Below are 260,026 nucleotides of genomic sequence, written 5' to 3'. Positions count from 1 at the left end.
CATCAACTCATCACACATGGGCATCAGACATAGATCTGAGAAGGTGACCCAATCCACCCCACTTGCAGCGGGACCAGGTAGAAAGCATGCACACTCTGCAGGTATTAGCAACACACGGTCTGGTGGAGCTCACCTCATTCTATCATGAAAAGATAGTGTGAAATATGGGTCTTGGGTGCGGTGAGGCGGGGGGGGGGGGCGGGCAAGTATTGCCAAGTAAAAGGAAGAAAGCATCACTTAGGACTCAGAGGAAGGACAGACCTCTGAAAAATGGTTTGTCATAAGAACCAGGTGTGCTGCTAGGATGCAGGAAGACATGGTTCCATAAAATGGGTATAAAAAAGTGGCAAAAAAAAAAAACTAGACACAAAGAAACAATGGCATGAAATGAAGAGAAGTACAAGAGAGGGGGGAAGAGAACAAACAGAAAAACTAAAACCCCACAGTAGCCATTCATTTGTTGTTTATTCAGGAAACATTTAATGTTCACATATGAAACAGGAACAGAAGTAGAATTAGTAAGGAGCAGAGTTAACATGGTAAACGTTGAGTCAGAGATGTGGAAGACGGACTTGAAAAGATTCTCAAAAATGCAGGAGGACAAAGATGAAAATGAGAGAGAAGATGATTGACGTGGAGGACAGAAATTGGAGGTTTAATCCAGCAATGATAGATGCTTCTGTGATTTAAAAAAAAAAAAAAAGAAAAGACAACTGGACTACAAACCATGATCAAAGAAAATTTTTCCAAGTTTAAAAAGTAAAAACAAATAAATGTGATAGGTAAATAGAACTAGTTTACCACATTCCAAACAAAAATCAATGACAATGGGGGAAAAAAGGAGACCTATGTACTACTATTTGTAATACTTTAAACAAGAAAATAAAATTTTAAAAAAAACAATGAAAAGAGAATAATATTCAGGCATAATCTGAAATTTTAGAAAATGAAAAATGATTTTTAAAACATTCATGCGGGGTAAAAACTAGCTACAAAGAAACAGCATCCAGTGAAGGAAGTCAATGGGGGAGAAGGGGGGGTGTCTGTAATACTTTCAACAATAAAGATAAATTTAAAAACACAAACAAACAACAACAAGAAACAACATCCAGGCTGGCCTCAGACCTTTCACTTTGCAAAACAAAATGCCCCATGAAAATGTAGCAAAATTGCTAAAGTTGTGAGGCTAAATGTTTCGAAATAAGTTTATACATAGCACAACTTTCTATAAAAATGCAAAGGTAATTTGAAATATGTTAGATTTTAGGAAATATCGTGAAAATGACTATAGCTATTCCAACTTATTGAGGGTTTGGGGTACAGTAAATAGCACCCATCTTCTCAGCCCAAGTTCTGAATTGACTTAGAAATAGTCAGAAGTCAAGCAGATGGGCCACAACATTCCCCTTATGTCGCCAATAAAGCTCATATTGGGGGCTGTGCTGTACTGCGGACTACTGGATTTCCCAGCTGAGCCCTAGGACTAGAAGCTGTTCTCATAAATGTCTCCCCCACGTCAATGTCTGCCCTGGAAACATCCTGCATGGAGGGGCTGAGCAGAGCAGAAGCTTCCTGAGGGCAGGCTTGGTTCAGAAAGGATGGGGCAAGTCCAACCAGGTCTGGGTTTTAGCCCATACTTGCTGATCCAATAAGTCACTGCTGCACTCCCACTCCCACTCAGGGAAGAGTGAGTGAGGGGACGGGAAAAGGTCCAGAGTGTTCCACTGGTGACATCGGGAGTCAGGAAGAAGCACCCCCTTCTCCACATTGCATCAATCTATTTCTCCCCTTCTTGCCCCCCTCCCCCTCCCAACAGGCACCTGCCTGAGAAATAAAGGAAAATGAAAAATGGAATATTGGGAAGGTTGTGATGTAAAAGGTCTGACATTTATGCTCCCTATTGGATGGAACCTATACTAAGGGAAAAAATTAGAAATAAAGACAAAACTTATGTTCTTCATTACAGCATTATATCATTTAAAAATAGCTTTGTACTATTTATAATAGTAAAATATTGTGAACTACTTAAATTATTGTCGTTAGGAAATGGAAAAGTCATTCTGCCTTAAAAGTGATGTTTTTAAAGGTTTTCGACAACCTGGAGAAATGCGCGAATCACAATGATCTAGAACACAGAAATCACAAATGGCTTTATCTTGTATGTCAACTAGAATTGATTATGAGTGACTGCTTTCCTCCCCCATCTGGTCCTTCCCCCCAATAGATTTTGACTTCAGAGAGGAAGGGAGAGAGAGAGAGAGAGAGAGAGAGAGAGAGAGATAAAAACATCAGTAATGAGAATCATTGATCGGCTGCCTTCTGCATGCCTTCCACTGGTGATTGAGCTCAAAACCCAAGCCTGTGCCCTGACCAGGAATTGAACCAGTGACTTCTTGGTTCATGGGTCGACACTCAACCACTGAGCCACACCAGAGGGGCTTAAAGGGAGACTTTTAATCATTACACCAGGAGCAGAGGTTCACACCAGGAGAGTGAGTCAAAGAACTATTGTTGTCCAGGCAACAAGCAATGGTGACTTGAATTAGGGTGGTGAGATTGGTAAGCATTCTAGCCATCATTGACTTCCTTGATTGGTTATATTTGACATTCTCTTTTGATGTTCCTCACTTTGCCATGCTGGGTTTGAGAGGTCGATTTTCCTGTTCATCGTAATGCCTCTGGCTAAATGGTTCTCACACTTCAGTGTGTATCAGAATCACCTGGTGGGCACAGAATCCTGGGCCTCCCTGTTGGAGATTCAGTAGGTCTGAGGTGGAGCCTGGGAATTCGCAGTTCCAGCAAGCCCCCAGGGCCTGCTGGTGCTGCTGGGCTGGGAACCACACTTTGAGAACCATAGCTTCAGATGTGTGCTGATTGTGCAGCAGATTCGGGCTCTCTCTGTACTGGCTTCCGTCCAGTTTCCATTATGTACGTTTTTATGCCTTTTCTGATGCAAGTTTCTTGTTTTTGTTTTTTAAATCTCTTAACTTACCTCTTACATTGCATGCGTGCCTTTATGCATTGTTTTACCCGATTGGACTGGGAACATCTGTGATCTAGTCTGGAAAGCTATGCGTGTTCTTTTTATCGTTGCGTTTAGTTCTAAGCTTGCACTGGCCTTAGCATTCTGGTGATAATGGTGGTGGCCTTAAAGTTTGTCACCTCTAAGTCATTTCTTACCCATTTTTTTTTACAATGCTGCAGTTTTCCTGCCCTGGCCAACTGCTGACTAAACTCGCCTTCTGCTCTTTGTAACTGTTTCTTGAAGCGGCACTTTTCTTCAGCCACAGCCCTTGAAGTCTTTGGACCTCTTGCACATCAGGAACCCCAGCTTAACCTGCATGGCTGCAGACCCAGTGGCCTCTGTCTCCCCGTCTTCTTGCATATCTCTGTGGCCGGTGTGGCTGTACTGACGTCTACACCTCACTGGCTGCCTGCCGTCTGCCTGTCACACCTCTGTGGCCCGTTTGACTTTCTGCTTTGTCTCCAATGTCTTCTGGTCTCTGCTGACTTTGGGTGCCATGAATTCTCTGGAATCATCACTCATAAGCCCTGAGAAGTCCACCCAGGAAGACAAAGCTTCTGAGAAGACTGTTGCCAGGGAGACTTTAGCCCAGAAATAACAGCCACTTTTCTCAAGCCTTTTCCTGTTCCCGCTTTCAAAATCTTTTCCCTTTTTCACAGCTTCAGAGTAAGAGACAAAACAGCTGTGCTTTGTGTTTGAAAACTGCAACTCACGTTCAAAATGCTACGATCCCAACGGAAAGCCTGTTTTCAGCACTTTTATTTGGAGAAGTAGGCAAAGCTTATTCTTTTATTTTAATGTAACTGTGTGCATGTTGATTACAAAACTAATACTTTTTCACTTGCGAAAACTTAGAAGATGCAGAAAGCAAAAATAGCAAAACAACCACGGATGATCCAACAAATAAAACCACCCAGAGGTAATCTTTTCAGCACTTTTACGTCCTCTAGGTCATATTTTGTAGCATCCAAAACTTTCCTTCAAAATTGTACTCAGAAGCCCTGTACGCAAACAGATGAAGCTGCTTGGATTGAAGGCAGGAGACTTGAGGTCCAGCTGCTCAATTGAACCCTCACTGCCCACAACAGCCGAGCAGGCTCAGCCCTCCGCAGGCCTGTGTGAGGACCGCCGCTCTAGGTCATTCCTGTGCAAAGCTTAGACCCTGCAGATTCCCTGCCAAGGCATTCTTGGCTTGACACTCCGATTGCCTGGGGTGGGGGGTGGGGGAGCCAGGGGGTGCGGGGGGGTGGGGGGGGGAGAGAACAGATGCTATTTTGGGGTTGATGGGCCTTTCAGCTTCCCTATATTTTATCTTTTCCTAGAGTCTACGTTATTCCCAGTCTAAAGCAGAGATTATTAATATGGGGCTCAAACATTGCCTGAAAAAATATGTATCTATAGCTTTAATTAGTGTAGGGTTCATGCAAATTTTTTTCCCTTCATAAATAAAATTTTGAAGAAAGATCTCAGCAATTTCCAGTTCAGCAATATAATGGAAATCTTTGCATTTCAATAGTTTAAAAAGTTAAAGTATTAAACATTTAGGAACAAAGGGGAAAACAATTTGAGCAGAAATTTTGTTCCCATTGCTTTTAAGCTTGACTTCAACTTATCTATCAAATATTTTTTTTTAAAAAAATACATTTTTATTGATTTTAGAGATAGAGGAAGAGAGAAAGAAACATTGATATGAAAGAGAAACATTGGTCAGTTGCCTCCCATATTCGTATACCCTGACTGGGGATCAAACCTGAAACCTGGGATTTGAACCAGCGACCTTTTGGTGCAGGGGATGACACTCAACCAGAGGAGCCACACCTGCCATGGCCATCATGTTTTTTAAGCAACTGATTGACATTTTCCCTTTTCAAATTTAAATTTAATGTCTTCTTACATCTAGCATTTTAATATCAGCATTATGAGATAATTACATAGCACATAAAACTAACCTTAGACTGAAAAATAATGGTAATGGCACTGATTTTTTATAAAGATGACCCCGCCCCCATCTATTGTCAGTATAACGCAGTATTCCATAAATACAGTGATGAATAAGTATGTTTTAAATTTTGTTATTTTCATCTATTTTAAATTTCAAGAATTTACTTATTTTAAATACTAGTATACTAGGAAAGTTCCTTGCAAATGAAATCCCACAACAGATACACTCTTCTAGAAAGTAGTGATGCTTTTGAAATGTTAGCTCTTTTGTGGCGTGAACAGGGGTTTGTATTTTGTTGTTTTTATAGGTTCTGATCTCGCATTTATTTTGAATTTTCTGAAAGTTGGGCCTATTGTGTATTGGGTGCCATTGACTAAGCATTTGCCTAGAGGGGAAGGCAGGCCTCATTCTTGGGCTGATAAAGATGCAACGAACGCAAATGCCTCTAAAACATCCCCTTCACCCGTCCGTAGCGAAGTCAGCTGCATTGAAGGCGTTTGCCCTGGTGAAGCAGTGCTGGGCTGTGGCTCTACCTCCACCCTGATCCCATTAGCCGCCGCCCCGCCCCCCAGCATCTCCACCCCCTAACAACGAGCAGAATAGTTTATACCTCATTTGTGTCTTATTTTACGTTCATGATAAAAATTATAGCAGAATTAAAAGGATAGATTGAGATGAGACCCTAAACGTCATGCCCCTTCATGGACCATTTCATTTAATATCCTTTTATTTTTAATGATTTCTCATAATGTATAAATACAGCACTGCGTGCTCTACTGTTTGTGGACGTAGAAGAGGCAGAAATCCGTGGGTCAAGAATTGTAAAGGACAAAAGTAATGCAACAGGCAGCCTCCTGTGGCGTCCTCCTGCATGACGTGAGCTGGTGTATCCCGCTGCTCATGGTGCTGCGGTCGCCCCCTAGTGGCTCCGCGGGGATGTCTCCTCCAGAGTCCTGCCTTGTTCCTTATTCAGTTGGATTGCACTGTCTGCCAGCTGGCAGCTCCGGCGTGTTTGAATTAGAGAATCAGAGCAAGTTCTGCATCCCTTTGAAATCAGTTGTATTCAGGGCTCTTTGTTCCATATTGCATGGCTTTAAATGAAAAAAAAAAAAATCCCTGAAGCATGGAAACAGTAGGTAATTGAAATTCTTTATTTCCTCGTGTCGTTAGTTCTTGCTCCCTTCAGATACATTTTTCCCATGTTCTCCCCAAGAGAACATAAGTGAGGTCAGGTGTACAGAGACACTGAAGGTTCAGGTTCAGGACACAGCACCTCCAATAGCCGACTTCTGGAAAACCCAGCTATCTGGGAGCACACCTCTGTTGACCTCTGCTCCCAAGCCCCTAAGCTGCAAGAGAATTAAGCAGTTCTTGTGACCTCTGAGAGTGATGGGGTATATCTTAGGAGACCTGGAGTCCTAGAAATTTCTTCTGCTGAATTGTAGACTAGCCCGTTGAGTGCTGAACCCTTTTGTCTCTGAGCAGTGAAGTCTTGCCCATAGTATGAGCTTAATATGAGTTGATGGAATAGAATAAGGACTCAGTGCATGTGTGTATATGACACCCCATCTCAATTCTGGTTTCATAGGGAAAATGCATTATTTCCCTTGGCATAGTCCCCCTTCAGAATCATCTGAATACTTGAAAATAGTCCCTGAGGAGATACACACTGTGCAATAACAAAGTACTGCTGTTTTTTCATCTCTTCTTGGGGTCACACCTAAAACTATTAGTGTAGACTGTACCCACTCATAGACTGTGACATGATTTGCTTTAATCTGAGAGGCAGACGTCTGAATAGTGGTGATGCGGGGACATTGAGTCCATCCATTTTGGACTCTTCTAGAGAGTCTACCAATCTGACAATTTGATCTAAATCCAAATGTGCTGCTATTTGAGGGAATGATGTCCAAGGAGGGGCTATGGCAGCCTCTATCAGGGATGGTGCAGAGAAATGTTCAACACAGGGAGTTAGTGGAGAATTAGAGAAAGTCTAAGGTGCCTGCTAATGTTGTTATAGGAGTCTGCGGTTCTTACTCTACATTTTGAAATATTCTGGTCTTACGAGTCAATCAACGTAGGTTTTGTTTTAAAAATAAAAAATTTAGATGGACAATTGTGAATAAGTGCTACTAAACCCTAACCTTCGTCCCAGTCAACTAGTACATTGAGGAAATTGTTCCCTTTTTGTGCTAGAATATCTCATGCATGCTTTTCCAACCCCTTTGATATCCCTTTCCTCTTCTATTCTATCACCTGGATCTCAGCTCATTGCCAGGCATTGCTTTTCCTAAACAAGATCCCCTACCCCTGGTTCGGCATGACTTCCCATGACCCCCCATCTGTTGCTCTGGCATCGTTTTGATCTTCTACTTTTACTGCTACCTTGCTAAAGTGGACAAGACTGGTGAGAACAGAAAGAATACCTGCTACTGTAGAGCAAACTCTGTCACCGGGTCACAGCACTCTGCATCTCCTGATAGTTTTCATTTGGCCAGATATCGCAGTTGGTTGTTCTTCAAAAACTGGGAAGCAATCTGAACCAGAAAGTAAAGCCTTTGGGGAGGAGGTTGACCAATTGGTTTAAGGAAACCAGGGTCTCCCAGGATAGAAAGAACTAATACCTCAAACCCTACACCCTGAAAGAGTCAGCATTCGGGAGTCCTGCTGAGAAGGACCACTGAGATGGCTAAGGGCCCTCTGAAACAAAATGGGTCTAAAGCAGCAAAGAGATGAGATTAAGGGGACAAGTCTTGCACTGACTTGGGGATGATGTGGTCTGGGTCTTTGGAAGTTCTGATCCCTCCTGGGGATGGTCAAGGTGTCATCTGAAAGATGTCTGAACCTTTCTTTGTGGAGCAGAATGTTGGGAGGATTGTCTTCTTTCAAAGAGCTCTTATAAAATAATCAGTGCTGTGGCCTGTACCACTAGAACCTAAACCTGCTGCAGGTGTTTCTATAGCGTAGCATGTGATTGAGGAAGGACTAAAGCAGAGGTTCTTCCCATGGGGCCAAGTTCCTAAACCATTATTAATCCCAGAACTGAGTGGCATTTGTTTTTTAACAACGGACACAATTTCAAGCCAAAGAGCTGACACAGGATGTCTGGTGGAATTCCAGAAATCAGTAAGTAAATGGGTGAGGATGATTTGGGGAGCTGGAATAATGGGGTCTGACAATGCTTCTGAAATCCACATGGATAATCAGCAATTTCACATCCTCTGCTTGTGAATAATTGAACTTGATAGAGTTTGTATATAACAAGACTAACATCTTCTCCAAAATTCTTCTGTGATCTCATACTCAGGTTGTCCTTTCAGTGTTTCTTCATTTTATGTCTCACTCCTGGTTTGCAGCAAACAGTTCCAGATGACCTCATCACGCTGAGCAAAGGGACCAACATCTATCTCAGCACTTCAGGAGACCATAATCATTGAATATTTATACACAAAGAATGGGCTACGGAAATACCTGTGACATACTTACACTTTTGCTCATTTCAGATACAAAGATACTAATTCTATTTTAAAAGATTATGTCATTTCCAACTGTGCTAAATCTTGCTTGATATAATTCTATTTTAGCATGCACTTTAGAGTGACAGGAAAATTACTCAGTCCTTTAAAAAATAACTTTACATAATGATTTATTAGAGCAAGAAATAATTTGATATTATTTCTTTTGGGAAAGAAAAAAGTGTATTTTAAATACATCACATACAGGCTCCTGGTAAAATTAACCTACTTTCAGAAACCTTATCATGTTCTTTTCTAGTTTAATGATCATTACATTTGCCTTGCAATCAATTTGAAATAAACCACAAAACATGCCGGAACCGGTTTGGCTCAGTGGATAGAGCATCGGCTTGCGGACTGAAAGGTCCCAGGTTCGATTCCGGTTAAGGGCATGTGCCTGGGTTGCGGTCACATCCCCAGTAGGAGATGTGCAGGAGGCAGAGGATCGATGTTTCTCTCTCATCGATGTTTCTAACTCTCTATCTCTCTCCCTTCCTCTCTGTAAAAAATCAATAAAATATATTAAAAAAAAAAAAAGAAATAAACCACAAAACAATAGTGAGTAAAACTGGCTATAATTTAGGAAAAATATGGAATCCCAAGTTAATAATAGAATTTACAAGAAGGGGATAAAAAAATTAGTCCTGCTGTCAATAGTATGACTTACATACATAGGACTGGACTATAGGGTATTTTAAAGTAATAGGTAGCAGCTAAAGGTCTCTTGATACCAGCATTCTTTCCTTTTAAATGCAGCTAAATATTATCCTATAACATATCCTTCTAAATTTAATGTTGATTTTATTATAAATTTTAGCTTCAGTTAAATATCTATTGAGTGATTCCCCCCCCCCCCCCATTTGCTTTGGTTGGTTACAAGTAACAGAAACTAACTTAAGCTAAAAATAAATTATTGAAAAATTGGGGATAGATCGTGGAATTAAGGAAAAGCTGAAATTCTAAGCTGGAGGGTTTTTTTTCATGAGCTGATATTCATCCACTGAGCCACACTGGCCAGGCTGTGCTGGCATTTTAAAGGTCAGTATGTAACAGCCCTTTCTCTCCAGAATTTGGGAGCAGGTGAGGATTTATTATGATGAGGATTAAAAATCACATTAATCAAGCCAGAATGGATTGCCATCAAATATTCAAAGTGATAAAAAGCAAGGACCTATATCCAAGATTATCCAGCAAAGCTACAACTTAGAATTGAAGGAGAGATAAAGAGCTTCCCAGACAAGAAAAACATAAGGAGTTCATCACCACCAAACCAATATTACAAGAAATGTTAAAGGGACTTTTAAAATATGTTTTTATTGATGTTTAGAGAGAGGGGAAGGGGAAGGATAGAGATATAGAAACATCAATGAGAGGAACATCATCAATCAGCTGCCTCCTACATGCCCCAACCTGCAACCTGTCATGTGCTCTGGCTGGGAATTAACTCCACTAGTTCCTGGGTCGATGCTCAACCACTGAGCCACCCACACTGGTGGGGCTAAAGGGACTCCTTTAAGAAGATAGGGGAAAAAAGATTAAAACCATGACTAATAAAATGGCATTGACTACATACCTATCAATAATTACAGTGGGGCCTTGACTTACGAGTGTCCCGACAAACCAGTTTTTTGAGGTACCAGCTGTCTCTCGGCCGATTTTTTGCATTGAGTTGATAGAGTAATTTGAGTTAACAAGCTCCTTAATGAGCTCGGTCTTGGAATGAATTAAACTCGTAAGTCAAGGCCCCACTGTACTTTAAATGTAAAGAATTGTAGTGCTCCAATCTAGAGACATAGGGTTGCTTAATGGGTAAAAAAACAAGGCCCATATGCTGCCTACAAGAGATCCACTTCAGATTGAAAGACACAACCAGGCTGAGAGTAAAGAGATGAAGAAAAAATTATATTTTATGCAAATGGAAATGAAAAAAGCTGAAGTAGACAAACCAGACTTTATTTATTTACTTTTAATATATTTTTATTGATTTCAGAGAGTAAGGCAGAGGGAGAGAGAGAAACATTAATGATGAGAGAGAATCATTGATTGGCTGCCTCCTGCACACATCCCACTGGGGATTGAGCCTGGAACCTGGGCATGTGCCCTGACTGGAAATCCAACCATAACCTCCTGGTTTATAGGTTTATGCTCAAACACTGAACCATGTTGGCTGGGATGGACAAAACAGACTTTAAAATAAAGTCTATAACAAGAGGAAGCAGGACCCTGTAAATTCGTTCTCAGGTCCTTTAAGAGGAATATCTGGACTCCAGCAGCCTCGTGTCACTCAGCCACAATCCCCGCTGGTTTTTACAGCTCAAAGTTATGGAAACTTCTCTTTCCAGCTCTGGAGCCCTGGGCTGCAGATCTGGTGTGCAGCTGGGACCCTCTGCTTCTCACGGGAGGCCTTGGAGATATTCCTCCTGATTTAAAAAAAAACACCATACGTGATTGTTGGACCAGCCTGTTCCATGCCTCTGCCCCCCTATCAGCCTCAGTGTGGCTCCTTCTTTACTTCTCTAGTTGTAGGACTTCCATTCAGCCAGATTTCAGGTGTTTCTGAATGATGGTTGTTCTGTATTTTAGTTGTAATTTTGATGTGGTTGTGGGAGCAGGCGAGTGCAGGCGTTTACCTACACCACCATCTTGGTTTTCCGTCATTGTCTTATGAAGGACAAAAGTTTTTAATTTTGATGAAGTCCAACTTACCTATTTTGGTCAACATGTCTATTTTTAAGGACTATTTATTTATGAACAAATTATCCTATCTTTCGGTTTCTATTATGTACACTATTTGGATATCTTGCTATTTGAAACCCTTGCAATCTACATATACATCTGCACCTTAATAAAAACCATCTTTATTGATTACCAGGCCTTCACCCACAGGAGGCTGAGCAAAGAGGACAGGCTTGGGTTTCATGGCAGCTCCTCGGCTCTAGCAGTGACCACAGGTGTGACGTGGGACAAGTCACTCGGCCTCTGGAATTCAGCTCACCAGTAAAATGGGTCTCGGTTATGCATTCTCCAAGGGTTCTTTCGTTTAAAAAAAAATTTATGGCCTCTTCTATGATTCTTTTTTCTTCCATTCCCTTGCATTTTATCAGTGGTGAGATGTCTATTTCCCTCTTTGAGTAAGTACACTGGCTGCCCCTGCCCTTTCATTTCTTCTGCCCCAAGGTTCATTCATACCTTTATTGCCTTATGACAGTAGCATCCAGAAGGTCTCCATTCTCTTTCTCAGTAAAAAGCATTGGATTACGAAGTACATTTTCTAAAAGCATCTTTTGTCTTGATTTTGCTCTAATCAGAGATCTACAATGGTTTTCCAGTTCCTACCAAATATGACATTAATCCTCAGGGTCTCAGCAGACTGATCTGAACTTACATTTCCAAACTGATATTGTTTTCCTCTCTTTAGGAGTTCTTCTCCTGACCCAAACTTTTCTAGTCACCTTTTCCTTAATTGTTTCCTACCCCCTCATCTAAATCCCTTAAAAATGTCTTCTTTCACACTTATGTTTAAATCTTACTCTTCAGTCAAAGCCCAGCTCCCATCCTGTGCTTGATAGGAATTCTGTCCACCTCTGCCAGACTGCAATTGTCTCCCCTCCATCTGAAGTGCTATGAGGGCTCACTGCCCACATTACATTTTGCCTTGACTATGATTTGCTGTGTAACCATATCTTTGAAAACGTGGATGATATTGGATCACTATTTTATTCTCAGGATATAGTTCAGCACCTTGTGCAATATGTGTGCTTATGTATTAGTTACTTGAGCTTATCATCTCTTATAAATATCCAGAGTATGTAGTTTTGAATGATAATTCTTCAACACCAATTGCATGTACTATGAAATGCACCCTCCCCCATCCACATAAGCATGCATGCATGTTGAGAGAGAGAGAGAGAGAGAAAGAGAGAGAGAGAGAGAGAGAGAGAGAGAGAGAGAGGGAGAGACTGCAAGCTTTTCTTTGGAGTTCAGGTGAAAAAGTGTCTGGAGACCAGTCTGGCTTGCAGAACCTAAGGAAATGTTAATAGGATTGCATTAGTCAAGAGTAGCTTTTAAGCACCCAATCCCTAGTTGATTCCCATTTTTAGTCCTACCTCAGAAGCAGCAACCAATCCAGAATTGATGGCCACTTTCTAGAATCCTTCAGTGGAATCCAAACCTTACGCAAGATGTTTCTTTCTCTTTCTTCAGAGTATTTTTTTTATTGTTTAAAGTATTACACATAGTAGTACATATATCTCCTTTTTTCCCCATTGACCTCCCCCCGGCCTCCCCCACCCCCTGTCACATGCCCTCATCCCACCCCCCAGTGTCTTGTGTCCATTGGTTGTGCTTATATGAATGCATACAAGTCCTTTGGTTATCTCTTTCCCCCACTCCCCAACCCTCCCCAGCCTTCCTGCTGTAATTTGACAGTGTGTTCGATGCTTTACTGACTCTGTATCTATCTTTTTGTTCATCAGGTTATAATGTTCTTTATTTTCCATAAATGAGTGAGATCATGTGGCATTTTTCTTTCATTGCCTGGCTTATTTCACTTAGCATAATGCTCTCCAGTTCCATCCATGCTGCTGCAAAAGGTAAGAATTCCTTCTTTTTTTTTTTGTCATATAGAATTTCTTTTCTCCTTCTTCTTTTTTTATTGCTTAAAGAATTACAAAGGGTATTACATATGTCTCCTTTTTTCCCCCACCCTTGAAAATCCCCTGGCCACCCCTACCCCCCAGTGTCTTATGTAATTGGTTATGCTTATATGCATGCATATAAGTCCTTCAGTTGATCTCTTACCCCCCCGCTTCTGCCCCCCTAACCTCCCTGGCCTTCCCGCTGCAGTTTGACAGTCTGTTTGAGGCAGCTCTGCCTCTGTATCTATTTTTGTTCATAAGTTTATAATGGTCTTTATTATCCATGAATGAGTGAGATCATGTGGTATTTTTCCTTCATTGACTGGCTTATTTCACTTAGCATAATGCTCTCCAGTTCCATCCATGCCGTTGCAAATGGTAAGAGTTCCTTCTTTTTTACAGCAGCATAGTATTCCATCGTGTAGATGTACCACAGTTTTCTAATCCACTCATCTGCTGATGGGCATTTAGGTTGTTTCCAAATCTTAGCTATGGTGAATTGTGCTGCTATGAACATAGGGGTGCATATATCCTTTCTGATTGGTGTTTCTAGATTCTTGGAATATATTCCTAGAAGTGGTATTACTGGGTCAAATGGGAGTTCCATTTTTAGTTTTTTGAGGAAACTCCATACTGTTCTCCACAGTGGGTGCACCAGTCTGCATTCCCACCAGCAGTGCATGAGGGTTCCTTTTTCTCTGCATCCTCACCAGCACTTGTTGTTTGTTGATTTGTTGATGATAGCCATTCTTACAATCATGTGAGATGGTACCGCTTTGTTGTTTTGATCTGCATCTCTTGGATAATTAGTGACTTTGAGCATGTTTTCATATGTCTCTTGGCCTTCCTTATGTCTTCTTTTGAAAAGTATCTATTTAGGTCCGTTGCCCATTTTTTTATTGGATCATTTATCTTCCTTTTATTAAGTTGTATGAGTTCCCTGTAAATGTTGGAGATTAAACTTTATCAGTGATAACATTTGCAAATATGTTCTCCCATGCAGGGGGCTTTCTTGTTGTTTTGTTGATGGTTTCTTTGCTGTGCAGAAGCTTTTTATTTTAATGTAGTCCCACTTGTTTTCTTTCTCTTTCTTGTTGAGTGGCATGCCACAGCTCCTGTGATGTTTAAATTATGTATCATCTTGACTGTGCTAATGAATGCTCAGATAGATGTAAAACATTATTTCTCAGTGTGTTTATGAGGTTATTTCCAGAAATATTGCCATTTGAGTCAGTAGAACGAGTACAGATAGATATCAACAATGTTTGGGGGCATCATTTAGTCTGTTGAGGGCCCAAACAGACCAAAAAGGTGAAAGAAGGGCAAATTCCCTCTCTTTTGCTCATTTTATTTTTATTCTCACCCGAGAACATGTTCACTGATTTTTTTTAGAGAGGGGGGAAGAGAAAGAGAGAGAAACATCTCTAGGTATGGAATGACTCTCCAACAAACTGAGTCAAACCAGCTAGGGTGCAAATTCTCTCCTGAGCTGGGACATCCATCTTCTGCCCTCAGACATTGGAGCTCCTGGTTCTTGCATTTCAGACTCTGACTAAATTATACCACCAACTTTCCTGATTCTTCAGTTTACAGACAGCAGATTGTGGCACTTGCCCTCCATAACTGCATGAGATAATTCCATATAGTAAATCTCATATATATCCTATTGTTTCTATTTCTCTGAAGAATCTTGACTAATACAGTTCCTCGGCAGTGTGCTCCCTCACTGAAAATCAACACATCTGATTTTGTCAGACTATAAGTTTGTTCTTGGTGGTCTGTGGCTAATTAAATTTTAAGAGTCATGGGAGGAATAAGCCTGTATGTTTACTATTTACCCTAAATTGGTCCTTAGAGGATGTTTTCTGATCATAGGTTTTTGTTTTTTAAAATTGCTTTACAATTAATTTACTTTAAAATTTTTTTAATTTTCCAATTCCAGTTGGCATATAATATGTTAGTTTCAGATGTACAACATAGTGATTAGATGTTTATGTAACTTAAGAGATCACCCCAATAAGTCCAGTATCCATCTGACACCGTACATAGTTATTACAGTACATATTATTGAGAGTTCACAGAATGTCTCACCTATGATAACAGTATTTTGAAATAAGGAACTCATTTTATAGCAAAGATGATGAGACAATAGGCGAAACAGCAAAATGTTTACAGGTGCTACTTACCATGAGAAGCAGCTGTCCTGACTGAATGGTGTAATGGTTTATTGAAGACTCAGGTAAGATGCGCTTAGGCTTAACATTCTGCAGGTTTAGATGCTGATCTCCCTTATAGGTATACTAGAGGCCCAGTGCACAAAATTCGTGAAGCGGGGAGTGTCCCTCAGCCTGGCCTGCACTCTCTCCAATCTGGGATCCCTCAGGGGATGTCCAACTGCCTCTCACATTCTGGGACCTCTGGCTTCTAACCACTCGCCTGCCTGCCTGCCTGATTGCCCCTAACTGCCTCTGCTTTGCCCCATACCCAGGACTCAGGATTCCCTCCTCTGGCTTGTCGCAGGCACCTGGGACCTGGGCTTCCCTCCCTCTGGCTGGCTGCAGTAAACCAGGACCCGGGCCAGCTTCGCCCGGGCCCGGCCACAGCCTCAGGGGACTGTGAGCAGCCTCAGGCACCTGGGACTGCGGGGCATGTGGCTTGTCCCTCTCCCGGGCCAGGCTGTAGGTGCAGGTGCAGCTGCTGGCAGCCGGGACCACAGGGCAGGTGGCTAGTCTCTCTCCCAGGCCACAGCCCCATCCGCTGGCACCCAGGATTATGGGGTGGGCGGCTTATCCCTCTCCCAGGCTGCAGGTTCAGGCACAGGCGCTGGTGCCCGGGACTGCAGGGCAGGCAGCTTGTCCCTCTCCCGGGCCGCAGTCTGGCTGGTCCCCATTCCTCTCTTGCGAGCTCATTTGTGCCTGGCTGGTCCCCATTCCTCTCTCCCCAGTGTTGAGCGTCTGAGCAGTTAAAGCATGGTGGCGTGACAACGTGAGGGCGCGAGGACCATTTGCATATTAGCTCTTTATTATATAGGATGAGTGGAACCAGAAGATGATTTATAATGGTGGGCTCCTTTGCTAGAAAATGTGGGCCCAGGAACTAAAGGGAACAAGTAGAATTGGCTCCCTCACCATCTTGCCTAAGGACACTCTTATAGAATTTGTGCTCACTGTTTCTAAAACTTTGGGCTCTTATGGGTTAGAGACTCTGGCTTCCAGGGTGGGAGGATGTTGACTGTGGCAACTATCCTTTTACAAGCTTGGCTCTTCATACTAGTGACCTTGCAGGCAAAGAATAGTTACTTTACTGACATAGCTATTTATCATGAACATCTCAGGTTGCTGCTACACAGTGGAGGCAGGAATTTGTTTGAAATCCAAGATCTTACTGGGGTATCTCTGGTTACCCTTGTCCTTTTTCTGACCAAAAATGGTTCATTTCAGCAAACATCACTGTCAACCCAGAATAATGAAATTCTGGTCGAGAGTGTGGGTAATAGGTAATAGGTGTGGAGGAGGAAGAGGATGGGCCTCCATTATAGCTTGGACTAGCTGTATCATCAAGGACTCTAGCTTGGTTTGCTGACCATTTTAAAGGCTTTTGAGTAGGTTGAAGTGTCCACTCTCTTGACAGATTGGTCATGTATCTCTCCTATCAGGGAAGAAGGGAGGGTATTTAGTCCCAGATATAATAAGGGGTGCAAGTGGCTCTGAATGCAGCAGGGCTGAACTGACTGGATTTAGTTTATGCACCATCTAGAGCAGCGGTTCTCAACCTGTGGGTCGCGACCCCTTTGGCGGTCGAACGACCAACCCTTTCACAGGGGTCGCCTAAGACCATCCTTCATAGCAGATATTTACATTACAATTCATAACAGTAGCAACATTACAGTTACGAAGTAGCAACAAAAATAATTTTATGGTTGGGTCACAACATGAGGAACTGTATTTAAAGGGCCAGAAGGTTGAGAACCACTGATCTAGAGCTACACATGTGCACTGTGTTCTGGCCAGCGTGGCCCTACCAATAGCTTGTGTTATTAAGTGGTTTATGGAGTCAGTTGCTGCTGCCTTCCTGTGCCTACAGACTGAAGGCCTCATTGTCATGGCTTCAGTTCCTAGTTTAATTCTACTGTAGTCAGAAAAAAGTGCCTTTTACTAGTACGCTTTCAGTCTTTAAATGTGATGAGACTTACTTTCAGGTACAGTCTGAAGTCTAGTTTTATAAATGACACATGTGCACTTGAAAAATGCATATTCTGAAGTTTGGGGAGGAGTGATCTACATATATCAATTAGGTCAAATATGTAAATGATGTTTTCCAAGTCTCATGTATGTCCACTGATTTTTAAAAACTATTTGTTACATTAAGCAATTAGAGATGTGTTTAAAATCTTCCCCTTTGGGTTTGCATATTTCTCGTTTAAGTTCATTTGGTTATATTTTGAGCCTGGCTATTTAAGCAAATGAACATTTAAGATTGTTATAGCCTCCTGTGGTTTCGATACTTTTATTGTTATTATGAAATGTCCCTCTTTATGTCTCTCTGATGCTTCCTGCATTAGCAGCTATTTTTTTATGATGTTAATATTTCTACCCACTATCTTATGTTTTAAACTTATTTTCTTTTTTTCCCGTTTTTAGATTTAGTCTTATGTCCCCCCCCCCCGCCCCCATAATTCTGTTTCCCCCTTCTCTTAGTTGTTAGTTATAAGTTTTACATTTGATTATTCTTTTGGTGAGTACTCTAAGATGGCGACATGCAACTTTTATTAATGTCTCTTATACAATTCACCTATACTTCATCAGCAATAGGATACCTATTTGTGTATAAGATTCTGCAGATACAAACATCTGGTAGCTTCATCGATCTTGCACATTTTGTAATAAAACAATATAAGTATAAATTAGCTGCCCCTTATTTCTTAAACTTGGAGAACTGCCGTGTACATTGATGTAAAAATTATATGTGTAGATACATGATATTACGTACTTATTTTAGCTCAAGATAATTATTATTCTATTTCGGGATTTTTTGTTATAAAAAGAGAGGGCTGGGAGTCTGATGGATTGAGAAAAACTCAGGTGGAATCCCGATGCTTGCTAAGATTGACTTCCACACAGATAAGAACTAACGCTTTTTATTACTATTTCTATTATTATTTTAAATAAAGCCGTCTGAGTACAGACTGCCTCCAGGCCGGGAACCTTTGGGCTCCCAGTCAGAGGCGCTGCAGGCAATCCTAGTCAAGATCCCGACCGGAACCTTGGCGCGGCAACGCCGGTTTCCGGCGGGCTCCTTAGAGCGGTGAACAGCTTTAGCCCGGAGGACCATGAGAGGGCCGGAGCCGGGTCCCGAACCCACGATGGAAGGAGACGTTCTGGACACACTAGAGGCGTTGGGGTGAGTATTCCTATGAACGTCTTTCCCCCGAAAACGTAAGCTCTCCCTCGGCCTGGCTGCAGCAGTCCCCACCTGCGGGCCTCTCCCGGGCTCCGGCAGCTCGGCGCAGGCCTTCTTTCCTGCCTCGCCCCCTCCGGCGCCGACGGAGTTAAGCGGGAGGCGGGAAAGAGATCCGTTTGGGGCCTGGGGGTGGAGAATGGCCGCGGAGCTGGGGCGCGCGGCCCCTCTCCCAAACTCTTTGCCTGGAACTCCTCTGCCGGCATTCGCGGCAGTGACGCGGAGTGGCCCGGCCGGCACCCGTCCTCCCGGCACGCGCGTCCCTAGCCCGCGGGGCGTATTTTCGTCCAGGTTGTTGCGGCGCCCGCGGGGAGGTGTGGTGTCTCCTGCGCTGGGCGACCCGGGGCTGAATTAGGCCTCACCTGTGGCTTACTTAGGCCTCGGGAGCGCATCTCTCCAGCTGCCTTGACTGTAGAAAATGTTTTCGTTCAGTCCGTTCATTCATTCAGCCGCCGTTCGTGCACAGCGCATTTACTTCTTGCTAATGTGTTCTGAATGCATCTCTATGTGCCGGGCGGAGGAAAAGCCAGTCTCAGGCGACTGCTCGTTTACGTAGTCGTGGGGCTCCGTGGAGTGTGGTATTTACTGTTCAGAGTGATCCTGGTCAGTGCTGTGGGGACTCCCGGGGTGGTACCGATGCTCCCGGCGCGGGGAGCAGTATCTATACAACATAGTCTCTCCCTCAGACTTAGCCTGTTTTTCTTCGTAGCCGCTATTCTTTTCACAATGTATCTTGACCTGCACGTTGTGTGTGGAACGTCCCCGCCCTCATCCCAGGCAGCTCCAGGAAAACAGGCGCCTTTCTGGTCCTGATGCCAATACCATCCCACAGTGGTGTCTGGCACAATAAATCGTGGGTGAATGAATGGGCGAGTGAATGAAGAAAAGTTCAAAGGAGAGCGTGCACAGAGGTCAGCATAGGACCCGGTAGTTGCGAGTCCAAAAAACAAACACACACACGTTAAAGAGCATGGAGCCATCTGCACAGTTGCTTGCCTTCCCACACGCTGGAGTTTCTTGAATGATTAGACTGTGCCTTTGCCTGCTGTTGTGAAGCTTGAAACCACCACCCCCTTTATCTTTTCCTGAAGCTGCACTTGATCCTCTATCAGTTGTTGCTTTTGGACCCTGACTAGCACCTGCTTTGCAAGTGACCCAATGTTACAGAGCCCTGCACTTAGTAGATCCTGAATAGATGTTTGCCAAATGAAAGAATAGAGCCACTGATTATTTAGGGGGCTTTTTTTTTTTTTTTTTCTACTGTGAAATCCCTTTTGGAAATTTTCACTTAGCTTGGTTAAGGAAGTAACCAAAACAAGAAGTTAAAATACTTAATTGAAGTGCTTAGGCCTCAAACGTTTGAGCTCCTAAGTATTCTGGGTAAGAATAGTGGGATTCTGTAGTTTTTGAAAAAGGTAAAGTCTGTCCCTTTTTTGTGTTCTTTATTCCTTGTTTTTGTTTATATTTTAGGTGCTTGAAAGATGAAGTTTGCTATAACTTTGACTTTTATTAAGGAAAATTAGTTTCAGAGTATTCAGTATGGAAAGTAAAAATTACACACTTTAGAGTTGATTTTTCCTGAAATAACTGAGGACAAGAGTTTGAAGTTTCTTATAATAAAGTGTAGAAAAAAAGTACTATCCTCCTATGTAATAAAAGGCTAATATGCAAATCGACCGAACGTTGGAATGATTGGTCACTATGACGTGCACTGACCACCAGGGGGCAGATGCTCAACACAGGAGCTGCCCCCTGGTGGTCATTGCGCTCCTACGGGGGAGTGCTGCTCAGCCAGAAGCCGGGCTCAAGGCTGGCGAGTGCAGCTGGACATCCCCTCCACGGCAGTTGGACATCCCCTGAGGGCTCCCGGACTGTCAGAGGGCGCAGGCTGGGCTGAGGGACCACCCCCCCCCCTCCCGTGCACGAATTTCATGCACTGGGGCCTCTAGTAGTTGTATACTTACAATAGGTGTTATAATTGAACAGTGTTTTAAAATACTGTCTATATAGATTGTAAGTAATTTTCTATTATGATTGAAACGTGAGATATCATGAAGATACTTTAGTACTAAAGGGAGGAATTAAAAAGTGGACATCTATGTGAAAGAACAATTTAGTGATATGGTCTGTTATAAATGGTAGGGTAAAAATAACTTAGTTTTCTCATCTGTGAAAGGAGCTGAGATTTCAGAAGTCTCTTTCAGTTCTGAGAGTCTCTGATTTTGTAGAACAGTGGATCTCAGCCCTGATTGTGCATCAAAATCATGTATGGAGCTTGTGAAAAAATGTCCTGGTTTCGTATATGCTATAAGCTGAGTGAATCATGATCTTTTTTGGGGATGCAGTACAAGCATGCATTTTTAAAAACAAGCTTCACAGCCTAGGTTGCAAACCACCATTATGGAGAGAAGTTTATTTCAAATAGTTATTGAGCACAACTCTGTACTGTTCTGAGAGGTCCATGGTAAGCAAAATAGGTCCCTGTCCTGTGGAGCTACAGCCTAGTGGAGAAACAGACATGACCACACAGATATTTATTAACTCTGATAACAGGTGTTTTAAAGGAAAAGAGCAGGATGACATAACATGACAGGAGGACCTATGTAATCTTAGGGAGGTTAGTTACAGATTTCTGAGGAATTGGTATTTGAGTTGAAAAAGAAAGGGTGAATAGGAGTTAACTGGAGACATTGGATTGGAAGGGAGGACAAAGGTGTCCTTACAGTGAGAACAAGAGGAAAGAAGCATGCTGTATTAGAAGAGCTGGAAGGAGGCTAAGAGGCCGGAGGGCAGAGAGCAAAGGCCAGAGTGGTGATGACTAGGGCATGCGGCACCTTTTAGGCTATGTTGTGGTTTTCTTATCTGTCATAACGGCAATGGGACATGATTGAGGGCTTTATTTATTTACTTTTTAATCTTTGTTGTTGAAGGTACTGTATTACAGATGTGCCCCCCCCCCAACTGCCCCCCTTTTCCCGGATTCCACTCCACCCTAGGCCTTCATCACCCTATTGTCTGTGTCCATGGGTAATGCATGTATGCATGTAAGTTCTTTGGTTAAACTCTTCTCACGCCCCCTCCCTCATTTACTCTGAGATTCCTCAGTCTATTCCATATTTCTATGCCTCTGGTTCTATTTTATTCACCAGTTTATTTTGTTCACTAGATTCCTTGTTCATTTATTTTTTTATATTTATTGCCATTTTACTGTTCATATTTTTTATCCTCTCCCTCCTCCTCCCCTTTTCTCCTCCCTTCTCCTCCCTCTTACTCCCTTCTTTTCCTTTCTCCTCCTTCCTTCTTCCTCTTCTTAAAGAATACCCTTCACCATTTCATGTAATACTGGTTTGGTGATGCGAACTCCTTTAGCTTTTTCTTGTCTGTGAAGCTCTTTATCTGACCTTCAATATTAAATGATAATGTTGCTGGGTAGAGTAATAATCTTGGTTGTAGGTCCTTGCTATTCATCACTTTGAATATTTCCTGCTAATCCCTTCTGGCCTGCAGAGTTTCTGTTGAGAAATCAGCTCAGTCACATGGGCACTCCCTTGTAGGTAATAACTGCTTTTCTCTTTGCTTTTAAGATTCTCTCTTTACCTTTAACCTTTGGCATTTTAATTATGATGTATCTTGGGGGTGTAGGCCTCTTTGGGTTCATCTTAATTGGGACTCTGCGCTTTTGAACTTGTATGTCTATTTCTTTCACCAGGTAAGGGAAATTTTCTGTCATTATTTTTTCAAATAGGTTTTCAATTTCTTGCTGCCTCTCTTCTCCTTCCAGGAGGGCTCCTGTGCAGGAGACCTTCCCCCTTCTGTCTGTTCCCCCTCTCCCTGCCCGCTCCCCCCCCAATCCCCCCCCCCTCCCCCCGCCCACACACACACACACAGAGTCTCAGTGTGTCTTCTTCTTTAATTCTCTAGTTGTAGAACTTCCGTTCAGCCAGATTGCAGGCGGTTCTGAATGATGGTTGTTATGTAGCTTAGTTGTAATTTTGCTGTGGTTGTGGAAGGAGGCGAGTACTGTGCTTACCTATGCCACCATCTTTATGATTGGAGGATTTTCAATAAAAAAGGGAGTGATTCGATGTCTAGTTTGAAAAGTTACCTCTGTCAGCAAGGTGGAGAGTGGATTGGAGAATTTAGTTAGCAAGAAGTGATGGTTGCTTAGTGGCAGTGGATATGGAAAGAAGTGCATTTATAGGGCTTAATGATTGATTGGATATTAGAGCTGAAGGAGATGATGGTATCAAGGATTCATTTCTGCAATAGGCATTTAGCACCAAAATGAAATATATATTGGAATCTAAATTGAATAGGGAAGAAAGTGAAGACAGCAGAGAGCTAGTCAATGCAGAGAATGTGGAGGAACCAATGGAATGGAGGTAGAGATGATATTAAAGAGTAGTTGTAGGTGACTGGTCAAAAGAGCAAGCTGAAAGGATAGATAGTAGGTTGTGGTCAGGAAGTGACATATTTGAATTAATGATTTCCAAGATGGAGTAGTTCCAGGTGATAGCAAGTTCTAGGACAGTGATGGCGAACCTATGACACGCGTGTCAGAGGTGACACGCGAACTCAGTTTTTTGGTTGATTTTTCTTTGTTAAATGGCTTTTAAATATATAAAATAAATATCAAAAATATAAATCTTTGTTTTACTTTGGTTGCAAATATCAAAATATTTCTATATGTGACACGGCACCAGGGTTAAGTTAGGGTTTTTCAAAATGCTGACACGCCGAGCTCAAAAGGTTCGCCACAATTGGTCTAGGACAGCCGTGGGCAAACTACGGCCCGCGGGCCGTATCCGGCCCGTTTGAAATGAATAAAACTAAAAAAAAAAAGACCGTACCCTTTTATGTAATGATGTTTACTTTGAATTTATATTAGTTCACACAAACACTCCATCCATGCTTTTGTTCCGGCCCTCCGGTCCAGTTTAAGAGCCTATTGTGGCCCTCGAGTCAAAAAGTTTGCCCACCCCTGGGCTAGGATGTAGTGGCAAAGGATGGAAAAGAGAAAGTTAGAGAATTGAGAGCTCAAGGTACTGGGTAGAGTATATGTGTGGACTCTGAAGAAACTTAATATAATGACAAAAAAAGAAAAAAGGAATGGAAAGGAAAAGAGAGCACAGGGAATGTTGGGGAGTACCCAAGAGATTGGTAGATGAAAATCACAAGAGAAAGAGGGTGAGAGAGCAGCAGATATTTTTAAGAAAATGAGGGAGCAATGATACGGGTGCTATATTGGGAAGTAAGGAGGACAAACCCTGCCCTCTGATTGAGAGAGGAAACTAGCCAAAGCTAGAGGTGCTAGGGGTAATCTTTCTGAGAAGAGATTGACAGTTTAGGAGAGTTGCTGTTTATGGAGGGAACATAGTGGAAGAATTTGGGAAGCAGGGAGAAGTGGAGAACTGGATCAGAGGCAAGCCAATTGGTTGGGCAGATGACAGGGGAAAGGATCTCATATTTTATACTGGTATACTGGCTAATAAAAATAGAAAACAAAGTAAATTAGGATCTGGCTGTGTCTTTGTGGAGGTTTGCCGATGGCCCTAACAGGCTGAAGATTGGATCACACAGTTTGAAGTCAGGCCAGCAGCTATGGTTCCACTGTGTGGAGGACTCCTGGGGGAGGCTGGGCCTAGGGGAGGTATCTCCAATGGTTGGAATAAGAGTAGCACTTGCATAATTAAATATGAATATATAGAACAAACTAAGAGCATAATAATAATACCTTTTAGGACATTATGGCAATTAAATGAGGCAATATACATAATGCACATAACACTGGCCTACCATAAGAGCAGTTTATAAATTTTAGTTGTATTGTGATTGTTATTAGATGTTAGGTTTGTTAAATGCATTTTTTTTCCTTTATATCGATCTGATGAAACCAGAGGCATTAAGGATTATGGGGTTTTCTCCCTCTAAATCAGCGATTCTCAACCTGTGGGTCGTGACCCCTTTGGCGGTGGAACGACCCTTCCACAGGGGTCGCCTAAGACCATCCTGCATATCAGATATTTACATAACAATTCATAACAGTAGCAACATTACAGTTATGAAGTAGCAACGAAAATAATTTTATGGTTGGGTCACAACATGAGGAACTGTATTTAAAGGGCCGGAAGGTTGAGAACCACTGCTCTAAATTCTTTATTTCTGGTGATTTAATGAATTTTGTTGAATTGTGGTTGGCATATGAGTGAAAATATCACCAACTATATGAATTAGATACATTTATTCAAGAGTTTATGATTATTGCAGAAATGCAAGCAAGTAGGGGGGGGGAAGATGTTTACGATTAAATCTCAGTGAGAGGCACCGTAAGTCATGGAAGAAAGGTCACTGCATAGAGGAGCCAGTTTTGGCTAGAGGAGCAAAGACAGTAGTCTAGTCCCAGCTCTGCTTTACCTGACTGCATAACAGCCAGGTTATTGGCTTAGTTTCCTTAATAGTGTAGGCAGAAGTTTATAGTTCACATGGAACATTTGGGGTCACATTTGGGTTTAAATTATTTTGTCATCATCTAGTTATTTTCTGACCCAGAATTAGGATAATACTAACTTCAAATTATTGCTGTAAACATTAAATGAATTATAAATAAACATATTTATAAATATGCGTATATATATTTATAAATATGAATATATATATATATGTGACTAGCTCTGTGCCTGGCCTAGTACTTATAAAGTAGGTATCCTAACTTCATTAACCCTTAATTTCTTACCTGTAAAATGGGGATTTGAAAATATCATGAGATATGACCAGAGAATTCAGAGAAAAGGAAATGCAAATGGCCTATAAACATGTGAAAAGATGTACAGCCTTGCTCATAAGAGAAATGTAAATTAAAACTATACTGAGATACCAGATAGTCAAAAATCCAAATGTTTGACAATTGTGGTGAATTATGAGGAATGGGTACGTACACAACCCCTGTAGAGGAAAATATAATAGTATCCAGCAGAATTACATATCCATTTACTCTTTAACCTAACAGTCCCAACTCTAGGAATCTATCCCAGATATATACTGACAAAAATCTGCCAGTTTTTATAATAGGAAAACGATGTACTAACCCAAATATCCGTCAGTAAGGGCATAGTGAATAAACTAGGGTGCATCCAGACAGAGAGGTACTATATGACAACAAAAATGATTGAGTAGTATTTCTGTTGATCTCTAGTATATGTAAATATGTATATGTGAATATATATGTGCTTAAAGCACGGAATAGGACAGTATGTAGTAGGCTACCTTTTATCTAAAAAAGGGAAAAGTATATTTATGTTTGTTTTTAAAAACATTGTGGAATGACATCCCAAAACTAATAAATGTGGTTACCTGTGGGGGAGGGAGGGAACCAAAGTAGAGGGAACACAATTGAGATTGTTAAGTAGATTTGTCTGAATGTACCTTGTTTTGTAAATTAGACTTTGAAACCATATAAATGTCTTACATAATTATAAAGCAAAATTAAAAATGAAATCAGAACAAAACAAGAGACAAATTTCTAAATTTTAAAGCAAAATGAAACAAAGGTGTGTTGATATGTTGAGTAGGTGGTTTAATCACAGAAAGGAATTTTTAAAAATATATTCTTACTGGAATATATTCTAAAACGTAAAAACATAAATTGTTTTCTTTGATTTTGTTGTTAGTAAAAATGCTGATTTTCCTACTCTGAAACTATATGTAGCTTATATTTTTTACTAGGATATTGTAAATGTTATTAGAAACCATATTTTTTTATTGAAAATAGATAAAAATAGCAAAAACCACAATTTTAGAGAAAATAGATAAAAATACAAAACAAATTAAGTAAAAAACCCACAATTCTAAGTTTGAATTGGAAATAGCAACGTGAAATTCTGATGTAAGTTCTTTGAAAAAGCTTCAGATACAGTGACTAACCTTTAGTACCAGGTTGTATACTCTAAATACCATTAAAAATAATCAGGGCTTCTTGGAGAAATGGCCAATTACAAGTACAGGACAAGAACATCTTGTCAAAGAAATCAAGGAAAGTATTTGAAGAATACTGGGGATAAATCAAAAAAGAATGGCCTCTCACTAACCAAAGGTAGGACTGTTTGAAGAGAAAAATAACTACAGTGGATTAAAACTCATGAAATATGTTAAAATCTATAAGTTTATAATGTGAAATAAAAGCTCAGTTGCAGAAAGAGGAATAAAGTAGAAAACTGATATCTAATTCAATTAAGATAATTTATAAGATGGTTAAAAAATTTAAGGTACTATTCAAGTAAACTTTGTAGCAGTGTTTGAAAGTATCCTATATAATAAAGGTAATATGCAAATTAACCCTCATGCCATCACAAGATGGCTGCCTACAACCAGGCTGGCAGGGGGGTTAGTGAGGGACCACCAAACGACTGAATAAGCAGGCTGCTTGGGGCGACCAGGCCGGCAGGGGGATTAGTAAGGGGCGACCAAATGACTGAACAGCAGCCTGTGTGGGGTGACCAGGCCAGCGGGGGAGGGGGGACCATGAGGGGTGACCAGGCCAGCAGGGGGGTGAAGTTGGGGGTGACCAGGTTGGCAGAGGGGGCAGTAAGGGGTGACCAGGCTGGCGAGGGGGCAGTTAGGAGCAACCAGGCCAGCAGGGAGGAGGCAGTTGGGGGCAACCTGTCTGGCAGCAGAGGACTGTTAGGGGCGACCAGGCCGGCAGGAGGGGCAGTTAGGGGCGATCAGGCTGGGAGGGACGGGCAGTTAGGGACGACCAGGCAGGTAGGCAGGTGAGCGATTAGGAGCCAGTGGTCCAGGATTGTGAAAGGGATGTCCCTCAAGGGGTCCCGAATTGGAGAGGGTGCAGGCTGGGCTGAGGGAAACACCCCCCATGCACGAATTTTGTGCACTGGGCCTCTAGTCTACAAAAGCTCAGTGACCGAATAGCAGAACGACCAGAACAACCTGTTGACCAGTTGCTATGATGTGCACTGACCACCAGGGGTCATATGCTCACCACTCAGCTGATCCCCACAGGCCACGCCCCCCACCAGTGCATGAATCTGTGCACTGGACGTCTAGTAAAATTATAAAATAAATGGTTTGGGTTAAAATGATCTCAGGTCTTTTTCAACTTTAACTTTTTAAATTTAAAATTTGCATCTGTTTTGTCACTACTTCCTTTTTTCTTATTCTTTTAACCAGTATAATTATTAGACTTAGCTCTATTTGACTTTATTATATGTAATGTTTCTCTTAAAATTGGTTGATAATTTTACTAAAAGATGTTAAAATATAGGGAGAAAGCCAAATGTTAATTATATAGAGCACAAATCAGTAAACCATTTCTATAACAGAGCGGATAGTAGAAATTTAGGCTTTGCTGGCCATGCTATCTCTGTCACAATGACTTGACTCTGCCATTGCAGTGTGAAAGCAGCCAGAGACAGTCTGTAAATGGATACGTTTATCAGATATACTCTGATAAAACTTTATTTACAAAAATAGGCAATAGGCTTTGATAAAAAATATTGAGGTTTTTGTTAATTTTTAACCTTTTATGTCTTTCTTTCTAGGTATAAGGGACCACTGTTAGAAGAGCAAGCCCTTACCAAGGCAGCTGAGGGTGGACTATCTTCACCTGAATTTTCAGAGCTCTGTGTTTGGTTAGGCTCTCAAATAAAATCATTATGCAACTTGGAAGAAAGTATCACTTCAGCTGGTATTGCCATTGTGTTTTATTTACTTTTTTGTTTAATAGTAAAATGAAATGATAGCCTATGATTTACAGTTTTATCTAAAATGTACTAGAAAAAGAAGAATCTATACAAAGAAAAATCATTGATATTAAGAACTTCAATATATTGTATTAAATATCTTTGGATTAAATGTTATACTAATCCAAAATTCATTCTTAAAATTTGTATAAGATTATAAACAATTTCTGTTTATCTGCTGTCGTAACCTTAGTATTTTTAAGAAAAAGTAGACTCTGAATTTGGTTATTTAACAAGTTTCATATTTGAATGCTGCTTATTTTGAATTAAGGTGGGGTTTTGTTTTTGTTTTTTAAGTACATGTAATCCCAAATTTAAGTTGTATTACAAAGCCTATAATTCAGGACATGGATTCACATAGGAATGATCTTATAAAATATTTCTGTACTTGTTCATAAAGTTTAATGCATTGCTCTCTTGGTAACTGGAGTCATTGTGGGTCTTTGGTAGAATTTCAGATGGTGTAATAAAATGAAAAAATAAATTATTGGGCATTTTGCTAGGGGACAAAGTAGACTTCGCTTTTGAAGCTGTCTTTTTAAATTGCTTTTTTTTTTCTTGCCAAATATAATAGAATTCCCTCGAAACTAAGTAAGATAAGCTAAATTCAAAATACATGACACAGGCTCCCATATAATTACGTTATGAAAGAAAGATAAGCAGTGAGGCTTAATTAGATGACTGCATTTATGATCTGAATCCATAGAAATATCATTTGCTCTGAAGCCAATTAATAATTATAGCCATAATAATGTTTTTAATGTTTTTATTACTCATACAAAAATATTTCCATTCTATCTGCTTGTTGGAACATACATTGGAAAATGCTAATCAAATTTAAATATAAAAATATTTATAATCTCACAATTACATATTTGTATTCTTAAATTGATACTTATGTTTCTGAATTTAAGTGTGACTTTCTAAATGTAGAAATTATTTGGTTACCTTTACCTAAGCTTTGGGGTTACGCATGTAAGGATTTAATGTCAAAAGGAAAACTTATAATTGAATGTGAAATTGAAATCAACTTGTAGATTTTATAGTATCAGATTATATGGTAAATATTCAGTAAATGTTTTGTTATTTTTCTTTTTTAAAGGGAGAGATGATCTAGAAAGCTTCCAGCTTGAGATAAGTGGTTTTTTAAAAGAAATGGCATGTCCATATTCTGTTCTCATATCAGGAGATATTAAAGAGCGTTTAAAAAAGAAGGATGACTGCTTGAAACTTCTATGTAAGTTCTTTCTTTGAACATTTAAATGCATGTATTTGATCCTTGTTTTAAATTTTTAAGTCACAATTTATGAAATTTTATTAATGAAGCATTAGATATCTTATATATCTAATCTTATATATCTAATATTAAAAGGTTTTAATATTTGACCTAAAATATGAAGATGACTCGGATATTTATATAAAGGTAGTATAAATTCTAATGAATTCTACTAGTGTAAGATTTCTAACACTTATGATTTATTTGACCTGTTTGTGATTCATGTAGTATTTTAATAATTTTTTCCTTCACTTAATGAATCTCCTAGCATTTGTGACTAGGTGGCTAAAGTTGGTCATCTCTAAAGTTCTATGTAATCATAAAATTCTTTGAAACTAGGCTACTAAGCAGATTATTAGATCTTGCTTTAGTGATAGTGGTAGATTCAGAAATATGTATTGATCATTTACTATTGTACTAGAAACTACTCTAGGCATTAGGGATATATCAATTAAAAAAAAAATTGCACCCTTGAACCACAAGAGTTCTAGTGAGTGTGGCCTATTTTTCATTCTTTAAAATTTGTATTTATTGATTTAGAGAAAGAGAATAAGAGGGAGAAGAGAGAGAGAGAGAGAGAGAGAGAGAGAGAGAGAGTTGTTGTTCTACTTATTTACACATTCTTTGGTTAATTCTTGTATGTGCCTTGACTGGGGATTGAACCCACAGCCTTGGAATATCAGCAAGATGCTCTAATCCAGCGGTTCTCAACCTATGGGTCGCGACCCCTTTGGCGGTCGAACGACCCTTTCACAGGGGTCGCCTAAGACCATCCTGCATAGCAGATATTTACATTACGATTCATAACAGTAGCAACATTACAGTTATGAAGTAGCAACGAAAATAATTTTATGGTTGGGTCACAACATGAGGAACTGTATTTAAAGGGCCAGAAGGTTGAGAACCACTGCTCTAATCAATTGTGCTACCTGGCCTGGGCAGGTGTGGCCTATTTTCATCAGGGGTTAATTTGGAGTAAAATTACCTTATATCCAAACAACTACCATTAATAAAAATCCATTTATTTGCACTGGGTCCCTTCAAAACTTTTTTTAATTTTATGCTCTTTTGGAAGTTCTGCAAACAATGACCATTTGAAAGAATTTTTCTAACATCTGTTATTGAAGCTTTCTATTGTTTTAGGTTGTACCATTTATAAAAAGTTCCATGTGATGATATATTCCTTGTAGGCTCTAGTGTTAGTAATGTTTGTTGCACTAGAGCAGGAATTGTGTGTGTTTAACTGGTGATGATGCTAAAAGTGCTGACATTTGAATTACCTTGTGTGTTGGGTGGAATAAATATTATGTCTTCCCCCTCATTTCTTATACTATTTTCCCATCTTCCATTCAGTGTGAGTCACTGACTTAATGTACTATTGTTATTAATGGGGGTTCATAGTATCCCTTATGTATATTGGAATAGAAAGGAAGCTAAGAAGCATGGCCTAGAGCAGTGGTCGGCAAACCGTGGCTCTTTGGCCCCTTGAGTGTGGCTCTTCCACAAAATACCACGTGCATGCGTGCACGTACAGTGCGATTGAAACTTTGTGGCCCATGCGCAGAAGTCGGTTTTCAGCCTGGGCGAGTCTATTTTAAAGAAGTGGCGTTAGAAGAAGTGGGGGTACATTCGCTGAGGTTGATCCCTCAGATTGAGGACGTTTTTAGCAAAGGCCAGCATAACAGTGTACCTACCTATATAGTTTAAGTTTAAAAAATTTGGCTCTCAAAAGAAATTTCAATCGTACTGTTGATATTTGGCTCTGTTGACTAATGAGTTTGCTGACCACTGGCCTAGAGGAACTTGCATGTTCTTTATGTCAGTCAGTGAGAGCTATGGAATTCATCATGTTTCCCTTTTTGCCTTAATGTGAGGAAGCTCAGCAATAGGCTTCTTCATTAGGTAAGATAGGCTTCTGGTGCAAGTAAAAGTAAGGAGGAGATAGAGAAGTTGGTATAGCTTTTCTGATTATGAAAATACATGCTTGGGGGTGGGGTAAGTTGGAGAGTTAGTGTTAAAGGGGTACAGAGTTTTAGCTGGGGAAGATGAAAAAGTTCTGGAGATGGATGTGGTGATGGTTGCACAACAGTGTGAATGTACTTAATGCCATTGTACACTTAAACAATAGAATGGAAAATTTTATGTTATGATTAAGAAATTGCATGCTTATCATAAAAATCTTACAGAGTAGATAAAATTGTAAAGAACAAAATCATTTATAATCTCACTTCTCAGAGAGAATTGTGAATTACCTTTTGGCATATTTTCTTTTCCTTTTCTCTTTCCTTTTTCCATCACACTTAAATAAGATTGAGATCTTGTTACAGATATAGTTCCTTCTCCTCTTCCTCTTCAATTAATATATTGTGAGCATTTCCCCATCACTTAATATTTAAAAAATATTTAAATTGGCTACATAACATTCTATGCTATGGACATAACATTTATTTAATAGGTTTCAAATTTGGATGTTTTATTTTTTTTCTGTTTTACATTAATTTCTTTATAATTTTGGATTTCTTTTGCTTAGATTATGAACTTTTTTTGTTAATCCTCCCCTGAGGATATTTTTCCACTGATTTTTAGAGAGAGTGGAAAGAAGGGGGAGAGACAGACAATGAGAAAGAATTATTGATGTAAGAGAGACACATTTATTGGTTGCCTCCCGCATGTGCCCCGACCCAGGCTGGGGATCGAGCCTGCAATTACTGTATGTTCCCTTGACTTTAATCGAATCATCAACCCTTCAGTCTGAGGGCCGACGCTCTATCCACTGAACCAAACGGGCTAGGGCTAGATTATGAACATTTAAAAGAAAGATCTCTGGTCTAGGTATATATTGCCATATTTTGCTCCAGAAAGGTTATACCAGTTCACAATTTTACCAGCATCTAGTCCATTTTTATCTTTGGTTTGACTGTGTTTAAACATATATAAGAACCTTCTTCATCTTTTTGGAAGTGTGTGCAACATGTATAAAATAAAAAGGGCCAAATTCCTTATTATATGGAGAACTTTTGTAAATCAAGAAGAAAAAAATCTGGAAAAATATATAATGCACATAAGACAAAGGCATTATACAGAAAAAAATTTTTTTAATCACTTTTAAACATGAAAAGATGCACAATATCCCTCAAAGTTAAAGATTTATAAAAAAATAAAATGATAGGATATCATTTTTTCCCCCACTTATCGAGTTAGCAAATACCTCCCCCCAAAAAAATATTTTTTAAGTCATGATAAAGTTTGTGGGACTAAGCATTCTCATATACTGTAGGCATTAGAGTGTGCTGGGAGAATAACTGGTACTACCTCTGGAAGGGTCTGTTAATACCATTGAAATTCACCTGCCGTTTGGCTTGGCAATTTTATGATTAGGCATACATATTTATTTCCCCAAGTGTACAAAGATATATGAAAAGGATGTTCACTATGGCATTGTTTGTAGTGGTTAAGTAGCAATGGTACATCTTTGCAGTGATACCATTTTATAGCTGTAAGAATGAGAACAGATCAAATGTGCTGATGTGGAATGGTCTCTTAAGTTATATTGGTAAATAAAAATTGAATATACAGAATATTTGTAGTATGTCTTGTAGAAAAAAAGAAAAGTGCATAGGTGGCAGATACATATACTAAATATACATACACATATATGCCTAAAAAGATAGCCAAGAAACTAATGGTAATTGCCTCAGAGAAAGGGGAATCTGAGGATCTGTGGTAGGAAGAAGACTTTTACTGTATTGTTTACCATCTGCATGGATTAACATTTTAAATACTAGACTGAACTCTTGTTTGTACTGTTATATAGAGCATGCATCCATAGAACAAGGTGGACTTCAGCCAAGGTTCTATACAGAATATAAATTTTGGAAGAACTGGTAATTTGTTTTACGAAATTTTGAAATCAGAGAGACCTTGGCATATGCTCATAAGCAAAGATACTAATTGGTCTTAACTTTTTGTGGGCTCTTTAGACTGTCTGACATGTAGATTGCATGGAGAAGTCTTTAAATCAGTGTTTCTCAATTTTGTCTGCCCATGAAGTATTTAAAAATTACAGTACAGTGCTGTTAACTATAGCCACAATGCGGTGAAGTAGTGGATCTCTAGGACTTATGTTATATAATTTGATCACTGTGTATCCAACTTGGCTTATGGGGACTTATGTCAAGGTCCCTCTGATTTTAAAAGTTCATTAAAACAGATCACTAGTTCTTAAAAAATTTATATTTGACTAATAACTCTCTGTTTCACCCTCCCCCTGGCAACCATCATTCTACTTTCTGTATTATGAGTTTGACTGTTTGAGGTTTCTCGTCACAGTGACAAGTAGTATTTGTGCTCCTGTGTCTGGCTTTTTTCACTTTGCACAATGGCCTCCAGGTTCATCTATGTTGTTACAAATGTCTGGATTTCCTTTTTTTAATGGCCGAATAATATTCTTTTGTATGTATATACCACATTTTCTTTATCCATTCATCTGTCAAAGAACACAGGTTGTTTATATCTATATCTTGGTATTGTGAACAGTATGGCAGTGAACATGGTAACGCATATTTCGTTTAGATCCTGATTTCAGTTCCTTTGGATATATGCTCAGAAATGGGATTTTTAAGGAGTTTGTGTACATTTTAACATTATTTGTTTTTCCTTTTTCTTATAGTATTTTTAAGTACAGAGCTTCAAGCTTTACAGATATTACAGAACAAGAAACGTAAAAATTCTCAATTAGATAAAAACAGTGAAATTTATCAGGAAGTTCAAGCTATCTGTGATACCCTTGGTGTTCCCAACTCAGCAACTTCTGACATTCCACTTATGTTAAACCAAGTGGAGTCAAAGGTATTGTATTTGTTTTATTTTTCTTTCCCCAAAATTCAACTAAATGCCAACATGTAAATGTTGTATTAAAAATGAAAATATTTCCTTTTAAGTATAAGATATACATTTCATTTCAAGAGAGTTTATCTTCACATCTAAACTTTGGATTTAGAGTTAATATATTTGTGACCTAATCTGCCTCAGGCTTTTGAGAGTTGCATGATAGAAATCACTTTGCAAATTTAAGGATCCCTTTCCTAAACAAGGTTGAAATACACCATAGTGAAACAAGTAGAGTTATCCTATAAGGTCAAAGGCAAATTAAATTTTTTTAGTGGATATTGTTAGTAGAATTGCAATGTAGTTCTCTTTGGCAGCACAATTTCTGGTGGATAAGTATTTAGTGTTTGTTGTAGAGTGAATGAATGAGTATTCTAATGGAGTGAAAACAACCACAAAGTACCTACTTCAAGCTTTTTGAATTATTTTCAATTATTAAACTACCCTTTTTCTTAGTCGAGCCATGTTAGCGAGAATTCTACTCTCACAGACCAAATTCTGACCTAATTTCTAGGTTTTATAGGAGCCCCGTAAGGGACTAATATAGGGTTCATTTTAACACTAGATTGCCCAAGGAAGTCATTTTGACTGCTTTTTAATTTCAATTAGAAAAACAATTATGTATATAAGGACACAATGTCTTAGAATTTTGTGACTTTTTGTACAACATATAAATGCGTTTATTAATAATTGTAGTTACCTCCCCCTCCTTCATTTCCGGTATATATATATATGTGTTATACCTATATTGCCCAAAAGCAGTCATTTTGACTGCTTGGGAAATTTTAAATAATCAAATGACTCTTATTATTGAATTGAGTAAATTTCTTATATGACCAGTTCAGCTCTGTATTGAAATAACAGTTTTCATTTTTTTTTCGATTACCGTCACATGATAACATACAAGTACATGATAAATTGTCGATACTTGATAAGTTGCAGTTGCTCAATAAGCTAAACTAGTACTTGTTATTCGAATCTTTATGCAGTGATACTTGTTCTAATAAGTTGTTTATTTTATTTCTTTTGCACCCTAAATTCATGAAAGAAATGTCGAATAGAAGTGAGTTATTGGAAAAGCTAAGGAACATAAGTGAAGAGTGCTCCGATATTATTCTTTCACAATGCAGTCATTTTGACTGCTTTTGGGCAATAGAGGTATATACTAAATTTTAGTCTTTCTAGTGTTAAAGGATAAGAAAATTCTTACCTTAAGAATAGGTATTAACACTCCATGTTTAGACATACTGCTTTAAACTAAAACCTTGAGTAAAGTATTTTTTTGCATTGACTTTTTTTATGAACTGAAAAATAAAAAATATTTGCCTTAATGAATGTGAGAAAATTTTAGTATTATTAAGATGAAAGCAATATTAGAAACTCTTGGGGGGCAGAGGTAGAATTTGCAAACCATGTGCCCCTACCGGGAATCTAACTAGTGACCTCTTGGTTCCTGGGTCAACGCTCAGCCACTGTGCCACACCAGCTGGGCACAGCTAAAAGAATTAGTAAGTAAATCCCAGCTCAAAAACACTGTTTTAGAGTTAACAAGTTACTCTTTAGAGTTTCTTTTCCCCTCATTTCCTCTGGATTAGGAATGATCTGGTATTGGCTAAAATGTTTGGGGACTGTTTCACAATGAAACAGATTTCTGGGCTCTTTCTAAAGGCTTTTTCCTTTCCTTTTATGGGTTCCAGTTGGTATTAATAATTTCCCCAAACCTCTTTTCCCTACTTAAGGCAGGCTATAATGCCTGTGTTCAGATGCTGACAGGTTAATTATAAGGTAGTTGTTACTGGAGTCATTGTGGCTAAATATTTACTTAAAAGGACTTCCTTTTTCCATTCAGTACCTATCAAAAGGAAATATTTCCATATTTTTTTTCTTTTATATGTTTGCAAAAATAATGACGTTTGTATGTGGTGACTATGAGTGAGTGGGCTTGGTCTCCTATGGTGTCCTGCTGAACAGTGAAACCAGAATACTTATAATTGGAATGTGTACATAGTACTTAACTGAGAAAAATCAATGTGCTCGTCAATGGTATTCTTTTAGAGCATTTACCAGGATGTAATACCATCTTACGAAGAAACTCCAAAATTGTTTTACATAAAATATACAATTCTTATTGCAAAACCTGTAACTACTGTAGTTGTCTATGTACATAATTTCTTATTCTGGAAAAGAAGATGTGTTATAGCTTGAATTAATATAGCTAATGCTCTTTGAAAAAGATATTCTGGCCTTAGCTGGTTTGGCTGAGTGGATAGAACATCAGCCTGCCGACTGAAGGGGCCCAGGTTCGATTCTGGTCAAAGGCACATGCCCAGGTTGGCTCAATCCCCAATAGGGGGTGTGCAGGAGGCAGCCAATCAATGATTCTCTCTCATCATTGATGTTTCTATCTCTCTCTCCTCCTTTCCTCTCTGAAATCAATAAAAATATGTTAAGAAAGAGAAAAAGATATTCTGCTTTGTAGTGATATTCTTTCCTAGTATGTAAAGGTATATTTTATTTTGTTTATTTGTTTTTGTTTTTGTTAATTCTCACCCGAGGATATTTTCCTTGATTTTTAGGGAGAGTTGACGAGAGAGGGAAAGTCAGAAAGAAATATTGATGTGAGAGAAACACATCGATTGGTTGCCTCCTGCAAGAGCCTCCACCAGGGCCCAGGCTGGGGAGGAGCCTGCAACCAAGGTATATGCCCTTAACTGAAATCGAACCCAGGACCCTTGGTCTGCAGGCTGACACTCTATCCACTGAGCCAAACTGGCTAGGGCTTAAGGTATATTTTAGTTATTTCACTTCAACATTTTATTTATTCTATAGCATTAAAGAATAAGATTGTTTTAAATTAAAGAATATACATTTTGACAATCTATTATATTTATTTACTTTTAGGTGAAAGATATTCTTGCAAAAGTCCAGAAAAATCATGTGGGAAAACCACTGTTGAAAATGGACTTAAATCTGGAACAGACAGTAAGTCCCCATCACCTACCTTTTATTAGTTGTATGTAATTCACCTAGTGAATATGACTTAATTTTATAAATAAGCATTTAGATTTTACAGTGTGTAGTGTGCATATATTATTTTGGAGAATTAAAATGAATTGATATCTAGAATAACTAGGGGCCCAGTGCATGAATTCGTGCACCTCGAAAGGAACTGTGGGCCATGAGGCTGCGGTGGGCACAGAGGTGGGTCTCAGCCCATCCTCCGCGCCCCTTCCTGGCCCCTCCCACCACAGCCCCCGGTCCCGTCTGCCGACAGCCCCGCTCCCTCCGGCCCTGCTCGCACCCGCTGATAGCATGGAGTGATTGGGGCCAGCGCCAGTAGTGGGTGCAACCAGGGCCAGCGCCGTCAGCAGGTGTGAGTGGTGGCTGCTGCCCTGATTGCCCCTCAGGAGCAGGGGGAGGTGGAGAAGCCCTGAGGGCTCCGAGCAATCGGGGCTGGTGCAGGGTGCCAGCAGTAGGTGTGAGAGGTGGCTCTGGTGCCGACAGCGGATGCAAGCAGGGCTGGTGCCGGCAGCAGGTGCGAGTGCCCGGCGGCATCGTGGCACGCAGGAGCAAAGAATTTTCAGTAACCATCAGAGGCTCGCCCTAATGACAGCGACCAGTGCCCCACCTTGGTTTGGTGCCCCCACTCACCTGCTCCACTATCCCGCCGAAGCAGATGCCCGCCATGTTCTGCGCTCTGCCACTTGCTGCCGATGCCCACCATGTTCCGTGCGCGCCCTTTGGTGGTCAGCGCATGTCATAGTGACCGGTATTTCGGTTGTTCCGCCATTCGGTCTATTTGCATATTAGGGTTTTATATATATAGATAAGTCCAAATACTTCTTCAATCAGATTATTACTTTTAAAAATATCTGGCCAAGAGTTTTTATAGTGCCCAGGATGTTAGTATAATTGTGATATGAAAAGGATAATAGTTCAAAACCAGCAAGATGGGATGTTAATTGGTATTTTCTTTCCTTATTGGTCCCCACTACTTAACAAGATGTTTTACTTAAATTAACACATTTGATTGAAGATGAGGTAAATTCGCCAATTGTAAAATTTAATTATATGTTTACTATCTTCTGAATATTATAAATGTTCTATCAAATACTCTTTATTATTTGTATAGTTTAATGAAAAGTCTCAAGGGATCAGAAAATGGCCCTCAAGTACAGTATCTTTTGAATCAGTAGGAAGTATTGACCACAATTTTAAAACTTCTTTTCTTTGCAAAATGAAAGTCTAAAATTTATGATATTTGTTTTCAAATTCTTTAGGAACAACTGGAAAGAATCAATGATGCTCTTTCCTGTGAATATGAGTGCCGTCGGCGGATGTTGATGAAGCGATTGGATGTAACAGTGCAGTCCTTTGGATGGTCTGACAGAGCAAAGGTAAGGCTGTTTTCCCATTTGTGTCCTGTAGGTGGTACTCTGTGACAGCTCTTCAGACTCCTTTGTCTGTTAATATGTAACTGCGCCACATTTGCACTTTTTCACTGTATCTGAAACACATACCCAAGCCAACTACTGGTCTTATATAATGATCCTGGCCTTGTGTAGATCCCTGTTTGCAGTTATCTAAATTTCTATCCAAATGTTTCATATTTATTTTAAACTCATAGCTGTTTTGACTTATGCAAGGATTGCATTAAGGAAGGCATCAAATGAAACAGTGAGATTGGTATAGTGAGCTACTGATCAAGAAAGCAGGATATAAGAATAGATACAGGTAGTATGGATGCCGAACAAGTCTTCTTAAAAGTATCTTAAGGCTGTGGAATATGGTCCAGTTAAAGAGAGGGTTGGAGAATGGAGGCATCCACAAGTAGAATCTGCAGGTAGATTTCTAGAGAGCTGTTTGTCATCACTGCCATTTTATGCCTTCAACCTGTACCCAGGCTTTATGTAGGATTCCCTGCCCTACTTTGCAACATACTCTGGAAACTCTCCAAACAGGAAGCTGGGAATCATTTGCTTCCCTTGTTTCAGGGTTCAGGGTCTTGTGCTCCTTGATGCCCAGTGTCTGAAAAATCACTGGTTCACGTGGGTTGTCAGTTTTAAAGTTGCTTCAGGTTGCAAGGTTAATCTTTGCATGTTACTCTTCATATTAACTGGGCATTTCTTTTGCCCATGTTGTGTTAGCTGGGGTCGTTTATGCAGCTTCAGCTGATGCCTGGACTGAGCTGGAACATCCAAGATGCTTGTCTCGCATGTCTAGGTTCTGCTGTCTACTGGGGTGCTTCGGTTGTCTTCCTGGCTTTGATGTGGTTTCTCCATGTGGTGTCTTGTATCAGTTTCCTATGGCTGTAGAAACATATTACCAAACTTAGTTGCTTATATAATACTAGAGGCCCGGTGCCTGCAATTCTTGCACTCGTGATGGGGAGGGGTCCCTCAGCCCAGCCTATGCCCTCTCACAATCTGGGAGCCCTCAGGGGATGTCCAATTGATGGCTTACGCCCACAGAGAGCGGGCCTAAGCCAACAGTTAGACATCCTTAGTGATGCCGCGGAGGCGGGAGAGGCTCCCGCCATTGCTGCTGCGCTAGCCAGCTATGAGCCCGGCTTCTGGCTGAGTGGCGTTCCTCCTGTGGGAGCACACTACCACCAGTGGGAAGCTCCTGCATTGAGCGCCTGCCCCTTGGTGATCCGTGCGCTTCATAGTGACTGGTCGATTTGCCTATTAGCCCTTTATTATATAGGGTAGGGGCTCAGTGCATGAATTCGTGCACCTTGAAAGGATCTATGGGCCATGAGGCTACAGTGGGCACAGTGGGCAGTTCTCAGCCCATCCTCTACGCCCCCACCCAGACCCTCCCGCCACAGCCCCTGGTCCTGTCTGCTGGCAACCCTGCTCCCGCCACCACTGCTCCCATGCACTGACAGCGCTGGCCCCACTCGCACCCACTAATGGAGCGGAGCGATTGGGGATGGCACCAGCAGTGGGTGTGAGTGGGGCCGGCGCTGTCAGCAGGTGCGAGCGGTAGCTGGTGCCCCAATTGCCCCTCAGGAGCAGGGGAAGGTGGAGAAGCCCTCAGGGGCGATCGTGGCTGGCAGCTGCCACTTGCAGCTGCCACTTGCACCCACCAATGGCACCTAGTGATAGGGACTGACATCGGGAGCCGGCAGCGGGTGTGAGTGGTGGTTCCAGCTGCAGATGTAAGCTGGGCTGTCGCCAGCAGCAGGTGCGAGAGATTGTGAGAAATTGTGTGTGGTAGCCTGCTGCTGCTTGCAGCCCCGCTCACCTGCCTCTGTACTCGCAGCACTGCCCACCCGCCTGCTGCTGCTCTCGGTGCTCGCTATCCCGCCCACCCACTGCCCGCCTTGCTGCGATTGGAGCCTGTGAGCTGCAGGGGAGGGACTGAGCACCTCTTGGTCGTTCGGTCGTCACGACACTGGCTTTTTATATATATACAGATTACCCCCTTATACAGTATGTCTGATATTATTGAATGACTGATTATAGATTGTTCTACAGCATTTTAAAACGTTACTGAAAATTTTATCACATAGACATTGACATTGAGGTTGTCTTTATTTTGTCTCTTGTTTGACTCTAATGAAATCCTCGGCAGCTAAATTTTTGTTCTTGTTCATGATACATTCCTAAAATTTCTTTTTTAAAAAAATTGTTATATAATTGACATATATTAGTTTTAGGTGTAGAACATAATTATCTGAAGTTTGTATATATTACAAAATGATCAGCGCAGTAAGTTACAGAATTTTTTTTGTGATGAGAACTTTTAAGATTTATTCTCAGCAACTTTCAAATATGCAATACAGTATTAACCATAGATGCCATGTTGTACATTACATCCCCAAACATTTATCTTTTAACTGAAAGTTTATACCTTTGAGTCTTTAGCCATTTTGCATTTCCTTACCTCCATACCCCTCACCTCCCCACAGTCTGTTCTATCTATGAGCCGGGTGGGGTTTTTTTGACACAGGATGGAGTTGTTTTATTTTCCTTATATTTCACATAATAGTGCGATCATATAGTATTTGTCTTTCTCTGACTTATATTACTTAGTACAATGCCCGCAAGGTCTATCCATATTGTTGCAGATAGCAAGATTTATTCTTGTTTATAGCTAAATAATATGTGTGTGTATCACATTTTGTTTATCCATTCATCCATCGATGGACACTTAGGTTGTTACTATATCTTGGCTGTTTTAAATCATGCTGCACTGAACATGGGTGTACATATCTCTTTTTTAGTCAGTGATTTTGTTTTCTTCAGATATAAATACCCAGAAGTAGAATTGCTGGATCATGTAGTACTTCTTTTTTAAATTTTTTGAGGAACCTGTTTTCTATAGTGGCTGTCCCAATTTACATTAACATTCAACAGGGTACAGGTTTCCCTTTTCTCCATAGCCTTGCCAACATTTACTATTTCTTGACTTAAACATTGGTTTATAGGTTTCAGGTGTACTATATTTCTTGACTTTTTAATGATAGCCTTTCTAACAGATGTGAGTGAGGTGATACCTCATTGTGCTTTTGATTTGTGTTTCCCTTGTAGTTAGTGATGTTGGGCATTTTTCATGTACATGTTGGCCATCTTTATGTCTTTGGAAAAATGTCTGTTTGGACTCTCCATTTTAAAAAATCAGATTATTTTTTGCTGTTGAATTGTATGAGTTATTTATACATTTTGGATGTTGACCCCTTGTCAGATGTATGACTTGCAAATATTCCTTCCATTCAGTAGGTTGCCTTTTCATTTTGTTGTTGGCTTCCTTTGCTGTGCAGAAGCTTTTTAATTTGATGTGGTTCCACCTGTTTACTAGTATTTTTGCTCTTATTGTCTTTGCTTTTGGTATTAAGTCCAAAAAATCAGCGCCAAGACTGATGTCAGGGAGCTTACACCTATGTTTTTTTCTAGGAGCTTTAAAGTCTCAGGTCTTATATTCAAGTCTTTAATCTATTTTGAGTTGATTTTTGACTATGGTTTTAGATTGCGGTCCAGTTTCATTCTTTTACATGTTGTTGTTCGATTTTCACAACACCATTTATTGAAGAGATTGTCCTTTCCTCATTGTATATTCTTGGCTCGTTTGTCATAAATTAGTTGACCATACATATGTAGGTCTATTTCTGGGGTCTTTATTCTGTTCCATTGATCTCTGTGTCATCTCAATATCATACTATTTTGATTATCAAAGCTTTGTAATATAGTTTGAAATTAGGGAGTATGATGCCTCCAGCTTTATTCTTTCTCAAGGTTGCTTGGCTATTTGGGGTCTTTGTAGTCCAAATGGAATTTCTTGATCAGAGAATATGCATGTGGGTGTTTTTTTGTTTATTTTGTGTGTGGTATTTATTTATTTATTTTTTAGCTTCAGTCTTTATTAAATAAAAAGGAAGTAGAAGACAGATAAGGAAATAGGCCAGGGACCCCACCTTCCAACTATACATATATAGACATAAAAGACAGACACAGCTGAGTAAATGACAGACAATTCAGGGGACAGACTGAGGGGCCAAGGGAGGCAGCACCCTCCCTAGAATGAGCTTGGACCCAGGGGTGGACTGAGACCTGGGCCAGAGGCAGACGTTCTAAGGCAGTGGTTCTCAACCTTCTGGCCCTTTAAATACAGTCTTCATGTTGTGACCCAACCATAAAATTATTTTTGTTGTTACTTCATAACTGTAATGTTGCTACTGTTATGAATCGTAATGTAAATATCTGCTATGCAGGATGGTCTTAGGCGACCCCTGTACTGCCAAAGGGGTCACGACCCACAGGTTGAGAACTGCTGTTCTAAGGGATTATGTTTGAGCAGCTTGGAGATGAGGTCCTGGCTTCCTGTGAACACACAAGGGGGAATTTGATGATGTGCCGATAAGTTTCATTGTATGAAGTACTCTCATCAGCAACTCATAGCAGAGTATGCCTGTGCACCACAGATCCACCTTCTCACTGTGCATGCACCCCTCAGTCATCTCTGGGGGCAGGTAGTCCAATATGCCACACATGGCCTTCCTCCTCAGAGAGGGGGGTGAGTACAGACCAGCCAAAGTCAGCAATTTTCAGCTCTCCCTGGCTTTATCTCTCTGTGAATCACCTTCTTCCTGTAGTGCCCAGCATGTCAGTTCTTCCATTAACCATGGTTGTGCACTGCTGGTCAAAAGTGCCGCTCTTCTGAAGCTCCTTGTAGAGCTCCCCATGCAGGGGCGGTGAAGAGGGTTGTCTGGGGGCAGACATTCTCCAAAATCAAGTAGATCCTTTGATAGAAATAGTTGTAGAGATGCGAGACGTTGGGATGCTGCAGATGGGCCTAGGTTTCGATCTTCCTGTGAAGTTGGTGCTCTACACCTTCCTTCTCCATCTGAGACTGAAGAGGACCTTGAGCGCCATGATGAAACGAGTCAAGTACACATTTCCAGACTTGCCTTTACCCAAAGGCTGCCCAATCTCAAAGTTATCAATTGTGAAGGACCCATTAAGTGTCCCAATGCTGTTCTGGCCAGGGGCAGCTATAGGCTGGGCATTCAAGTGGCTCTTCAGGACAAGTGAAGATGGGGTGGTAGGCTCTCTGGGGTTAGGGTATTCATGCCAGATTAAGCTGGCTGCTGGGCGGTAGGGCCAAGGGTAGGCGGTCTCCTTCTGGGTCATGCTTAGAGAGAAAGGGGAAAGGACCCCTGAGGCCAGTGGCTCAGCCAACCTCCTGGCTGCTGGCAAACAACTTAGAATGTGCACGATTTTAATGCTTTTGATGTGTACTCCAGAGTTACCCTTCAAAAAGATTATACCTTTATTAGTATGGTTAGACATGATTTATTTTTTATTATTATTTTGCTAGTGTTGAGATAAGATTGTGAGTATAATTTTATAGTTTGCTTTTTTCACCTACCATGTCCTGATTATTATCTCATATTTCAAAAACAATTCTCAATTTATTTCTTATTTTTGGAAATATAATTCACCATCTTAAAATGTATAATTCAGTGGTTTTTACCACTTTCTAATTCCAGAACATTTCTATCACTCCCAAAAGAAGCATGCACCCATTAGCAGTCATTCTCAATAACCTCTCCCTTCCCTGGAAGCCGCTATTATGATCTACTTTCTGTCTCTTTAGATTTGTCCATTCTGGACATTTCATATAAATGAAATCATACAGTATGTGGATTTTTGTGTCTGTTTTCTTAGCATAATGCTTTTGAGGTTCATCTATGTCATCTCATATAACAGTACTTCCTTTTAGTATCTGTTTATGGCTATTATACTTTATCACATAGTGATACCATAATTTGCTTTCTTATTTTATACATTTTTTTCTACATAACTAATACCAGAAATGTTAATATGTATAATCCTGTATTATAAAAGGCTAATATGCAAATAGATCGAATGGCAGACCAACAAAACAACCGGTCACTATGAGGTGCGCTGACCACCAAGGGGCGGGGCAGAACATGGCGGGCATCGGTGACATGGCACTGGCAGCAGGTGGCAGTGGAGGACCTGTCAGCCCCGATGGGCCCTGACGAGAGTGGGACCATGGTGGGATGGTGGAGCAGGTGAGCAGGAACGCCAGACCAAGGCGGGGTGCTGGTCACTGTCATCAGGGTGAGCCTCTGGTGGTTACTGAAAATTCTTTGCTCCCGTGTGCCATGTTCCCACCCCGTGCTCGCACCTGCTGCTGATGCTGGCCCTGCTCGCACCTGCTTCTGATGCTAGCCCTGCTTGCACCTGCTGCTGGCACTGGAGACCCCGCTTTCACCCACAGCCGGTGCCTGGTGCCGGTCCCAATTGCTCGGCGCCATCAGTGGGTGCGAGCGGCAGCTGCCAGCCCTGGTTGCCCCTGAGGCCTTCTCCACCTCTCCCTGCTCCTTATGAAACCTTTTTTTCTTTTTCTTTTTTTTTTAATATATATTTTATTGATTTTTTTACAGAGAGGAAGGGAGAGAGATAGAGAGTTAGAAACATCGATGAGAGAGAAACATCGATTAGCTGCCTCCTGCACATCTCCTACTGGGGATGTGCCCGCAACCCAGGTACATGCCCTTGACCGGAATCGAACCTGGCACCTTTCAGTCCGCAGGCCAATGCTCTATCCACTGAGCCAAACCGGTTTCGGCAGAAACCTTTTTTTCATAAGTATATTGCTCATTAGCTCGCCCTTCAGGAGCAGGGGGAGGCGGAGAACCCTCAGGGGTGACCAGGGCCAGAAGCTGCCGCTCGCACCCACTGATGGAGTTGAGCAATTGGGACCAGCGCCGGGCGCTGGCAGTGGGTACGAGCGGAGCTTGTGCCAGCAGTGGGTGTGAGTGGAGGCTCTGGTGCTGGCAACAGGTGTGAGCGGGCTGTCACTGGCAGCAGGTGTGAGCAGGGCTGACACCGGCAGCAGGTGTGAGCGATGGATGGGACTGTGGTGCGTGGGAGCAAAGAATTTTCAGTAACCATCAGAGGCTCGCCCCGATGACAGTGACTGGCGCCCCGCCTTGGTCTGATGCCCCTGCTCATCTGCTTCACCATCCCGCCCAGCTGACACCCATCATGTTCTGCACTCTGCCGCCTGCTGCTGATGCCTGCCATGTTCTGTGCAAGCCCCTTGGTGGTCAGCGCACATAAAGCAACTGGTTGTTTGGTTGTTCCGTCATCTGGTCTATTTGCATATTAGCCTATTATTATATAGGACTAGAGGCCCGGTGCATGAATTCGTGCAAAGTGGAGGCCCTCCGGGTGGCCTGCAGGCATCGGGCTTTAGCTTGTGTTCACAGACTCACAGCTCCTGCTTGCACAGCCTTGCAGCCCCACAGCCCCGCCTGGCACTCTGCTGTGGTCTGGCACCGCCCCTTTACCTGCTCCACCTGCCTGTGGGGCGATTGATCGGGGCTGGGTTCCCCACCCAGCTCCCTCACGCCTGGGAGCCCAGGGGGCAGTCGTGCTCCCTGCCGCCGCTGCTGGTCACCATCTGCAGGGTGATTGGTGGGGTGATCGGGCCCCTGCTTGCACCCACCTTGGCCTGGCGCCGCCCGCTCACCTGCTCCACCATCCCGCCATGGTCCCACTCTCATCAGGGCCCATCGGGGCTGACAGCTCCTCCACTGCCACCTGCTGCCAGTGCCATGTCACCGATGCCCGCCATGTTCTGCCCCGCCCCCTGGTGGTCAGCGCACATCATAGTGAGCGGTTGAACTCCTGGTCAAACAATTTGCATATTAGGCTTTTATTATATATTTATAAATTTCAAAGTATATTCTTATGGTTGATTCCTAAATGGAAAGTTACTGTGTCAGAGGTTATTCACACTTAATGCTCTTTTTTTTTTAAATATATTTTATTGATTTTTTTACAGAGAGGAAGGGAGAGAGATAGAGAGTTAGAAACATCGATGAGAGAGAAACATCGATCAGCTGCCTCCTGCACATCTCCTACTGGGGATATGCCTGCAACCCAGGTACATGCCCTTGACCGGAATCGAACCTGGGACCCTTCAGTCCGCAGGCCAATGCTCTATCCACTGAGCCAAACCGGTTTCGGCCACACTTAATGCTCTTGATTCACATAGCAAAATTGCTTATTAGAAAGTTGGTATGAATTTAAACTCTTACCAGTAAGATAAATGAAATTTTGTCTTCAATTTAGCCTCTTTAATATTTAGAATATTACCAATTTTATTGTTAACTTGATTGTTATAAAAGACTAATTTCTCCTAATTTGTATGTTTTTATTGTTGGGAAATTTTTAACTTTTTTTCATAAGCATATTAGTCATTTCAGTTTTCCTCTTTTTTTGAAAGTTCTATTTGTGTCTTTTTTCCCCCCCTTAGGATCTTCCTGTTTTCCTTTTGATTGAGCTTTTTTATATTAAGGAAGTTAGCTAGTTGCTTTATTTGTTGAAAATATTTTCCCCATTGTCTTTTGATTTTGTTTTATGTTTTTTAATGTATAGAAATTTAAACTTTATAATATATTTTTCCAATTTAAAATAAAACACTAAACAATGTATTTGGAATTTTAATATGGTATACCTTATTATTACTACTTTTATAAATAGCCAACAGTTTATTCCAGCACCATTTTAGAATTATCCATTTCTTTTCTCACTGTTCTTTGATTATTATTTATTGCATTCATATATGTATGGGACTCTGAATTTCAATTGCCTATTTTGCTTCATTAATCTCTTTTTTTTCTCCCAAAGTTTCATGTAATTTGACTGAGTTAGGATAGTATACTGTATTGGGGGTCAAGTAGATCTTTATTAGTAAGTGGGCAAAACTGGGATTCTCTCTGTATTTTGGCAAAGTTGTTTAAGCTTTGTAAGCTTCATATTTTCCAGATACAAAAGGGGGCAATAAATACAACCATTCTATTTTGAGAATTAAATGACTATTAAGTGAATAGTATCCTGGCACATTTAATAAGTACTCGATGAATGTGAGCAGTTAAGACGATGATAATTTCATATTGCATATTAATATCTGATAGAACTCTTTCAAAATTGTTTTTGTTATTAAATATTTAGTTTCTGGATTATCTTTAGATTCCTTTTTTTCCTTATCCTTTCAAAAACCATTCTAACAGGATTGCAGTAAATCTATTATTAATTTTTGGGAAAACACATAGTATTCAGTGTCCTCATCCAGAAAATTGGTATTTCTCTCCAATTTTTTCAAGTTTTCATAAGATTTACTATTTTTTGTCTGAAAGGTCCTGTATGTGGCTTTGGTATTTTTAGGTATTTTTCTTTGTGTGTTAGTTTTTAATGAGTTGATCGTGGTAGTTATGTGTTCTTTTAGCATCTGTTTACATTTTTTCATTAAACATATAAATTATCAGATATTTATGATTGCTATTGCTCTTTCATTGAAATGTTCTTTGATTCCCCTTTTCCCCTAACTTTTGTCATTTAGGTGAAAACAGATGACATAGCAAGAATTTATCAGCCTAAGCGTTATGCTTTGTCACCCAAGACAACCGTTACATTGGCACATTTACTTGCTGCTCGTGAAGATCTTTCCAAGATCATTAGGACAAGTAGTGGCTCTAGCCGGGAGAAGACGGCATGTGCTATTAATAAGGTTGGTTTTGCTTTTAGTACAGTGGAGAATGAATCTATAATATCCTCATTTGATGTTTTTACAGATTTTATTTTACTTTTTTAAATGTATATTGTTGAAAGTATTACAGATGTCCCCCTTTTTCTCTCCATTGACCCCCCTCTTCCCCACTCTCATCCCTTCCCCAGGCCTTCACCCCACTATTGTCTGTGTCCATGGGTTATGCATATACGTACATAAGATCTTTGGTTGACTTCCTCCCTCCTGCCCCCCCCCCCCGCCCCCCGCCCCCTCTGGTATTCATCAATCTGTTCCATGCTTCCATTCTCTGGATCTATTTTATTTGTCAGTTTACTTTGTTTTTAGATTCCACATATAAGTGAGATCACATGATACTTGATTTTCTCTGGCTTATTTCACTTAGCATAATACTCTCCAGGTCCCTCCATGCTGTCTCAAAGGTTGAGAGATCCTTCTTTTATACAGCTGCATAGTATTCCATTGTGTAAATTTCACAGCTTTTTTATCCATTCATCTACTGATGGGCACTTGGGCTGTTTGCAGAGCTTAGCAATTGTAAATAATGCTGCTGTGAACATAGGGGTGCATATATTCTTTCTGATTGGTGTTTCAGGTTTCTTAGGATATATTCCTAGAAGTGGGATCACTGGTTCAAATGGCAGTTTCATTTTTTATTTTTTGAGGAAACTCCACACTGTTTTCCAGTAATGGCTGCACCAGCCTGTATTCCCACCAGCAGTGTACTAGCGTTCCTTTCTCTCCACATACTCTCCAGTACCTGTTGCTTGTTGATTTATTGATGCAGCCATTCTGACAGGTATGAGATGGTACCTCATTGTCATTTTAATTTGCATCTCTCTTATGATTAGTGACGAACATTTTTTCATATGTCTCTTGGCCATTTGTATGTCCTCTTTGGAGAAGTGTCTGTTCAGGTCCTCTGCCCATTTTTTTTTATTGGATTGTTTGTCTTCCTTTTGGTGAGTTGTATGACAACTTTATATATTTTGGAAATTAACCCCTTATCAGATGTATCATTGGCAAATACTTACGAGTATCCCGACTAACGAGTTTTTTGAGATACCAGCTCTCTCTCCGCTGATTTTTTGCATTGAGTTGATAGAGTAATTTGAGTTAACGAGCTCCTTAACGAGCTCAGTCTCTGAACGATTTAAACTCATAAGTCAAGGCCCCACTGTATGTTCTCCCATACAGTGAGTTCCCTTTTCAATTTGATGCTGTTTTTACAGATATTAATCCATTTTTCCTTTATGTCCTGGTGCACTAGAAAAGACAGTGGTGTAAGGGCTTCAGTCCATCTAGGCTTAGTTTTGTGTGTGCATGTTCATTTGAATCTCTCTGTTCATTAATTAAACCAAAGTTTTATCTGAATTAGAGGAATTAAAAATTATTTTATCAATAGCTTTAGGAAGAATTATTTCTTTCTAAGAATGTAATCAATCATTCTTTGTCAATGAAAACATGAATTGTTTCAGTACTGACAGATTCCCTATATCCTATTCCTTATATCCCTATTCCCTATATCCAAAGTACATGCTTTGGAGTCATACAAATCTGGGTTCATTTACTTAGAGGAATCACTGTGGGCAAATTACTGAATCTCTTGGAAGTTTCCTGACTCATCGTATAGATCAATTTCTCTGACAAGCTTGGTCTTAAGTTCATAGAGTAGAGTCTGAAATTTTTACTTTAACAACAATAAACTAATCTGAAGTACTTGTTGCTCAACTAGAAAGTACGCTTCATTTAGATAGAGCAGCCTATGACAGACTTTACAAAAGAGCAGAAGTAATAGATTTGGGTAATTTTAAAACATCGGTTTTCACTTAGTATAGGGAGAAATATGTCCTTGATGCAGGATATTTTGCCAGATGGATGGTTGTTTATAAAGTCAGTTTGCCTAATCATTGCTCAGTTAGGCACTAGTGTTCATGCCTCCTACTTCCATTTTAGACCAACCTTCTCTATCTTCTGAAAGTGTCCTGTCTTTAAATACAGGGTGGGGGCAAAGGTTTATAGTTGTGAATATGCAAAACACAAGAGTTTATTCTTATACTATTATTTATTAACTAGAGGCCCAATGCACGAAATTCATGCACGCGTGCTGGGGGGGGGGGGGGGTGTTATCCCTCGGCCAGGCCTGTGCACTCTTGCAGTCCAGGTGCCTTCGGGGAATGTCTGACTGCTGTGGAGGCGCTCCCGCCACCAAAGGCTTCTGACTGAGTAGGTCTCTCCCTGTGGAGCACACTCACCACCAGGGGGCAGCTCCTGCATAGCCACCGGTCGTTCCACCATTCAATCGATTTGCATATTACCCTTTTATCATGTAGGATTATTGCATTATTGTCCATATGAACAGCTGTAAACCTTCTTCTGCCCCACCCTGTATGTTACTCAGTATCTTGCATCAGATTATTTACTCTTACAGCAATTAGAGTTCTACTTCTTTTATTGAAATTGTCCATCCGTTTTCTGAGTTTATAATTTACAGTCTAATTATTTGAGGCAATCCTTTTTTTTTTCCTACATTTGAGGGAACAATTTCTTGTTATACTAAGCCAGAAATACAAGATTCCACTGAAACTAAAACAGTTGACAGAATATGGTCGAACTTAATTAAGCCTTCAGGGGAAAATAAGAGGGTCAAACAAAGCCAGTGTATGTAGAAGCCCAAGTTTAGTTGGGGATAAACATAAGGATGACAGCATTCAGCATACCTCCCCAGCAGGTATCTACCATCATTCTTCCATCCCCTTTCTTCTGAATCATATGCTTAACCTAATGGCTTTTTCTCTCTCTTGCAAATACAACTCAACCCAATAGTATCCCTTTGGACATAGTGTAAAACCAAAAAGAAATTTTTAAATCGTCTTATTCCAGGGTGGAAAGTGTTCACATGCCCATCCCAGTACACCTTATGTGGTGTCAATGCACATGGTAGTAACTTTAATCAAACCAGTGCTGCTACCATGTATAACCTGTATGTGGCCCTGTGGCTAAGTCAGTGTTCCTAATTTACTATACTAAAATACCCATGTGGCAGAATGTACTTTTGAACTCCATATTTTCAAAATACTTCTAAGAGGCTACTAAAGTGATATAGAACAGAACTGTATTGGAAACCAAGCCATTCAGGAGGAACATTGATGGGTTCTTTCTGGGACTTTTTCAGGGGGACAGATATGAACAGAGGAAATGTTAGAACATCTTTTTGAGAGCAATCTTATGATCAGTTCTTGGAGCAGCATCCTCGTATACCCACCAACGTAGCATGTTTGGTGGAGAGACCAATGAGAATGACAACCAAGAAAAGCAATTTTTTGGATTTGGTAATTAGGGCATTATTGCCTACCTTAAAAGAATGTTTATGTACTTTGAACCTTGTCCCACAGTGAGAATGTTGTACTTTTGTCTTTTCTTCATGACATAAATTACTAAAACATAGTTTTGGTTAGAAGATCGATAGAAGTAGAACCTAACTGATTTATAGGTCAGTTTGGTTGAGGCAGTTACTGTTTCACCTTCTTTTCTGAAAGAGACTAGCAGGAAGCTTTGGCATACCCTTGGCTGTGGCTGGTGGGAGGCACCCTCCTCACAGCTGTCTTGCTCTGTTCATGGGCATGTAGAGTAGAGCCTTCCTATAGAAGTCTGGGGTCTTAAACCAAACTCTTGATTTATCCTTTAAAGTATTATAAAGCATGGTTAAGGAAGGACATTAAGTATTTTTTTTTATAATAACTAGTATCATTGAACGTTAGTAAACTTAAGTTTCTCATAAGAGAGGAATAAATCACTGAGAATCCTTGTATCTCTTTGCAGTACTATCTTGGGTTATAGTCATTATATTCATCTCTGACCTCATTATAGCCACATGTTATCACATATACTTCATACTTGTGAAATAAAAATGTGCTTAAAAATACAATCTTTTGCCAAAACCGGTTTGGCTCAGTGGATAGAGCGTCGGCTTGTGGACTGAAGGGTCCCAGGTTCGGTTCCGGTCAAGGGCATGTGCCAGGGTTGCGGGCACATCCCCAGTAGGAGATGTGCAGGAGGCAGCTGATCGATGTTTCTCTCTCATAGATGTTTCTAACTCTCTATCTCTTTCCCTTTCTCTCTGTAAAAAATCAATAAAATATATTTAAAAAAAAATAAAAATAAAAATACAATCTTTTATTGGATAGTCCATTACCAAACTAGTAGCAATGGAAAGTCCAGAGTTGTTGTATGAGTAGATATGATTTTAATTTAAGGTCTGTAATTTAAGTATATTAATGTTTTGCTAAAAAAGTTTCTTAGTATGATGGGTACTACATTTGTTACAGAATGTGCTAGACACATTTAAACAATAGAAAACAAGCCTTTAAGTTTTAGAAATATTTTCCTAGGTGTTTAAAAATAATACCACATTGTAAGGAATTTGTCATACATTGCATTTATATTTTCAATATTCATACTGTCATTCTGATACTTTCATGTCCTTAAATATTTGGCTTCTTTTTATTAGAACAATAATTTCAGTGTTACTTGAGTCCTTTATGTAAATTTTAACTTTTAAAATATTAGTATCTGAAAGAAAATGTTTCTTCATACAGGTGCTGATGGGAAGGGTGCCGGACAGGGGAGGACGGCCGAATGAAATCGAACCACCACCCCCTGAAATGCCACCTTGGCAAAAGAGACAAGAAGGCGGCGGAAGGGGTGGTTGGGGTGGTGGAGGTGGAGGTAGAGGAGGTGGTGGGGGTGGAAGAGGTGGCTGGGGAGGTGGTGGGGGAGGGGGAGGAGGGTGGGGAGGAGGTGGGGGAGGGGGTGGTAGAGGAGGAGGTTTCCAAGGCAGGGGAGATTATGGTGGGAGGGGAGACTATGGTGGGAGAGGGGGCTATGGTGGGAGAGGAGGCTATGGTGGAAGAGGTTATGGAGATCCATATGGAGGAGGTGGTGGTGGCGGATATAGAAGATATTGAAAGGTACAAAAATTAGCAGTGCTTACTTTTTGATAGCTACATTAGGTATAGTGTTCTAAATAACGTATTTGAATGTCATCTATGAAGTAAACACTGTTAGATTCCTTGATATCATTCTTGAATTGGGTTAATATGTAAGAGCATTGTTTTATACTATATGATCTCTTGGACAGAGTGGTGAATTTTTTTTCATATCTGTGTACCCTTGAGCATGTTATGTCTTTTTAAAAAACAAAAAAAGCAAACGCTATTTTTAAAATTGTAAATATTACCATCAGACTTGGGAAAATGGAAAGTATTTTATTGTCATGATTGAATTTAGATTGTTACCTGTATTTTATTCAGGTTTGACACACATAAAACAGACCCCACTTGTTATTAGACTGTTGCCTCATCTGTATTCCTGTGTTTTATATTTATTAATTTTACTTTATAAAATAGGGAAAGGGACTGATAGTTTTGTTCAATAGATAGTTGTCATGGCTTGTTTTTTCTTTTATAGGAAGTGATTCCTCTGCCCAGGTTTCTGTTAAAATTCCATTAATTGAAGCCTGAGTCTACTTTTTGGTGTGCATATTTGATTTATTTTCCAACTGGATTTGAAATTTGTGATTTTGTTTGACAAAGCAAAGTTTGATTGAAGTCAGAATTACTCTAAAGGGACAAAGACATGAACCAGTTTTACATGGTGGTGTAAAAAAATTCTTATAAATTGTTTCTTCATCCTTTGGGCCATCATTTTAAATATTAGAATGTTAAATGGCAGGCTGAACTCTATTACATAGGATTAGAGCAGTACTTTCCAGTTTTAATAAATCAGAGGTAGGCCAAGGCATCCCTTGGTAGTTCTGATTCACAGTTAGATTTGGAAAATACAGTGTTAGAGAAGCATTATATGTGGTTGGAGCAGTCAAAGGCTTGGTGACCAGGAGCTGTGAATTTGAATTATGGCGCTAGCTGAGGGGTGCTATGGGCTAAAATGATCAAAGATCTCAAGGATTGATATGTCCTCATTTGTCAGATGAGGAATGTATGTGATGCTTGAGCCCTACCCAGGTTGTTGCATATAGACCTAAGTACAAGTGAAATTTGTTGGGAATTTATAGTGCGCTTATTGTGAATGATTTAAGAAGTGGGCCAAGTTATGTATTTTTCTCTTAATGTAGAAAGAGAAAGTGATAGCCATACAGATTTTTTAAATTCCCACTGTAAAGTCTGTATCCTGATGTAAGCTTCTGTTCAACACCTGTGCATAACAACTTTCTATGCTCTAACCACCTCAATAGATAGAATGCTGAGTACCAGTGGATGTTGGTATTTGGCAGTTCTTGTTGTTTTATTTTGTTTTATAGTAAACCCTGTGGTGAAACCTAAAATAATGTTAAAACTTTAAAAGTAAACATTGTGTGTAGTCTTGGCCATGTGTTTTTCAAGATAACCCTTCAAAGAAATTTGTTAAGTATAGGAAAACAAATGTTTTTGGTTATTTGTAAACTTAGATTATTTTTTAATGTGCTTATATTTAATGAAAAGACTTAATTTTATTTGTGATTGTTGGAGAAGAATGTTTTTCATAATTAAGAAAACATTTTTATCAGTAGCTATGAACTCTGAAAAATAATTTTTAAAAATATATAAGCAGAGACCACTGGAGTAAAGTATTTCAAGAGAGTTTCTAGTTAAAACGTTCATTTAAAACTTTAATATTTCTGCTTTATTTCTTTTCGGAAGCTTTAGTTGCTGACGTAGAAGGGGCTTATACCTACCTTCAATTATTATCACTAAAGGTTTATGAATAATGACAGAAACAGTAGTTCATCAATTTCTGTAAGATTTCTTTGTACCTTCATAGGAGTGCTGTTGGATTATCCACAGGACTCACTGTAAGTTTTATACAGGTTTAGCACTTGCTCCTGCAATCATGTCAGAGCTGGAGCAACACATTTACACATTCCTATAAACTTCACGTGAATAAAAGCTGAGTGGTCTAGACTCAAATATCTTATTCTTTCTTCTGAGCTAAGATTTTAATGATAATCTTTGTTCAGTAAAAATTTCATTTGTAGAAGAGTGTGCTAAGCAGTACCTAAAATAGTACTAAGGGGCCCAGCTGGCGTGGTTCAGTGGTTGAGCATCAACTGATGAACTAGGAGATTATGGTTTGATTTCTGGTCAGGGCATGTGCCCAGGTTGCGGGCTGTAGTCCCAGTGTGGGGCATGCAGGAGGCAGCTGAGCAATGATTCTCTCTCATCATTGATATTTCTAGCTCTCCCTCTCCCTTTCTCTCTGAATCAATAAAAATATATTTTAAAAAATAATAAAATAAAATAGCAATAAGGCCAGCTAGGGTCTTATCGAAAGGCCATAATGTGAAAATGTTTTGTAAATTGAATTGAGTGTAATACAAATGTAGAGTATGATGAATGGTACTTAACTGCTTCCTAAAGTTCAATACCTTTTTTGTGTGCTGCTGCATTTTCTTTTTGCCTGGTTCTCATTTTCATATTACCTGGTTTTCCCTCCCCTTTTTAATTTTTTCTTGCATTGGTCTCTAGCCTTTGGTATCTAATAACATCTATAGATATGTCGTTACTGGGAGTTTCTGGGTTAAAGAAGGTAACTCACCTCACATTTGGACTGTACTAGTATAAATAACATAAGTCCTGTCCATACATAACCACCACACATTAATGTCAGCTCTCAGCAAAAGAGGGGGTCATGTGTTTTCTTTGAACCTATTCCCTTGTGTTTTGCAGATCAGGGAAACCTTACTCACTAAACAGAAAAAAACCACAAAACATTTTAAACCAAAAACATTTAGTTGCCTGTATTTGTATCAAAAGAAGGTTTGAAAATCCACAAAAGATCTGTGACCAGAGAATGTTCTTAGCAATGATACTATCTATATTGTGTAAGGAGCACAAGATAGAGATTTGGGATGGGAATTGGGGCTGGAGGAGAGGAAATTTAATCTCTTCCTTAGGTTTAGGTTGTCAGAGTGACTTCATTATTTTGTATACAATATAATGAAAATTGCCAAAATGATGACTACACTCACATCCAAGTGTATCAGAATGCATTCTGTATTGGGATTTCAGTGATTGGAATTTTTCTTCCTTCTTCGTTGGTCTGGTTACACAGAAGTTGGCTGGGGATTAGGGAAATCACAGCTCTCTCTCATCTATATATATCTATATATATAAAAGCCTAAACGACCATTACAACCGGACAACTGGTCAACCAGTCGCTATGACATGCACTGACTACCAGGGGGCAGATGCTCAATGCAGGAACTGCCCCCTAGTGGTCATTGCTCTCTCACAGCCAACCTTCCGCGGCCCCTTCCCCCGGCCAGCCAGCCAACCTCCTCTGGCCCCTTCCCCCCCATCCCCCAGCTGGCCAACCTCCCTTGGCCCCTCCCTCCCAGCCATCCCCCCCCCCCATTGGATCCTATGGGGGCGGGGGGGGGGGCGGTCAGCCAACCTCCCATGGCCCCTCCCCACATCTGGCCAACCTCCCGCAGCCCCTCTGCCTGGTCGGCCAGCCCTCCTGATAGACCTCGATCGCCAGGCCGAGGGACCCCACCCATGCACGAATTTGTGCACTGGGTCTCTAGTCACTAATCATGAGCACAAATGAATTGCTCTGGGTGGTTTGTATACTAGATTGAACCATCATTCTCTACCAATTTCACCCACAGCTTCAAAGTTTCTCTACTTGCCAGTTTTCTTGGATAGAACTGTGGAATTAAAGACCAAAGCCACAGAGAAATGACAGCCTCAGATCTGTGTCCTCAGTGTTAAGTGTTTATAGACTTAATATTTAGGGATCACTGTAAGTCATAATGCAGTAAGATGGGAAAAGGTTGAATATTTCTGTACTGTTACTTCTTTGTGTTATAAAAAGATTTAGAAAAAATTTTACTAACTAGTTAGTTGCTTTGCTTTTTCTTCCAGAACTGTTTGGTTAATACAATAGGGGAGTAGTCTCAGCTGTGGATTATAATAAAAATTCAGGTGAAGCATCTACATATTCATGAACTAGAAGAAATACAAGACATCTATGCTCTAGGGATCCTAATGTCTTTTATCATATAAATATTACACAAAGAAAACTTACAATAGATATAAAAAACTTTACAATCTGTACATTTGTTTTTTCCTTGTAGTTCTTTTACATAATACATCTTTAGACAGAAATTCACAACCAGTAAAAAGGCAAGTCAGTTAACAAAGAAAATGAGAAGTGACATTGCTGTTAACAAAACAAAACTTGTCATTGTTTTGGCAGATAAATATATGCCCAAACTTATTCAAGTCAGTACAAGACACAGAAATTTGTATTCTAGGCTTAACAACCAAAAGTCTATTCCAGATTATTTCTGTAGATTCCACACAAATAATACTAATTTACACACTACTTCTTTGGCCCTAGGGGGGCTGTAAAAACCTGTGATGAAATTACTGCTTCCTGTCCATTCAGGGGTAAGATTCTTTAGCCATGTTAATTTGATTAAGAGGACTGACCTTTTGAATTCCTATAGATTACAGATTATTTACATAGAAACTAACCTGGAATCTGTATTTTGGGTGGAGGGGAAGAAAAATGAAAAAATTATTGTTATGTGGCTATGTTTAAAGAAAATTGAGCTGTACTGTTTTTGGTTTATATCAGAGGAAAAGGAAAATAGTGAAGAATATGAATTTTAAAGATGATCATAAACTCATGTTCCATATAATGTAAGTGGCACAGTAGAGTAGCTTCTATAAGTTCACATATTAGGTGGTGAGATTTAAGTCTGTGTGTAAAGCGATTTTTTAAAACACAAAGGAAAACTAGTCACTAGCTTTGTCACTAAAGCTCAGTATAAGGAGGTATGCAGATAGGAACTAGTCTTTCATCAAATTAACTTCTCAAATGGTCTGAATCCTCCAAGGAAGCTACATTATGTATATGTACTTTGTGCTCTAAGACTTGGTGTTGTTGGCTTTAGGTTTGGAACTTCTCAAGGCTGGGATTATATTCTTGGCATGTTCTTCAACTTGTTTATGAATTTCAAGTCAGTTTTGTACCAGGCTTTCTAAGCATGGAAGGTAAGTCGTCCCCCTCGCTCCCCAAAAAAGAAAATAATCATTGGACATTTTTAGAGAAGTAGTCTAACAAAGGAGTTAGTGATCAGTTGCCCAGACAACTAAATGAGCCCATTTATCATTAACTTTCATTAATAGATAACTCACAGGGCTCTTACTTGTGAGGTTGCAAACAATACAATTTACATTGTGAGTAAATTCTTTATCTTATAACAAACTGAACTTATATTTGTGAATTTATGTAAATGACTAAAAGTTGTTTAATTCACTTCCACATTTTATGAAGGGGGAAACAAAATTCCAAGTCACATGCATGCCTGATACTGTATATACATAATATATACACATATATACACACTGTCAGCTGTAATTGAAGGCTCTGATCCAATTAGCTTATTTCTAAATGGTATTAATAGTGAAGGCAGTATACTGGTAAGCACAAATTCAGCTCAAAAAGTTACTTAAAAAAGGGTAAAGATGGCACATGAAGAGCTAAGCAGACTCTGTTTTTTAAAAAATAGCCATAAAGGCCTAATTCTGTCCACTGTAGAGGACAGACATGTTTGCATTATGTTTATTTTAGCCAATTACTCAGTCATGTATAAAATGGTAATAGTTATGTTTTCAGGTATTTAATTTGATTACTTATTTATTATGACTTTGTGACTAAATCTATTAGTTGATATACAACTGGATAATGTCATGTTGTTGAATATGCCTCCACAATTTGTACTTACATTCTAGAAGTTCAGCTCTAGGCAGATACCCTTGTGTATATGATGAGCACAGTGAGGAAGGATGGGGTGGGAGGGGCTAATTGATTAGATTTGAGGTAGTGAATCGGGAACCAGATTCATAAAGAATGCTGGAATGTAGAGGAAGTGAATCTACTTTAATATTATAAATAAGCTTTGAGTGGAACAAAGTAAATTCCCCAGTTTACAGAAAACCCCAGGGAAGGAAGCAAATTTATTTTCCAGAGATTTTAGTTCTGAGGAAGAAGCAGCCAGGCAGGCCACATAGGAGAAGCTACCTTGTCAGAAAACTATAGTCATGTTTTTTCTTACTTTTGCCCTTAGTCTCAGGGGAAAATGTTAGTGGTATGAATGGCAAAAATTTTGCATTTTTCAGTTTTCCTCCCCTTTGATTCAACTGACTGGAAGAGAAAACAATATCACACATTACCGGGGGGTGGGGTGGGGGGAGAGACTAGCTTTTCCTTTTTAAAGTACCCGCTTTAAAGCTGGTCACTCTAAGATTCCCCCATCTTTGTGTTGACTGGTTTGGGAAATGAGATCTCTGATCCATTTATCTACAGATTGTGCTTCTTGCGTTTCTGGGCTAAGAACTGTCACCCTGTTCCATCTGAGCTAAGACATGATTGCTTTTTGCAAGTTGGAGTCCTTCTATTTTCTTCTGTGCATATCTCAGTTGGATCTTTAGAGCATCATTATCTGCTTTCAGTGTATTTATTTCCTAAAGAGAAAGGAGAATAAGGTATGTTAATAAAGCAGCAATGAATAGTAAATCAGTTACAATATCGGAAGTACTACACTTGATTGGCATCTCCCATTCATTGTGGCTGAGTATTAAAAAATTTTTTCAAGAGTTATTTTACCCTTAATATAAACTAATAAGTTAAATAACAAATGAACATGTGCAAACAGCAATTAGTTTTTGTTAATCATATCAAAGGTGTGAGTGGCTAACAGGCAGAATAAACCATTCCAGGGCAATAGGTGGATAATGACACAACCTATGGACATTGTGTAGCAGGAGACCTAAACTTGGCAGAAACAAAGTCTCTGGTCAGGTTTGAGGTATGAAAGCAGTGATTCGGAATATTGTAATATGATATATCACAGTTCATTTTTCTTCAAGTGTTTTTACCTCCAAATCATTGAAAACTAGTGAGCTCTTGGCAAAGACAGGAATTTTATCCCAGCCTCTAAACTGGAATCCAGTTATCTAATTTTCAGTGATTTAATTATATGGACAGCAGTTGATTTCCAGTCTTGAAGTTTTTCTTAAAATTGAAATATATTTGGCACATAACATTATATAAATTTAAGGTGTACAACCTGTTAATTTGATAATTATGTATTGTAATATGATTGCCAAGGTCGCTATAATTAACACCTCTGTCATGTTACATAATTCTTTTTAGAAGTTGGAATAATTCTAGTCTTCTTAGCAAGTTTGATGATACAATATTATTGTCTATAATCTCTATACTGTGCATTATATCTCTAGGGCTAATTTATCACTTGTTGTAAATTTGTACCCTCAACATCTGTCCTCTCCTCCCACCCCCATTGCCTGGTAACCACCATTTTATTCTCTGCTTTTATAAGTTTGCTTTTTAAAATTCTACATATAAGTGATTCAGTATAGTACTTGTTTTTCTCTGTCTGACTTATCTCAGTGTGCTCAAGGTTCATCCATGTGTCACAAACAGGAAGATTTAATTTTTTTATGGTTGAATAATATTCACTTGTATACATGTACCACATTTTCTTTATCCATTCACCTGTCTATGCACACTTAGGTTGTTGCGTATCTAAATAATGCTGCAGTGAACAGGTGGTGTATTTATGCTTTTGAGTTAGTGTTTTCTTCTGATAATTACTTAGAAGTGGAATTGCTAGATCATGTGATAGTTCTATTTTTAATTTTTTGAGAGACCTCCATATTGTTTTCCACAGTGGCTGTACCAATTAACATTCCCGCAACAGTGCACAAGGGTTCCCTTTTCTCCATGGCCTTGTCAGCACTCATTATTTGTCTTTTTTAACATTTATCTTTATTGTTGAAAGTTTAACAGGTATCTCTTTTTTCCCCCCATCCTACACCCTTCCCCTTCCAGGACTTCTCTGCACTATTGTCTGTTCATGGTCTGTGCATATAAATTCATTGGTTAATCACTTCCTGCCCTCCCCCCGCCATCCCCCTGAAATACGTCAGTCTATTGCATGCTTCAATGTCTTTGGATCTTTTTTTGTTCATCAGTTTATTTTGTTCGTTAGATTCCACATATAAATGAGATCATGTGATACTTGTCTTTCTCTTTCTGGCTTATTTCACTTGGCATAATACTCTCCAGATCCTTCCATGCTGTCTCAAAGGGTAAGAGAGCCTTCTTTTTTTACAGCTGCATAGTATTCCATGTGTAAATGTATCATAGTTTTTTAATCATTCATTTACTGATGGGCACTTGGGCTATTTCCAGATCTTAGCTATTGTAAATAATGCTGCTATAAACGTAGGGGTGCATATATTCTTTCTGATTATGATCAGTGTTTTTGGCTTCTTAGGATTAATTCCTAGAAGTGGGATCCGATGATAGCGGTTCTAACAGGTGTGAGGTGGTATTTCATTGTAGTTTTTTTTTTTTTTAATCCTCATCCGAGGATATTTTTCCATTGATTTTTTTGGGAGAGAGTGGAAGGGAGAGGGAGAGACATAGAGAGAGAAACATCGATGTGAGAGAGACACATTGATTGGTTGCCTCCTGCACACACCCCGACCAGGGCCCAGGCCCAGGCCTAGATGGAGCCCACAACCTGGGCATGTGCCCTTGATCAGAGTCGAACCCGGGATCATTCAGTCTGCAGGCTGACGCTCTGTCCATTGAGCCAAATTGGCCAGCACTCATTGTAGTTTTGATAGGCATTTCCCTGATGATTAGTGATGATGAGCACATTTTTATGTACCTGTTGGCCATCTGTATATCTTCTTTGGAAAATATCTTTAGTAGTTCTGACCAGTTTTTTTAATCCTTCCCCCAGGATATGTTTATTGATTGTAGAAAGAGAGGAGGGAGAGGGTGAGAAACCAATTAGTTGCCCCCAGTATGCTCCTGACCGGGGATTGAACCTGCAACCTGGGTATGTGCCCTGACAGAAATCGAACCAAAACCTTTTGGTTTATGGGACGATGCTTCAACCAACTGAGTCACCAGGCCAGGGCTGCCCATTTTTTAATTGGATTTTTTTTTGTTATTGTTTGAGTCTTTTAAAATACATATTTTGGACATTAATCCTTTATTTGATATATAGTTTGCAAAAATGTTCTCTCATTCTTTATCATTTTGTTGTTTCTTTTGGGAAAGCTTTTATGTTTAAATGTAGTTTTACTTGTTGATTTTTACTTTTATTTTTGCTTTTGGTGTCATATCCAAAAAAATCATTGTCAAGACTAATATCAAGGAACTTCTTCCGAACTATGTTTTCTTTCAAGAGGTCTATAATACCAAGTTTTACGTTTAAGTCTTTGATCCATTTTGAGTTATTTTTGGGGAGTAGTGTAAAATTCCCAGTTTCATTGCTCTGTATGTGTTTTTCCAAAACCATTTGTTGAAGAGACCTTATTTTCCCCACTGGGTGCTCTTGGCTCACGCATTGAATATTAGCTGACCTGTACAAGCAGGAGTTTCATTCTGAGCTCTTGTTTCTGTTACATTGGTCTACACGTTTATTTTTGTGCCAGTACCATACTGTTTTTTATTACTGTAGCTTTATGGTGAAGTTTGAAATCAGGGAGTGTGGTACCTCCAAAAATTTTTTTAAATAGGGATTGCTTTGGTTATTTGGGGTCTTTTGTAGTTCCATACCATTTTTAGGATTATTTTTCCATTTCTTAAAGAATGCCATTGATATTTTGATGGGGATTACATTGAATCTATAGATTGCTTTGGACAGTGTGGATATTTTAACAATATTAATTCTTCTAATCCATGAACACAGGAGTCTTTCCATTTATGTTTTCTTCAGTTTTAGGAAAGTCTTGTAGTTTTCATTGTATAGATCTTTCACTTCCTGGGTTAAATGTAGTCCAAGTATTTTATTGTTTTTGATGCTATTGTGAATGGATTTTTTAGATGTATATTAGTAGAAATTCAACTGATTGCTGTATCCTGCAATTTTACTGAAATTGTTGATTAGTTCCAACAGTTTTCTGGTTGAGTTTTTGGATTTTCTGCATACCAGTACAGACTCAGAATATCTGCAGACAATCCTATTTTGGATGACTTTTATTTCTTTTTCTAGTTTAATCACTCTAGCTAAGACTTTCAGTACTGTACTGAATAAGAGTGGGCATATGTTGAGCCATCCTTGCATCCAAGGGTAAATCCCACTTAGCCCTGGTATATAATCCTTTCTATGTGTTCCTGAATTTGGTTTGCTAATATTTTGTTGATAATTTTTGTATCTATATTTATCAGTGATATTGGTCTGTATTTTTCTTGTGGTGCCCTTATCTCTCTTTGGTAACAGGGTAATGGTGCCCTTGTAGAATGAGTTTGGAAGTATTCCCTCCTCCTCAGTTTTTTGAAAGAGTTTGAGAAGGATTGGTGTTAATTCTTCTTTGAGTAGAATTTGCTAGTGAAGCCATTTCATTATCCTGGGATTTTTTTGTATTGGGAGGTTCATTACTATTCAGTCTCTTTGTTCATTATTAGTCTGTTCAGATTTCTACTTCTGTCTGGGTATACTGTGTGTTTCTAGAAATGTATCCATTTATTTTAGGTTATCTAATTTATTGGCATATAATTGTTTATAATAGTTTCTTGTGGTGTCATGTATTTGTGTAGTAACAGTTGTAATACCACATTTTGCATTTCTAATTTTATCCTTTTAAAGAATCAGCTTTTAGTTTCGTCGAGCCTTTCTATTTTTACTTGTCTCTATTTCACTTATTTTTGTTCTGATCTTAATAATTTTCTTCCTTCTTCTAACTCTGGGTTTAATTTGTTCTTTTATAAGTCCCAAGAGGTGTAAAGTTAGGTTGTTTATTTGAGATTTTTTTAGATATGCATTTGGTGCATACTGCAAGTTTTGATATGTTGTATTTCGATTTGTGTAGAGGTAATTTTTTTATTTCCCATTTGATTTCTTTGACTCAATGGCTGTTCAGTTTCCCTCTTGTTAATTTCTAGTTTCATACCATTGTGGTCTGAAAATATAGTTGGTATGATTTCAGTCTTTAAATTTGCTGTGATTTGTTTGTGCCCTATCATGATCTATCCTGGAAAATATATATTCTGCTGCTGCTGTTTAAGAGAATTTTCTATGTATGTCTGTTAAGTTGATTTGTTCTAGAGTGTGGTTCAGTTCTAAAATTTCCTTGTTAATTTTCTGTCTGGATGATCTGTCCTTTGATAACAGTAGGGTGTTGAAGTCCCCTACCATTATTGTGTGGTCTATTTCTCCCTTTAGATCTGTTAGTATTTGCTTAATACATATATTTCAGTGCTTCAATGATGGCTGCATATATATATATATATATATATATATATGTACAATTGTACATTTGTCTTGTGTGGCAATGGCCACCTTGTTTTAGTTTCTATTCATGTGGAATATTCCTTTTCTATCCATTTTGAGCCTGTGTCTAGAGCTAAAATGAGTTTGCTATAGATAGCATATAATTGGGTCTCTTTTTAAATCCATATGGCCTTTTGATTGGTAAACTTAATCTATTTATATTTAGAGTGATTATTGATGTATAAGAACTTACTATTGCCATCTGGTTGTTGTGTATCTCCATTGTTTCTTTTTCTCTCAGTTTACCTTTGTAAAGTGGTAATTTTCCGTGGTAATTTGCTTAGTCTCCCCTTTTTGTGTTTCATAACTCTACTTTAGATTTTTGCTTTGTGGATACTATGTGGCTTATAAAAAACATATCATAGATAAAATAGTCCTTTTATGCTGGTAGCACCTTATCTTCATTTGTCTATAAGTTTCTACTCTTTTACTTCTCCCCTTTTATATTTTTGATATCACAATTTACCTCTTTATGCTTTGAATTCATTGAGAAATGAAATTAGGTAATAGTTATTTTTAATACTCCTTAAGTCTTTATAATAATAAAAATGTAGTATGCTAATTAGACCAGACAGCCAAATGATCTTCTGGACAAAGTTGAGTCTGCGAGGGCCAAGCCCCTTGCACGAATTTTGTGCATCGGGCCTCTACTACTACCATAAGCAGTTAACACCCCTTTCTAATAGATAGTTATAGTTTTTCTAATTCTAACTGTTTATTGCTAGCGTAGTGTAGGAAAGTAGGTTATGGGACAACTGGGCCAATAGCAGTTGTCTAAATATTCTATAGGGTCAATACTAAAAATGTACTTCTTTTTAGAGTTTACGGTGAGCTGTGGATGGGGCTGTTGAATTCTAGGTAGACTAATCATGTAAGGATTTTACTTAATGGAAAGTGGGACTCATTGTGTGTGTGTTTTTTAAACATAATTGAGAATTCCTGTCCCTAGGTCACTATGACAAGAATAAATGTAAAGAGAGGCAAACGGTAAGAGGGTTTCTGAGTTCTGGTGTTAGTGGGTAGGAATTATTCTGGACCTGCCTCATAGGAAATCTCTCTCCCACCCATTTCTTGCATCAGGAAGTCATTGTTGCCATCTACATTGCTCCTTTTCATGGACATGTAAAATGTCAAGACCTGAAGCAAACCGTAAAGAGCATATGGAATCCTGGCCCTGTGTTTTACAGAGGACTAAACAGGTCAAAGACTTCAATGGGTAGTTGTGTTTCCAGGGACTAGAAACACAAATCTTTGTAAAGTTTTTTCTCCTGTGTTGGGTTCGCTTTTCAAGATTTCTTTCACCTTTTGATTGACTTAAAGCATGTGTTAAAAATACTCTGAGTAAGAGAGTACCTTTCATCCAGAAAATCTGTTCTTTTTTTCATGTTTCTCCTAATGTTATATCTTTTTGTTTTTAATATATTTTATTGATTTTTTTACAGAGAGGAAGGGAGAGGGATAGAGAGTTAGAAACATCAATCAGCTGCCTCCTGCACACTCCCCACTGGGTATGTGTCTGCAGCCAAGGTACATGCCCTTGACTGGAATTGAACCTGGGACCCTTGAGTCCGCAGGCCGACGCTCTATCCATTGAGCCAAACCGGTTAGGGCCTAATGTTATATCTTTTTGTTCCAGACACCAAACCAAGATTTTCCTCTTATTATGTATGTAACTTACTTCCCTTTTTAAAAAAAATAATTTTTATTGATTTTAGAGAGGATCATCGATTGGCTGCTTCCTGCATGCCCCCTCCTGGGGATAGCCCACAACCCGGGCATATGCCCTGACCAGGAATTGAACTGTGACCTCCTGGTTCACTGAGCCATGCCAGCTAACTTGTTTCTTTAAATGTGCCTCTAAGTCAGTTCCTGGAGTTTGACAGGAAAGGTACAACACTGAGAACAAGGTGGGAATCCTGAGGCCATCTTGCACAGCTTCACTATGTATTATATAGACTTATGTAAGGAATTCTATCTAGGTGAATGTTGGCTTTATATTGTAATGATAGACCTCCAAAAACACATTGCCAACCTTGATGCTTGCGGGTCGGGCGGGGTGGGGGGTGGGGGGGAGGAGAGGCAGCTAGGCATTCCTCCCCTCTAATAAAGTGAATGATCTCTAAAATGACTTAACGTACCTGCCATTGGTAAGAAACTATATCTATAAACAAGAGGTCTATGTAAGCCAGCTCACTGTGAGTTTTGCATGCTGAACAAAAAGAAGTATGCTAGTAATTGACCCTACATAGGAGAGTATTTGGAAACTACCTGTTCTATCTCCTACTTTCCTTTTTTTTAAAAAATATATTTTTATTGATTTTTTTTTTTTTTTTTTTTTTTTTTTTACAGAGAGGCAGGGAGAGGGATAGAGAGTTAGAAACATTGATGGGAGAGAAACATTGATCAGCTGCCTCCTGCACACTCCCCTACCAGGAATGTGCCCGCAACCAAGGTACATGCCCTTGACCAGAATCGAACCCAGGACCTTTCAGTCTGCGGGCCGACACTCTATCCACTGAGCCAAACCGGTTAGGGCACCTTCTTTCCTTTTTATTTTTTAACCTCCTTATTCCGTTCTCTCAAATCTTTGGCACCATATTCCCAAACTCCTTTTGCCACCATTAGGTACCTTATTAGACATTGTGAGCCAAACAGAAAAAAGAAGCTCCCAGGAGCACAATTTTTACCATTTTATAGATTATATTGCTGTATATTATATTCAGCTATGCATTTGCCAACTACTATTGATTTAGCTCTTCAGCACATTACCTGATGTGTTAGAAATGATCTCCCTCATTTACATTAAGAGGGAGGCCTTTCAGTTGGTGAATTATAATACACTTTTTTTTTTTTTTGGTAGCACACTGATCACCTACCTTCTTTTAGGAAGATGCCTAGGCAACCATGAAGGTCCCCAAACATAACACTGATGAATAGAGTAAAAATTATAAGGAAGAAGGATTTAGGCAAGTTCACTGTAAGTCCCATCTCGAAAAGGGGTGTGGGGTCAGCATTGTAAAACTGGTCAGTAGGAGTTGTTTTGGAGCCTCCTGTGAAGAGTTTGGGCCCTGGCACGTCTATGGCAATAGGGAGCCCTGTATATATCCTGTTGTAGTCATGTAATGTGAGTCAGTGCCCCCACTCGTTTCTTTGAGAGAAAGCCAGGATCTCTTTACTTGTTTTAATCTGCTAGTAATCAACCTGGACTAAATCTTCAGTTTACGCTCCCTTCCCTGGTTTAGCCCCATTTCTCTCAGAGTCTGAAAACAAAGGAAAAGGTACCTGTTCCAGCTCTTGGTAAGTTGGGAGTCTGAGGTGGCGGAGTTCCTCCTTTGATTTCATGAAGGAGTCTTTATTCTCCCACTTGACAAAAGCCCGCTTTCTGACCAAGACTGGGCTGGGGCATGGAGACGTAGGACTAGGAAGCACGTACAGAGTGTCCTGGGCTGTCTTCCTTGGGGAAGATAGCGCAAAAGGACCAGAAGGGCCCTCGCTGCCCATCCAAGGCAGTGCTTCGGTCTGGGTGGCCTTGTGGGCGACAGTCCTCTTCAGCCGAACAGAAATCTTCTGTGAGGACACTCCCATGAGCATGATGGTCCGATCTTTACTTTCTTCACTTTGTTCCACAGCCTCCCCATTAGGGAATGGAAAAGGTCCATCCTCAGGTGCTGTAGGGAGACACGAGACATGTTAGTGCTCTAGTTCAGAAAAGCAGAGACTCGGATTGATACATTAGTTTCAGAAAGCCCATGGGCCCCAAATGGGCTCATTTTTAGGCACCCAATTTAGGGGGTGAAGGGGACTGAAACTCAGGGACTTTGCTGGCCAAGCTGTGGCTGCTGGTGTCAGGCTGCATTCACCCTGAGGAAGGGACATCTTTTTCTATTTGCACAAAGGTTGCCTAGAGGGAAAACTGAAGCCCCTGCCTCAGGGCTGTCATGTTTCATAAATATCTTCAGTAGACCCTGGGATTTGGGAGCTGTCAGCACTCAGGTTTTGGTCCTGATGCAGGTGGCCTTGATTAGCTGCTAGGAATTCTCTGTGGCACCTATTTGCGAATTTGTACAGTAGGCACAGCTTAACTGTGATAGGGAAGTTCTAGCAAATATATTGCCCCCCTTTGATACTGATGAGAAAAGGAGAGAGGAGTCATTCTGGTTTTCTTCTTCGAACAACAGCCTTATCCAGGACCCAGCTAGGTATTAACCAAAGGAAGTAAGTTCCTGGAGATGTAGAGTAGGAGCGGATGAATTTGAGATGGGGGTAGGCTTTAAGATAGGCAGCAGATCGTCTATGTTTACTGCTTTGCAAAGACTCAGCAGTAAGTTTAAAATACGCTTTTCTATTAGCAAACTTTCCAGCTAAGACATTGGATTGGTAAAGTAAAATGGCTTTTGGACAACGAGAGTTTTCTACTTAGCGTTTGTAATCCCAATCAACAATTGTAATATTAGAAATACTTGTAATACTTCTAAGGATCCTACCTAGTATTTTTCTCTAGGGGAACATAATTTAAATTAACATTAAATACCCAAATAAAGCTCAAAATTATAATTATACTGTTATTTAATTACCAGAATAAATTGTTATATTTACTCTAAAATAATTTCACTGTCTCTTTTGGAGGAGTAAGGTAATTATGAAAAGATACAGCCTTTTTCCCGACTTCACGCTGAGACCCCAGGCCTCTGTGTTATTTTCTGCATGAAATTTGCATTTTATGTGGCAGTTGTTCCCAAACATGATGTAACTCTTAAAATATAGGGCACATAATATACAGGCATGTCTTCCATAGTGGAATTCGTGCTGGTTTCTATTAAGAAAGAGAAGGATGTCATGGCTCAGTGATAAAGCGTCGACCTATGAACCAGGAGGTCATGGTTCGGTTCCTGGTCAGGGCACATGCCAGGGTTGTGGACTTGATCCCCAGTGTGGGGCGTGCAGGAGGCAGCCAATCAGTGATGTTTCTATCTCTCTCCCTCTCTGAAATAAATTAAAATATATTTACAAAAAGAAAAGAAAGAGAAGGATAAAGATAATCTTTCCTCCCTGAAAACTTCATCCTTCCCATTTCACTTTCCAAGATAGATGTTCCCAGTGCCTCCTTACCGTGGAGCAGATCTTTGGCTCCCAGTGAGCAGAGGTTGAACGTTGGCCCCACAGCGGTGCTATTGTCTGTGAGAGCTGCTGAGTTCTTGGCTCGCTTCTTGCACTCGAACACAACCAGATCTTTGCATTGTTTGTGGCAGTTCATCCCGCAGTCTATGGACAAGACACCCCGGTCAGAAAGCCTTTCAGCACACATCGCTTTCTTCTCTAGGGCCCTCTTGTCACATATGCCTGCCCTCTCTTCTGGAGCTAGGACACCTAGTGCACCCAGCATTCCCGCTTGGTCAGTCCTGGATCTCAGTCCTGTTGTAGCCCTTGCCACAAGGTGAGGAAGCGGCACCTGTTGCCGCGGAGGGAAGAGGTGGTGTCTTGGTTATCCCACACATACTGCCTACTCTAAGGAGACCCTCTATCACAGTGGTTCTCAACCTTGGCTGCACATTAGAATCACCTGGGAATCTTTTTAAAATCCTGATTTCTGGGCCTCATCCTCCGGAAATTCTGTTTCTTTGTTATGGGGTGGAGCTACAACATTAGTAACAAAGAAACAGATTTTCCAGAGGATGAGGCCCAGAAATCAGGATTTTAAAAAGATTCCCAGGTGATTCTAATGTGCAGCCAAGGTTGAGAACCACTGCTCTATAGGCTCTCAGCTATTAGGTCTTATCCTTCCTTCCTTTCATTAAAATGTCTCTTTTCCTTCACTCCTGAACTTTTCTAGTCACAGGGAGGTGTCTACTCATCAAAGGAAAGCTGACATAGGCGTTGGTAATCACTTCTGTTCCAAAAGTGATTCTTTGCCTTTCACGGCGGATCTGCCTCTCCAGGGCTGTCTGGGAGCATAACCTCCTAGCAGCCACCCGTATTTCCAAGGCAGAGAGAGGCTCTTATAAGGGAAGCTGCATAACTGGTCACCCAGGCACTCCTCTTCTATATGGTGGCAGTCACTCTCGAGGGTTCCTCTAGGGTAGCCAGTCTGAGGATGAGGCTCTGCTGAGAAGTTGTGGACTGAACGGACAACTACTATGAACAAACAGTCTTTATAGGAAAATACCTAAGACCAGGGAAAACAATGCAGTCGACAAAGGTGAGCCTTACCTTTACATCGATATCCTTGTTTGATCACTCCCCAGAGCTGTGAGACAAGAGACAGAATGCACCACATGTCACTCAGCTGTCTGGCAGGAGGCTAGGCACTGACATCACTCTTGATTTTCCTTCATTCTACTTCCTACCCCAAGAGGAGGGAAACCTCATTTCTCTCTTATGTATTGTCCCTTCTGACCTTAAATTGAAAACTTCGAGAGTTTGTGCTCATCAGTCAAATGTTCTTAAGAAGCTCACAGGATTTATGAGTCAGGACTTCTCTAGGCCAGAAGTGGAATCATATCAGGATCCCAAACTAACAAATCTATAGAACCCTGGGGTCAGGGACTGGGTTAGGGGGGAACTGTTGGTCAGAGGCGGGACAGAGGATAGGCAGAGCCCAGATGTAGGGAGGGGTGAGGATGTTTTTTCCTAACATTTGAAACATATGAATATATAATACTTAAAAAATACATATCCCAAACTTAATACTTACTTAGCCAAGGCCCCGTACCAGAGGGACAAATAAATCAGGAACGAATGGGAAAAGATGAATGCACATAAATGCATTTGAGGGCTAGGTTACTCTAGGTGTTTGCTTAGGCTCTAAGCTGGGATGAACTGATAAGGGCTATGAGGTCTCTGCACAGCTTAGTCATTTAACCTGTCTTGTACCCCTCCCCAAGTTCAGCCCTGAAGCACTCCAAGGACAACTTACAAATCCAGCACAGTTGTCACAGAAAGTAGGCTTCAGGTAGGTTGTCTCTTGGAAGTTGTGAGGAAAGCCCAGGCCCAGCTTGGAGTAGATGGAGCTGGCCCTCATGAAGTAGGCTGTGATCTCGTCCCGGCTGATGAGGCCTTCCCTGCCAGCAAACGACAGACCAGGATGTGGGGGGCGGGGGGTAGGGGGGAATTCACCTTTTCATCCTTGAATGGAAGTACACTATGTATTACCTGGTAATTACCACCATGAGCCGTCCTTTTAATCATACATGAATAGCTTGTAATAAGTAGTGGAGACAGCATTACTCACTTTTATGGAGTTGTTCTTTGGCTAACCTAGGTTTTCCCAACTAATTTAACCACTATCTACAAGACTTTAAAAAATTATGGAAATTGTGTGTATAGGGAGAGAGATACCTTATGCTACAGTTTCTGACTTCAGACAGTAATAATACATAACTTGAACCCACCAACCATATATTTGGTTTTATATAGAGAACCAAGATAGAACATATGTAACCTTGTGAATAGTAAATATGCTAATTATTGATAAATATTAGTTTTTCATGATCCGTAAGGACAAAACAAGAAGGAGACTAAACTTCTTAAAATTCGTAGTTGACTATTACTAACCTGGCTTCATGATCACTTGTGGTCCAATCCAAAGCCAGATAGGCATCATTTGATGATTGCTCTCTTAGCCCGAATATTCATTAAGTAATCATAGCAGTGACACATCCAAGTTTAGAAGTTCTTTTAGTGATACACAAACTGCTTTTACTAAAGGGCTCACAGCCACATTCCCATACACAAACTCTCACCTGTCTTTGTCCATCACACAGAAGGAAAACGGAAAACTCGCAGCAATTTTTTCAAATTCTTCCTGAGAAATGTATCCATCTTGGTCATGATCATAGTTCTTGAAGACAGACTGTGAAAAAGGAGTTTCTTTGGTGATCACCCTTTAGGCAAGTGGCAAAGGGGCTGGGGCGGCTGGCCGGAGCCTCTCCTCCTCCCCCTCTGAGGGGCGGGGATGAAGAAATGCAGGTGAAGCTGCTGCGGAGAAGCGCGGGTCACCTCTGGAGGGTGGCCAGGGGCTTTGGATCCATTAGCACAGCAGTTATGCCGCCACCCTGGCCAGTGTACTGTCGCCGCACAGGGGTGTTCTCCCTCCCTCTGCCCTTCCTTGCTCAGCTCAGAGGGCACTTCCTCTGTGAAGCTATAGCGCAGTTGGAAGGGCTCCCTCCCCTCTTAATCTTCAGTTACTCGTCCTGTCACTCTCTGGCTGTTACTTTTCTGTGGTTACGCTGGAATGGTCCATAGGGATAAATGTAGAAATATGAACCTAAGGTACTGCCCCTCAGCATTTAGCACAGTGCACTCAACAAGTGCCAAAATTTTCAGTTTTAGATTCTCATTACCTTTTACTCAAACCTTTTCCAACACCTTTCTGCCTCCAAATCAACTGACAAACTTTAAATCTATTCTCTCCTGCTAGGCCTGTCCGAGGAGGCTCACCTCCCCCCACACAAGGCCAGAGTGTGTTGGCCCAGTGTAACTGAGCTGCTCTGCAGCCAGTGTGAGGAGCAAGTTGTCCCTGGGCTCACACAGGAACGAGTTTCCAGTTTCTTACCTTGTGTTTCTACCACTGCGCCCCCTCCCCCCCTTCTCCTCCCTCCTCCCCCCTCCCTCCCCCCCAGCCCCACATACAAAACGAAGCCAGGCAGTGTCTTGCTTTTGTCTGGTGAAAGCTGTACTTACATCCACCATCCGCTGGACGTGCTTGCTTATAGTCTTTGGGTCAGGTTTGGGAGATACCCCAGAGGCCCAGTCCACTACTACTGGTGGCTTTGAAGGTGTTAGTGGCTGAAATGAAGTAAGACAAAGAGATCCCATGACTGTAATGCAGTGTAATCCACAGCCCCTTCCTCTCCCACTACCGAGGCTGCAACCACCTGCCAGCTGCAGATGACCCCAGCTATGCCCGTGGCGGGGAGCAGAGAGCCCACATACTGAAAGAACAGTAATCGTGGCTCGCACAAGCGTTACGTTTTACTGTTTCCAATACGCTCCTCACGTACGTCATCTCCATCTAAACCTTTTGTCAAAGCTATCAACAAAGAGTAAAGTGGATCACTTAAATTTCCTCTCTGTTCTCCACTGGCTACTTAATAGAGATAGGAGGAGGAGGAAAATAGCTAAAAGGCAGGAAAGTGCATAGACAAGCTGAGATGGGATCCACTCTAAGTATTTAAGACTTGGCCCAAATTAAAAGCTCTTCTAAAAACAGGAGAAGGTACCCTTTCCATTGAAATGCCTTCCAACATTCTGAAAATGGAATCGGGTATTTTCAGTGAACATTGTTAATTACAATAGGAAGCTAGAACTTGCTCTTCTGTATAGATACAATGAAATTTAGCCACAGGTAAGCTGAATTTCTTCTGTGGGGGGCAAATCTTTCCTTGAGTACCACTTATTTTGGGAAGTGGTACTCAAGGGAAGAGTACCACTGTGGGGAGTTACTGGTCATTCAGAAGGAAGATGAATCATTAAACCTGTCTGTAGGAGAGGCGGGGCCAGATAACCTGGTATATTTGGACTGGGTAGCGCTAGCTCTGTGCTGTTTGAGGTCTTCTCTGCACAGGGGGTCAAAAAACTTAGTAGACTGCTCTTTCTGATCCAGGTGACTGCAGAGTGATGGGGCTTTCCTGCCTACCAAGCTAGAAATCCTCCGAGGTTAGCTTCTGAGAGTGCGCATATGGCTCACATTCTTATCAACAAATCACAGGAGGGAAACTGATGTGGGGCCACTTTATAATACATAGGAGGGCGAGGGCGAGTATTCTCTCCCATCTCTAATCTGCAAACCACTGGCCAACTCCCCCATGCAATCTGATGCTCTGCGGTGTTTAGTTATTTACTGTTCACACACTAGTTATCCCTTCAAGAGGACTATTTGGTCAGGATCTGTTCCTCACACATGTGGAAGTTTTCTCTGTGCCTCGCACAGGCTTGGGCACAAAGGAGATACATAATGCTCTTATAAAACAACTAAAAGGCCGATCCTGTTACCTGCAAGAATCGTAATAGGAAAACTCACGGGGGCTCTGTGGTTCCTTGGTTCCCGGGCGTAGGAGAGCTCGTAGATTTCATCCTCAGTGTAATAGAGATCGAGGGATAACTGTGGATCAAAGCAACAGGGTTACCTGCTAGGATGTTGTGTTTCTTTCTCTCTTGCTTCTTCCTCTCCGGTGGTTTACCCTTCTAGGCTCTTAGTAGTTTGTTTTTAAAATTCTCAGTAGGGCAATGGGGCAAGCATTAATTCTTTTTTGTTAAAATGTTTTTAAATTTTGGACAAGTCTCAAGATGCCCTCATTTAAATGACAGTCTTATCTGTAAGCCTTTATGTAGAATTTAGGTCAAATGGTCAAATGGTCCACACCTCACTTGTTCTTCCCCAAAGCAGACAGACAGATGATCTGAAAGGATAATTTGTGCCGTCTGATACTAGTAAAATTTGGTTCTTGCACCAGAACCCAGTTTAAATAATGGTATTAATTAAACCATATTCAGAGTTAATAAATTTCATATTTATTAGAGCTTGAACATTTTAGAGGACAGAGGTCTTACAAATAATCTTGTTCTAATCCTATAGTCCATGGATGAGCTTCAGGAGGTGCAAAGCTCAAAAATACTTGGCTTATGTATATTTTTTTTCTGGAAAGAACATTCAGCTTTCATCACAGGATTTGTGATCCCCCAAATAGGATTCTGTACATCTTTCCACAGATAACGTCTAAGGCCAAGACCAAGGCCACCTGGCCATTAGAGAAAGGGCTAGGATTAGAACACTAGCTGAATGCAAAGCTCAGGCCCCATTGGAATCATCCTGTGAGGTAGGAAGAGGCTGTAATTATTCCATTCTGCCAAAAAAACCACATTACAAATTGTATAATTTTAGAACTCAAAGAAGTTAGAAGTCATCTCACAGAATAATCCTCCTGATTTTACAGAGGAGGAAACAGGATTTGGATTTAGGTGCCCACAGTCACACAGCTGGTGAGCTACAGAACCGCTGGGCTGGAAGGGAGTTCACCTGCCCTCCCCCTGCACCTGAAGTGCAAATCCTGGTCCTTGCACCATTGTTTGCCTCTCCTTAGCTCGAACACCTCCAGGAACAGGAATCCAAATAATGAACCTGTTTAGTCTCCATCTCTTACCAAGCCTGTATCCTGCTTTGCTCTCAGCTCCTCCCAGAGAGCTTGAGGGCTGACTTTTTGCAGGAAGAGGGGAACATTTCCAGCAGTCAGAAAGGCAATGCTGCTTTAGAGGACATCCGCCGGGGTCCTACCTCCTGGGTCTGAGTCCAGGCTCTGCTGCTTATTAATGTCTGGTCCTCCGGGAAATTATGTCTTTGTGCCTCCGTATCCTCATCCATAAAAAGAGGATAATAGCAGTATCTACGTCAGCCGTGGGCAAATTATGGCCCGTGGGCCGGATCCGGCCCGTTTGAAATGAATAAAACTATTGAAAAAAAAGACCGTACCCTTTGATGTAATGATGTTTACTTTGAATTTATATTAGTTCACACAAACACTCCATCCATGCTTTTGTTCCGGCCCTCCGGTCCAGTTTACGAACCCATTGTGGCCCTCGAGTCAAAAAGTTTGCCCACCCCTGCTCTACGTCCTAGTTCAGCCGTGGGCAAACTACGGCCCGCGGGCCGGATCCGGCCCGTTTGAAATGAATAAATCTAAAAAAAAAAAAAAGACCGTACCCTTTGATGTAATGATGTTTACTTTGAATTTATATTAGTTCACACAAACACTCCATCCATGCTTTTGTTCCGGCCCTCCGGTCCAGTTTAAGAACCCATTGTGGCCCTCGAGTCAAAAAGTTTGCCCACCCCTGTCCTAGTTTGTATGAGGATTAACTGGACTAACATTCGTAAGGTGCGGAAAGTGATGCCGGGCACACACAGTGCTTAGTCATCGTCTCCCCCGTGAGCCTCACCGTCAGCAGGTGCACCAAGTCCTTGTTGGCCTCCAAGGGCGGGGCCACCTCCTGCAGCTGGACCAGTTCGTTGATGTGATTGTAAAGGGCCAGCAGCTTGTGGACGTTCACCTTCCCATCCTCTAGGTAGTCGGGCATGGCTTCATACAGGGAGATGAGGTCTTTGAGGTGCACCCCCAGGATGGGGATCTTGAAGTGGGTGCACTCCCCATAGGCTCGCCGGTAGTTGTCATAGTTTCTGCAGGAGGACAGCAGCTCAGTCATCTCACCCAGGACCTAAAAAGCGGAAGAGGAGACCCCATCACTGCACCTGCGAGGCAGGTCGTATTGTCTGCAGTAGCCCCCTTGTCTGCTTTCAGCCTCTACCATGACTGCACCCCACCCCTCATCTGTCGGGAACCGGTGATTCATCTAAAAGGTGCAGATCATGATCCCCAATTGAAACTCTAGCTTATGTCAAAAGGCTCAGAGTATTTACAAATACAGGTGTGCTTTAGTTGATTCTGCAACATAACTGGGAAACTTGAAGTGAGGTCTTACTTACTGCTTTTATACTAAAGTTTTTCTTTAAAAAATACGTAAGCACCTGATATAAAGTCAAAAAGGCACAAGAGTATACAGAGACTAATGTGTCCCTCTGACCTCTGTCCCTAAGCCACACATTTCCTTTCCCCAGTGTCTTCCGAGTCCTAGAGCAGAAGGACATTGTTTGACATTTGGACTGTGGTACTGGACGTGCTGCAGTGCTGCTGGCCTGGGGAGAGCGCCAGAGCCTCGGCCTCCTACACAGGCCACTCTTCCTGCTGCGCTCTGGGTCTCCTCTCAGTGACTCTCCACACGGGCCTTTGTCTAGGGAGCAGGTGACATTCCATCTGCCCACCGAAACGCTGACCCGGACAGACAGAATAGACCAGACCAATTCCCAGGAAAGGACAGGCAGAGGATGAGGCCGAGGACCCACCCCTCCCTCGCCCTGGAAGGGGCAGGGCCGCTCACCAGCACAAAAGGCAGCAGCCGGCCTGGGGTTCTTTTCTGACACGCCTGGCGCAGGTCAGCCAGCCGTTCACAGAACCCCGTTCCCCACTTGTGCTGACCAGCTTTCTCAGAAGCAAAGACGGGAAGTAAAGACTGTCTGCCAACCATGTTACAACAGAAAATGACCTTTTTAAACACTGTGCCACAGATTCTTTTAATAAAATTGTGGCCTAAGTAGTACCATCTCTCCAGTGAAGAGCCTGAGGTTCTGGATTAGCCTCGCTCAGCCGCTGAGCTGGCAGCCCTCCTCCTCACACGTCTCTAGCAAACAGTGCAGGGGCGTGTGAGTACGGAAGGTGCTCACAGATGAGAAACTAACAGCAAAATAATATATTTATGTTCTCCTTGGAAGGTGAAATAAACTCCTGGGGACACTTGCTTTAAGCTGGACTTAACTGAGGGGCCAGCAGCTACAGACAAGGCGCACTGGTGTGGGGACCCCGAGCTGAAGAGGAGCGAGCTTGTATCTTATAAATGAAATGACATGAAGGCATGTTAGTCTCTGTGGCTTTCCTCTGTCACCTCTGAGGCATGGGCTGGTCTCAGCAGAACTAGGGAATTGTGAGGTGACCAGACCATGGGCGGGGGGGTGGGGGGGGGGGCGGTGAGTCAGCGTCCTCACAGCCAAGCGTTGAGAGCAGGGGTGATTAACTGGAGACCCCCAAAAGGAGGCTGAACACCTGGGAAAGCAGATGAGGCCACCAGGCACAGATGTCTCTCCCTAAGAAGAGAGTCTCTGCGCCAGGTTGGGAGGAGTGGGGTTTGGGATTAGGAAGGGAGGGTTGGTCCTCTTAAATAGGTGAAAATGCTCAAAGCGCAGTCATCTAATTCACACCACACAGTTGCACTGATGCCTTCGGTATACCATCGTGGCTTACATTTATAACAGCCTTATGAAGGATTAACATTGATCCTGTAAAATCTAAGAATATAGGAAAATGCATTGGATACTTGAGAAAAATATTCCTCAATGACCACTATTACAAAATGGCACCTGAAAAGCTCATTTCCAGTTATCTGGGGAAATTCAGCTCTCCAGAATGTCACTCCAAGGGGTCTGGAGAGCCAGGGTTTCAGTGTGCCCCCATATAAGTGTGCTTGACATGCAGACAGAACCACTGGTCCTTTGGGGAAAATATTCTGGGCAAGGGAGTCAGTATTAAAGACAATAACTGAGCCCTAGCCGGTTTGGCTCAGTGGATAGTGTCGGCTCTCAGATGAAGGGTCCTGGGTTTGATTCCAGCCCTGGTTGGGCATGTGCAGGAGGCAACCAATGAGAATGTCTCTCACATTGATGTTTCTCCCCCTCCCACTCTCTCTAAAAATCAATGGAAAAAATCCTCTGGTGAGGATTATCAACAAAATGAACATGCAGTGGCATATAAGCATGGGAAGGAGGCACATATTTCACCTGACCAGCAGGGACACGGGCAGCAACCGGGATACTGAATCACAGTCACTTTCTGATCTGTGACATCCCCGCTCTGTGGGTTTCCTTGGGGTTTGCCTCCTTGGTATTTTGCCCGGTTGACGGGATGGTGTGGTTGGCAGATGTTTCCTGGGTTACCCCCTGAAGGAGGAAAGGGCGCTGTCCCAGGAATGTGCTGAGGCTTCAGAAGAGACAGTCCCACTGACCTTGTTGATTTCGTGGGGGACGTGTGAGCTTGTCTCCTTGAGCCTGGAGATGGAGCTGTGACACAGGCCGCCTATCACGGCCATCAAAGTATTGAAGTTCTGTAGTTGGTGGAGCTTCTGTGACACAAAACAGGTGAGAACAGTCACTGAACATGCCTGTTACATGCGAGCTCAGAGGCCGCCCTCGTCTCTGGGCCTCATCTTCCTTACATTGTCAAGCACTAGCAGCCAGGTGCTGCAGTTTCCTGTTCCTTTCCCCCGAGGCTTAATCCAGACCAGGAGGTCCCAAGTCTGGCAAGGCGTCACGTCTCCCTCCCTTTGTGCTGGTCCTGGACCACCTGGATCCGTGGTTTCTAAGAATCACCCAAAGTACTTGTTTGTTAGCACAAAGATTTCTGGACCCAAGTCCAGATTTTCCGATTGCCTGGATCTGAGGTTGAGCTTAGGGATCTGTGCTTTTAATATCCCATCAGTTAATACCAGAGCAGGCAGTCTGTGTACCAAGCTTTGAGATACACTGCACCATCTAGTACTGGACTAATTAGCATCATCCTATATATCTTTTGCACTGAATTAACCTGTTTTATTTTTTAGGACAAAGTGCTGGTGCCTATATTGGTCAGTAATTGGGACAACGAAGCTAGAATCTCTGGGGAATTTCAAATACAAGTTCATAGAACTGTAGGTCCTTGAATAACGCCATTTCAGTCAACGTCACTTCATTATGTTGACGAAGTGCCGTGTCAATTGGCCTATTAAAGCAATTTATTTATGTCAAACTATTAAAACTGGTTTCGGTATACATCATGGTACCTATTGACGGCATTAAGTGAGGACTTAGTGTGCTGGTTCCTCTTATAAATACTTACATGCTGCCCCTCGAACACTCGGCTCTGACATTTAACAGTGTGGGCTTGAAGACCTAAGACAACTCCAGCCCCAGGAAAACTTGGACTTGCCCTTTCCTTTGTCATGGGGGCCAGATTTGAGAAGACCATGTAGGCTGGTAAGCACCTTCTAAGAAATGTTAAATATCTAAACATCTAAAACCGTATCCCGAGCCCTGAGATGGTCCTCTCCATAGTGCCCCTGTGTGGGAACCAGAGAAGTTGCCTTACCTAGACCTCAGGACAGTTGAAGGACACTAACCCACTGTGGCTCAGGAGGGGGAACTTGGCTGCAGGAGGAGGGGAACATTCATCTCAGCCCAGGCCACACTCCGACTCCGCCACTCACCTGAGCCACCTGGATGAACTTAATGAAGACCTCAGCTCGGAGCTGCGGGGTGGGGCGGCTGAGCACCATCAGCTGCACCCACTGGGAGATGCCGTTGCACAGGGCTATGGACCGCTCCATGGTGGGGTTCTCCTTCACACAGCTGTTCACCGCGTAATTCTGGTAGTCGGAGAACTGTGGGGAAAGGACCCCGTCAGGACTGCTGCTCTGGTGTTGAGGCCTCTGAGGGGCATGTCGCCTCCGTTCAGTTAATGGCTCGGACCTGCTGTGGGACTGAGGAGCCCACCTCTCCTGTATGTCCTCTGCTTGGCTGACAAAAGTGGTGGGAAGGAAACCTACCCACAGCACGGTCTCTAAACCAAAAGTCATTAGGCTTCATGGATGTGGACTAATTCATCCAACACATGAGTTAATTCAAATACTGTATTTGGTAGATATTGGTACTTCTAAATTCTAAAGAATAGAAGAAAAATCTCAGGACTAATCCCACCTCTGCTGCTGAAGTTAAGGGGGGAAAAGGAATTTACAAGACTTACTCCTCCCTGTTTTCCATCTCCATCCTCTCTCCCTCTCCGCCAGCTGTTTTCTTACCTTAAGAGTGGGATGATAACATCTGCTCTATCTAGCACATGAAATTGTTATGAAGGTTAAACATGATAAGGTATGAAACAACTTTAACTTTTCCAAGTGCTACATTAATGTGAGGTGGTGCTAACAGGGTAATTACTACCTTCTTGCTGAAACAAACCTGCCTGAATTAAATTGAACTTGAACAGAGGCCAAGTGAGTTGAATACATGAAACCTGGTGAGCTAATTCCATGACCATAGTTTCCCAGCTGGACAACGGTACCGACTGGTTGACAATCAAACAGCATATGTGAAGCAGATGTGCCCGAAGACCGCTGCAGAGGTGGTGACTCTAGCTATCGTGTCGTTGTCCCAAACAGCCCTGCTCACTAGGCTACCCAAAGGCAGGCGGCGTCTGCCCGCCCCAGTGCCCCTCTGGGCGTGTTGGCGCCGCTCACCATGTGTTCACAGTGCGGCCAGCAGCATGAGGGGAAGTGAGGGGACTTTTGAGGGAAAGGGGTAAGAGCCACAGCGATCCGCCATGCTGCCGGCCACAGCTGCAGAAGCTGTGCAAAGGCGAAGCCTTCCACATCTGCGTCCCTGCGCGACCCATGTTACATATGTCGTGGGACTGGGACTGTGGGGGCGGAGCTGGGGGCTACTTCAGTATATGTTAGTCCCGCCTGACTAGGAATACACTGACGAGAAACAGCCTAAATAAAATAACGCAAGTGCGCAGAGCCCTATTTCACTGTGCGTGCTTACTCACAGGGCGAAAACTCTGAGTAGCACCAAAACTACTCCTTAGGAGACACACACGGAGCAAAAATCTTACCGGTTCTAACAGAAAATTCCCGTGACTCATCCCAGTGAATTCATTTATATAGTCCTCCCACTATAAAGACAACACTAACTTTACTTGTTTTTTAAAAGAATTATCCCAGTAATCCCCCCCCCCCCCCCCGCCCAAGTATTATAATAAACAGGAAATATCAAATGCCATCAGTTCACAGGTGGGAGACAGCTCCCTCTGGTCCCATGTCGGAGGGGAAACTGCTGGAGGGACTGTACCATTCAAGCCAGGAAGGTTCCAAACGATGTGCTGCTCTGCAAACAGCACTGCCGCCCCCTCGGGAGCACGAGCTTAGCGTCCCTGTTCTGCACGCGTTTCCCGCTCCTGCCAGCTGGGCCCCAGCGCGGCGCAAATTTTCAGTGTGAGAATGGCTCCTTTCAGGGCCCCTCCCATGACGGGAAGGCACCGCCAAATGGAAACTCCCCCGGTGGGGCCTCCCAGCAAGTCCCCTGGTTCTGTCAGGGGTGCCGTGAGGGGGCTGGGGCCAGTGCAGAGAGTCCCGCTGGGAGACTAACTTCCAAAAGGGAGCTGGGAGGTTCCTGGCTGGCTGAGCAAACCGCTGTGTGAAAACAGATGTCAACATTACGGGAGGGAAGAAGAAATAACCTCTGTCACCTGGTTGCAGGCCTCCTTTCAAATAGAACCAGGCTCTACCTAGCGGGTTTGGCTAGTGTGGTTAGAGTGTCGGCCCACGGACTGAAGGGTCCTGGATTCGCTTCCGGTCAAGGGCACGTACCTCGGTTGCAGGCTCTATCTCTGGTCCCGATTGGAGAGCGTGTGGGAGACAACCAATCTCTCTCTCTCTCTCTCTCTCTCTCTCTCTCTCTCTCTCTCTCCTCTCTCTTCTCTCTCTCTCTCTCTCTCTCTCTCTCTCTCTCTCTCTCTCTCTCTCTCCCCTTCCCCTCCCCTCTCTATAAAAATCAATAGAAAAAATATCCTTAGGTGAGGATTAAAAAAGAAACACCAAAAACAACAACAAATAGAACCAGGCTCAATAAGTTGGTGCTGAGTGACCAAGACAGGCATGTAATTCTAGCCCCAGCTCTTAATCTAATAAGCTGTGTGACCTTGTCGAGCCACCCCTCTGGGCCTCCATCCCCTCTGGGAAACACGGGTCACTCTAAGAAAGGAATCCAGCAACTAGGCACTCTCTATTTTTAGAGCAAAGCTGAAGACCATTTTGGGGTAGGGGCAGGGCTGAGTGAAGGTGCCGTTCCCCAGGAAAGTATATTGGTCAGTGCGGGTCTGCTGGCACCTGCTGTGTTGACAAGATATCTCGTGTGGCACCAGCATTCTTTGGCATCATGTATGGAGATTTAAGGAGAAAGTTTGTATCAGCAAAGTTTATCTCTAGAATCATCAGCGACGGCTGGGCCATGTCAGCACCACTTCATGGATTCAGGTATATTCTGGGCTGGACCAGTAACATCGACTTTATTTTGGCATGTCCCACAGCCATTCAGACCTACCCTAGAATGAACTCAAAGTCTTACAGGATATCTCCATTTTGGGGGGAGGAAAATGAAAAAATAAAATTTCTGGCAACCTAATGACACAGGGTTAAAAAGTGTGTGTGTGTGTGTGTGTGTGTGTACACTCACATATACATGTATGCCCACTGTATTGTCTCTTGGTGGGGTGGGCATGGAGGATGGTAGATGGAGGGGGAGGGACCGCCCAGGAATTCAGAGCACTGGTTCTCTGGACGTACAAAGTCTAACGGGAAGGCCCACCAGCACCGAGGGCCTCTGGGGTTCGGAGGTGAACAGGCTGCTGTATTTCTCTGCTTATGTTCAGAAATGCCCCGGGGGAGCTTTCTCCTGCCCCTTGGGTACATACGGAGATCCTCCGGAAGGACTTGAACTCCAGGTAGGTGAGGTGCTCCGACAGCTCTTCCGGTTCCAGGTGGTCAAAGAGCAGGGAGACTTTCCGTTTCTTGCTGGTGTTCGATTTTATCCTTTGAGTAAGTTTCCTGGACCAGTCACGGGCATTGCTTTTGTGGGTAAACATGAAAGAGAGAAGATAGGGAAAAAGATACATCAAAATTGCTTTTGAATACAAGTCAGTCCAGTTTTGCATGAGAATATACAAAGAACCATTAGCTCACTTTCCTTGGCCAAAACAATGCATCAACAGAGTTTTCCCAAATCAATTTTGTCTATGGCAGCAACTAGGAAGCCTGGCTGGTTTCCTGTGAGCCTTTAGAATGCACGTGGGAACTGGGGAAAGGGTGTTTAAGGCCGTGGGAAATAGGGTTCAAGCATTGGCCCAGTTTCCTGGTCTTCAGTCCCAACACGCCTGCTCTCTCCATGCCTTCTCTGTGTCCCATCATCCTCATAAGGGTCACAGGGACTAACTGATTGGAAATCTCAAGGTGGGAGGGTAGTTTTCATGCTGGGAGGGCACAGAGAACCATGGCGAGGAGATGTCGTGCTGCAGGGGGTCATGGGGAGGAACACTTGGAGTGACTGCTGGCATTTTCCTCCACTTCCCCAGATGATGTCCCCAAGAGAGCCTAGCGCCCCCCCCCCCCCCCATTTTCTTGTAACCAACCCATGTGTTCTGATTCAGCATGTTTCCTGCAGTGAGGAAGCAAAGGGGAAAAGCCGTTTGAGAGGTGCAGGTTGCAGATGTGTGTTTCCCAAACTGCTATTCCTGAGAACCTTGTCTCTACAGAGGGTTCTGTGGTCAAATGAGTTTGGGAGATGCTACAAATTCTGCAGCCCCTTGTCCAAAGGGCATATTACAGACTCTGAGATGCACTGCAAACTTTGCAAGTTTAACTCACTATTTCTCACATATACCTGGTCAGGCTATATCTCACTGACTAATTCCTAAAGAGCAGACTGAGGGAAATACTGGTAGAGGAAAGTCACACAGGCAGTATATTGGGACAAGGAGATTAGGGTTTGAGAAGTGCCCTGGGGCCTAGGTTCTGCACCTTTGCAATGAGGAAATTGTTACTTGAAAATCTCTTGTATCTTTTGAGTTGTATTATTCTAAGTAGAGGTACAGAGAATCCAAAGTGACGAATTGATTTATTGGGGACCATGACATGTGACGTTTATATTTCTGCAGGGCTGTGACCCAGTGCACCGAGCTTGTGTCCGGCCACTAGCTTAGCATGCTGTGTGACCCCAGACGAGGCAGACAACCTTGCTGAGTCTGTTTCCTAGGATGCTGGATGAAACGATCTCTAGAATTCCTTTCAGTTCCAGAATTCTGTATTCTAAGGATCTGCACTATTGTGAAATAAAGTGGCCACTCTGTGAAAATTTCACTATGCAATGTGTGTACCCTCCCCTGCCGTATTTCCACAGTGGGTTGACCTCATAAATAAAAAATCCAAGAAGTAATGGAAGATATCCCTGCGATCTCTCCCAGCTCCCGAAGTCTACGTGTCTTTCATAGACTCCACATGCCATACTCCCTCTGTTCAATACATTGTCAGCAGTCCCCCATTTTCAAGTTCAGGGGCCTCCAGGCATTAGCTGCCGTCGAGCGTGCATTTAGTCACTGTGCTTTCAGTTTCTCACAACCTGGACACGTTTTAGTCACTGCCTTGCTACCTGATTGCCTTTTGACTGGGCCTTACATTGTTCCTGCTCGTGTTAGTCACCCACAGCTTTATCACCAGGGGCGTCTTTGCTTGCTTGTCAAATGTCAAGCTTTTCACCTGGTGAGGTGGTTTGGACCTGCCTATCCGAGGGGCCTCTCCCAGCGGCAGAGCCGCAGCCAGAGCCGGGCGTCCGGGCCAGCGGAGCAGAGATGCCTCCACAGCCTGGCACTCACATTTGAGTTGTGTCGATCAGGCGGCAGTGTAACTCCTCCCCACTAGCCTTCACCAGTTCCTGGAACTCCTCCATGGTGTTCGTCAAGCTGGCATCCATTTTAAACATGGTCCAGAATTCCGTTATCCAGTACCTGCACGGCGGGGGTAGAACGTGCCAAAACGGAAGGCCAGGGTCACTTTGGTAGGTTCTTCCCTCAAAGAGGACTGACAGAAAGACAGGTGGGTTTGCCCTTGTCTATTCCTGGGAACATGGAATATATATTCCTAACATAGAGCATAACGAGTGGGGGCGGGGGAGTGGGGAGGGAAGAAAACCACCTGTCTGCAGCTCTCTGCCCCTCCTCGTGTTGAGGGCTTGGATAGGATAAGGTGTCTCATAGCCATGGCAGGTCTAGGCACAGCCATGCGCATCAGAGATAATCATAAATAAGACAACTACAGACAAGCCGGATGTCCCAAGATGGGCATGTATCTGTAAATTACACTGTAAAGAGTCAGGTCTCAGACTATTATACGGCCATTAAAAATAATACAAAAGTTTTTCATGACTAAAGACATTTTCAATGATATTAAAGTTAAGTGAGAACAATAGGATAGAAAACTTTACATGTTTTTGAATCTCAACTATGATTAAAAAATCTGCTTGGGAAAAAAAGACAAAATAAAAATGCCAAACCAGGTAGTTGGATATGAGTGCTTATTACTATAGTCATATTCTTTTCTGTATGTTCAAAATGCACTAATATGAGCTATATTACTTTTATGATTCAGACTAAAAACAAACAAGATCACCTCTCCCATGTCGTTTGATACCAAAATACTGTAAGACTGAGGAAAGCCTTGGTATAAAACATTAAGCTCAGGCACACCAGGAAAAACGAGCTGTGCTCCATTTCCAGTACCACCTGCCCTTCCAGGCTGCCCAGAGGTGATCCACAGAAAGACATCAGGAAGGGGAAGGCAGGGGCATGAGGAAGAACTAGATCACCTTGCTTCAATCTTTCGTGTCACCCCAGGCCACACAGACCCACATGCATGCAGAAACCTCACCTTACGAAGTAGCAGATCTTCAGGCACAGTCCTGGTGACTTCTTGGCCCAGGCGTCCTTATACGTGGGCTGTAGTTAAGGCAAATGGAGCTTCTGTGACAGCAACCAAACAGCTTCTCATCAGTGGAAGTGTTTGCTAAAATCAACCCCCTCCCAAAATAAATTTCAAATGAAAATGTATTCTTATCTCTCCCCATAGATAAAAACCAGCTTGGTGTGTGTGGCTGTATGTTATTATCACCTACAAGGGTGGTGTGGGGACTATCTAGCTCATGCTGAAATGGTGGTGGGGAGGCCACCGCATCTCCTCTGCAGAAGTAGAGCTAGGAAGTCCATGGTGGGGAAAGCCCTGTGCAGGTGACTATAAGAAGTGCCAGAGAGGCAATGACCTCCTGCCCGGGACCAGGAGACCAGGAGTCCAATGAGACCAGTTAAAGAGAGCTGCTCCTTCTCATCTTTTACAGTGCTTCTAGTAACTGATAAACAGTTGGTGCCGTGAATTAGAGGATGGGGGAAGGAATACATATTCAGATATAGTGTCATGACAATAATAGCAAAATGATAATATATGCCTAGAGGATGTTAGTAGGTTGACCTTGTAAGTTGGATGGCAAGTCAGACAAAGCCATGTGAATAATGTCAATAAAGCCAAAATACAATCAGAGACATGTTAAGGATCCATAGCATCTGGAATATTCCATGAAATGGTGCCATCCTAAGAATATGAAAGAATAGCAGGTTCCATCAAGTTCCCATGTTGAAGAGCAGCGATTGTCAACCTTTTTCATCTTATGGTACACATTAACTGATTACTAAAATTCTGCAGTACACCAAAAAATATATTTTTTGCCAATCTGACAAATAAAAAGGTATAATTTAATTCATTCACACTGGACAATTATTGTTGTGTTGGCTGTTGTCATTTTTTTTTTGTTTGTTTGACAATCTAAGGAAACAGAAGTCAGGGCTCTTAACTAAATAGTCAGGTATTGCATGTTTAAAAATTCTTGCAGCATATCGGTTGAGAGCTGCTGCTCTAGAGCTTAGATGGAAAGAATATTCACTTAAAAGAAATGCAAAATCCAATCGAGGGATGAACCTGGGCAGGCCCTACCATCTTCCGCAAACAGAATGAGCAAGCAGGCCATGTAGTCTGTGTGCCCTGCAAGACTCTGACCTTTTTCTCATGGAAAAACTGTGCCATAATAAGTGCAATGCAGGTCTCAGTGACCTGCAGCCAGGCCCCTGAGATGAAACCAGGGAGAAGCCAGCAGAGATCTCAAATAACCAGGACAGAAGCAGCCTTCTTTCAGTGGGAGCGCACACTGTAACCCATGCAAAACTCAGAGTCAACTACAGTAAAGACAGCCCAAATCATATTATTGATGTTTTTATTAGGAAGGCATCTGTGCATTTTGAGATTTTATATGCCTGTAAAATTTAAGAGTATATTAGAATGGTAACATGGAAACTCCAATTTGGAATATATAATTAATTGTGGTTTTAAATTGAAACCTTATTAAGTTTATGCATTGCTTTGGAGCGGTGGTTCTCAACCTTGGCTGCACATTAGAATCACCTGGGAATCATTTTAAAATCCTGATTTCTGGGCCTCATCCTCCGGAAATTCTGTTTCTTTGTTATGGGGTGGGGCCACAACATTAGTAACAAAGAAACAGAATTTCCGGAAGATGAGGCCCAGAAATCAGGATTTTAAAAAGATTCCCAGGTGATTCTAATGTGCAGCCAAGGTTGAGAACCACTGCTTTGGAGCATCTAAGATAATATTAGCTTTCCTGTTTATAACTTTAATCTACTAGAGTTATAAAAATTATTTCAAATTCAGGGAAGCCTCTGAAATCTTTAAAAATAAACTAAAGTGTAAAATTCATAATTGTTTAAAACCATCGGAAGTATTTAATTAGCATTTTCCAAATTAACCAAAAAATTTTCAAGGCCCCTTAAAAAGATTTGGTGGAACATGACAGACTTATAGAAAGAATACGACTTGTGAGCTAAAACCGGGTCCCTAAAGAAAAACTATGGTTGTGAAATTTGTGCTTTCAATAAAATTAATTTTAAAAACATATTTTAATAGATTTACTGCTTATAAAATCTGTCTTTGATGGCACCAAAACAAAACTACACCCACATCAACAAATGGAATAAAAATTAAAATAAGCCCAGCCAACTGGCAAACTTCATGAAGTAACAGGTTCTGACACCGGCCTTTCTTTGGGCCTAAAAGGTAGGAGTGGAAATGAGATGACTTTACATGTCTTAATGCCACATCGCTAAGAAAATGCATCCCCTGAACGCAAAGAGGTTCACGCATAAGGCACATTTTAGATAGGTATGTCTTAGATTCTATATTTGAATTATTTGACCAACTTGTTGAAATTTTTCTTCCTTTTTAATAAGGAAGGCACAGAAACCCATCTATTTTGAGACAACTAAATGGACATAGAAATCAACATGGTGCCCTTTATGTGGAGTGTATCTTCCTCTGGTGGTTTCTTATCCTCTTTAAATGGGGGCGGGTAGCGTCTGCAAACCCAGTGGCCTGCAGTCAGGGGCTGAGCCGCTGTGGGCATGCGGGATGCCAGGCGGGATGGCAGAGCCTCCCAAGGCCATCAGAGCCCCGGTGCATAGCAGGGGCAGGGCACCCGCTTTCTCCCTCGAGGAGCTGGAAGCCAGTGCTGATGACACAGGCCAGCAGCAAGAGGCTTGGGCGCCCGCGACCTCGTAAACGTCCCTGTTGCTGACAGTTCAGGCCCAGCCTGTCTTCCTTCCCTTCGCGGCTGGTCCTGTGCCTGGAAGTACCGGGGCAGTTCTGACTGTGCTCTTCAGGCAGCTGAACTATGCAAAGCATGTTTTATTTTTTTTCCTCTTTTTTCAAACAACGGAAAAGCAAGAAACCATCTGAGCTTACTTTATTAACAATTCTATCACCTCCAAGCCAGAACAGGGAAACTAACTGTGAAGACAAAACAGTTTTGCCTTCAATGTTTAACCTGGGTTTCAGTGACGGGAAATCTTACTTCATATTCCCTTCTTAGAATCCCTCCCCCGACCCCAGACTTGAGCAAAGCCCAGGTTTCTCACCTAAGGTCCTGACAGACACAGAAAAAGTATCTCAGTGTTTTGCATCCACGACAGTGCAACATTCATCGAGCCCTCCCATGAGATGGCCACTTAGCTAAGTTCTAGAGAAACAAAGATAAATATGCCTTTGGTTCCTGCACTTGAGGGGACACACAGTCTCCTGGGGGAGACAATTCGTAAATAGGTAAGTTACAATATGGTGTGTGTATATAGGTTAAAACTATACCTATCTTGTCTTAAAGTAACTTGTAATTTAATTAATTTTTCAGCACCCTTGCAAAATTCCATATGACTAACACAATTCAAACTACAGCAACTAGACACAAAAGTTTTGAGTTTTCCTTAAATGTCATCTATAAATACCAGAGAATACAGGTATTACATTTCAAAACTTACAAACTAAAGTTTAGGCAGATCGATATATTTAGCTAACAGAACAGAATGAAAAGCCCTCAAGGCAGATGACAGCCAGGCAGACACGAGAGAGACACTGGCCACTTAGGTGATACAAAACAAGAGTCACGGGAGTGAAATATGTGTTCACATCAATAGCAGTATTTTAAAGCACTAGATGTATTTCCCAAGGGGGAGGGAGTGGGAAGGTCAGGAAAGATTTCACTGAGGGTCATGAAAGAATTTGCTAGGCTTGCAGCGAGGAAAAGGCGCTCTAGGCCCAGGAACTGGGTGAGGATCCGTGACAGTCGGGGCATTGAGAAGCTCAGTGTGGAGGGGAAAAGGTTTCTTTAAAAAAAATTATTATTATTATTATTTTATTTAAAAGAGAGAGGAAGGGAGAGAGAGATAGAAACATCGATGAGAGAAATATCGATTGGCTGCCTCCTGCACACCCCTACTGGGGATGGAGCCCACAACCTGAGCATGTGCCCTGACCAGGAATCAAACCAGTGACCTCTTGGTTCCTGGGTCCATGCTCAACTGCTGAGCCACATTGGCAGGGCGGGAAAGGGTTTCTGGGAGCTTCAGGAGAAAGCAGGAGAGACACTGAATTGGGTCAGACCCTGGAGGGCCGTCTCCTGGCAACCGAGGGGTCTGATGTCACCTCCCCCAGTGGGCAGAGGCTCTGAAGCAAAGGTTACCCTACCTCTCAAGAAAGTAACTTCAGAGGATGACAACGAATGGTGGTGAGGGGCGGGGGGAGGGTAGAAGGCACATAGGTGAGAAGACCCTGGGACTATGGCCGGCCATGGCATGGAAATGCAGAGGAGAGACCAGATGAGAGTCATTTCTGAAGTCAAAACCCTGGGATTGGGTGACGGCCAGAAGGAGGTGAGAGGCAGGAAGGAGTGCAGGGTGCTTCTGATGTGGTTTAGGCCACTGAGCGGGTGATGACACCATTAACTGAAACTGAAAATGAAAATACAGGTGTCAAAGCAGAGTCAACGGGGTGGTAGTTGGGGAGAGAGGGTGGTGAGTTAAGTTTTGAACATATTAAAATTGATGTCCTAACTAGTCCAAACTTTTTAAAGAAATGGCTTGGGTTAGAGAAATACAGACTCGAAAGTCACCAACACAGAGGAATGGTGGTGAAAATCCCGGTGAGACATCGCCCAGGGAAGGAAGAGGAGTGAGAGAACAAGAGGATGCTACCCGGTAGTTCAGAGGCCCTCAGAGAAGGTGCTGGGTGGGAAGCTGGAGGGGTGCAGGGAGGAAGGAGAGCCGGGAAGGTGCATCCCGGAGTCCTGGAGGGTGGGTTTGGAGAGGCAGGGGTGTCAGCAGTGCCCAGGACTTCTGGGAGGTCAGCGTAGACTGGGATGGAAAAAAGCCATTGGGAGGTTGCTGGTGACATCAGAGGAAAGTTCGAGTGCAGGGGTGGGGGCCACGGTTGAATTAGGAGTGGGAGGGAGCTGAGAGATTGGAGATAGTGGGTGCAGACTATTTTAAGAAGTTTGCGCATCAAATTTCTAACCCTAACAATGGAATGAAGGGGAGGCAGGGCTGAGAGTTTATTTTTAGGTTGGAGGCATTTCGATGTGTTTTAGGCTGAGGGGCAGGTGCCACTGATGAGGCAGTTTAAGAGTGCAGGAGAGGGGAGGTCCTGATGGGGTAGATCCTGTGAGCAGGGGCAGGCAGGGCGGGAAGGGGAGAGGTGTCCATTCGTCCTGTGGGTGGGCATCCCAGGTATGATGTAATACTTAGACCAGTAGTTCTCAACCTTCCTAATGCCGCGACTGGTTAATACAGTTCCTCATGTTGTGGTGACCCCCAATTTCATTGTTACAAATTTAATATAATTAAAGCATAGTGATTAATCACGAAAACAATATGTATTTATATATGTGTTTTCCGATGGTCTTAGGCAACCCCTGTGAAAGGGTCATTCGACCCCCAAAGGGGTCTCAACCCACAGGTTGAAAACTGCTGCCTTAGACCAACAAACAATTTTTCCAGTGAGAAATACTTCATCTCTGGCACTGTTTAGAATTGCTGGTACATGGAGTTAATAAAAAGCAGACCAACTCTGAGTTGGTTTTATTATGGTTTTAAAATTCTCTGCAGACAAGACACCACTTATTACCTGCACCTCTTATGACGTGAACCCCTCCCAATACCCCGCCCTTGGAAGGCACTGGAGACACCTCCTTTGAGAGGAGAGGTAAAGATATATAAGTGGATGGGGGCGGGCTGGAGGGGTTCAATGGGGGAATAAGGGGGACATACGTAATACTATCAAAAATAAGGAATTGTTTTTTAAAAAAGATATATAAGTGGGTTTAGAAAAGAGATTTGGTCCTGATGGATATGGGTGTGTGTGTGTGTGTGTGTGTGTGTGTGCGTGTGTGTGTATGTGCACGCGCGCCTGTCATAAGATGAAAAGGTAGGGTCAGGAGAGGTGGTGACGATGAGAAGAGCTGCAAGTCATGACTCAGAGCTGGGGATCTGGGCTTCGGGCGCTAAACAGTCTCACCCCACCCACAGTTTCTCTTCGGAGGCCACAGCTTACAGTGCCATCAGCGAGAGGGAGCGGGCAGGCAATTCCCCACCCTACTCGGTTCACACCCCACAAGAAGGTTACAGTTCAGCTGGGTTTGCTGCCTGCAGCAAAAGGCACCAGCAGACTCCAGTTGCTGTGGCACCAGGAAGCCTTGGCCAGAACCTGGGGAAGGTTCCAGAATTGGTCAGGAAAGCCAGAATGCATGTCATCACTTGAGTCATGCTTGCACCCTTGTCAATCTGCACAGGCAACTGTGAAGTTGGATGAATAGACAAGAACAGTATTGTTACTAGCCAGAGAAGACTGTTTGCATGCTGATTTCTTTGACTACTTCCCAGAGCAATCAGCATCAACAGCATCACCCTGCCCAAGTGAAGGTACACATACACATGTATGTACACACACACACACACACACACACACACACACACACACACACACCATGCCCCTGAAAGGACGTGTAACCTGTGAACCCATTTACCACTCAGGATTATTCCAAACCAATCCAAATAAAAGCATACTTCCGATTTCCAGCTACTCTTGAGCACTCCTACTGGGGACTGCCAGCGGGTCTGCTGAAAGGATATAGGGCGATCACTTTTTGGAGCAGTTCCGCAGAGGAAATGATAACCCGGTGCATGGTCAGCATGACTTGCAGCAGTTGGTTACTTCGGCACAGGTTTCCATCTGCATCTGAAACACAGAGAGCAGCACCTGAGCGAGGCCCCGGAGAGAAACCAGCCCCGACCACCCTCCATGACACAACGGTGCGGGCCAGCGGGCGTCTCCAGGCACAGTGTTTTTCCCCCACTGCCTCTGGCGCCACACTCCCTCCCTGCTTTGCTCTTCTTATCCTCCTGCCGTATTCTCCCCTTCGCAAAATGTCCATTTTGATGCCCGTTAACCACCCACTGGGAGGTGTTGGCATCTTGGGAAAGGGGTAAAATTTGCACCAGTGCACCCGAAAGCAGAAGCAGATCCAGGTTCTGTGGAGCCCAAAGTGCATATGACGGTGGGTTCTTTCTGGGGTCACAGTCAAAAAAGTATAGTGTTAATAGATTTCAGTTAAAATGCCTTACTTTTGCAACTTGGCCAAAACATGACCATCTGAATACATGCCTAGGGCGCTCCCACGGCGTGGAGGAGCTCTGAAAAAACCTCCCCTAGTTTTATGGGCAGGCTGCCTCTGTAATAAAGGAGGAAGACTATGGGGAAACATTACATTTGGAGATTATGGGTGAGTTACAAGTATCCATGATGCTTTATATCCAAAAGCTTGGTTAGCTAGGTTTTCCAAAGCCCAGCTAATGTCAAATAATAAGATGCATTCTATACACTGGCATTGGGTATAAAGATTTCTCTTGGAGGGCTTTTCAAAATCTTTTCAGTAGTGATGGCATGAAGTACTAGGGGCTATGCTGGTCTTTTGATGCCAGACCTGCTCTCTGTCCTTCACCATGGACTGCATCACCAGTGCCAGCTAGCTTCCAGTTGTGCTCAGCCTTGAGGAAGCATCAGCAAGAGAAGGGAGAAGAGAAGTCAGGTCATGTCTTTGCCCTCCCTTCTCTGCTCTGCACCACTTCCCTGAAAGGAGCTGCAGGTCTCTCCCATGAACCATCCCACTGGTTGGCCCCTCGTGACTTCTGCTTCCCCTGGGATCTAAACCTGCTCATCTCCTTGGCCCTTGGCCCTCTGGCCCTGAGGGTAGCAATGACTTGTGGCTGTTGACAGTCTCTGGGTGCAACATCTGTTAATTCTACTTTATCTCTGTAAATAGCTCCTTCATCTATGTGTCTTCAATTAAACAAACCATGCGAATTCTATTCTCTGTTGGGAACTTGACTGATTCAGGATAAAATATCAAATGAAAGAATAAACATGAATTGCTTTATCATTGATAGCTCTTTAAAATGTGTTATACAAAAGGGGTTGTCATTTTCATTCTTTCCAAGCATGCCAAACTGTAAGTAAAAGACAGAGTGCACTTGGACTCAGGATTCAGAAGTCGCTCATCCTCAAAAGATGACCTGAAGCCACAGTTCATGAGAAAATGTAAGTAAGCTGCCAGGGTCACTCACCCTGCCATCACCAAACCCACTGATTTTCCCACATTGCATTACGGCCTGCTGCTTCCATGGAGGCCTTTCTGAGGCCTTGGCTCCCACTGAGCTCTGGGTCTCCTTCCTCAAGGACTCTGATCCTGCCTTTGTCTACTTTCTTCCCTGCATCATCAACCTCTCTCTCTCTCTCTCTCTCTCTCTCTCTCTCTCTCTCTCTCTCTCTCCTACTTTACTCCCACTGGCATTTAAATATGCATCAGACTTTCCTATTTAAAACACAATGAAATAAAACAAAACCTTAAACTGGCATCCTCTCTAACTACCTCTCCATTTCTGTTCTCATTTTCAGCAAAACCTCCCTGTCATCAATTTATCAACTCCTGTTCCTTCTCAACCATCCCATTCTGACTTCTAACTCCATCATTCCACTTAGTGGAGTTCTCAACCTGTGGGTCGCGACCAATGAAAATACATCCTGCACATCAGATATTTACATTACAATTCATAACAGTAGCAAAATTTCAGTTATGAAGTAGCAACGAAAATAATGTTATGGTTGGGGGTCACCACAACATGAAGAACTGTACTAAAGGGTCGCGGCATTAGGGAGGGTGAGAACCACTGCATATTGTATTTTCAAGGTCACCAACTAGCCGCACCAGATCCTGTAGTGTATGCCTCTGTCCTCAGCTCACTTTATGACTCAAGCTGCATTCAAGCCAACCCACGTTGACAACTCTCTTTGCTGGAACACTTTCTTCTCTTGGCTCCCATAACATCACACTTTCTCAGCTTCTCTCTCAAGCTCTTCTTCTGCCTCTTCTTCCTCTGCTGAGCTTTTAAATGTCACTGTGCTCTGTGGTTTATTCCTCCCACTTCTTTTTTTCTAACAATTTTTAAAATTTAAAACTTCTTAAAATTTAAATTAAAAAAAATTAACTAATTTTTTTCCTAAGTGAACTTATCTAGTCCTTTGGCTAAAAATGCCACCTATATGCTGATGACTGCCCAACTTATATCTTCAGCCCCGAGTACCGAATTAGTCTGTCCAACACACTTGGCAAATCCACTCAGATGTCTCATCCAAACAAAACTCCTGACCTTCCCCCACGACCCCCACCAAATTCATTCCTCCTCCACTTTTCTTCATCTCAGCAAATAGCACCACCAACCATCCTCTTAAATAAAAAACCTAGGAGTTATCCTTCTTGCCTCACTTTCTCTCATAGCCAATCCAGCAGCAAGCCTCTGCTGTTTCCACGGGAGGTCTTTCAAACTCTACTTTCAAACTATATCTCAAACCTGTCCACTTCCCTCCATCCCTGCCGTTTTATTAGCTGTAGCCATGATCGCAAGGCAATAACCTAGATGCCCTTCCTGCTTCCACTCTACAGGCAATTCTCCACTCAGAAGTCAGGAACAAGCTTCTAAAACCCATGAATCAGGTCATGTGCTTAATGTGCTTTACTGAACTCCGTTATACTGGTAGTAAAACTCAAAATCCTTATAATGGCCAATGGAGCTCCACAGGTTCTGGCCCCTTTTACCATTTCCCACTTTATTTCCTGTTTCATACCCGATTACTCCTCTCCACACCTGTACTTATGCAATCAAGTAGACTACAATTATAGAGGTAACTTTTCAATTCAGTATCTGACAACATAGTTTTTATGACGCAGCTTTCCTCACAGAGCTAGTAGTGCTCATAGTCCCATGTAGGATGGTAAAGAGCAGGAAAGACTGAGAAATGTATTTGTAGGGCATCAGAACGGTCAAAGGAGCTATGGACACAGTCCCAGGCTTCTTTCGTGTGGACAGAATCTAAGGCTTGTGACTCAACTCTTCCTTGTGGTTGGCTAGCATCTTTTAACAATGTCATTTCTAATTCTCACAACTCTGCAATGTTGGTATTGTTCATGGCGTGCAGATGAGAAAATGAAAGCATGGTGACACTGGGTAATTTGTTCTGGGTCAAAGAGACAATGGGTGGAGGAGCTAGGATCTGCTCCAGGTTTGTCGGATTCCGGAAGCCCTGCTCCTTCCACTGGGCTCGGCTGCACACGGCACAACCATTTCTTAGGAGAGGGAATTTGAGTGTTAAATGGGAGGCCAAAGTGGATCAGCTAAAAGATCTCTTCCAGTCCTTAGGTAACAAGTCTAAGAGATGTCACTGGGATGTGGGATTGGGACTCCAGTGGTTTCTGAAAGTCTCTTATAAGCCTTGGTTAATTGATATTGATCATTAAAGTTACCTTTAAAGTAAGAAGCATGCTGTGTCTAAGATTCACAAGCAGTCACACTCCATGTTCCCTCGCACTCTCTTTACACAGTTCTGTGACGCTCCCCACTGTGGCTTGTTGATCCTCATGTGCTCTCTGTGGAGTGAGGGCAAGGCCAGGAGGGGGTGATCCACTCAGCAAAGGGAGGCAGAGATGAGGTGACAGCAGAAGCACCTGGGTTCCTGGGTCCTGAACTCCCTTCTCTGCCGGGAGCCGGTCCATGCTTGCTGTTTCAAGGGACCTGGCATATATGGCATACTGTTCTTAATATGTTTGCTCACCTTCTAGGCACTATGTGTTTTTAACCAAGGTCTCTGAGAAAGGTTGTTTCCCCAGGTAGGGATTTTCCCCTGAAGTTAGGGAGGGAATAAAACCCCTTAACTAAGTGCGAGGCGGGTAATTAATCACTTTAACTACGAACAATCATGCTTAAGCTACATAATCTTTACTCCCTGGAATGGAGATAAGAAACACCCTAACCTTTGAAATAGAGATTGATAGGATTGGAATCAACTGGTATAAATACAGATGTAAGAAGACAGACAGGAGAGAGACAGAAATTGGCACAGAACCTACACAGAACGTTCTCTAGAGACAGAAGAACTTCGCTGGAGAGAACATGGCAAAAGATCCTGGACAGAAACTGGCCTCAGAACCTAGAGACAGAACCTAGCGAGAGAACATGGCAAAAGATCCTGGACTGAACCTGACTACAGAAATTGGCAAGAGAACCTGACTAGAACCTGGTGACTGAACCTGGCTGGAGAACCCGGACAGAACCTGGCTGGAGAACCTAGCAAGAGACCATGGACACAGAACCTGGCTGGAGATCCTAAACAGAACTTCACTGGAGATCCAGACCAGAACTTGGCTGGAGATCCTGGCTAGGCTGCTGATCAACTGAACGCTGTCTCCGTGTCATTCCTTCTTTGCCGACTCTGTCCACACCTTTGGGGACCCCTGGACCTGCTGGGGTTGGACCCCAGCACTTCTCGGCTCTCCTTTTTCCACAGGAGAACGCCTTGGTGTGTCACTTGCCCTCATCCCACCGCCATCTCTCCCCACGTGACCTCACCACGGATGCACTTCCTTCCTGACCGCCTCTCAGCAAGCACTTCTTCCTTTTTGAGGGGGCGGGCCTCTTTGAAAGTCAAAGGGAACCTACCTTCCAGGCTGCTGGATTTATTGATATTTTGATGTAATTGGTGTAAGGTGATTTAAATATTTCAATGAATAATTTTATTTTGTTTGCATCTTGAAGCTTTTGAAAAATGCAAGGTGTCAAACTAAAAATTCTAATAAGTAAAATGTGCAATGCATAGTAAAATATGCAGATTTTCTCATCCCCATCTGCTTCTCCTTACACTTCAGGGGAAGACTTCTTTAAAGGGGTGAAAACTCAGTGGGTACAAAATGTCAGCCTTACACACTCTACACTTGTCTTGGAGAATAAAGTATACTGCCAGAGATCTATACAGCTTAAAGACCCACCCAACCTGGGGACCATTTGTTCCTCAAGCAAACAGGAAAGTCACGGGGCTTCTAGACAGTCATTTGTCTCTGAAGCAACAACCCATTTTCCATCATTAGACTCAAGTGGCAGCAATAGCGACACTTCATGGAATCACAGAATCTCGGGGGTGGAAGACTTCAGTCATCTACCTCGACCTTCCATCCGATGCATTATTTCCTTCTAAAAGTGTCGCAGGTAAGTGGCTATCTAGCCTCTGCTTGTACCCTTCCAATGAGAGGATACTCCTTTTCTATATAGCAACTTCTCATTCTACTTCGATTAAACACAGTTTTGGACACAATTAATCAACACTGATAATTAATCCGCTCTGTGCGAGGCACCGTCCTAGAGCCCGAAGGAGGCCTGAAGAGCTACAGAACACTCGCCACTGAGGAGCTCACAGTCAGGCTGGGGAATGGGACACACACCCAAGACACCAAACAATACTAGACAGTAAATGTGAAGAAGGAAGCGGAGGAGGCCACGCTGCACAGTGGTCCAGTTCAGAAGGGGAGAGATCCTATCCAGCGTGGTGGCTCAGTAAGCAACTGTTGATATCCGGTGATGAGGTGACCCAGAACGTCAAGATTCAAGAGGCCTTATGATCCAGCCCTCTTCCTCTAAATCAGCCTGCACACTCTATTTTTTTTTTTCCTTTCTGTGGTTTAATCTTAAATAAGCTACTTGCCCCTGAGAGCAATGAACTGCTCCCTGATGGGTAGAATCATGTGAAAGGAAATTTGCAAAGGGCTGCATGCCTGAACCTGCTTCATACTGACGAGAGGTGGAGTGGCTCCTACAGTGGGGGCCTGTCTGGGGGATGTGGTGGAAACGACTCGCTGCAAAATGGACACAAAGCATATCCCCCACCAGAGAGACTCTAAAGCAATCTTTTCTTCCCCTTTGTCTTGGTTTCCATGGAAACCTGCGGATGAGTGAAGGGATCCTGAGTATACTAAAGGCAGATGTCAGAAATTAGTATATGGAGGGCAGGCAGGCTGTCAGCATAGAGGGCATAACACAAAATAACAGGCGTGTCAAAAACAGGGCCCAGAAGATGGTAATGGGAAAGCCAGCGTCAGAAAAACACGCGGGCAGAGTTAGAGCTGCAGCCTATGGCAGGGCTGATGCGGCTCTTGGAGGTCAACATCTCCGTAAATCAGAAGACTGGCTCTAGGGGGATCCTGACACACACACACACACACACACACACACACACACCAAGCACCTGAAACCAGCCAGCCCTGGAGAACTACTGTTCTCTCGAGATGAGAACACCTGATAGCAGCATCTCATGTTCTTAAACCCTCACCTGTATTGAACACAAGTTGCACACCTCTGCGGTAGCAGGGACTGTGGCTCCATTTTAAAGATGAGGAAACCAAGGTCTGTGCCTTGGCCATGGCCCCCAGGGCTGGTGATGACGGCTCCTGGACAGGAATGGCCATCGGGCCCCTAGCCCTGGGCTCTTTCCTCGGAATCTGCCTCTCCTTAGGGATTAAGAGATGAGTGCGGTGAAGACTAGTTATATAGGGAAGAGCTCTAACTTTCAGCCATCCATGCTCTAAAGCTAAACCCCTACCCACTTCTCTTTCTCCCCAAGAAGCCCCACACCCATTCAGACCAACCTCTCCCCCTTCTCATTGCATTTATGGTGCATGTACTCTAAAAATCTCTCTGGAGATCTGAACCCGTAGAGCCACCACTTTCCATAACATCAACACAAGGCAGCTGTTCCTGACACCGTTTAGCTAGGACAGCTCGAAACCAGAGAGCCTGTGAGCCAGGGCTGTGTCGGTGAAAATACCAAGTCCCCTGACAGCTCACAGTCCCCGTGCTGGGCCCTCCGTCCTCCTGTGGCAGACACTCCACTCCCTCGGCCAAACCAGACGGCAGCAGGCACATCCCTCCCTGGGCACGGCGCTTCTGCAGAAGCGCGAAGCTCTGTGTGAAGGATGACCTAGATTTTTTGGATGAGCGACTGCAATCTATAAATGTCTAACCAAGCGCATGAATTGCCTAAAGTGAAAAAGAGCTTTTAGCTGTGTTGCTGCTGCTGAGCAAGACGGCCGGCCTTCCTTGGGGGTTGCCATCTCCACTAGACCTGTCGCGTCTGAAAAATCAGGGGCCTTAGAAGTCACAAGGGCACCTGTCCTCTTCGGTTCTGCAAACTGGATCCAGTTCTGGGGCTGGGGGTTGGGAGGCTGGGCTGGCACTAAGCAGCAAGAGGAGGGAGGAGATGGGACGGCCCTGCAGACCCAGTGATCTGGCTGGGATGACTCCATGACCTCAGAGCCATTGTTGGAAGGTAGCACCCATTGAAACTCCCAGGTGGCTGCTTCTCTGGGGCCCATCCACCCTGGAACAATCACATGACCTGGCTGGGTAGCAGTGAAGCTGGGGTTTGATTCTTTGGTGATGCAGCCTCGTTGGCTCACACACAGGGCTCATCCCCCCCACAGCACCACAGGAATGTGCCTGGTGGGGCCAACGGGCGATGGGGTACAGAGGACACAGAGCTGCCAGCAGGTGGCTGGAGAGAGGCCAACAAAGGAGGAGTGGATCCAAAGAAAAAGGATGCAAACAAACAGGGAGGAAGATCTGGGGCAGCAATTCAGGGAACTTCCTGTAAAAGAAGGCTTTGCTGAGACTGGTCAGCCTCAAACTCCGTCTTCTCCAGAAACTCAATGTGTGGCTACTTCCTAAGAGCCCTAGGGAACCCCATCCCAGTGCAGAGCAGGGCTGAAGCCACTGGGGTATGCTGACATAAAATAGCAATACACCGTGTACAGTCTTAGCACTAATTGGGCTTTCACCCTAAAAACTGTCCCTGGCTTATAGTTCTCTGCGGTGAAGAGTCTTGTACCCCAAACATCATCATATCACCAGGCATCATCGCATGAGTTGCCTAAAGTGAAAAAGAGCATTTAGACTGAGCCTAGTCTTTCGTGACTGAAGTTATTCTGAAAGTCTCCTCTCCCTTCTTTGGTTGTAGTTAGGATTAGATTACGTTTGGCTGCATGGAGAAAAGTGCTAGTGAACTGTGACACACTGAACAGTGAGTGGCCTCCTTTCCCTTGCTGGATCGGGAACACCATCTCATTTGTCTCTTTGCTCCTGTTAGTCTCCAGCTATTGCAGATGGGATCTCGATGTTTCACGCAACACTGACTCTAACCTCCGCTCAGAGAGTGGCTGCCCTCTGTGGGTGTCACACTGCCCATGCGGATGAGCCTGGACATGTATTCCCCTCAAGAGTGGTTCTGGCTCCATGGGGGGCCGCCCAACTTCCTGTCCTTCCTGGTTTTAAGTGCACCGTCCCCTCAGACCTTGAAGGCAGAAAGATTTCTTAGAGTTTACTGAGGTGCCGAGAGAAACCTGCAGAAGGGCTGGGGAAGGACCGTGGAAAAGAGAATGGGACAGGTGGGGAGGAGCCTCTTACTATCTGAGCCAGAGAAGAAACTGCCCTCTACTCAGGAGCCAGGAGCCAAATAAGAATGTTTCAAACCACCCCAAGTCATGAGCTGGTGCCGTGTCACCGTCTTACAGAGAAAGCCCACATGCAACACCGAAACTCACAATATTGGTGCCAAGTGGGAGACAGAAGAACCAGGAGAAGGAGTAGGTATTGTTGGAGGAAATGTAGCATCTGACTGAAGAAATGAACTATATTCGAAGGGTAGCCTGATTCTCTCTCCAAAACACTACTGCTTCTCCTGGCTCTTCTGTCTCTGTGTTGCTCTTTTTGTCCACATGCCCGAGTGTTTCCTGTGCACCAGAGAGTCTTTCCCTGTGTTAACTCTATGAGGTCGGTGGCAGTGCTGTCATCTACGGCTGAAGAAACAGAGGCAAAGGTAACTTTCTCAAGTTTAGCTGGTAAGAGGCAGACCTGGGACTTGAACCCAGACTGTGCAGCCTTGGGATAGCTCTGATCGTGTCTGAGCCTCAGTTGACAATGCCCTGCCCCCATCCTTCCCAGCAGGGAGATAATCAGGAGACCAGTCAAGATAAGAAGCTTTCTTATCTTTTGGGGAGAACAAAGTCTTGAACTGAGTCTAAACCACTGCGATTTCTGGTTGACTCGTGGATCCCAAACATCTAGGCTGCCTGACAGTTGTCACGTAGGCACATGAAACCCTCAGTTTGTTGTCAAAGCATTAGTAACACACATTTATTAGTGCTTTCTCGCTGACTCCCCTCTCCTTACACGTTAGCTCATTTGAGCCTCAAGATGACTCTGTGGGGTGGGTATTATTATTTTATAGGTGAGGACCTGCCAGAAGTCACACATCTGCTGAGTGAGTGCTGAAGCTTGAGTCCTGCTCATTTGCCTGGAGCCCTGCCCTTCCCACCCTATCCCCCTGCTTCTCATCCTGAGAGTGGTAAGGGTGAGAGGCACACCCTTTGCCTTAGCACTTGCGGGTTTCTGGAGCCAGCCTACCCGCTCAATGAGAAGACAAACAATAATCACCACCCAACCATGGCCAGGTACTGGCAAGGCCACCTTACAGACACCCTCGCTGATTCTTACACAGCTCTGCTTGGTAGATGTTTCTCCGTTTCTCATATGAAGAAACAGACTCAAGAGAGGGAAGAGAACTCATCAGTGGTCCCACCGCTAGGAAGTGGGCAGGAAGGTGCTGTGGGGAATTGTCCCGGTTCCTTTATCATTCCAATTCTAGGGGGTTTGGGTATGATAGTCCTGCATTGCCTTTATTTTTTACATCCTTACCCAACGTGTGAGGGTATTTTTTTCTAGAGAAAGTGGAAGAGAGGGAAGCGGTAGAGACAGAGAGAGAGAGAGACGAGAATGAGAGAGAGAAACATCGATTGGTTGCCTCCTGCTTACAGCCCACTAGGCCAGAGATGGAACCTGCCACTGAGGTATGTGCCCTTGACTGGGAATCGAATCCAAGACCCTTCAGTTCCTGGGCAGATGCTCTAACCACTTAGGAACACTGGCCAGGGCCTGCATTGCCTTTTAAGTGGGGTTCCCCCAAGGATAAGGCAAAGGCCGTGTCTATTTCCTTTTGGTTCCTACAGCCTGAGGTCCCCTGCTGCACTGAGTCTGACCACTGTGATTTCATATTACACTGCGGCCCTTTCCTTCACTCAGATCGCGGTAGAGAAGAATAGTCATCAACTAGTAACCATCAGTAAACAGAAAACAGTCCCTGCGCACTGGCTGAGAGGAAGGGGTTGAATGTCTTCGGAAGGAAGAAATAGCTACGACTTCGTGTTCCCAGGATGAGACAGGAGAGGATGCAGGGAGCTGACAGTGAAGGAAAAAAAAGAATCAACAGTTTTTAAGAAAGGGTCAGAAGAAGAGCTAATAAACGATAAGGACAAAACAGGAACTAAGATTTAGACTGTTCTTTCCAGGTGTGTTAATGTCCCTGGCATTTATTTCCATTTGCAGATTCAGACAGAGCTGCCCTCTGACACACGACGACAACCAGAGGTCCCCAGGTGCCTTTAGGAATCCTGGATTTTAAGGTCACGGTGCAATAGCACACCGTGGCCTCAAGTGAGAAAAGCTTCAAGTTCAAAAAGCCTTTTCTAGGCTTTTGGCTTCGATTAGATCTTCCAAAACTTATCTACTGAAAAATTGACATTTTCAGGATGGAAACGGTAAGGGGTGATGCTTGAAGAAGCTGGGATCCTGACTGTCTGTGGGACCTAACCGCTTGTTTCCAAGAGTTCTCCCACTTGTCCTGTTTGACGGACACAACCCCATGGTCAGCTCCTGGGAGCCCGAGCGGAGCAGGGCAGAGGGAAAGCTGAGGCAGGGCCGCCAACGCCACACACAAGCCCTGGAAGTACCACTGAACAACCCTGCCTGATGATTGCAGAACACTTCACTCTACAAAACACTCACACGTATGGTCTGCTTTGACTCCCAACCTCCCCGTGAGGCAGGCAGGGACTGTGCCTGTTTTACAGATGAGAAAGGCACACAAAGGGATGTTCAATCTGTCCAGTCCTCTGATGGATGGGGCCTGAGCTGAGCCATTTAACTACTTTGACTATCGCCCCAGATAAGCAGCTGGCCCAAGGATAACGCCAGTGGCAGAGTTGGGGTTCCAGGCCTTGATGCTGCTGTCACAGCCCTAGGTTCTTGGTTGGAAGAGCCTGTGCTGGGTACTGCGGGGAGTGCAGAGGCGCCAGGCTCCAGTCCCAGTGAGTACCTGGAGCTACTGGCTCCAGGATGGAGGGGATACAGGAAGGCCTGGAAATGCATCGCCAAGGCAGTGTGGGCAAGGCGGAATGTCAGATTTCACTGGAAGCAATGGCTCATCCTTTACAAAGAGTGGCATCTGAGGTGGGCTTTGAAGGAGGGGTCCGATTTGGACAGACTAAGCTGAGGGAAGGGTGTTCTGGGTGGGGGAGAAATGGTTTCTACTTTTGGATGAGGGAGTTACAATATATTCAGGAAAAGATGTACAGTTTAGTTAGGTAGGGAGAGAGGTGTGGGAATGGATCAGGGTCAGGGTATGGGGACCTCACATACTAACTGGGGAGTGGCCCTGACTCTGGTCTTTACCTTAAAATTCTGCGACAGAAAAAAGAAAGCAGCATCCTCTCACCTAGTGTCCTGTTCAACTGGCCAGGCTGTTGCACCTACAACCTGAGCCCAGGGCTCTTTTCAAGGTGGAACATTCTAAAGAGCCTTGCACTTGATTTTAATTTCTACTTGCATATCTTTCCCTACCTGCATAGCCCCTGAAGAGACACAGCCACCTGGGGAGGGCTAGAGAGAGTGAATGTGTGTGTGTGTGTGTGTGTGTGTGTGCATGCGTGCGCAGGCACACTTGCTGCTACAGTGAGGTCATACCCAAGTATGAAATAAAGGGTGGCTTTTGCTGAACTCAATGATTTTGTTGTTTAGGAAGCTCGGTTACTTGCAGCTATTCCTTTTCCTCCTCCACTTTGCCGCGTTAGCATCTTAACCCTCCACATCCTTCCCTGCCTGCTTTGGAAGCTGGGTAACTGTATGGAAGGCCATCCACGCTACAGGGAGCAACGACTCGAGGGTTTCCCAAGTCTGTCACAGGGATGCTGGGTCACTCACTTTCACACAAAATCAGACCCCCCAAATGTACAGAAAGCCACCAAGGGTGGGTTGAAATTTGGCAAGACTTTGGTGTCCCCTGCTTAGCTGAGTTTTGTCACAGTGGGGTAAGTACTGTTATTTCACCTTTGGTCCCTCATATGCACCAGCTGGTACATCTGTCCCTGATCCACGCTATTGATTTAAACACAACTATGACCTTGTCGCCAGTCCAAATGGGCTAGAGAAGACTGGGAAGTAGGTAAGGAGAGCCATGCTTTCCCCACTTGGTATTTCCCTTTACCTCTCACCCTCATGGCTACCCTTGGAAGCCAGAGGAAAGACCATGTTAAGCTGTTGGAGACTTCAGTACTCTTCAAGTCATATTTGCATAGCAATAGTCACTCTGAGAGGAGATCACATAACAAAATGAAAAAATTCACAATAGGTAAAATTTGGGGAATTTTCCCCCCTTTTCTAGAGAGTAGGCTTTGATGTTCATGGGGAGTTTCAGGGGAAATAAAAACAATGGTTTTGTATCTCAGGATGACTATGCTCTGGCTTATCCAGAAGCAAATAAATATATTAAATCTGACTTTAAGACTTTCTGGGTAGGTTAAAAGTAAACAAAACAAAAAATAAGCCAAACTCCTCCCCTCCCCCAAATTAAATCCAAGTCCTGATTTCATATCTATCACATCAAGATGTCCAGGAACGGGGCACATAATTTTTTTTTTTTTGAAATCTTTCCAGGGACCTGATGATCGATCAGTTTGCTTGGGCTGATTTAGCCCATTGAGCCCATTCCTAGCCCTGGGGTAGGTCTTCAAGCTCCGAGTGAGCCCAGGAAGACACTTCCAGTTTCAGAAATCAGGGCGGGGGGAGACGGGGAGGGGGTGGGGAGCGGTCTTTCAATTGTTTTCAGGGTTGGATACAGGGAAGCCTTTAACAAATAGGGGATTGGTGCCAGCATTGTCTGTGGTGAGCCAGGGACCAAGATAAAATTAACAGGCTGGGCCACAGGCAGTTTCCTATTAGATATTAGCAAAGCAATCTCGTTCTCTCCCCCCCCCCCCCGCCCCGCCCCGTCTCCCCCCCTACCCCCCCCCCCCCCCAGCACAGCCATGCTCTGGGATGATACTTGGTTCCTGAAGCCAGAGACCCTGGCCCTTCATAGTCTAAAATAAAGGCGCCAGTTCTCCTGTGGCCGGCGGCACCCCTGATCTTTGCCTGTGGGGTGTGGGCAGCTTCTCTCCCCTCTGCCTCTGGTGTCTTGAGGAGGTGTCCACTGGGGCCTATCACTCTACAGGTGTTAATTAGCAAAGGGGCAACAGAAGCTCAGTCCCAGGATGACTCCGTTCCGCTTTGGACAGGAGCTTTGCATCCAGGACAGTAAAGCGTTTCTCTGTCCCTTTCCCACCACCCAACTCGTGGGTCTTTTACCACTGAAAACGCTTGTGCTAAGAGAGGACCCACAGTTGTTTTACGGCATTTCAGGAACTCTGGTAAAACAATTCGAACAGACTCAAGAGGGTGATTAAACTGTGAGGGTTCTTGGCAAATTTCACTGAACCCTTCTGAACTGGCATGACCTTGTGAATTAACCTTCAGGTAATTTGCCATTCACCTCTTTAGTTCTTGGGGTGTTCCAACAAGTACTTCATTAGCAGCAGGTCACCTGATTAAATGAGGAGGGTTTTATCTCCCCGCCCTGCCAAGTGAGTCATCAGAAGGGGTCTCTAGTTTCTGAGTTACTAAGACATTTGTCCCTCCCATTGCGGCCCTCACATGTTTGATCACACACAGTCACAGAGGGGCCCAGAGGAGCAAACCGGCTGAAGCAGAAGGTAGTCATCACCACTTGTCACCTGCTGCCTTCTAGCAAGCTCGACCTCATGGGCGTGAATTGTGATAAGATTGTTCCTTACTTAAAGCTCCTAAAGAAGGACCTTCTATCATTGTGTCTGTTAGGCTGTTTTGGTGTTTGTTTGCTTTTTAAAAATAACTTTATCTTATCAAACCCCTTTCAAGATCTAGCATATTTCTATGACCCAGTAAGTTTCCTAATATTCCCAGTCAGTTCCTCCAACCATAAAGCCAGTATTTAAACACACACACACACACACACACACACACACACACACACACACGAAGAGATTAGTTTTACCTGTTTTAGCACTTCACATAATTGAAATCATACAGTACGTATTTTTGTGTGTGTGCAATGCTTCTTTCGTGAAGCAAAATGTTTTTGAGATGAAACAATGTTAACTGTATCAGTGGTTCATTCCTTTTCATGGATATATACGTATCCTGTTGAATAAATAACACTTTGTTTATTCTTTTTGCTGTCAAGTGATATATGGGTTGTTCCAGTTTTAGGTTTTATGACTAAAGCTCTTATGGATTCAAGTTATATTGCAGACATATGTTTTCCTTCCTCTTCCATAAATACCTAGTAGTGGAAGTGATAGGCTAACAGGGTAGGTGAATATTTTATTTTATAAGAAATTGCTAAGCAGTCGTCCAAAGTGATTGTATCATTTTACATCCCCATCAGTAATGCTGAAGAGTCTCAGATGCTCCACATCCTCACCAACACTTGGTGTGTATTTTAATTTCAGCCTTTTCAGTGGCTGTAACAGTGGTATCTCATTGTGATTATAATTCACATTTTTCAGTGCCTAATGATGTTGAGGATTTTTTATGTGTCTATTTGCATTCATGTATCTTCTTTTGTGATGTGTGTGTTTTTGTCCATTTTAATTGTTTTTTTTTTTATTATTGGGTCACAGGAGTTTTTAAAATATATTTTGAATATATAAAATTCCTGTCAAAGATTTGTGTTACCAAGTATTTTCTCCCATTCTGTAGCTTGGTCATTCATTTCTTTAATGGCTCTTTTGATGAGCAGCAATTATTTTTTTGAAGTCTAACCTATTAAATACACCATTTATGGTAAATCCTTGCATCCTGTATAAAAGTACCTACCCAAAGTTTACAAAAACATTCTATATTACTTTTCAGAAGCCTTATTACTTGTACTTTGTATTTAGCTCCCTGATTCACTTCAAGTTATTTTTTGTGTATGGTGTGAAATACAGTTCACAGTCATTTTTTTTCATGGGTAGCAGTTGTTCCATCACCATGTGTTGAAGGGACATTCCTTTTTCCATGACTTACTTTGGTGTCTTTGTTGAAGATTAATTGCCCATATATGTGGATTTATTTCTGAACTCATTATTCTGTTCCACTGATATATTTGTCTATACATATATGGTCTAGATTATTATGGCTTTATAGTAAATTTTGACATCAGGTATTGTAAATTTTCCAACTTCATCCTTCTTTTTCAAGACTGTTTTGGCCTTTTGGCCGGAACCGCCATCTTCCAGTAATTTGCCAAAATGACTAACACAAAGGGAAAGAGGAGAGGCACCCGCATACGTTCTCTAGGCCTTTCAGAAAACATGGAATTGTTCCTTTGCCCACATCCACATGCATCTACAAGAGAGGTGACACTGTGGACATCAAGGGAATGAGTGCTGTTTGAAAAGGAGCGCCCACAAATGTTCCCCTGGCAAAACCGCAAGAGTGAACAATGTCACCCCGCATGTGGTGGGCAATGTTGTAAACAAACAAACTAAGGGCAAGAGTCTTGCCAAGAGAATTAATGTACGTATTGAGCATATTAGGCACTCTAAGGGCCGAGATAGCTTCCTGAAACCTGTGAAGGAAAATGATCAGAAAAAGAAGGAAGCCAATGAGAAAGGTACCTGGGTTCAGCTGAAGCATCGGCCTGCTCCACCCAGAGAAGCACACGTTGTGAGAACCAGGAACCCACTCCCTATGAAGTCATGGCATGATAAGTGTGTGTGGGGGAAAAGACCTCTGTAGTGTTAAAAAACATGAAAAGATTGTTTTGGCTATTTCAGGTCCTTTTATTTCCATATAAGCTCCAGTTGTATCACCTGAAACTCTAATGTTGTTTTCAGTCTTTTTGAATTATTGATTTGTCTTCAAATTCAATGATCGTGTGTTTTTCCAGTGTCCAATGAAGTATTAAGGCCATCCAGTGAATTTTTCTGTTTGGTGTATTTTATTTTTCACTTCTAGAATTTCCATTTCTTAATTGTTTCTATTTCTCTGTTGAAGCTACCCATCTGTTCACCCTACTTTAAGTCTTTCAACATATTTACAAAAGCTGTTTTAAATTCCTTATGGACTAACTCCAACATTTGTGTCAACTCTTGAGTTCATTCCTATAAATTTTTTTTCTTCTTATGGGTCACATTTTCCTGCTTCTTTGTGTATTGTAATTTTACATTATATGCTGGGCATGGTGGATACAATGTTGAGACATTTTATTTACTTGAGCCTCACACTGGCACTATCAAGGTCTGGATTTAGGCCTTGCTAGTGTGGGTCAAGGGTAGCTCTTACTCTAGGTCTAGAGTAACCCGACTCCTATGTTGCAGTCTTTTTCAGATCCTAACTGAATGTCCAAGGTGTTATATCTCTCCATTCTACTGGTTGGAACTGTGACATGATACTTATGAGACCGCCTCTGACTCACAGACCCCCAGTGACTAATTGGTGTCATGGAGTCTTAGCATATTCATACACAGTTTAGTATTTGGCAAAAGACTAAAGGAGATCCTTTCTCTCCCGTATCGTACTCCACAAATTCCAGCAATCCCAGAAGCCCTGAACCCCAACTCTGTTTCCGCTGCCAAGCAAGATGCTGCTCTCCAGGACCTAGTGCCCTGTACCAAAATTTGTACAGTGCCCCCAGGCAAAAGCCAAGATATGTCTTTTCATTTTATCCACAAACCAATCCAATAGTTGAAAATAGTTGTTTCACATATGTTGTCCATTTTTATAGCTGTTTATAGCAGGAACATAATTACAATACCCAATGTTCCATTATGACCAGGCTGGAAGTTCTTGTTTTGATCCTGAATATCTTTATAAATGGGAAGTTGCAGCTTCTTGCTGAAATTTGAATCCACTTATATTTTATATCTGTCCTTTTGGAGGAAAATAACTCGTACTAACTCCTTTATGCTTAACACTGTCAAGACTTAACACTTTAACACAGGTTAAGACCAAGAAAAAAGAAAAAGCCACCCAATTGTCTTCTTTTCAGGTATTGCCATCTTATATCCTCATAATTTTATTTCTGTATCATTTATTCACTATTCCTCTCCTTTGTACTCACTCTAGCTTTCCATTCCTAGCATGGAAAACAGAGATTAAACCTGAATTTAATAACACCTTTCACAACAAAACAAAAAATGTGTATTAATTTTCATGTTTTTAGAACAAGCATTTCAGAAACATTAACTCTTTGCTAAGGGCCAAGAATTACTATGTGCCAGCATTAAGACTGGACCTCAGAATACAGTTGGGGTACTAATCCCTAAATCTGGAAAGTCTATTTCTATTAATGCAATCTCAGATTATTTTAACTTTTTGAGAAGACACATGGCACTACTGGCTTATACCGAATTTACAATCTACTAAAATCCTTTGGTATTTTTCACAAGATTGATAACTTATACAGTTTTTTTCTCCATGCAAAACATATATGAATCAATATTTTAAAACTTAAGTGCAAGACACTTATTCTTACTGATGTGCTGTTTATCAAAGTTCTTTGTTTTGCCTCATTATCTCCTGACTTTTGATTTTCACCTGTGTGTTTGCTAATTCCATCAGTGTGTCTACCAAAAATAGACTGTGTTTCAGTCTGATGAAAACGTCCAGAACCACTCATACTAGTAAATGCTTACACCTGCAGGATGACATCCATCTATGTTCCTATCTGTATGCATACGCTTTGAGTATGATTATTAACCAGCGGTAAATCTGCTTATATACATTTTTATGAGACGATATTTGCCTAACATTTATTGAGCGTTTGATTTTTCACTTTGTAGCAGAGCCTGCCAGTACCCAACCTATGCATTCTCAGGCCTGATCACTAGAGGGCATGCCCACTCAACTTCCATATCCCGAGGACCTTCTCTGGAGGCCACTGCAACCTGTGGGCAAGGCAGGCAGCTGTGCTAGAGAACTGACGTCTCTTAAAGGAGCCCGTGACCAACGACTGATGGAACTTGTGTATAAATGCCCAGCTTCTGTGCCTTGGGCCAGAACTCCTCTATCCTGATCCTCAGTAATAATTCACTTGACAAGGCACTCTTTATAAGCTGCCTTCCCTGTCCCTCTACCAGTTTTTCCTAATATCATCTCCCAAAGTAAACTATTTGTATTTAAATCCTTGTCTCAGGATCTGTATGTGGGAAAACCCAAGCTAAAACAATCTTATTTAATTTTCACCCTAACTAAAACAACCTTTAAAATTTTTCAAATTATCCTGTTTGCAGATGGAAAAATAGCAAAGAAGAAAGTTTTAGTAAGAATATGTGTAACTACAGTAATAAATTAAGGGATACACACATGCTGTAAAATATGTTGTCAAAAATATGTGTAAGGGGGTGGGCAAAAATGTGTTTTTAGAATGCATTTGAACTTAAATGACAATGAACTTAAAATAGACTGATATGAACATAATTTGTCATATATGAATCTTATGGTAACTACAAATCAAAAAACTATAATAGATACACAACATAAGAAAAATAAATGCAAATGAATCACTAAAGTCATCAATGTACAAGAGAGAAAGAGAAGAAAGAAACAAAGAACAACCAGAAGCAAACAAGGAAACAATTAATAAAATGGCAATTAGTACATACCTATCCACAATTACTTTAAACATAAAAGGACTAAATGCTCCTATCAAGAGACATAGTATGATTGGATATCTAATCTAATAAAAGACAAACATGCAAATTGACCATACCTTTGCTATGCCTTAAGCCACGCCCACCAGCCAATCAGAGCAACTATATGCAAATTAACCAAACCAAGATGGCGGCCGGCAGCCATGGAGCTGGAGCAAGCAGGAGGCTTGGTTGCTCCAGTGATGGAGGAAGCCAAGCTTCCTGCCTGCTGTGGCCGGCTATGAGCTTCACTCAAGGCAACAAAGTTTCAATTATAGAAGATAAATAAACCCCAGATACCTGCTTTCAGCCGGCTATGGCCACAGAGCTGGAGCGAGCAGGAGGCTTGGGTTGTCCCTGGCAATGGAGGAAGCCAAGTTTCCCGCCTGCCCTGGCCAGCTCTAAGCTCCAGTCAAGGCTACAAAGTTTCAATTATAGAAGGTAAATAAATCTCAGAATAAAAAAAAAGAAAAAAAGGAGAGGCTGGGAGCTTCCATCGCCGGGGGGATTGGCCAGCCAGAAAACAGCCATCAGCTCCTCACCCAGGCTGGCCAGGCACCCCAGTGGGGACCCCCACCCTGAAGGGGTGTGACCAGCTGTAAACAGCCATCAGCCCCTCACCCAGGCTGGCCAGGCACCCCAGTGGGGACCCCCACCCTGAAGGGGTGTGACCAGCTGCAAACAGCCATCAGCCCCTCACCCAGGCTGGCCAGGCACCCCAATGGGGACCCCCACCCTGAAGGGGTGTGACCAGCTGCAAACAGCCATCAGCCCCTAACCCAGGCTGGCCAGGGACCCCAGTGGGACCCCCACCCTGATCCGGGACACCCTTCAGGGCAAACCAACTGGCCCCACCCATGCACCAGGACTCTATCCTATGTAATAAAGGGGTAATATGCAAACTGACCCTAACAGCAGAATGACTGGAAATGACTGGTCACTATGACACACACTGACCACCAGGGGGCAGATGCTCAATGCAGGAGCTGCCCCCTGGTGGTCAGTGCGCTCCCACAGGAAGAGATCTGCTCAGCCACAAGCCAGGCTGATGGCTGCCAGTACAGCGGTGGTGGTGGGAGCCTCTCCCACCTCCTCAGCAGTGCTAAGGATGTCCGACTGCAGCTTAGGCCTACTCCCTGCTGGCAAGTGGACATCCCCCTAGGGCTCCTGGATTACCATCTTAGGCCCAATCCCCCATGGAGCAGGCCTAAGCCAGCAGGTAGTCATCCCCCGAGGGGTCCCAGACTGCGAGAGGGCACAGGCCGGGCTGAGGGACCCCCTCCCCCGAGTGCACAAGTTTTTGTGCACTGGGCCTCTAGTATATTAATAAACAAGACCCATGTATATGCTACCTACAAGCAACTGATGTCAGATTAAAAGACACACACATACATTGAAAGTGAAGTAATGAAAAAATATATTTCATGCACAGGAAACGAAAAGAAAGCGGAGGTAGCAATACTTATATCTGACAAAGTAAAATTTAAAACAAAAACTGTAATAAGAGACAAAGAAGGGGCTTATCCTATCTAATAAAAGAGAAACATGGTAATTGGCGTACGATCGCTAACCTTCCCATTGGCTAATCAGCGAGATATGCAAATTAACTGTCAGCCAAGATGGCGGCCGGCAGCCAGGCAGCTTGAAACTAACATGAGACTTGCTTGCTTCAGTGACGGAGGACTCCAACGTTCCCCGCCTGCCTTGCCAGCCTCTGAGCTTGCAGTTTAAGAAACATTGTAATGAATATAGAAGCTAAACAAAACCCCAGAAACCTGCTTTCAGCGAGCCGGGATCTCAGAGGTGGAGTTATACATTGTTTCGATTATAGAACCGAAACAAACCAGATACCTGCTTTCAGGAGCAGAGGCCTAAGAGCTGGAGCCTCAGAGCTAAAGCTGGCCCAGAATAAAAAAAGAAAAAAGAAAAAAAGGAGCGGTTGGGAGCTTCCATCACCCGCCAGCCTGAAAACAGCCCTAAGCGCCTCACCCAGACTGGCCAGGCACCCCAGTGGGAACCCCCCACCCTGAAGGGTGTGTGACCAGCTGCAAACAGCCATCATCCCCTCATCCAGGCTGGCCAGGCACCCCAGTGGGGACCCCCCACCCTGAAGGGTGTGTGACCAGCTGCAAACAGCCATCATCCCCTCACCCAGGCTGGCCAGGCACCCCAGTGGGGACCCCCACCCTGATCCGGGACACCCTTCAGGGCAAACCAGTCAGCCCCACCCATGCACCAGGCCTCTATCCTATATAGTAAAAGGGTAATATGCCTCCCAGCACCAGGATCAGCATGACAGGGGGGAGCTCCCCAACCCCCTGATCGCCCTGCGGATCTGTGTGTGACAGGGGGCGGGGCCACAACCTTCCTATCCACCCTGCTCTGTTCGTGACAGGGGAAGGCGCCCCAACCTCCTGATCAGCCCTGCTTTGTGCCTGATACGGGGGGAGCTCCCTAACCCCCTGATCGCCCTGCGGCTCTGTGTGTGACAGGGTGCGGCGCCCCAACCCCCCTACCCCCCATGGGCCCTGCTCTGTGTGTTACAGGGTAGAGCCATAATCTCCCCATCGGCCCTGCCCTGAGTGTGAGAGTGGCAGCGCCCCAACCCCCTGATCGGCCCTGCTCTGTGTGTGACAGGGGGCGGTGCCCCAACTCCCCTATCGGCCCTACTCTGTGAGTGACAGGGGGGAGCTCCCCAACCCCCTGATGGGCTCTGCTCTGTGCATGACAGGGGGGAGCTCCCCAACCCCTTAATGGGCCCTGCTCTGTGTGTGACTGGGGGGAGCTCCCCAACACCCTGATCGACCCTGCTCTGTGCATGACAGGGTACAGAGCCCCAACCCCCCTGATGGGCCCTGCTCTGTGTGTGACAGGGGGCAGCGCCCCAACCCCCTGATTGGCCCTGCTCTGTGTGTGACAGGGGGTGGTGCCACAACCTCCCCATTGACCCTGCCTTCAGTGTGACCGGGGGCGGTGCCCCAACCCCCCAATCGGCCCTACCCTGAGCGTGACTGAGGGTGGCATCGCAACCTCCCAATCCGCCCTGCTCTGTGCATGACAGGGGGTGGCGCCCCAACTCCCCAATCGGCCCTGCTCTGAGCCCGACCAGGGGCTGCACCTAGGGATTGGGCCTGCCCTCTGCCACCCGGGAGCAGGCCTAAGTCAGCAGGGCATTATCTCTCCAGGGGTCCCAGACTGCAAGAGGGCACAGGCCGGGCTGAGGGGCCCCCCTTGCCCCCCGAGTGCACACATTTTTGTGCATCGGGCCTCTAGTCTATATAATAAAAGCCTAAGCGACCATTAGGGAGGAATGACCAGAACAACTGGTCGCTATGATGCGCACTGACCACAAGGAGGCAGACGCTCAAAGCCGGAGCTGCCCCCTGGTGGTCAGTGGGCTCCCACAGCGGGAGCACCGCTCAGCCAGAAGCCGGGCTCATGGCTGGTGAGTGCAGTGGCTGTGGCGGGAGCCTGTCCCGCCTTTGCAGCAGCACCAAGGAGCAGCCAGCTGAGCGGTAAGGAGCAGCAAGCAGGTGGGTGGTAAGGAGCGAGAGGTCCCGGACTGCGAGAGGGCACAGGCTGGGCAGAGGGCCTCCCCCCGCTCCCAGTGGCACCGGGCCTCTAATATAATGATGAAAAGATCAATCTAACAAGAGGATATAACACTTGTAAACATCTTCACACCCAATGTTGGAGCACCAAAACACATAAAGCAAATATTAACAGACATAAAGGAAGAGATAGATAGTAATACAATAATAGTAGGGGACTTTACCACCCTACTTTATCATTGGATAGAACATCTGGGCAGAAAATAAACAAGAAAAGAGTGGCCTTAAATGACACCTTATACCAGGTAGAGTTAATAGATAACTATATAACATTCCCCCAAATCAGCATTATAGATAGTCCAAGTTTGGCAAAAAATCAAGCCTCAGAAAATTTAAGAAGATTGAAATCCTATGGAGCATTTTCTCTAGTAACAATGATATATAACTAGAATCATTACAAGAAAAAACTGGAAAAATATAAATAAAGGGTAAACAACAAGCTACTAAATAATCAATGGGTTAATGAAGAAATCAAGGAGAAAAAAATATCTTGAAACAAATGAAAATAAAAACACAACATTCTAAAATTTTAGGGACACAGTAAAAGCAGTTCTAATAGGGAAATTCATAGCAATGTAGGCCTACCTGAAGAAATAAGAAAAATATAAAATAAATAATCTAAACTTATATCTAAAGGAACCAGAAAAAGAAAAGCAAATAAAGCCCAAAGGAAATAATAAAAATCAGAGCAGAAATAAATTAAATAGTGACTAAACAAAACCAATAGAAAATATGTACCAATAAGACTAGAGCTAGTTTTTTGAAAAGATAAACAAAATCAATAAATTCTTAGTCAGACTTATCAAGAACAAAAAGAGGGCCCAAATAAAATCAGAAATGAAAGAAGAGGAGTGACAACTGGCATCACAGAAACACAAAGGATTATAAGAAAATACAATGCCAACAAATTGGACAACCTGAAAAAAAAAAAGGATAAATTCTGAGAGATATTATCTTCGAAGACTGAATCAGGAAAAAAAATAGAAAGAAAATCTGAACAGACTGATCACTAGATATGAAATTGTATCAGTAATCAAAAACTTCCAACAAACAAAAGTCCAGGACCAGATGGCTTTACAAACCATCTGCTTTGTCTACCAAACATTCGAAGAAGAATTAATATCTATCCTACTCAAACTATTCCAAAATAATTGAAGAGTAGAGAAAGCTTCCAAACTCATTCTACAATACTAGCAATACTCTGATACTAGAACCAGACAAAGACACTGCAACAGAAAGAAAATTACAGACTAATATCCCTGATGAACATAGATGCAAAAATCCTTTACAAAATCTTAACACACTGACTTCAACAGCAGATTAAGCACATCATATACCTGACCCAGAGGTGCAAAGGTGGCTCAATATCCACAAATCAATCAATGTGATACACCACACAAACAAAATGAAGGATAAAAATCACATGGTTCTATAATTAGGTGCAGAAAAAGTATTAAAATTCAATCTCCATTTCTGATAAAAAAAAAACCAACAACAACAAAACTCTCTACAAAGTGAGTATAGAAGGACATACCTCAATATAATAAAGACCTTATGTGACAAATTCACAGCTAACATATTCAACAGTGAAAAGCTGAAAACTGCTTTTCTAAGATCAGAAGCAAGACAAGGATGCCACTCTCACCACTCTTATTTAACATAGTAGTGGAATAAACAAGAAAAAGAAATAAAAGTTATCTAAATTGGAAAGGAGGAAATATAATTGTCACTTTTGCAGATGACATGATACTATACAGGAAATCTGAAGGATTCTACCAAAAACTATTAGAATTAATAAATTAATTCAGTAAAGTGGCAGGATATAAAATACTCAGAAATCTGATAAATTTCTGTATACAAATAAACTATCAGAAAGAGAAATGAAGAAAACAACCTCAGTTTTAATTGTATTAACAAGAATAAGATACCTAAAAATACATTTAACTAAGGAAGTACAAGACTTGTATTCTAAAGAGTATAAAGTATTGATAAAAGAAATTGAAGAAGACACAAATAAGTGGAAGGATATATCATGCTAATGGATAGGAAGAATTAATAATGTCATACTACCCTAAGCAATGTGATCCCTATCAAAATATCAATGGCATTTTCAATTTCAACAGAAGTAGAAGAAGTGATCCTAAAATGTATGCGGAATCACAATAGACTCCAAAGAGCCAAAGAAATCTTGAGAAAGAAAAAAGTTAAAGGTGTAATTCTCCCTAATTTAAAAGTATAGTACAGAGCTATAATAATCAAATATGTATGGTAGTAGCACAAAAATAGATCAATGAAACAGAATAGAGACCAGAAAACACCCCACATTTCTATGGTCAATCTAAAACAAAAGGGGCAAGAATATACTATAAGGGGAAAACTGTCTCTTCCTGGTGTTGGGAATATTGGATAGGTACATGCAAAAACAGAGAGAGAGAGAGAGAGAGAGAGAGAGAGAGAGAGAGAGAGAGAGAGAGACTAGACATTTCCTTATACCATATACAAACTAAACTCAAAATGGATCAAACACTTAAATTTCAGACCTGAAATCACAAAACTCCTATAAGAAAACATTGGTAGTAAACTCTTTGAAATCAGCCTTTGCAATATTATTTTTAGATATGTCCTTGGGCAAAGGCAACAAAAGCAAAAATAAACTAATGAGGAATACATTAACTAAAAATCTTTCTCACAGTAAAGGAAAACATGGAGACAAAAAACAATCTACTGAATGGAGTCATTTGCAAATGAAACCAAGAGCTTGTTCTTTAAGATCAGGAACAAAACGGATGCCCATTTTAACCACTGTTATTCAACAGAATAGAGAGCCCAGAAGTAAAGCCACATCTGTATGGTCAACTAATCTATGACAAATGAAGCAAGAATATACAATAGGAGAAAGACATTCTCATCACTAAATGGTGTTGGGAAAACTGGACCAATAGATGTAAAAAAATTAAACCAGACCACTTTATTATACCATATACAAGAATAAAGTAAAAATGGGTTAATGACTTGAATGTAAGACCTGAAACCATAAAACTCCTAGAAGAAAACATAGCCAGTAGACTCTGACATCGGTCTTAACCATTTTGGGGGGATATGTGTCTTCGGGAAGGAAAACAAACCAACAAAATTAACAAACATAAAATAAAGTTTTTGCAGAGTGAAGGAAACCAGCAACAAATAAAAAGACAACCTACTGAGTGGGAGAAGGTATTCACCAAAGATACATTTGATAAGGGGTTAATATCCAAAACATCAGAAACTCAAACAACTTAAAGTCAAAAAAATAAAAAATTCCACAAACAATCTGATTAAAAAGTGGGCAGAGACCTGAAGAGACCTCTATGTCCTCCCAAGAGGACATACAGAGGGCCAATAGAAGTAGGAAAAGATGTTCAAGATCACTAATCATCAGGGAAATGCAAATTAAAACCACAGTGAGAAATCGCCATACACCTGTTAGAATGGCTACCATCAATAAATCAGCAAACAAGTGTTGGAGAGAATGTGGAGAAAGGGAACCCTCATGTATTGTTGGTAGCATTATAAATTGGTGCAGCCACTATGGAAAACAGTATGGAGTTTCCTCAAAAAGTTAAAAGTAGTACTACCGTATGACCCAGTAATTCCACTTCTGGCTCTTTATCCAAAGAAAAACAAAACACTAATTTGAAGAGATATATGCACCCATATGTTTTCTTTGCAGTATTATTTACAATAGCCAAGACATGGAAGTAACTTAAGTATCCATTGATAGACCAATGGATAAAGAAATTGTGGTATGTATATGTAATGAAATACTACTCAGCCATAAAAAATAATGAAATCTTGCCATTTGTGACAACATGGATGGACATAAAGGGTATTATACTAAGTAAAATAAGTAAGACAGAGAAAGACAAATATTGTATGATTTCACTTATATGTGGAAACTAAAAGACAAAAACTAGCAAGCAAAACAGAAACAAATTCAGATACAGAAAACAAATTGAGGTTTATCAGATTGGTGGGGGGTGGGGAGGGTGGTTGGAAGGCTGGGTGAAAAGGGCGAAGGGATTAAGAGGTACAAATTGGTAGTCATAAAATTAGTCTTGGGGATATAAATTACAACATAGGGAATATAGTCAATAATATTGTGCCCAGCCGGGTGACTCAGCTGGTTGAAGCATTGTCCCATACACCAAAAGGTTTTGGGTTCAATCCCTGGTTGGTGTGAGTATGTGTGTGGAGAGGCAACTGATCAATGTTTTACTCTCACATCAATCTCTCTCTCTCTTGCTCTCTCTCTCTCTCTCTCTCTCTCTCCTCCTCTCTCTCTAAAAAAGAATCAATTAAAACATATCCTTGCTTGAGGATTAAAACAAATTTTATAGAAATAAAGTCAGAGAAAATGTTTAAAAATTAATATTGTAATAACTATGTATGATGTAATTTGGATACTACAGTTACCGAAGTGATCACTTCATAAATTAGTTATATAAATGTTTAAGCACTATGCTGTACACGTAAAGCTAATATAATATTGTATGTCATTGAAAAGTAAACAAAATATTTAAAAAAAAGAAAATTATAAGCAAATACCACAGTAGGCAAAACAATGTAAGAAACCTCCATGGACTCACTCAGCTTCAAAAATGATCATGACATGGCCGATTTTGATCCATCTATGCCACATTCACTTTCCTTCCCATCTACTTATATAAAAACCATGGGTGGTGTTCATCACATCCAGAAGAACAGCTGCAACCAACTGGAAGGAAGTCAGTCCTACAGGGGTAGTCTTGGCAACGGCTGTGCCCTCCCCCAAGCTGTTTCCTGGAGCTGTTTCCGGCAAGCATGGGGTTTGAGGCAGGAACCCGCCCTTGGAGCATGGCCCCACTGAATCTTGGGTTGCTTTGCCAAGGGCTGCGCCCTCCCCGAGCTGTTTCACTGAGCTGTTTCTGGCAAGGGTGGGGTTTGAGGCAGGAACCTGCCCTGGGAGTGTGATTCCCTGGGAGTGTGCTGCGCCAGCACAGCCAGGGGTGAACCTGAGTGGGGGCGGCTGAAAGGCTTAGAAAAGACAGACAAGAGAATGAAAGCTGGGTCTCGGTGGGTCGCTGCTTCTCTGAGAGACAGCGCCCACGCCCACAGCCATGCCTTTATTTTATAGCAGATGCTAGGAGGCAAAGTAAGGGCGTGACCAAGATGTTTACAACATTCTCCTGGGTTTCAATCCCATTCAACTACATGCACCTGAACTCTATCAAGCCGACATCACTCAGGCACGTGGGGCCATGTGTTTGGACCATAAGTTCAAGCTTACAACTACAGCTGTTGGCTATAATTGTGCTGGGAGGGCCCTGCCCTCCAAGCTGGGACTTGCATGTGGCAATGAGAGGACTGTGCCCTCTCCTCAGTCCAAGGGTTGAACCTGTCCAAACACTGTAGCGGCTCCCCACAATAAAGCTTTAATTCTGTTTCTTTGTTACTGATGTTGTGGCCCTACCCCATAACAAAGAAACAATTTCTGGAGGATGAGGCCCAGAAATCAGGATTTTAAAAAGATTCCCAGGTGATTCTAATGTGCAGCCAAGGTTGAGAACCACTGCTATAGATAATACTAAAAATATATCTAAACGTGCAATTCTGAAAGTGGGTGCAATCATCATGCTATTGAGAAATCTCAGTAGTAAATGGGGTCTTTGTAATGGTACCAGATTTATTATCAAAAGATTACAACCTACATTATCAAAGCTGAAGTATTAACAGGATCTGCAGAGGGAGAGGCTGTTCTGATTCCAAGAATTAATTTGTCCCCATCTGACACTGGCCTCCCATTTAAATTGATTCTACGACGGTTTCCCGTGATGCCAGCATTTGTGATGACTATTAATAAATCACAAGAACAAACTCTAGAAAGAGTAGGCATATTCCTACCTGAACCCGTTTTTGCACATGGTCAGTTATATGTTGCTTTCTCTCAAGTTTGAAGAGCATGTGATGTTACAGTTAAAGTTCTAAGTACTTCATCACAAGGAAAATTAGTCAAGCACTCTGAAAGTGTTTTCACTCTTAATGTGGTGTACAGGGAGATATTAGAATAAGTTTAATCACTTTATCAGTCATTGTTTGCATCACAGTTGTTTTTATATCATGTTTTTGTTGTTTTCATATCATGTTTTTGTCGTTTTTATATCATGTCTCTGTTGTTGTTATATCCTTTTGTTACTGTTTATTTATTAATAAATTTATATATGATTTTCATATACATTTTACTAATTTCCTTTCATCTCTCACACTTCTATTATAGAGAAAGGGCAAATAGCAATATTAAAATATCTCTGCTAATTCCCTTTTAAAAATATATATATTTTATTGATTTTTTTACAGAGAGAAAGGGAGAGGGATAGAGAGTTAGAAACATCGATGAGAGAGAAACATCGATCAGCTGCCTCCTGCACACCTCCTACTGGGGATGTGCCCGCAACCAAGGTACATGCCCTTGACCAGAATTGAACCTGGGACCCTTGAGTCCACAGGCCGATGCTCTATCCACTGAGCCAAACCAGCTAGGGCAATTAATTCCCTTTTAATGTGCACACATTTCATGCACCAGGCTACTAGTATTATTATAAAGCAAATCCCAAATGTGATATTTCATCAGTAACTCTTTCATTATATATATTTTAAAATAAGGACTTTTTAAAACAAAATGCCTAAAACAAAACCAATAGTAATTCCTAATACCAAATATCCAGTCAGCATTCAGATTTCCAAATACCTATAATTAATGATATAGTTTTCTAAAATTTCAATTTTTTAAAAAGTTGAAATGTCCCTTAAGTCTCTTATCGTTGAGAGTCTCCTCCTCCATCTTTCTTGCAACTGGGAGGGCACACTTTCTCAGTTCACTGAAGCTATGCCCCTCAGGTAGATGATTACGGTTGCTGACCAGGTAACAGGACTCTAAGCCACTGGGGACAGAGGGGCAGGGAACCACAGCATACTGCTTTCTTTGGGGCTTAACGCAATGCCCAAGTCAAGTGAATTCCAGTGTCATTCGCTGAGACCAAGTGCTCCGTGCATCTCTGGCTAGCCCAGCAGCAGCAGCGGGGGCACCCCGGCTATTTCCTGGGAAGCAGTGCATCAGAAGCGGAGTGACTGTGTGGCCTGAACTGCCTGGGAGTGGAGGTAAATGATGAACCCGCCAAGGCAGGTATGGATGGAGTACATCTGGAACCCATGATGCCAACGCACTGGGGAGGAAGAGGAAAAGGAAGCAGGAAAATGCCCCTATGTATTTGGCATTCACTAAGTGAATGTGAAATTAACCAAAATGATTAATTGCTCATCAGATTTAAGGATGCTCTATAGGCTGTAATTATATTCTAACAAGATAGACTCATGAATGATAATGCGGGGACATTTCCTGGCTTCCTACATACCCTGGGTGTCCCCTTAAATGGGGCTGTTCACAAGATTAAAAAGACAGTACAAGTCCTGGACAGCAATTCAGAGAGGGCAGTGAAAGGATGCCGGGAATATTTACCTTTGCGCCTCCACCCCCCAAATTCCCAGATGACTTCATCACTGATGGCCTCACTACTCTGGTTATTCCATTCTCTCCTTCACTACAAAACTGGCAGGAATAGTACCTCCCGTCACCACTCCTTTTGTCCATTTCAGTTCATAGGTGGTGTCCCCCCAACCCAAGCTCCATCCTGGTAGCATCTCCTGCCTGAAGATTTTGGTGAGAACCTTGGCAATTTCTCCAGGGCCCTGGGCCACTGTCTGGAAAAAAACAAGGTGGGCAATGTGGTCTGATCACACCACTGGCCGCCAATTCTCCTCCTCTGCACAAGAATCACAGATGGGCCAAACTGCAGCATCTTCGAGTTTTTGATCTTTCGCAGTTGCAACTTCTTGAGTCTCTTAGAAAGTTAGTGAACACAAGATTTTTTCATTGTTTCTGAAAACAAAGCTTTCTTCCACAAAACCCATCTAACGTCCCTCATTCATTAAAAAAAAAAAAGCCCACACCTAGAATTTTAAGTTAATAGAAACACTTTTTTGTTTTCTTCATTTATTATAACTATAGTCACTGGTTATCATGCTTAGCATTTGGCCTTGAAAAGAAAGAAATGAGTAATTACTCTTCTTGTAATGTTTTTAATTCCTCATTAGAATCATTTTAGTTGCCAAGCAACTGTCACTTTTATGTCCCATATTTGAAAGGATTAAGGCAGAATTATTTTTTTTAAATCAATTTTAGGCTAGAATAAGCAACTTTCTGTGCTAGCACACCTATTTATAAAAACTGATGTTGATTTTAAGAGCATAATTGTTTAAAATGTGAATTATGGAAAGTGGAGTTAATTGCAGTGACTTTACCATAAAAAAAGCTAACGTGATTACAGTACATATCAACATGCACAGAAGGGAATCTAGGAAGGTATTCCCAACAATGTTGACACTGCTTATCTTGCCCTTGGTGGCAGAATAGATGACTGCAATTTCCTTTTCTTGCTAGTCTGTATTTTCTAAGTTTTCTAAAGTGAGCAGGAATAATTTTTAAAGTTAATGCATAAATAAGTGGAAAAAATTAATGTGTGTGTCTCTCTCTCAAACCAATCTATAATAATAAGAGAATATGCTAATTAGACCGGACAACCTTCCGGACGAAGCCGGGCCTGCGAGAAAAGCCTGGGTCCCGGGTGTCAGGGTGTCAGAGGGAAGCCGGTGCCAGCAGCCAGGGGAAGGAAGGCCTACTCTTGCACGAATTTCATGTATTGGGCCTCGAGTTAATAAATAAAAAAAATTCAAAAGTAAAATAAAAAGTAAATATAAGAGCAGAGTTGCAATTAGATTTTTGTAAATACATAAACTTATAAAAGAGTGGGAATTAAATAACAATATGCAAATAAATATACTAATATGAAAACTGTGTTGTCCATAGTAAATACTCAAGAGTTAACTATTACTAAAATAATGTTTTAGAAATGTATTTAAGTGGTCAATTTCATGTTATGTACATTTTATCATAATAAAAAATTATGTAATAACAATATAGACTCAGTGTATATTAATAATTTAGAAGTAATGGATTTAAATTTGGTTGGTTTTCTAAGTCTCCTCCTTAAGGATATTGGCTCTGAAAATAGATCAAAAGTACTTCCTTTAAATATAAAAATTCCTATAGGACTTTCTTCAAATTCACACTCAACATCATGATGAAGACCTCATTACAGCATCTCCCAGATATTTTCAGTCCAGAAAGCATCTCAGCGGTGCCACAGGGAGATGAAACGGAGGCTCTGTGTTACAAAGTGACTGTAAACACTCTGGTTTCAAGCCAGTGACAATCTCCGAAACAAATCTGAAGGCTTCTTTTTCTCCAGCAAAAACTTACTGACAAAATTTTATTGACCAGCCACACTGTGGATTATAGAATTACTGTATATCACAGAATAGATTTAATAAAACATTGATGAAAACAATAATGGAATATTCACCAAATCTTTGGAATAGGGGTATTTTTTCAAGTTAATAAAGGAAAAGATAACAGAAAACATGGAAAATTTAACTACATGAAAATGTAAAATTTCTGTACATTAAAATCCCCAATATAAACCAATGTAAAAATGGAAATGAAAATGAGAAAAAAAAATTCCTGAAGCATGTGGTATTCCAAGAGTTAAAAGCTTTTTTTTTTTTCTTTTTGGTAAAAAGCTTTTGCAACCACCTAATAATAATGTGATAAATAGGCAAACGATATGAACAGATAGTTTACAAAATTGGAGATACGGTTAGCAAACAAACTTATGAAAACACACTCAACAAAAGCTTGGTTATACAATAGACCCTGTTACCATGTAGCATGAAATGAAGGCAAATGATTAAACAGATGGAATCAGAAACAAATAGCGGCAGCATGTAAGACATGAAGAACAGAAGTTCACAAAATTGAGGGTTGGTCGGTCAAAAATAAGGGATAGTTAAGCCATGGAGAATTTTTAGAGGAGGTAAATGTAAGACAAAGACAAAACAAAATTTAAAAAACCTACAGAGTGATAACTTTGACTCCAGAATGATTATCTCAGTTTGAGTTTTGAAGTTCCATTGTCTCTTTTTTAAGAAAAATTTTCAATTTCACGGATATTTGATTTCCTTTTCTTTAAGGTATAATGTTCCTTTTCTTTGACGAACACATGGAGAGTTGTTTTATAAGATTCTAGATAAAAGGAGCAAAACAATGGCAAATATTGCCTTCTCCTAATTAGGTTATACAAAATTAAATTTCCAGTTTTAGCTTGCCTTCTCACCTCAAAACTTTGCTATGTAAGCACCCTTGCAGCTGGGCAAAGTGATGCTCAACAATGGCCTCTCCAGGGGTCGGGTGTAAGAAGAAGCCCTGGTTAGTGGTGCTTGTCCATTTCCATGGTGTAAATACTCCCAACAGAGACAATGTCAAGCTACTAGCACCACTTCACTGAAAATGGAGCTGGGAAGAGATATGCATACCATTGGTTACCACTATACAGCATTCCTACCATATGGAAACAATAGACAACCTCAAGAGCTTAGATGACAGTAAAATGTGGTAGTACATTAGGCAATGATGAGTTTTGAGGATTTATCTTGTAAGTTTATACAATTTAATTTTTTTTAAAAATTGATTTTAGAGAGAGGAAGGGTGAGGGATAGAAACATCGATGAAAAGAAACATCTATTGGTTGCCCTGCCCACCCCCTACATGGGGTTGAGCCCACAACCCAGGCATGTGCCCTGATTCAGAATTGAACCATGACCTCCTGGTTCATGGGCTGACGCTCAACCACTGACCCATACTGGCCAGGCTATAATTTAATTTTTAATTATGGCTGTGTTTAACAACTGGCTTGCAAAATTTCTGAAAATTTAGCAATCTGCTCTTGCAGGTTAAGAGTTTCAAGACTGACAGTATTTAACGAAGTGTGGGAGCCTGCATGTCTGCACAGGGTGTGCCCCTGAAGCTGGCCCTGCTTACACTCCTGCTCTCTCCCTGCTGTTTCCTTCCCAAACACTCTAGCTACGATGACCCCAACCATTTGCAGAACTAGTCACCAAGTCCAGCAGCTATAACTGCTCCAGGCACAGGTGGGCAGGTCCTACCTGAGGAGGTGGATCTGGGAGTAGCTTCCACTTCGGAGGACCTTTTCCAGTGGTCTCACTGTCCAACCACTGCTGTTTCTGTCAATCACCAAGTACACAGCTTTTGCTGTCACACTATTTCCTAATGTGTTTCCATCATGAACTTTATAACTTTCACGTCAACCTATGGCCTTAAAAAATCTGTTGGAAAAGTGGTACTTTTGGAGTTCTCATAAAAAGCGCCTCTCCAGTCCCGTTCCTCCCACCCCCCTCCCAACCAGCTAAGTTACTATTTTTGGCCCCGGACCCAAGGGGGACAGGCCTACATTAGGGAGCAAGGTTCTATAGAACCACAGTAAACTTGAAGGTGGAAATGCAGAACAGGAATGCTGCCTTTGAATGCAAAGGACCAAACCACAGTAATAACAGACCCCTGCATTCCACTTATTTCCATGGCCAAAGATGAACAGGCTGGCAGTTTTGAAGGGAGTTTCTGTCGTAGAGAAGGAATAGAAATGCAGGAAACTCTGAAAGACGTTTCAAATGTAGCAAACCTGCTTAGTGGCAGGGCTGTCTCTACTTAGATCTGGGGGAGGGGGTTGCATTAGAATTACCTGGGTGGCTGGCCTCACCAGGTGCTTTTCTAGTTCATATAGTTGAAAAACCTACTCGGCTCTATCACTTCTCAGAGGATTTGTACCCTTCAGTTTTCCATGTTTTCCTAGAAAGCCCAAGAAAATACTCCAGGGTGTCCAAAAAGCAAGCGTGCCATCAGTTTGTGTGTCACCTCCATCAAAATCACAGTGACTGCCGGCTGAGTGGGAATCTCTGGAGTGGACCCTCAAGACTCTGAAAGATGAACCCTCCTCCCCGATTCCTGTTCATGTTAAGGGCGGAGAACCTCTGGCAGAATGGGAAGAACATGGGCCTGGGACATAAATGACCGGGTTCAGATCTCAGGGCCCTCTCACTAATGAGCTGGGCCACTATCCATAGGTTCCTTAATGTCCCTAAGCTTCAATTTTCTATCAATTGAAAGGCAAAAAAATATTCATGGCACCAATTCAGGTAAAGGCCCAGCAGCCTACAGAGCCAACCACCATCAGTCTACACCAGTGGTTCTCAACCTTCCTAATGCCGCGACCCTTTAATACAGTTCCTTATGTTGTGGTGACCCCCAATTTCATTGTTACAAATTGAACATAATTAAAGCATAGTGATTAATCACAAAAACAATATGTAATTATATATGTGTTTTCCGATGGTCTTAGGCGACCCCTGTGAAAGGGTCGTTCGGCCCCCAAAGGGCTTGCGACCCACAGGTTGAGAACCGTTGGTCTCTAGACCTATCTGTCTGCCTGCCTGTCTCTCTCTCAGCAGTCCATCTCATCGCTCTGGATGGACTTACTGAACTACAGTGCTCAGAATTCCCAAGACACTGTCATCCTTATGCATAAGCATTTTTATGACTGCCGCTGTTCTCTACTACTGTGGGAGGTCGGCAATAAATACCCTCCCTCCCTACAGGAGAGCACAGATGAGAGAGTAAAGGGGGCTCCCATTTCCTCATTTCATAGGGATGGCAGTCACGGTAACTCACACCCATGAGAGGCAGACATGCCAGCCCGGGGCATGGGGTGTTGCCAGCCTGTCAAAGATGCAGCAAAGAGGCTCCTTGGGATAAACAGCATCTTGATCACAGAATGCTAATTAATTCAGTCCATGAATTTCAAAAAGGACAGTCATGTCTGCGAGCTGCTCTGACGCCTGGAAGCCTTTAGGAAGTCGCTGCCCGGAGGACCATCCTTTACATGTGAAACCTGTGGCCATGGCTTTCAGCAACTGGGCGTTCCAGTGAGGACGCTACTCATCAGCTGTGGTCTTCTCTGCGAGGGCCTGTCATCAACAGTGGCCCAGGCGTGAGCCCCTTGCTGATCCTACACTTGGCTTTGTAGCCTGGAGTTGCCCATTCTTGGGTCCGAGTGCTCTTGGCTATCACAGTCCTGGGCTTCTGGTCTTGTGCCCCTGCTGCCTAGGGGCACATCGCTTTGGTGCAGACTCTAAGTGGCAGAGTGGTGAGGAATTCCTACCCTTCCCTTTGCCATGGAGGGAACTGTGTGTGGTCCCAAGTGAGTGTCTGCCTTCTTTGGCTCTAATTTTAAAAATAGGTGTAGTGTTTTACCCTTAGTATCCAGCTGCTCCATGGTGTGGGAAATATACCTGAAAGTTTTGGGGTATTTCTAGTTTGGGAGGTCTTTGGATAGCATTAATATAAGGCACAGGGTAATTTTAATCAATTAACACTTTGTTCAAGAGAAAATTTCAGGCAGACACCTGTTATGAAGATGGGGTCCAACATAAAGTTCTTATATTTCATGGAGTTTAGTTTCCAGTCTGGGGGAGGATGTGGGGCCAGGACACAGGCCTGCCCTGTGTGCCCCTGGGCTCCCGCTGAGCGAAGGGAACCTGTTCTAGGAGAGGGACCTGAGCCTGCCTCAGCTCAGGGGCCAAGGGGCTGCTGGAGGCAGAGGAAGGAGCACGTGAGTAGCATGTTTTCTCCTTAGATTGGGGGCATGAGGCTCAATTTATGTTCTCATTTGTCCAATGGAGACAATAATAGCTGACCTGCCTTTTTCAGAGTTGGTTTGAGTTTCAAAGAAATCAATACATATGGGATGCCAAGAAAAAAAAAAAAAATCAACATCTATAACAGTGATGGCGAACCTATGACACGCGTGTCAGAGGTGACATGCGAACTCATTTTTTTGGTTGATTTTTCTTTGTTAAATGGCATTTAAATATGTAAAATAAATATCAAAAATATAAGTCTTTGTTTTACTATGGTTGCAAATATCAAAAAATTTCTATATGTGACACGGCACCAGAATTAAGTTAGGGTTTTTCAAAATGCTGACACGCCGAGCTCAAAAGGTTTGCCATCACTGACCTATAATAATAAAAGCATAATATGCAAATTGACCAAACGGCCAAACAGCGGAACGAACTTCTGGACAAAGCTGGGGCTGGGGGGCCAGCCGAGGTGGCCGGGGCTACAAGGGAGGTGGCTGGGGCTGCGAAGGCCTACCCTTGCACGAAATTTGTGCATTGGGCCTCTAGTTCTAAATGTAAGATAGTAGGCTAAGCTGCGTTGCCCCCTTACACTGACAGGTAAGACAAAGACCTGCAGCTTCCTCCCACACCCCAGCGGAGAGCAGCAGAGCTGCCTCTGGAGGGTCCCTTTCTGGGATGTGTTTGCAGCCTTCTTTCTGATGCTGTCAGGAGTTGTCTTGCTTTCAGAAAAGGACAAGAGAAGAGCTTTGGGAGTTGGGACGTCTGAAGCCTTCCACTCAGTCCCCAATGCTGGCAGCCCTCCTACGAAGTGAAAAACGTTTTAAAAAGCCCAGATGCTTTTGTCAGTCTTTTCTACCTCTGAAACAGAGGGTGTGACTCACACGCATCTGACATCAATGTTCCAGGTTGTGATGATTTGCCTCATTGTGCTCAGCTGAAGAGTGGATTAACTCCCCATAATACGCTGAGAAGGTAACGCATGGCCTGTGATTGAAACAGAAGGTGGGGGTGGTTGCTTCGTGGCAAAGCAACGGACTGACTCAAGGTTCTGAGTTTCTAATCCCAAATCTGTAACCTTGTACGTGACCCTGGGAGGCTTGCTCGAGGTCTGCATGAGGACGCATACTTTGTGGGTGCTGATCACTCGTTCCTTTTTTAACTATTTATTTATTTATTATTTATTTACTTATTTATTTATTTAATCATCACCCAGAGGATATTTTTCCATTGATTTTTAGAGAGCCTGGGAGGGTGAGAGAGAGACACACACAGAGAGAAACATCGATGTGAGAAAGACACATTGATGGGTTGTCTCCCGCACACACAGATGGAGCCTACAACCGAGGTACGTGCCCTTGACCGGAATCAAACCCAGGACGCATCAGTCCACGGGCAGATCCTCTACCCACTGAGCCAAACGGGCCAGGGCTGATCATTCATTCTTAGAAGTACTGTAGTAAGTCCTTCCTCTGAGAACAGTGTGGGTGGTAACTAGTGGCCAATATCACTCAAGACAGAGCCACCAGTAAAGACTGCCAAGTGCACACGAGGCCTCAGGGAGTACTCAGACTTTACCTAGAGATGCTAGGAAAATGCAAATCCCTCAGTTTCCAGAAAATTTGTCTGTTGCTTTTCCCTTCCAAGTCGGCCGTCTACCCTGCCCAGCGTGCCCCACAGACTTCCTGCGATGAGGGGAAGTTTTCTATTATTCTGTCCAGAGGCAGCTACCACTTGTGGCCGTTGAGCATTTGAAATAGGAACTAAATTTCACACCTGATATAATTAATTAATTGAACTGTCTATGTAAACAGCCATGTGCGGCTAGTGGCCACCATATGAGACAGCACGGCTCTAGCCAATTCAAAACCCCTCAGAGCAACTGCATGCAAGTGAGGCTGGGAAAGCAGTAGAACATACATGAACTCATTAGTCAGTCTTTATGTTCAAAATAATTTTTTTTTCACGTTGGAAGAAGTGGCCAATATCAAGGTCTGAAGTGAGAGATTACCAGAAAATAAGAACAGGTTTCCCTAATCCTCCAGTACTATTCCCCTCCATATTTTATGAATATTAAACTGAGATGGTATTTAAACTCATTAACACAAAGCTAAACTAGATGACTTTATCCTATGAAACAACTTTTCTACCCAAGGCTGAGAAATAAGCAGGGAGAAACATTAGCCTCACTCTGCACCCTTCTCCCATCGCCTCTGAGGAGGCCGACAGGTAGGAGCCCAAGGACATAGCTCTTCTGCTGCTGCCCATCCCCCCCCCCCCCTTACCTCTGCGGCTCAATCTCACTCCCCTCCCCCAACTAGACACGTCAACTGATAACCAACCACTCAAAATCACAGGCTAAGTGCTGTCTCCCGTTCTCTCCAGACATACGGTGTATTTTCTTCTTTTCCCCTTTCATGTAAATTCTGTGGCAGGAAACTCCGCAGAATATAATACGAGAAGCCCTGAGATCTTAACCTTCCTGCCTTCCTGAAACATTCCCACGGCCCCAAGAGGGGTTTGAACAAACACTGGCTGCTCTCCCGAATCTATGTCCTCACCTTGGAGGTGAACTGACTCAAACTCTACATGGCATAAAGGATTTATTCTCCCTACACTTCGCGTATGACTGCCCTGTGTTTTATATCTTTTTCTTTTTTTTTTCTGAACAGAGTATATCTCAGGTATTCTAAGCGCCAATAATGGGACAGGGGTTCAGTCCCTGCCATTCTCCGTGTGCACTGCCCAGCACAGCGTCACAATCAGGGACTTCAATGCTCCTTGATAAAGCATAAAAGACGCTCAGGCTCTATGGGATTTTTACAGCTATGGGATTTTAAGGTACATCTTCCAGTTCAACATATTCTAGAAAACAATGTACTACTTGTTGAGGGCCGTGGACTGGGCTTGGTTCTTTCAGGGAAGGACTGCAGAATCAGTCATGTACTTTTCAGGTTGATGTCATGATTATCTGAAGGTTAATAATCAGCCAGCAGCTGCATGACTGACATGGGAGGAAGAAAGCATGATAGATAAATACATTGCTGGTCGCCGTTTTCTCAAGAGTGAAATGGAAAGAGAATAAAAAGCTTTGTGCGTGAAGGCTTAGTGCCCTGCCAAAGGCCAGTGCCCCGCGACTGCCAGGCCCCTGTGAGGCTCTCCGCCGCGTATTAGAGTGGGAGCGAGGCGACGTAACAACTTATCACAGCGGCACTTCCTCCAGGCTTCACTGTGTCCTCGTGCTTCCCCTCGCACGCATGTTTCCCAAGGAGGTTAATTTGAAATAGAAAACCATTCATTCTGCTCCCGACTTCATCCCTGACTGAAAAATTAAAGTGTAAATAAATAGAAATTTAATTAAAATTAAGGCCCAACTAACAACAAAAATGCTCCCTCTTTTCCTGGTTGAAAAGCAAAGCAGGCTGTTTGGATCAGCTGCATCAGCATCGCCGCCTGGGAACTTGTTAGAAATGTAAATTATGGGCCACACCCCAGGCCCATTGGAGCAGAAACTTTGAGGGGTGGAGCAAATGTATTATAAAAAAAATCCTCCATGTGATTCTGCACTAACAGTTGAGAACATTTGCTTTAAACAGTGTTGAAATCATCAAAACTATTCTTTTCAGTGTTGTAATAAAAGGCACTAAGTGAGTGTTCCTGGTGTCAAGCCTATCCCAATTCTAGAAATAAGGTCTGGCCAAGCACTAAACAAGTCCGGCCAGGAACCCCAGCTCTGAGTTCCAGCGCATCTGCATGCCGTGCTACCTGGGATGTGACCACCTCCCGGAGGCTCCTGGTGCCGGCTGGGCAGGCGCTTGCGAGCTGAACCACTACGGCTCCTCTGCCTCATGGTGGGAGGTGAGGGGCTCAAAGGGGTGGGGGGGGGGGGGGGCACACAGAGGGGAAACCTATGACTTTTCCATGCATTTTAATCATTCCTTTTTTTGAAGGGAGAAAATGTTTAGTACTTTTCCATCACTATTTCACAAATAAAAACCAAGAGAAAGACAGTGCTTATAAATTTTTAAAAAAATAGGGCATCTTTGCCGATAACTGCTTGTCAGCTGCACTAGGGTGTGCACCCTTCACAGTGATTACAGGTGATGACGGAGGGCAGCGTTTAGGTAATTCACTGCCAACGTGAGTCCGTATGCTTCTCAGGCCTCTTACCCCCCATTGCAATGCTTATTAATCAGTATCTTCCAGTCACAGAAATGCCAGCTTTACCCAATCCCTTCCTATTCCTCTGTAAGGACCATTCAGATTGGAAAGGGAATTATTAAGACTTTTTTGTTCAAATGATTCAAAGACTTTCACATTTCTGTTTGATAATAGAGTCTGCTCATGGAACCTAGGTTTTGTGTGCCCCAAGAACACAAGGACAAAAAGTCAGAGCACCAGACGCACAACAGCATTATATAATTTTTTTTGTCACGAGAAAAACCTCCGTCCGAAGAAACATACAAACTCTCCTCGGTAACTTTTCTCACTTTAAATCACACCTCTCATCACGACCTAATACACCCACACAGTCATGTGCCACAGGCACTGCGCACCCTCTCCAACATTTCAAAGGCTCAAAAGCTATTTTTAAAGCCAAAATGCAATCTAGGTTGCTATTCTATGAAGCACTTGTTAAGGAAGAACAAAGTAAGAGAGTGATTTTTATACATGTAGGCAACTCACCAAAGGATTGAATGCAGCTATCGATGAGATCGTCCAGGCTGGCTCCTTTGGCCAAATGTCCCAGAGACACCATCATTCGGAACTGGGTGATCTGGGCCAGGCTGGGATGGGAGGGGAAGGGGCTGCTGGCGGGCTTCGCCTCTAGTTTTGCTTTAGGGGCAGCTCTGCAGCCATGAGAAGGTTTCCTGGGGAAAGAGAGGAGGCAGTGAGTGCAAGCGGAGCGGCCAGGGGGCGAACACAGGGGCAGCTCCACGCTCTGGAGGCAGATTAGAGAGGAAGGACTAGAGATAAGACAATTAATCCTGGGAGTTGGGCTGATAGAAGCTACACCCCTCCCACTTGGCAGATGCACCAAACGGACTGGTTGGCTGTTAAAGAAACATCTCCCAAGCAAATAACAAGGTGAGATTTCAGGGCTGCATCTAGGGCTTGTCCTCTGGGGGTTAGGATTGCTTTGCCCTGTTGTCTCCATTGCCTGAGGGGAGAGGCAGAGGCAGGGCTACCATGGCAGTCCTGGGTCCTAGCAATACTTTTTCATTTCAGCCTTGAGGCCACTGACTTGGGTCTTAAGAATTGAGTTTCAGGTGGTCTCATCTTTGGCTAAACTCATTCATCTTGAACAACACCCGAGACGCTGCAGAAACCCAGATGGCCTCGGAAACATCTTTAAGGACTTTGCGGGGAAAGTCAAAGACTGAGGACCCGTGTGCAGGGGGTGAGGAGGGGTGAGGGGTGAGGGTGGTGGTATTTAGATTTTAAGCTAGTCCTGCCTTTCTCACAAATCTTGGTGGGTTTTAAGATTCTGTCTTTCGTGATTGATAATACAAGTAATCATTATGAGTCATTTTTATCATTAAACACCATTCCATTAAGTCTGTACTTGGATCCTTACCTATTGGTGGGTGGGGAAGAGGTGGGGTGTGGAGGAGCAGAGCTCATGAGAGCTTCATTCCAGAACTGAATCCAAAAGAATACGCCTGGATATGGAAAGGCTTAGGAGTGCCTATAGGTCACCTCTGCCCACTCTCACAGAGCTTTACCTTTGATCATGACCTCTCAGTATAAGTCACGTTGTTTGCAAAATGATACATGAAGGTTAATTAAGCATTTTGTTTTCCCTTCCATTAAAAAAACATCAACACACACAGGCACGTTTCCATCATCTCTGAAGGTTCACTAGTGATGGGTGTTGTTACTTGTAACTTCTTTGAGCATATCGTTAACTCTTCTCTCCCCACTGTGCCTGCTTATTTCACAGTTTACAAAGAGGAAACAAGAAAAAAAGGAAAGAGAAATATACCTCAGATCCATAACTTTAGCAACTCCCTACGTTTTTTGCTGAACACAGGAGGGCACCCATTAATCAGTAAGTGCTTATTCCATGGGTAAGACATCGCGATGGGCCAGAGAAGACCAGCAGGACAGTCTATGCGATGGCACTCTGTAAACTGTACATCATACTAACTACATGTTAGCTGATGTTGTCTAAAGGTCGTCTATCTATAAGTTTTTCAGTACAAAACTCTAGTTGGAGGATCAGACCCAGACCAAGGAAAGATAGCCCTATCAAGCCTAAGTGTCCTGTGAGCGGCAAGGGGAAGGGCTGTGCTGTCCTCAGAGAAGGGAGAGCCAGCTGCAGCTGCAGTGTTGGGGAAAGTTTCTCTGACAAGAAATCTCACCCAGAAGGGGCTAAAAAAGTGCTGAAATCAAAATAAGACACTGGGGCATGCACAGAATTTGGAAAACCAGCCTGTGGAAAAAGGCTACTGTACGATGGGGCCATTCAGTGCACAGCCAGACCTGTGGAGGGAACACCCTGCATTTCAAAATCCCTACAGGATGCTGGGCCGGCAGTGGCTGCTGAGCTCCGTTCCGACCGAGGGTGGTCCCAGTGAAACTGAACCAGTCATTGGCTATTAGGAATCTACTAACCAGAGGCAGGGATTTCTGAAAGATGGTGTTACAGGACTTCTGGCCACTACTGATTTTTACCCAGGGCCTAAGATAGCCCCAGGAGCAGATCAGCACCTGAAAATGAGAGGAAATAATAGTGGCCACCATGAATTGAGAACCTACGACATGGCAGGTACTGTGCCGGGGATCTGCATGGTTTTTAAAGCTTACATCCCAGAGAGACATTATCTCCATTCCGTGATGTTGAAACTGCGTCTCAAAGAGGCTAAACGACTTGGTCAAGTACAACCCCCATGTGCTCGGTCTGGGATTTGTACTGGGCGCCTCTCCGGCTCCATTGGCTTAATCAAGAGTTGCTGTGCCTGGAACTATGTGCGTTTCACTCCATCAGAATGAGCACGAGAGGCTGAAAGGTCAACTCAACCTAAGACAAAAGTAAGGTCCTCTGAAATCATGGCTGCTGATACAAAGGCTGAATCTGGGGCCCTCCTCCTCCTGCCGGTGGCAGGAACAGTCCTCACAGCAGAGGCTGCGTGGGCTCTCCATGGACATCCTCCAAGCCCTTCTCTAGATGTGTGTGGGTCCAGGATCAGAAGGGCAAGGGGACCAGCCTCCAGTGCAGAGACAGGCAGACGCCAGGCCGCCTGTGCCCATGCCTTGCTCCCCACCTGGGCACCTTCCCCTTCCAGGAGGCACTGACAATCTCTCAAACTGGGGCTGGTTGCCTGCTGTTGGGGTTAGTCAGCTTTCTGCCTGAGCGGCTGCCTTTTTACCATTAAGGTCTCCACCCAAGGCAGAGTTGGGAAAGAGAACAATACAGTCCTTCTCAGTACAGCCTCTTTTTCTCTTAGGCCTTCCAGTACCTCTCCCTGACGCCTGGAGAAGAGGCATCTGCAACCAGAGGCTGGGCCGCCACACACAGCTCTTCCCTCAGGCCTGGAGGTGTCTCCCTCAGCCTCTCAGCTGGCGGACACAGGAAAATCCCACTTTCTCTCTCAGTTGGTAGCAGTGATCATTGAGGACCCTGAAAACTGCCCTGGTTCTAATTCTAGTGATGGTTCCTCATGTCAGCAGTAGCAGAAACCACTTTGGTTCACAAGGTGAGATGCTTTTACCGGAACTAAAAAGGACTCGGGTAGATTCAAGTAGAAAGAAAAAGCTTGAAGCATTGGTGTGTGTGTGTGTGTGTGTGTGAGTGAAAAATGCAACCTGGGAACTATGGAGCCCAGAGAGACTCGAGGGCTGGGGCATGAGAAACCGGGGAGGAGAGGAACTACTAAAAACCAAATTGTGACCTGAGAGGTCTAGGGAGAGGGGGGTTATCTGAACCATGACCTGGGGGAACTCAGCTCTTCTGTGCAGCTTCTTGACTGGCTGCTTTGTGACAAACCTTTCCAAACTGCCTCTTCGGGTGAAATGGCTGTACATAGGATTAATAAAAGACTTCTCTGCAGTCAGGTCTTGAAGGTGTTGTAATCCATAGAGTACATAGACCCTAATCTTAAAAGGCATATCTTTAAAGGACAGTAACCATTTCCTTGTGAATTAAAAAGAACACAAAACACAAAACAAACAAAAAAAAATCCCCGAGAGAAACAAATTAACTTAAGGTGGTTTCTGAGGCCAAAATTGGCTAAGGCCCTATTAAGTTTGCTGAAAGACACTGTCAAAACTCAGAACTGGTTCAAATGAAATCCTCTCCAGGCACAGGTTTCCTCAGTGGAGGTCACTTTTTATGGAAACTTCCACGGCTTTCTTTGCAGTGCAAAGTGGCTTTTATTGGCTTCTAGTGAGGTTCCTTCCAGTCCTGTTCAAAATGGCTCCCCCAAAATGGCTCAATTTAAAGTACTGAGGCCCTTCCCCTCAATCTGGTGCGGGGTACAGTGTCGGACCCCCCGTGATAAAGGGCGAGGTGCATACAGGGCCGAGGACCTTTCGCTCTAGAAAGTCCGGCAGGGCAAAGCTTCCTGCGTCCTCTAGGCATGGCGCTGGCACACAGAGTCCGTGTGGATGGAGGTGGGAAGTGCACAACGTGCCCGGCCCTTCGCTGAGCGCAGGCCCCTGTCTAGGCAGCTGTCCCATTCCAGCCTTTTGGGGGACAAACTCAAAGTTGCCTGGCACTTCCAGGCCTCTTTCTCCTGATAAGAGCTTTTTCACTCACTGTCACTCTTCATATTCTGCACCCCAAGACCCTCCTAAAACGTCTCTCTAGAGTCACAGTGGGGTGGAGGGGAATACAGGTTCCCCCCCAGGGGCTATGGTCCCCTGACCTCTGCTTGTTTGCTGCAAGCCCTGCTGGCCTTTCTGGGTCCTCCCGAGACTTGCAGGGCCGGCAGAGACCGCCAGGTGGCGCGCCCGGAGCCCGGAGCCCCGGCAGGTGCGGGCGTCCGGGAAAGTCCGCGAGTGGGAGTCCCAGGTGCGTGGCAGCGAGGAGCGGGGGGAGGAGGCCGGTCATTGCAATCCCGGAGCTTGCTGGACGAACTCTGGCCGCACAACCCAGCTCCCTTCCCCATTTTCCGGTGCGACGGGCTGGGCACTCCAGGCGCGACCGTCCCTTGCGCTGGTCTCCGCAGCGCGCATCTCCCCCGACATCAGCCGAGACCTCAGCCTGCCGTCCCCATTAGTCGCCGGCAACTTCCCCTAGAGAAGACTCCCGTGTCGTCCGCCCCATATTCTACCCCTGAGAGCCTCAGGAGGCTGCCCGCACCCCGGCCCCCGCCCCGATGAAGGACGTTGGCGCCCCCGAGGGCCTGGGCCCCTACTCACCGCGGAGCCTCTCTCGCCTTGCCCAGGGTGCCCATGGCCGCGGCCGCGCTCGTGGAGACGTTTCACCTAGCGCGGCGGGACGGGCTCGGCGGGGCGCATCGCCTCGCCACGGCCGCTGCCGCTGCCAGCGCGGCCCTTCGCCCCGGGCCTCTCCGCCCTCGGGCCGCCCACCCGCTGCTCTGGGAGCCGGGCGAGCCCGCCCGACGCGCACCCGCAGGCACAAACTTTGTGCGCGCGCCCTCCCGCCGTCCCCGGCGCGCGCACTCTCTCCCCGGCACCGCCTGACACGCCCACTGATGTTATCAGCTGTAGGAACTGTGCGGCGGCCGCGGCTCTTTTCTGAATCCTGCCCCCGGTCCTGGGCTGTGCCCGGAGGCCAGCACCTCTCCCAGCCCTCGCCTTTGGCCCCAGCCATCTACCTCTCCCAGCCCGACCGCTCCCTGGTGCGGTCCAGGGGAGCGCGAGGGCTGGGGAGGCCCCGGGTGCCTTGGATCCCACCAAAGCCGCGGCTGGACAGCAGGTGTGCTCCCAAGGGCACCGGCTTCACTCAGCGGCTCTCGGGGCAACACCTCTCTCCCTCCCCCAACACCCCCTCCCTCTGTTTCCCTGGCCCCCTGCCGTTCTGCATTTCAGCATGGCTCCTGAGCACCCCTTGTGCTCTCGCGGGCCTCTTTTGTATATGGCAGAGCTCAGAGCTGGGCCGGGTAAGGAACTATACAAAGTTGTGGATTTGCTTTAGCCTGCGCCTTTGGGTGTCTTTTTGGTAGCACTTTGCAAGACTAGGCTGGAGATAGGTGCACTGTACCGTGCAAGAGGCGGCGGTGGAGGTGCGCTCTGGGGGCCTGATATGCATCAGCCACCTGGCCTCTGTAGGTGTAGGAGATGTGGGGGGAGGGAGACGGGTGGGGAGGGGTGGAGAGAAGTTTGTGACAGCAGACCTGGACAGGAATGGTGGCCAGCCATTGCTTCCAAGTGATGATAAGGAAAGCTAGTGTTGAGTACGTTTCGCTAAGTGCTTGCTATACATTGCCTCATTTAACCCATCTCCTCCAAATACCAAGAGGTCACTATTTTAAAGATGAGAAAATGAAGGTTTAGAAAATACTACACCTTCCATTACACAACTAGTAAAAAGCAGAGAGAACTATGACTGGGCTGAGATCTGACTCCCTGTAATCACTGCTGGACTGCCCTGATAACAGCAGTATCATTGTCTCACGCCATAACTACAGCCACAGTGTTTGGACCTTAAAGCCTCCTTCCGCAACTTCATTTATACATTTCCTTATATTTACTAGTATATGCATCTTGTCCTGAAAAAAGAGTATTCAAGATAGCTTATGTACATAAGCTACAAAAGAAGTATAAAAATGTACAGTGAAAAATAAAGTATATAGAATGAAGCCAGAAATGAAAGTCGTTTTCTAAAAATGCACCGCCTAGAGTCCAATACACTTGCTACAAGTGGGATGAAAACTTGTCTCCAGGATTTCTAGTTGTCAAGTTCAAAAGAGACTTACCTAAAACAATTCCTGACACATGCAAGACAAAAAAAAGAAAAGAAAAGGAAAAAAGAAAATTGCTTAAGAGAAGATCAACTATTCTTGATACTGAGACCAGAAAAAAATTTCTCTAAAAAATCCCCATGAACTTTGAGGTGATAGAAAGAACCAAGTCCTAAGTTACAGCATATATAAAGAGGGTATGTGGATGTTCAATAACTATTAAATAATGACACTCTTCCAGAATCATACTGTACTAGAGGCCCAGGGCACAAAAATTTGTGCACTGGCGGGGGAGGTGTCGCTCAGCCCCACTTGTGCTCTCTCACAGTCTGGGACCCCTCGGGAGATAACCACCTGCTGGCTTAGGTCCACTCCCCGGGTGGCAGATGGCAGGCCCGATCCCTAGGTGCCTGCCCTGCCTTCCCGGTTTGCGCACAGGGCAGGGCTGATCTGGGGATTGGGGCACTGTCTCCGGTCGCACACAGGGCAGGGCCGATCTGGGGGTTGGGGTACAAGAATAGGGCTTCCTCGGGCTGATGGCCCCGCCAAGCCCCACTGCCCAGGGCCGCACTTGGGGGTCCCGGCTGGGGGCGGGGCTTAGGCGGCACGCGGGGCTTAGGCGGCACACGGGGCGGATGGTGGCTCGTGCTGGCCCGCCCTTCCTGCAGTATGCAAATTAGCTGCCACTTTTGTTGGTCGTTAATTTGCATATCATGCTGATTAGCCAATGGGAGGCATAGTGAAGATATGGTCAATTACCATGTTTGTCTATTATTAGATAGGATATGCGTATATCTGTACACAAATGGTAAATATATACTTTTATGTAAATGCATAACTGTATGTAAATGTATGTATATGTAGATAGATAGGCTATTTGGTGCATATACACAGTACTAAGCACAAATGTAGGCAGTTGCACACACCTGTACACCTGCAGTTCAATATGTGGGTAAGTATAGAAATTATTAGTTCATTCAGAAACAAGCCTTGCTGAATTCTGTAACGAACAAGGCCAGACAAGGCCTGATTCTGGCCCGAAGTTTCCTCCTCTCCAGCTTCCTGAGAGCTCTGCACTCTAGTTGCACCTGATTCTGTTTCTCGGCCCACCTGAGCTCTTTGATGAGGCCTCTTGGCTGCTCCTATTTGAGCAATTTGTCTTTTCAGACGTCTAAAAACCTAGAAGTTAGCTCCCCATCTTTCTTCATCTTCGCCATGAGGTTAGTCTCCCTGGTATTTTCTGAGGTGCCTCTGACCTGAAGCACAAAGTTCTTTTCTCTTGTTCTCCTCTCTTACCCTCTCTTCTGCTTCTCTAACCTCTTGGATGAGCAGTAGTCAATGTCTGTAGCAGTTGAGAAAGGTTGGGGACCACTCTCTTCCTCTGCCTGCCCCTTGGGTGAGCTCAATCTGTGGGACTCTCTGTCATTCTTTTGCTTTTCAATCAGGCATTCTCAACTGATGTGCATAGACTTTTATTTTGCTCAAATTAGGTGCTTTTATTTTCTTCCATGACTTCATTGGGACCCACAGGACTGTAATGTTGGAATACACAGCCTTGAAATCTAACATCCACACCCATATTTCCAACTGGTCACCTCCTTTAATTATCCCACAAGACATCCTATTCACTTGTTGGCCCCCATTATCTCAGAATCTGAACATGTGTTATAGCCTTATAATAACAGAACCTCGTCTTCTCTGATCCTTCTTTCATGTTGCTCTCAGATTTACCTGATCATGCCATGTCTCTGCTTTCAAATTGCCAAGGAATCCCCAGTTACCTACAGAATGGACCTTGCCTGTCCAATCTGACCTCCAGCCATGCCCTCCCAGGCCCCTGATCTCTTAGGTTGCACCTTGGTCACTCCTGATCATTGCTGCGAACTGTCCCCCTGCAAGCCTTGGTTCTTTTTCTTGTGTACTTCCTTCTGCCTGGTACACACACAGAGGGGCAGTTATGCCATAGGCATGTCAAACTGGCCAGTCACCAGAGGGGGCACACACAGGGATGCCTCCCAGGTGCAGAGGTGTGCAAACTCACCGTCAGAATCTGCTTGAAGACTCTTGTGCTTTGAGAGCCTACTGGCTACCACAGCTTCCACTCTGTTGTCTACCATGTGTTCATTCATTTAGGCTATGTTCACTGGTGCCTACTGAGTGTCAGATGCTGTCCTTGTCATTGAGAATCTGGTAGACAACAAGGCAGATAAGATCTTTGTTCACAAGAGCTTACATATCTAACAAGCAGACAGTAACCAAGTCAACAAGGAAGTAAACACACCACAGTTTTACACCCTGATTTCCAGGAGCTGCCACCTCAGAGTCAGGTTACCCCTGCCCTCATGGGGGATACCATGATGCATCCTGTTTGGAGCCCCACATGGGCCTGCGAGCAGAAAATGGCCACATTTAGGAGCTGAGAGCTCCGGAGGAGAGTGGAGAGAGATGGAGAGGGAAAGAGGGGAGAGGGTGTGGTCCCATCCTCCACTCTCCTGCTGAGTGCTGCCGCGATTTCTGAGCCAGGGGAATTGGCCTTAATGTTTCATGATTGTGACTGAGTCCCTGCTGCTGCTCACTTTGGACCAAGGCTAGAGGAACTTCTCCTGTGAGAAGCGACTCGTTTTGCTGCAGACCTGTAGGTTGCGGGCATGTGGTTGGATGCCTGCTTGTTTCTTTGTCCTGGGCATCTTCTCCAGGACCCAGCAGCAAGCCGCTCTAGTCTCTCCATCTCTGGGCCAGCTGTTCAGGAAAATGTCTGTCTCCTGTGGTATCCCCAGGATTCTCCAAAAGGAATTGTATGGTTGCCCTGTGAATTACATTTTGAGATAGATCATCCTATATACAGGCCCTGACTGAATATCCACTCTTGTTTTCAGCTGCTTTGAAGGATGCAGGGCGTCTCTGTGACGCCCCCTGAGGCCCATCACAGCCCACATTCTCAGTGAGATCGGCCTCAAATTTGATCAAATTTGATTTTGGAGGTTGTTAGGATGCTAATACAACAAACAAATAGAAATATATGTTGTCTCCTGACTTTTACTCCTAGTAGCATGGGAGTCCCTGCAGGGCTTTGAAGAGATGAGAGACTGGATCTGACATCTGCTTTATAGGGACTCACAGACTAGGATGCCGAGTCCCTGAGCGACTCATGGGAAGGAAGGGCAGCCGGCTCCGGGTGGAGCACCTTTATAATTTCCAGCTGGGCGGGTCTGCCAGATTGGTGGCTTTCAGATTGTTGTGAACATTGCTCCATGGTAAGAAGAATAAAGTCACACTTTACACTCGGACTCAGGTAAAACTGAAACAGGCTGAGAAGCAATGTTTACCCTGGCTGCATGTGCCCTGTTCTGATCTTTTTATGTTTTTAAATTTTGTTTAATGACATTAAAAAATAAATGCTGGTCTGGCCTCAGCCCATGTGGCTCAGTTGGTTGAGTGTCTTCACGAGCACCGAGAGGTTGTTGGTTCCACTCCAGGTCAGGGCCTATGCCAGGGCCGTAGCTCAATCCCCAGCGGGGGCATGCAGGAGGCGGCCGATATTTCCCTCTCTCCCTCCCCCTTCCTGTCTCTATATAATCAATAAAGACATATTTTTTAAAAAATGGACCACTATTATTTGAAGCAATGGGTAGAAATGGAATGCTTTCTTAAAACAAATAAATAGATAGGCAAATAAATAAATGAGGGTCAGCATCTACTGAAGTGATCCATTACTGGGTTGGGATCATAGTGTATAAAATACAGCTCTAGGTCGACCTCTCATGATGACAATAGATCTCCATAGTTACCTCAGGAGATGAGAACCAGGTGGCACTGAGTAGGGGAAAATGGTACGTTTCATTGTTTCCCCTTTTGTACTTTTAATTTTTGTGTTATACAACTATTTAATAAATAAATTCTATTTTGAATCATTATGGCAAAAAAACTTGCTGCTTTCCAATTCTGACCTGAGTGGCTTTACAAAACCAGAGGCTGGGGTTGGCAAAAGTGAGTTGCTGGTGAATTTGTTCTGCTTAAATTTATCAGGATACACCAAACAAGACCTGGCTGTATGGTTAGTTGGTTGGCGTGTCATCCCATACACCAAAAGGGTTGTTGGTCCAATTCCCCGTCAGGGCACATGCCTAGGTTTTGAATTTAGCAACCGATGGATGTTTCTCTCTCACCTCCCTCTCTCTCTCCCCCACCCCTTCTCTCTCTCTCTCTCTCTCTCTCTCTCTCTCTCTCTCTCTCTCTTTCTCTTCCCTTTCCTCTCTCCAAAAACATATCCTCAGATGAGGATTTAAAAAATCAAACAATATTTTTTTCACAAGCATCTGGGAGGCAGAATGGTACAGTGGTTGAAAGCTCTGCAGTTAGGTTGATTTTTAATTTTAGCCCTAATGCTTCCTAGTGTCAGGACCTAGAGCAAGTTAACTTCTCTAAGCCTCAGTTTCCATGTCTGCAAAAATGGGTCCAAAGAAGGCCTACTCATGGAACTTTACTAGTGATTATATGGACCATGTCTGCGCCCAGCATGCAGTAACCACGGAAGAAATGTTGATGTTTTGGCTGATTACTCTGTGTCAGGTTGTGGGCATACAGCTGAGCATTTCAGGAACCTAGTGAGTGCTATGTGATCACATCCAAGGGACACCTCCCCTAGTTCTTGGTTGATGGGGAGCCAACTTCTCAGAGGAAGTGAAGTGTGTAGGTTAAGATGCAAAGGGTGAGATGAATAGAAGTGAGGGCAGAGGAGAAGTGAGTGTTTCAGAGAAAAGGAAGATGCAGGGGTGAGGAAGAGAAGAGCAAGGTGCTTTGCTGAACTGCAGGACTCAGGAACTTAATTCTGATCCCTCCACCCCCATCTGTATATAAATAAGGTTCTCAAGTCTGACTAAATCTTATTCCCTTTACAGACCCCAGAGGCTTTACAACTTGGAGAGTCCCATGGGCTCCGTAGATCCTTCCCTCCACTTTAGATGCGATTCAATTAACACCACTCTCCAGCTCGCCTTTGGGTGTGTGAGATGAGGGCTGCAGAACTGAGGACTGAGCTCATTACAATTCAGCACAGGGGGGAGGGGGCTTCTTTTCACGGGGCTGGCATTGCAATGAAGCAGCAGTAATTTACAGGCTAAAAGTAGTTTCTCAATGCAACCACTATTTTAACAACTCTTAGCTTGCACCCTACCCTTGCTAGCATTACTAGTGCTCAGTAATTTAACAACTTCAAGGACACACGAGTAAAAGCTGGAACACACACACACACACACACACACACACACACACACACACACAGCAGTTCATAGAAAGATTCAAATGGCCTGACCAGCCCAAGGATGTGGTTTTCTGGGTACAAAAACTGTTTAATATGCATTTTAAAAAGTACTGTGATAAGCATAATATCGAAGTGAAAACTCCCGAGTATCAATAGATACACTTGCATGGATGTAGTGGAGAAAATCATTGTAAATGAACGTGGGTGGGTGTTTCTCAAACTGGGATCATTGGCAGATGCATCCTTAATGGTCTAGAAGAAATTCTCTCCCTTTAGAAGGGTTCATACTTTACTCATATCTCAGAAATATGAAAGTAGGCCATTTCACATGCAACTTGCAAGCATTTTACCTCTTGACTTTGACAGTGGAGTTCTAATATCCCACTGCTCTGGGCCAAGCCCAGTCTTCCCCTCCATGGGGTGTAAGTCTGTTCTTTGTCATGGGAATGGGGAGACTCTGTGGCCAGAAAGCAGCCCTAGGAAAGTATAAATTGGGATAGAATAATCTTTTATGTTCCTCTGGCTTTGGAAGTGGTGGACTAAGGAGGGTGTGTCTTAATGCTGTGGGATCTGTTCTCTGAGGACAGAATTTTCGTTTCACACTAAGAGGGCATCATGCAAATGACAAATGTATTGATTTAAAAATAAAACTGAAAGCTTAAATTTGCTGCAAGTATCCATCAAGACAGATCTGTCCCCATGTTTAACTGGCAACTGACTCAAGTATTTTGGTCAAAGTAATTTCTCAGAGTCCATCCAAATAACACCCAAAATTTACAGTAAATGAAAACTGTTTTTCTGTTGTTGTTTTGTATTGTGTTGTTTTTTTCTTTTTTTTTTTTTAATTTTGCATCTAACTCAGAACACAACTCTGAACAAAGTGTGAGCTGGAGGAGTCTGCCACGGCTTCACAAGTACGGACAGAGACCTGCTGGTCAATCAAGATAGTGAACCAAGTGTCTGGCTTTAATGATTTGCAATAAATTAAACATCAGGGAAAGCATTGCCATATGTTGTGAAAACCCAGTCAGTACCCATGTTGTGTGATTTCCAGGAAGCGAGACTTTGCTCCCTGAGGAAGGTTGCCTCATGCTGGATCTTAATTTGGCCCATGCAGGTGCCATCCTGCTGTAGCATTATTGCTTTGACGTGGTTAGTTTGTATTTGGGTGGGGGTGTGAGGAGATCTGGGTTAGAGTTATGACAGAGATAGACAAGTTATAGATAATCAATGCTGGCGATTGTTTAGAACGATCCTCTTAAAAACCTAAGTTGCTGTGACTTTTGTGTTGCACCAGCCAGAGGAAGTAAGTAGGTCCAGTGGGAGGTAGGAGTGAGAGGCAGGCCTGGGAGGAGGAGGAGTTTGTCAGGCCCTCCCTACTCTGAAGGAGTGACTGGGCCCCATTTTGACATTCCTGTGTCCTTCCTTCATAAAAATACATTAAAAATATATTTTCTGATTGTGTTGCCATAAAGATAAATATAATCTAGACTAGATTCATTATTATACATTCATTCTTATCATATTCATTTTTTTCTTCTGATTTGAAAAGGAATTAAATTAAAACACTGTCGTATGCGCCTGTAAGTACTGTGGACTCTAGGCAATGTTCCTCCCTGATCATGAGTCCTGGGAGGTTGGCAGACTCCTTTTTTTTTTTTTTTTTTTTCTCCAGGAGAGTTAGTGGCTTCTGGCTGTTGAGAAACGGTGTGAAATAAGGATATCAGGTGAATTTTGAAGAAGGGGAGGCTCCCTCTTCACCTCTGTTGGACAAGCAGTAAGGAGACACATGAAATCGCCGGGAAAGCAGTGAGGTGAGAAATGGGATGGAGTGAAGGCCTGCCTGGGGAAGAGAGGCGAACACATGGTCCTCTTCGATACGCGGGGCCCCGAAGGTCATCCCAGGCCAGAGAGGCCAGGTATGCTGAGCAGGAGTCTGTGATCAAACAGAATGCTTTCTACTTTTTTCTCTGCATCTCTGTTTACCCTAAACTGCTCATGATGGTTACTGGTATACGAGCCAACACATTGGGTACTTCCTACCTGTCAAGCACTGTGCCAGGAAGTCAGAGTGCACGATTTCACTTCATCCTCACAAGAAAATGACGATTTACCATTGTTGTCCCCTCTTCACCCATGGGGGATTTGGGGCTCAGAAAGGGTAAGGCACTTGCCTAAGGACACAGAGCTGTTGAACAGTGAAGCTGGGTTTTAAGACATTGTCATTCTGGAGTGCAAGCTTATCACCGATCTGCTACGCTGCCTGCTCAGAAGGTATTAGATTTTGCATCCAAAACAATTGTGCTTGTTAGATGATACACATTACGAAATCTGGATGAGGTAGGAGGATGAATAACCAGCACTAACTATATTGTTGATGGTCTCAGTGAAGCGCTAACCTTTTAGCTGCCGTATCAACCACAACTTACAAACCAGAGCATCACAGGGAGACTTTCTGTCTGGTTACAGCTTCTCCTGGGCCTAGCTCACGCTAAGATTGCCTCTAAAAAGGCGTGGCCACTGGTGGGGGAGGGAGAGCCACGACTTAAGGCTCCTTCAGGCCCTACGCCAAGTTCTCTTTCAGTTATTTGAAAAGTGAAAGTATAAGTGTTGCCCATGTGCTATTAATATGTTAGTGGGGGCCATGCTACCTTTATATATCAGTTCTCATGTGATAGATACATAACCTGTGTGTGTGTGTCTTCTGCACATGTGAATGTTTCCTTAACAGATTGGGATAAAAACATGTTTCCTATGACATTGTCTTCCCCATGATTCTGAGTATAAGGGCTTTGGTTCTCTCTTTAAGAAATGGGGACTTCATAGATGAAGTGATTCAAGTATTATTCCTTAGGACTTTCTTACTACAACCCAAGAGTTTTTGTTTATTTATTTACTTATTTACTTTTTAAAATATATTTTTATTGATTTCAGAGAGGAAGGGAGAGAGCGATAGAAGCATCAACGATGAGAGAGAATCATTGATCGGCTGCCTCCTGCACGCCCTCCTCCAGGGGTTGAGCTGCAACCGGCATGTGCCCTTGACCGGTGCCAAACCTGGGACCTTTCAGTCCACAGGCTGATGCTCTATCCACTCAGCAAAACTGGCTAGTGCTGTTAATTTATTTATTTAACAAGATTTTTAGCTCATTATTACACTAGCCCCTCCCCACCTTTATTCACGGGAGATATATTCCAAAATGCCCCCAGTGGATGCCTGAAACCGCTGATAGTACTGAACCCTATATATACTGATTTTCCTGTACACGTACATCTTATAAAGTTTAATTGATAAATTAGGCACAATAAGAGACTAACAACAATCTATAATAATAAAAGTATAATATGCTAATTAGACTGGACATCCTTCAGGACGACCTTCCAGACGAAAGCCAGGGCTGGGAGGAAAGCCTGGGTCCCAGGTGCCGGAGGAAAGCCAGTGCTGGCAGCTGGGAGAAGGAAGGCCTACTCTTGCATGAATTTCATGCATTGGGCCTCTAGTCCTATATAAAAAAGAGCTAATATGCAAATATCACACCCTTGTGCCCTTGTGCCCTTGTGCCGGGGCCGGGGGACCTGAGGCCATGCCCCCCGCCCTGGCACCAGGCCGGGGGACCTGAGGCTTCCCCCCTGCCCAGCGGGGTTTGATGGGAGTGGGGCCAACCGGGTCTGGGTCTCTTGCAATTTCAAGATGCGTACAGGTGGGCGGGGACTTGACTCTGGGCTCTGTGGCATGCCCTGGACTCTGACAGGAGGGAGATTTTCATATACATTTTACTAATTTTCTTTCATCTCTGACACTTCTATTATAGAGAAAGGGAAAATAGCAATATTAAAAAATTTCCTCTAATTAATTCCCTTTTAATGTGCATGAATTTTGTGCACCAGACCTTTAGTAACTAATAATAAAATAGAACAATTATAACAATATACAGTAATAAAAGTTATGTGGATGTGATTTTTCTCTCAAAATATCTTATTGTACTGTACTCACCCTTCTTCTTGTGATGATGTGAGATGATACAATGCCCATGTGATGAGATGAAGTGAGGTGGAATTTCCCATTTAGTATTTTTGGACTGCAGTTGACTGCGGGTATCTGAAACTGCAGAAAGCAAAACCGTGGATAAGGAGAAACTACTGTGTACTTTTACTGATAAAACAGGTCTCATGATTGAGCTATTAATGCAATTGTACTCCAATTTCAAAATCTACTTTCAAGAGTTATGCATATTTTTTCTGTGGTGTAGAGATAATTTCAGACATTTAGTCTAATCTGTTGAAATTAGGATTTAAGACTGATTCTGATGTTTCTGTTTTATGTATTATTTTGTTCAGTCCCTATAAGTTCCCACCATGGGCTGTCATTTCCTGGGACATCTCAGAAACCCAGTGTTCTCTGCATCTTCATTCCAGTTGCCCTACCCAGCCTGTTTACAGCTTCTGATACAGATCTGGGCGCTGAATAAAAAGGGTCTCTTTCTCCCCTTGCTTTCAACACAGGGCAGATTGCCTGCTAGGAAGTTCCTGACTCAGCAGACCTGCTTTTCTTCCTGGTCCCCAGCCTCTTAGGAAGACTCACAGGGACACCCAGACTTCTACTTCCTGCTACCCCACAAGTGTCTCATTCTCTCTTTTTCTCTTCCAGAACATTTAAGGGCCACTTTTTTTGTTGTTAATCCTCACCCGGGGATATTTTTCCATTGATTTTTAGAGAGAGTGGAAGGGAGAGGTAGAGACAGTGAGAGAGATTGGTTGCCTCCTGAACACACCGGGACCAGGCCGGGGATGGAGCCTGCAACTGAAGTGCATGCCCTTGACCAAAAATCAAACCTGAGACCCTTCAGGCCATAGGCCAACACTCTATCCACTTAGCCAAACTGGCTAGGGCAAGGACCACTTTTTATTTGATCTTCTTTGTAGCATGATGCCTGGCATCTCTGCCAGCCCTGAGAGGGCATGTCCCTACAAACACTGGAGTCCATGAAGGAAGGGTCAGATGGTCACCTGTCCAGATGCCTATAACATAGACAGGGGGCTACAGATAAGGGATACAAGAAGATGCAGCAAGTAGGATGCGTCATCACTTTCCAGCTTCTGCTACAAAGAAGCAGGATAGGTTCAGGTTCATCCGCTAGGGAAAGCTCTGTTCTCTGCTCAGACTTGTGTTTTTTCCTCACCACTTGGGGCTAGGGGGCTGAACTGCCTAGGACTGACAGCTGTCAATATTTTTTACACCACAGCTTTAACTTCACTAGGGTGTGGATATCCCAAACCTAGGGCAAGCTTCTGAGAGCCAGGGGTAACTTTTGATGTAGACTCTCAAGGTCCAATGTTTTTGGCAGATGCAGCTCTTTCTGAACAGTAAGTCATTGTCGACGGACATGAATAGGACCAGAGCTAAAGAAAATGAAGCTTTCAAAGATTGTCTAAAACAAAAGTCCTTTCAGTCCCTGGTATTCAGGGTTTCATCCCTCACTGAGCCAAGGTTGCTCCTTTTGCAGGGAGAAAGCATGTGGAACTGTGGCGCCTGGACTCCAAGCCCACTTGGACTGGGAGGTCAGCTGCCATTCAGGGATATGAAGTGCTTACTGCTCAGCATAAAGTTTATCTGGGAAGGGGAGAGATAGATAACTCTTTTCTGTCATATCTGTACATATTTTCATTTTCATTTTGTATTTCATGAAGGGCATGGCTGTAGTTACAGGTAACTCGAACAGAAAAGAGTATCATTCCAGTTTACCAGGTTCCTTATGCCCCATGTCTTCCTTCCTTCCTTCCTTCCTTCCTTCCTTCCTTCCTTCCTTCCTTCCTTCCTTCCTTCCTTCCTTTTCCTTCCTTCCTCCCTCCCTCCCTTTCTTTCCCTCCCTCCCTCCCTCTCTCCCTCCCTCCCTCCCTCGCTCCCTTCTCTCTCTCTCTCTCTCTCTCTCTCTCTCTCTCTCTCTCTCTCTCTCTCAATTCCTTTCGAAAGCTATTGATGTCTACTTATTTCTTAAATCGGAGGGTCTTTATCAACTGTGGTGTTGATGGTAGGAAGTGAATCCTCTTCTGTACACAGCTGGGGAGGCCCAGTGCCCTGAGGCCTCCAAGGAGCCTATGACCTGTAAAGATGGATGGTTCCCTGAGGAGGCTTAGGGTTGTGAGAGACCCCTGTAAGCATGTTAGACTGAGCCTTCATGATAGGGACTGAATGAAACAGGCAGGTCCAGGCATTCAGGGTTGAGAAGTGGAAAATCCCAAACCTTCCTGAAATTTTCCAGGAATTTCAGTAGACAGCTGGTTCCTCTTAGTTCACAGAGGACTTTCCATCCCTGTTCTTTGTTCATTACCCTTAAGAGTCTTTCCCAAGGCCCACAGATAAGTGACTTGTTTTGGGCTATAGGGTGAGTCATTGACAAATTGAGAATTGTATCTTATCTTCAAAGTCTAGCTTGACATTTTGACCAAGTCAGCATCAAAAGATTGTGTCACACATAGTGAAGCATTTGTCTGTGCCTTTCTTCATCTCATTTCTGTTTCCTGGTTTCTAGCAGGTATTACCTGAAATGTCTGACTAGCCTTTGTAATTGATCCACAGTATACCATTTGATTTGTATATGCTTGCTCTCTCTTGAATTATTTTGTTTCATTAAAAAAGGAAGAGATCTGTGCAATAAAAATTATTATGGCATATCAAAACGGTCTACATCGTGGAAACCATCCCCATTGCAACACTTGCTGTGTTGCATCTGATCTTATAGTTTATGGAAGCAAGTACTTGATTCCTAAGAGCAGTTTTAGTGTTGACCTTGAATATGTCACTTTATTTTTAATCAGGGGTGTATATCTGTAAGCTGAAAATACATACACATTTTTACTATGAATTTAATGTTAAAAATCTGAATTTCATAGCTTGTTTTGCTGAGAAAAAAAATTCCTAAAAACATAGATCAGGAATCTTATGAATTTCTGGAGGGACCAGATGGTCTCAGAGGTTTAGTCCCCTCCCTTCTCTTCTGGAGCTGCCCCAGCCAGGATACCCAAAAACTAGTTTCAAAAGGGATAGGGCCTGGAGAGGGGTCAGGGCCATTAGACTTTGAGTTCTGCACTTTCTCAAGCTTTTAAGTAAACATTTAGTGTTAGGTTGTTAGTTCAACTCTTTGTTTCTTTAACACACTAGACAAATCACTTACTTCTAAAATCTTGGTCTTTATAGTGGTGCTCTATGATAATTTTCACCTCACTAATTCCATGCTCTTCAATCAGATAAGTGATACAGAAATATGTCATTAATCCAGGCTCAATACCTTTAGAGATTAGTAATTCCAGAGGAATGAGATGAAGCCTACTACATATATGAAGAAAGTGTTTATTAAGCCTAAGCATGATTATAGGAGCAAATAGTTAACCTGCTAAGAAGGAAACTACCTTTGAAGATGCAAATACTTTTTAAATGTTGCTGCTACTAATTACAGAGAAGTTTAGCAACATTCTAAAGTGAGCAGCATTCTAAAAGAATCTTCAACTAATATATGTTCTATGAAGTTAAAAATAAAAACACCACCACAAAACTCCATGTCCTTAAAGATATTCTGTATATGAGACTTAAAAAAACAAACAAACCCATGACATGAGCCCTTTTTCACACCAATCAGTCCACACTTGAGTTTAACTAGGTGTCATAATGTTATGAGGTTTGGGGTGACTTACAAGAATACAACTTTTCAAGGGTAATCTATGAACCTCTGGGATTTAAGTGTGGTGTTCAGATGTGTGAGCCTGTTTAGGTACATGTATTTATATGTGTCAGAGTGTGTGCACTATGCAGGTGTGTGTGCTATGATGATAAATTTCAATGCCAAAGGAGTTGAAGGAAACAGGGACAAGGACAAAATCAAGGGTGACAGAAGTCACCTATATGGAAAAGGGGGAAAATCATATCAGAATTCTGAAGTTAAGTGAAAGCAAGAGAGAGACTTCACAGCATAAAAAACAAAGAGGGATGTAACAGGCTGGCATGACTTCATCGTAAATACTAAGATCTTTGGCAGAATAAAAAATGGAACCCACCAGAATAGAATTTCTGAGGCAGATGGTTATTTCTACATGTGCATAGTGTTTATGTTTGGGGATAATGGATGAATTTTGAGATGCCTATCTTAGAACAAGAGACCTGTTTTCTATTCCCAACGCTGGTCATGAGTAAAATAATTGATTACAATTCTACCAGTTTTTAGGAAGAACACAAACATGCAAACTTCCTCCAGGAGCCTTTAGTCTGGTTGGTAGAGTCTTTCTTACTGGCCCTTTGATACTGACAAATTGCCAGTTTAAATGACAGATGTGGCCTTCACAGGTCTGCTTTCTCTTCATTTTGCACTGACTGTGGTGCTCTGAGGATAAGTGGATTCTATTCCCAAACAAGTATTTTTGTGGATATTAAGTGTTCATTGTCCACAGGGATGCTTTCTTCCTGTATTATTTGGAATTTGCTACTTCCAGATAGTATTTGGCATTTCATAATTTCAAAGCCCTTTCCACCTATCTCTGAACCCAGCCTGCCCACTGTCTCTTGCTGGTGGTTCTGCTTATCAACCCTGGAGCAGTGGTGCTGAAGCCTGTGCAGGGCAAAGCTTTCTTGCCACAGCTCAGGAGCGTGTGGCCAGGGAAGGGGCTTTTGGAGAACCTATCTCTTTCCAGGATGCCAGCCAGCACTGTGAACCAAATAGAGAGGTACTAAAATGCTATCACTGGGCTTCCTCCCAACAAAAATAGCTTCCTCACTCACTTGGCTCCAAGGCCTGGAATTCCTGTAGAAAGAGCCTTTGACATTCAAAGTTTCCTTTAAAAGGCCATACTAGTTGTCCTTTGTGCATCAATTTGATGTCATATATATATATGTCATATATATATAATATAAAGTTATTTATACTATCTATACTAATAATAGACTAGAGCCGTTACGACCAGACGGATGACTGGTCCAGGCGGGAGCTCTGCACAGGCGCACTGGGCCCACCACCAGGCGTGGGGAAAGCAGAGTCCGGGCGGGAGTGGCCCAAGCACATGTGGCCGGGTGGCCTCGGGAGCCGTGCAGATGGATGGACCACGCTGGACAGCGCCAGCGGGCTGCACGGAGGGCCGTGGAGGTACAGAGCTGTTAGGGCAGTGGCCTGCGGAGCCAGCAAGGGTAGGGTACCATGTAGCCCCTGGTCCTCAGGCGCCCCTGGGGGAGTGTGGCTGTCCAGAGTGGGAGAAAAAGCCCTTCTTTCTGGAAGAACGCAGATGGTTTAAACGTGCATAGAGAAACTGTGGCGGTACCAACATGGCTATGTCAGTTCCCCAAGCCGCCTGTCAGTGCTGGACCGCAGGCTTCATTGTGGGGCATAGGCCCGGATGTGGGCCAGGACGTGGTCTTGGCAGCCAGACTCCCCCTGGCGTCGCCTCAGTGTCACGACTTCATGACATCACCCGCAAGTGGCCATCGCTGCTGGTCTGTGGGCCCCGGTGAGCCAGCACTGTGCGTGCTCAGGGCAGCACTCTCTGTGTTTCCATTGAAAGGACATTGTATGTGATGGGTGCTGTTGATTCCTTAATGTTGAAATGGGGCAGCCTGAACTTGCTTACGACTCGATCTTTTCTCCGTATCTTACCGCACATTCTTCTCGGGCTCAGGGAACCGGGAGCCACTGGAGCACCAGCTTGGCCATCCCACACAGCCAGATGCCACTAGGAAGCACAGAAATGCCAAAGCCCCAACGGAACCCGTTGCAAAACAGACCCCTAGTATATTAGAACCGGGCCACCAGTATATCCTATCTAATAAAAGAGAAACATGGTAATTAGCCATACGGCCGCTACCCTTCCCATTGGCTAATCACTGAGATATGCAAATTAACTGCCAGCCAAGATGGCGGCCGGCAGCCAGGCAGCTGATGCAAACAGGGAGGCTTGCTTGCTCCAGTGATGGAGGAAGCCAGGTTCCCCGGCTGCCTTGCCAGCCTCTCAGCTGCTCTCTAAGAAACATTGTAACAAATATAGAAGCTAAACAAACCCCCAGAAACCTGCTTTAGTCAGCCAGGCTTCAGCCAGCAGGACCGCAACATTGTTTCAAATACAGAAGGTAAACAAAGGCCAGAAACCTGCTTTCAGCAGCTGAGGTCTCATAGCTGGAGCTGAGCCTCAGAGCTAAAGCTGGCCCAGAATAAAAAAAAAGGAAAAAAGGAGCGGTTGGGAGCTTCAATCACCCCCAGCCTGAAAACAGCCCTCAGCACCTCACCCAGACTGGCCAGGCACCCCAGTGGGGACCCCGACCCTGAAGGGGGTGTGACCAGATGCAAACAGCCATCATCCCCTCATCCAGACTGGCCAGGCACCCCAGTGGGGACCCCCACCCTGAAGGGGGTGTGACTAGATGCAAACAGCCATCATCCCCTTATCCAGGCTGGCCAGGGACCCCAGTGGGGACCCCCACCCTGATCAAGGACACCCGTCAGGGCAAACCAGCCGGCCCCCACCCATGCACCAGGCCTCTATCCTATATAGTAAAAGGGTAACATGCCTCCAAGCACTGGGATCAGCAGAGCCGCGAGGCCTCCCGAACCCGGGATCAGTGTGACAGGGGGCAGCGCCCAAACCCCCTGATTGCCCGGCGGCTCTGTGTGTGACAGGGGGCGAGGCCACAACCTCCCTATCTGCCCTGCTCTGTTCATGACAGGGGAAGGCGCCTCAACCCCCTGATCAGCCCTGCTCTGTGCCTGATAGGGGGGAGCTCCCCAACCCCCTGATCACCCTGCGGCTCTGTGTGTGACAGGGTGCGGCGCCCCTACCCCCCCACCCCCCACGGGCCCTGCTCTGTGTGTGATGGGGTAGAGCCATAACCTCCCCATTGGCCCTGCCCTGAGTGTGACAGTGGCAGTGCCCCAACCCCCTGATCGGCCCTGCTCTGTGGGTGATAGAGGGCTGCGCCCCAACCACCTGATCGGCCCTGCTCTGTGCGTGACAGGGGGGAGCTCCTCAACCCCCTGATCGCCCTGTGGCTCTGTGTGTGACAGGGTGCGGCACCCCAAACCGCCCCCCCCCATCGGCCCTGTCCTGAGTGTGACAGGGGGCAGCGCCCCAACCCCCTGATCCGCCCTGCTCTGTGGGTGATAGAGGGCAGTGCCCCAGCTCCCCTATTGGCCCTGCTCTGTCAGTGACAGGGGGGAGCTCCCCAACCCCTGATGGGCCCTGCTCTGTGCGTGACAGAGTACGGAGCCCCAACCCCCCTGATGGGCCCTGCTCTGTGCATGACAGGGGGTGGCACCGCAACCTCCCTATCGACCCTGCCTTGAGTGTGACAGGGGGCAGTGCCCCAATCCCCCTAATTGGCCCTACCCTGAGTGTGACTAGGGGTGGCATCTCAACCTCCTGATCCGCCCTGCTCTGTGCATGACAGGGGGCGGCGCCCCAACTCCCCAATCAGCCCTGCTCTGAGCCCGACCAGGGGCTGCACCTAGGGATTGGGCCTGCCCTCTGCCACCCTGGAGCAGACCTAAGACAGCAGGTCATTATCTCCCCAGTGGTCCCAGACTGCGAGAGGGCACAGGTCCAGCTGAGGGACCCCTCTCCCCCCTGAGTGCACAAATTTTTGTGCACCGGGCCTCTAGTTATAATATAAAACTACTAGAAGCCTGGTGCACAACATTCATGCACTGAGGGGTGGAGGGTCTTCTCAGCCCAGTCCGACTGACACCATTGCCACTGTGCTCGCCAGCCATCAGCCCGGCTTGTGGCTGAGTGGCCCCTCCTCTGTGGGAGCGCACTGACTACCAGAGGGCAACACCTGTGTTGAGCGTCTGTCCCCTGGTGGTCAGTGTGCATCATAGCGACTGGTCATTCTGCCATTCTGTCAATTTGCATATCACCCTTTTATTATATAGGATACTAGAGGCCCTGTGCATGAAAATTTGTGCACTGGAGGGGGGGCGGAGTCTCTCAGCCCGGCCTTCCCCCCCTCACAGTCTGGGAGCCCTCAGGGGATGTCCTACTGATGGCTAGGCCCACTCCCCCTGGGGGAGCAGTCTGGCCTCCCTCTGCGGGAGGCAACCAGGCCAATCAGGGGAAGGCACCAGCCCCATCACCCCAACACTGCTGCTGCTGCCGGTTGCTGTGGCTTTGTCTGAAGGACATCCGGCTGTCCAGTCTAATTAGCATATTGTGCTTTTATTATTATAGATATTATATAAGGCTGTTATAATATTTTAACATAATGATACTATATATAATTATATATCTCATAATAATAATATATATATGACTTGAAGCCTTCCAAAACAGGCTACTCAGATTAGATAACTAGTAAATGGTAAACTTAGAACTGGAATCTTGATTTTTTTTGTCTTTAAATTTAGTGTTTTTACTATTAACCATGTTGCCTCCTCCATAAAATTTTCTACCCTATAAATATTTTAGCACTATTAATTCAGCAGATTAATAGCATTCATCAGATAAATGGTCTCTACTTGAAATGAGGTCTAGGGCAGGTGGTGTGTGTGTGTGTGTGTGTGTGTGTGTGCCCTAAGTGTTTATTATGAATTTTAGACAAAGTGAGAAGTTAAAAAATAGTACATAGACCATCCATTTACTCTCTACCTAGATTCAATAATTATTAACAGTTTGACATATTTGCTTTCTTCCTTTTGAAAATATTCTTTTCAGGAATAATTCTCAGACCTCATGACACTTTGTCCTTAACTACTTCAGCCTAAGTCTCCTAAATATAAGGACACTCTCCCACACCCATATTTCACTTATAACTAACAATAATTCTATAGTAATATTTAATAGATAGCTAGTTCATAGTTATCTTTTTCCAGTTGTTCAGCTACTATTCAAATGTTCTATAATTATCTTTTATAGCTCTTTTCTTTAAAACTAGTGTCCAGCTAGACTCCCCACTGGCCTTGGTCATTAGGTCTCTTTAATTTCTTTTAACCTAGAACTGCCCTGACCTGCACAGTACTTATTAGCCAACACAGCTATTAGACACTTAAAATGTCCAAACTGAGATGTTCTTTAAGCGCAAAATATACATCAAATTCTGAAGACTTAGCATGAAGTGAAAAATGCAAAATATCTTATTAGTATCATTGTAACATTGATTAAATGTTGAAATAAAATTTTGGCTATATTGAGTTAAATAAAATATATTGTAAAAATTAGTTTCATCTAGTTATTTTAATGTTTTTAAGTGTGATCACCAGAAGATTAAAAATGACATATGTGACTTGCATTGTATTTCTATTGGGGAGAGCTGGTTCCAGAATGTGCCTCCTTCCTTTACCCCATGGCATGAACTTAATGACATGTCTATGACTATTGCCCCTAGAATAAGGTAAGTATATTTTTGTGGGGAGAAAAAAGGCGAGGGAAAATCTGTAGAAAATCCTACTTCTTGGGAGGCTTGCATAGATGCCCCAGTGGAAGGAACCTTGAAGAGTCTGCTAAAGGAAGTTGCGGTAAACACCTTGCTATGTCATGTGTGTGCTCCGTGTAGGCCAGTTGATTGACCTTTGCTCTATCTGCCTCCTTCACCTCGATTTGTAAAGTGTCTGAGGATTCACTTTCATGTATATTTTGACTTTTCTTTTGTAGCTTAATATTTATTTTTTTCCCCCCAGTTTGTTCCCTTTTCTTCCTGTGCCTGCTCACCTCTAAATCCATTTTCTCAGTTCATTTTGGGGGAAGCCCGGTGTTCCTGAGTGCTGTTTCAGCCAAAAGTTCCTTCTCTCCACCAAAGTTCCTGGACATTGTTGCTCTGGATAAATCAGTGGGTGTTAGAGACATTCCAGACTAGAATTCTCTTTTTAAAAATAATAACTTTTCATTTTTATTATAAAAGTTATACGTGTTCATTGTAGTGAAGAAAAGAAATATAGATAAGTAAAGAAAACTTCCGACCCCCACCCCGATCATAATGCAATTGGATAGTCTGGCAGCTCCTGGCCTGACATTGGTTTCCTACCGCTGCTGTAACAATGGCTCCTACTTTGGTGACTTAAAACAGCACTTATAACCTTCCTGTTCAGTAGGTCAGAAGTCCTGCATAAGTCATATGGGGCTAAGTTCCTTCTGGAGGCTCCAGGAAGGATCAACTTGCTTAACCTTTCCCACTTCTAGAAGCTGCCAGGACCCCTTGCTTGTGGTCCCTTCCTCCATCTCCAGAGCACAGCACTCCAATCCCTATTTCATGGTCACATCTCCTGTTTTTTACTTTGTCCCTCTTGCCTCCTATTATAAGGATCCTTGTGATTACACTGGACCAACCAAGTAATCTTCTCATCTCAAGATCCTTACTCTCCACCTGCAAAGTCTCTGTTGCCATGTAAATGAGCAGATTCACAGGTCAGGGATTAAGATTTGGACATTTTGGGGGTATCCATTATTCTGTCTATCACACCTTCCCAATCAAAAACACATTCCATCATCCATCTGTCTCCATTTTTGTACATGCAAATGTTTATTGTTATAAATTGAGGAATAGTGAGGAGTTTGTGTTCTTTAATGTGGGGGGAAGAGGGAAAAGTAAAAGCAGAAAGGGCGAGTAGAAGGTTCTGTGATGTATATTCTAGTTCTGGCTGAAGAAGTGAACCTGAGACCTGCTTGATAGATGGTGATGACAAGAAATGGATGGAACCTTTGCAGAAAGACTGTGTGGCTTTGGGCACATGAACTGCTGCTTGAAGATCAAGGGAAATGTGACTTAGAATTACCTGCTTTTGCCAAGAACCCAGCAGACTTCTGATGTGCCAGTAATGGAAGCACTGAAGCATCGGGATGTGCCAATGTCACATGGACATGCTTATTCTTACAGTGGCAGCGGTAGAGGTCATGTATGAGAGAGAGCTGGTAGGTGAGAGAAGGGATAGGTAAATGCCACAGGTAAACTATAGATGACCATGCATATAATGATGTCCCACTTAGAGGCTCTGAGATAGTCTTCTATGAAAGGAATTGCGATGTTAGAAGTGTTTACTTGTGTGTGTGTGTGTGTGTGTGTGTGTGCGCGCGCTCCACTTAGCAATAGAGTATGAGCACTTTTTTTTCATGTAAGTTATTCTTTCTTTGATACATGGGACTTCCTAGTATTCCATGTTTGGGGATGTACCAATATGTGTTCAATTACTTTCTTACTGGTGCTTCCAATTTTTCTCTATTTTAAACTCAGGTATAAAGAAGCTTCTTGAAAATTTCATAAATCCATAAATAGTTTCTTGGGGTAGAACTTATATGAAAGTGGAATTACAGGATCTAAAGAGTATGGGAATCATTCTGTAGTTTTTGAAGTATGAAGTACAGTCACCTTATTTGTAAATGGGTAAGATGGAATTGGTGACTTTCAAGCTTTTTGCTCTGTTCTTATTAGCCAGTAGACTCTCCCAGCAGAAACCCAGGAAGGAAATGAGTCAGAGGTGAGCCCACTCTGGTGGAGTGGTGCTGGGCTGGTCTCTTTCTGCCCCCTGTCCTCTCAGCTGCCAGGGGCTCTGAAGAACCTCCAGATCTCTGGGGCACATAGTTTGCAGATGGTGGGGTGAGATGACCTCATGTTTCTTTCCAATGACATCTTTGTTATCAGGTGCTTTGACTGAACTGCTTGCTGGCTGTCTAGACAGGTCTGAGATCGTATCTCTGGGTCCCCATCATGCCCTCCCTAAGTGGTCAGCAGGTACTTGTTAATCTTAGATAGCAGCCATTTCACAACAGGTCAGAAGCAGGGGTGACCCTGAAGGCCAAGTTGAAAGGGGAGAAACTAGGCTACACCCACCTGAGGGAGATGACTTGGGAGACTGGATGTGACAGATGAATTGGGGGAATTCTGGTGATTCAGAACTTAGGGAATGTAGACAGGATATAATTTTAAATATACAGGAGACTTTAGGGCTATAAAATACAGCCTCCTCTTTTTGCACACGAGAAAAGGAACCATAGAAGGTAAGTCTCACCGGAGGATACGCAGTAACTTAGTGGCATAATCAGGTTTCCTGAAAACTACACAAATGCTCTTTTGCCTTTACTGCATTTGAACCTTCTTCTCCCTTCCCCCTCCAAGGGGAAAAGAACAGAGGGAAGGAAAAAACTAACATTTAAAACAGCAATTATGTGCCAGGCAATGATCTGAGCACCTTCCTTTTACTTTGTTCACCTGGTCAGGATGGGCATTATGCTGTGTTGAACACAAGGTCTTCACCTCACAAGTTCAGTCCTGGATCCAGAGGCATCAGCAGTGAGTGATGGTGCTGCAATCTACACTCACTCTCTGACTCCGGAGACCATCCTTCCCCAACCTGATATATTGTATTAACCTAGAAAGGTACCTGTTGCCTAAATGTCAGATTGCAGAGGGATTTGGAAAGTAATACTAAGACTAAATAAGGTAAAAGATGATGAACAAGAACCTGATGACAGACAAGACTAAATAGAATATAAACACATTGATTAGATTCTAACACATTAATATTGGAAAACAACATGACCCGAAAACCTGCCCATAACACATCCTTGGAGGTCCTCTCTTGGCATGAAAGTTGGTGTCACAGGAAGTGGTGTGAGATATAAAGAGAAATCTCTTCCTCAAGTAGGTTCCTTTGGGAAATACCATCTAGTGTTCAACATTCTAACATCATCTGTGACTGGGACACACTTTTCATAAGAATGTGAGGTTTAGGTCCAAATCTCGAGCATTTCAGAAGACTTGGTACCCAAACTGCAGGAATGGGGATGTAATCCTAAGGGGCTAGGGGAGATGAGGATAAGTGCGTAATTACCTTGAGTTTGAACTCTAGCACCACCTTTCGTCCCACCCAAATCTACTAGAGATCTTACCATGCTTTTGTGGGGGAAATTCCAAGTCTTCCATCAATATCAAACTTCTCTTGGGAGTTAACAATGCCATAGTTTGGGACTTACAGGCAGTAGTTATAAGAGAACATTAGGAAAATTTTAGAGTTTACCAATGTGATTTGGTTTCCCGTACACAGAAGTTTTGTGACTCATGAAGTCCAGCTCATGAGTCAATGGTTTTGTGGGTAAAACAACCTTCAAAGTCTCTCCTTAAGTTGAATGTGGCTGGAGTCCTGCTATGCCTCTACTTCTCCAGAGTGGATTGTAAGCCACATCCCTTTACCCAACTCACATAACAGTAGATTTTTATTCTTGAAAACTAGAAGCAGCTACACCAGTCTGGCATGCTCTCCACTGCCTCTTCAAAATCACTCCTTCTTCCAGGTCCAGCCCCCTGCTGCCCACTCAACACATGGGTTACTTCTTCCCTCTATTATACCACTGATATTGTCACTAGCTGCTACATTATATTGGTCTCTAATTTTTCATGTACGTGAATCCCATTGAACTCAAAATTTACCCATTTCTTGAGATCAGGAAGAGATGAGGTGAAGGGTTGGACTACCATTTCAGTGAAGAAAATGGTAGTTCTTTCGAAAATGGACCTTGAAGTCAGGCAGCGTGAGTTTAAATGCAGACGCTGCCTTGATCAAGGTACTTACCTCACCTGTGTTCCAGTCCCCTTATCTGTAACGATGGTGCCTACTTCACAGGGCACTAACTGACTCAGAGAATTCCTATAAAGAGCCATTAAAAACTCACCTGCTCTTATTATTTCCATATGCCAGGCACTGAGTGGGCGATTTTTCATCCACCATCTCATCTAGTCATCACAAGAATTTGGTGGGCGGACACAGTAAACACTGTCCATTGCCTGCACTCCAACCAGCTACTTCTTCCTCTTTGTCTGCAAAGTCCTGCAGCTGTTTAGGTGTTTGTCCTCCTATCATCCTATTCTTTGGGATTTGATTCTGCTCATATCCCAGGGTTAAGTGTGAAATCTTTTAAACCAGTTATGGCATCCATCACAAGCAACTGGTCCAGGGGGTCATGTTACCTCATTTTAGCCAGTGAGGCATGAGGGCAAGCAAGCCCTGCTGCTTGGGGATGGGGGCTTGGGGAAGTTCCTCATTGATGAAAAGGACAGGTAGGAAGAGACATTCCTCTTCTCTACTTTGGGTGTTGTGCTGTCTGGATGTGTGCCTGAAATTTCTACAGCTGTAGAGAAAGTCAACACAGAGAGGAGGCCAGAGTCAAGCGAAGCAGAGGTAGGCCTCCTGGCTCCTGGCACAGCTGTGCACTCCCTATAATGTGAGATGGGACTTCCCATGATTTTGAAGCTCTTGAGTCAGGCTTTTTCTATAACTTGTACCCAAAGAAAGCATCCTAACATTTTGCTTCCTATGTCCCAAGTGAGGACACTGAACTTTAAAGTTATGTGCGTTATTTACTTCAACTCAGACAGCAAGTGGCCATTCAGAGCAGTCTCATACATCCCCTGTGGCCTGAGCGCCCAGGACATCATAGGACAAACACTTGCTTAATAAGTAAGCAGCATCTCAGATGCTCATGATGCTCACTGATCTGTGCTACCTCCAGGCAATCCAGGAGTTGTGCTGCAAGGGCCCTGAAACATGACATGCTTCAGCAGTTTTAATGACTTCCCAACCCAGTGTGCAAGGCGAGTCTCACCAGTTCTCTTAAAAGGAAGAAGAGTTATTCTCTAAAGTGATTCTCATTTCTAGGGCAACACACTTCGCCCCATCATAAGTAACACCTGCTCTTTATTTAAATGATAGACTTTGGCAGTTACCACTTCTTAATATTGCCGTCTTTTAGAGTCCAGAGTGCTAACCATTACACCATGGGGCCCAGGTGGTATTGCCGTCTTTTAAAAAGACAATATTCATGCTATAAACACTGAGGAAACCTAGTTTTCCTTTTCTGCAACATGTTGTATTGAATTGATCTTAGCATTTATCTTTACACCAAGAGCGTCCTTTAACTAGGATCTGGGAAGAAGGCATGGGTGGGGTTTACAAGAACAAGATCCAATCAGGATGGGAGGGAAGATGGCTCAGATTTTTCTTACCTGAGGTGCCTGTGCCATGTCTAAGCAGATGCCTCTCTGAGTTTTGTTGGGTGTGGAATATTAACACGCATCTTTAATCCTCCGGAAAGCTAACCAAGAGAAAAGTAACTTTCAATGACATACCCCATAGTCACAGAAGCGTGAGTGGGTTTCCCTTTATGTCTCTGCTCCATACAGTTCTGCCCTAGTACAGTGACCTTGACCGATATGGCCAACTATGGGAGGAGTCATGGGCCAGTGGGCTAAGATTGTAGCTGGGCACTGGACTCTCAGGATTACACCTAGGATAGCCAAAGTAATTTGTAAACCCTCCTCCTATCTGAAGGAATAATCATAGGAGAGAAGCCAATAATAACAAGGGTGATAGTTAATACTTACTGAGCACGTATCACACACCAGCCTCTGTTTTACATTCTTTACATACATTATTATTTGAATTCTCACAACCTGTGTTAGCTAAACTGTCACAACTTGTACTAATTACTATATCCCTCATAACAATCAATAGTGAATGCTATTATTATAGATGAGAAATCTGAGGCACAGAAAGATTAAGTACCTTACCTAAGGTTTCAAAGCCAGGAATTGGCCAAGTCAGAATTCAAATCCTGGTATTCTACCAGAATCCAGCTCTAATCACCACCCTGTAGTGCCTTCATGAGCCAAAACAGCTCATGAGAAGGAACAGATGGTTTGAAAATGGTAAACAGATGGTAAAGAGCAAAACACTTTTATGAAGTGAGTTTCACTTCTCCATCTTAACCGCCTGAGAGGCAGTGGGCACGTGGGGAAAGCCCGCGTGTGGGGGCACCCGGAGCCTGGTCCTGATGCGGCCCTGATGGGTTTTTAAGGCCTATGGAGGATAAGCAACATGCCCCCATCTTTTTGATATCTGGACTGACATTTCCTATGAATCATCACCACTGATGCAGAATCCCTTAGGGGAGGAAAGCAGGCGTCTGCATTTCTAACAAGCTCATCTAACCAGGTGATTCTGATGCAGGTGGTCTTTGGACCACACTTGGAAATTAGTTGAGCCTTGGGGCTCCTTTCTGTCACTTATTTAATGACACTAGGCTACTTGCCTTTGTGGTGGTGTTTTTTGTCTGCTGTTGTCTGTAGTGAGGGGCAGGGGCAGTGAGAGAAGCAAGGCATGGGAAGTCGAGCAGCTGTGTGATGGTGCGCGGCCCACTGCTCACTGCCTCTGATCCTTTCTTTCTCACGTGACGCAAGATAAAGGAGACCAAAAATCAGGAGCATGGAGTGGATCGCTGCTCAGTTATGTCGGGGCCCACCTCCATGCTGTATAGCCATGTCTGGTATACTATGTTTGAGCTAACATATTGGAGAAAGGTTGGGATCTAAAGAGTCCCCAATTGTTATTTTTCTTTTTGCAAGTTTATTTTCTGTTACTGTGATTGATTGATTGATTGATTTTAGCAAGAACATATAAAATGAGATCTACTCTCTTAACAAAATTTTTTGTGTTCAACACAGTATTGTTGACTATAGGCACAATGTCAGACAGAAGATCTCTTGATCTTATATTTTATATAATTGAAACTTCATACCCATTTTCCAGCAAACCCATTTCCCCTCCCTCCGGCCCCTAGCAGCCACCATTTGACTCTCTGTTCCCATGAGTTTGACTATGTTAGATACCTCATCTATGTGGAATCATGCAGTATTTGTCCTTCAGTGATGACTTATTTCACTTAGTATAATGTCCTCCAGGGTCATTCATGTTGTCACTGTCACATATGGCTGGACTTCCTGATTTTTAAAGGCCAAGTAATATTCCACTGGTCTCAGCAATAATTTATTGTATATGCCACTAAAAGCACAAGCAACAAAAGCAAGAATAGTTAAGTGAGGACTATACAAAAATACTAAAGGAACCCCAATTCTTTTTTTTTTTTTTAAATATATTTTATTGATTTTTTACAGAGAGGAAGGGAGAGAGATAGAGAGTTAGAAACATCGATGAGAGAGAATCATCGATCAGCTGCCTCCTGCACATCTCCCACTGGGGATATGCCCGCAACCCAGGTACATGCCCCTGACCGGAATCGAACCTGGGACCTCTCAGTCCGCAGGCCGACACTCTATCCACTGAGCCAAACCGGCTTCGGCAGGAACCCCAATTCTTAAGTAACTTATGTAATGTAAGTTAGAATTATCCCTTGCTCTCTTCAGTGCTCCAGGTGTCTCTACCAATGAGTTAAAGATGGCTTATGAGTCTTAGTCCCCTTGCAAGGAAACTTCTTAAACTTTATTTACTATTAAAGCTGCCTCTTTTTGAGAGTCAGCATGATGTGGCATCTGGTCTAATTTTAGGTGAAAGCCCAGAACAGAAGAGGGAGAAAGAGTTTAGTGTTAACTACCAAATTGTGGAATCTCTTCCTTACAGAGTAATTTTCTAAAAAGATAAAACTATGGCTCATACAAATGTAGAAAGAAGACATGTCAAATATTTGATTTAACTCATGAATATTGAGAGAACTAATAAGAAATTACAACTAGCTCAAATAAAAAGTCAGAGACCAGTCATTTACGTAGGCAATCAGAAACACTGTTTTTAATTTGCTAAGAGATGTAAAAACAGTCTGTTTCACAGGTGAGGATTAACTGTAATTTCACAGGACAAAACTTATTTGCTCTTTTATGGACAGAAATCATTTGCATCACTTTCAGTTTTCTCCACAATAGTTGAAGACCAAGAAAGACTCAGACCTTCAATGCATCAGACATCCTTGAGAGAGTCCTTCAGACAATAGCCTTCCATGGGAAGGATACTCAATAATCAGTTTGCTCATTTCAAAGTTTTTTTCACAATTTTTCTTGTGCTTAAATCTTCAGAGATGCTAAACATCCGTTGAAATCATGGCAGAAAACACCAGGTAGCACTAATTTTCCCCCTTACAACATTGTTATGTGGTTGAAAACCAGTTAAAATGTGCACTTAGTTCACCTTGGAACCTGCACAGGGCAGCTCACTGGCTGACTTCCCTGCCTTCCACTGACCACCTCATGCCAGTGACTGAGCCTGGATGGCTGTTCTGATGTGCCTTTCCCACCTGGCACTTTCTCAGGGAGTTCCAAGAAAAGGAGAATGCTGTTCAGCGTATCTTTAGTTATCCTAGGGCTCAAGGATATATAGGTAGAGCAAGGGGGAGGCAATATTCAGAACTCAATTTCTTAGAAAAGGAATAAAGGGGGCTGTTAGAGGACAAACTTGGTGTGTGTGTGTGTGTGTGTGTGTGTGTGTGTGTGTGTGTGTGTGTGTTGATAAAAACTTTCACCCTTACCAAACTTTAGTTAGGCTCCTCTCTGTGAGCCCTCTGACTTTGGACCTTGACCTGTCTTGGTTTTGTTTAGTGAAGTTTTAGCAAGAATCCTGCTAAGTTATTTTAGAAAGAATCCCCTCACCACTGATATCTGATCAAGATCTTCATCAACCACCTTTAACATCCAAGTCCTTGGCCTGCCTTCAGCAAGAATCCTTGTTGGTCAGTTTAGCAAGAATCCTCCTCCCCTTGATGTCTCTTCTTAGTAATTTTCTACCTACCGACCCCTTTCCTCTGCTTCCTGGCTATAAACCCCCACTTGTCCTTGCTGTATTTGGAGTTGAGCTCAATCTCTCTTCCCTACTGCAATACCGCTACTGCAATAGTCTTGAACAAAGTCCTCCTTAATGTTTTAACAAGTGTCAGAATAATTTTTTCTCTTTAACAGTGTGTATGTGTGAAAGGGAGAGAGGGAAAGAAGAGGAGAGGGAGAGAGGAAGGGGCGGGGGGGGGGGGGGGAGAGAGAGAGAGAGAGAGAGAGAGAGAGAGAGAGAGAGAGAGACTTTTCCAGAGGGAGTAACACCTCTCAGTGAAGGGGACACAAGGACAAAGAGTCTGGGAGGAAAAAGTAAAACCAGCCCTCCCACTCACTATACTGTCTGTAAAGGGAATTTACCCTTCTCATCAGTTTTTTAATCTGTAAAATGGAAATAATAATAGTACTTATCTCATAACATTGTTATGTGAGTTTACTAATGTTATTTTATACAATATCAACCATATTGCCCTGGCCAGGTAGGACAGTTGGTTGGAGCATTTTCCCCAATGAGTCAAGGTTGTGGGTTCCATCCTTGGTCAGGATACATATAGGAATTAATCAATGAATGCATAAATAGGTAGAACAACGAGTTGATGTCACTCTGTCTGTCCCTCTCTTTCCCTTTCTCTCTCTAAAGTCAATCAAAATTTTAAAAATATGTCAATCCTATATAAGAAAGAGGTAATATGCAAATTGACCATAGCTCCAACACACAAGATGGCCACCCCCATGTGGTCAAAGATGGCCTGCAGGGGAGGGCAGTTGTGGGGAACCCAGGCCTGCAGGGGAGGGCAGTTGGGGGTGACCAGGATAGGGAGGGAAGTTAGGGGTGACCAGGCCAGTAGGGGAGGGCAGTTGGGAATGACCAGACCTGCAGGGGAAGACAGTTAGGGGTGACCAGGTCAGCAGGTGAGGGCAGTTAGGGGCAGTCGGGCCGGCAGGAGAGCAGTTAGGCATCGATCAGGCTGGCAGGGGAGTGGTTAGGGGGTGGTCAGGCTGGCAGGCAGAAGCGGTTAGGGGCAATCAGGCAGGCAGTCAGGTGAGCAGTTGGGAACCAGCAGTCCTAGATTGTGAGAGGGATGTCCCAGATTGGAGAGGGTGCAGGCTGGGATGAGGAACACCCCCCCCCCCCGTGCATGAATTTCATGCACTGGGCCTCTTGTAATATTATAAAGCACTTATGTGCATTTCACCTGTGTTTGATTATAATATTAAAATAACAATATTTATTATTTTAAAGTGTTATTCTTAACCTTTAAGAAAAGTGCCATTTTAACTCAAGTAGAGTGATATAAATGGTACCAAGTGTATCACATACAGCTAAGAAGGGCACTCATTTGAGGAGGGGTGCTTTTTTCTGTCATGGGTGGTTAACTTCAAGAAAGAATCTTTTACTCTGCAATATTTAGAAAATTAAGTTTGCTCTTGCTCTGAGGGTAGCACAGTGGACTTTCCAGAAAGGTGACTCAAAAGTGCTCTGTGTTGCCTGGCTGGCATGGCTCAGTGGTTGAGCGTTGACCTGTGAACCAGGAAGTCACAGTTTGATTCTAGGTCAGGGCACATGCCCAGAAGGGGCCATGCAGGAAGCAGCTGATCAATGATGTTTCTCTCTTATCGATATTTCTCTCTATCCCTCTCCCGTCCTCTCTCTCTAAAAATCAATAAAAACATATTTTTAAAAAAGTGTTAGCCAATGATGGAGTGGGCGGTTCCTGCTCCAGGGCCTAAGTTCTCAGAGAGGAACTGTGAGGGGTAATCTATCTTGTTGGGGAGCATCTGCTTCAGTGCCCAGGAGATAGAAGAGGAGGCAAGGAAGGTGGAAGGGGGGCTGTGGACCCCCATATCCACTATCCAGCTGGCACTCAGGCAAGTGCTCACCCCTCTGACTCTTGGGAAACCTCTGAGAATAAACATATTCCCTGCTTGTGGGAGAAGCTGGGCCAGTGAGGAAGTGACGTCCACAGCTTGCCAGCGGACCTCTGGGTGTGCTGCCTTGAGACTGTTTCCTGGAAGAAACTTCTCAATAGTAAAGAAGAAACTATAGAGCTGAGAATCTGAGGAAGAGAAATGTCTCTGATAGGCCAAGGCCATATTGGCTCGTGTGGGAAGGAAAACACACGGTTTCAGAGCCAGTCTCCTCAACTGTCCCCAGGCCCAGGGTGTGAGGCCCAGTAGTGTTTTAAGATGTTTTAAAACATCTTAAAACACTACTGCTCCGGGGATTGGCCCTAGGCAAAGAAGCTCATGTGTTTCCCCAAGTGGCAAATATATGCAGTAAGTTGGCAACCTGGTTCAATGAGTTTAAGCTGGATGTAAAGGGTTGGAGTTAAGAAGAGGCAAAGTTAATTCTTTCAAGAGCAGTTGCTGTAGTAGTTATTGGGGAGCTGTAGCCACTGACAAGAAGGTCTGAGAAAGTGGTTTAAGAATGAAAGGGCTCACTCTGGTTATGCGGTGACTTTTAATTTGTTGGGTAACTAGTGCTTGGTAGAGGTTTTTGAAAGGCATGCAAATTGCATTCCCCTTTCCTAAATGCCACCGTCATCATTCCTGGCAACCACAGGGTGACCTTCCTACGTTATGTATAAGATGTTGATCTCCTGGAAGCCAAAGATTTCTCTTAGAGGATTAGAGGAAGTTCTCTTTGTGAGGAAAGCCACAAGATGAGGAAGGAAAGGAGAAATATCTCACCCACGCTATTGACCCAGGCCTAGATGATGGAAAGCTGTGGAGGTAGAGAGAACACACGAAGACAGAAGGCTACCTGGAGTTTCCTGGCCACTTGGAGGATGGAGACAGAAGCTCTATTTTTATATTTATCTGCCCCCCCTAAAGCCTGCTTCAATTCTTCAAAGTCTCACCTCTCCTATATGCCTTCTAACAGCCTGCTCAGAAAACTTCCCTAGAATTAGTATGACTTCCGAAATTAGTTTAGGCCTAAGAAACTGGGGATCAGGCAAAGTAGAATAATTTTTTTTAGTTAAAGCACTTTTTTTTTTTTAGTTAATTCACTTACATCACTGAACAACTGTTTTTAATGCAGTCTAAAATGCTTTCCAAAGAATATTCTTCAATGTGATATTAATAAATAACACACACAATAAGAGTTTTGTGGTCAAATAAATTTGAAAAATACAGGGTTAATATAAATTAGCTAGAAATTAGGTAGAATTTCTCAGGGCCTTTAATAAGCTAATGTATTATAAACCAAGAGGGACCATCTGGTGAGCAGTAATTTCTAAGCTTATTCTCAGAGTATCATGACACAAGAGTGATTTAAGGAGCACACTTTGAGAGACACCAATGATTTCTCAACAAGTTGCTTTTACTACTTGGAAGTTTCCTTTCAGTTTTCATTGGAGAGATATTGTGGAGCAGGAGACCTGGGTTCTTGTTCTATGTTCTTCCTACTAGCTGTGCCAAGTGGTAGCAAGTTGCTTAGCCTCAATTTTATCATCTGTAAAATTGGAGAATAGTGGCCTTACTTTGCTTGCAGGGCAATAGTTGGAAATAATCAAATGAGAAATTTTAAATAAACAAAAGTTGGTGGTTGTTGTGATATATGGGCTAAGAAACCTCATTTTATTTGGATGTTGCTTCACGGCAGTGATGCCTCTCTTTGCCAACAAAAGTCTGAATGCACTGCTTAATTTGATTCTAGAACTATACCAAGATTCATAGCAATCCTCTGGAAATATTTAAATTCCCCAGCTTGCCGTGGTAGCATTATTTATCGTGCAAATGGCTATCACTTTTGTGACCTCAACTTTCTTTAAAACCTGGTTTTGAAAATATCTTCCCAAAGATAAAGGCTAGCATTGGTTTGTGTGATTTAAGAATAGCCCTGGACATTTTCAGACCTGGAATTATTTACTTTTGTTGTCTAAGGGTGTTATCAAATCTGAACTAGAAAAGAATGAGTTTGCAGAGATGGTTAAATTTGGCAATTGTTGAGGCACATGCTTTTGAAAGGGATGAGTCAAGGCAAAGAAGCTAAGTTGGGAGTCAAGGGAATAGCATACCGGAAAGCAAGAGCCGAAGTGGTTGCAGTGCAGCTTGAATAATAATGCTATTCATAGCAATGGCCATGTGCTAGACGCTGTTTTATGCATTTCACATAGAATAACTTTAAATCTCATAATAGCACCATAAGGGTATATTATTATCACACATGATTCTACATGTGTGAAAAGTAGCAATTTAACAATGCCTACTCCAGGGTTCTGGATTCAAGGATAGTTAGTGATGTCCTGGTATGAAGGACACCTCAGGCAATTTGCCTATACTACCTATAGTTCTGGGGTAACACTCCTGGCTATGGCTGATTGGACTCTGAATGAATACCTGTCTCAAAATCAGCCAATTCATTGAATAGTCCTATTTTCTCAAGAATTTGAAATGGGGGTCATAAAAATAAGAGTCTCTTTGAAAGAAAGCTCTAGGGATGAGGCAGTCTTGCTGGATCATGTGTAACTAGATGGGAAAATAGAGGGAGCTTGTCTACTAAGAGAGCAGCACAAAGACAGAGCCACATGATGCTAAGAAAGAAAGACAAAAATGGTTGAACACTCTGGCTCTGGGGTCTGTTAGGCCCGGGTGGGAATCTAGACTCTGTCATTTGTGAACATGGGCTAATTGCCTAACTTCCTCAGGACTCAATTTCTTCATCTTTAAAGTGGGGATGATGATATCTCTGTCAGGTGAATTGCTTCCTACAGTGGCTGGCACATAATCAGCTCTCACAAAATAATAGCTGTTATCATAATTATTATTAATATTTTGGATGGCTTTTCAGTTCTCTAAGGCCTGACTTCACTTAATTTCCTTTTCTAAGATCCCATCATCTTTGCATCCCATCATAACCCTCCTTCACTAGAGTGGGAGTGGATGATAAAGTCACAGGAATAACTAACCCTCTCCCCATTTAAAAAAAAAAATAGACTTTATTTTTTAGAGCAGTTTTAGGGTCACAGAAAAATTGAGCATAAAACATGGAGATGTCCCCTATTCATACCTCCCCATCCACACACACACATGCACAGCCTCTGCCATTATCAATATCCTCCAATGTGGTACCTTTGTCACAACTGATGAACCTGCATTGACACATTATCATCACCCAAAGTCCATTATTTACATTAAGGTTCACTTTAGTGTTTTATATTCTATGGGTTTGGACAAAATAATAATGACATGTATCCATCTTTATAGTATCATACAGAGTAGTTTCACTGCCCTAAACATCCTCTGTGCTCCATCTATTCATTTCTCCCTCCACCCAACCCCTGACAAGTCCCGATCTTTCCACTGTCTCCATGGTTTTGCCTTGTCCAGCATGTCATGTAGTTGGAATCATACAGTATGAAGCCTTTTCACATTGGCTTCATTCTCTTAGTAACATGCATTTAAGTTTCCTCCATGTCTTTTCATGACATCCTTTTTAGCACTGAGTAATATTCCATTGTCTGGATGTACCACAACTCATTTATCCATTCACCCACTGAAGGACACGTTGGTTGCTTCATGTTTTCATAATTATGAATAAAGCTGAGGTAAATATCCATGTTCAGGTTTTTGTGTGGACATAGTTTTCAACTCATTTGAATAAATACCAAGAAGTGTGATTGCAAGATCATATGGTAAGAGTATGCTTAGTTTTATAAGAAACTGCCAAACTGTCTTCCAAAGGGCTATTAGATACAGACAACAATATGGTGATTACCAAAGGGAAAGGGGGGTGAGGGGAGGTAGGACAGGGTAAAGGGCGAATAAATGGTGATAGAAGGAGACTTGACTTGGGGTGGTGAACACACAATACAATATACAGATTATGTATTACAGAATTATATACCTGAAACCTATATAATTTTATTGACCAATGTCACCACAATAAATTCAATAAAAAAATCTGAAAACTCAAAACAAGTGAAAAACAATATTATAGTATATATCAAACATTACTTGGCTCTTTATAGACCAATGAGTCTTAAGTGAGTGCTTTTGGGAACATTAAACAACAAACAAATAAATGAAAAAAGGCAGATTTCCCAACCTCACTCCTCAAATTTCAAATATAGACAGTCTGAGGAGAGTGATAATAAATACTTAAAAAGCTCATCAAAGAGTTTTGCTTTGCTCCAGATTTTGGAACACCACTATAGAACCACCACTATAGGTAAGGCTCTCTGGAGTTCAGAATAGTCAAGTGTGCCTTGATATAAGCTTGAAAATTAGAACTGGATCTTAGAAGGTGTGAGATACAGAGATAAAAGGTGGGAACATTCCAGACTGGGGGGCCAGGAGGAGCAAATGCAGGAAATGTGGACTTTCCATGGCATCTGTTGGGGGTGGCAGGGGAGGGATGTTTGAAATAATGAGACCTATGAAACAGGAGCAGCAGGTCCAAAGAGAGCTACTGAAGCAGACTATCATGCTTAAATTTTATATTTGCATTCGCAGATTCAGCATCATCTTGGCCTATTGTTGTAGCAGTGTCTTGTAAGCTGAGTGGAGCAGTGCTCCTGCCGGTCCTGGTGGTAAAGCTAGGTAACCTCTAGTTAGCTTTGAGAATGTCTCATTTCTGCTCCTAGTCTCTACTGTTAGTGCCACACAGTAAAACTGGCCCCAAATGACAGGGGAAGACCATTGGTGTTTGCTGAAGTGATGCCTCATTTTCACAGGGAAGCACTGGATTGGCTGGTTGGGTCAAGACAACTGGAACAGACAGTTTAGTCTAATCTGAGCCCTGCTGTGGGTTTGGTGATGGCCTCCAGGAAGTCAGCAGCTCAGCTGCCTCACAATTTGGTTTGTGGTACTGACACCCCCTTTTACAGGAAAGGTTTACGAAGGACAGAGCAGTCTTAGCTCAGGAAGGCTTCTGAGAAACTAAAAAGATTTTAACAGAAAAATGTGCCGTGTGTCATTGCCATATATCTAACTCCATGTTGAACACAGAACTATTGCCCCACTTCTTCCTAGGAACCAGCAGCCTGTGCTTCGAACTGATGTGGAGTTTGTGTTTCTGAGGGATCCCTTCCTCCAGGGCCCAGGTCCCACAGCTTTGCCTCCACGTGCTCTTTTCTGTGTCAACCCAAAGTCTGGATATGGTCTGTCAACTTTTCCCTTGTCAGGTCTCCCCTATCCTCTGTCCTTTGATATTAAGTACAGGCATTCAACAAATTGAACCTATGCAGAGTAAATCTGATATCAAATCCAGCAAAAGCTATAGCAAATCCTATAGTGTTTGGGGTACTCTCTGAATAAAAATATTTAGGGCCCAGGAACCTATGTTGTCAACAACCATTACTGGAGTTTTTGATGCCTACTGTCCTTCATAGCTACCTAAACACAGAGCTGCTAGAGACAGTTTACCTTAGCTTGAGTTCCATGGTGGTATTTTCTTGCTTTGTGATGTAAAGTGAGGGGAGAAATAGTCTTTGGGTAGAAAATCCTTGCCAAGTCCTATAACCCATAGGTCACCTTTTATGAGGAGATTGTTGATGTCAGTGAGCTTGATGCATAGTATTTGTTAGCATTGACATGCAGACTCAGATATTCTTCATCTCCAATGTTCAGGTATGATTTGACTTGTTGTTACTATCCCTCCTTCCCCCTCTCCCCAATATAAAGAAGTGCAACATAATAATAGTTCCATAACCTAGAACCTCAATGAGCCATGCTCTCTTATTAGAAGTGAAGATAAGAAAACTTGCTGTGTACCCATACTTTTTTCTCCCTCTCTGCATGCACAGACATGTTGTCATTGCTGGGAGTCCTGGACTGCATGTGTGCACAGGTGATTCATGAGGAAGGACACACCCCTTGTGGGGAGCGTTACCTTTCTCATGAAGCATGAAATGTTCCCCAATAATGGAATTTTCAGGACACTTATCAATCCTTGTTTTGAATAAATTGTGTCACTGAATGGGTGAGTCCACATTAGTAGATCAAGTCAGAGTTTTCCAGAAGTAGTGTGACAATTGTTTAGAAGTGTCCTGGACCTCCATGTTAAGTAGTTGAGAATCTCACTGTGACACTTCTCTGGGATGCACCTGTTCTCCACGAGGGGCCCAGCACAAACCAGGACTTGAGTGAGGGGGATTCAATGAGGTGCCACAAATGTACTTGGGTTCTGTCAAGTGCCATGAAGGCAAAGGCCCCATCTGTCTGGTTCACCATGGTGTCCTCAGTGCTTGTAGTAGTTGAATAAATTCACGTAAGATGAGTTGATGATGGACTGGGTATGGTACTAGAAGTATAAGCTGACTAAGTGTAGTGTGGTATGAGTTGACCAGAGGTATGAGTTGGCTAAAACATGGGCACTGCCCTTGAAGAGTTCCTAGGCTACTATGTAAGGCAAACAGTTGGAAAATAACAACAAAAAATATAGTAATAGATGTATATAAAGGTCCTAGGGGAGCTCTAAGGAGGGAGCTCAATTGTGTTGGAGAGCATACAGGTTGATCAGGGCAAACTCAACAGGGACATGTGAAAGACTGAGAAGCATGTGAAAACTGAGAAATTTTAAACAGTCAGAAAGATCTAGAAAGACTTCATGCTTCATCAAAGGAGTGGGAGATGAGCTGGATCTTAAAGAATGTGAAGGGGAAGGATAATGATGGGAGAGAACAACATAAGCATGATTTCTATTGCTGAATAACTCACTGTACAAAGGGAGGGGCAGGGCAAATCTCTGTGAAATGACATTAGAAGGCATGTGTGGCAGGATGTTACAATGGAACCATTCCTGCCTCTATTTTCACTGAGGCACCAATATGAAAGTTATCAGTTACCAAAGGGAGTAGGAGACAAATCCTACACCTCCACACTCTGCAGATTTACCAAGGAAATAACTCTAAAGGCTCATTCCCCCCTCAACCAGATCAAGTATGTTTCAGGGCAAGGATGCCATATATATTGCCTTTTTTATGTGGATTAGATGAAGGCCACTTAGGAGAGAGATGAGGTGGGACATCTTTGGTTGGCCCAATAGGGGAGGACTTGTCTCCAAAGGAGAGGAGAATCTTTATTGAAAAGGGCCAGAGGTATGTTTCCCAATGCCCGGGGGATCAGGAAGGAGCTGTAAGACACCACCAAGAATAGGGATTGTTTTCACCTGGTCAAAGGGGACTGCAAGAGAGATGAGTCTAGCAGGAGACTCATGAAGAACTATAAAAGCTCATTATAAGAGAAAGAGTTCTAATCAGGGACACCAGCATTAGCCTTGTGCTAGGCCCAGAGAGCACAGAGCCATCCAGTCAAGTAAGTACTGTCCTCTTTCCTTGCTTCTTCTCCCTCCTCCTCTCTTTTAGGTCTGACAATGAGGGAGTGGGAAAGATTGTGATGAGAAGAGCTGAAATGTCAAGCCTCCTTTCTGACTGTGGACTTCCAGCCTGAGCCAGACTTGAGGAGAGAGGATTTAATATTAAGTTCAGCCTCTTGATCATTACATGGGACCGGACATGTTTATAATCAAAGTGAGAATGTCTTTGTGACTTAAAGTTATTCCAGTACTCTCCTATTTCCCAAAAGTGAGCCAGGGTTTTTATTCAGGGGTAGGGAAGGTTAACCTACCGATAAACCATTAAGGGACATACACAGTTTTGAGTATATCATGAGTCATACTTACTCAACATATCTATTACGTATGCAAACAGTGCTTGGCATACAGCAAGTGTCCAATAAATATCTTTTCACTGAGTAATGTCAAAAGTTTATAATGATTGCACTAGAACTCTCTACATGGAGACACAGATGTCAGAAGAGCACAAAAAATGGACCCTAGAAGTTGTGGTTTGGGATTTCTATGAACTAGTTAAGGATTGTGAACTATTTGATCTCACAAGTATCACAACCACAAGGCAACATTAATGATCTCATGGTGTTCTGAATGAGGTAGAGTGTCCACACAGCCCACAGATTATGTCCCTTTGTGGAAGACAATTGAGGACCAATGATTCCTGCTCTTCTCTATCCATAAAAAATGCACAAAAGTTGTTGCAAACACAAGTGAGGATACCACCCTACCTTAGGATTGGCCTGAAGATGCCATTGATAGAACATGAGAGGATAAGACCTTCTCTTTGTTTCCTCAAAGGGGGATATGGTGGAATGGATCATCAATTCATTCTGCCCTCCTTCTAGAGTGCTTTCTTTTATTCTGTAGAGGCTGGAAGTCTAAAAACTACATTTTCTCAACTCCCTGGAAGCTAGGACATGATTCAAGTTTCACCCACCGGTGGCACTCACGTAGTTTCAGAAGACAGGCATGGGGCAAGGGCCTTGCTTTCGCTGCTTCTGAGGCCAAAAAGCTCATGGAGGCATTTGGCCTTTCCAGAGTCTATCACTCACTTGAGTGTTGAGAGGCAGAGTGTGAGGCATTCATTTCTAACCCAGCAGGTGTGGTGTCATCTGGAGCTGGCAGCAGTGGAAGATTCCTGATCTTGGCAGCATCCCGGTGGCAGCAGCTGTCGTGTAGTTCTGGTGAAGGTGGTTTCCTGGTTCCGAGGCAGCTTCCTTGATGGGCCGGTTCTGCAGAGTGCTTAGGGAGGCTTTCCTGACAGCTCAGCTTTGAGTCTGTTTCTGCAGTCCTCCCAACGATTCTATAAGCCCTTTTAATACCCTGAAATCAATCACTTCCTGCATCACCTACTAGACAGGATTCTGTTCTCTACCACTAAACCCCAAGGGATGCAGCACGGTGTGTAAAGAATATATACGAAACAATATCAAAATATGTCTGAGAAGTTAAACACAGGAAGGGGTAAGTGGAAAAGAGATTTCTTTTATTTATTTATTTGCCACTTAAAACCCATTTTATTAAGGATTTAAACATCCAAACGTTTTACAGAGGACGGAGGCCTGGTCAGAAACGATGCCTCCTGCATTTCCAGCTTAAAGGCAGACACACACCCACTGCACACACAGCCCAGGCACCTGGTGATCTTTATTTTTACTATTTGTAAAAAATAGGCATTTAGATCTTAAAAGGTGTATTAAAAAATGACCAGCAGCTTTTGGAGCCCTTCAGCGATGCTTGGGAACCCCTCTTTGCTGACACAAGACTGTTGTTCCACGTTCAAAAGCAGGACCCTGTCCCCGGCCAGGCCCCACGCCTGGTGGACACTCGGCCCGCTGCTCAGGACCCGTGGGGGAGGGTGTCTTCTTCCATCTCCTCCCTCCGGTCTTGCTGGGGCCTCCTCCGCAGGGTCTGGCCTGACTGCAGCAGGCCCTTCGGCCGCTCCACCTCCGCCAGCTTCCGTGTTTGCTCTGGGGTTCTTGATCGCTTCCATGGCCCTGGGGCGGGACGCCTTTCTTTTGTCAGTGGGCAAACCAGCACCTGGGGTGAACGTTTGCTTCTCCTGGCAATATCCTTTGCGAGCTGTGCACCCCGTTTGCCCTTGAACATGTTCTCTGCTTCCTGATGCTCTTTCAGCTTCACCTTCTGGAAACCCAGCACTCTGACTTGGGAACTTTGTAAATGACATAGAGTCGGTAACGCTTCTGGTTTGCCACGGGGTTTCGTAGAATCCTCAGCTAAGCCAGTGACTCGAGAGGCGCCAAAGGGTCCCGGTCACCCAGCTCCACGAGGCTGTTGTTGGTGAGAATGAGCTCGGCCCAGCGCCTCGCCTCGCCCGTGCGACATCTTCTATTGTTGTTCACCAGTCATGTCTTCAGTCTTCTCAACAAGGGAGAGCCATCCAGTTTCCGGATTGCACTGTCAGAAAAATCAATAGCATCAAACTGGTCTAAGGTCGCACCCAGATTTTCCATGACAGGAATGTTACATCCCCGCAGGTCCAGCTCGCGTCCCGCACGGCGCTGGTGTACTGAGCCACCTGCTCCATCAGCTCCGCAGTCAGCTTCACCATCCTGCAGCCTCACGAAAGAGAACTTTTATCTGCAGCTGGTGGTTGACATTCATCTGTTCATTCATTCATTCATTCATTCACTCATTCATTCATGCCATATTTATTGAAGGCCAGACACTGGGAGCAGATAGCCATTCACTGAGGAAAAAGACTGATGGGCTGCTGTATTCATAGTGCTCAAGGTCTAGTGGATTACAGTTACACGCCTCTTAATGGGGATACAGCCGAAACCGGTTTGGCTCAGTGGATAGAGCATCCGCCTGCGGACTGAAGGGTCCCAGGTTCGATTCCGGTCAAGGGCATGTACCTGGGTTGCGGGCACGTCCCCAGTAGGAGATGTGCAGGAGGCAGCTGATCAATGTTTCTCTCTCTCATCGATGTTTCTAACTCTCTATCCCTCTCCCTTCCTCTCTGTAAAAAAATCAATAAAATATATTTAAAAAAATGCTCCACGTTTAAAAAAAAAATAATGGGGATACATTCTGAGAAATGCATCATTAGGTAACTCTGTCATCGTGGGAACGTCATAGAGCGCATGTACAACAATCTAGACGGTGTAGCCTACCGCACACCCAGGCTGCATGGGGTACCATTACCACACACGTGATCCGCTGCTGTCTGAAGCCTCCTGAAGTGCATGACTGTATACCTCTTTCCCTTCCCTGTTCTGTCTCCCTGGCTGAGAATATTGACTTATATTTCTTTTCAGTTAGTGATCGGACAGGTGAGAGGCTTGCTCAACCGAAGAATTGGTTTCTAGAGAGCTAAGAGCTCCAGGAGTGAAAATTTACCCTCAACCCAGGCCAGTCATAAATACCAGTGATGGAGTTTTTCCTTCCAGGTACGACAATAATTAACTAATAAACAGAGCCTACCCTTCATCTGTTATCTTAAGATCAGGGTTTACTTCACACACGTGCACACCTAAAACACATTTGTCACTATCCACGCAGTAAATTCCCCTCTAAATTCTTCACTCCAGGATGAAGCGTGTGTTCAGCAGCCACGGAGAAGTGTTGCTCAGATCTCCCTGAGAGAGAACCTGCTGCAAGGGCTGCTGTCAGCTGAAAGTTCATTTGGAATCTGCCTGGGCTTTGGAATAGATCTCTCACTGAGCAGCCCTGGTCGTGAGTGAGCTCAGCAAGTACAAGGAGCAGCCATTTCTTCACTACGGGCGATCTTTTCACCTAAGCTTGTTACCCCATTCTCCCTCCTATGCCTTTCCTTTCACAGGGATCAGACCTCTGTCATTATCTGAAGCCTTTCCCCACCTACTCCTGCTTTCTCTCCTTTTTCTCTTTCACAAGTATCACTGCCAATGAATCTCTTGGATTCCTAACTCGATCTTGGCATCTGCTTTCTGGCGGAACCAATCAGCCCACTGTGCAAAAACACCTTTTCTTTTGAGAAGTTACTCATTTATTTCTCATTTAAGAGCTTTTCCACTTACCTTTGTTTTTTTTTTCTTTTATCCCCTGAACAAAACCTCCCATATCTGAGATTCTGATTTCTCTTATCGAGGCCCACCTCAATCCTAGCAGTAAAGAAAGTGAAGAGGGACTCTTGGAAGTAATTTGTGTAAAACAGATAAATTAAGGAAGATATGGGGTAACTGGCATTTGATTCCTGGGACAGTCCTTGGCTACCGTTCATGGAGCTGGATCTTCTGTTGTGATCAGAAGATAGTCACCAGCGGACACAGGTGTGCGGTGTCACCTCCAGCATATGCTATTGTAATTGTTTGCACCACGAAAGTAAAAGACCAAGTGGGAATGCCCTTCCCAACACCTGGACACTTAACGAGCTGCTTAGTCATCAAGGCCCAATGCATTTGTCTCCTTTGTGAGAACTTTTCTGCTCTCCCAGGTAACATCACCAGGTAGGAGGAGGCATTTCTCACACTGCATGGCAATTATTTGAACACATGGCTCCTCCCTAGCTAGGTTGTGAATCTTAAGGATGGGATGATGTCTGTCTCAGGCATTTTATTATCTTCCTCATAGGTGTGTACTTGACACTTTGTAGGAACCCAATAAGTGCTGAGTCAGTGGAAGGCGCACACCTGTCTGGAATAAGGTAGTGGACTAGACACTTCTGAGGAAGCTCTTTTGCCTGTGATTCTAGTTCCAGCCTCAGCCCAGGGCATTGCTGTGCGTCTGGTTGGTTCGGTGACTTTTGGCCCTTATTCATGGCATTGTGAAAAGCAAAGAACAAAATGCAGGAGTCCAGTCTTGGCTCCTCACTGGGCTTCAATTTCCTTCTCTACAAAATAGAAGATTTGGTCAAATAATCTGTAAGGATTTTCTAGCTCTTTAACTACAAGTTTCTGTGTTGGAGGACAGATAGCTGTATCATCTATCAGCCCTTGCTTCCCAGCTGGACATGGCTGACTAGGAAATGGAACTTCCCCCACTGTTGCATGAACATCCCCCATAACTACTTGCTCAGGTTAGTAGGGGAGAGGCTCTTCTGTCCACAGTAATGGGATATATCTGTGCTCAAGCTTGAAGGATCACAAAGAAGATGGATAAATGCTGCTGGGGTATCTACTATTCTTGGTGCACTCACAAATGTTATCTAATTTTCTCTCTCTCTCCACAACAACTGTGTGGGGTTAATATGATCTCTAATTTTGAAGATGGGGAAATGAGAATCAGTGGTTTTAAAAAATGCCATAGGTCATACAGCTAATGAACTAAGAGAGGTGAGATTTCAAGCCAAGTGTCCAGACTCCTACTGCTGTTATTCTAGGCAGAAGGAAGGAGTGAGTACAGATGCTGAATTGGAGAAGCACAGTATTTAAAAGTAAGGAATGGTGCAGGTAGAGTGCAGAAAGTAGAGGGTATTTGAAGGCGGATGGTGTGAGGCAAGACTGGCATGGGTGTGCATACCAGCCGTTGACAGTGGATTCGATGAACTGGGTACACTAGGGCATCATGGAAATTTTTGAGTACATGTAGGACATAATCATTTATTATGAAGGCTAACCGAGCTTTGAAGTATAGATTTAGTGAGGAAAGACAAGGGACCTCTTAGAAAGCCTATGGGAATAGCCATCCTCCAAGATAAATCATTAAACAAACAGAGAGTTTTGGGTACGAACTACTGTGCTTCACACTGTGAAAGATACAGAGACGAAGAGACATGCCATGGTTCCTGCCCTGAAGGAACTTATCTCACAGAAGAGATACCATGAGGACTATTAGAGCCACGTGGGCTTCTAAATGTAAGTGCAAAGGAGGTACAGCCACATCCCTGTCTTTGTAGAATTCTCGGATGGATACAACTCACTTGTTTGAAAAGGGTCAGAAGTGAGTTTTTGGTTATCTCTTGTACTAAAAATTGGGTTTTGTGTCTTCCTGTTTGCTTGGATGTCCGAATGTTCACCTTTCAGTATAAAAACAAATTGTGACTCACTGCCTTTTCTTCCTCTCCTTTAAGCCTCCCTCTCCGCCTAAGCGTGAGCCCAGGAATGAGAGCCTGCCTACCACAGGCTTCCAGGGGCTCAGGTAGTGTCAGAACTGCAGTGCAGAGGTGGGGCTGGCAGACCTGCCTTCATTCCAGCCTCTTAGCGGCTCTTCTTTCTGTTGTTGTTCTTCTGTTTGTTACTTCCCAAGTGCCCCCCCCCCTCCTCCATATACACACATATTACACACTGACCTCACCTTCAGTCACCCACTGAGGGCAGATGTATCAGTTCTTGGATGTTTTAATAACAGTTCCACGAGGGACACTCCTATTAAATAGTTTTGATCTAGACATATAGGCACTAGAGGAACCAACATGCTATTTAATTTTATTCTCCATTTTCTTTATTTAGCTTCTTCTCCTTTTATATGTTTAAGCTTCTCCTCTGTGGCCAAGATTGTGTTGTGAGAGATGGAGTAGGATGCGGGGTTATTTACTTAGTCGTCACAGTTTTATAAAGTTATGGAATGCCCTCTGCCAGGCGTTTTGCAGAGAGCTTTTTCTTTTGGATTCCAGCTCCTGAGCAAGGGGCTAACATTGGTTGGAAACATGCCATGCCATTGACCTTGAGCAGCTAAAATTAATTCTTTCATTTGTCTCCCTGTCCTCCTGACAACCACCTGCATCCCATACAGCAGGTACTAGGGAGGGAATCCCACTGAAAAAGAACCCTGAAACAGAGGAATTACAAACCAGAAATAAACAAGAGATCTTTACAAGGCTCTATACCTGGGCCATTGCCCTTGTCATTGCTTTTCCTTATTAAAAACTACTCAGGGGCCTGCAGAAACCTTTCTTCTAATACTAATATGATTGCACTTATCATCTCTACCTAGGTTAGTGTTATTAAATATTTACAGAGTTCCATACAGTGCAAGGTGCTCTGTCACCCTTAGTTATACATGGGGACAGTGCCTCAAAGTCACAATGTATAATAATATTGTAAATGTGGAGGGAAAGAAAGCGCTGAGAATCAAGTTCCACCTCTGACACTTTGCCTCAGTCTCTTTGTTTTAAGAAAGGACTGGAAAAATGAGTTTGCATTTCTGGTTTGGGATTCTGGGATCCCGACCTCATCACTTCCTTTTTAATATTCTCTCATCACTGTTTTTTTCTTCTTTATTTAACCATCTTCTCTCCTCTCTCTCACCTCCCCTTATCAGCCCAGCTCACCATAACCCTATTTATTACCTTAGTTTACAAATAACAGCTTCTAGAATATGGTGCACAAAAATCATTACTATTATTCTAAGATCCTACAGGAATAAGAAAAAGAAAGCCATCTTTTCCTTTATTGGCAAACTCCTGAAAATATCATGTCCCTATTTCTTATCAATCTATATGTGGGCATTAGGGCTGAGGTCCCAAACTTCTTGTTCTCCTCTTAGCTGCTGAGGGAGGAATAAACTTTCCAATATCCTTAGAGGGCCTTCCTGTTAGTTTAATGATCAAATCGACATGAGACAGATAACAAGAAAAAAAATGACCAAATTTAATTACATATGTACATATGGGAACTTCACATACATGAGTGAGCCAGAGACCCCACATATATGAGAAGTTCACAGACAGAAAGGAAAACGAGGTATTCTGAGCAAGATTGAGGTAAGGCACATTAGGACTTCAGAGGGTCATTGAAGGATGATAAGAAGAGCAGATGTTCAGGGATTAGTAGTTTGCCCTGCCATATATCTATAATAATAAAAGCGTAATATGCTAATTAGACTGGATAGCTGAACAACCTTCCAGACATCATTTTGGATGTCCTTCCCGACGAAGCTGCAGTGGTGGGGGCTGAGGCAGAGGTGGTTAGGGGCAAATCAGGCAAGCAGGCAGAGTGGTTAGGGGTGACCAGGCAGGCAGATGAGCAGTTAGGGTCAATCAGGCAGGCAGGCAAGCAGTTAGGGGTGATCAGGCAGGCAGGTGAGTGGTTAGGGACAATCAGTCAGGCAGGTGAGTGGTTAGGAGTCAGTGGTCCCAGATTGCAAGACAGATATCTGACTGCCAGTTTGGGCCTAAACTTGTAGTTGGACATCCCCCAAGGGGTCCTGGATTGCAAGAGGGTGCAGGTCACCCTGGCTGGTTTGGCTCAATGGATAGGGCATTGGCCTGTGGACTGAAAGGTCCCAGGTTCGATTCCGGCCAAGGGCATGTACCTTAGTTGTGGGCACATCCCCAGAAGGAGGTGTGCGGGAGGCAGCTGATCGATGTTTCTCTATCATCAATGTTTCTAACTCTCTATCCCTCTCCCTTCCTCTCTGTAAAAAAATCAATAAAATTTATTTTAAAAATAAGAGGGTGCAGGTGGGGCTGAGGACAGCCCCCGCCCCCATGCATGAATTTCGTGCACTGGGCCTCTAGGAAAGGTCATAAAAGATTATTTCTGGTGATAATTTTTATTGTGGTCAAGTTCCCTAATTTAAATTATTTAAGGGAGAGATAAAAGTTTCTTGTGAGCCTGCAGGCTCTCGATTGCCTTCAGATCAAAATAATTCACATGCCAAAGTGACACATCCTGGGGAAGTCTGTCCTGAACCCCTTCACTGCAAACTTTGAAAGAGGTTTGGGGAAAATAAGTGAAGGCACAAGTAAGTTATGTGTGGCTAGATTCTCCTGTTCTCTGTCCTTGTCATGTGGTTTATCTAGGCTATTTGTTACAAATTCTATTCAACAGGGTAGAAAAAATTAGCTCTGATGACCAAAGGTCATTTATTAAGTTCTTAATTAATTAGAGCATTGTGGTTGAAACTGCATGGTTGTGAGCATCCTGAGGGCACCTGGCACAAGCCTGGCCTGTAGTGTGTGTGCAGTGAATGTCTTATTTTGAAGGAGTCAGTGATGTACAAAGTCACACTTCCCATAGCTTTCTCAGAGGCAGAGGTTATTGATGATGAATATATTTTAGAAACCAAAGTTGGAGACTGGGATTTACATGAAGCTGTTTTTGATTTTGGAATTTACATGCAACTACAACAGTAGAAATATGAACTTTATTTTGGCATCCACTGAATGAATCACCTTTGTTGAAAAGAGTAAGTATATAAAAATTGGGGTGATTTCAGAAGATTAAACATGTAGTGCCATGCTCATGGCTTGCAAAATCAGAAGGTGAAACATGTAAAGGACTTAAACGTAAGTTCTTGGGATGAGTAAACACAAACTGTCAGTGTGGTCACAGCTCAGGAGGAGCTATGGGATTGGGGTGGCACTAGCTAAGAAATCTATGTACATTCTGGCTTCAAGCTGGGAGACAGCATTTATATATTAGCTTCTTTCTGTTTATTCTCAGAAGGCTAGAGGCAATGACCTTGCCAAAATATTTGAAACATGAACAAAGATAATTAATATTAATCAGCTGGTTATTAGGAACTCCTACTATAGTTCATTGTGGTCATACACTTGCCTTCTGTTAACTCTGACCAGTTTGGGTTTAGAGTCAGGACTTTGGAAGATTACGGGAGGAAATGAAGTGTCTCACAGTCACATATTTCTAGGTACAAAAGGATATGCAGAAAATTTGCATTCTAATCCCTCATCACCTAAACCTAAATGAAGGCACAAATAAGTTATACGTGTCTAGATTCTCCTGTTCTCCCTCATCACATAAACCCAATTCAATGAAGATAGACACCCAGGGCAATAGTCTACTCTGTGAAGGCCTAAATTAAGATGTATTTCTTCAAGTGGAAGCTCAAGGGCTGTGAGGATGTCTGACTGCATTTCCATGATGATGGGTAGATAGATGGGACAGGAATATTCCACATGGCCCCTTAGCACTCAGAGCCCCACCTTAGTGCACACTGCCATTTTCTCTCACCTCGGTTGTTGCATTAGCTTCCTAACTGGTCTCCTTGCTTCTCTCTCTAACATCTGATTCTCACACAGCAGCCAGAGTCTTCTTATAAATATGAAATCAAGCCATATCACCTCCTGCATGTAGTTTTCCATTGCAGTTAGAATATCATGTTATCACATTCTATTCCTACTCTGGTCTACAGAGCCCTGCAAAGCCCTGGTCCTCACTCACATCCCCAGCCTCATCTCAGACTATCTTCCCCTTATAGAATGTGCTCCAGGCACAATGGCCTTCTTTCTGTCCTTGAGCCTGTAGGTCATATCCTGCCCCAGGGCCTTTGTGCTTGCATCCTTAGCCACTCTGACCTCAGTTCTTTGACTATCTGCTTCCTTCTCATCCTTTCGACCTCAGATCAATACCACCACCTTCAAGAGACCTTCTTTGACTTTCTAATCTAGATGAACTCGGGAGGTCACTCACAATTAAATTGCCTATTTTATTTTCTTCATAGTCTTTAAACACTTTCTAAAATTATTGTTTATTTAATGGTTTAGTAGTTTATTGACTATTTTCAACCACTTGAGTATAAGCTTCAGAGAGCATGCTTATAACTATGTTGCACACTGCTATGTACTCAGGAATAAATTCCTGGCATACAGTAGTTCCAGGATAAATAGTTTTGGTTGATGTTGATAAACGGTGAGATTTAATCCATTCTCCCATCCCTCTGGCATTGACATGATCCATGGATGGGACATACTTTTCCGTTGTAAAGCAGGTTGAAGTGCTGGCCTACTTTAGAGGAAAAGCCAGTCTAGGACACACATTAGAACATTTAAATTACTTAGAATTTAGGGAAGGCTCATGCACAGTATCTGATATCACCCAAGAGGAGCAGTATGGTTGATAGTCTTCAATGATGGCCAGCACCAATTTCTTCTCTCCTTGCATATGCATGCTAATTCACCCATCAAGAAGTAGAAACTATTTCTCCTCTCCTTGAATCTAATTCACCTTGTGTTTTGTTTTTTTTTTATAGCTAATAAATAGAATGCAGCAGGTGATGTTCTGGGACTTTCAGACCTGGGCCTTATTGAAGTGGCAGCATCGGTTTTCTCTTGAAATCGGCTGCCATTAAGTCCAAAATCCTGAGGAAGCCGTATTTTGAGGAAGTCCAAGCCAGCGGTTCTCAACCTGTGGGTCGCGACCCCTTTGGGGGTCAAACGACCCTTTCACAGGGGTTGCCTAAGACCATCGGAAAACACATGTATAATTACATATTGTTCTTGTGATCAATCACTATGCTTTAATTATGTTCAATTTGTAACAATGAAAATACATTCTGCATATCAGGTATTTACATTATGATTTATAACAGTAGCAAAATTATAGTTATGAAGTAGCAATGAAAATAATTTTATGGTTGGGGGTCACCACAACATGAGGAACTGTATTAAAGGGTCACGGCATTAGGAAGGTTGAGAACCACTGGTCCAAGCTATTCATGCAGAGAAGCCCCAGAGAGGAACATCGAGGTGCCAGATATTTGTGTGAAATCTTGGATCTTACAGTCCAGCTCAAAAATGCAGCCTAGTGATTGACCCCAGTCCATGCCACTTTAAGCAGAAGACTCTGCTGATGGATCCAAGTCAAACCACAGAAGCATGAGGAATGAATCGTTAGTGTTTCAAGACACAGTCAATTTTGGGGTGGCTTGTTATGCAGCAGATAGCTAATGCTAGGCTGCTGTTGCTATGGGATTTTATGTAACCCAATCCTGAGGCTTGAAGACATTTTGAGTTTGTTAAGCTTTACTCTACAAATAAATAATCAGGACATATAGTTAAAAGGCAGGTTTTGATTCAGTATGTCTGGGTGGGGTTGTGATTCTGTATTTCTCACCAGCTTCTAAGTGATACTTATACTGATGACAAAGTGCATGGATGACACTTTGAGTAGCAAAGCCAGTTCCCAGCCCTCCAGGAAGTTCCACATTAAATCATCTTTGAAAACCCCAGGATTTCCCCATGCATATTTGAGAAAAGACTAGTTTGAAAGATTCTGTTTGAATGTTTGAATACCACCTACTATGTTCTACTACTAGAGAGTTACAGAGTATATTAGCTAATCAAATGCTCTTTAGAGCTCCCCAGTAGATAAACCTGTTTGACTCTACTTAGCATATTTGCTAAGAGTATTTGATTATAGCTATTAATGTCTTAAAAAAATTAGTGGGTTATTTTGGGGGACATACCTGGAGAAGCACAAGACCACCTTATATTTATTTATTTATTTATTTTTATTTTTAAAAAATCTTTATTGCTCAGATTATTACAGATGTTCCTCTTTTTCCCCCCATAGCACCCCTCCACCTTGTTCCCACCCCACCCCATACCCTTACTGTCTGCCACTGTCCTCATCCATAGGTGTAAGATTTTTGTCCAATCTCTTACTGCACCCCTCACACCCCTTTCCCCATGAGAATTGTCTGTCAGTACACTCCCTTTCTATGCCCATGCTTCTATTATATTCACCAGTTTATTCTGTTCATCAGATATTTTTATTGACTTAATGTTTAGATTCACTTGTTGATAGATATGTATTTGTTGTCACTTTGTTGTTCATAATTTTTATCTTTACCTTTTTCTTCTTCTTCCTCTTCTTAAAGAATACCTTTCAGCATTTCCTATAATCCTGGTTTGGTGGTGATGAACTCCTTTAGCTTTTTCTTGTCTGTGAAGCTCTTTATCTGACCTTCAATTCTAAATGATACCTTTGCTGGGTAGGGTCATCTTGGTTGTAGGTTCTTGCTATTCATCACTTAGAATATTTCTTGCCAGTCCTTCTGGCCTGCATAGTTTCTGTTAAGAAATCAGCTGACAGTCATATGGGTACTTCCTTGTAGGTAACTAACTGTTTTTCTCTTGCTGCTTTTAAGATTCTCTCTTTGTCTTTTGCCCTTGGCATTTTAATTATGATGTGTCTTGGTGTGGTCCTCTTTGGATTCCTCTTGTTTGGGGTTCTCTGTGCTTCCTAGACTTGTAAGTCTATTTCTTTCATCAGGTAGGGGAAGTTTTCTGTCATTATTTCTTCAAATAGGTTTTAAATATCTTGCTCTCACTCTTCTTCTGGCACCCCCATAATTTGGATGTCGGTATGTTTGAAGTTGTCCCAGAGGCTCCTTACACTATCTTCATATTTTTGGATTCTTTTTTCTTTTTGCTTTTCCGGATGGGTGTGTTTTGCTTCCTGTATTTCAAATCTTTGATTTGATTCTTGGGATCCTCTAGTCTACTGTTGAATTTCTGTATATTATTCTTTATTTCAGACAGTGTATGCTTAATTTCTGACTGGTCCTTTTCCATTTTTTTTTTTTTTGGCATTGTCATTAGATCCTTGAGGGTCTCACTAAGTTCCTCAGAGGTTTGTAGAAGATTCTTGAGTAACCTTTTAACTGTAGTTTTGAACTCTATATCCAGTAGTTTGCTTTCCTCTATTTCTTTCATTCGTGACATATTTCTTTGTCTCCGCATTTTGGCTGCTTCCCTGTGGTGATAGAGTGGAGCCGGGAGCCGGTCCATCCTTGCTGTTTCAAGGGACCTGGCATATATGGCATACTGTTCTTAATATGTTTGCTCACCTTCTAGGCACTATGTGTTTTAACCAAGGTCTCTGAGAAAGGTTGTTTCCCCAGGTAGGGATTTTCCCCTGAAGTTAGGGAGGGAATAAAACCTCTTAACTAAGTGCCAGGTGGGTAATTAATCACTTTAACTACGAACAATCATGCTTAAGCTACATAATCTTTACTCCCTGGAATGGAGATAAGAAACACCCTAACCTTTGAAATAGAGATTGATAGGATTGGAATCAACTGGTATAAATACAGATGTAAGAAGACAGGCAGAGAGAGAGACAGAATCTAGGCACAGAACCTACACAGAACGTTCTCTAGGGACAGAAGAACTTCGCTGGAGAGAACATGGCAAAAGATCCTGGACAGAAACTGGCCTCAGAACCTAGAGACAGAACCTAGCGAGAGAACATGGCAAAAGATCCTGGACTGAACCTGACTACAGAAATTGGCAAGAGGACCTGACTAGAACCTGGTGACTGAACCTGGCTGGAGAACCTGGACAGAACCTGGCTGGAGAACCTAGCGAGGGAACTTGGCTACAGAACCTGGCTGGAGAACCTGGGGAACCTGGCTGGAGAACCTAGCAAGACAACATGGACACAGAACCTGGCTGGAGATCCAGAGCAGAACCTCTCTGGAGATCCAGACCAGAACTTGGCTGGAGATCCTGGATGGAGATCCTGGCTAGGCTGCTGATCAACTGAACACTGTCTCCGTGTCATTCCTTCTTTGCCGACTCCGTCCACACCTTTGGGGACCCCTGGACCCGCTGGGGTTGAACCCCGGCAGAGTGGCTTTGTGTGCTAGGTGTCCTATAGGGCCCAGTGGCTCAGCCTCCCCAATCACCTGAGGTGGACACTCTTGGTGCACCCCTTTGTGGGCTGGGTGCACAGTCTTGTTGTAGTTAAGCCTTGATTGCTGTTGGTATCACTGGGAGGAATTGACCTCCAGGCCAAATGGCTGTGAGGACCTGCTGTGTCTATAGTGGAAGAACTGCTGTGCTGGAAACACCCTTATGGGGCAGAACTTGCTTCAGTGGGGCTTTGGTGCTCACTGAGTCTGCCTCTTGAGTGTGTCACTTATGGATGTGAGGAGTTGAAATCTGGTATCTGACCACTGAGTACACTGGCTCTTGGATCTCCAAGGAGGTGCAAAGTCAGCTACTGCCTGAGGCCACCCAGCAGGAGCTACAGCAAGATTTTCAGATTTCTCCTCTTTGTTTAGGGTTTGGAAGTTTTGGAAATCTCTGACCTAGCTACAGTTTGTTAGGTTAGGCTGCGAAAAGAAAGGCCATTCATATGCAAAAGCCACTGCACACAGCTTGGGTGGGGTTGTAAATTGGGTGGGGTGGGATCTCAGGGAATCACCAGGGCAGAGCAAACAGCCATGGCTGCCAGTCAGCTGTCTCCGTGTCTCCGCGTCTCCAAGTCTCTGCGTCTCCGCATCCCTCTGCCCTGCACCCCCATGCAGTAACAATGATCCTGCGAGCACCTCTGCGAGAAAGCCACCCTCGCTTTCTGACCCGATGCCAGACAGTCCAGTTTCTCCCCATAGCAGTCTGGGTACCCAGAGTCTCACTGGAAACTGGAGTTCAGAGTAGTTTGGAGCTTGTATCTCCCTTCCAATTGAATAAAACAGCGTACCCAGTTGCCAGCCCATTTTGCATGCCTTCGTACCTCCACTCTTGGCGCCTCTGCACCTCCTACCCAGTCTCAATGCACTTTTTTCTTTCCTTCTAGTTGTAGAACTTCCAGTTAGCCAGCTTTCCCATGGTTCTGGATGATAGTCGTCTTGTCTTTTAGTTGTAGTTTTGGTGTGGTTGTGAGAGGCAGCACATACAGGTGTATACCTCATGATGCCATCTTGGTTCTTCCAAGACCACCCTATTTTTAAAAAAGTTAACAGCCAGTTTCCCATTGCCCCACAATAATGAATATTTATGTTACCCAGTTTCTCAATCCAAAATCCATCCCCCTTAGATTGAATCTAATTCCTTGTCCCTTGCTGCAATGTAAGAAATCACTATTCATTTCTCATAGAGAGAATTATAGCATCTCCCCATTATTTAGCCCAATCTATACCTGAAGGATTCCCCTCTTTGTCAGGTCCTTGATCTTCTAGTTCTTTCAGTTTTTCTTTCCATTTCCCAGTACTTTTTTATTAAGCTCTATAACTTAACCGCCTGAGTGACCTTGAATAGTTTTCTAATATTTCTAAACATAAATATCCTCACTTATAAAATGGAGGTACTCCTTGTATAGATGTGAATATTAAATAAAATATAAAAAGGTTATTGATGTCAGTTAGCATCAGAGAAATGTAAATTAAAACCACAATGAGATGTCACCCTGTCAAAATGACTATCATCAATATATCTACAAATGACAAGTGTTGGTCAGGATGTGAAGAAAAGGGAACCCTAGTACATGGTTGATGGGAATGCAGACTGGTGCAACCACTGTGAAAACAGTATTGAGGTTTCTCAAAAAATTAAATATGGAACTTCCTTATGACTTAGCATGTCCACTTCTGGGTATTTATTAAAATAAACCTAAAACACTAATTTGAAAAAATATATGCACCCCTATGGTCATTGCAGAGTTATCCTAATATATAAAAAGCCAGGGGTCATCACAACCAAAACAATGGGATGGATGACCTTAACAGCAGGCTGCATGGGGCGACAAGGCTGCCAGGGGCGTTAGTGAGGGATGACAAAATGACTGAACAGCAGGCTGTGTGGGGTGACCAGACCATCGGGGGGGGGCAGTTAGGGGTGATCAGGCTGGCAGCAGGGGCAGTTAGGGGTGACCAGGCAGACAGGCAGGTGAGCAGTTAGGAGCCAGCAGTCCCAGATTGTGAGAGGGATGTCTGACTGTTGGTTTAGGCCTGATTCCAGGGATCAGGCCTAAACTGTCAGTCAGACATCCCCCGAGGGTTCCTGGATTGGAGAGGGTGCAGGCTGGGCTGAGGGAACCCCCCCTCCCCCTTGCACAAATTTTGTGTACCAAGCCTCTAGTTTATAATAGGAAAGATATGAAAGCAACCCAAGTGCTCATCAATAGACAGTTGGATATAAGAGTTAGAAAACTGTTGTACATCTACACGATGGAATACTATGCTGCTGTAAAAAAGAAGGAACTCTTACCATTTGCAACAGCATGGATAGAACTGGAGAGCATTATGCTAAGTGAAATAAGCCAGTCAATGAAGGAAAAATACCACATGATCTCACTCATTCATGGATAATAAAGACCATTATAAACTTATGAACAATAATAGATACAGAGGCAGAGCTGCCTCAAACTATTGTCAAACTGCAGCGGGAAGGTCTGGGAGGGTCGGGGGGCAGGAGGGAGAGGGGTAAGAGATCAACCAAAGGACTTGTATGCATGCATATAAGCATAACCAATGGACATAAGACACTGGCGGGTAGGGGAGGGCAGGGGATTGTCAAGGGCAGGGAAAAAAAAGGACACATATGTAAATTTTGAAAATAAATTATTTATAAAAAAGAGTTATGGTACATATATACAATGATATACAATGGAATAGTACTTGGCCATAAAAAGAATGAAAGTTTACCATTTGCAACAATATTAATGGACCTAGAGGGTATTACGCTCAGTCAAATAAGTTAGTCAGAGAAAGACAAATATCATATGATTTCACTTATATGTGGAATTTAAAGAACAAAATAAACGAACAACAAAATTTAAATTGACTCGTATACAGAGAGTGAACTGGTAGAGGATGTTAGAGGGGAGTGGAGTTGGGGAACTTGGTGAAAGAGGTGAAGGAATTAAGAAGTACAAATTAGTTAAAAAATAGTCATCAGGATATAGTCATTGGGATATAAAGCACAGCATAGGGAATATAGTCAATTATATTGCAATACTTATGAATGGTACCAGGTGGGTACTGAAAATATTTCTGATTGTCTAACCACTATGCTTAAAACCTGAAACCAATACAAAAATAATATTGAAACTAAAGTATAATTGAAAAATTAAAAATAAAAGGGAATTGAAGATTAAAAAAAGAAAGGCTACTAAACATCACTAATCATCAGGGAAATGCAAATTCAAACCACAATGAGATATCACCTCATGACTTTCAGAATGGCTACCATCAATAAATCAACAAACGAGTGCTGGCAAAGATGTGGAGAAAAGGGAACCCTCATGCACTGTTGGTGGGATCATAAATTGGTGCAGCCACTCTGGGAAATAATAAAGAGGTTCCTCGAAAAATTAAAAATAGGAGTACCATATGACCCAACAATCTCACTTCTGGGTATTTATCCAAAGAAATCCAAAACACTAATTTGAAAAGATATATGCAGTCCTATGTTCATTGCAGCATTCTTTATAGTGGCCAAGATATGGAAGCAATATAGATATCCATCAATAGATGAATGGATAAAGCATATGGCATATATACACTGAGTGGCCAGATTATTATGACCACCTGACGTTTGCAGGCAAATTAGCTATAATTTCACGCTGAAGTTGCTAGAGGGCCAGACCATTATAAACAGGGAAGCAGGTTGTTTACCACGACAGTAGAAGTGATTTTTTTTCTGAAGATATGGGTAAACAACGCGATTTAACTTAGCATTTCCACTTCTGGGTGTTTACTAATTTGAAAGAATATATGCACCCCTATGGTCATATATTTAACAGCCTTTGAACGTGGGATGGAGATATATATATATATATATATATATATATATATATATATATAATTCAGTCATGAAAAGAATGAAATCTTGCCATTTGCAACAACATGGATGAACGTAGAGGGTATTATGCTAAGTGAAATAAGTCAGACAGAGAAATAAAAATACTCAATGATCTCACATACATGTGGAACTTAAAAATCAAAATAAATAATAAACAAAACAAAATAGAAACAGACCCATAGATATAGAGAACAAGCTGATTAGTTGCCAAAGGGGAGGGAGAAGTAGGGGATGGGAATTTTAAAAATCATTTCCAACATAAAATCACACACACACAAAATTAAACAAGGAAAAAAAATGAATCGATCTATGTAAAGTGCTTAGCATAAGGCCTGTGAGTCCTAATCACCCAATAAATGTCAGCTCTTGTTTTCACTGTTATGAGTCTAAGCTCCTTCTCATAGCTTCAAATCTCCAGTGTTAGGGGTGTTCATATCCCCCCAAGGCTGGGGAGGAGACGACCGATTGGGGCAACATGTGGCTGATAAAAATTCATCTAATTCCAGTCTGATTTGAGTTTCTATTCTTAGACACCGTCACACCAAATCTTTTCCCTGGGACTGCTGAGCAGTTTCAGAAAGTTCATGCTAAAGTTAGACTCTGAATCTGTGTCTCTGGAAGTCCACCCACTCCTCATCTCTGGAAGTTGCTCTTTGGGCCTGACACTGGCATTTCAAGGGTTATCTGCTATTTCTGCATTTTTATCGTCTCTTTCCTGAAACAAGTCAGAGATCGTCTCCCAGAAGCCTGGCTCAATACTAGTAGGTTTTGCACTGAAACATGGATCCACACAACACCTCTGCTGTTTCCCCCTTTATTCAGGAGACCACCTGTACATAGGGTACATTTTTGCTTTTCTTGTTCCTCATTTGCTTAGGAAAGAGCAGGCAGCTTCTCATCCATATTAAAAACTCTGGCACTTTTCTTTTCCCTGGCTTCTCTCCCCTGCATTTGCAGGCCCCACTCAGAGCCTCACACTGTAGGTCTCCGCTCCGGTAAAGGGTGTGGAGTCTCGAGCTGTCCTTACTTCCCCTTTCCTTGGCCTTGAAAGGAAGTAGCTTTGGTCACAAGACAGACTTCCTTTTCCATGAAGTGGGAAAAAAACCTGCTGGATGTTGTTTGCCTTCAAGCCTGATATGGTTTCTTAATTGTGTGCAGATATGGTGTGGTTATTATTCTTTCTTTGTGGGCACCAATTGCTGTCCGTCAGAGGCTAGAAGCAAAGCCAGGGCAGAGATTACAGGACTTTGGCGTGGGTACTGTGCTTGACTGTAGCAATCAGCTTCTCTCTGTAAGTGACACCAAGGCCAGTATTTCCACCTCCCTTAGAGATGGAGGAAGACCCCTAACAATTACAGCTAAGATTTAATATTGCTAATGTGCCAGGCACTGCTCGGACCAAATACTTTACTTATAATCTTATCTAAGGGTACATTTGCATTCCTTTTTCACAGAAGACACCCGAGGGATCTGAGGCATAAGGGAGGTGACATCACTTGTGCTGGGTCACAGCGCGGGTCAGTGAGAGGGCAGAGGTCCAGCACCTCACTCCTGTGCACTGCATATGAAATCTGCACCTGGAAAGTTCGCTCGGACTGTTTCCTGGGTCGGGGATGTGCAATGTGGAGTTATAGCCCCTGTAGGGCTGCAGGGCCCTCCTGAGGTGACCTAGCCGTTCCCCTGCTTCCAGAGGACATATTGCTCAGCTGGTCTCCAAATCTAAGATGTTGCCCCTCCCAAATCTAAATAGTTGGGAGTTAAGTCATCCCACGGCCAAGTTGGACAAATTTTGGGGGGTTTCATGACCCTTATACAGGCAGTTTTAGCCTGAGGTTTCTATTTGTGTCTGAAAAAAAATCTGTGTGCTGAAACCTGAACCAGTGTTATATTCTTCTTAGCTTCCCACGGATAGGAAATGAATCCAGCAAAGCTGCTACTTGAAACTGGAATGCACATATGGTGCGAGTCTCAGGACCATCGTGGGTCCAAGGAGAGTTTCACTGCCAAGTCTCTGCAAGATGCATTTTGCCTATTACATGAATTATAAAAGAAAAAGTGGCAATGACTTTGATTTTAAGGTGAGTGAGCCGTGTGTGTGTGTGTGTGTGTGTGTGTGTGTGTGTGTGTGTGTGTGTTGATGGCCTTGCTTCTCAAAGTATGTCTCAAGGACTAGCAACATCAGCATCACCTGGGAGTTTGTGAATGCAGACTCTCAGGCCCCACCCAGATCGATGGAATCGCAATCTGTATTTTAACAGCACCCATGTGCACAACAAGTTTGAGAGGCACTATGTTCTGGAACTTAAAGTGTGAGAGTAGGTACAGATGGCCTAGGTGTTAAGGCAATTGTTCACAGCGCTGGCTCAACTCTAGAACAGGTTAGACTGGGCCCCACTGCTCAGGATTCTACATTCGTCTTGTGTGTGGTCTGGGCATGAGCATGGGTGATTCTAAAGTTCAGTCAGGGCAGCACCACTGCCCAAGGGAAAGCAGAGTCCTGGGTCTGCAGTTGAGTTCACACCTGGAAGATGTGGATCTGTGGGAGGACAGGGGCTCGCTCTGCCCGACTCCACCTAAGGCAGCACGATGTAGGTAAGGTTCAAGGACGGACAGTGCAATAAATACTGACACACACAATCAAGCTCAATTACGTGTAGATATTGTTTTTGAGAAGGCAATGAAAAGCGAACCATGGGGACTGAGTTCAGATAGTCAAAGGTTGGAAAAATGCACCTTTGTTCTCCCAACTGAGTGGAGGGAGCATTCATGGAGACCTAGTGGCCTTCACCCAAGATTTCAGCATCTTTCATCCAGGATCTATGCCTGTTTGGGGACTGTCCCATGTAGCAAATAGAAAAATATAGGACACTCAGTTAAAGTTGAATCTCAGGTGAACAAAGAGTAATCATTTAGTATAATTTCTCATGGGAAATATTTGGGACATACTGTACTTATATTAAAAATTATTTGCTATCTATCTGAAACTCAAACTTAACTGTGTGCCCTGTATTTTATCTGGTAATCTAGCCTGTTTAAAACAGTGAATCCCAATCAATGCTCCGGGACATCATGGTATATCAGGAAAGATGCCCTTGGTGAATTGTGAGGGCAAGCAGCTGTGTTCATGTGTGTGTGTGTGTGTGTGTGTGTGTGTGTGTGTGTGTGTGTGTGTGTTAAGGGCACTAAAAAGGTGGGGATGCTTGCCCTTGGGAGTTAGGAGAGACAAATGTTTCAATAATAATAAGGAGAATGAGAAGATTCCCCCCGCCCCCGATATGTCAGGGAAAATTCACTCATCAGTTAAAGACTGAAAAAACTAAAGAAGGCTTCATAAAGGGATTTTTATCCCTTGAGAAATATATTTTTTTTGGTGTGTAAATTTATAGAAGGGATATATGCATGTAAAAATTTTAAATGGTACAGACAGGTATAAAATAGAAAAAAAGAAGTATTAAACCCCCTCATTATTGCCCCTAGAAATTACCACTCTTAATGTTCATTTGTGTATCTTTCCAGAAATTTCTTAGGCAAGGATTAACATATGTATACATATGATTTTTTTTAAATTTCAAAAATGGAAACATCTTTTACACCTCTCTGCAAGTTGCTTTTATTGTCACTTAACAGTATATCATCAATATCTTTTCATATATGTACATATAGATATACTTGCCTCATTCTTCTTAAAGAACTGTATTATAATTTATTACATTTTAGGAATACTTTCAATTATTAATTATTTAAGGGACACTTAAAAATATTTTCTCTGGGCAGAGCTTTGCACAAGTGGTTACTTCTCATCATTCCATTTTCAATTCATCATCAATACTTGGTATCAGTTCAAATATCATCTCAGAGGAGCGTTCCCTGTTCTCTGTAGCAAAAGTAGCTATGTGCCTACCCACACCCTCACTTTTCCTAACAAATTGTGTTGTTTTTCTAATGGTGTTTATCTCTATCTGAAATGATCTTATATGTTGATTTGTTTACTTATATCTGACTTTCCTTACTATCATGTAAGTCTGAAAGCAGGGACATTGTCTAGTTTATGGCTGTTTCCCCAGCACTGAGAACATATAGTGGGTACTCAAAGTATACTTGTTAATGGATAAATGATCAAATGATGGAATTGAACATACTGTGGCATATCTATATATATAAAAGACTAAGTGTTCGTCTGACTGGTAGCTATGACGCTCACTGACCACCAGGGGGCAGACGCTCAATGTAGGAGCTGCTGTGATGCGCACTGGCAATTTAAAAATAAACGGCATCACAGACCTGGCGCCGACAAACCAACACTCAGCTTCCCCCAAGTGGGACACAGGCCCCGACACTCCAGAGCGACACCCCACCAAATCGCAGCCAACACTGCCAAGACCCCATGGTGCAAAATGCAGCCCACAGCCCAACCCAGCCAGGAATCAGTTGCTGTGGGTGCCTGGTAATGACATCACATAGCAATGCCTGGCTTCCTCTCCCTAGTGACTAGCCTTCTTGGAGTTTCTTCAGCACAGGAACACAACTTGCTTTATAGCTAGGTGCAAATATTTTACACTTTAATCAAATGTTTGTGTAGTGTTTTCATGTGCCTCATCTCATTTGATCCTCACAGAGGTCCTGGAATAGGTAGATAGGAGACTCGGTAGAATCCTATTTTCTTTTCATTAGCCAGAAAATGGAGATTTAGAAAGTTTAGAAACTTGACCTGATTGAAAAGAAGTAAGAAATGGTAGAACTTGAAAATGACTTCAGGCTTTCTCACTGCACAGAATATAGTCAAACACGGCTACAGTTAAATATTTTACCCTTTGTTCTCCCTGCATGATCTACAATAATAATCTGCTTTGTGTTGATATTTACTGCTGTGTTGCTGACAATTACCTGAAAAAGAAGTTGGGGTGCTTCACTGGGCTGGAAAAAGTTTAGCTAAATCAGAAAGCAGGTCTAATTAAGCAAGTTTATTCTACATATATATAAAAGGCTAAGTTGACCCACGCATGCATGATACATATAAAGCTCTAGCTGGTGCCAATTGCATGCACGTGTTTCTATCTGTCATTATCAATCAAGAATCTGGTTGACACTTCTATTATAGAGAAAGGGTGAATAGCAATATTAAAATATTTTTTCTAATTAATTTCCTTTCAATGTGCATGAATCCATGCACCAGGACACTAGTCTTATGTAATAAAAGGCTAATATGCAAATTGTCCCCATGGGCGGGAGTTCAACTGACTGGGAGTTAGACGTTTGCTGACCATCGGGGGTGGCATGGAATATGGCGGGTGTCAGTGATGCGGTGCTGGCAGTAGGCAGCAGTGGAGGTGCTGCCGGCCCTGATGAGCCCTGACGAGAGCAGGACCATGGCGGGATGGTGGAGCAGGTGAGCGGGCAGTGCCAGGCCAAGGTGGGTGTGAGCAGGGGTCCTGATCACTCCGCTAGTTGCCCCACAGATCGGCCTTGATCCCAGGCCAGGCCTAGGGATCCTACCTGTGCATGAATTTCATTCACCAGGCCTCTAGTATAAAGATAAACAACAGATAACCAGGAAGCATGTCATTTTTTTTAAAGGATTCTATTTAAAAAATATTTTTAAAATTTAACTTTAGAGAGAGAGGAAAGGTGAAGGAGAGAGAGAAACAATGTCGTGAGAGAGAAACATCTATTGGTTGCCTCCTATACCAGCTGTGGGCAAACTATGGCCCGCGGGCCGGATCCTGCCCGTTTGAAATGAATAAAACTAAAAAAAAAAAAAAAGACCGTACCCTTTTATGTAATGATGTTTACTTTGAATTTATATTAGTTCACACAAACACTCCATCCATGCTTTTGTTCCGGCCCTCCGGTCCAGTTTAAGAACCCATTGTGGCCCTCGAGTCAAAAAGTTTGCCCACCCCTGTCCTATACACACCCTGACAGGGGATTGAACCTACAACCTGTGCATGAGCCCTGACGAGGAATTGAACTGGTGACCTTTAGGTACATGGGATGACACTCAACCAGCTAAGCCACACCAGCCAGAGTAGGAAGCATGTAATTTATTGAATGGGGGAAGCAAATGAAAATAACTTTAATTCAAGGCATATTGTTTTAAGAGAGGGATGCAATCAATTCTATGAGAGCCCATGAAGGGGGCATATCATAGTAGGGAGAAAGGAAAGGTGTCATTGAGAAAGTGAATTTGAAGTGACAGTGTAAAGATGAAAATGACTGGCAGGTAGCAACTATAGGGTGCTCATGCAGGGCAGGGACATGTCTAGACAAAGTCTGGAGGTGGGTAACTGCCTGGCATGTTTGGAGAGTGACACCTTGGCCACCATGGCAGGAGCTTACACTGTGTATGTACTAGCAAAGGCATAATGAATTATGGAGGGATCGGAATGCTGTATTGAGGAATTTAGATCATTATTATAAGCATTGGGGAACTATAAAGACTTTGAGGTGGGGGTGATGAATTAATTATATATTCTAAGAAGATAATATTATTAGCAGTGGAAAATGTTTATTGGAGAAGGGAAAGACTGGGGTCAGGAGGATGCATTTGGAGAAAAGAAACAGTGAACTTAAAGAAACAGTGAACTTGGGCAAGGGCCAGAAAGATGTGAAGTAGTGGCCTTTTCAGACAGGGAGAATTAACTTTGTTTTATATCTTTCCTCAAGATCAGGAATTGGAAAGCTATGGCCATGGGCCAAATGCGGCTCACCACCTATTTGTGTGAGTACAGTTTTATTTGGAGACAGCCATACCCATTTTTTTTTTTTTTACATATTGTCTAGGATGCTTTGTTGCTACATTGGCAGAGTTGAACAGTTGTGACCTAATGGTGTGCCATGCTTAAAATATTTACGACCTTGCCTTTTTCAGGAAAAGTTTGCTGATATCTGGTCAAGACTGACAATATCTACTCAGGCATATTTTAGAGATATTGTGGGTTTGGTTCCAGACAACTTCAATAAAGTGAATATCCCAATAAAGCAAGTTACACAAACCTTTTGGTTTCCCAGAGCACATAAGAGCTATGTTACCACTGTGCTCTAATCTATGTAGTGTAAGATAGCATTATGTCTAAAAAACACCCCAATATACATAACTTACTTTGAAAATATTTTATTGCTAAAAAAAATGCTAACCATCATCTGAGCCCTCAGTGAGTCATAACCTCTTTTTTGGTCTTGCCTCAATCTTGATAGTTGGTGACTGATCAGGGTCATGGTTGCTGAAGGTTGGGGTGGCTGAGATAATTGCTTAACATAAGACAACAATGAAGTTTGCTACATTGAGAGACTTCCTTTCACGCATGATTTCTCTGTAGCATGCAATGCTGTTTGATAGCATTTTACCCACAGTAGATCCTCTTTCAAAAGTGGAGCCGATTCTTTAACTCTGCTGCTGCTTTATCAACTAAGTTTATGTAATATTCTAAATATTTTCTTGTCATTTCAATAGTCTTCATCAGGAGTAGATTTTATATCAAGAAACCACTTTGTTTGGTCAGCCATAAGGAGCAACTTCTTTTCTGTTAAAGATTTATCATGAGATTGTAACTATTCAGTCACATCTTCAGGATCCACTTCTAATTCTAGTTCTCTTGCTATTTCAACCACATCTGCAGTTTCTTTCTCCACTTGAAGTCTTGAACCCTCAGTGTCACCCATGAGGGTTGGAATTCCAAACTTCTTCCAAAGTCCTATTAATGTTTATATTTTGATTTCTTCCCATAAATCACAAATGTTATTAGTTGGCATCTAGAATGATGAATCCTTTCCAAAAGGTTTTCAATTTACTTTGCCCAGACCTATCAGAAGAATCACTATCAATGGCAGCTATAGACTTAGAAAATGCATTTCCTAAGTAATAAGACTTGAAAGTCAAAATTACTCCTTGATGTATAGGCTGCAGAATGGATGCTGTGTTAACAGGCAGGAAAACAACATTAATTTCATTGTACATCTCTATCAGAGCTCTTGGGTGACTAGGTGCATTATCAATAAGAAATAATATTTTGAAAGGAACATTTTCTTTTTTCTGAGCAGTAGGTCTTAATAATGGGCTTAAAATATTTAGCAAACCATGTTGTAAACAGATGTGCTTTCATCTAGGTTTTGTTGTTCCATTTATAGAACAAAGGCAGAGTAGATTTGTCCTATTTTTTAAGGGCCTTAGAATTTTTAGAATGGCAAATTAGCATTGACTTTAACTTAAAGTTACCAGCTGCATTAGCCCCCTAATAAGAGAGCCAGCCTGTCCTTTGAAGCCAGGCATTAACTTCTCTCTCTCTCTCTCTCTCTCTCTCTCTCTCTCTCTCTCTCTCTCTCTCTCTCTCTTTTTACTTATCGTCTTTAGCTATGAAAGTCCTAGATGACATTTTCCAATATAAGGCTATTTTATCTACATTGAAGATCTGTTGTTTAGGGTGACCACCTTTGCTAATTATCTTAGCTAGATCTTCTGGATAACTTTCTGCAGCTTTTTCATCATTCTTTACTGCTTCATCTTGCACTTTTGTGTTATGAAGATGGCTTTTTCCCTTAAATCTCATGAACCAACCTTTGCTAGGTTCAAACTTTTCTTCTGTAGCTTCCTCATCTCTGTTAGCCTTAATGAAATTGAAGAGAGTTAGGGCCTTGCTGTGGATTAGGGTTTGTCTTAAGAGAATGTTATGGCTAGATGGATCTATCCAGGACACTAAAACTTTCTCCATATCAGCAATCAGGCTGTTTCATCTTCTTATTATTTGTGTATTCACTGGAGTAGCACTTATCATTTCCTTCAGGAGCCTTTCCTTTGCATTCACAAGTTGGATAAATATTTGGCACAAGAGACCTAGCTTTTGGCTTATCTTGGCTTTCATCATGCCTTTCTTAATCATTTTTAGCTTTTGATTTAAACTGAGAACCATGCAACTCTTCCTTTATATTGTATACTTAGAGGCCATTGTAGGGTTATTAATTGGCTTAACTTCAATAATGATGTGTCTCAGGGAATAGGGAAGCCTGAGGAGAGGGAGAGATATAGGGGAATGTTTGGTGGAGCAATAAGAACACATACAACATATATTAAGTTTGTTGTCTTACATGGGTGTGGTGCTTGGCAAACAATTACAATAGCAACATAAAAGACCATTGATTACAGGTCACCATAACAAATTTGATAATAATGAAAAAATAATGATAATAATTACAAAAATTATTGAAATGTGACATAGAAACACAAAGTGAGCCAATGCTACTGGAAAAATGGTGCTGATAGACTTGCTTGATGCAGGGTTGCCGTAAACCTTCAGTCTGTAAAATGTGCAATGTCTGTAAAGCACAATAAAGCAAAGCTCAGTAAAATGAGGCCTGCCTGTAGATAGGTCTAAATACAGGTCTTAGACGCTCAAATCACTGCCACCAAAAACTGTCCCTGTTCTCTGGGAATCAGCCTGTTTCTCCATCAACCAACTGCTGCTCTTTGTCTTGAGCTTTTGTCCTATATTCTAGGGAAGTTAGGAGCCATAAGAACCGGAAGCAACAGCCCTGAGAGGCTGATTGGGAAGGAGACCGTCATCTCTGTCCAATGACCAAACAGCTTAACTTAAGAAGCATCTTTTGCCTTTGCAGGGCCCACCAGATTGACCCTTTCAGATGCTGTCTCCTTGACTTCAGAGCTGCTTGCTACCCAGTCTCCTGTCCCAAATTGGACTTCCTCCAAATACAATTCAGAGTTTTCTAATCTTCCTTAGTGAAAAAGAGAGCAGCAGGGACATGACAGCCTTTCAGCATGTTGAGGCCCTTTCCGTTCATATGCACATGGAGACCTATCTCAAATAACCTTACAGTGGGAAACCTCAGGTTCCTGGAAGATGGCCTTTTTCTGGCAATCCTGTTGATAGGACACACATCATATGACTGATGTGTTGAAGGAACTAATAATGAGGCTGGAGGCTTTGCTAGAAATAAATGATAGAGATTTATTCAAGGGTCTTAGAGTTTGCAAACTGGAAATACAGCTAGGTAAAAACCCAGAAGTGTCTCAAAGAAGAGAAAACGTTAAAAGTTCTCTCAGTAAAAGTTAATGGTTCTTGATAATCATGCCCTGCATTCTTAGCCCTATGATTTGACCAGGATGGTTATCAGTCAGGTGACAAGTGGTCAGAATGATGGCTGCCAGGTGTTCTGGAAGATGGGTGTCAGGAGGTCTGGTCACATCCAGTGGCCTGGATAATGGATGCCAGGTGGATGTATATGTGAGTCCTTCAGGGGGGTAATTAAGGGTTATCTGGAAGTCCACGTGCATATCCAGGCAATAGCACAGGGCTGGAATGTTAAAAAAAATGAAGTTCCCAGGCTAGTTAGAATAAGAATAGGATGGGTCTTTGCTCATGCCTCAACCTTCATAATGTTAACACTTTTAGCAGCTTGGTTAAAGTGACCCTATTTTATATATTGCCTTTCTTTACTCTTTCCTCAGATGGTTCCAAGATCCTGGTTGAAACTCCTTTGTTTCTTTAGTCCTAAGGACATGCCTTCAGGTTTTATGTTTTAAATTGAGTCTGCGGTTGTGCCAAACAAAATGGGCTGACACTTTCAACAGGCTGAAAATTCACCGAAACATCATTCCTCTGTTAGTAATTCTGACACAGACTTTCCATTCTGGCAAATGGCCCTACAGTTCCTCTCTTCAAGGTACTGGGTAAATGGGAGTTTCCTTGCTGACTTTTCTCAGCTCGTTTTTCCCTTTGACCCACCCACACGAAAATAATTTCTTGCCTATAAATAGCTCCTACTTTTTTCTAGAGTCAAGAGTTTGTTTGTAGATTGTTTACTGGGAAGTCATCAGCCAAACTGCAGTAGTCAGGCTGCTTAGGGGAAAGCTAATTTCCTTCTGAAAACTGCAATTCTGAAAGCTGCACATATTTTATCTCCATCATCGATAGGAACCAACGTACATGTTTCTTCATGCTGAATGATATATCAGCAAGTTAAATAAAAATGATCTTACTCTTGCAACTAAAAATAGATAACACTGGTGTGAACTGACCAGACTGTGGCACACAAAATTATCTTACAGGATCTCTGAGCCGTCTCCTTCAACAAGAGGCCTGGGTGACTGCCAGTCAGAAGAAGCAAGCCATATGTATTAAAACTCTGAATAGAGAGGAGAAGCAGTAGTTTCAAATAGATTCCAAATTGAAAGAGACAAGGGCAGATGCTCCCATGTATAGGCAATCATTTGCAAATGAGCTATGTCACACACAGGCAACTGGGTAGTGTGCATTGGGGCATAGATCCTGGGGCAATGATTCTCAGCTGAGATGATTTTGCCCCCCATCCTTATCTCCATATTGGGGTGTAACATTTGGTGCTATTTGGAGACATTTTGGTTGTCACAGCTGGAAATAGGGATGCTATTTAAGGAAGCCAAGGATGCTGCTAAACATCTTATACAGTGGGGCCTTGACTTATGAGTGTCCCGACTAACGAGTTTTTTGAGATACGAGCCGTCTCTCGGCCGATTTTTTGCTTTGAGTTGCGAGCTAAAATTCGGGTTATAAGCCAGCTTCAGATACCCCACCGCTAGTTGGTGCAGTGAACGCCACAGTGAACGCCACAACATCAGCCCAGCATTTCAATTCATTGTAATGGTGAAAATTGATTTGACATACGAGTAATTTGAGTTACGAGCTCCGTCACGGAACGAATTAAACTCGTAAGTCAAGGCCCCACTGTATTTGCATAGGGCAGTCCTCCACAACAAAGAATTATCCAGCCCCAAATGTACACAGTGCTAAGGTTGGGAAACCCTGCCCTAGAGAGTTAATTCTTTAATGATGGTTGATGATCCTCCTTTGCAGTGCCTGGGTGGCCAGATTGTTACTGGTGTATGTGTATCAGCGCCTGTTGCTGCAGAGACTTGTCACTGGTCGATAATAAATAGTGGAACCTGTGAAACCCATGCCCAGTGTGTCTTGCTTGGAGGAAGGGGTGGGACTTTAAGAGTTCTCAAGGGGATGAAAGGGAAAGCCTGCAGTGAGCTGGAGGTGGCCTGGGCTTTGCATACCCAGGTTTGTGGCATGAGAAGTTTGGATTGGGAAGAACTAAAGAGTTTGATAGAAAGTGACTGATCCTGTAAAAGGGAGGAGGGGAGAATCTGGCGACTTGGTGGCAGGTGGAAAGTTCTTTTTAAAAATATTTTTTTTTATTGATTTCAGAGAGGAAGCGAGAGGGAGAGAAAGATAGAAACATCAATGATGAGAGAGAATCATTGATCTGCTGCTTCCTGCACATTCCCTACTGGGATTGAAGCCCATAACCTGGACATGTGACCTCCTGGTTCATAGGTCGACACTCAACCACTGAGCCACACCAGTCAGGCACAGATGGAGAGTTCTTACTACTACACTAGATGGCTTCCTGTGCCCTGACCTCTGCTCTCACTTTGCTTACAGTGTGATGCTCCAGGAAGCAGCCACTCCTCTGTGGAGGGGAGGAGTTCTGCCCTCCTGGTTCTCCCTCTGATCACTGCTTCTTTTGCGTCTCGCTTCGATACGGACATACAAGAAAGTGGTAACATGCCACTTCCTGGAAAATCCCTGGGCTGGTCTCAGCAAGTGAAGAGTATTTCTCCAAACTACATAACTGCTAAAACCATTCCCATTAAAATCAGGAAAAGATGAGATTGCCTGTCATCAATATTATTACTAATATTGGCTTTGAGGTTCTAGCAAATGCAATGATATTTTTAAAAATGAAATAATTTGTATAAACTTTGGAAAAGGAGAAAAATAATCTCCTTTGCTTGATCTGCAAGGGTACACTTGGAAATCAGAGTGTCTAGTTGAAAAATACTAGAATTAATGAAAGAATTATGTAGGTAATTATCTATAAGATAAATGCATACAAATCATTAGCTTTCCTCCATATTAGCATAAGCACCTCAAATGAATATAGAGAAAAGAGTTCATTGTCAGTAGCAGCAACAATTGTAAAATATTTATGAAGACATACTTTGCTCTTGAATAGAAAGCCTTAGAATTATGAATAAACATTCCTAAAACTAATGTAAAAATTTAATCAAACTTTAATGAGAATCTCAATACATTTTCCCCTTGGAATTGGATAAAATAATCTTATACATCACATAGAAGAATAAATGTCCAAGAATAGTTAGAAAAATGTGAATAAAAAGAAGAGGGCTTTTCTTGAGTTGGAGTTGCTTTACCAGATATCAGAACAATTTGTAATCATATAAATATGATGCTGTCATAGGAATACAGAACTAGACCAGCCTAACAGAATAAAGAAACTAGAAAACAACTGAAGTACTTGTGAGGATTTAATATACTTCAAAGGTGATGGATTTTTAAATAAGTAGTGCTGGCACAACTGTTTCTTTATCTGGGTAAAGATAAAATTAGACTCTATTTTACACCATGTTCAAAAATCAAATAAATTTCAGATAAAGATATAAATGCAAAAAAATACAAAAAAATATAATAAAATCTAAAAAACTTCATGAATCATCTAGGCTAGAAGACACTTTCTTAACCAAGACAGAAGAACCAGACTCTGTATAGGAATATATATTTATATTTATATATATATATACACAGTGACATCAATAGAGACAATAAAAAATGTCAAGAAACTGCCCTGGAGGTGCAACGGAGAAACCAATATGGTGGCATAGGTAAACTCTGGAGATTGCTGCCTCGCACAACCACTTCAAAAATACAACTAAAAGATGGAACGGACATCACCCAGAACCACAGGAAGGCTGGCTGAGTGGAAATTCCACAACTAGAAGGAAAGAGAAAAGCATACAGAGACTCAGAGGAGGCGCAGTGTGAAAGTGAAATACTAAGGTGAGGGGGTGCGCACGGAGCTGGCTGGTGGCTGAGGGCACGGTTGTCTGTTTCAATCAGGAGGGAGTCTCAGGCTCTGAGCTCCAGTTCTGGGCGAGTCTCTAGGGACCCAGACTCAAATGGGAGAAGCAGGACTGTCTGGCATCGGTCGGAACTCGAGGGCAGCTTTCTCTCCGAGGTTTGCAGCCGTTGTTGGGACTCTGAGAGGCAGAGCCTCTGGGGACAGGACTGAGAGCAGCCATAACTGCTCACTCTGCCTGCCCTGTTGATCCCCTGGGACCCACCCCACCCAAGCCCTGCACAGAGGAATTTGCCAGATAGCCTCAGGCAAAGGCTAGATTAGCACCTCCCTAGAGGACAGAAGTTCTCCCACTGCAGACACAGCTGATTCTCACAGCCAGTTGGCCTGGAGGTCAAATCCCTCCCAGTGTTACATACAACAATCAAGGCTTAGCTACAACAAGACTGTGCACAAAGACCACAAGGGGGTGCACCAAGAGTGTCTACCTCAGGTAATTGGGACACTTAGCACAGAAAGCCACTCTATCGACACAGCGAAGCATAAAAAATGCCGAGACAAAGAAACAGGACGCAAAAGACAGAACTGTAAAAAAGCAGGCTGCTGGATATAGAATTCAAAACCACACTTTTGAGGTCTTTCAAGAGTCTTCTAGAGACTGCCGATAAACTTAATGAGATGTACAAGAAATCTAATGAGACCCTCGATGTTGTGATAAAGGACCAACTAGAAATTAAGCATACACTGACTGAAATAAAGAATATTATACAGACTCCCAACAGCAGACCAGAGGAGCGCAAGAATCAAGTCAAAGATTTGAAATGTGAAGAAGCAAAAAACACCCAACCAGAAACGCAAAATAAAAAAGAATCCAAAAATATGAAGACAGTGTAAGGAGCCTCTGGGACAGCTTCAAGTGTACCAACATCAGAATTATAGGGGTGCCAGAAGATGAGAGAGAGCAAGATATTGAAAACCTATTTGAAGAAATAATGACAGAAAACTTCCCCCACCTGGTGAAAGAAATAGACTTACAAGTCCAGGAAGTGCACAGAACCCCAAACAAAAGGAATCCAAAGAGGACCACACCAAGACACATCATAATTAAAATGCCAAGAGCAAAAGACAAAGAGAGAATCTTAAAAGCAGCAAGAGAAAGAAACTCAGTTACCTACAAGGGAATACCCATACAACTGTCAGCTGATTTCTCAACAGAAACTTTGCAGGCCAGAACGGAGTGGCAAGAAATATTCAAAGTGATGAATACCAAGAACCTACAACCAAGATTACTTTATCCAGCAAAGCTATCATTCAGAATTGAAGGTCAGATAAAGAGCTTCACAGATAAGGAAAAGCTAAAAGAGTTCACCACCAAACCAGTATTATATGAAATGCTGAAAGGTATCCTTTAAGAAGAGGAAGAAGAAGAAAAAGGTAAAGATACAAATTATGAACAACAAATATGCATCTATCAACAAGTGAATCTAAGAATCAAGTGAATAAATAATCTGATGAACAGAATGAACTGGTGATTATAATAGAATCAGGGACATAGAAAGGGAATGGACTGACTATTCTTGTGGGGGAAAGGGGTGTGGGAGATGCGGGAAGAGACTGGACAAAAATCGTGCACCTATGGATGAGGACAGTGAGTGGGTGGGGAGTGAGGGCGGAGGGTGGGGCGGGAACTGGGAGGAGGGGAGTTATGGGGGGGGGGGAAAAAGAGGAACAAATGTAATAATCTGAACAATAAAGATTTAATTAAAAAAAAGTAAAAAAGAAACTGCCCCGGAGACTGAAGGGTCCCAGGTTTGACTCTGGTCGAGGGCACATGCAGGAGGCAACCAATTGATGTGTGTCTCTCTCACATCGATGTTTTTCTCTCTCTCTCCCCCTCCCTTCCACTCTCTCTAAAAATGAATGGGATTACAAAAAATGTCAAGAAACAAAGGATAAATATGGAAAACTATAGCTCCAATATAGAAGACAAAAAAATTTGTCTATAATATTTGAAGAGCTCTTATCCTATATAATAAAGAGGTAATATGCAAATTAACCCCCACGCCCTCACAAGATGGCTGCCTACGACCCGGCCGGCAGGGGGTTAGTGAGGGACAACCAAATGACTGAAAAGCAGGTTGCGTGGGGCGACCAGGTTGGCAGTGGGACCATGAGGGGTGGCCAGGTTGGCAGGGGGGCAGTTGGGGGTGACCAGGCTGGTGGGAGGGGCAGTAAGGGGTGACCAGGCCTGTGGGGGATGGCAGTTAGGAGTGACCAGGTCAGTAGGGAGGGGGCAGTTGGAGGTGACCAGCATGCAGAGGCAGTGAGGGGTGATCAGGCCAGTGTGGGTGGGGCAGTTAGGGGTGACCAGGCAGGCAGGCAGGTGAGCAATTAGAAGCCAGCAGTCCAGGATTGTGAACAGGATGTCCGATTGCTGGCGGCAGTCGGACATGCCAAAATATATATACCCTTTGAGCAGCAATCCCTTTCCTGGGCATATATCTCACAGAAACACACACACACACACACACACACACACACACACACACACACAAATGTGAAACTCTACCTATCGATCTTATTGCAGTCTTGTTTGTCGTACTAAACCAGCGGTTCTCAATCTGTGGGTCGCGACCCCTTTGGGGGTCGAACGACCCTTTCACAGGGGTCGCCTAAGACCATCGCAAAACACATATGTAATTACATACTGTTTTTGTGATTAATCACTATGCTTTAATTATGTTCAATTTGTAACAATGAAATTGGGGGTCACCACAACATGAGGAACTGTATTAAAGGGCCGCGGCATCAGGAAGGTTGAGAACCACTGCTAACCAGCCAACCAAACAAACTGGAGACAAGTGCCACTAAGAGAGGAAGAGATTTTAAAAATTATGGGCCAATCTCATCCACACATATTATGCAATTTTCAAAAGAATAATTTAGAACTATGCTACATGATTTGACTTGGGGGAATTTCTATGACATATTGTTATTGAGAAATGCATGATGCTACAAAGCTTGTATAATATGATTTCCATTATTACTAAATAAGTAAGGACCCTTAATATATGTACAAGTGTGCATGTGAACATGGAGAAAAGATACTTTCTTGGTTTTAACACTCTGTGGGCAGGAGATCTGGGGAATGCCAGTAGCAGAAAAAAAAAAAGAAAATAAAAGACTTTAGTACATCCTCCTCCCATATCTATGACATGATTCAATGTATAATTTAAAAATTAATATATTTATTTATGTATTATGTACATATTTATTTTTATATTTGTGTATAGATATGTGTCCAAGATAGCTGGCTGGAAAATTAACGTAAATAATGATTTCCAAAAATATGTTAATGCTTCTTTATATGCCATTCATTTGATCTTCGTGACTTCCTAGGAGATGTGACCTTTAACTGTCAAAGCCCACAGGGCTCGCTGCCTGGCTCCCGGGATGGACATCTGCAGTGAGATGCCTGGATCAGCCCTCTCCCTCTTTAATTATGTGAGTGTATTTAGGGAGCTGGACTTGGCTGCTGGATTCTTCCTGCCTTCAGGGCTCCGAGTTTCTCCAGGCTTCTCTGTGATATGCTTACTCTTTCAGATACAACTCTCCCTCTTAGATGAAAGGGAGAGCTTCAAGCTTTACCTGGCTGTGGGTTCTGGACCCTAATCAAGGCACAAGTGAAAAGAGAAGCATCAGTCAAGGAATACCCATAAGGGCACACATTAACAGAGTCACTCCAGCCAATTTTCAGACTGCGGAGCCTGAGAATAAATTATTGTTGTTTCAAGCCACTGAGTGTAGAGTATAACACAGAATTCATGTGACAATAAATGATTGATGTTATCCCCTTATACATGTCAGGATAAAAAGAGACATGAAGATTGGAAATCCAGGTCATGCCTACATTTGAGAGGACCTTAAGTACCAAGTTATGGAGTTTAGACTTTATTCTGTAGAGCACATGACAATTCATTTTAGAAAGAATACTTTGGGGACAGTGTAGAGAATGGATTAAAGAGGGCGAGACTAGAGGCCGAAATCAAACTGGCACACTTTGCAAGAATCCGTATGAGATGTGCCAAGGACCTGAATTAGGGCATGGACAGTGACCATGAAAGGAGAGAATAGATTTAACCTTGAGACTATCTCCTGAAACCACTTGTCTGTTTACCAAAGGAATTTGTGGGAAGAGGAAGTCTCCTACTGCAGATATATGCCTACAACCAGCCAGGAAGCCTATTGGTTGGAAGGGTTGGGTTAATGATAAAATTTCTAGGCAGATCTCATTATTCACTTCTCCTGGATCTATGGGGAAAAATGCAAGTTAATCTGTAGGAGTTTGGACAAATCTACTATCCTAATGCCTTTTAGGATACATCTGAGCCTAAAATGGTGTTGAAGGGTACACCCTATTTTCAAGAGAACATTCCCTTTGCATAGATGTAGATAATTTCCCTTCCTTTCACTGACCCCACTCCGGGCATTTCTTCCAAAGTTAGGGGAGGGTGGGTTAGCTGTGGGTTTTCTTTGATAAATGAACTCTCAGATGAAGTTCACATGTCGCCCAAGGGAAGCTTCACTGGAATAGAGCCAAAGGCTTCCTGAGAAACCATTTCACTTTCTAACAGAAACGTGATGAGTTAAAATGAGTATTCTAAGTAGGACAGGTTTAGAAGACCTTCCTCCTCACTATGGAGCCATCTGATTTCTTTTATACATTAACATAGTCGCTGAGAGGAGTCTTGTGTTGTTGCCCAAGAGTGGGAGACGCCGTAGACCAATTGTGATTATCATTCCTACATGTTGGTACAAAGATGTGTATGTTTCTCACAAGTAGGAGTATGCTAAACAGAGCCTAATAAATACTTGTCAATATGAAATGTTCATCGATGAGATTGGCTTAGTCCACATCTGTCTGACAGAATGACACACTTTATATTCTTTGTTGTGAAAATGGAGTCTGGGAAATGTGTAATGAACCTGGGATTGGCAAATGTGAGAGCCTCAGAAGCACGAGTGTATCATGTCACTTTGCTGAGTTGTGATCTAGTCTCAGGCCAACTTGTGATATACTAAAGGTCAAGTCCTGGCTTCCAGGGCTCAGTTTTATCATATGGACAACTGTTTTCTATAAAAATTTTCTCACTCTCTGTCGAGAGGATTAGCCAGAAGTTGCAAAGCACTTACAGAGACCTTTGAAAACTGGATAGCAGCTAACAGGTACAGGATGACAGCCACTTCCTCCAGGTCAGGGCAGCATGGGTTAGCTGTGGGCCTCTTTGGTAATGAAGCTCTCACGCCTGAGATAAAAAAAAAATTAGGAACAAAATTTTTGGTGTGGTGTGAAGTGGCAGGTCTTACTACTGATGGTAAGATTCGGGGCATCTATTATCCAGGAAATTGATACGATTTGAAGAGAAGTTGAGTTAGCAAGAGAGTGAGTATAAAGACCCACTCTAAAACCACAACCACCTGTTACCTCAAACATCACAGCAAAGATGGCTTTGCAGTTATCTTCTTTGGAAACAGTGCCGTTAAGTCAACAAGGGCTGTGGATGCCAGCGATGGCAGAGACCATACAAATCCTGTGCACATTAGCCTTCAGTGATAAGGAACTGGAGTCTGTCATGCGGGATGCGGTTGTTCTGACAGCTAAGCACAACACTCCTACTCACAAACTGCAGTCAGACATTGAGGCTTGCTGGGATTTAACACACACCCATATTTCTGTTGTGTTTCTTGCTTAGATCCAGAGGCTCTGCCCTGGGATATTTCGCAATGTGAGTGCAGGAGAGATCTGAGGATTCTCACTTGGAGGATAAGGAATGAAGCTAAAGAGGTGAAGTGACTGCCAAAGGTCATAGGGCTAATTTGTGGTCAAGTTGGAGCCCAGCACCAGTTCTTCTAATTCCCAAATGTTTATTAGTTAAATGGGGCATGACAGCCTCTTTGCAATGCAATTACACCTTACTTTTACATGTCATCACATCAGGAATCACAACTGGACACCTTCTAATATTCTCCTTTGTGACCTTGGACAAATAATTTTGTCTTTCCCTAAAACCTCAGTCTTATTATACTGTAAACTAGAGGCCCAGTGCACAAAAATTTGTGCACTCGGGGGGGAATGAAGGGTCCCACAGCCTGGCCTGTGCCCTCTTGCAGTCTGGGACCCCTAGGGAGATAACGCCCTGATGGCTTAGGCCTGCTCCTGGGTGGCAGAGGGCAGGCTCAATCCCTAGGTGCAGCCCCTGGTCGGGCTCAGAGAGGGGCCGATTGGGGAGTTGGGGGCGCCGCTCCTGTCATTCACAGAGCAGGGTGGATTGGGAGGTTGCAATGCCACCCTCAGTCACGCTCAGGGTAGGGCCGATTGGGGGGTTGGGGCACCGCCCCTGTCACACTCAACGCAGGGTCGATGGGGAGGTTGCGGCGCCACCCCCTGTCACGCACAGAGCAGGGCCAATCAGGGGGTTGGGGCGCTGCCCCCTGTCACGCACAGAGCAGGGCCCATCAGGGGGTTGAGGAGCTCCCCCCTATCACTCACAGAGTAGGGCCGATAGGGGAGTTGGGGCACTGCCCCCTGTCACACACAGAGCAGGGCAGATCAGGGGGTTGGGGCGCCACCCTCTATCACCCACAGAGCAGGACCGATCAGGGGGTTGGGGCGCCGCCACTCTCACACTCAGGGCAGGGCCGATGGGGAGGTTATGGCTCTACCCTGTCACACACAGAGCAGGGCCCGTTGAGGGGGGTGTTGGGGTGCCGCACCCTGTCACACACAGAGCCGCAGGGCGATCAGACAGTTGAGGAGCTCCCCCGTATCAGGCACAGAGCAGGGCTGATCAGGAGGTTGGGGCGCCTTACCCTGTCACGAACAGAGCAGGGTGGATAGGGAGCTTGTGGCCCCGCCCCCTGTCACACACAGAGCTGCAGGGCGATCAGGGGGTTTGGGCACTGCCCCCTGTCATGCTGATCCCAGTGCTGGGAGGCATATTACCCTTTTACTATATAGGATAGAGGCCTGGTGCATGGGTGGGGCTGGTTGGTTTGCCCTGAAGGGTGTCCTGGATCAGGGTGGGGGTCCCCACTGGGGTGCCTGGCCAGCCTGGGTGAGGGGCTGAGGGCTGTTTTCAGGCTGGTGGGTGACTGAAGCTCCCAACTGCTCCTTTTTTGCTTTTTCTTTTTATTCTGGGCCAGCTTTAGCTCTGGCTCCAGCTCTGAGGCCTCTGCTGCTGAAAGCAGGTATCGGTATCTGGTTTGTTTGGGTTCTATAATCGAAACAGTGTATAACTCCAGCTCTGAGATCCCGGCTCGCTGAAAGCAGGTTTCTGGGGTTTTGTTTAGCTTCTATATTTATTACAATGTTTCAAACTGCAGGCTCAGAGGCCGGCAAGGCAGGCGGGGAACGTTGGAGTCCTCTGTCACTGAAGCAAGCAAGCCTCATGTTAGTTTCAAGCTGCCTGGCTGCCAGCTGCCATCTTGGCTGGCAGTTAATTTGCATATCACCCTGATTAGCCAATGGGAAGGGTAGCGGTCATACGCTAATTACCATGTTTCTCTTTTATTAGATAGGATAAGACTAATCTCACTTATCATATCTAAAATTCAGGCCCTTTGAATTTAACCTCACTTAAATTTTCTTAAATCAATTCTATCAGTTATCTCTTGCCACATTAATGTTGCATAACAAAAAGCCACAAAATCTTAGCAGCATACAATTATGATCTTGTTGGAGGTTAGGGTACCCACTGTGACTATTAGGAGACAGACTTGAGCCAAAAATCCTTCATCACCCAGCCTCCACAAAACCCTACTCTGACTGGTGGGCACAGTAATGCTTTGGATCTTCAGGAATTAAGGAATACCCAGTAATCTCTGCCAAGTCTGGTTATTTTTTTCTTCTTCAGTGCATAGTCACTTTGATAAATGGCCATCGGTGCCTTTGGGGAAAGTTGGAAGGAAGATTTGCAATATAAACTTTCTGTTTATGTAGCAGGGTTCTTTCTCCAGGGGGACCTTTCTTCATTCAAGGCGTTCTGGGCATGTATACTATGCCCAGTTCAAGTCTGAGAATTGGTTGTGATTTAGATTATTTTGATATAAGTTGGCATAGTCATTCCATTCTTTAGTGTTTATTGTATCTTCTTATGAGTCATACTTTGTACCTTGCCCTCTTGGGTGTGCTGGGACTCGAGTCTATTCATAAGAGCAGTAAAGATAGGGGGACTAGGTCCAAAGAAAGTTTAGCAATTTCTTGCAAGGCAAAATATTTCAGGCGAGGTAATTACAGGTTCTTCAGGCAAAAGGAGACTAACCTCCTTAGACAAGGGAGGGATACTTTTATTTGGCAAAAGAGGTTCAGTAGAGTTTAGGGGTTCAAGTACCCAGCTTCATTGCAATTTGGTCATAAATTTCATTCCAATATTCAGGTTTCCACTGTGCCAATTAATATTCTAATTTTAACCTGGGAAACTCTGTAAGTCAACTTGCACTGTAATTTAGCCACCTACGAGAGTAGTGTGGTTTTGGAAACCTTGGACCTAAGGCTGTAGGACAGTGATGGTGAACCTATGACACGCTTGTCAGAGGTGACACGCGAACTCATTTTTTGTTGTTGATTTTTCTTTGTTAAATGGCATTTAAATATATAAAATAAATATCAAAAATATAAGTCTTTGTTTTACTATGGTTGCAAATATCAAAAAAATTCTATATGTGACACGGCACCAGAGCTAAGTTAGGGTTTTTCAAAATGCTGACACGCCGAGCTCAAAAGGTTTGCCATCACTGCTGTAGAAGATAAAGGCTTCTCTGAGGAAGTCATATGCTTTAGGCCCTTATGCAGATTTTGAGCCTGGAATTTAAAGCCCTGATTTCACCATTTCCTTTCTCCAAGTCCTGCAGCTCATTTCGAAGCAACCAACCAAACCATTCCCAGTAACAAATTTTTTTATTAATTAAGGTTTTGAGAAGCAGAAGCCACTATGAGCAATTCTGTATCATTATGTCATAATAAAGAATTTTTTATAGAAATTTGATTATATACAATTGTAGAAGTTTATATGCAATTGTTGTAGTTGTGAATATTTGTTGTATACATGTTATTTTCATTTGTTTTTATTTCTAAACACACACATACATGTATAAACATATTGAATACATAGAAAATATATAAGATAAAAGTACATAGAAAACATATACCAATACCTATATGTATATATTAATATAAACATACACACACAGCTATAGAAAATTTTGGCTTTGGGCCAAAAAAAAAAAATAGACTCAGAGAAACTGAAACTCTCCCACTACAAGTTCTGAGAAAAGCGAAATAAAATGTTTGAAAATTCTTTGAAATTTATAGCTGAGCTTATAAGAGGGGGTGGGGGGAGGGAGAAGGGAAATCCCTAGGTCCCAGAAATGAAGAGGGAACTGAAAGCCTGGTCAGTAAGTTTACACACTGACATTGGCTGCCCTCGGTGTGGGGATATGGGTTCCTGCCACTGGGGCCTTGGTCTTTAAGGACCGCAGTGTATAAAAGAAGGAGCTAGAATTTACATGATGTGGTGAGTGAAAAAGCCAAAGATGCAGTCTGAGGCTGTCCTCTCGGTGAAAGGATGCAAGAGAAAAAGTCTACACAGTGGTCAAAGACTGAAAAAGGAAACATCTCTGTTTTCTACTTGGCTCTTGGTAGACAAAAGAATTCTCACCTGAGAATATGGCACCAACAAACCTATGACTTGCATGGATTTGATATCCACATTTATATTGCCTACATGGTTCATGAATTCAAATTCATAATAAGTAATATGAAACTTAATTATAAATTTGATACGTATAAATATAAACAATAACAACGCCAACAAAATGATCACTATTGTGGGGACATAATTTCAAAGTGAAATTAAAGTAGAAGAAAATAACATAAGATGGCAGGGAATTTACTAAATTTAAAAAGTTCTAGTCTCATTATGTGTGAGAAAGTTAGAAATATTAATTAAACTTAGATTTTTTTTAAAAAAATATATTTTATTGATTTTTTACAGAGAGAAAGGGAGAAGGATAGAGAGGTAGAAACATCGATAGAGAGATATATCGATCAGCTGCCTCCTGCACACTCCCTACTGGGGATGTGCCCGCAACCAAGGTACATGCCCTTGACCGGAATCGAACCTGGGACCCTTCAGTCCGCAGGCCGATGCTCTATCCACTGAGCCAAACCAGTTAGGGCTAAACTTAGATTTTTTGATTAATCATGTATGTAGAATTTTAAGAGTAATCCTCAAAATATAGGAACAAGTAACTCCAAAACCAGAAGAAAACAAGAGAAGAAATAGAAAACATGAATAAAATAAAATTTAAGAAAAAACCCCCAGCAATGAATAAAAAGGTTAAATAGAAAGCACAAAAGAAAATTACAAAAATAGATCCGGTCAAATATATCAGCAATAATAATAATAATAATAATAAATGTAAATGGGCTAAATTTACCAGTTCAAATACAGAGGCTCAGATTGTATTTTAAGAATCTCACAACCTTATAATCGAGATATATGATAGTTTCAAAATACCTAAGTAAAGTAAAATGTTGATAAAGAGATAGTATAAAAATAACAGCACAAAGAAAGATGGGATAACTGCCTTAATGTAAATAAAACAGACTTCAAAAAATATAAATGAAAATTATTAGAATCAAAAGCAATAAAAGGGAATAATTTTTGAGGAAGAAATTCCAACACAGTATCAAAGTATATAAACCCCAAATTGAAGAACTCCAAGAGACACTGATAAGTCAGCAACCACAGTAGAAAATTTTATCACATCTATTGCTTGGAAATTGATAGGTCAAGAAGATAAAAAACAAATAAGGTCATGGGAATTTTGACGAATGCAATTAGTAGAGTAGATCTGATTGATGTTTATAAAACCCTGTCTCCATCAATTAAAAAAATGTACATTAATTTTAAGGGCAATTGTAGCATTTACCAAAGTTTACCACTTGGATTGACTTTTCTTGGGGTGGATCTCAGGGATCAGGTTTTTTTTGTTGTTGTTCTTTTAAGTTTTCCAAGAAATTTTAATGTACAGTCAGGGTTGAGAGTCACTGTAATATAGCAATTAAAAATGAATGAGCTGCCAGGTTGGTTTGGCTCAGTGGTTGAGCATTGACCTATGAACCCGGAGGTCATGGTTCGATTTCTGGTCAGAGCACGTGCCCGGGTTTTGGGCTCAATCCCCAGTAGGGAGCATGCAGGAGGCAGCTGATCAATGATTCTCTCTCATCATTGATGTGTCCCTCTCCCTTCCTCTCTGAAATCAATACAAATACATTTTTTAAAAAAGAATGAACTATATTTTTATATATTGATACAGATACATCTGTTGAAGATAATGTCAAGAAAAAAGGCCAGTTGAGCCTATACTATATTTATGTTGGTTGAAAACACAGAACAATAGTTCTGTTATTTCTAAAAAATAAAACAAATATATAGCAAAGAATAAAAATGGTAAAATCTGGTGACAGGTATGTGGATAGCTGCTACATGACTTTTGTACTTTTGTATACTTGAAATAGTTCATATTTTAAAAATTGAACAAGAAATATATTCATAGATGCATTAGGTCTTATATACACTGGGTAATGTAGTGTGTTGATCAGGAAAAAAAATGGGCCTTTCCTTATTAGATTTCACAGAGTGACATTATCTTCTTGATGCTACCATGAAATGAACCTGGATCTTTCAGGTTCAAAATTTAGGTTTGTTAGAAAATCTACTGACAGTGAGAAACTGTAACAGGGACCTAAATATTCCTGCTTGGTGGACAACTTCCCAGGCTTATATAATGTTGAAAGAGAAATCCCAAGGAGAAGTTTGCTTAGTGAGCACCGACTTAGACTAAAGGGCATTGTTTAAACAATGACTGTTTAATATCATCAGGCTCTGGCAACACCCGAGGCAACCATTTCAGGACTGGATTGACCTTGGCAATGAGATTGGAAATTCCAAAGTCCATCTCAGAATTTTTCTTGCCTCTAGACAGAGCTGGATGAGCAGAGTCTATATTTGACTCTGAAATCATTTTAAGGCTTTCAAGGCTGAACTACACCTCCCCATTCCCTCCACTGGGAAATATCTTTAGATCAGTTAATAGAGGTTCCAGTCAGCTAAGGTTTGAGAGGCATTCTCTCTTTATGGTAATTTTCCATATTGTGGCTTTGTTCTAATTTGGGTTGATTTCATAATATTTCTCTAAGTACTATCTTACTCTTTTATGTCCAAAGAATTTAAGGGGAAAACACTGTACTGAATGCCTCAAGAGATGACATACTGACCATAATACTTTCCTGCTTAAAAGACTTCAGTAGCTCCCTTTCTCCCGGGCTAAGACTCCACCTCCCAATAGCATGATTTGGCTCCTGCCTGTACCTCAGGCTCATCTTCTGTCCCTTCTGCCCTAGTATTGCACCCTCAGCAACGCTGCACCAACACCCTGCTTTTTGTTCCTCACACACTGAGCTTGCTTCTGCCATGGATCCAGCTGCCAGGAGGGCTAACCCCTCCCCTGTGCCCTTCACTTGTTAGATCCTACCTATAATTCACTCATTATTTCATTATTCACTCAACTGTTACCTTCACTGGGTAGCCTTTATCACTTTCTACACCTCCTATCTTGGATTCACCACCCTCCCTCTATGCTCCTAGAGCCACCTTTGCAGGCTTCAGTTCTGGCACTCAGCATACAGTGTTTGAAAATTTCTGCTTATGTTTCTGTCTCCCCAACTGGGATTGATTATTCCAGCAAAAGCAAGAACCATGTCATTTTAATTGTCTCTTGTACGCTGGTCACTGACTATTTCTAGCTCTCTGCTCCGGGCATGTGGTAGGATTGTATTTCTTGATGCCCTGAAGTCATGTGACTAGTTCTGGCCATGAGTTATGTGTGTCAGTCCTGTATGGAGAAGCTAATGGTCAGCGGGAGACCCTCTAGTCTAGGCTCTGGCTGTTCCCTTGGCTGACCGGCAATGGACAGGTAGTGACTGCTCTGTCAACCTACGACCCAGAGTGAGGATGATGAAGATGGTGAACAACAGATCCCCAGCCAACCCATGGTGCCCCACAGCGTGAGTACAAAATAAGCTTTGTTTTAAATCACTATGATGCGGGATTGTTTGTTATCACAGTATAAGCAAGTCCATCTGATTGATACATATCCCAAACACTTGGCATGGGGCTGGCATTTGTAAGTGCTTAATAAAAGTTTACTGAAAGAAAAAAACACACCACACATTAAATATTAATTGGATTTAAGTAAGACATCTAAACTTTAGGTTTCTTTTCAAATACTTCACTGTGTATGAGAATAAGTGTCTACTGAAATGAAAAGTAAACCACTGAGTTAGAAATAGTCACCAAGAAGAAGAGGACTATCATTTGTAGCCAAGGATGAAACATGATTGGGGAACACATTTCTCAAGCAGAAGAAATATTTAATATCCCAAATTAAGCAAATATCCCATTTGAGGAGTCAGCATTTGAAATCCTGTCCTAGGGCTCTTGTACACCTTGCAGGCTATGTAATTTGCTTGAGAATTATATATTTAGCTCTTCACTGCTCTTTCCTGATTCTACAGGTTTTCCTAAGGTAGGGAGAGACTCATTTATTGTTAACAGTGAGGAGCTGGAGGGGAGAGGGACTGGTGGGTGGGTGATAAAACATAGGACATATTTTTTCTGAATGGTTTCCTTGGCTTCTCTAACTTTTGTCACTGCCTGCAATAGTGGCATGACAGCTAAAATATGACTTCTTAATAGTTGAGCTCCAAGGAAAGTTAATGAATAGAAAAGCAGCTACTGACATTTATTGAGTATGTGATAATGTTCCAAGAATTTACAGAGAGTGCAAAAAATAAATAACACCCCCACCAGAAACTTATAAAATACCTGGATAAACTTTACACAAGAAGCCACTTGCAAATGTACGAGGGATTGTTATTGATTTGTTTTGGGCCAAGGCCAGGTATGTGTGTTAGCGCGTGCGAACATGTACTTCCCATCTGTGTAAATTGTCTCTTGTGTAACTGAGCTCTTGAAGTGCCTGCATGCATTAACTGGTCACATTCACAATTCCTCTCCTTCAGGACAAAGAGCTGTGTGGTCCCAGGAGAACAAGGACATTGCTTCAAAGCTCAGAGGCCAAGGTAGAGGTGGGCAGTAATGGTAGGAGAGAGAGGGCTCATGTTGGAGAAGGTGGGAAGGAGAGAGTGAGCATAATTAACTCATGGGGGAGACAAACTAACAAAAAATTAAACTCATCCAGAGGCAAGAGCAAAAGCCAAACTCCTAACCCTAACCTAGAAGGGCCTTTGTAATCTGGCCCCTGCTATCAAACCATCCACCACACTTGTCCCTTCATTCCTGATGCTCCATCTATGTTCAGATTCCTGCTGTTACTCAAACACTTCAAGCTTTTTCTCTCTGAGTGACTTAGCACTTGATGTCCCCTTTGCCCAGAAACCTGTTCCCTGGATCTTCACAATGCCTGGCCTCTCTTTTTAGGTCTTAGTTTAAATATTGCCTTCTCAGAGAGATCTGGCCTGACCTCCACACTCTAAATGAAAGGTATCCAGGAATGTTTGTTGAGTAAATGAACTTCACAGAAATGAAAACAGTGTGTTCTGCTAGGTGTTTTACGGAAACGGAAACCAAGGTACTAAGCATTGAGGTGACCTATTTTGGGTTATCCAGGCAGAGCTAGACTCTGGTACTCTGAATGTAAAAGTGCTGCTATCTGAAGTTAGACATGGAGAACCAGGGTTTAGCGACATAGCACTGGCAATTAACCGCTTGTACACCTGTACTTTGTGATCAGTGGAATGTGTCACTTTTGGGGAGAGCTTCCTTAACTTTTTTGTGCTTTAGTGTTTTTATCTGAGGATATATAAACATATGTTTAAAAATGTTATTAAACTTGAAAAAAATATTTGCAACTTACATCACAAAGAGCTCACAGAATAATATAAAGCGCTTCTGAAAACATAGAAGACCTAGACCAGTGATGGCGAACCTATGACATGCGTGTCAGAGGTGACACGTGAACTCATTTTTTTGGTTGATTTTTCTTTGTTAAATGGCATTTAAATATATAAAATAAATATCAAAAAAATTTCTATATGTGACACGGCACCAGAGTTAAGTTAGGGTTTTTCAAAATGCTGACATGCTGAGCTCAAAAGGTTTGCCATCACTGCCCTAGACCAACACATCTATGAAAAAGTGGGCTGGAAATATGAGCAGACAGTTCACAGAAAAAAAAGGGAAATGGCCGTTAAGCATATGAAAAAATGCTCAACCTTACTTATAATAGCAGAAATACACAGGAAAGGTTCACTGACATAATTTTTTTTTCACCTATCAAATTAACAAATATCTAGAAGAATGATAACATATTTTGTTGGTAAGGCTGTGGAGAAATAGTCACATACATTGCTAGTGGGAATGTGAAATAGTCCAAACCTGATGGCTAGGAATTTGAAATAACTTTGATCTAGTATTTCAACCTTTAGAACTCTATCCATAAAATATGATGTAAAAGTAAAAAAAAAAAAAAAAAAAAAAAAAAGGAAGGACTTTTATACATTATTATAAACTAGAGAATTATTTATTGTATTGTTTATTTGCTATTCTAATAGGATAAGATTGGAAACTTTTTAAATAAACTATGGAACATCCTCCCAATAAAACACTATGCAACTATAAACAGGAAATGGGCTATCTTTAAATATAGGCATGGAGTGATCAACTCAATAAGATGTTTAGTAAAAAAAATAAAGGTAGAGATGTATACATAGTATTCTAACATTTGTCTAAGGAAGAGGGATATGAGTATCTCTGTGTGTAGTTGCTAATATTTAATAAACCATAATCTACACTAATAAAAGACAAACATGCAAATTGACCATACCTTCACTATGCCTTAAGCCACACAAATTAACCCAACCAAGATGGTGGCCAGCAGCCATGGAGCTGAAGCAAGCAGGAGGCTTGGTTGCCCCAATATGGAGGAAGCCAAGCTTCCCACCTGCCGCCTGGCTCTGAGCTCAACTATAAGCAACAAAGTTTCAATTATAGAAGGTAAATAAATCCAAGAATAAAAAAGGAAAAAAAGAAAAAAAGGAGAGGCTGGAAGCTTCCGTCACCGGGGGGGCTTGGCCAGCCTGTAAATGGCTCTCAGCCCCTCACCCAGGCTGGCCAGGCACCCCAGTGGGAACCCCCCAGCCTGAAGGGGGTGTGACAGGCTGCAAACAGCCATCAGCCCCTCACCCACGATGGCCAGGCACCCTAGCGGGACCCCCACCCCAATTTGGGACACCCTTCAGGGCAAACCAGCCAGCCCCCACCCATGCACCAGGCCTCTATCCTATATAATAAAAGGGTAATATGCAAATTAATCCTAACAGCAGAGCAACTGGGAATCACTGGTTACTATGACACACACTGACCACCAGGGGGCAGATGCTCAATGCAGGAGCTGCTCCCTGGTGGTCAGTGTGCTCCCACAGGGGGAGTTCTGCTCAGCCACAAGCCAGGCTGAGGCTGCCAATACAGTGGTGGTGGTGAGAGCCTCTCCCGCCTCCTCAGCAGTGCTAAGGATGTCCTACTGCAGCTTAGGCCTGCTCCCCGCTGGCAAGTGGACATCCCCTGAGGGCTCCCAGAGTGATGTCTGACTGCCAGCTTAGGCCCAATCCACTCAGAAGTGCTCCTAAGCCGCAGGTGGTCATCCCCTGAGGGGTCCCAGACTGTGAGAGGGCACAGGCTGGGCTGAGAGACCCCCCGAGTGCACAAATTTTTGTGCACCGGGCCTCCAGTCCTATATAAAAGCCCAGTGACCGAAACTGCAAAACGACCAGAGACCAGAACAACCGTAGCCCAGGCTGGCCCCACCCCTTAGCAGAGACCCCCACGCTGATCAGGGGCCCCCATCAGGGCAGGCCATCTGGCCCCCACCCATGCACTGGGCTGCTATCTACACTAATAAAAGACAAAGATGCTAATTGACCATACCTTCCCTATGCCCAAGCCATGCCCACCAGCCAATCAGAGTGACTATATGCAAATTAACCCAACTAAGATGGTGGCTGGCAGCCACAGAACTGGAGCAAGCAGGAGGCTTGGTTTCCCTGACGATGGAGGAAGCTAAGCTTCCCGCCTGCTCTGGCTGGCTGTGGCCTCTGCAAAAGGCAACAAAGTTTCAATTATAGAAGCTAAATAAATCCCAGATGCCTGCTTCCAGCCAGCCTCCCCTGGGAGCTTGGGTAGCTGGGGGCTGTGGCCAGCCTGCAAACAGCCATCAGCCCCTCACCCAGGATGACCACACCCTCATGGGGTGAGGGTCCCTGCTGGGGGGCTTGGCCAGCCTGAAAACGGCCCTCAGATCCTCACCCAGGCTGGCCAGGCACCCCAGCGGGGACTCCCACCCTGAAGGGGTTGTGGCCAGCCTGCAAAGAGCCATCAGTCCCTCACCCAGGCTGGCCAGGCACCCCAGCGGGGACCCTCACTCTGAAGGGGCTATGGCCAGCCTGCAAATATCCATCAGCCACTCACTCAGGCTGACCAGGCACTCCAGCAGGACCCCCCTCTGTGAAGGGAGTGTGGTCAGTCTGAAAACGGCTCTCAGCTCCTCACCCAGACTGGCCAGGCACCCCAGAGGGACCCCGACCCTGATCCGGGACACCCTTCAGTGCAAACTCGGGGAGCGGGCCTAAGCCAGCACGTGGTCATTCCCTGAGGGGTCCCAGACTGTGAGAGGGCACAGGCTGGGCTGAGGGGCCCTCCTGAGTGCACAGATTTTTGTACACCGGGCCTCTAGTCCTATATAATAAAAGGGTAATATACAAATTGACCCTAACGGGGAACAACCAGAATGACTGCTTGACCAGTTACTACGAGGCACACTGACCACCTCTTGGTTCCTTCCCCGGGCCAGCAGGCTCTGATCAGCCGATGGTGAATGGGGAACTGGGGGTGGGTGGGGGGGAACATGGGTGGCACCAGGCCAAGGCCCCTGCCCCACCAATTGCCCCATGCACAGAGGGCAACCCGTGGCAGGGGCTGGACCATTGAGAGGGCAGAACAGCTGACCTCTTGGTTCCTTCCTCTGGCCAGCAGGCTCTGATCACCCAATGGTGAATGGGGAACTGGGGGTGGGTGGCAGCGGGGAGCAGGGCCGGCTGCCGGCAGCCAGGGAAGATGGCCCTGATCACAGGGCAGGCCTAAGGATCGTACCCGTGCCGGAATTTTGTGTGCCGGACCTCTAGTAAATAAATAAAATAATTACTTAAAGAAATAAGGATAAAGGTATAGAGATGGAAGTTAGACATTTCTTAATGTATTTTGTTTTACAGGTATAACAATGGAACAGTGTAAATGTCTTATAAATTATAAAAAAATAAAAATTAAAGAAGTAATCTGAAAAATAAAAAACTAGTGATTTAAAAATCATGTGACTATAGCCCTAGTGTGGTAAACTATGAAGATAAAAAAGAAACCCTACAAACAAACAACAAAAAATAATTGAAAAACTTAATAATGGTTCTGTTTGTATTGTTACCTGAAATGGATGGATATATATATATATATATATATATATATATATATATATATATATATATATATATATCTATATCTATATCTATATCTATATATATATATATATATTATAATATAAAGCAAATAAATGATTATGTTAAAGAAATTAGAAACTAAGATTTTCCATGTAAGAGAAAAAAGAATACAAAATCACATAAGCAAAACTATGTATTCCCAAAGTAGAATTATAAATATCAGTATGAACCCATGATGTGTTATTAAAACATACCTCTCTTCTAGTCTATCCATATAAAGACAACCCATTAGCAATAAGCACCTCTGTGTCCAGATTGTAGCATATAAATAACATTTCCAGTAAAAGGAACCAGGGTTTGGGGGGAGGGAGGAGGGTTCCAGACTAGGGACAAGAGGAACCTGAATATCTTGTCACAGCAGAATGTGAGGAAGTTATTAAAGACTATTGGGCTTGTGTCAAAATTTCTCAGAAGCTAACTTGAAGAGCTTCCTATTGGCCAGATATAGAGCCATGTGAGCATCAGAAAAGTAAAAACAATGAATTCAAATATATTAGATATGTGAAAACTCATGAATTCATAAAGATACTTAAAAAAGTAATTGGTCATCTTTGGAAGATGCTGGAGGACCAACTCACTTTGAATTATTTATAATTCAGGAAAACATTAAGCATTTACACTTCTTTTCATGTGAGAACTCTATCTCAGAGTAACCAAATAGTTAATGAGAAATTTTTTCTCTCTGTAGGACAGTGGTTCTCAACCTTGGCTGCACATTAGAATTACCCGGGAATCTTTTTAAAATCCTGATTTCTGGGCCTCATCCTCCGAAAATTCTGTTTCTTTGTTATGGGGTGAGGCCACAACATTAGTAACAAAGAAACAGAATTTCTGGAGGTTGAGGCCCAGAAATCAGGATTTTAAAAAGACTCCCAGGTGATTCTAATGTGCAGCCAAGGTTGAGAACCACTGCTACAGGAGTATCCAAGCTAATAAGGAAGAATGATAGAATTGGGATAGCACTATTTTGCAACTTCTAATTGAAATAATAGATCTAGATAATGACCACCAGTGGCTGCTAATATCACCAAAAGAGAGACAACCAGATATCATATGCCTCCTGCTGAATGCACACAGCACCACCTATGAGGTATTCTTGTAAAAATGATTAAATCTTAATCAAAACAAGCTTCTAGATCGAACATCAATTTACGTAGGAAGCTGAATGGACAAGACCAAACAAAACTGTGAGAATGCAATCAGCCAAGTCCAGAAGGTGAGAATCAATACAGGTCAAACAACCCAGTTTATTCAACAAATATATTTCAAAAAAAGAAAAACCAAAATAGACTTAAGGTCAATATCAACCAAATGCCAACGTCCCCTGTTTAGATCTTGATACAGATAGACTCTAAAATTAAAAATTATGTGCAAATCCAGTTAGTGTTCAGATGTCCTTAGTCATCCTATGAGAGTGAACATGTCTGGATATCTGAAGATTTTAAAGAATTATTTTTAATTTGAAGTGGTGTGATATGGTTAGGTTTAAAAACGTAGTCCTTATATTTTATAAGTTTATACGAAAATTCTTATGGATGAAATGATATGATATCTGTTATTTCCTGTAGAATAATCCTAGGTATATGTATGCTTAGGGCGGGGGAGGGGGAGTGGTTTAGCAACAGATGGGGTTATAGATGAAATAAGAGGGACAATGACTGTTGTAGCTGAGTGTTTATTGTGTCAGTCTTTGTAGTGTTGAGTATATCTAGATTTTACTTGTTTGACACTGTGCCTGGCACATAGTAAGCACTCAATTGATGGGTCCCTGAGGGAGTCCAGGACCCAAACATTCTGGAGCTCTGGGAGACACAGGACAGAACACATCTTCTCTTCTGGATCCCAGACCATCTATCTGTGAGTATACAAGAAGGAGGAGACATTTTTATAGTAGAAGACTATCCACATTGTTTTATACCTTGCTTTTTATCACATAATAATATCTCTTGATGATTGTTCCATATCAATGCCCAGAGAGCTTCCTCTTTTTTTTTTTTTTGCAACTGTTCAGTTTTCCATTTATGGTTACATCATATTATATTTAACTCACTCTTTGCGGATGTCTGTTCCCATTTGTATTTCATTTTGGGCTCAGTATTTGAGAACTTGTTCCTATAGGACACAGGAAGATTTTCTTTCCTATAAAGAGCTCCATGACTCCATGGCTTGCTCAACTATCAGAGGCAAATCAAGACACTCCCCCACCCCACCTCAAACAAGTGCACTCCACAATTTGCTCAACAATTAGATCAACTTATCTTTCAGTAAGCACCTTGGGGGACACACCCCTCACGTGTGGGTTTAGGTTGGTTTAATTGGGGTGTGTGTTGGTGGGTGGGGTAGGATGAATAGTTCTTCACTATTGTTTGTTATGTTTGAATTCAGATCTTCTTCCCTAGCTGGGCCCCAGAGTCTTCAAGTTTCTAATAGGAGTTTCTAGAACCTGAGCCTTTAGATAACTGATATTAAAGCTCTCAGCAGGTGTAAGGGGGTCAAAGGAAATGCCTTCACACCGGGCTGCTTGGAAATGGGACAAGCTACTAAATAAAAAAGTGCAAAAGCAGAAAATGGCCTAGGGTATTTTTAAACCTCTTACAAATAGGTGCAAGCCCAAATTTAACATTGGCTGGTTGTTTAATGTGGCTTTCTCTTTCACCCACCTTTGCTTCAAAGGGATTGTTTTTTTCCTCTCTCTGCCAAAGTACATGGGCTCAGGTAGCAAACTACTCTGCTCCCACAAGCAGAGCAAGTTAGTACTTGTGAGAGCTGCACCCAAGAAGCAAAGGAAGCTGAAGTTAAACTACAACCACACCTCCTTCCCCTCCAGGTGACAAAGATAACCTTCCCTGGTCTGGCCTCTACATTCCAGCAACAAGCAAACTGAAGTGAAGGGCAACTGAGCAGGAAAGAGAAAGCAGTACTGGGGGTTCCTGCCTCTCCAATTTCCATCTCCACGCGGAGCTGGCCCAGTGCAGAGGTGCTCGGGGAACTTGGGCACCATTTTCTATCTCTCAGATACTTCCTGGGCACCTTACAACTCTCTTCTTTCTTCTCTCAAAATAGCTTTTAGAAAGGGTGTGAGAAAATGCATTTACACGAAGGTAGAGAAAATACTGTAGAACCATTTGTACTATAGATAATTAATGAGCTTTAATGTATCACCCTTTCCAGGAATATTCTTCCCCTTAAGCCAAATTACTTAGTGGGCATTTCAGGCACCAGCGATTCATGAATAAGAAATAGTGTGAGTAGAGGGTATACTATGGAGCCTAAAATCTTATTATAGGAGTGGCTACCTACTCGCATATGCAAAAACAGTAGTCTACACCTCTAAACGCACTTAAAATATGTATAAGAATCTCACAGTTAAGTAAACTTTGTTCCTACACTTCCCTGCAGAAAAGCAAAGGAACTTTGATTTGAGTGAAACTTCCATGCAATGATCAAGGCCCAGTCAGTCCCAGGGGTGGGCAAACTTTTTGATTCGAGGGCCACAATGGGTTCTTAAACTGGACCGGAGGGCCGGAACGAAAGCATGGATGGAGTGTTTGTGTGAACTAATATAAATTCAAAGTAAACATCATTACATAAAAGGGTACGGTCTTTTTTTTTTTTTTTTTTTTTTAGTTTTATTCATTTCAAACGGGCCAGATCCGGCCCGCGGGCCGTAGTTTGCCCACGGCTGCTCTAGCCCATCAATCCATGTCATTCTGGGTAGCTCTAGCCTCTGAGCCTTGTGGTTTTACTGTGAGCTCAGATCACTTAGCTTAGGTCAGAAGCATGGTGATATCTCTCAACATGAAAATATTCATCCATTTCATTCACTTATTTATTCACATTCAACACTGTATTTGGCCCAAAGTCCAGTGCAACCTATTTGATCTGAATCTCTGCCCAGTGTCAGCCTTGTATTCTGGGACCCCCATTTTGGGACAGAGACCGTGCAAAGTGCATTCAGGTCTTGCCCTGCTGATTAATTCATCAAATAGACAGCATCCTAATTTAATCCCTGACACTAATCAAATTCAAGGGTTGGAAGGAGAAGGTACTCAAACTGAAAATATATGCAAAGCAGCATGTAGATGAGAAGAACTGGCAGATTAAAAGTAAGTAAACCTGCAGGACTTCTCTTACATCCTCCCCCTACTCTTGTCTGGAAGCCACTTTCTTGCAGCCTGGCTTTCTGTAGCTGTCAAAACCTCAAATTTAAAGCTATTGGCTCGGTAATTAGACTCTGGGTTTTGGGTCAGGAAGTTAGGTTGGGGAGGGAGGTGGAGTTTTTCTGTGGCTGTCTGAGCAAGTGTAGAAGAATTGTTTGATCTTTGCAGACTCCGAAAATGATAACCAGCTTCAGTGGGCCTTTGGTTGGTGATAGGCCACGTGGGGGGATTTTTTACCTGTCTTTGAAGAATGTGGCACTGGGTCAGCTATCTGACATTTAGATGAGCAGCTCGGAAGGGGAATGAGTACCAAAGGCCAGATAAATATCTGATGCAAAGAAAGGAAATTGAAGGAATCCAAGCCTTCATTGAAGGAGTCCAAGCCTTCATTGTGCGAGCAACTCCCAGGCTCTGGTAGATTCTATAAGCTTGTTCGAATGACCTGGATTTAAACCATCCAAGATTCTTTAAAGACTTTCATTATCAAAAGCAAGAGACTGTAAGAGCTTCGGGAGAAAACTGTGGACAGATGCTGAAATGATGTCGCTGAATGTCAAGGTGGACCAACAGAGGTCTTTAACTCCAATGAGCCATTCCAACAGGGGAAGTGTATTTTCTGAGACTCATCTAACTTAGACTGAGTCAAATCTCTTCCTAAGAAGGTAAGAATAAATTCTCCCCTTTCCTACAACACAGTGGTGAGCTGACAGGCACTCTTTCCCCACAGCAGACAAGAAGCCCAGGATTATAGTAACTTCCTTGTTTAAGGAGATTAGGTGACGTCTCAGAGCCATAGAGTTAACATGCAAATGGGAACAATGTCTAAGCAGGGTAATCTCTGGGGTAGTTCTGAGAAAAGGACACAGAGAAACAGGAAACCACCGTGCAGCACTCCAAGGAGGCAGCGCTGGGGCAGGACTGAGAGGTGGAGATGCAGAGGAGAGAATCACACCATGGATTCTCAGGGAATTAGGACCTAGTGAAGCAGGGAAACACTTCTTTCAACCCCTAGGCAGGTGGGGACTTCTAGGACGACAGAGGTGAACCTTACTCCTCTAGAAACTGAAGGGGTGGTGGTAGTGGTGGTGGTGGTGGGGTGACAGCATAGTTTTACATGGGACTGGATGATAGAAGTTGGGTTTGAATAAAGAATTGCAACCTGAGGATTAGGTTCCACACCAACTCTGTTCAATAGAAATATAATGTGAGCCAGATATATGTTTAAATTTTCTAGTAGTCACATTTAAAAAGGTCTGAAGAAATAGGTTAAATTATTTTATTAATATACTAGAAGCCCAGTGCATGAAAATTCATGCACTGGAGGGGGAGGTCCCTCAGCCCGGCCTGCCCCCTCTCACAGTCTGGGAGCTCTCAGGGGTGTGAGGAGACCTGGTGATCAGGGGAAGGAGACGCCCCCAACATACCCTCTGTTGCTGCCACTGCTGTCAGCACAAGCCTTGGCCAGCCCTGGGTGGCTGGGGGGCTGAGGGGACTGGGGGACTCTGGAGGCAGGTGGGACTGAGGGCCTGGGTGCTGCCATCTTGTGGCTGTGGGTGCCGCCATCTTTGAGGGTGTGGCACTCAATTAGCATATTCTCTCCTTATTGGCTGTGGGCACCATCTTTGTGATGGTGTGAGGGTCTATTAGCATATTCCCTCTTAGGATTATCTTAGATAGGATTTTACTTAGTGCAATATATCCAAATATTACCATTTCTACACATTTAACATAAGTAACATTTGAGATATTTTAAATCAATTTTAATGTTGAAGTAATAAAAATTAGATAAAATTAAAAACTTGGTTCCTCTGTTGCACTGACAACATACATTTCAATACTCAGTAGCACATGTGAACTAGACTACCATGTCAGACAGAGCAGTTCAGAACTTGGGATCTCAAATGATGGAACCTTTTGCACTTTAATTTTGAGTCCAGATAACTGAGTTATATAAACATGTGTGTTTTAAGTGATCTTGAGAGTCTATTCTCTGTTGTAAAATTGATGCACCAGGTGGATGCTTAAACAACCACATGTGTGGGACTACAGTGTCCTTGATAGAAGGACTGTGTCCTTCAGGAGATTATAAGAATGTGGGAAGGGGTAAGAAATGATAGTTGCTGTCTTTAGCAGTCAGGATCGACTAGGTTTTGCTTCAATAATAAAGAACCTTAAGGGAAATGCTAATTAAAGAAAGAGATTTGTGGTCCCTGACCTCATGAAACTCACATCTACCTTTATCAGGATCTGAAAAGAGAGCTAGAAAGGAAGAGGAAGAAAATAATGAGGAGCCCCTGAATCCCCCAATATGCAAACTGTGTCACCAGGCTAAAAATAATAATAATAATAATAATAATCAGGGAATTAAGAATCCAGAGCTAATGCCAACCAGGCCATGTTACATGTCCAACTTGGATTGGTGGAGAGCAGCCATGGGCAAACTACGGCCCGCGGGCCGGATCCGGCCCGTTTAAAATGAATAAAACTAAAAAAAAAAAAGACCGTACCCTTTTATGTAATGATGTTTACTTTGCATTTATATTAGTTCACACAAACACTCCATCCATGCTTTTGTTCCGGCCCTCCGGTCCAGTATAAGAACCCATTGTGGCCCTCGAGTCAAAAAGTTTGCCCACCCCTGGTGTAGCAGGTGTCTGCTCCCCGTCCTTGCTCCTGATCCAATCTGACAGAGCAGTTACTATCTGAAACATGGCTAGTCACCAAAGTAGAGAGGAAGACTACTCTGGGTGGTCTCACAACTACGCGATGGAACCAGAAGTGACATAAGTCACTTCCATCATTGGTGGCCACATCCAACCCAAAGTGACCAGGAAGTACAATTTTACAATGTACCCAAAAAGCAAGCTGAGAGGTGGACAACTTGGTGAACAGGACTTTTGACTATTTCCCTGTCTTTTTTAACTTGGTTGCAAATTGTGAAGTTAATTCAAAATTGGTAAGGAAATGCTGCTTGTGAATTTGTGCCTTTGTGGAGTGGTAGGCCCAGAAAGACAGATTTTCAGGTAGATGTGGTTCAAATAGGAGAAGCAGTGTTGTTTTCTTCTTCGGGCAAAAAATCAGGCATGCAGTTTTCCAGTTGGTCTGGGACAAGAGCAAGAATTTCTACTCAGATATCAGGCATTGTAAAGGAGAGAAAGTAACTAAAAAAGGATTGCCTGTGTTTGGGGAACCAATTCATTCCAAACACTAAACAATGTAAAAACAACCACGACCAAATACATTTTCAAAAGCTGTGAGTGTGAAGACGTCACTGGGGAAAAGGAGATTATTTAAAATGGAAAATGTTGTCTTGTTAATTTTTGAATCACAGAATCATCATTTTTGTAGCAGGAAGTCTTAACCTCATTTTACAGAATAGAGAATTAAGTGGAGAAGTTAGATGCATTGCATGAGATGAGCACATTGTAAGTCAATGGTCTGGTTGGCATTGAGCACTGGATTTCTAATTCCCTGATTAATGTTTTTTCTATCCTGGTGACACAATTTGCAGATTGGTGGAATTAGGGGCTCCTAATCATTTTCTGCCTTTCTCTTCATTTCTAGTTCTGTCTTCAAATCTTGCTAGATAAAGATAGATGTGAATTTCATGAGAGCAGGGACCACAAATCTCCTTCTATAATTAACATTTTTCTTTGTAGACAAATATAAAGCAAGAGACTTATGATGGACTGAATTGTGTCCCTCCCTCCCAGATTAATATTTTGAAGCCCTAATTCCAATGTGTTTGAGTTTAGAGACAGGACTTTTAAGGAGATATTTAAGGTCAAATAGGTCGTACGTAATTGGTGTACGACCGCTACCCTTCCCATTGGCTAATCAGGGCAATATGCAAATTAACTGCCAGCCAAGATGGCGGCCGGCAGCCAGGCAGCTTGAAACTAAGATGAGGCTTGCTTGCTTCAGTGACGGAGGACTCCAACGTTCCCCACCTGCCGCTGCAGGCCTCTGAGCTGCAACTCTAAGCAACTATGTAACAAATATAGAAGCTAAACAAAACCCCAGAAACCTGCTTTAGTAGCCGGGCTTCAGCCAGCAGGGTCACAACATTGTAAGCAAAGGCCAGAAACCTACTTTCAGCAGCGGAGGCCTAAGAGCTGGAGTCAAGCCTCAAAGCTAAAGCTGGCCCAGAATGAAAAAAAAATGAAAAAATGAAAAAAAGGAGCGGTTGGGAGCTTCAGTCACCCCCAGCCTGAAAACAGCCCTCAGCCCCTCACCCAGACTGGCCAGGCACCCCAGTGGGGACCCCCACCCTGAAGGATGTGTGACCAGCTGCAAACAGCCATCATCCCCTCATCCAGGCTGGCCAGGCACCCCAGTGGAGACCCCCACCCTGATCCAGGACACCCTTCAGGGCAAACCAGCCGGCACCCACCCGTGCACCAGGCCTCTGCCCTATATAGTAAAAGGGTAATATGCCTCCCAGCACCGGGATCAGCGGAGCCGTGAGGCTTCCCAGCACTGGGATCAGCGTGACAGGGGGCAGCGCCCAAACCCCCTGATCACCCTGGGGCTCTGTGTGTGACAGGGGGCGGGGCCACAACCTCCCTATCCACCCTGCTCTGTTCGTGACAGGGGAAGGCGCCCCAACTTCCTTATCAGCCCTGCTCTGTGCCTGAAAGTGGGGAGCTCCCCAACCCCCTGATTGCCCTGCGGCTCTGTGTGTGACAGAGTGCGGCGCCCCAACCCCTCTCCCCCCACCCCCACCCCCCACGGGCCCTGCTCTGTGTGTGACAGGGTAGAGCAGGGGTGGGCAAACTTTTTGACTCGAGGGCCACAATGGGTTCTTAAACTGGACTGGAGGGCCGGAACAAAAGCATGGATGGAGTATTTGTGTGAACTAATATAAATTCAAAGTAAACATCATTACATAAAAGGGTATGGTCTTTTTTTTTTTTTTTTAGTTTCATTCATTTCAAACGGGCTGGATCCGGCCCACGGGCCATAGTTTGCCCATGGCTGGGGTAGAGCCATAACCTCCCCATTGGCCCTGCCCTGAGTGTGAGAGTGGCAGCGCCCCAACCCCCTGATTGGCCCTGCTCTGTGGGTGATAGAGGGCGGCCCCCTAACCCCCTGATGGGCCCTGCTCTGTGGGTGATAGAGGGCGGCGCCCCAACCCCCTGATGGGCCCTGCTCTGTGCATGACAGGGGGTGGCACCGCAACCTCCCCATTGACCCTGCCTTGAGTGTGAACGGGGACAGTGCCCCAACCCCCCAATTGGCCCTACCCTGAGCGTGACTGAGGGTGGCATCACAACCTCCTGATCGCCCTCTCTGTGCATGACAGGGGGCAGTGCCCCAACTCCCCATTCGGCCCTGCTCTGAGCCTGACCAGGGACTGCACCTAGGGATTGGGCCTGCCCTCTGCCACCCTGGAGCAGGCCTAAGCCAGCAGGTCGTTATCTCCCGAGGGGTCCCAGACTGCAAGAGGGCACAGGCCGGGCTGAGAGACCCCCCTCCCCCCCCCCCCGAGTGCACAAATTTTTGTGCACCGGGCCTCTAGTATATATATAAAAGGCTAATATGCAAATTGTTTGCTTGGGAGTTCTATTGCTCACTATGATGTGCGCTGACCACCAGAGGGCGGCACAGAACATGGAGGGCGACCAGCAGTGGCTGTGGGGTGCTGAGGGAGTGAGGGAAGGAGGCGGCGGGGAGGCTGCGAGGCAGGTTAACCTGTATGAATTTCATGCACTAGGCCTCTAGTTTTTTTATGATAGTCCAAGCTGGCTAATGCAGAATCTATCCCTAAGTCTCTCCTCCAGTCATATAGAATGTCTTGCTGAGACAAATAAACAGATGTTTCCCTGATGCACTCAATTGCTACTGAATTCACTGAGGCCTATATTTGTGGTTGGCACCATAATGAATGCTGAAAAGGCCATGAAGAATGACAAGTCACAGCCTTCAAGAAGTGTAGAGAGGGAGATACGAAAATCACCACAGCAGGAAAATGCAAATGGAAACTACTAATTATTTCAAGTTGTTGGTAAGTGTTATGGGTTGAACTATATCTCCCCAAAATTTATACATTGAAACCCTAACTCCTAGCACCTCACAATGTGCCTATATTTGGAGATGGACCCTTTAAAATGATTAAGTTAAAATAAGGGTATGGTGGGCCCTAATCTAATTTGACTGATATCCTTATAAGAAAATTTGGACACAAAAAAGATTAAAGAGAAAAGACCAGGTGAAGAGGCAACAAGACAGCAGCCATCTACAGCCAAAGAGAAAGGCTCACAAGGAACCAAATCTGCTTTGAACTTTCACTTCTACCCTCCAGAACTATGAGAAAATAAATGTTTTTCCTTTAAACCAACCCCTCCCTCCAAAAAAAAAATCACCACAGTAAAAACCACTGTGGTCTAGAAATTAAACTGAGGGTCCAGGAAAAATGAATTCTGACTGAAAGGTTGAGAAGCTTCCATAGAGGAGGCAGCATTGATTTGGGAGGGATTCTTCCCTAAACCCTCCTCATCCCAAATCATCCTTTCAATTTAATGTATTTATATGTTATAAACACACATACCACCTCTCAGTAAGGCCAACATTGCATTTTATAGAAACCTGCAACATCCCAATTTTGTATTTTTAATGCCCACTTTGCTGAGGAGAAAAGAGACTTTCGATTAGCTTATTAGTGAGGAAGTTGATATTGGAAGCCAGATGGACTTGACTTCAAAAACAGCATACTGCCCTGTAAAGTGAAAGATGCTGCTGATAAATAGCTCAGGCAACTCTTTCTCTAAGATTAGTTAATTGATGGACTTGACATTTCATTTTACCTGTAGGATAAGTTGTTTATTTTCTTAAATATAGATGTCCTTGCTTCTCTACGTCAGAGATCATTGTGTGTGTTTTTTCCACTGATGTATCCTGGGTGCTGTTATCAGTATCTGGCACATGGTAGGTGCTTAATCAATCAATATTTGTTGAATGAGTAGTTGCTTTTAGTTTTTTTAAACAGATGTAAAATGTAGGTTTTGGAACAATAAATATACATGCATTAAACTGATCCTTCTACTTGACTGAAATGCAGAGTGGTAGGCTATTTGAAGATGGAGACTGTTGATGAGGTTCTTTCAGTCTAATACAGTTTCTTGAACTTGTGAAATCTGATAAGTCATAGAAATTTGAGGAGATAACCAACTGGTACCTGGAAAAGTCAGCATGGAGATAGAGATATGTATGGGGCCATCTACAGAGAAGATAGCTAAGGTATGGAAAGACAGAGTTGAGGGAAAGAGTGAGGGTAAGACTGGTAGAGAAGTCTAACAGACTTTCTGTCTTCCTGTTATTAGGAGGCAGGTATGCCCCAAACTGAACTGTTATGCCTTTATTCATCCTTACAACCAGTTCTCAGATCAGACATATCTGCTATCTAACATTATTTCATTTATACCTTTGTTGAAACTTTTTCTTTCATCTGGATATGCCTTCTCTATGTATCCTCATCCTCCAAATTCAAATTCTATGAAACTCTCCTGACCTCAGCTCCTACTGACTTTTCTTTCTCTGAATTTCTGCTACTTCATAAGTAAACCAGTGATCTCTGCTTCTCTGATTACATACCCGTTCCAGCAGAGCATTTTCTAGCACATCTCCCAGAACATGTATTTATTGATTCTTTAAAATATATACCATATAACTGCTCTACAACATTATACAGAAATAAGAGAAATTTAAAAGATGAGGTAAAAATTAAATAATATTTTAAAATATACTAATTGTCATGTCTTCATGTTATTATTAGCTTATACCTCAAAGGAAAATATTCACTTAGGGACATGGCTCCTTGTTGATAACAGTGGATGTGAATCTATATTTTAAATGCTTTTTCTTTTTTATTAATTTCAAAAATGTGTTGACACCCTGACAGATCTGAAAAATTCACCCTCTCATTGACCTCGCATTGAAGCTGATGGAGAGCTTTTACCAGGAGAGGGAGCAAAGTCAGCCCTGCTGTTTTCTTGTAGGACATTTTCATGTCATTTGTCCAATTTTGGGGAGCTATGTTATCTATTTTGGTCTATAGGAGCTTTCTGAGTTTTTACTAACTAATAGATAAATCAATGCATGCAAGGAGAGATAAATCCAGTTGTCACAATTATTGAAAAAACAGATCAGCCACTGTCAACTCTTTCTCTTTGTAATAATGCCACTCTTTCCTCAGGACACAAATTCTGACATAGACTCCAGGTGAAGGTCCCAGTGTCACCCTTCTTCCCGGTATATCCACACCCTATCAGAGAGCGTGGTCCTATTTATATTTCAAAGCACTTATTATTTATTGGCTTGACTTGTTCTGCTTCATGTGCTTCTCTTCACTTTTTCAAGTTGTTAATAACATTTGAAAGTCAAGATGGCCAGTTTTTTGTCTCTGCTGATGGATTGATAATATGCATAGGCTCTTTCTTCCTTTATTTGTGTCATCCTTTTCATAAGGCTTGAATCAAGGGGAAATCATGGTCCAAAGATTATTTGAGTGGCCAGTGTTTTTAGTGTGATATATGCAAACAAACCACAGTTTGTCCATGAGGACCCTACACCAACATCTATTGTCATTTCTCTCTGAATTTTCCAATTTAAATATCTTTTCATGGAAGGGTACTCCCCTGAAAATTTCTCACTTTATAGTTTTAATTAGAATGTTCTATTCTTGTACTCTGTCAGTCTTCCCTCTTCTTCCCATTCCTTCTGGAGTACAGAATATCTCACCTGATGAAATTTTTTAAAAATTGCATTTTGTTTAACTTTCCTCCCCAAGAGGGCAATTCAAAAATAGCACTTTCTGGGCAGTTTACTTGTAAGTAATGTTCTAGGCCTGAATTTCAGCACTAGCCCCTGGCTAAGGGCTTTCCCACATGGTATGATGATTGAAGGCAGACCCACCTGAGCTCTTTATTATACAATGAAGTCACAGATAATGACTGAAATTTTGAAAATTAAATTACTTTAATAAACACTGACTTTATAATTCTATAAAGTATATGTATACATTTTTGGGACACCTTATATATTGGTATATGTATGTGTAGAAATATACATAATATTCCAAAGAAAGATTCTAGTACAAATATTTAAAGCCCAGGTTTCCATGGTCACTCACACACAGAATGTAATTCACGGGTCACCATTGCATGCTGCTGCCCCTAGTCCTCAGCACCGTCCTCCTTGCCCTCTGTCCCCACCTGAGCTCAGAGTTTCCCATCCCACACTCAGTACAGACTCAGTTTACAAAGTCATGGTGGGGAGACAAATGCTACTGAAAGCAGCAACTGATATCACATGAGCTTATGACCCTCTTTCTTGAAGCTAAGTGTTGCCAATCTACTTCTAAAACCTGGGCTCTGGGAAGGGATGCATTATGTCTCTTATAGATATACCTGGTTAGAGCAGGCCTACTGTGCAAAAGGAGTTCCAGGGCCATTGTGAGTGGGAAGAGCTTGTGGTCAGTTTGGAAAAAGATTTTGACAAGCAACTGTCTTACAAAACCATATAATGAGGTAGAAATGTAGCACAAACCAGAGTGCATTGTCCATATCAGGAAATGGTCCCAGACTTGAAGTAACTAAACTCTGGAGTTTTCTATAAACCCTAGTGTCATCCAATGATATCTACAGGTCTTACAATAGGCACATTGGTGTCATGTTCCACAAGAGGCTAGTTCACACACACAGAACTTTGGACTAACTTAATAAGCAAAACTGATTTTAACTGAAGTTTCTACAGAATGATCTTGTTATACTGCTACACCAACAGGAGTTCTCACTCATGGCTACACATAGACACATCAAGGGAACTTTCCTAAATACTGATGCCCAGACTTAGAGATGCTGATATAATTGGTCTTAACTGGAGTGCGGGGGGCGGGGGATTCCTAGGGGATTTTAATGTGAAGCTAGGTTGGGAACCATTGATACATAAGCACAAAAACATTAACAACAACAAACAGTTGAGTCAGTCAAAGTTTGAAGGAAGAAAGAAAAAAAATGAGAGACCCAAAAGTAGGAATTTAAAACTCAGAACAACCCTTAAAAGTAATATTTTTTGTAAATCTTGACTCTTATTAGAACCAATAGCTAAAGCCATTGACTTCCTCAATTCTTTAGTTAAGAAAAGTCTGCTTTGTTGTATTTCCAAAAATGCTTTGCTCAGAGAGCTACTTAGATAACATCAATACGTTGCACTTTCTCATAATTTATTTTTTTTGCTTCTAGCATTGTTTTCCATTCACTTTTGGAACATACTCAACTGCTTGTTCCTCCATTGGCTTCATCTGCAGGTGGACAAACAGCATAGGGAAAGAATTTAGAGCTACTGTTTTTTTGTTTTTTTTTTTTTTTTCCCCTCAAGGATCACACCATCAGGGCAATGCCTGCATGCACATCAAGACAGTTCTTTTTCTCCTTATTATTATCTATTAATTTTTTATTGCAGGGGAAAGGATCCAGAGGTCTGGATGGATGCTTACAGCCCCATGATTTGTCTAAATATAAATGCACACACACGAGCACCTCCAATGCTCGTGAATTCCCATCAAGAGCAGAACTATTTAAAAACTGTAACGCTTTCCATTGACACCTCCAGCTGAAGAGCAATTTGTTAGCATAATTATAATGTATTGCATAATTTGGAATAGCTTTTGTTCTCATTGTGATTATCCTTGGAGAGTTCTTTTTTACTTCCCTCTTTCCACATTGACTGAATTAAGACACTTTGACCCTTAAAGGTTGTTTTTTTCTTCACAGAATTTAAAATAAAAAAGGATGGGTGGGAGAGAAATTTTGGTACATGATTCACCTCTTTATTGTGGTGAAGGTAATTTTTTACTGTTTGCAAGCATTTTCTTCCTAGATTTTATTGGGGTGAGGGAAAAGACCCAGGAAAGAGAATTATAGGCCTCAATGCCTCTGAAAGAAGACAGTTTACTAATTTGTTCATGCCCATGGCAAGTCACAGAGCTCCTGTGAGGCCCCAGAAAATGAAAATTCTGGCTCACTCTGGATTTAGTGATTTAACAGCCGGATGAAGGATTTTAGAACGGTAATATTTCCAAGTCCCCCAGAAATGCTGCTGATTTTTCACTAATTGAAAGTGTCTGATTTTACTATCTGGCCAAAACCAATAGCCCTTCAAAGTGAAATAAGAGTGAAGGCTTCAAAATATGCCGCCAGGCGTGAGGCACCCTGTCCTGAGATGCCTTTAACATGAATAATACAGCAAGGAACACCTGGGCTTCTCTTGTTCTTGATACGGACTAGGTTTTGAAAGAGTTAATTTGTTTCTCCCTAGCTATGCCTAGCATACTGTACATTTATAACTTAAAATATTATACTTTTTCTTGCTTCTTGTGCCATGAAAGTTTGGACCTCTTTATGTTCTTGCTGGATCAAATTTTCTGGCTAGTCCCTGTACAGGACGCACTTGCTCACCCCTCTCTGCTGTTAAGCCTCACCCACCACTTCTTCCGATACACTATTTTAAAGTGTCCTAATCCTTAACTAAAATTTAAAAGATGGCCATCCTTTAGTCATTCAGACTCCATACACACACACAATTACCCTAATGCAGTGGTCGGCAAACTCATTAGTCAACAGAGCCAAATATCAACAGTACAAAGATTGAAATTTCTTTTGAGAGCCAAATTTTTTAAACTTAAACTATATAGGTAGGTACATTGTTATTAACTTAATTAGGGTGCTCCTAAGGCTTAGGAAGAGCCACACACAAGGGGCCAAAGAGCCGCATGTGGCTCGTGAGCCACAGTTTGCCAACTACTGCCCTAATGTAATATTGCTTTTTATGGGCTTCCCTTCACAGTGTAATCTATGCTGGTCCTAATTCCCTACATCACCTGATCAACTAACCGAGGGCAGACACACTTGTTATTTCTTCCACAGAAGCTCATGCAGACAGAGTTCTGCACCAAAGTGTGCTGAGTACATGCTGCTGATTAACATAACTAAAGAGACATATTCCCTTTCCCAAATTACTGTTGACAATTTTTAAGTGTCAGTCCCAAGTCACATGTTGGGAAGAAAATGAGATTCTATCCAGCCTAGGAGAGCACTTCTGCTCACCTCGAGGGAGTGTTAATTAAGTGTGTCTCCATCTCCCTTGAGAGTTAACACCTTTCTTGGCAGTAAACCAAATAGGTTGGCATTAAGCCCAGTATAGGATTATACAATGTCTAGGTGTTCTCCGTACACTTTTTTAAAATGTGGATTTCTTGAAGGAGAGAAAAAACAATTGTGTGACTTTGCCCTGGTTCTATCCTGGCCATGGTTAAGATGGTAGGGAGAAGACAGAAGATATTGGAAGGTAAGGAATCTTCTTTTGGAATGCAGGGTGAGCATAATGCACTCAGACTGGGAAAATAGGTCTCCCAATCTTCTGATCTATTAATTAACTCTTATTCGCTTTTTGATAAGGTTTATTATGAGAAATCGAAAGCACTACAGTTTCTAATGCCTTTTAAAATAATAAAGATTCAATTCAATATAGTCCTATGTTTTTGAACAGTGATAGTCTATTTGGTTAACAGCATCCCATTTCTTGACTATGGCAGGTCATAAATTTATTTGTCAACTCAGAAAGGAGGTAGTTCCTCCTCCACCCTCTACATTTAACCTGTAGTTTGTGGGTCAGCCATGTGATAAAGACCCCACACTGGTACCCCTAAAACTGTGGCCTTGCTCTGGCCCACCCTTAGAATGTGTTCTCAGTTCCAATGTGGGGTGGGGTGGGGTGGGGTGGGGTGGGGTGGGGTGGGGTGGGAGTGGGCCTGCTGCTCTGAGAGGATTTGAATTTCCTGATAATCTGTGTGTGACTCCTCCCCACCAGTCCCCCCCACTCCCAAGACTAAAAGCAATTTTGTGCACTGAATGGAATTCTACTGGGCAAATAGATGTTGGCTTCATGGACTATTTTAGTTTCCGGGGTTTGTTGGTGGTAAAAGCAAGGGCCTGCCTAGGGCTTCGCCAGTGTGACCACAACTCTCAGCTCCATGAAAGGGATGTGGTTCTCTCCAGTGAAGAGGGGCTTCTGAGAAAAACAGGCAACGTTTTTCCAGAGTCCACGACTGCTTTTCAAAACCATGTTCTGGTAAGTGCCAGAGGAAGTGTTATGTGGGAGGTGGCTTGGTGTGGGCTCACTCTTGCCTCAGGAGACCTGAGCAAAACCCTTTAAATGAGGAAAAGCTGGGCTTCAGCTCAGATGGAGGGAGAAGAACTTCTCATACATTCTAGAATGTATTGGCTTCTAGCTTGTTGTCTGCCCGCCTTAAAATTTTTCCTGAAATACAAACACAACAAAAGAAAAAAGTCTTTACAAAGGCTATTTGGCTTTGCCTCTCAAACCCTATAGACACCATGACCTTGGTGAGGCCATTTCCCTCCCACTGGCGTGCTGTCCTCTGTCGGGGCTGCTGGGAAAGGGGTCACCAGGAGGCCACTAACAGATCAGTGCCTTTGGCTCTGCACTCTCTGTTCCCAGTGATCACCCAGGAAGCCTTACAAGTAAGCCTTTCTGTTCACGTGGAGGGGATTTGCAGGTCTGGAGTCCACAAAGCCAATTTTCATTTTTAATCCTGTTGGAGCCGATCTCATTAATCAGTCAAGGCCTCCTTTTCACACTTGCCTTGGGACACAAAGGGAACCCAGTTATGAGCTGTTAATTAGCTATTAGGGGACTGAGAAACTTCCAGCGGGTCATTATTCACACTGTTTGAGGCTAATACTTATTTAATTAGAACTATTCCTTTCCTGTCATAAATCCCTAGTTAAAATAAATTTAACGCAAAATGTCAGCTCAGCTTAAAAAGAAACTGGTTGCTAATTCAAATTCTACTGACTTTTTATGGAATAAATACTTGAATAATTGCTGTTCTGCCAAGCCAAGCACAGTGACTAGAAACCGAGGAGAACACGAACTTGAAGGACATTGTGTGTGTGTGTGTGTGTGTGTGTGTGTGGCAAGCACACAAGACCAAGAGAGTGGGCTCCCCTTAATTGTCTATCATCCTCCCATACAATTCTTTAGTCTTTTGAAAACTTTGTGAACACCCAAGATCTGAGGAGGATAGAGGAGAACAAGAAGCAACGGGGTGAAGCTCCTGGTCCCAGCTCACAGACATCCACCTGGATTCGCTGAGGCACTCAGGGAATACAGGTCCTGAGGAATGAAGTTTCTAGATGGGCGAGGGTTCAGCAGAAAGCTTTTTGTATTTGTTATTGAAGCTTGCGAAACAGGAGTTTCTATCTTTTCCTCTTGTCTGAGTTATTGACTGAATAAAAAACTACCATAAAACTTAGTGGCTTAAAACACTAAGCATTAATTTGTGAGTAATGAATTTGGGTAGGGCTCAGCTATGTGGGACTTTAATTCTTTATGGCATGTACCGGTGTTTACTAGGCTGTGTTTGAGGTTTTATCAAATGTCTGACACCTCAGTGCTACTCCACAGAGCTCTCTGCCCCTCCCCTCCCCTCCCTTCCCCTCCTCTCCTCTCCCCTCCCCTCCCCTACTCTCCCCCTGCCCCTTCTCCCTCCTTCCTCTTTCTCTCCCTCTGGGCCAGTTTGCCCTTGGTGGTCACAGGCTAGGCTGGTTCTAAGAGGGAGTGTTCCAAGTGGCATGCTGAGGCTGCAGTTTTCTGAAGGCTCAGCCTCAGAAGTCATCCAGTGTCACTTCCACTGCATCTTGTTGGTCACAAGGCCAGCACAAACTCAAGGAAAGGGGAAATTGACTTCATCTCTCTATGGCCTCCCAATGACAAAAGATTTGTGGCCATCCTTAATGCCCCACACAAAGCTTGCCACAGCCAAGCCAGACTTGGTTTTGTTGACTAAGGGTTGTGTGGTGCCAACACACAACCCTCAACCATCATTCCAGATGTGAATGATGAGCTCATAGTTATGTGGATGCAGGAGATGTGACAGATCCCGGCATTAATCAAAGATGCCTTTATCTGTAAAGAATAGAAAAGCTAAATAAAACCTGTTAACGTGAAATGAAAATGCATTTGCTTATTAGGTAGGAAGTCTAGAGGTGGATGGTTGCTTTCAGGGGACTGAGAAACTTGCAACAGGTCATTACTCACACTGTTTGAGGCTAATACTTCTTTAATTAGAACTAATATATTGATTTAATGCTTTAGTGATATCGTAAAGTGATGTCTTATTATTTTACTCTCATCTGTCCTCTGTGACATGCCCAGTATTGTCTTCATTCTCTCTCAACTCCTCTTATGGCAGGAAGGCTGCCAGTAGTCATTGTGGCTGTTTGCTTCCTTGCTCACATCCAGTGGGAGAGAGAGTCATTAGGTGTGGTTCTTTCTTAAGAGCAGGAGAAGTTTTCAGAGGACCCCCATAGAATCTCCTCATGCCCTATTGGCCAGAATTGGGTCACATGTCCATTTCTGAGCCGATGGCTGACAAGAGGTATGGGGTCATTCTTACACCAGCGATCCCATCCTGGACCTGCCGGTGGGATCAGCTTCTCTAGACGTGGGCTGTGTGGCCTTATGTTAGGAAGAAAGAAGATGGCGATGGATTTGGAGATGGGCAGCCACAAATGTCATTGCATTGCTTTAGAAAGAAATCCATAGCCTCAGTTTATTTTCTTAAGATAGAAAATTAAAATTTCTTTTAATTGAGGCTTCTGTTTATAGAGACATGATTATAGAATGGGCAATATTATGGAGACAAACCTGGTAAGGAATTCTGTTTCTGCACTGAGAGAATAATCTCTCTGAAGTATCTGTTTTCCCTCTCTAAAATTAGGATAACAGTACATGTTTTTTAGCGTCACGATTAAAAAGTGGTAATGTACGCTGAGGCAAAGTAGCCCTGTGCGGGAGAGAGCAGCACAGCAGAAGGCCCTGAGTGGACCAGAGAGAGAGGGGCTGTGGGTAGCTTTTCAAGGCAAAATATAAACATATCTGAAAGCCCAGAATGTAAACTTTCGCAACTAGAACCATCTGGAGTGGGGAGGGAGGGAGGGAGGGAGATACAGAGCTGGGCCAGACTTCTCTGCGTGTTTCCTCCCCCACAGCATATTTTTTAGAAGTGAAATCAGGTTATGAAGAGCACCAAGGGGAAGTCATAAGAAGACGGGCTACAACTTGGGGACGTGTGTGCTGCGTGCTCATTGGGGGAGGGGACATGGGGGAGAGCAGGCCACTGACTTGGCCTTGTCTGCTGGCGCATTGGTTCATTAGCTGATGACCTCACCGCCTCCTTCTCTGAGTCAGAGTTCAGCCACACAACTGGGGAACCAGTGGGAATGTCCCAAAGCCCAGGCGAGGCTCTGGGGCTGTTCATGTCACCCAAGCACTGCAGAGCTCTCTGACTCCCACTACTTCCCACCTCTTAGCAACAAAGCACAGGGTCACTCCCCTGACCCCTACCCCCATCTCTCATCCCTTCCCAGTGCTGGCAAGGTCTTTATGTTCTACAAATGGGTTTGGAAATGAAAGCAAGAGACTCTCAGGGAGGAAAAAGTTTCCATCCAGGTATCCTGTCCCTCGCCAGGACTTTTTTCATGTGTGTTACATGCCAATGCACTTGCAAAATTACAAGCCTTTGACTTCTTCAAGGGTGAAAAACAAGCCCCAGCTGTTTCCAACAGCAGTTAAGAGCCACAAAGTGCCTGAGAACATTTCTTCTAATTTTGTTTGAACCAGTCTAGACAATCTAGAAAAAAAACTTAGAAAGTATTCACGTTAAAGAGGAGGATTTTGATGTTGCACATCGAGTTAGCTAAGCCTCATATTCCAAATATCTGCGGCAATTTTTAGTGTGCTGGGGGTGACATCAAACCTAAGATGAATGCCAGAGGCTGGCTAAATGACAACAAGCGACACGGAAAACTTTATGTGGTGCATGTCAATAAGCAGCAGGCCGTCTACATGCATTACGTCCTTGTTACAGAAGCTTTACGTGAGATATTAATATGCTATTTCCCTGATGAGAAACTGGCTCCAGGGAGTCAATGTCAGGCTCTGTAAGTTCTTGTGTTGCCTCAGTTTCCCAGGGATCCGATAACCTTTCCTTACCCACGTTTAACTCCTTGCATAAGGTAAGTTATGAGCAAATCGGGGAATGTGGGTTCCTGCCCTAGCTCTGCCCCTCATGAACAGGGAGGCAGTGGGTAAGCCACTTCCCCCTGTGACAGAATAGCCAGCTAGGCCCTGAAAGCACACTCAGCTCTGAAGAGACACGGTAGCTCTAGCTATTTTGCATGCCCATCTGAATGCTTCTGTAGCCCTGCCTATCCTGACCTTTAGTTCTCCTCCAGGGGTGCGGCTGGGAGGAAGGAACCACTACAAGGATCAGATCTTTCTTGGCCTCCAGAGCCCGGGAAGAGGCACTGGAAATGCACTCTCTCAGGGCACAACTTGGGGCTGCAATGTGGGAGGCCTTTCCGCTTTCACCTTGAAGATCACATTGTCCAAAGTCTGTCGATGGAAAATTAAAGGAGGTGTTTGTTGAGTTGGTGTTATGAAACATCGCATGTATCTATGAAGATGAGGCTGCTGTGTTTATGAGGCAGTATATAAATGAGGTCACATTGGCACATCCTGGCTGTTTACAAACTGTGAGAGGTGGAGTGAGGCAGTTAAGCAAGTGGGTGAGATTCACTGGCAGGCTTCTCAAAGGTGTGTTTTTCTTTCTTTCTTTCTCTCTTTTTTTTGCATCGTATCAATGTTTGAAGTATTTTTCTGATGGACTGGAGCTTAAAGGTAGCTAGGGGAGGGCATTGAAGATGCTTGTTAAAATTGGGATTTGTAGCCCTAACCAGTTTGGCTCAGTGGATAGAGCGTCGGCCTGCGGACTGAAAGGTCCCAGGTTTGATTTTGGTCAAGGGCATGTACCTTGGTTGCAGGCACATTCCCAGTAGAGGGTGTGCAGGAGGCAGCTGATCGATGTTTCTCTCTTATTGATATTTCTAACTCTCTATTCCTCTCCCTTCCTCTCTCTAAAAAATCAATAGAATATATTTTTAAAACATTTTTTAAAAATTGGGATTTGTGGAAGGTTTTAAGAAGTCAACTTGGGATCTGATAGATTATGATCAACTTATTTCCTCTGCTTTCTTTTCTTCTGAGAACAGTTGCCTGGGGTTGGAGCACTTAGATATCTACAGTGGGTGGCTGGGCCTCCTCTAACTGGCAGTGGGCTAGGAGATGGGGAGGAAGGGTGTGCGGGATCTGTAGACAGATTAGGAGAACTTTCAGCTACCTGAAGGACAGCCACCTTCTCTTATAAACATTTCTTCTCTTCTCATTGCTTCCTCTTTTGTACTAGTATTTATCTAACATACTGAGGGCCATTGCGAAAGATTTGCAGAGCTCTGATTTTTCATTTCAGTTGCAAGCTGGACCTTGAAGGAGAACAAGGCAAACCCTTGTGGATACTGTGTTTACATCTGTTAGAGATGAAGACCTCTCATAGCCTGTGGGGGAACTTTGGGGGCAGGGCGGGGAAGGACTCTTTCTTCTAGAGAATGGTTTGAAAATAACACAAAATCCACTCTGGGAGTCCTGACTACTCAGGATTGGTAAATTTTGATGGCAGCAGCTGGTTCTGAGATACTTCAAGTGAAAACCATGTGACCTTGTTGCCAATGTGAAATATACAAGATAAGAAAACACAATGATCAACTAGTCTAAAGTGGGGGTAAGGCCCAGCTTTGTCTAAATCGAAAACCACAGTCATAGGAAGATGTCCTCTCCCACCTGGTGGGGATTTGTTTGAGTAGCATTCATGATACACGGCTACGAGCCTTCTTGAGCAGTCTCTGTGATTAGAGACTTGACTACTGTTCAAGGTACCCCAGTGACCTGCTGTTGACAATATTCCTTTTTATGTGGAGCTTAAAACTGTCTCTGGGAATTTCTAAATCTCGAGCTACATACACACACACACACACACACACACACACACACTCGATTTTCTCCTTCAAAGAACTAATATTATGCCACTGTTTTTTGCCCCTCTTTTTCTTCTATACTAGGGGCCCAATGCACAAAATGCCTACAAGGGGCTCAGCCCCTGCTGCCACGGTGGCGGCTACCTCTGCCTCGGCCCTTGCCGCTGTGGCTTCGTCCGGAAGGTTGTCCGGAAGGTCTTCTGGTCTAATTAGTATATTCGCTTTTATTATTATAGATTCTTCATCATAAAGTCTTTTTTCTAGGCCTGAACCCTCTCAGCTGCTCCTCAATCTTCACTGACCTCCAGAACCTCCTCCTGAAGAAGCTCTGGATGGTCGGTGTCCCACCTAAAGAGAGCTGAGCTGCAGGAATATACGCCACAATGGGCCAGCCTAGCACAGATGCCAGGGGGCTATGACCTCCCTTGAACTGGGCGGTAAAGTACCATTCTGGGTAGTTAATCTCAAAAATTAAGTTCATTGAAAGAAGCGAGGCACAAAAGATCACAAATGGTCCGATCAGTTGTACAAAGTGTAAGTGTGAGGAAAACAAATCAGTGAAATCAGAAAGCGGTTTCTCTGGAGAGGAGGAAGGGCGGGTTCCCTGGAAGGGACACAGGGGCACCTCCGGGCATTGGAGATGCTCCTTGCTTTGTTTGGGGCAGTGGATGATGGAATACACTTGTCAAAGCTCATCAAAGTGATCATTGGTCCATGTATCTTACTGTGTGCAGTTATACCTCCATGTGAAAAACTCCTCAGATATTTTTCACTCAGCAAACCATCTTTTTTCCCCCTCAAATGTTCTTTCCATTTGTTTAGCTGGAGGTATTTATAAGACAACAGAAGTGCCCTAAATGTATACCAAGAAGAGCAGCTGCCAGCGTTTCTATTGTTAGTCAATGGAGCATGCCTTCTCCATCCTGTGGTTCTACTTTTGTGTTTGAGAGAAAGAAATCTCAAGCACAAATAACATCTTAATGCCAATTACAATTACCCTCACAAAAGCTAATTGTGCTTTGGTATTTTATTAAAATACAAGGATTATAAAGGGATTATAAAAACATCTTTATTAAACTAAAACAAGACTTAGGCGCCCTTGAAATGGGGAGAGCAGTGCCACGCCACTCAAACGGATGCTAATGAAATAAAAGCTGCTGCTGCTGATAACTGCTAGGTTTCTTCACAGGGACTGCAGTGCAGAGTAGATCTTTTTTTTTTTTCCCTTTTAGAAAATCGTTTTATTTGACCTTGTTGGGTAGCTCAGTTGGTTAGAGCATCATCCTGATAAAGAAGGTTGCAACTTCAATCCCTGGCCAGGACACATACAAGAATCAACCAATGACTGCATAAATAAGTGGAACAACAAATCAATGTCTTTCTCTCCCTGCCCCAATTATCTCTCTCTCCCTCCCCCTTCTTCTCTCTCTAAAATAGATATTATCTTTAATTTTTTATTACAGTTTACATCCGCTATGACTTTGTATTAGGTGTAGGTGTAGAGCATAGTGGTCAGACAATCATTTAACTGTAAAATCTTGATATAACACACTAATTTAGGCTAGGGGGTGTCCCTTAAAGCCAAAAGTCTTTTAGGTAATAACGTAGATTTTCCAAATACATGTTAAAAAATTGACAAATTAAAATTGTGTAATTAAAATTAAGTATGTATGAAAAGTTCAATTGAACAGGAAAGTTTCCTATATGTATTAAACATTTTAAGTTTACACTGAATAGGTCCTGTAAACGCACACACTCACCAGTCACCTGGAATAAAGGGCTAGGGTGTGGCTGCATGTTAAATCTGCGGCAGAAAGTTACACCCAGTAAAACAGCTAAATGTGACTGTGTGTTAGTCATTCACAGAACATTGTTCACCAGCGGTGACTCTTGGATTTAAATATGTTAAATATGTAGATTATAGTTGTAGATATGTAATGTTTATTTATATCAGTGAAATTGCTACAGTGTTTTTTTCCAACATATGGCCTACTCACTAACATTTTTTTAAAATAATAGTGAATCAATAACAAAAAAAAATGGTTAAAAGCATTTTAAAACTAACAAGGTGTTAATTTTCACATATGACATACGAACCGGAAATTTTGTCTATTAAATCTAGAGTCCGTTAAATTGACGCCCGCAAAGTCAAGGGTTTACTGTACGTTTGAAAGTGTTCTCTCTGATATTTCTAGAGCCCAACTTGTAACATGCATAGTTATTATAATATTATTGACTGTATTTCCTATGCTGTACTTTACTTCCCCATGACTACTTTGTAACTACCAATCTGTATTTCTTAATCCCTTCACCTTTTTCACCCAGTCCCCTAACATTCCTCCCCTCTGGCAACCATCAGTCCGTTCTCTGTATCTATGAATCGATTTCTGTTTCGTTTTTTTTTCATTTATATTGTTCTTTAGATTCCACATATAATTGAAGTCATATGGTATTTGTCTTTCTCTGACTGACTTATTCACTTAGTCATTCATCTAGGTCCATCCATGTTATTGTAAATGGAAGCAGCTCAAGTGCCCATCAATAGACCAGTGGATAAAAAAAGCTGTGGAACATATATACAATGAAATATTACTAGGCCATAAAAAAGAATGAAATCTTTTCATTTGAGACAGAGTAGGTCTTTTTAAAAAGAAAATATTTCAATACTTTTCTCTCTACTATTCTGACTTTACTCAGAATTTGAACATTACTGCAACTCATCAAAGCAGCAAGAAACAGGTTTTCCAGCAATAGAAAGAACCTCTTTTCAGTCAGTAATTGGAATCATTCTCATAGTCACCCAGAACAGACCATAACCCTAGTCTCACCACAAGGAAAACATGAGGCAAATTCCAATATAGGGGCATCCTATGACCTACCTGACCAGCACTCATCAAAACTGTCAAAGTCATCAAAAACAAGGACCATGTAAGAAACCACCACAGCCAAGAGGAGCCTAAGGAGACATGACAACTAAATACAATATGGTGCCTGGATGAGACCCTGGAACAGAAAAACTAGGAAAAAATGAAGGAGACCGGAATAAAATATGAACTTCAATGAATAACTATGCATAAATATTGGTTTATTAATCGTAACAAATGTACCGTACTCAGGGGAAACTGAGGGAGCGGTATATGGGAACCCTCTGTACTATCTTCTTGATATTTCGGTAAAGCTAAAATAAAGTCTAAAAAAAGCAGGTTACTAAACAGCTTGTATATCATGGGGAAAAAAATCAATAAGTTTACAAACAAAAGGTTATCAGAGTTTATATATCCTCATGGTGGGATTAAAGGTTTTTCAATAAATGAAAAAAAAAAAGCCATGGAAGAAAGTGTCATAACCTGAACCCTTTGGGAAGGGCAGCGTTCGCCACCCACATGCTCTGACTATGTCTGATCTACCACCTGATGCTGACGAGATTGAGTTTCGATCCCCAAATCAAATGCTCCATTTTGGCCAGCATTCTGTAATTCCAGTCTTTCTGTAACTGTCATTTTACTGGGTATGAAATGGTGTCTCATTGTGGTTCTAATTTGCATTTTTTTCTAATGACAACTGATGTTATTAGCAGCTTTTTATGCATAATGGGGCATTTGTAGACTTTCTTCTGCAAAGCTCTTCCTTCTGGGCACCCAGCCTCTCCTTCCATCATTGGATTCCTACTCTGAATCCTAGGTTGGGTGCAGTCACTGGGCAAGGGATGGGTCTTGGATTTTTATTGCGGCAGGTGCCCTCAGCCTCTTGACCACCCATGTTTGGTTTACTTTGAGGGTAAGGTGCAGAGTGCCTTTGTTAAATCCCATGTGTTTTGCCTCTAGGGGTTGCTATGCTCTAGTAACTATTTCCATAACTATCTTGGCCAGGCCCCCTGCTCTTACTCCAACCTACCACTCATTATGATAATTAGATCCATCTGATTTCTGATAGGCACCACCATCTGGCCTCTGTTTTGGGGGGAGGGTGGGGTTCCTGTCATCTCTATCACTATCGGTAAACTTAGTTCTATAATCGCCTTTCCCACCGTCACCCTTCCCTGTAGTGGTCTACAAGCAGGGGCACCGCTGGACGCAGTGCTGTGGAGTGCCGCTCAGTGGTGCACTCGGCTCTCCTGCGAGGGGCAATCATTAGTGGGTACTCTGGCCTAGCATAGCATACCCACTCCAGCAGGCCCCCTTCTTGGAGCCTTTCAGTCCCTTCCTCCAGCATCTGCTCTGGTAATTCTGGCATTTCACTTTCACTGAGAGGGACCATTGCTTTTTTCATGCATCTAGGAAACAGCTTAGTAGCAAATATGTTCCATTTCTTGGCATCCTTGCCAGGATATTGAAATCTGTATTTCAGAAGCAAACTCCCAAATGAATAAACTTCCTCTTATTCCATATTATGTTCTAGCCTCCATGATCACGTGCCCTCAGAATCCAGTCGCCTGCGTGTACCTGCTAGGCAAGCCTGGGGCTCCTGTGGAGGTGGAGTCCCTTTTGTTCCTCATCTGGCCCAGCATGTCTGCAGCTGGGTGAGGTTGCCCCTTAATCCTAGTCATAGGCCAAGTAGGTAAGGGGTGAGGTGGAGGCCTCTGCATTGTCTTTAAGCAAAGGAATGGTCCTAGATCTTAATGGGAGAGGTGGTTCATTTCTCCAGGCTCAGAGGGTTTGCAGCGGATCTCAACCTGTGGGTCGCAACCCCTTTGGCGATCGAACGACCCTTTCACAGGGGTCGCCTAAGACCATCCTGCATAGCAGATATTTACATTACGATTCATAACAGTAGCAACATTACAGTTATGAAGTAGCAACGAAAATAATTTTATGGTTGGGTCACAACAAGGAGAACTGTATTTAAAGGGCCAGAAGGTTGAGAACCACTGGTTTAGAGGAATCTGGAAATTAATTCAAGAGTTTGGGGGAAATCAGTCCAGACATTCCATTCCATGGGTCAGGATTCATATTTTCCAATCAAATTCCTGAGTTTGGCAGAACAGACCTGCCTTGATTGAGAGTTTTAACCTTCACTGGCCTGGATCTGGCCTGAGCCCCCACTTTCCCTGCCCCGCCTCTGCAGGGGAGGAGAGCTGCTTCATTGGCCTTGAAGGCAAACCTCTGGCTTTGCCACTTGGCTTTCAAGTGCCTGCTGTTGCTCTCAGCCTTAGTTCAGCAATGCATATTCTTTTTGTAGAATTTCAACAGAGTCAGAACATTACTCTTTCTCTGATACTTTTCTAACACCGAACACATGGCACCTGCTATCGCCTTCCCTTCCTCCTGTGCACTAACCTGGTTCAATCATTCGATCTGGGGCTGTCTGTGCTGCAGCTGCCTGCAGGGATGGGGGGGGGGGGGCCCATGGCCAGCTGGCTGGTGAGTGGCCGGCTCCTCCATCATCACCGGCTTTCTTGGCCCACTCCTGGCACCCACCTTGAAGGTCGTGTTCTCTGGGAAGCTGACTCTGGGGTGAAGCTTAGTGTACAGGATGTGGATTAGGGAGTGTCCCTGGGACCATTGTCCACAGAAGGAAAGAAGGGAGAGCAGACTTGGGCAGTGGGAGAATCACTCACATTTTTATATTACAAGAATTACACGATCATTGCAGAAAACTTAGAAAATAAAGAGAAACCAAAAGAAGCAAAAGCCCCCCTCCCCCCCCCCCAATCCTAACCTTTTGATTGAGGAATATGTTTTACATGTTCTTATGTAAATATACATAATCCCCTTTTAAAAAAATGGTTTCTACACTGTAGCTAATGCTCCGTACCTATTTTTCTCATTCAGATACAGGCATACCTGGTTTTACTGTGCTTCACTTTATTGTGCCTCAAAGATCTCGTGTTTTCTTTGCCTGCAAAAGGATGATGACTCACTCTACTGTGATACTCACTTCATTGTGGTGGTCTGGAAGGGAGCCCGCAGTATCTCTGAGGTATATCTGCACTGTGAACACGTTTCTATGAAGTGAATACAAATCTCTTTTGTTATTTTAAGGGCTGCAGAGAGAAGCTGGAGAGCACGTGCCTAAGAGGGCAGCCTCTGGGGCCAGACTGCCTGGGGCAAGGGGAGGGTAGCTCCACATTTCCCAGCTTTAAGACCTGGGATGAGGGAGTGAGCTTCAGTTTCATCACCTGTGAAGTGCTGATGGTACCTGTCTCTTGGGAGGATGAGATTACATATGCAAAATGTTACAAAGAGAGCCTAGCCCAGGAGTGGGCACACTTTTTGACTCGAGGGCCACAATGGGTTCTTAAACTGGACCAGAGGGCCAGAACAAAAGCATGGATGGAGTGTTTGTGTGAACTAATATAAATTCAAAGTAAACATCTACACTAATAAAAGAGAAAAATGGTAATTGGCGTACGGCGATACCGTTTTCATTGGCTAATCAGGGCTATATGCAAATTAACTGCCAACAAGATGGCGGCTAATTTGCATATGTAGGCACAATGCAGGGAGGCGAAAGGGAAAGCAGGAAGAAGCCCCCTGCCACTGACAGTGATCTGAAACCCAGGGGGGAGCTAAGAGCTGGGGGGCAGGGCAAAGGTGGCCCTGGGGCCGCCTTTGCCCTGCCCCCCAGCCATGATCGGAGAATCAGGCACCTTTGCCGCCCTGGCCAGTGATAGCAGGAAGTAGGGGTGGAGCCAGCGATGGGAGCTGGGCACGGTCGAAGCTGGCAGTCACGGGAGCTAGGGGTCCCTTGCCTGGGCCTAAAGCGAAGCCCACAATCACCGCGCCCCCCGCTGCCACTGCAGGTCCCCACTGCCTGGGCTGGACGCCTAGGCTAGAGGCGTTAGGCCTGGGCAGGGGCGGAGCCTGCAACTGCGGGGAGCTGGGGGTCCCCTGCCCAGGCCTGACACCTCTGCCGGAGGCCTCAGGCCTGGTCAAGGGGCCGATCCGGTGATTGGTGATTGGAGGGTGATGAGGGTCAACTCCTCTGGCTGAGGCATCAGGCCTGGGCAGGGGGCGGAGCCGGGGGTTGGGGGGATATGATGGTCCCCTTGCCCAGGCCTGAAGCCTGGGTCAGAGGCATCAGGCTTGGGCGGGGGGCGGAGCAAGCGATCAGAGGGAGATGGGAGTCCCCTGCCCAGGCATGATTCCTGGGCCAGAGGCCTCAGGCCTGGGCAGGGGCCAGAGCCAGTGATCGGGGGGAGATGGGGGTCCCCTGTCCAAGCCTGACACCTCTGGCAGAGGCGTCAGGCCTGGGCAAGGGGCCGATCAGGTGATCGGAGGGTGATGGGGGTCAACGCCTGAGGGCTCCCAGTATGTGAGAGGGGGCAGGCTGGGCTGAGGGACACTCTCCCCCCACACACACCCAGTGCACGAATTTCATGCACCGGGCCCCTAGTCATTACATAAAAGGGTACGGTCTTTTTTTTTTTAGTTTTATTCATTTCAAACGGGCCGGATCCGGCCTGTGGGCCATAGTTTGCCCATGGCTGGCCTAGCCTTTGGTGAGTGCTATGTAGGCAGTGGTAGGCCTTTGTATGAAACACCATTATTTCTTTTGCCAAAATCCCTACTTTTTGATATTTTTTCTGAAATAGCATTGTAATAAATACCCTTCTTTCTCAGGGGAGGGTCAGCAACACTTTGTTGCCTATTTCCACAGATAAATGCCTAGAATTAAAGTTGCTGTGTTAAAAGGTAAGTGCATTAAAAAAAACAAACACAGAACTTCGGTATTTTTTGCCAGAGAAGCCAGTCTGAATGCTGCACTATTTCCAGAGCCGGCAGTATCGCATGAGCGCCCATTTCCTACACTGTCTGCATCGCAAGTTTTATCATTCATGCAAAACGCTTTGTCCGTCTGCTAGGTGCAGCTGAGGTTCCAATTTATATTTAATTACTAGAGGTTGAGTTTTTTTCAGAGTTTCCACTTCTTTTGTCAACTGGCTACTTATGGCCTTTGCCTATTTTTCCAAGGGATGATACTTTATGAATTTACAATAACTCTTTCTATATTAAGGCTACGCTATATACATTGCAAGTCTAAATATAAAACTGGTTTATGAAACTTGCATTTAATATTAAAGTTTGAGTTAGGTGGTAAAGCTATGCTTGATATGAAAGATCAGTTGGTT

The 260,026-nt window shown here is 43.0% G+C and overlaps 2 protein-coding genes, 1 long non-coding RNA gene and 2 pseudogenes across 5 annotated transcripts; 2 read left to right on the top strand and 3 right to left on the bottom strand.

Annotated features, from left to right (window-relative positions):
• The first annotated feature begins 18,412 nt into the window (after window positions 1-18,412).
• Window positions 18,413-55,199, top strand: FAM98B (family with sequence similarity 98 member B). The gene is made up of 8 exons (XM_081113758.1): window positions 18,413-18,519; window positions 28,128-28,273; window positions 29,431-29,565; window positions 34,274-34,452; window positions 37,393-37,473; window positions 38,772-38,888; window positions 48,376-48,543; window positions 53,160-55,199. The coding sequence occupies exons 1-8, from the start codon at window positions 18,449-18,451 to the stop codon at window positions 53,526-53,528; spliced, it is 1,266 nt and encodes a 421-aa protein (XP_080969884.1). The 5' UTR covers window positions 18,413-18,448; the 3' UTR covers window positions 53,529-55,199.
• LOC308527603 (aurora kinase B-like) lies at window positions 43,243-44,126 on the bottom strand (annotated as a pseudogene). Its single transcript has one exon. The product of its transcript is annotated as an aurora kinase B-like (transcript).
• A 2,398-nt stretch (window positions 55,200-57,597) lies between the features above and the next one.
• On the bottom strand, window positions 57,598-139,685 carry RASGRP1 (RAS guanyl releasing protein 1). The gene is made up of 17 exons (XM_081113748.1): window positions 139,454-139,685; window positions 134,774-134,958; window positions 93,696-93,796; window positions 87,047-87,114; window positions 85,996-86,127; window positions 84,043-84,196; window positions 80,783-80,956; window positions 79,547-79,663; window positions 76,877-77,152; window positions 74,964-75,044; window positions 73,625-73,729; window positions 72,685-72,794; window positions 71,859-72,003; window positions 71,153-71,189; window positions 70,055-70,207; window positions 68,228-68,613; window positions 57,598-60,095 (listed from the first exon to the last, which is right to left on the bottom strand). Exons 1-17 carry the CDS (start codon window positions 139,486-139,488, stop codon window positions 59,961-59,963), a joined length of 2,394 nt encoding a protein of 797 aa, XP_080969874.1. The 5' UTR covers window positions 139,489-139,685; the 3' UTR covers window positions 57,598-59,960.
• Window positions 134,740-138,139, top strand: LOC308535069. The gene is made up of 4 exons (XR_013997230.1): window positions 134,740-135,175; window positions 135,317-135,488; window positions 136,032-136,139; window positions 137,539-138,139. It is a non-coding gene; the product is annotated as an uncharacterized lncRNA (long non-coding RNA).
• A 40,225-nt stretch (window positions 139,686-179,910) lies between the features above and the next one.
• On the bottom strand, window positions 179,911-180,643 carry LOC308520417 (U2 small nuclear ribonucleoprotein A'-like; annotated as a pseudogene). Its single transcript has one exon. The product of its transcript is annotated as a U2 small nuclear ribonucleoprotein A'-like (transcript).
• Between the last annotated feature and the right edge of the window lie 79,383 nt (window positions 180,644-260,026).

The sequence above is a fragment of the Myotis nattereri genome, assembly GCF_964212035.1.
Source record: "Myotis nattereri genome assembly, chromosome: 1".
Taxonomy (NCBI): Eukaryota; Metazoa; Chordata; class Mammalia; order Chiroptera; family Vespertilionidae; genus Myotis; species Myotis nattereri.
The sequence above is the reverse complement of the archived record's forward strand: the minus strand, read 5'-3'. Positions and strand labels throughout refer to the sequence as shown.

Coding starts and splice junctions, on each gene's coding strand:
- FAM98B (XM_081113758.1), top strand. CDS start 18,449: ATGAGAGGGCCGGAGCCGGGTCCCGAACCCACGATGGAAGGAGACGTT. Junction 29,566..34,273: donor TGACTGCTTGAAACTTCTAT/GTAAGTTCTTTC, acceptor TTTTTCTTATAG/TATTTTTAAGTACAGAGCTT. Junction 48,544..53,159: donor CGGCATGTGCTATTAATAAG/GTTGGTTTTGCT, acceptor TTCTTCATACAG/GTGCTGATGGGAAGGGTGCC.
- RASGRP1 (XM_081113748.1), bottom strand. CDS start 139,488: ATGGGCACCCTGGGCAAGGCGAGAGAGGCTCCGCG. Junction 77,153..79,546: donor TCCCCCACGAAATCAACAAG/GTCAGTGGGACT, acceptor TCCGCTTTTTAG/GTCCTGGGTGAGATGACTGA. Junction 73,730..74,963: donor CAAGGAACCACAGAGCCCCC/GTGAGTTTTCCT, acceptor ACTTCATTTCAG/CCACTAACACCTTCAAAGCC.